The sequence below is a fragment of the Bos taurus genome, chromosome 29, assembly GCF_002263795.3.
Source record: "Bos taurus isolate L1 Dominette 01449 registration number 42190680 breed Hereford chromosome 29, ARS-UCD2.0, whole genome shotgun sequence".
Classification (NCBI taxonomy): domain Eukaryota; kingdom Metazoa; phylum Chordata; class Mammalia; order Artiodactyla; family Bovidae; genus Bos; species Bos taurus.
The window spans coordinates 18,518,806-18,807,163 of record NC_037356.1 but is presented as its reverse complement, the minus strand read 5'-3'; the positions used below and the strand labels follow the sequence as shown (position 1 = coordinate 18,807,163).

The window sequence follows — 288,358 nt, the reverse complement described above, 5'->3', positions numbered from 1 at the left end:
TACAGTATAATAAATAACATAGCCCAAGTTATTGGCAGACAATAAAACAATATAAATTCTTTAGCCTGAGAAGTAATGGAAAATTTAAAAAGCCCTATATTAACTTTTGACCAACTAGCAACACTGTTAATAGCACCATTTCTGCTGTAGCTCCATTGGGTGGATGGTGTCCATTGAAGCAATTACAATTACTTGCATTGGACTTGATTTTGCAGCAGTGGATGCTACTTGAAGTGCTTTGGTAAAATTACTAGTGCCATTAACTGTACATTTTCAACAACACTGAGAGAGAAGAAATAGGTATAACAAACGTATTTGCCTACTAAGCCCCATATACAAGACAATCATTCCTTCAGCAACTTACACCATGTGCTCATAAAACACAAATCATGCTTTCAAGACATTCACAGTTTAGTAAAGGAGATAAGACAGACAAATAAAACACGACATAAGTTCCCATCCGAAGCTCTCACTACCTACACATTTTCTTGTCTTTTTCACAAAATAAAGTCATTACACTTAAGAAAAAAAAATGATAAAAGTTCCACGACAGCAGTCACTGAAAAGTGACCTTCTTATAGTTGGACTACAGTAACAATAAGACAAAATTTGCAGAAAACTTCAAATGCATTATTTAATTTGACCTCAAAACTTTATATTAAACATGATAAGTGACATGCCTAATGATTCACCAATGATAAGGGAAATGATAAGTGACACCCAACTGTTCATGACAAATTCCAGGCAAAAATTCAGTCCTCATGCTAAGACTCCTTTCTTGGGTGTATTATTTCCCACTATAGGTATCATGCTAGAATGAGGGTATTCATTATCAGTAAAGAATGAGATGGCAAGATTGTTCTGGAATGTATGTTAACAAACTACCTTCTTCACCAAGAAATCTTTTTATGCAAAGAAAAACCTGAACTAAATAGTGTGTTTAGTGCTACAGCTGATACAAAGTATTCGGTTGTTCTGAATAACAACAACTAAAGACAAATAGGTGGGTACAGTAAGTTATAGAAAATATAAGAGAAAGTGAACTATGTTTACTTTCAGTACAGTTCAGTCACTCACTCGTGTACAACTATTTGTGACCTCATGGACTGCAGCACACCAGGCTTCCCTGTCCTTCACCAACTCCCAGAGCTTGCTCAAACTGATGTTCATCAAGTAGGCAATGCCATCCAACCATCTCATCCTCTGTCATCCCCTTCTCCTGCTGCCTTCAATCTTTTCCAGCATTGGGGTCTTTTCAAATGAGTCAGTTCTTCGCATCATGTGCCAAAGTATTGGGAGTTTCAGCTTCAGCATCAGTCCTTCCAATGAATATTCAGGACTGATTTCCTTTAGGATGGACTGGTTGGATCTCCTTGCAGTCCAGGGGACTCTCAAGAGTCTTCTCCAACACCACAGTTCAAAAGCATCAATTCTTTGGCACTCAGCTTTCTTTCTACTCCAGCTCTCACATCCATACTGGAAAATCCATAGCTTTGACTAGATGGACTGTTGTTGGCAAAGTAATGCCTCTGCTTTTTAATATGCTGCCTAGGCTGATCATAGTTTTTCTTCCAAGGAGCAAGCGTCTTTTAATTTCATGGCTGCAGTCACCATCTGCAGTGATTTTGGAGCCCCAAAAAATAAAGTTTGTCTCTCTTTCCATTGTTTCCCCATCTATTTCCCATGAAGTGATGGGACTAGATGCCATGATCTTACTTTTCGTTGAGCTTTAAGCTAACTTTTTCACTCTCCTCTTTCATTTTCATCAAGAGGCTCTTTAGTTCTTCTTTGCTTTCTACGATAATGGTGTCATCTGCATACCTGAGGTTATTGATATTTTTCCTGGCAGTCTTGATTACAGCTTGTAATTCATCCAGCCCAGCATGTTGCATGATGTACTCTGTATATAAGTTAAACAAGGAGGGTGATGATATACAGCCTTGACATACTCCTTTCCCAATTTGGAACCAGTCTGTTGTTCCATGACCAGTTCTAACTGTTGCTTCTTGGCCTGCATACAGATTTTTCAGGAGACAGGTCAGGTGGTCTGGTATTCCCATCTCTTTCAGAATTTTCCACAGTTTGTTGTGATCCACAAGGTCAAAGGCTTTGGTGTAGTCAATAAAGCAGAAGTAGATGTTTTTCTGGAACTCTCTTCCTTTTTCAATGATCCAGTGGAGGTTGGTCTGGTTCCTCTGGCTTTTTTCTAAATCTAGCTTGATCATCTGGAAATTCTTGGTTCACATACTGCTGAAGCCTCGCTTGGAGAATGTTGAGCATTACTTTGCTAGTATGTGAGATGAGTGCAACTGTGAGTTAATTTGAGCATTCTTTGGCATTGCCTTTCTTTGGAATTGGAATGAAAACTGACCTTTACCAGTCCTGTGGCCACTGCTGAGTTTTCCAAATTTGCTGACATATTGAGTGCAGCACTTTCACAGCATCATTTTTTAAGATTTGAAATGGCTCCACTAGAATTCCTTCACTTCCACTAGCTTTGTTTGCAGTGATGCTTCCTAAGGCCCACTTGACTCTGCATTCCAGGATGTCTGGCTCTAAGTGAGTGATCACACCATTGTGGTTATCTGGGTCATGAAGATCTTTTTTGTATAGTTCTTCTGTGTATTCTTGCCACCTCTTCTTAACATCTTCTGCTTCTGTTAGGTCCATACATTTCTGTCCTTTATTGTGTCCATCTTTGCATGAGATGTTCCCTTGGTATATCTAATTTTCTTGAAAAGGTCTCTAGTCTTTCCCATCCTATTGTTTTCCTCTATTACTTTGCATTGATCACTGAGGAAGACTTTCTTATCCCTCCTTGCTATTCTTTGGAACTCTGCATTCAAACGGGCATATCTTTCCTTTTCTCCTTTGCCTTTAGCGTCTCTTCTTTTCTAGCTATTTGTAAGGCCTCCTCAGGCAACCATTTTGCATCTATGCATTTCTTTTTCTTGGGAATGGTCTTGATCACTGCCTCCTGTACAATGTCACAAACCTCCATCCATAGTTCTTCAGGCACTCTATCAGATCCAATCCCTTGACTCTATTTATCACTTTCACTGTATAATCGTAAGGGATTTGATTTAGGCCATACCTGAATGATCTACTGGTTTTCCCTACTTCCTTCAACTTAAGTCTGAATTCTGCAACAAGGACCTCATGATCTGAACCACAGTCAGCTCCCAGTCTTGTTTTTGCTGACTGTATTCAGCTTTTCCATCTTTGGCTGCAAAGTTAATCAACAATCTCATTTCAGTTTGACCATCTGGTGATGGTTAATAGAGTCTTCTCTTGTGTTGTTGGAAGGTGTTTGCTATGACCAGCACATTCTATTGGCAAAACTCTGTTAGCCTTTGCCCTGCTTCATTTTGTATTCCAAGGCTAAATTTGCCTGTTAAACTCCAGGAAGCTCTTGATTTTCTACTTTTGTATTCCAGTCTCCTATAATGAAGAGGACATCTTTTTGGGGTGTTAGTTCTGGAAGGTCTTGTAGGTCGTCATGGAACTGGTCAACTTAGCTTCTTCAGCATTACTGGTCAGGGCATAGACTTGGATTACTGTGATATTGAATGGTTTACCTTGGAAACGAACAGAGAGCATTCTGTTGTTTTTGAGATTGCATCCAAATACTGCATTTTGGACTCTTTTGTTGACTATGATGGCTACTCCACTTCTTCTGAGGGATTCTTGCCCACAGCAGTAGATATAATGGGCATCTGAGTTAAATTCACCCATTCCAGGCCATTTTAGTTCACTGATTCCTAAAATGTCGATGTTCACTCTTGCCATCTCCTGTTTGACGACTTTCAATTTACCTTGATTCATGAACCTAACATTCCAGGTTCCTATGCAATATTGCTCTTTACAGCATCAGACTTTACTTCCATCTCCCATCACATCCACAGATGGGTGTTGTTTTCACTTTGGCTCTGTCTCTTCATTCTTTCTGGAATTATTTCTCCACTCTTCCCCAGTAGCATATTGGGCACCCACCAACCTGGAGAAGTCATCTTTCATGTACTAATTTTTTGCCTTTTCATGCTGTTCATGGGACTCTCAGGGCAAGAACACTGAGGTGGTTTGCCATTCACTTCTCCCGTGGACCACGTTTTGTCAGAACTCTCCACCATGACCCGTCCATCTTGGGTGACACTATAAAGCATGGCTCATAGTTTCATTGAGCTAAACAAGGCTGTGGCCATGTGATCAGATTGGTTAGTTTTCTGTTACTGTGGTTTTCATTCTGTCTCCCCTCTAAGGGATAAGGATAAGAGGCTTATGGAAGCTTCCTGATTGGAGAGAATGTGGCAGAAACTAGGTCTTGTTCTGATGGGTGGGCCATGCTCAATTCAGTTCAGATGCTCAGTCGTGTCCAACTCTTTGCGACCCCCATGGACTGCAGCACGCCAGGCCTCCTTTTCCATCACCAACTCCCAGAGCTTACTCATACTCATGTCTACTGAGTCGGTGATGCCATCCAACCACCTCATCCTCTGTCATCCCCCTCCTCTCCTGCCTTCAATCTTTCCCAGCATCAGTCTTTTCAAATGAGTCAGTTCTTTGCATCATGTGGCCAAAGTATTGGAGTTTCAGCTTCAACATCATTTCTTCCAATGAATATTCAGGACTGATTTCTTTAGGGTGGACTGGTTAGACACCCTGTAGTCCAAGGGACTCTCATGAGTCTTCTCCAACATCACAGTTCAAAAGCATCAATTCTTTGATGCCCAGCTTTCTTCACAGTCCAACTCTCACATCCATACATGACCACTGGGAAAATCATAGCCTTGACTAGACAGACCTTTGTTGGCAAAGTAATGTCTCTGTTTTTTAATAAGCTGTCTAGGCTAATAGCTAGGTTAATTAGCTTTTCTTCCAAGGAGTAAGCGTCTTTTAATTTCATGGCTACAGTCACCATGTGCAGTGATTTTTGGATCCTGAAAAATAAAGTCTGCTACTGTTTCCACTGTTTCCCCATCTATTTTCCATGAAGTGATGGGACTAGATGCCATGATCTTAGTTTTCTAAATGTTGAGCTTTAAGCCAACTTTTTCACTATCATTTACTTTCATCAAGAAGCTCTTCAGTTCTTCTTAGTTTTCTGCCATAAGTGTGGTATCATCTGCATATCTGAGGTTATTGATATTTCTCCCAGAAATCTTCATTCCAGCTTGTGTTTCATCCAGCCCAGCATTTCTCATGATGTACTCTGCATATAAGTTAAATAATGAGGGTGACAATATACAGCCTTGATGTACTCCTTTTCCTATTTGGAACCAGTCTGTTGTTCCATGTCCAGTTCTAACTGTTGCTTCCTGACCTGCATACAGATTTCTCAAGAGGCAGGTTAGGTGGTCTGGTATTCCCACCTCTTTCAGAATTTTCCACAGTTTGTGGTGATCCATGAGGTCAAAGACTTTGGCATAGTCAATAAAGCCAAAGTAGATGTTTTTCTGGAACTCTTGTTTTTTCAATGATCCAGCGTATGTTGAAACAGTATGAAAAGGGGCCATGCTAAGTAAATCTTTAATTCAATTTTCTGTTGATGGGCAAGGCTGTGTTCCCTCCCTATTATGTAATCTGAGACCAAGCTATGGTGGAAGTAATGAAGACTAAGGCGACCTCCTTCAAAAGTTCCTGTGCACACACTGCCACAGTGAGTGCCCCAGACCCTGCAGCAGGCCACCGCAGACCCACAACACCTCTCGTGACTTCTGGACACTCACAGGCAAGTCTGGGTCTGTCTCTTGTAGGATCACTGCTCCTTTCTCTTGGGTCCTGTTGTGCACAAGGTTTTGTTTGTGTCCTCCAAGAGTCTGTTTCCCCAGTCCTGTGTAAGTTCTGGTGGCTCTATGGTGGGGTTAATGGCAACCTCCTCCAACAGGCCTTATGCCACACCCAGGTCTGCTGCACCCAGAGCCCCTGACCCTGCAGCAGGCCACTTCAGACCCATACCTCCACAGGAGACACTCAAACATTCAAAGGCAGTTCTGTCTCAGTCTCTGTGGGGTCTCCTGGTGTGCACAAGGTTATATTTGAGCCCTCTGAGTGTCTCTGGCAGGTATGGGGTTTGATTCTAAATGCAATTTTGCCCCTCCTACAGTCTTTGCTTTAGTTTATGATACGTAAAAATATGAACAAAGCTAGTGGAGGTGATGGAATTCCAGTTGAGCTATTTCAAATCCTGAAAGATGACACTTTGAAAGTGCTGCACTCAGTATGCCAGCAAATTGGGAAAACTCAGCAGCGGCCACAGGACTGGAAAAGGTCAGTTTTCATTCCAATCCCAAAGAAAGGCAATGCCAAAGAATGCTCAAACTACCGCACAATTGCACTCATCTCACACGCTAGTAATGCTCAAACTTCTCCAAGCCAGGCTTCAGCAGTACGTGAACTGTGAACTTCCAGATGTACACGTTGGTTTTAGAAAAGGCAGAGGAACCAGAGATCAAATTGCCAACATCTGCTGGATCATCAAAAAAGCAAGAGAGTTCCAGAAAAACATCTATTTCTGCTTTATTGACTATGCCAAAGCTTTGACTGTGTGGATCACGATAAACTGTGGAAAATTCTGAAAGAGATAGGAATACCAGACCACCTGACCTGCCTCTTGAGAAACCTATATGCAGGTCAGGAAGCAACAGTTATAACTGGACATGGAACAACAGACTGGTTCCAAATAGTAAAAGGAGTATGTCAAGACTATATATTGTCACCCTGCTTATTTTTTGTTGTTGTTGGATAATATTACTATTTATTTATTTATTCATTTAGCAATTCAACTTGCTTTTTTTTTTGACAGAATAGAATTTTTATTTTTTTTTACTTTACAATATTGTATTGGTTTTGCCATACATCAACATGAATCCACCATGGGTGTACACACTTATATGCAGAGTACATCATGAAAAATGCTGAGCTGGAAGAAGCACAAGCTGGAATCAAGATTGCCAGGAGAAATATCAATAACTTCAGATATGCAGATGACTACCCTTATGGCAGAAAGTGAAGAGGAACTAAAAAGCCTCTTGATGAAAGTGAAAAAGGAAAGTGTAAAGGTTGGCTTAAAGCTCAACATTCAGAAAACAAAGATCATGGCATCCGGTCTCATCACTTTATGGGAAATAGATGAGGAAACAGTGGAGACAGTGTCAGACTTTATTTTGGGGGGCTCCAAAGTCACTGCAGATGGTGACTGCAGCCATGAAATTAAAAGACGCTTAAATCCTTGGAAGGTAAGTTATGACCAACCTAGATAGCATATTGAAAAGCAGAGATATTACTTTGCCAACAAAGACCCGTCTAGTCAAGGCTATGGTTTTTCCAGTGGTCACGTACAGATGTGAGAGTTGGGCTGTGAAGAAAGCTAAGCATTGAAGAATTGATGCTTTTGAACTGTGGTGTTGGAGAAGACTCTTGAGAGTCCCTTGGACTGCAAGGAGGTCCAACCAGTCCATCCCAAAGGAGATCAGTCCTGGGTGTTCATTGGAAGGACTGGTGCTGAAGCTGAAACTCCAATACTTTGGCCACCTCATGCAAAGAGTTGATTCATTGTAAAAGACCCTGATGCTGGGAGCGATTGGGGGCAGGAGGAGAAGAGGACAACAGAGGATGAGATGGCTGGATGGTATCACCGACTCAATGGACATGAGTTTGTGTGAACTCCGGAAGTTGGTGATGCACAGGGAGGCCTGGCGTGCTGCAATTTGTGGGGTCGCAAAGAGTCGGACATGAATGAGTGACAGAACTGAACTGAACTGAGGTGAAAATAATGAATGTGGTATCACTTAAATGCATTAAAGTTTTGCCAAAGTTGGTTCAGAAATAAACTCATTTAAGATGTTTTAAAGTCCTCTGAATCCTTTACCAACAAATATTACTGCAAGATTGTAATTCAATTTTCTCTTTGTTAAAATGACAAACTGATCATTCAGTATTCACTCTTCTCCTTAAAATATGGACTAAATCTTTATTTACATGTGGGTCATCTCTCCAAATTGTAGAGGTCCTATATTTTTCCCAAAATAACTATGTGCTTTGGGTTAACTTTAGCATGCCTGGTATTGTTCTTAAATACAAACAAAAACTCCTCATTTCTGAAGTAATTCAAGTCCTTAAAATTATGTTACTTTCTGCTATTTTTGTCTTAGAACATTGTATTTGGCTTAATAGAGAGTAAAACTACAAACATTTGTTGTTCTCAAATACTTAATATTCTTACATGACAAACACACTGCAATTAATATTTTTTTATATCAACTTCCGAAACAGGACTCTAATTTCAGAAATATATAACTCCTTGAACACAGGAGTTAGAGGTGCTGATCCCCACACAGTTAAAAATCTGACTATAACTTTATAGTCAGTCCTTTTCATCCAGTTCTGCATCTGCAGATTCAATGAACCACAGATGCTGTAGTACTTAGCATGCATTTTTTTTAATCTGCATAAAAGTAGACATATGCAGTTCAAGCCCATGTTGTTCAAATGTCAACTGTAAAACTACTAAATACTTATGCAACCCAAATTATGTGTCATCTCTTGGATTCCAAAGTATCAAAGGTTGACTTCTTCATGCTATACAAATTATAGTACTTACAAGCAAGAAGGATGCCAGAAACAATTAGATATGTTTGCTGTGCTCCATATTACTTTTAATCTTGGCACTATTCCTTGTTTTGAAGTCTTTGTTAAGTGTATGTTTATCATTACAAACAACAGTCAAATGGTTTTCCAGAGTTGGCTGTCTGATTTTGCATTCCCACTAGCAATGCATGGGAGTCCAATTGATCCATATTCTCTAAGGTTTTTTAAAGTCATTCTATAGGTTTTACAGTAATATCTCATTGTGGCTTAAACTTACATTTCCTTAATGATTAATTGAGCATCTTTTCATGTGCTTATTTGTCATCCATGTGCCATCCATTCATCTTTGGTGAAGTAGTTAATCAAATATTTGGCCATTTTTAGGCTTAATTTCTTATTTTCGAATTTGAGTTTTTAATATATTCTAGATAGAAGTCCTTTGTCAGATATGTGATTTGAAAATACTTTCTGACATTTTGTGGCTGTGAGAAAACAATGTATTTCAGAGGGCAAAAGTTTTTCATTTTGATGAGGATCAACTTATCATTTATTTTTTTCTTTTAAGGATCATGCTTTTGTTGTTCTAAGAACTCTACCTAATCCAGAGTCACTGCAATTGTCATCTACATTTTCTACCAGAAGTTTATGCTGAACAAGAAAAATAAAATATTTTACTTTTTAGTGTCATTTATTCATTCTCTGATGCCCTTTTTTTCATGTAGATCCAAGTTTCCGACCTACATCATTTTCCTTCTCTCTTTATAACTTCTTTTGATGTTTCTTGCAAGGTAATTCTCTTGGTGATAAATTATGTTTTTGTTTGAGAAAGTCTTCAGTTCTTTAATTTTGAAGAATAATTTTTCTCGATATATAATTTTAGGTTAGTGGGTTTCTTTCGTTTAACTTTATAAATAGTATATTTTTTTCTTATTTGCATGGTTTCTGATGAGAAGTCTGGTATAATTCTTATCTTTGATCCTCTGTAGGTAGGGATTTTTATCCCTCTCTCTGGATCCTTTTGTCTTTGGTTTTCTGCAATTTAAATATAACATGGTTAGATACAGATCTTTTTGGTATTTATCTTGCTTGATGTTGTCCGAAGCTCCTGGATGTGTGGTTTTCAATTCACTTACTTTTTTTTGTTTGTTTGTTTTTTTAAGGAGAAGAGTGACAGCTTCCAAGCTCTTTGCATATCAAAGTTGAAACTGGAAGTCCCCTCTGTTAGATTAAGGAGGTTGGGGGGGGGTGTTTCTTTAAATAATGACTTTGTATTCTGTGTTCACCCTAAACTCGCCTATTAATTCTTGGGTATTTTTGTAGATTCCTCAGTATTTTATACATAAACAATTAGGTTCTCTGCAAATAGAAATAGTTCTATTTCTTCCTTTGCAATCAGTATGCTTTTTTCCTCACTTATTGCACAGACTAGGACTAACAACATGATGTTGAGTAGAGTGATGAGGCACGCTTCCTTTTTCCAGGTCTTATGGAAATGAGTTCAGTCTTTCACCATTTAGTATAATGGTAGCTGTTAAGAAAGTTTCTATATTCAGTTTTCTGAGAGAATTTATCAAGACTAGATGTTTAACTTTATCAAATGATTTTTCTGCATATATGAAGATGATTATATTATTTCCTTCTTTGTATATGTTAATATTGTAAAATTTACTGATGTTCAATTGTGAACCAGATTTGCATTCTCAGGATAAAACCCTTTTGGTCATGACATATTATTCTTTTTATATATTACTATATTCAGTTTGTTAATATTTTGTTGAGTACTTTTACATTTTATCCACAAGGGATATCATTCTCAAAATTTCTTCAAATGACTGGAACTTCCCTGGTGGTACAGTGGCTAGGACTTCATGCTCCCAATGCAGGGAACACAGGTTCAAGCCCTAGTCAGGGAACTAAGATCCAACATGTCCCATGGCACAGCCTAAAAAATATTTCTTCAAATGCCTTTTTAGAGATCTGTTATCACAGAAATGCTGATATCATAAAAATGTATTAGAGATTATTCTTTCCTCTTCTATTTTGTGGAAAATATCTGTAGAATAAGAAACAGTCTAATTTCTTGTGTATTTTGTAGAATTCGCCAGTGAATACATCACCAAATGGAATTTTCTATTGGAAGTATTTCCACTACAAATTCAGTTTATTTAATAGATTTAATACTATTTAGGTTATGTACTTCTTCTTGAGTGACTTTAGGTAGTTTGCATCTTTAAAGAATTGTTCCATTTCATTTAAATTGTCACCTTTATTTGCACAGAGTTGTTCATAGAAAATTCTATGTTGTGCTTGGTCACTCACCTGTGTCCAACTCTTTGCAATCCCATGGACTGTAGCCCACCAGGCTCCTCTGTCCATAAGGATTCTCCAGGTAAGAATATTGGAGTGGGTTGCATGCCCTCCTCCAGGGGATCCTTCCAATCCAGGGATCGAACCCATGTCTCTGGTATTTCAGGCAAATTCTTTACCAGCTGAGCCACTATGGAGGCCAAAATCCCAGTTGACAATAGAGATTTATCAATCCTGTTGATCTCTTAAAAGAACACATTTTTGTTTCACTGATGCGTTGTGCTTCTCTGTTTCTATTTCATTGATTTCTGTTGTTTATTATGTCTTTTCTTCTGTTTATTTTTCGCTTGATTTGCTTTTCTTTTTCTAATTTCTTAAAGAGAAAGCTTAAATTATTTACTGGAGACTCTTAAAATAAGCAGATAATCCAAGACTTTTTCCTCTAAGCATTGTTTAGTTGTAGGCCACCAATTTTAATATGCTGTATTTTTATTTTCTTTCAGTGCAAAGTATTTTCTAACTTCCCTTGACAATTATCTTTTACCTATGGGTTATTTAGAGGGTTTCTTCTTTTTTAACATTTGAGAAGTTTCCAATTTTAAAAAAGAACCAAACACAAATTCTAGAGTCAAAGAACTCAACAAATGCAGTAGAATTCACTGAAAATAGAGTAGGTCAGATGGAAGAGAGAGTAAGTGAGCTAAGACAGGAATCAAAAAATAATTTCAGCAGAAGATGAGAAAGAACCAAGGATTTTGAAAGTAAAAAAAAAAAAATCCCTGCAAGAGCTATCAGACTCCATTATGAGAGCCAACATAAGAATAATAGATACACCAGAAAGAGAAAAAGAAAGGGGGCAAAAGAAATAATAGCTGAGGAATTCCAATCCTGGGCAAAGACCAAGACTTACAAATCCATGAATTTAATTGAACATCTTATTATCTCAGTGCAAAACGACATTCTCCAAGACTCATTATAAGGAAGCTATCAAAAGTCAATGATACAGAAAAAAATCTTAAGGACTGCTATGAGGAAGTGGAGGGAGAGTAACCTAAGAACAACAACAACAAAAACCACTAGACAATCATCTAATTTCTCAACAGAAACTCTACAGGCAAGGAGGGAGTAGAATGACACACAGAAAATATTGAAAGCTAAAAATGACAGAATACTCTATCAAGCAAAGTTATCCTTCAGATATGTAGAAGAAATCAAGGCTTTCCTAGATAAACAAAAGCTGAGGAAGTTCACCTCCATTAAACTTGCCCTACAAGAACTGTTGAAAGGAACTCTTCTATCTGAAAAGACAACAGTTCACAAAACTCTGAGTAAAGTGATAAACAGGATTAGGAAAATGTAACTCTATTTTAGAAAAGGTTTAAACATTTAATTATAGCATAAAAGTTACAGGAAAAAAATCACTAATACAAACTAAAGCTACTGTATTTCAGTAATGAACTCACAGCATAAAAAGATAATTTCTGGCAGCAAAATTATAAAAGGGGAAGAACAAAAGGATAGGACCCGTATGAGTAAATGAAGATAAATTGCTATCAGTAAAAAAGGACTTTAATTTATTAGATATTTTATGCAACTTCACAATAACCACGGGGCCTCCCCAGTGGCTCAGTAGTAAAAAATCCTCCTGCAATGCAGGAGAAGCAGGAGACACAGATTCAGTCCCTGAGTGAGGAAGATCCCCTAGCGGAGGAAATAGCAACCCATTCCAATATTCTTGCCACAAAAATCCCATAGACAGAGGAGACTGGAAGTTTACACTCCACAGGGTTGCAAAGAGTCAGACATGACTGAGCAACTGAGCACTCCCAAATGCATAGTAACCACAAAATAAAAACATTTAAAAAGGGGGAAATTGAGTACACTATCATGGAAAACCACCAATTTAAAAAGCTATAAAAAAAGAAAACTATACACAATGGTACTGAGGAACTTATTTGTAGGACAGGAATACAGACACAGATGTAGAGTATGGGCTTGGGTGGGAAGGAGTGAGTGGGACAAATTTTAGAGAGTAACACTGAAGTATATATACACTGCTTTTGAACTGTGGTGTTGGAGAAGACTCTTGAGAGTCCCTTGGACTGCAAGGAGATCCAACCAGTCCATTCTGAAGGAGATCAGCCCTGGGATTTCTTTGGAAGGAATGATGCTAAAGCTGAAACTCCAGTACTTTAGCCACCTCATGCGAAGAGTTGACTCATTGGAAAAGACTCTGATGCTGGGAGGGATTCGGGGCAAGAGGAGAAGAGGACGACAGAGGATGAGATGGCTGGATGGCATCATTGACTCGATGGATGTGAGTCTGGGTGAACTCCGGGAGTTGGTGATGGACAGGGAGGCCTGGTGTGCTGCGATTCATGGGGTCACAGAGTCGGACACGACTGAGCAACTGATCTGATCTGATCTGATGTATAAAGTAGATCGCTAGTGGGAAGCTGCTACATAACACAGGGAGCCCAACTCAGTGCTCTGTGAAGACCTATAGGGGTGGGATGGTTGGGGGGTAGCTCAAGTGGGAAGGGATATAAATAAATACTTATGGCTGATCTGTGTGTGGTACAGCACAAACCAACACAATGTTGTAAAGCAATTATCCTCCAACTTAAAATAAAATTTAAAAGTTGTTTTTTAATTTTTAGAAAAAGCTTTACAGACAGATTGGCCAAGATAACAGAGTAGGAAGACCTTCAGTTCACTTCCTCTCCTGGGTTCACCAAAATTACAACTATTTACAGAGCAACTATTGATGAGAAAGAGCAGAATTGAGCAGGAAAAAAAAAAATCTACAAGTAATATATAAAGAAGAAATCATGAGACATATAGGAGGGGTGAGGTCCAAGTTCCCTGCTGGGCAATCCACAAATGAGAGGTTAACTGCAATTGTAGAAGTTTTTCCCAAGAAGCAATGGTTCTGAGTCCTACACTGGGCTCCCCAGCCAAGGGGTCCTGTACCAGTAAGATTAACGCCCCAGAACATTTGTTGATGAAGGCCAGTAGGCTTACTTTTGGGAGATCCAGAGGGTGGTGGAAAATAGAGACTCCATTCTTAAAGGGCAAACACAAAATCTCCCATGATCCAAGGCAGAAGCAGAAATTTGAAAGAAGCCTGGTTCAGACCCATTGGCTGATGTTAAACAGTCTCCCAGAGAGGCAAGAGGTAACTAGAGCTTATACTGGAGACAAAGACACTGTAGCAGCCATCTTCAGGAGCTCATTCTACCACACGGACATTGGTGCTGTCAAGCACCATTTTTCAACCCTCCCTCCAGTTTATTAGCACTGGGACCCAGCCCAACCTACCAGTCTGTCAGCACCAGTATTGAAACACCTCATTTCAGTTCAGTTCAGTCGCTCAGTCATGTCTGACTCTTTGCGACCCCATGAATAGCAGCATGCCAGGCATTCCTGTCCATCACCAACTCCCAGATTTATCCAAACCCATGTCCATCAAGTCGGTGATACCATCCAGCCATCTCATCCTCTGTTGTCCCCTTCTCCTCCTGCCCCGAATCCCTCCCAGCATCAGAGTCTTTTCCAATGAGTCAACTCTTCGCAAGAGGTGGCCAAAATACTGGAGTTTCAGCTTTAGCATCATTCCTTCCAAAGAAATCCCAGGGCTGATCTCCTTCAGAATGGACTGGCTGGATCTCCTTGCAGTCCAAGGGACTCTCAAGAGTCTTCTCCAACACCACAGTTCAAAACCATCAATTCTTTGGCGCTCAGCTTTCTTCACAGTCCAACTTTCACATCCATACATGACCACTGGAAAAACCATAGCCTTGGCTAGATGGACCTTTGTTGGCAAAGTATTGTCTAGGCTTTTGAATATGCTATCTAGGTTGGTCATAACTTTCCTTCCAAGGAGTAAGCGTCTTTTAATTTCATGGCTGCAGTCACCATCTGTAGTGACTTTGGAGCCCAAAAAAATAAAGTCTGACACTGTTTCCACTGTTTCCCCATCTATTTCCCATGAAGTGATGGGACCGGATGCCATGATCTTTGTTTTCTGAATGTGGAGCTTTAAGCCAACTTTTTCACTCTCCTCTTTCACTTTCATCAAGAGGCTTTTGAGTTCCTCTTCACTTTCTGCCATAAGGGTGGTGTCATCTGCATATCTGAGGTTATTGATATTTCTCCCAGCAATCTTGATTCCAGCTTGTGCTTCTTCCAGCCCAGCGTTTCTCATGATGTACTCTGCATAGAAGTTAAATAAGCAGGGTGACAATATACAGCCTTGACATACTCCTTTTCCTATTTGGAACCAGTCTGTTGTTCCATGCCCAGTAATATCATGGTAACACACTGTTTAACAAGCACACGTAAGGGTCATCTGACTCTTAAGGAAATGTACCTTTCTTTGAATTACCGTGTTCTACTGATTAGGGTGCAACTATGTAAAGTTAGATGGTGACTTGTAGACAACTAATAAAAGTGGAAATGATTTTTGTCCAATAGAGATGTACATGATTTTTTTATAAAAAAGATAACTCCAAAAGGATATCTTCATTGCCGTATAGTATATTAACAAGGTAACATACTAGGTTTGTATCCAACTTAACAATGTGATTTCAGCATTTCTTTGTTGGTCTGACTATAAGCATGTTGAGTTCTTACTTCTTTTAAGTGTCGTTCTGCTTATTTCATTAATGTGCTAAATAAGATTATAATCTGCTCACTATATGCATAAGAATTGCATTTTCATACTTTTGAGATTTTTTAAGATTGAAGCTTTTGAACTGTGGTGCTGGAGAAGACTCCTGAAAGTCCCTTGGACTGCAAGGAGATCAAATCAGTCAATCTTAAAGGAAATCAACCCTTAATGTTCATTGGAAGGACTGATACTGAAGCTGAAGCTCCAATACTTTGGACACCTGATGCAAAGAGATGACTCATTGGAAAAGACCCTGGTGGTGGGAAAGACTGAGGGCAGGAGAAGGGGGCAACAGAGGATGAGATGGTTGGATGGCATCACCGACTCAATGGACATGAGTTTGAGCAACCTCTAGGAGGTGTTGAAGGACAGGAAAGCTTGGTGTGCTGCAGTCCATGGGGTCAAAAAAAGTTGGATGTGACTTAGTGACTGAACAACTTTTGAGATTTATACTTTCACAAAAGGATATAAAAATGCTCCACAGAAATTTTGGCTTTACTAGTAAAATAAGAACTCAGCTGATCTTCCAGGGACAATTTGCAGAACTTCGTATCTCTTTTTATTTCATTATTCAGTTTAGTTTAGTCACTCAGTCATGTCCGATTCTTTGTGACCCCATGGACGGCAGCACACCAGGCTTCCCTGTCCATCACCAACTTCCACAGCTTGCTCAAACTCATGTCCATTGAGTCGGTGATGCCATCCAATCATTTCATCCTCTGTCACCCCTTTCTCCTCCTGCCTTCAATCTTTCCCAGCATCTGGGTCTTTTCCAATGAGTCAGTTCTTTGTACCAGATGGCCAAAGTATTGGAGTTTCAACTTCATCATCAGTCTTTGCAATGAATATTCATGACTACTGGAAAAACCACACATGACTACTAGAAAAACCATTATAGATCACACTAATTTTCACAAGCAATCTCAAGAATAATAACTATACCAACAAATTTAAGTTGTGCCCAACTCCTTGTGACCCCATGGACTGTAGCCTGCCAGGCTCCTCTGTCCATGGGATTTTCCAGGAGAAAATACTGGAGTGGGTTGCCATTTCCTTCTTGAGGGGATCTTCCTGACCCAGGGATTGAACTTGAGTCTCCTGCACTGCAGGCAGACTCTTTACCAGTGAATCACCAAGCAAGCCCCCAAATAGATCAGCTGATCTTCCAGGGACAATTCCCAGAACTTCTGTATCTATTTTTATTTCACTATAGATCAAACTATTTAATTTTCATAAGTAATCTCAAGAATAATAACTTTACTGTCAAATAATAATCAACTCACCACCACCATCAATTCATAACTATACCCAACCAATAAAGAGCACCCAGAAAAACCTTTGCAAATTAAAGAATTTCTTTGCTCTGAAAAATTATCCAATTTACAAACGTTTTAAATAATGTGCCAACACCACTTTGACTACTTCTGACTGCATAGCATGCAAGCAAAGAAAGCTCTACAAACAAACCAAAAAATAAAGCCCCCTAGATAATCATATTTGAAGTCAAGGTTTCAGAATTCTCTTCAGTAACCAGACTAAAGGTAAAACTAAACACTGCAAACAGATAAAACAAAACTATTAATCCTAAAACATACAGATAACATTACTAAAATAATATATCCAATCCCATCACTTATGGTAAGTAAGACTTTTACAAACCATACATTACACAACAAATATTGTAATAGCCTTCTCATTTGGAATACATATTTGTCAAAACATTACCTATGGCTATCAGGGCTTCTATGAGCGGCACTAGTGGTAAAGAATCCATCTGCTGAAACAGGAGATTTAAGAGATGTGGGTTTGAACCCTGGGTCGGGAAGATCCCCTGAGGAGGAAATGGCAACCCACTCCAGTATTCTTGCCTGTGGGACTTTCATGGAGGTCCAGGTGTTGAATCTGCCTTCCAATGCATAATATTCTTGACTGGAAAATCCCATTGTCAGAGGAGCCTGGAGGGCTACAGTCCAGAGGGTCACAAAGAGTCAGATACAAATGAAGCGACTTAGCATGTGGCTAATTAAACCAATATACATTGTACATACTAATGGAGCCTCTCTAGTCTGTATATTTCTATTTATTCATATATGATGAGACATATACAGAGCCTACATACACACAGAAACCTAGAATATTAGATGTATCCCTTTATTTCTCACATGGAAACAACATTTATAGGCTATGTACTCATATGAGAATAAGTATTCTGAGGTGATACAATCATTACAAATCAATGTTCAGCTATCCCTTACAGTAACACTTCTTAAAAGAAAGAATTTCAAGTGGATAAGTATCTCTTTATGTAAGTCTTTACTTTTCACTTTTAACATGAAAAAGGATCAAATCAGTCTTCAGGATTAACATCAAATGTAAATAAATCCATTCCACCTAGTACATAATCAAAAGTCCCTGAAGATTTATTTTCCTAATTATACAACTACCTGATAGGACAGCCATTACCACAGCTGACATCTAACTACTGTAGCTCTGCTGCCATAGGTGCTAGCGATATGAGTGTCTGCTGTCTGTCCTGCTCAGATGTTTGTTGTCAAAATCAGACTGAAAATGAGTGTATCTGATTGGTGAAACCTAGGTCACATGGATTCCCTGTAGATATGATAACCTGGAAAATGTAAGTTGCTTTTTCTTTAACTATTTTCAGAAGGCAGGCTTGACTTTTATCACATGTAAATCTGACTTTCTATTCAGGATAATTCTAAATTCTCTAACTTGTTATTGAAACACTGCCAGGAATCAAACTCCAGTCTCCCACATTGCAGGCAGATTCTTTACCATCTGAGCCACCAGGGAAGCCCCAAGTTCAAGAAATTCTTGGATTAAAAGGAAGTAAATGACCAAGAATAAGTTTAAAGCTTGTTTTCAGAATTTCCAGCAGCAATTAGACTGACTACATTACTGGAATAACATTCCTGTGAATTCTAACTATAATCATGCTACCAAACTGGGATGAAATTGTGTGCACACTTGCCTATCCTCCTCTAAAGGCTTTATCTCCAGGAGCAGCACATGACCTCATACAGAAGAGGGAGTTCAAGGCAGGTTTCTTGAAGTGGAGAACGTGTCTTACCGGAGCATGTGAAAACCATTTGCCTGCATTCAGAGTCGACAGGAAATCCCAATCAAATAAGGAAGGGTGTGTCAAAGAGGCATTTGGCAGGACCTCCTTGATATTGGTTGTTCTTCTCAGGTCAGAGTCATGCATGAGAAAAGGCACATGATCATAACTGCAGGCAGAGAGGGAGAAGAGCAGAAAAGGTAGATAGGCTGAATTCAGCCACCCTGGCAGACTGGATTCTCAAAAAGCCTATCAAGTTCACAAGTCTTACTAGGTTCCTTACTCCCTCCCTTATCTTAGCAGAGGATTAAGTACAGGAATTTATACTTTTATATTAATATTTTTCTGCCCAAGGAAGCAATCTTTTGTAATGTACAATAAGCCTACTGTGCTGTGCTTAGTTGCTCAGTCATGTCTGACTCTTTGTGAACCCATGGACTGGATCCTGCCAGGCTCCTCTGTCTAGGGTGATTCTCCAAGCAAGAATATTGGAGTGACTTGCCATGCCCTCCTCCAGGGGATTTTCCTGACCCAGGGATTGAACCCGGGTTTCCTGCACTGCAGGCTGACTACCGTCTGAGCTACCAGGAAAGCTCCGTTAAGTCTATTAGCTATGGTGAAACAGTAGCCTTCCTATCAAGGGAATTTATGGATCTAGAAAACAATAGGTAGAGTAGTCATCTGAGAGTAAAGTAAGTGAGAAGTGAATGTGGCAAGGTCCTGAAGTCCCTAGAACCATACTAAACAGGCACCTACACAAACTTCCTATGTTTTTCTGACTCATTTCCCAACTGGCAACTGCCCTGAGTATTTCTGGTCCTAGATTCTCGTATCAGGTGGCATCATTAGAAAAGTTTATTATCTGAAAACTTCTGTTATCAGCTATTTGCCTTGAGGAATCTGTCTTTATGAAAATCTCTCTTTCTTTATGATTAAAATATACATGATGAGAACTCTGTAATGATCACTAAGGAGTAACAGGATTGAGACCTAGTCCCTTGCCCATGAACAATTAGAAAACTGGACAAGAGAATTAACTTTTGTAGGAAGTGGACAATGGGGAGCACAGTATAATTATTTCTGAAAAAAGGCAAACAAATGAAATAGGCTTTACCATTACCCAAGCTTCCTTCTTGCAGGTGAATACTGGAATTTGGCATGGGACAAGATGGGCATGCATGATAAGTCGACTCAAGTTGGGTCTCACTCTCTGCAACCCTATGAACTATAGCCCAGCAGGCTCCTCTGTCCAGGGGATTCTCCAGACAAGAATACTAAAATGGGTCGCCATGCCCTCCTCCAGGGATCTTCCTGATTCAGGGATCAAACCTGAGCTCGTACATCTCCTGCATTGGCAGGCGGGTTCTTTACCACTAGTACCACCAGGGAAGCCCATGGAGCAAGGAGTGGAGCATCTAGAAAGTACCCAGCCACTTACTGAAATGAGAAGAAGAAGATGAGATTAAGGAGAGGTCAAGAAAGCTAGAATTTATTGGCTAGAGTCCCGTAGGTATGCATATGGAGGTATGCAAAAAGAAAGCATTCTGGAGAAATATGTACAAGGATCCCTTGAAGTATGCCTAAATATCAATTTGTAAATGTACAGAGTAAAACTCTTATGAAGTTTGTCAAGAATAACTTCCAAGAAAAGGAAAATAACCAGAAAGTTCCAAGACAATTTACAGAGCTCACAAAGGGATGTAACTCATTCAAGTTCTATTAGTGGCATGACCTCAATAATAACAAGGATAGGTCTTTGAGATGGGAATAATTTAGAACTAGAATTACTTTAGAATCTCCATAAAAGAACTTAAAAACAATCCTCCAAAGGATCAAACTAATATTCAAGTAACTTAATTGCCTGCTAGAATAAGCACAAAATTCTTTAATGGAATACAAAAAAAATATACCACCCAGAATGGTAAAGTCACAATGTCTGGCTTATAACCAAAATTTACCAGATGTGTAACGAAGTATAAAAATGTAACCATAACCTAGAGAAATTACTCAGTAAAGACAAACTTGGAAATGACAGAGGTGACAGAATTCGTAAACAAGAATATTAAATCATGATAAAAAATATAGATGATGTATGTAATAGATTCAAAGGAACACATGAACATATGAAGACAAAACTCTAAGAGCCAAAAAAAATAAATGGAAATTCTAGAGATAAAAAAATTTAACTGAAATGAAAAGTTCATTAAATGAATTTAACAGCATATTTGATATTACAGATGATGTAAAGATCAGTGAATTTGAAGGTGCAGCAGTAGAATCTATCCAAATGAACTGTAAGACAATATCAAGCAGTAATTATATACATGCAGTTGCAGACCTAAAAAGAGGGGAGGAACAGAAAAAATATCTGAGGAAGTAAAAGTAAAAATTTCAAAAATTTATAAAAGTTAGGCATCAATAGATCCAACAACACTGATGAATACCAAGAAAAGTAAATACAGGAGTGCACATACACAGGCACATATCCCACACTATGTGCATGTGTATGGTGAAAAATTGATGAGGAAAAGACAATTGTGAAAGTAGCCACAGGGAAAGAAAATACATATTTAGATAGAAATAAAGATAAGTTTATAGCACACTTTTCAACAAAAAATATGATACAGAAAATAATGAAACAACGTATTTTAAATGGTGAAGGAAGAAAACAACTATCAACTTAAAATTCATCAAAAATGAAAGGAAGAAGAGATGGTGCTGGGAAGATGACAGAGTACAAAGCACCAGGAATCTGTCTCCCCACCTAGACAACAACTGCATCCGAAGACTGTCTGATGTAATTCTCCTGGAAGTTTGGAGTACATGAAAGGCGTTCAACTTCCATGGGAAAACTCAGATGTAAACTGGGGTTAATTTCAGTCAATTTCAACTCTTAGAACAATAGCAGCTACTCATTACCCACCACTATTCACATGGCAAACAACTGTGGACAGGTTCCTGGAGTAACTTGCACAGCAGCTGGTGAGTGCCAGAGTGGCAAAAAAACATCCTCTATTCCAAATATAGGGTTTCTCTGCTCTGGTCACTGGTTACTTCTTGTCACAAAACAGCAGAGAGATAAGACTGTTGTTGCACCTTCTTCAGCTGTTGCAAATCCCTAGCCCTCTAACAGAAGTGACTTTCACAAGATTTAAAGGGCAGCACCCTTTTCAACGCTCATTTATGTTTCTCCTTTTCTCCTATTGTAAATCTGCCATTAAACAGTAGCTTTATATTAAAGTGATCTATATTAAAAACTTAAAATATTAAAAATATCTGTACATACAAATGGAGAAGGCAATCGCACCCCACTCCAGTACTCTTGCCTGGAAAATCCCATGGACGGAGGAGCCTGGTAGGCTGTAGTCCATGGGGTCATGAAGAGTTGGACACGACTGAGTGACTTCACTTTCACTTTTCACTTTCATGCATTGGAGAAGGAAATGGCAACCCACTCCAGTGTTCTTGCCTGGAGAATCCCAGGGATGGCGGAGCCTGGTGGGCTGCCATCTGTGGGGTCGCACAGAGTTGGACATGACTGAAGCGACTTATAGCAGGAGCAGCAGCAGTACATACAAAGAGAAATTAGAAAGTGACCATACATAGCCAAGGGAAGATCAGAAAAACCCGAAAAAACCTCAAGTTTACACCTAAGGCTGATCCATGGCACAGAGACATCTAATAAAAATTAAAACAACAACAACAAAACCCAGCAAACCCAAAAGGAAGAGGGAGAATCTAATTTCCAGTATTACCATACTACTCATCTCAAATGCTCAGTTTTTAACCAAAAAAAAAAAAAAAATCACAAGACTGACAAAAACAAAGTATGGCCCATTCAAAGGAAACAAATCAACAAGAACTGTCCCTGAAAAAAGCTAATGGTGGATATACTAGATAAAAACTTTAAAACAATCATATTAAAGACACTGAGAACTAAAGAAAGATGTGGATAAACTCAACAAAATAATGTATGAACAAAATGGAAATATTAATAGATTTATTAAACCCAAAAAATAAACCAAAAAATTATAGAGCTAAAAAGTACAACAACTGAAATGAAAAACTGACTACAGGGATTCAAAGGCAGATTTAAACAGGCAAAAGGAAAACTCACTAAACTAAAAGATAAGACAATACAACTTATTGAATATGAGAATAAAAAAGATGGTGTAAGAGCTAACAGACTCTAAAGGATACCCCAACATCAAAGCCAGACAAACATACTACAAGAAAATAAAATTATAGAACAATATCCCTTATGAACACTGATGTAAAAAAAAACTCAATAAAATAGCAAATAGAACTCAGCACTGTATTAAAAAAGATCATATGTGAGATTTAGTCCCAAAATTCAAGAATGTTATTGAAATCCATCAATGTAATAAACCCACATTAAAAGAATGAAAGAGAAAAAAACACAATTATTTCAAGTGATACAGAAAAGGAATTTGACAACATTCAACACCCTTTAATGATAAACATTCTCATCAAGCTAAAAATAGAAACTACACCAAAGTAATAAAAGACACATATGGGAGGTGGGAGAGGGGTTCAGGATGGGGAACATGTGTACGCCCGTGATGGATTCATGTTGACGTGTGGCAGAACCAATACAATACTATAAAGTAATTAGCCTCCAATTAAAATAAATAAATTTAAATTAAAAAAAAAAAAGACATATGAAAAAGCCATGGCAAACACCACATTCAATGGTGAATGACAAAAAGCTTTTCCTCTAAAATTAGGATCTTAGAAGGTAAGGAAATGTGCTTTTGGCACTTGTACTCAAAGTGACGCTAGAAGTTCTAGCCAGAGCAATTGAGAAACACAGAGAAATAAAATGGATCCAGGCTGGAATGGAAGAAGCTAAAATTACTTCTGTTTTCATATGGTATTATCTTATATGCCACCTTCATGGATCATGGTCTTGTCATTGGTGAAGGGGCCTGCATAACTTCAATGAAGCTATGAGCCATGCCATGCCATGCCACCCAAGACAAATGAATCACTGTAGACAGTTCTGACAAAATGCAGTCCACTGAGAAGGGAATGGCAAACCACATCAGTATTCTTGCCTCAAGAACCCCATGAACATTAAGAGTATGAAAAGGCAAAATGATACGACACTGCAGATGAGCCCCCCAGGTCAGAAGGTGTTCAATATACTACAGAAGAGCAGAGGGCAGTTAATAGCTCCAGAAAGAATGAAGCTGCTGGGTTAAAGCAAAAAGGACGCTCAGTTGTGGATATGTCTGGAGGTGAAAATAAAGTCTGATGCTGCAAAGAATAATACAGCATAGGAACCTGGAATATTAGGTCCACGAATCAAGGTAAATTGGACGTGGTCAAACAGGAGATGGCAAGAGTGAACACTGACAATTTTAGGAATCAGTGAACTAAAATGGACAGGAATGGTCAATTTAATTCAGACAACCATTATATTTACTACGCTGGGCAAGAATACCTTAGAAGAAATGGAGTAGCCCTCACAGTCAACAAAAGAGTCCAAAATGCAGTACTTGGGGGTAATCTCAAAAATGACAGAATGAACTCAGTTCATTTCCAAGGCAAACCATTCAATATCACAGTAATCCAAGTCTACGACCCAACCACTAATGCCAAAAGAGCTGAAGTTGACCAGTTCTATGAAGACCTACAAGACCTTCTAAAACTAACATCAAAAAAGATGTTCTTTTCATCACAGGGGATTGGAATGCAAAAATAGGAAGTCAAGAGATACCTGGAGTAACAGGCAAGTTTTGCCTTGGAATACAAATTGAAGCAGGACAACGGTTAACAGAGTTTTGCCAAGAGAACACGCTGGTCATAGTAAAACCCTCTTCCAACAACACAAAAGATGACTACACATAGACATCACCTACAGGTCAATACTAAAATCAGACTGCTTATATTCTTTGCACACAAAGATGGAGAAGCTCTATACACTCAGCACAAACAAGACCTGGAGCTGACTGTGGATCAGATTATCAGCTCCTTATTGAAAACTTCAGACTTAAATTGAAGAAAGAAGGGCAAACCTCTAGGCCATTCAGATATGAACTAAATCAAATCCCTTATTATTGACTATACAGTGGAGGTGACAAACAGATTCAAGGGATTAGATCTGGTAGACAGAGTGCCTGAAGAACTATGGACAGAGGTTTGTAACACTGTACAGGAGGCAGAGACTAAAACCATACCAAAGAAAAAGAAGTGCAAGAAGGCAAAGTGGTTGTCTGAGGAGGCTTTACAAACAGCTGAGAAAATAAGAGAAGTGAAAAGCAAGGTAGGAAGGGAAAGATAAACCCATCTGAATGTAGAGTTCAAGAAAATAGCAAAGAGATAAGAAGGTCTTCTTTATGAACAAGGAGAAGAACTGTAGAGAAATACAACAGAATGGGAAAGATTAGAGATCTCATCAAGAAAAGTGGAGATACCAAGGGAACATTTCATGCAAGGATGGGCACAATAAAGGACAGAAATGTAACCTAACGGAAGCAGAAGAGAGTAAGAAGAGGTGGCGACAATACACAGAAGAACTATACAAAAAAAGATCTTTATGACCGGGATAACTATGATGGTTTGCCTAGAGCCAGACATTCTGTAGTGTGAAGTCAAGTGGGCCTTAGGAAGCATCACTACGAACAAAGCTAGTGGAGATGATGAAATTCCAGTTGAGCTATTTCAAATCCTAAAAGATGATGCTGTGAAAGTGCTGCACTCAATATGCCAGCAAATTTGGAAAACTCAACAGTGGCCACAGGACTGGAAAAGGTCAGTTTTCATTCCAATCTCGAAGAAGAGCAGTGTCAAAGAATGTTCAAACTACCCGAAATATTGCACTCATTTCGCATGCTAGTAAGGTCATGCTCAAAATCCTTCAAACTAAGCTTCAGTAGTACATGAACCAAGAACTTCCAGATGTATAAGGTGGGTTTATAAAAGGCAGAGGAACCAGAAATCAAATTGCCAACATTTATTGGATCATAAAGAAAGCAAGGCAATTCCAGAAAAACATCTGCTTCATTGACTACGCTAAAGCCTTTGACTGTGTGGATCACAACAAACTGTGGAAAATTCTTAAGAGATGGGAATACCAGACCATCTTACCTGTGGCCTGAGAAACTTGTATGTGGGTCAAGAAGCAACAGTTTGAAACTTACATAGAACAACTGACTGGTTCAAAATTGGGAAAAGAATAAGACAAGGCTATATACTGGCACCCTGTTTCACTTATATGCAGAGCATATCATGCAAAATGCAGAGCTGGATGAATCACAAGCTGGAATCAAGACTGCTGCGAAAAATATCAACAACCTCAGATGTGAAGATGATATCATCCTTATGGCAGAAAGCAAAGAGGAACTAAAGAGCCTCTTGATGAAGATGAAAGAGGAGAGTGAAAAAGCTGGTTTAAAACTCAACACTCAAAAACTAAGATCATGGCATCTGGGTCCATCACTTCATGGCAAATAGAAGGGGAAAAAGTGCAAACAGTAGCAGATTTTATTTTCTTGGCCTCCAAAATCACTGTGGACAGTGACTTCAGCCAAGAAATTAAAAAATGCTTGCCCCTGGAAGGAAATGTATAATAGACCTAGACAGTGTATTAAAAAGCAGAGACATTACTTTGCTGACAAAGGTCTGTATAGTCAAAGCTATGGTTTTCCCAGTAGTCACATACAGATGTGAGAGCTGAACCATAAAGAAGTTTGAGTGCCAAAGAATTGATGCTTTCAAACTACAGGGCTAGAGAAGACTCTTGAAAGTCCCTTTGATTGTAAGAAAATCAAACCAGTCAATCCTAAAAGAAATCAACCCTGAATATTGATTGGAAGGACTAATGCTGAAGCTGAAACTCCAATACTTTGGCCACTTGATACGAAGAGCCGACTCACTGGAAAAGACCCTGATGACGGGAAAGACTGAAGGCAAAAAGAGAAAAGGGCAGCAGAGATGAGACGATTAGATACCATCACCGACTCAATGCACATGAATTTGAGCAAACTTTGGGAGATAGTGAAGGATAGGGAAGCCTGGCGAGCTGCTGTCCACAGGGTCACAAAGAATCAGACATGACAATCACTGAACAACAAAAACTCTTACATGCAGAAAAGCCTAAAATTTCTATAACAAAAAACAGAATAAATAAATTTCACAAAACAGCAATACCAAGGAAATATCCAAAAATCAGCTGCATTTCTATACACAAGAATGAAGAATCTGTGTACAGGTTCATGAAGTAACTTGCAAAGCATGGTAAGACTCAGGGTGTCAGAAAGAGATCCTATACTCCAAATATAAGAAATCTCCACTCTGGTCACTAATTACAGAAATTACAAAAACAATTTCAATTAAAATGGCATCAAAAAGAATAAAGTACTTAAAAGAATGAACTTAAACAAAGGAGGTGAAAGATTTAGGCAATAAAAACAAGAAAATATTTCTGAAAGAAGTGGAGGAAGACACAGATAAATGTAAACACATCCCATGTTTATGGATTGAAAAAATTAACATTGTTAATATATTACTATTAACCAGAGCAAAGAGAAGATTCATGCAATTCCTATCAAAATCTCAGTGATTCCCCCCTAGTTTTATTGAAATATACTTTACATACAGCACTGTACAAGATTAAGGCATACAACATAATTATTTGACTTACATCCATCACAGTATGATTATACTACGTTTAGTGAACATCCATCATCTCATTCAGGTACAATATTGATGATGTTGTTGTTTAGTCACTAAATCATGTTCAACTCTTTTGCAACCTCATGTACTATAGCCCGCCAGGCTCCTCTCAGTCCATAGAATTTCCAAGGCAAGAATACTGGAGTGGGTGGTCATTTCCTTCTCCAGGGGATCTTCCCAACCCAAGGATCAAACCCATGTCTCCTGCATTGGCAGGTGGCTTCTTTATCACTGAGCCATCGAAGAAGAACTAGATACAACATTAAGAAAATTAAAAAATATTTTTCCTTAATTATCTTTAGTGTGTTACATATTACATCCCTTTATTTATTTGTCTTGTAACTGAAAGACTGCTTCATCTCATTTCACCAATTTCACCCACTCCTGTCTCTGAGTCACAAATCTAGTCACTGTCTCTAGTAACAAATCTGACCTCTTTTTCTATGAGTTTGTTTAGTTTTTGTTTGCTTGCTTGTTTTTGTTTGCTTGCTTGTTTTTGAAATATAATTGAAGAATAACTGAACTACAACTATATTAATTCTCGGTAGACTACACAGTAATTTGATATTTCTGTACATTTAACAATGATCACCATTAAGCCTAGTTGTCATCTGTCACCAAAGATATTACATGACTATATTCGCCACACTTTGCATTTCATATCTGTGATTTATTTATTTTTTAACTTAAAGCTTGTACCTCTTAAGGTCCTTCACCTATTTCTCTCCTCTCCACAAATCTCGTCCCTTCTGGCAACTATCTGTTTGTTCTCTGCATCTATAACTAACTCTGTTTCTATTTGGTTATGTTTGTTCCATTTCACTTGGCATAATTATCTCTAGGTACAAACGTATGTCACCAATGGCTAGTTTCATTCTGTTTATGGCTGAGAAATACTGCATATTTATACACATCATTTCTTCTTTATCCAATCACCTATTGATGGGTACTTAGGTTGCTTCCTTATCTTGAATGTTGTACATAAAGCTACTACAGTGAACACAGTGGGGCATATATCTTTTCAAACTGGTGTTTTCATTTTCTTCATATATACAACTAGAAGTGGAATTGCTAGAATATATGGTATTTATGTTTAATTTCTTTAGGAACTTCCATATTGTTCTCCACAGTGCCTGCACTAATTTACATTCTCATCAACAGTACACAAGAGCTCCTTTCTCTCCACATCCTTGCCAATATTTATAATTTGTTATCTTTTTGTTAATAGCCATTCTGACATGTGTGAGGGGATATCTCATTGTGGTTTTGATTTGCATTTCCCTGTTGATTAGTGATATAGAGCATCTTTTCATATGTCTGTTGGCCACATGAATGTCTCCTTTAAAAAAATGTCTATTCAGGTCCTTTGTCCATTTTTTAGTTGGTTGTTTCTTTCATGCTGACTTGTATGAGTTCTTTATATACTTTAAGATATTAACCACTTGTCAGATATGCCATTTGCAAATATCTTCTCCCATTCAGTACACAGCTTTTTCAATTGAGTTTCCTTCACTGAGAAAAAGCTTGTTTCATTTGATGTTGTCTCATTTATTTTTGCTTCTGTTTCCTTAGCCTAACGAAACAGACCTCCCTTCAAAATTCTAAGACTTAAGTCAAAGAGTACATTACCAATGTTTTCTTCTACAAGTTTATGTTTTATGATCTTACACGTAAGACTTTAATTCATTTTGAGTTTATTTTGTATATGGTGTGAGAAAGTGGTACAGTTTTCCCAACACCATTTTTTGAAGAGTCTTTCCTTTCCCCATTGCATATTTTAGTCTCCATGGATATATATTAACTATGGACTCATTTCTGGGATCTCTATTCTGTTCCACTGATTTATGTGTGTTTTTGTGCCTACATCATCCTGTTTTGATTACTGTAGCTCTACAGTATACTTTGGAGGGAGTCTTCTATCTTTAGACTGTTTTGGGTACTCAGAGGTTTTCTGTGTTCCCATAAAAATTTTGGAATTATTTGTTCTAGATCTGTGAAAAATTCCATTGACATTTTAATAGAGATTGCATTGAATCTGTAGATTTCATCGGGTTGGTATGGTCATTTTAACAATATTAATTCTTCCAGTCCATGAGCATGGTGTATCTTTCTATACTTCTCTGTCATCTGCAATTTCATTTATTATGTCTTGCAATTTTCAAAGTGCACATGTTTTAGCTCCTTAGTAAGATTTGTTTGCAGGTATTCTATTCTCTTTGATGTCATTGTGAATGGGATTATTTTAATTTCTCTGATAGTTCTTTTAGTATATAGAAATGCAATATATTTCTGTGCATTAATTCCATAGCCTGAGACTTTACTAAATTCATTAATGAGTCATTGATAGGTCCATAGCAATCTCTTATGCTCCTTTCTATTTTTGTGCTGTTTGTTATTAAGTTTCCCTTATTCATTTTTGACTTTATTGATTTAGGTCTCATTTTTTTTTTCTTGAAGAGTTAGGCTAAAGATTTAACAATCTAGCATCTCTTTTCAAAGAACCAGTTCATACTTTCAATGATCATTTCTGTTGCTTTACTTTTTTCTGTCTCTTTTACTTATTTCTGCTCTCAGCTTTATGATTTTTCTTAACTTTTGAGTTGTGTTTGATCTTCTTTTTCTAATCATTTTAGGTGTAAGGTTATGTTATTTTTGTTTCCTAAGGTTGGCTTGTAGTACTACAAACTTCTGTCTTAAAACTGCTTTTGCTGTATTCCATAAATTTTGGATCACTGTTTTTTCATTTTGCTCCCAGATATTATTTTTTTCTTCTTTAATTTCTTCAGTGAATCATTGGTTGTTTAGTATCATTCTTTAGCCTCCACATGTTTGTATGTTTTCCAGGTTTTTTCCTTCTATTTGATTTATAAGCTTATAGCACTGTGGTTGAGAGAGAGGTCTGATATAATTCCAGCGTTCTTAAACTTACTGAGGCTTGTTTTATGGCCTAGCATGTAATCTGTCCTGGAGAATGTTTGATTTGCATTTGAAAAGAATAGGTATGCTGCTGTTTTTAATGAAATTTGATGGAATGTGATGCTGCTTATATATTTCAGTTCAGTTCAGTTCAGTTCAGTCGCCGAGTCGTGTCCGACTCTTTGCGATTCCATGAATCACAGCACGCCAGGCCTCCCTGTCCATCACCAACTCCCGGAGTTCACTCAGACTCACATCCATCGAGTTGGTGATGCCATCCAGCCATCTCATCCTCTGGCGTCCCCTTCTCCTCCTGCCCCCAATCCCTCCCAGCATCAGAGTCTTTTCCAATGAGTCAACTCTTCGCATGAGGTGGCCAAAGTACTGGAGTTTCAGCTTTAGCATTATTCCTTCCAAAGAAATCCCAGGGCTGATCTCCTTCAGAATGGACTGGTTGGATCTCCTTGCAGTCCAAGGGACTCTCAAGAGTCTTCTCCAACACCACAGTTCAAAAGCATCAATTCTTCGGTGCTCAGCCTTCTTCACAGTCCAACTCTCACATCCATACATGACCACAGGAAAAACCATAGCCTTGACTAGAGGAACCTTTGTTGGCAAAGTAATGTCTCTGCTTTTGAATATGCTATCTAGGTTGGTCATAACTTTCCTTCCAAGGAGTAAGCGTCTTTTAATTTCATGGCTGCAGTCACCATCTGCGGTGATTTTGGAGCCCAAAAAAATAAAGTCTGACACTGTTTCCACTGTTTCTCCATCTATTTCCCATGAAGTGATGGGACCAGATGCCATGAACTTAGTTTTCTGAATGTTGAGCTTTAACCAACTTTTTCACTCTCCTCTTTCACTTTCATCAAGAGACTTTTTAGTTCCTCTTCACTTTCTGCCATAAGGGTAGTGTCATCTGTATATCTGAGGTTATTGATATTTCTCCCGGCCATCTTGATTCCAGCTTGTGCTTCTTCCAGCCCAGGGTTTCTCATGATGTACTCTGCACAGAAGTTAAATAAGCAGGGTGACACTATACAGCCTTGACATACTCCTTTTCCTATTTGGAACCAGTCTGTTGTTCCATGTCCAGTTCTAACTGTTGTTTCCTGATCTGCATACAGATTTCTCAAGAGGCAGGTCAGGTGGTCTGGTATTCCCATCTCTTTCAGAATTTTCCACAGTTTGTGGTGATCCATACAGTCAAAGGCTTTGGAATAGTCAATAAAGCAGAAATAGATGTTTTTCTGGAACTCTCTTGCTTTTTCCATGATCCAGTGGATGTTGGCAATTTGATCTCTGGTTCCTCTGCCTTTTCTAAAACCAGCTTGAACATTATATATATAGCTAAAGTGGGAGACTACTGTGATCTTAGGAGACAAATGCTACCATTACTTTTAATATTTGGATGATAAGTTCCTGTTGTAAATGCAATGGTAAGTGGTTTGAAGGGGAAGTCTGTAGGAAAATCAATTGTTAAAAAGAATATGCCACCTTCATACGGGCTGTCATTAGGTGCCATAATTGCGGCTTGCCAATGAAATGTATCTGCACCAAATGGACCTGAAAAAACACTGCTGAAGGCTTATGGGCTAAATCATTAAGTTCCTTATTAATATGTTTCAACACCACAGTCTGAGCTTTTCATCTGGCTTTTCAATATCTTGGTGTTTACTCAAAGGTGTGGCCAATCAGCTGATTATCCTAGCGACTGGGAAGGACTGCCTCACTGTTCCAAATCAGCTCTGCCAGACGTAAGTGCAGAAGGGCTAGGACCTTCCTCAAGCCACTGTTGGCCTTCTCCCCATGCAGTAATCAGTCCTCCCTGCCCCTACAGGGCTCACAAGCACAACACAGCCACAAGATGTCTGGTCTGACATCATATTTTACATCTTCTTATTTTGTGCATCCCTTAACTACTTATTGTGGATATTGATGACTTTCTTACTTTTACCTTGCGACCTTCCTACTAGCTTTATAGGTGAATGATCTTCTACCTTTACTGTGTATTTGCCTTTACCAATGAACTTTTTCCTTTCAAATTTTTCATATTTCTAGTTGTGGCCTTTTCCATTTAGAGCAGTCCCTTTAACATTTCTGGTAAAGCTAGTTTCATGGAGCTGAATTCTTTTAGCCTTCAGTTCAATTCAGTCACTCAGTTGTGTCCGACTCTTTGTGACCCCATGGACTGCAGCACGCCAGGCTTCCCTGTCCAACACCACCTCCAGGAGCTTACTCATACTCATCTCCACTGAGTTGGTGATGCCATCCAACCATCTCATCCTCTGTTGTCCCCTTCTCCTCCCGTCTTCAATCTTTCCCAGCATCAGGGTCTTTTCCAATGAGTCAATTCTTCACATCAGGTGGCCAAAGAATTGGAGTTTCAGCTTTCAGTGAATATTCAGGACTGATTTCCTTTAGGACTGACTGGTTGGATAAAACTTTATTTCACCTTCAAATGTGAGTGAGAAGTTTGTAGAGCATTCCTGGTTATGTATTTTTCCTGCTTGTTATTTTAATTAATTGACCTTCATGGCCCGCATAGTTTCTGCCGAAAACTCAGCTCAGAATCTTATAGAAATTCCTTTGTACATAACTTTGCTTTTCCCTTGCTGCTTTTAAGATTTTCTCTTTAACTTTTGCCATTTCAATTACAATTTATCTTGGTGTGAACTTCTTTGGGTTTGATCTGTTCAGTATTCTCTGTCCTTCTTTGACTTGGATGTCTGTTTCCTTTGCTATTATGTCTTCAAATATATTCTCTGCACACCTTCTCTCTCCTCTTTCTGCTGCTGCTACTTGCTGTTTAGTCACTAAACCATGTCTGACTCTTTGCTACCCTAGGAACTATAGCTTGTCAGTCTCCTCTATCCATGGGATTTTCCAGGCAAGAATACTGGAGTAGGTTGCCATTTCCTTCTTAAGGGCTTCTCATTATGAGACCCCCACCCCCACTCCCAAATGTGAATGTTAGTATGCTTAAGGTTGTATCAGAAGTGTCTGATTGTTGTTGTTCAGTCACCAAGTCATGGCCAACTCGTCATGACTCCATGGACTGCAACATGCCAGGCTTCCCTGTACCTCATCATCTCCTGGAGTTTGCCCAAGTTCATGTAAATTGCATCAGTGATGCCATCCAACCCTCTCATTCTCTGTCACTCTCTTCTCCTCCTGCTTTCAATCTTCCCCAGCATCAGGGTCTTTTCCAGTGAGTCAGCTCTTTGCATCAGGTGGCCAAAGTACTGGAGCTTCAGCTTCAGCATCAATCCTTCCAATGAATATTCAGGGTTGATTTTCTTTAGGATTACTGGTTTGATCTCCTGGCCAGTCTAAGGAACTCTCAAGAGTCTCCTCTAGCACCACTGCTGCCAGTGTCTATGTTTCCATGATGAGTTTCAACTAACTCCTGTCTCTCCAAAAGGTTCTCAAAGATCATCAAGTGAGTCTGACAAAAGATTCTTTCAAATCACTGTTTCTGCCCTGAATCTCATGAGTGTGCGGGGGTTTGTGTTTTCTATTTAAGTATGGAGTCTCTATTTCCCACAGTCCTCTGGCTCTCCCAAAAGTAAACCCTACTCACCCAAAGTGAAATGCTCTTGGGGGCTCATCTTCTCAGTGCAAGACCTCTGAGGTGGGAATCCCAAAATAAGGCTCAAACTCCTCACTCCTTGGGAAGAACTTCTGTGATAATACTTATATTTGCATTTGTGGCTCACCTACCCTGGGGTATAAAGTCTTAACTATACCAAATCACTGCCCCTCCTACCTGTCTCACTGTGGTTCCTTCCTTATATCTTTATTTGCAGAAGCTCTTTCCTGCTAGTCTTCAGGTCATTCTCATGGATAGTTTCTCTGTAAGTAGTTGCAGTTCTGGTGTGCCCATGGAAGCAGACAAGGTCATGGTTATCCTACTCTCTTATTATCTTGTCCTCCAATGACATTTTTTGAAGAAAGAAAAAGTCATCCTAAAATTCATATGGAATCACGAGGGATCCCAAACAACCAAAACAATCTTAAAAAATAAAAACAAAACTAGAGTATTAACACTTCTTGATTAAAAACTTACTACAAACCTACAGTAATCAAAACAGTAGGGTACTGGAATAAAGACAGACAAGGAACAGAACACAGTCCAGATATAAACCCTTGCATATATGGTCAAATGACTTTCGGCAAGGGTGGCAAGACCATTCAACAGAAAGAAAAATAACAATCTTTTCAACAAATGGTGCTGGATATTCACATGAAAAGAATAAAACTGGATCACTGCCTAACATCATATACAAAAACTCAAAACAGATCAAAGAACTAAATGTAAAAACTAAAACAATGTATCTCTTAGTAGAAAATATAGGGGAAAATATATTTGGCAATGATTTCTTAGATATGAAAATATACAGGCAACAACAATGTAAATAAACTAACTGGCCTTCATGAATATTTAACATTTTGTGCATCAAAAGACAATATCAATAGAGTAAAACAGCAACCTACAGAATGGGAAAATATTTGCAAGTTAAATATCTGATAAGTGATTAATATCCAATAGATAGAGAGAACCTCTAAAACTCAACAGCAAAAAAATACAACCCTAGAAAAGAATCTGAAAAAGGACAGAGAGAGAGAGAGATCTGAATCACTTTGCTGTACACCTGAAACTAACACAACAATATAAATCAACAGTATTTCAATTTTTAAAAAATGAAGTTCAGTAAACTAAAAAACAAACAAACAAAATTCAAAAATGGGCAAAAGACTTGAATAGACATTTCTCCAAAGAAGATTATAAATAGATAGTGAGTACAGAAAAATATGGTCAACATCACTTATCACTAGGGAAATGCAAATCAAAATTATAATGAGATATCATACTTCACACCCATTAGATGGCTCTGACCAAAAGAACAGAAAACAACGTTGGCAAAGATGTGGAGAAATTAGAAGACTTCTACACTGTAAGTGGGAACATAAGATGATGCAACTACTGTGGAAAACTCTAGGACAGTTCTTCAAAAAATTAAAAAGAGAATTATCATTGTAACCCAGCAATTCCCTTTCTGGACATATACCCTGAAGAACTGAAAGCAGTCTCAAATAGATATTTATACACCCATGTTCAAAGCAGCATCATTAACTATAACTAAAATGTAAAACCAACCCAAGTGTCAAAACTGATGAAAGCAAAATGCAAGTGTATATATATACGGTGGAATATTATTCATCCTTCTAGGATGGCAATTTTGAAATAACATATGAATGAACTTGAAGACTACAAGACTAACTGACAGACATGCCAGTCACAAAAAAATCACATACTATATGAATTATACATTTATATGAGGTACCTAAAATATAGACAAAATCATGGAGACAGAAAAGTACAAAGGAGTTTCTAGGGGCTGGGGGGTGGGCGAGGAGAGAATGGAGCATCATTGTTTAATGGGTCTAAAGCTTTTACAAGATGAAAAGAAGTCACAGAGATAGTTGGCTCAAGTTTCCGCAACATTAAAAATATGTAAAATACCACTGATACATACGTCTTAGAATAGTAAGCATAGTAAATTTAATGTTTTGTATTTTACTTCAAAAAATTTTAATTGAAAAAATGAGGCCAACACAAAATATTTACTTGGCAAAGCAACCTCAATGACCTAATTGTCTTCTTGGTGAGTAAGTACATTTCAAAGTAGAGAAATGAAAAATTAAATATATGCATGTTCAAAAAAACCATACATATGTTATTAATATTTGTATTTGAATCTTTGGGTGTTTGGCATTTTAAGTAAATTTTAAGTAAAATTATCTTTAAGGTAATTTGGAAAGGTTACCTTTGTAAATCCAATTTAACAAATTAAATTGAGTAACTGATCTAGATTTGTGATTATAAGTTCACATCTCATTTATAAAAGGATTTGAAATATATCAAACAATGTATATGGTTATACATTTAATGTGCTAGATTTGTAAGAATTACTCAAGTATTCTGAAAAGACTGAAACTGAAGTACCTAAAAAAGAAAACACATTAAATGCATAACTGCAGTTTAAAACATCTAAAGCATTTAACTAAAATGCCTAAGTATTATTCAAAGGCCCTGGAAAATGTTATTTAAAATGTTAATATCCATAAAAGGAATAAGGTTCTTTGTAAACACGCCATGTCTCCTTCACTGGCTGGGAACAGCTCTTGGGCAGAACTCTATCTCACTCATCTTCCTCTCCCTAGCACTCAGAAGAAGGATATAGTAGGTGCCCAGGGAATGTTAACTAATTAATTAAATAGATTGCTAAGGTAGGGCATGGGGACAAGTTGTAAGCATGTTGGCAGGGGACACAAATTTGAACTATTTGTGGAGACTACATAGTGTGTGTGATTTATGAGTCTGTGATTGAGCATGTAGGGGTGCAGATTTGTGGTTTGTAAAGGAGAAGTGATTCATGTATGTGCGTTATCTACAGATGTGCCAGGTGAGTAAGGGAGAAACTTCCCAGGGCTTGCCCTCTCTACAGCTTGGGCCAGGCTAGAGTCATCCACTGGTCTTTTCTCCTCCCACCCTGGTCCCTTCTTTCCTACCTTATATGTACATCACTCTCCAGTCCATAGGCCCCATGTTCAACAGCTTTCTCAAAGGACATTATGGTATTCTCAGGCCCCAGCTGTGTAAGAAAAGGACATCAGGCCTTTAATCTCACAGTCTTTTCTGCTGACATCCCTTTTAGGGTAGTGACGGGGCCCAGTAAGAAAGGACTTTAGAAAGCAAAACTTGATTCCCTTGGCTCTTTGTTCAAAGAACCTGCCTACATTCTTGTCTACCAAATCTGATTCAGGGACTCTGCTCATCTGAGGCAATGTCACTGGACACAATAAAGAGAAATGGACTGAGAATTAGGTGAGTTCAAATCCAACCTCTACAATTAATTACTTATTCTTGTCATCTCAAGTCAACCCCTTTACTTCTCCAGGGGGTTCCGAGGATCTGATGTGCCCTCTACACCCATGCACACCCGTACTCGCCCACATTCTTCATGCTCAGACCTACCATGGGTGCACCTCTATGTCCAAAGAAGTACGGCTTGGGTGCCAATTTATTCTTCTCCTGAACACAGGCAGAAAAATTCCCCAATGGAAGCAAATAGAGACACAAAAGGATAAGAAAAAAGGGCAATCCAATAGCCACTTGTAGAGCTGAAAAAGTTGAAGGAGAAGGAAGGGGGGAAAAAAGGCAAATAGGAATGGAGAAACATCCCAAGCAACTAACTATCCCCAAGCAACAACAAATAAATACTTAGTCCATGGGTTCACTAACTCTGCAGACTCACTGATTTACTCTATATTTCTTCACATCCTTATGTTCTCTCAGTGATTTGAAAACACAGGAATATCCAAATATAAGCATTATTATTAAGTCACTACTGTTAACAAATGTAAATTTACAAAGGAATGAATTATACTAGAGGTGGGAAGCAAAGGAAAAAGAGGGACTGTTAAGGAATATCTTCTCAGAAAAAGGAGTTTAGTTGGTTCTGAGAAAGCCCAGAAGCCCTTTAAAAATAGGCTTTGTTAGTCACTGAGTCATGTCTGACTCTTTGTGACCCATGGACTGTAGCACACTGGGCTCCTCCATCCATGGGTTTCCCAGACGAGAAGACTGGAGTGGACTGCCATTTCCTTCTCCAGGGTCTCTTCCCAACCCAGGGATCAAACTCACATCTTCTGCATTGGCGGGTGGATTCTTTACCACTGAGCCACCAGTGAAGGCCAAAGATAAGCTTTAAATGCCTCTATTTCAGGCAGTAAGGTAGAGTAGAAGGGATAGTGCTGATGTGTGTTTGGTTGCTCAGTTGTGTCCAACTCTTTGTGACCCTTTGGACTAGCCTGCCAGGCTTCTCTGTCCATGGGATTTTTTAGGAAAAATACTGGAGTGGGTTGCCATTTTCCTACTCCAAGGGAGCTTGCTGACCCAGGGATTGAACCTGAATCTCCTGCATGGCAGGCAGATTCTTTACCTACTAAGCCACTGCGGAAGCCCAGAAGGGACAGTAGTTGACAGAAATGTGAATTCAAAGCCAGATGCTACTACTTTCAAATTGTGTGACTCAGACACATTGCTTAACCCCTCTGGGTCTTCATTATCTTCATCTGAAAAATGGAGCTATCTTGATACTAACATCTACTTCATAGAATTGATATGATAGTTGACACCACAGGTACTCAGTATTTTGCGCTCCCTCTCTCTCTCTCTCTCTCTCTCTCACACACACACACACACACACACACACAGAGCCTGACCATAATACCTATTTATCATTGGCTATTTCCCACTTACTATTTTAGACCTCTAAAAATTTTACCCATTTTTAAGTTTTAAAATTACCACCTATGTCACTTTTGAACATAGATCTTCAGCTCTAACCTCTCAACTTTGTAAGCACATTACACCTCTTGTTTCTTTTTCTCTCATTACATGTCATCTGGTATCTTCTGATTCTAGCTAAAATTTAGGAAAAGAAAAGAGTTAATTATTGTTTCTTCTAATATCTTGCCCCCAGAAACATTTCCTAAAACTCACCCTTCACCTACATATATACCCATATACAAACACACAAGGGCAACACTGCAATCCTAGTCTTTCTCTTGCCTGCATCTTTATACAAGTAGGATGCAAGCACTCCTTGTTTACCAGTAATCAAAAAGACACAGACAGAAGGTCCTCCTGGTTTCTCAGTAAGGGTGTTGAGAGATAACTCCATTCTCAAAACTGTTTCATGTACACCTCTGATTCTTATTTGTTTCCATGATATTAGGGCGAAGAATGGAGAGGAAACCAGTAGCAGAGGCACACACTTCTGCTTCTGGGGAAGTTCCCAGATGTGACAGGGACTCACGTGCTTCTACTCTGAGTTACTAAGATGTACCCATGGATATCTGCACCTGGTTCATGAGTTGAAACTAGTAATATTTAAATACAAACTTAAAGAACTGGGATTTATACCATCGTTCTGGTCAAATAAAATTGCCTCTATTCTCTCCCTAACCCCAATCCATTTCAAGACAGTCAGTATGTAACAAAAGAGAGAAAATTCTTATTTTTCTAGAAAGAGAATCCCTCTTAAAAGAAGACTGGTTTGATCAGGGAAATGCTATGATAGGTCATGTGGGGTTGTCTGACTATAAGGAGCATGACTGAGTAATAAGCTGAATGAATTTCAAAGAGGTACACTGGTGGCTATCTATCCAGCTTGTTTCACTGAGTAAGGTACAGAAGTTAAAGGCAGAACCGAAAGGATCAGGCAAGGTTCCACCCACAGAACATACCTTCTCCTTCCAAATGGATCAAGTAGAAAGCCAAAGGCCATGAAAGAATAACCATCATAGCTATGCTGCTCAGGTGTATGTAGGGAGCAAAGACCTGGGAGAAAGCCAAAAGTCAGGCTGAACACATCTGAACAGACAGGGCTACCACTAAGAATGGTGCTTACCTGCAGTGACAGCCCAACGGTGAGCCATCTGTCTTTCCAGTAAGTGAATAAAATCCAGAAAAAAAATGAGCATATCACAATCACTAGCAGAATCAGGATCTGGGGAAACAAAAAGAATTTCCTGACTTCCAAGCACTAATCTTGGATGAGAACCATCCTTAGGAAATGTATGTGTCCCTGTAGTGTCTGGGTCCTCATTTCCTCATGCTTTTAACCTAACCAACCTGCAGATGCTCAACATTAGATGAATTCAATAATTTACCTTCTTTGCTTTCTGGAGAAAAAACTTACACAGCTATGTATATGGCCCGACACCTTTACTAATTTATCATCTCCACCTCAGCTGGGTCACCATGAGTACTGCCTGGCATGTCTCACTCAGCTTCAATACTGGCTATTATAAATATTCACTACTCTTTTACATGACTCAATATGGTAACAAATAAAAAATATTTTGTAAGTAAGTACCTTTTCAGTGCATGTTTTCCCCAGCAGACTGTAAGTTTCAAGAGGTCAAGGACAATATTTGTTTATAATTATATCTTCACTGCCTTGCAGAATATGTCTGATTCATATAAAATACCCAATAAATATTTGTTGAACTGATGAAAAGTATCTGCCGGCCAGAACACTATTTCATTGAGAAAGAACACTGAGACCAAGAAGATACAACTTTAAATTTTTCTCCTTCAAATATAGTTTTTCTGCTTCTATGTTGCCTGTAAAGAATACTTGGTTCCCACTCTTTCATAATCTCTATAAAAAAGCAATTGAATTAAACCTTCTCACAAAATAATTCCAGATCATACTGCCTTCAATGGTTAATTTTCCAAACATTTAAGAAAAAATATTTCCACTTTTACAAGCTCTCCTAGAGAATAAAAATGAGGGAATGCTCTCTAACTTGTCTTATGAAGCCAACAAAACATTGATACTCAAATTCAATAAGGACATTACAAGAGAGAAAAATTATAGTCCAATTTCTCCTATTAACAGATGCAGAAATCTTAACCTATTAGCAAATCAAATGCATTACAACACAAGGGTTTAATTGTCAAATAAGATTCACATGAATCTTCTGTGATTCTGTGAGCATACCCAACACCAAACTTCACTAATGATTGAAATGATATAGTCAATTAAAGATAAAATTTTTTCTTGTGGGAAAATCTGATTCTATCAAATGCAGCTATTCATAAAAATGTCTTTCCTCTCCTGTATTAGGATACATGCTGATCCTGGACTTAAAATATAAGGTGTGTTTTTGTAGCAATATTTTTTGGAATCCATTTTCTTGAATAATGGAAATAAAAGCAAAAATAAACAAATGAGACCTAGTTAAACTTAAAAGTTTTTGCACAGCAAAAGAAACCAAGAACAAAATGAAAAGACAATCCACAGAGGAAGACAAAATATTTGCAAGTGCTGCAACTATCAAAAAACCAAACAACCCAATCAAAAAAGGGCAGAAGACCTAAATAGACCTTTTGCCAAAGAAAACATATAGATAGCCAACAGGGAAATGAAAAGATGCTCAACATCACCAATTATTAGAGAAATGCAAATCAAAACTACAATGAGGTATCAACTCACACCAGTCAGAATGGCTGTCAAAAAAAGTCTACAAATAATCATTGCTGGAGAGGCATAGATAAAAGGGAACCCTGCTAAACTGTTGGCAGGAATGTAAACTGGTGCAGCCAAGGGAAAATGGTTGGAGGTTCCTTAAAAAACTAAAAGCAGAGCTATCATATAACCCCGCAACACCACTCCTGGACATGTATCTAAAGAAAAACATGGTCTGAAACAATACATGCACCCCAATGTTCATTGTAGTACTATTTACAATAGCCAAGACATGAAAGCAACATGAATGTCCATCAACGGATGAATGCACAAAGAAAATGTGGTACACAGATACAACGGAATAAAAAGAACGAAATATTGCCAATTGCAGTAATGTGGATGAATCTAGACCTTGTCAAACTAAGTATGTCAGACTGAAAGGCAAATATATGATTTCATTTATATGCAGGATCCAAAAAAAGATACAAATGAATTTATTTACAAAACAGAAATAGATTCACAGACATAGAAAACAAACTATGGTTGCCAAAGGGGAAAGGAGAATGGGGAGGGAAAAATGAGGAGTATGGGATTAACAGATACACACTACTATATATGAAATGGATTAAAAAACAAGGATCTACTGCATAGCACAGGGAACTATACTCAACATCTTATAGGGATTTATAATGGAAAAGAATCTTAAAAAGAATGTATATGTATATGTGTTTATAAATGATCACCTGGCTGTACCCCTGAAACAACACTGTAAATCAACTACGCTGTTGTTTAGTTCCTAAGTTGTGTCCAATTCTGGTGACACCATGCACTGCAGCACGCCAGGCTTCCCTGTCCTTCATTATCTCCCAGAGTTTGCTTGAACTCATGTTCACTGAGTCGGTGATGCTATCTAACCATCTCATCCTCTGCCATTCCCTTCTCCTTTTGCCTTCAATCTTTCCCAGAATCAGGGTCTTCTCCAATGAGTCAGCTCTTCACACCAGGTGGTCGAAAGTATTAGAGCTTCAGCTTCAGCATCAGGCCTTCCAATGGATATTCAGGGGTGATCTCCTTTAGGATTGACTGGTTTGATCTTCTTGCAGTCCAAGGGACTCTCAAGTCTTCTCCAGCACTACAGTTTGAAGCACCAATTTTTCAGCGCTCAGCCTTTTTTATGGTCCAACAGTCACAACTCTCACATGACTACTGGAAAAATCATAGCTTTCTTTAAAAGGACCTGTGTCAGCAAAGTGGTATCTCTGCTTTTTAATACACTGCCTAGGTTTCTCGTAACTTTTCCTTACAAGGAGCAAGCATCTTTTAATTTCATGGCTGCAGTCACCATCTGCAGTGATTTTGGAGCCCAAGAAAATAAAATCTTTCACTCTTTCCACGTTTCCCCCTTCTACATGCATGAAGTAAATCAACTATACTTCAATAAAAAGAAATTTGTTAATCTGAGGTGTGTGTTTTGAGCAAAATGTATGGAAACTTTGATTCCCAGAAGGAGCCTTTTGAGTTACAGAGCATCCTTATCTTATATCCCATTAATTATGCAACTCGGGTCAGCCATGTCTCCCACAATACAAATTTATAAATTTCAAGATTATTTACAATAAGCAACCCAAATATACCAGGTTATATTCTGCTAAAAATTTTCATAGATAAAAATTCTTCACTATCTTTTGACTAATAACTATTTTTAGTATGTTTAAATACCTTTGATATATTTATAAAGAGTTTTGATTCATTCCTCTCTGAACATGCCTAAGTGGAAGGAAAAAGGTTATAGGCCTGGTACTAACCCTTTCCTTTGGGATTTATTCTTTGCACACTAAAACTGAAACTCCAAGCCCCACAGAATCCCTGTTGCCAACAGAAGCAATCTCTCCTCAAAAGTCCAATAAACCTAATCCTTCAATGGATGAAGCCCTGACTAAGGTGGTCACCTTTCAAGGGGATGCCCACTCTTTCTCATACCTCACCTGCATCACTTTCCATTGTCTCAGTTCAGTTCAGTTCAGTCGCTCAGTCATGTCCAACTCTTTGCAACCCCATGAACCACAGCATACCAGGCCTCCCTGTCCATCACAAACTCCTGGAGTTCACCCAAACCCATGTGCATTGGGGCGGTGATTCCATCCAACCATCTCATCCTCTGTCGTCCCCTTCTTCTCCTACCTCCAATCCCTCCCAGCATTAGGGTATTTTCAAATGAGTCAGCTCTCCGCATCCAGTGGCCAAAGTATTGGAGTTTCAGCTTCAGCCAGTCCCTTCAATGAACACCCAAAACTGATCTCCTTTAGAATGGACTGGTTGGATCTCCTTGCAGTCCAAGGGACTCTCAAGAGTCTTCTCCAACACCACAGTTCAAAAGCATCAATTCTTCGGCACTCAGCCCTCTTCACAGTCCAACTCTCACATCCATACATGACCACAGGAAAAACCATAGCCTTGACTAGACGGACCTTTGTTGGCAAAGTAATGCCTCTGCTTTTAAATATGCTATCTAGGTTGGTCATAACTTTCCTTCTAAGGAGCAAGCGTCTTTTAATTTCATGGCTGCAATCACCATCTGCAGTGATTTTGGAACCCAGAAAAATAAAGTCAGCCACTGTTTCCACTGTTTCCCCATCTATTCGCCATGAAGTGATGGGGCCAGATGCCATAATCTTAGTTTTCTGAATGTTGAGCTTTAACCAACTTTTTCACTCTCCACTTTCACTTTCATCAACAGGCTTTTTAGTTCTTCTTCACTTTCTGTCATAAGGGTGGTGTCATCTGCATATCTGAGGTTATTGATATTCATCCCAGCAATCTTGATTCCAGCTTGTGCTTCCTCCAGCCCAGCATTTCTCATGATATACTCTGCATAGAAGTTAAATAAGCAGGGTGACAATATACAGCCTTGATGTACTCCTTTTCCTATTTGCCTACAGACTTATAATCAGAATTAGATCTAAGAATACTTCAAGACATGGCTTTATTAAATTTACTGACCAAACTCTACAGTATATGTAGGAAAAAATCCTAAGATTGTTAAACAAGGAGAAAAGAATTCAGGACTGGGCTAAACTTATATATGTACGGGCTTCTCTTGTGACTCAGCTGGTAAAGAATCCTGCAATGCGGGAGACTGGGTTCAATCCCTGGGTTGGGAAGATTCCCTGGAGAAGGGAAAGGCTACCCACTCCAGTATTCTGGCCCGGAGAATTCCATGGACTATATAGTCCATGGGGTCGCAAAGAGTCGGACATGACTGAGCTACTTTCACTATATGTATGTGTGTGTGTGTGTGTGTAATTAATTTATTTATCCATCCTAAAGGAAGATATAAGCATCTGAATGCAGAGTTCCAAAGAATAGCAAGAAGAGATAAGAAAGCCTTCTTCAGCAATCAATGCAAAGTAATAGAGGAAAACAACAGAATGGCAAAGACTAGAGATCTCTTCAAGAAAATTAGAGATACCAAGGGAACATTTCATGCAAAGATGAGCTCGATAAAGGACAGAAATGGTATGGACCTAACAGAAGCAGAACATATTAAGAAGAGATGGCAAGAATACACAGAAGAACTGTACAAAAAAGATCTTCACGACCCAGATAATCATGATGGTGTGATCACTCACCTAGAGCCAGACATCCTGGAATGTGAAGTCAAGTGGGCCTTAGAAAGCATCACTACGAACAAAGCTAGTGGAGGTGATGGAATTCCAGTTGAGCTCTTTCAAATCCTGAAAGATGATGCTGTGAAAGTGCTGCACTCAAAATGCCAGCAAATTGGGAAAACTCAGCAGTGGCCACAGGACTGGAAAAGGTCAGTGTTCATTCCAATCCCAAAGAAAGGCAATGCCAAAGAATGCTCAAACTACTGCACAATTGCACTCATCTCACATGCTAGTAAAGTAATGCTCAAAATTCTCCAAGCCAGGCTTCAGCAATATGTGAACCATGAACTTTCTGATGTTCAAGTTGGTTTTAGAAAAGGCAGAGGAACCAGAGATCAAATTGCCAACATTCGCTAGATCATGCAAAAAGCAAGAGAGTTCCAGAAAAACATCTATTTCTGCTTTATTGACTATGCCAAAGCCTTTGACTGTGTGGATCACAATAAACTGTGGAAAATTCTTCAAGAGATGGGAATACCAGACCACCTGATCTGCCTCTTGAGAAATTTGTATGCAGGTCAGGAAGCAACAGTTAGAACTGGACATGGAACAACAGACTGGTTCCAAATAGGAAAAGGAGTAGGTCAAGGCTATATACTGTCACCCTGCTTATTTAACTTATATGCAGAGTACATCGTGAGAAATGCTGGGCTGGAGGAAGCACAAGCTGGAATCAAGATGGCCGGGAGAAATATCAATAACCTCAGATATGCAGATGACACCACCCTTATGGCAGAAAGTGAAGAGGAACTAAAAAGCCTCTTGATGAAAGTGAAAGAGGAGAGTGACAAAGTTGGCTTAAAGCTCAACATTCAGAAAACTAAGATTATGGCATCTGGTCCCATCACTTCATGGGAAATAGATGGGAAACAGTGGAAACAGTGAGAGTCCGTATTTTTCTGGGCTCCAAAATCACCACAGATGGTGATTGCAGCCATGAAATTAAAAGATCTTACTCCTTGGAAGGAAAGTTATGACCAACCTAGACAGCATATTCAAAAGCAGAGACATTACTTTGCCAACAAAGGTCCGTCTAGTCAAGGCTATGATTTTTCCAGTAGTCATGTATGGATGTGAGAGTTGGACTGTGAAGAAAGCTGAGTGCCGAAGAATTGATGCTTTTGAACTGTGGTGTTGGAGAAGACTCTTGAGAGTCCCTTGGACTGCAAGGAGATCCAACCAGTCCATCCTAAAGGAGATCAGTCCTGGGTATTCACTGGAAGGTCTGATGTTGAAGCTGAAACTCCAATACTTTGGCCACCTGTTGCAAAGAGCTAATTCATTTGAAAAGACCCTGATCCTGGGAAAGATTGAGGGCAGGAGGAGAAGGGAACAACAGAGGATGAGATTGTTGGATGGTATAACCAACTCCATGGACATGAGTTTGGGTGGCCTCGGGGAGTTGGTATTGGACTGGGAAGCCTGGTGTGCTGCAGTTCATTTGGTTGCCAAGAGTCAGACATGACTGAGCAACTGAACTGAACTGATACAGCAAAGGAAACAATTAATAAAATGAAAAGACTATCTTTTGAATGAGAGCAGGTATGTGGAAATCATAGGCTTGATAAGGGGTTAACATCCAAAATATATAAAGAGTTCATACAGCTCAACATTAAAAAAAGAAACAACCCAATTTAAAATTGGGCACAAGACCTGAATAGACATGTTTCCAAAGAAGACATAGAGATTGTGAAAAAGGCACATGAAAAGATGCTCAACATCACTAATCATCAGAAAAATGCAAAGCAAAACCACAATGAGCTATCACCTCACACCTGTCAGAATGGCTATTGTCAAAAACTCAACAAATAATAAATGTTGGCAAGGATGTGGAAAAAAGGGAATCCTAGTACACATTGGTACAAATGTAAATTAATACAACCGCTATGAAACACCGTATGGAGGGTCCTCAAAAAAACTGAAAACAGAACTACCATATGTTCCACCAATTCCATTCCTGGAGTTATGCTAAAGAAAATGAAAACATCAATTCAAAAAGAAATATGCACCCTAATGCTCACAGCAGCTTTATTTACAATAGCCAAGATCTGGAAGCAATCTAGCTGTTCATCAACAACAGATGAATGGATAAAATGATGTGATGAGTGTGTGTGTGTGTGTGTATGTACTTACACACAATGGAATACAACTAGGACATAAAAAAGAATGGAACTTTGCCATTTTCAAAAAATGGATGGGCCTGGAGGATACTATACTTAGTAAAGTACCTCAGACCGAGAATGAGAAATACTGTATGTTTTCATGCATATGCAGAATATACAAAATAAATGAATGAATATAATAGAACAGAAACAGACTCACAGATACAGAAAACAAACTAGTGGTTACTAGCAGAGAAAGGAGTAGGGGAGGAGCTAGATAGGGAAAGGGGATTAAGAGACACTAACTACTAGATATAAAACTTAGCAAGATACAAGGATGTTATGTACAGCACAGGGAATATAGCCAGCAGCTTATAATAATTTTAAGTGGAATATAATATAAATATATTGATTACTATGTTACATACCTAACACTAATATAATACTGTAAACCAACTATACTTCAATTTAAAAAAAAAAAAAGGTAGCCGATGCATTATAAAATTGGGATGCCAGCAATTCCTTGGTGTAATATAGAAGAAAGAATTCAATGGTTTATTGAGAAAAGGTTTCTGGAATGCTATCACCTATAATAAGCTAACCCATACCATACTGGGCTCTACGGGCAGTCTCAGAGTCCACTGAAAAACACATAGTGAGAAAGTGTCAGCATCCTTGAAAAGCACCATAGTGGCCATGCTTTATGCCTAGATAAAGGTGAGGGGTGTTGCCACTCAAACTGGCTTCCTGAGTTCAAAGGCAATGATGAGATTCTACTGTGGCAGAGGCCAAATAGCAGCACTCACTTCCAGGGGCAAGGTAAGCATGGTTTCTGTAAAAGGCACAAGGCTAGAATGACAACCAGAATGGTACAACCGTAGGGTTATAACTTGGTAGTAACTAACTGATCATGCTGTCCCAATTCCAAAATAGATGGTGATCTCAACAGGCCTGTTTATATACTTTTCAGTCTACACTCTTTCCCTGTAAGAACTTACAACTTCAATTTCCATCTGTTCTAATCCTTAAATCTACATTTTCAGTTCATACTTTCCTTTTGAAAAAGAGGAAATTTAAGGAGACCACTCAGAGAATTTGACATGCTCCTGGATTTGAGGAAATACAAGGAAAACCATGCCTAAAAAAAGTCTATAAATACCAAGAAGCTATGCTGGAGATGCTCAAGCCCATGGCAGTATAAGACAAGGGAGGCAATGTTGGAAATGAGCTGCATGTCTTCAGATGCTGGATCAGTAATGACTGCGTCCTCATAACAGGTATGGATCCTTTGTAATTGCTAATATAACCTTAAAGGGCTTCAAACTAAGGGAGAGTCAAAAGGACCTTAGCAGAGAAGCATCAGGGAATACAGGAAGACAGGCATTCACTTTACCAAGAGAGTTGCAATCAAGGTTCTCAGCAGAAAGTGAAAGTGAAACTAAAGTTGCTCAGTCGGGTCCGGCTCTTTGCAACCCCATGTACTGTAGCCTACCAGGCTCCTCCGTCCATGGGATTTTCCAGGCAAGAATACTGGAGTGGATTGCCATTTCCTTCTCCAGGAGATCTTCCCAACCCAGGGATTGAACCCAGGTCTCCCGCATTGTAGGCACACACTTTACTGTCTAAGCCACCAGGAAAGTCAGCAGAAGGGTCTCTGAAGATACACATGGAAAAATCCATGCAGTTAAGAGCCAAAAACTGCATTTACTTGGTCCTGTTAGAATCAACCCCTCCCTGTGGGACTGTGTTCTTTCATCCTACCTCTCCTTTCCCTTAGCCATACTCTGGAAGAAAGGTAAAAGGACAATCATGCTCTTTCCACCACTGCAGGTCCCCAGCCCTGGGTCATGTGAAATAGGGGAAGGGAAATACTTCATGAAGTTGGAGTGAAGCAAAATTTTTAACGAATGAAACAATATTGTTCTTGTGACTATAAAGGACTGGGGAAATAATGGAGGTTGCCTAAGATTTTATGGGAATGAAAAGAACAGAGTCACAGCGTCCATAGTAGGGAGAAAAAATAAAGTTTAGGTTCAGTTCCTTCAGTACATCAGTTACCTTTCTTACCAATTTAACGATTTCAACTAAAACGGTGTAAGTCGACTTTTTTTTATAAGGGGAACAACAAAACAAAGGGAAGCTCTGTATTTGACACAATGCTAAAGAGGCACATTCAGTCCTGGTCTCAGGACTCCTATGAAGATTCAGATGTCCTACCTTATGACACCAGTGCAGGTACAATTCAATCCCCTCCCAAAGCAACAAAAACCCAAGTACCTGAAAAAAGAAAAAAAAAAAAAAAAGATTATTTTGAAATCCCCAAGATGCTGCCAAAAACACTTTCCTGAATTCAAAATTCTTTCACAGTCTGGTATTACATTCACTTCTTGCTACATCAGCAGTTTTCATATGCTGGGAATTTGCCATTCTGTTCCTCTGCTAAAAAGCTCTCCCCTTTCCCATGCCACTGAAGCTTCAAAGAAAGTTCACATGTCACCTCCTACTTGTACCTTTCACCAGCAACCCCTGGAAGAATTTATTATTATCTTCTCCAGGATTTTGCAAAGTTAGTATACTGATATCTTTCTTGAGTTCCTACGAATTTCTTGGTAGGTATTACCAAGAACACTTAGAGAACAGAGAGAACAGAGGTCACTTCTTAGAGAACAGAGGTCAGGGGCCAGCCTTTCCAAGGGTCACCTAAAAAACCTTTCTTGAGGAGCCAGTGCCACTGTTATAACTACTAGCCACTATCATTAACATCAGTATTTAGGCAATAAATCTTAGATAGAATTTGAAGCTAAATCTAGCCAGTCACCAAGTCAGTGTGGAGACAGGAACGGAAAAACAGAGTCCTCAGATGCTCAGGATATGAATGAGAAAATGTATGAGACAGATTTTTATCAAAACAATTTCACGAATATAGTTCACTTGTTCTTTATTCAGCCTTATAAAATACCATTTTATTAAATATTATCTTGCCCATTTGGAAGAAAAGAAACTGAAGCCCAGAAGGCTGAGGCTCCACACCACAACTTCCAGGATGATTTTCCTAAATAGAAATCTGATTTATGCTTAATGCACTAGCTCACTTTTCAGGCCTTCCAAGGTCTGTTACAAGCCTATCCTTTTTCTTCAACATCCCCTGAATTCAGTTCAGTCGCTCAGTCGTATACGACTCTTTGTGACCCCACGGACTGCAGCACATCAGGCCTCCCTGTCCATCATCAAATTGCAGAGTTTACTCAAACTCATGTCCATTGAGTCGGTGATGCCATCCAACCATCTCATCCTCTGTCATCCCTTTCTGTCCCCTTCTGTTCCAGCATCAGGGTCTTTTCCAATCAGTCAACTCTTCACATGAGGTGGCCAAAGTATTGGAGTTTAAGCTTCAGCATCAGTCCTTCCAAAAATCAGGACTGATTTTCTTTAGGATTGACTGGTTGCATCTCTTTGCAGTCCAAGAGACTCTCAAGAGTCTTCTCTAACACCACAGTTCCAAAGCATCAATTCTTCAGCATTCAGCTTTCTTTATAGTCCAACTCTCACATCCATACACAACTACTGGAAAAACCATAGTTCTGACTAGACAGATCTTTGTCAGCCAAGTAATTTCTCTGTTTTTTAATATGCTGTCTAGGTTGGTCATAGCTTTTCTTCCAAGGAGCAAGTGTCTTTTAATTCCATGGCTGTAGTCACCATCTGCAGTGATTTTGGAGCCCAAGAAAAGAGTCTGTCACTGTTTCTGCTGTTTCCCCATCCATTTGCCATGGAGTGATGGGACCAGATGCCATGATCTTAGTTTTCTGAATGTTGTTTTAAACCAGCTTTTTCACTCTCCTCTTTCGCTTTCATCAAGAGACTCTTTAGTTCTTCTTCACTTTCTGCCGTAAGGGTGGTATCATCTGCATATCTGAGGTTATTGATATTTCTCCCAGCAATCTTGATTCCAGTTTGTGCTTCATTCAGCCTGGCATTTCACATGATGTACTCTGCATATAAGTTAAATAAGCAATAACAATATTCAGCCATGGGAATGGACATACTCCATTCCCAATTTGGAACCAGTCTGTTGTTCCAGGTCCAGTTATAACTGTTGCTTCCTGACCTGCATACAGATTTCTCAGGAGGCAGGTAAGGTGGTCTGGCATTCCCATCTGTAAAAGAATTTTCCAGTCTGTTGTGACCCACACAGTCAAGGGCTTTGGTGCAGTCAATAAAGCAGAAGTAGATATTTTTCTGGAACTATCTTGCTTTTTTGATGATCCAACGGATGTTGGCAATTTGATCTCTGGTTCCTCTGCCTTTACTAAATCTGGAAGTTCCCAGGTCACATATTGAACCTGGCTTGGAGAATTTTGAGCATTACTTTGCTATCATATGAGATGAGTGCAATTGTGCAGTAGTTTGAACATTCTTTGGCATTGCCTTTCTTTGGGATTGGAATAAAAACTGACCTTTTCCAGTTCCATGGCCACTGTTGAGTTTTCCAAATTTGCTGGCATATTGAGTGCAGCACTTTAACAGCTTCATCTTTTAAGATTTAAGGACTATTATAACTTTATGTCTCATACCTGTCACTCTGAAGTGCCCCACATGAAAACAGAAACTGCATGTGTCTTGTTGATTTCTGTATCCTCAGTATTTATCACTCACATAATAATCAACACATTTTGTTGAATGAAAAATTAAGGCAAATATTAACTGATTTGGGGGTTGAGTTCTTCTGTATCAGACAGGAAATCAGTGGAGACAAGGAATCATGAAATCAGAGAAAGATATATATGCCCCATGTATAAAAGGGCACTGAAAAACTCCAATTAACTAAGAATCAGTCTCACAAGCTTTCCACTTCTTCAAATTTCCTGGCCTGAATTTCTCATACTACATGACCCCACTGTGTCAAGAAACATAGGCAGGGTCTCTACCGCCTAAAGACGTTTGCTAAAAGGTATTCTGCACCTGGACTAAGTGAAGTCGCTCAGTTAAGTCCAACTCTTTGCGACCCCATGGACTGCAGCCTACCAGGTTCCTCAGTCTATGGAATTCTCCAGGCAAGAGGACCATAGTGGGTTGTCATTTCCTTCTCCAGGGGATCCTGACCCAGGGATTGAACCCAAGTCTCCCATATTACAGACAGACACTTTACTGTCTGAGCCACCAGGTTAGTGCACCTGGACTAAGGGGCTAGCAATTGTGCATTAGAACAGGTTTGACATGCTAGCTAATTTATAAGACCCAGAAAGACTTACTCGTTAGGGGATAGGCTACAGAATGAGTAGTTCAATAGGTAAAGGTACTGCCATGTGAAGGTGTGAGCATCTAAAATGATAATACTAAGTGAACCAAGAAGTAGGCTATGAAATAGAAGAGAAAAAGGATGTTCTACCACTCTTTCTAAGGGTCAAAGTGGTAAGACACATCTTCTAACAGCACAAGCCTTTTTTCCTACATCTATCCCTCCTGCCTAATATTCAAGTGGTTAATGTAAATGCCAACTCTGCTAAGTGTGATCTGAGGTTCTGAGGGCTCCCAGCACCAACTGAGAACCATGCCACAGACAGAATACCTAGTGAGGCTACTCATGAAAGGAGTGGGAGAAACAGAAAACATTACTCACCAACAGCAATGATGTGTAGGCAGCCAGGATCCCAAGGAAACTCAGTAAGACAATGGACCAGAAGAACCAGAGCCCTGTACCTATAAAAATGACCCTGCAAAAATAAGTTTCAATTCTTAAAATACAGTAAAAAAAAAATAGTAGCATCTACATCAAGGATAGGGGCGACAAGACCAACTAGATGAGGTATAAGAAAACAGAGGGAGATACGAGAAGCAATTTGGGAACAGATGTGTGAAGAGCTTTGGGGATATTTAGTGGAGAACTTTTAACTTTGTCCTAATGGCAACTGGGTGCTTTAAATGGGGCTCTGTATAAGTGGTATCATTTTTTAAAAGTTATTCAGAATATATATTCAAAACACATATTCTCTTTTAAAAACAATATAATATAGAAGTTCTGGAATTCTAAAAGAGAAAAAGTCTACTGCCTTAATAAAACTTAACACTTTCCATTTTGGAAAGTTTCTGGCTTATGTGAATGTACGTTTTCTTATATAACTGCAAGCCACCATGTCAATTTCTCTATCCTGTGTAAGATATTTGACCTCTTTAAAAACTGCCTTGACATGTTCTATTCCTAAAGGAGATTGTGAGAGAAAACTGTTAATGATAAGCTAAGAGAAAGAGGATTAAATTTGTTCCATGTATTGTATGTCAAAACTGTTTTAGACTGTTCATTTCAAGATAACATAGATTACCTTCTCACCATATAAAACCTGGAGAAATTATATTTTAACAATACAGACCTATAACTTGTCTTACTGCACTTTGAAGACATTGCATTTTTTACAAACTGAAGGTTTGTGGCAACCATACATCAAGCAAGACTATTGCCATCATTTTTCCAATAGCATTTGCTTACTTCCTATCTCTGTATCACATTTTGGCAATTCTTGCAATGTTTCAAGATTTTTCATTTCTATTATATTTGTTGTAGTGATTTGTGATCAAAGATCTTTAGTGTTACTACCACTACTTGCTGAAGGCAAGTTATTCATAAATAGCTATGATTAGCTATCTAGCAATAAAATAATTTTTAACTAAGGCACGAAAATTTTTTATAAATAATGCTATGATACTCTTACAGACTACAGTATAGTAATGGTACAGTATAAAAAGAACTTTTATGTGCACTGAGAAACCAAAAGACTGTGTGATTTGCTTTATTCCTATATTCACTGTATTGCTGTGGTCTGGAAATGAACCCTCAATATCTCCAAGGTATGTCTGTATAAAATATAGATGTGTGAACAAAAACCACATTACAAATAAGTAAGGAAATTCTCCTTGGTGAGGAGTTATACATCAAGAAGAATGTAATAAGCAAGCAGCTATCCAAGCAAGACCTATCCCAGATCAAGACGCTAAGAGTTCTCTGTAAAAGATAAGCTCACAGACAGCAATCAAAACATGTAAGGAGTGTCAACAAATTCATGCAGTATGTCAATTAAAAGAATAATCTGAATAGTAAAAACGTAATTAATAGAATGATCAAAAAAGAACGATGAAGTAATCAAGATCTTCAGAAAAAGAAAGGTCTCACATTCATATAACTAAAATAGATGTTTTAAAACAAGCACATTAATTATCAAAACAATAAAATGGAAATCTCAGAAAACTTGCAAGATAACCTATAATGGAAAAGGTCTGAAAAAAATATATATATGTATGCAAGTGTGTGTGTGTGTGTGTGTGTGTGTATAGCTGAATCACTTTGCTTACACTTGTAAATTAGTTATTTTGTTGCTGTTTTAGTTGCTAAGTTGTGTCCAACTCTCTGTGAGCCCCTGGACTGTAGCCCACCAGGTTCCTCTGTCTATGAGTTTCCCACACAAGAATACTGGAGTGGGTTGCCATTTCCTTCTCCAGAGGATCTCCCTGACCCAAGGATCAAATCCACACACCTTGCATTACCAGGTAGATTCTTTACCACTGAGCTACCAAGGAGGCAAATTAGCCATATTTCAATTTTTTTTTAATGAAAGATGGACTTAATAGCTGTTGAGATACAGTCAAAGAATTCAGCAAACTGCTTAGCCAAGTAATGATACTGACTTCTTTTTCCAAGTGAGGAAGTTAAAGTTTACTATTTAATGGTGCCTCTATCTTCCCTAATCATTTCTCTGGCCACATCTATTTTCCTTCACTCCCTTTGAACCTAAAAGGTCTTCTTTTGTACATTCAATCACATGTTAAATATTGATATTGTTATAGTTTAGCTCAGCTCAAAATCCTCTCACCAAATTCAGGTAAAGTTACCACCCACTCACCATGAACTGCAGGAAGAATTTTACATGTTTTTGTTTTTTTTTTTTCTTTTTCTCTTTCCATTTTCTAGTTCTTGACCTATGGATTTGTACTCACTATAGGTAGTAGTAGTCAGGTAGCATGGAAATGAGAAGAATGAAAAGGTGTTTGTTTAGCTGAGCGGAATTGAAAAAAGTGGAGGGGGCGGTCCTAAGATGGTGGAGGAATAGGACGGGGAGACAACTTTCTCCCCCACAAATTCATCGAAAGAATATTTGAACACTGAGCAAATTCCACAAAACAACTTCTGAATGCTGGCAGAGGACATCAGGCACCCAGAAAGGTAGCCCATTGTCTTTGAAAAGAGGTAAGAACAAATATAAAAGATAAAAAGAGAGACAAAAGAGGCAGGGACAGAGATCCATCCTGGGAAAGGAGTCTTAAAAAAGAGAGACGTTTCAGTGCACCAGCCCCAAGCATCCAGTATCCTGCATCGAACCTTGTAAAGTAATTAACCTCCAATTAAAATAAATAAATTTATATTTTAAAAAAATAAAATAAAATCTCCTTTCAAATGTAAAAAAAAAAAAAGTTTATTGCAAAAAAAAAAGAGAGAGAGAAGTTTCCAAACACCAGGAAACACCCTCACCAGCGAGTCTGTGGCAAGCCTTGGAACCTCAGAGGGCAACATAACCAGGAAGAAAAATAAATAAATAAATAAAACCCACAGATTACGTGCCTAACGGCAACTCCCAGCAGAGAAGCAGAGCAGACGCTCGCATCTGCCACTAGCAAGCAGGGACTGGACAGGGAGGCGTGGGCTGCTTTGCTTAGGGTAAGGACCAGGCATGAATGCCCCAAGGGCAATCTGAGGGAACTAACTAGAACTAACTTGAGATAGCAACCCAGACTGTGGGATAGCTATCCCATGAAAAGCCCTAACCTAAGACACCGCCAGGCCTGCTCACAGAACAAAGGACCATCCACCGCCGGAGACAGGCAGGCGAGGGCAGCCAGAGTCTGCGCCTTTGTGGAATACCTGAGAACCTGAACCTGAGCGACTTAGGCCTGGGAAGTACATACAACCCAGGGCCCACCCCAGACAATTCCTGGCAGAGCAATCTACAGCCTGAGCAGCGTAGACAGGGAAAGCACATACATCATGAGCAGGGGCAAACCCAGTGTGGCCAAGACACTGCGAGCACTCCCCACACACGCCAGTGATATTTGTTTGCAGTGTTCCTCCCTCCCCACAGCACATCTGAACATGTGAACCTAAAAAAGTGACCACCACTGCCCCTCTAGTGTCAGGGTGGAAATCAGACACTGAAGAGATCAGCAAACAGAAGAAGCTAAAATAAACAGAGGGAACCACTTTGGAAGTGACAGGTGCAATAGATTAAAACCCTGCAGTTAGCACCGACTACATAGGAAGGGGCCTATAGATCTTGAGAAGTATAAGCTGGATCAAGGAACTATCTAAAGATGAACTGACCCCACACTGTCCAGAACAACACCAGAGAAAGTCCTAGATATGTTTTTACTATTATCATTTTTTAAATTAAAAAAAATTTTTTTATTTTTAAGTCCTCTATTACTCCCTTAATTTTCATTTTTATAACCTACTATTACTTTGCAAAAATAAAAGACCCAATTTTTAAAGCAAACTTCATATATATATATTTCATAATTTTTGTGACTTGCTTTTTTATTTAATATTGTATTTTTGAGAATCTAACCTCTACTCTAGATTTTTAATCTTTGCTTTTTGGTATTTGTTATCAATTTTGTACCTTTAAGAACCCTATCTTCAATACCCATTTTTACTTGGGAGCGAGATTACTGGCAGGATTGCTCTCTCCCACTTTGGACTTTCCTTTTCCTCCACTAGGTCGCCTCTATCTCCTCCCTCCCCTTTCTCTTCTCTACCCAATTCTGTGAATCTCTTTGTGTGTTCCAGGCTGTGGAGAACACTTAGGGAACTGATTACTGGCTAGATCTGTTGCTCTCCTTTTGATTCCCCCCTTTTATCCTCATGGCCACCTCTGTCTCCTTCCTCCTTCTTCTCTTCTCTGTGTAACTCCGTGAACATCTCTGATGGATCCAGATTGTGGAGAGCACACAGGGAAGTGAATACTGGCTAGCTTGCTCTCGCCCCTTTTGATTCCCCCTCTTCTCCTCCTGTTCACCTCTATCTCCCTCCTCCCTCTTCTCTTCTCCATGTAACTCTGTGTACCTCACCAGGTGTCCCCCACTGTGGAGAAATTTTTCATCATTAACCTAGATGTTGTATCATCGGTGCTATATAGATATAGAAGTCTTGAGGCTACTGTAAGAATAAGACTGAAAACCAGAGGCAACAGAGATAAATCCACGCACCTATGGACACCTTATCTTTGACAAAGGAGGCAAGAATATACAATGGAGAAAAGACAATCTTTTTAACAAGTGGTGCTGGGAAAACTGGTCAATCACTTGTAAAAGAATGAAACTAGAACACTTTCTAACACCATACACAAAAATAAACTCAAAATGGATTAAAGATCTAAACGTAAGACCAGAAACTATAAAACTCCTAGAGGAGAACATAGGCAAAACACTCTCTGACATACATCACAGCAGGATCCTCTATGACCCACCTCCCAGAATATTGGAAATAAAAGCAAAAATAAACAAATGGGACCTAATTAACCTTAAAAGCTTCTGCACATCAAAGGAAACTATCAGCAAGGTGAAAAGACAGCCTTCAGAATGGGAGAAAATAATAGCAAATGAAGCAACTGACAAACAACTAATCTCAAAAATATACAAGCAACTCCTCCAGCTTAACTCCAGAAAAATAAATGACCCAATCAAAAAATGGGCCAAAGAACTAAATAGACATTTCTCCAAAGAAGACATACAGATGGCTAACAAACACATGAAAAGATGCTCAACATCACTCATTATCAGAGAAATGCAAATCAAGACCACTATGAGGTACCATTTCACACCAGTCAGAATGGCTGCAATCCAAAAGTCTACAAATGATAAATGTTGGAGAGGGTGTGGAGGAAAGGGAACCCTCTTACACTGTTGGTGGGAATGCAAACTAGTACAGCCACTATGGAGAACAGTGTGGAGATTCCTTAAAAAACTGGAAATAGAACTGTCTTATGATCCAGCAATCCTACTGCTGGGCATACACACTGAGGAAACCAGAAGGGAAAGAGACACGTGTACCCCTATGTTCATTGCAGCACTGTTTATAATAGCCAGGACATGGAAACAACCTAGATGTCCATCAGCAGATGAATGGATAAGAAAGCTGTGGTACATATACACAATGGAGTATTACTCAGCCATTAAAAAGAATACATTTGAATCAGTTCTAATGAGGTAGATGAAACTGGAGCCTATTATACAGAGTGAAGTAAGCCAGAAGGAAAAACACCAATACAGTATATTAACGCATATATATGAAATTTAGAAAGATGATAACAATAACCCTGTGTAGGAGATAGCAAAAGTGACGCTGATGTATGGAACAGTCTTATGAACTCTGTGGGAGAGGGAGAGGGTGGGAAGATTTGGGAGAATGGCATTGAAACATGTAAAATATCATGTATGAAACGAGATGCCAGTCCAGGTTCAATGCACGATACTGGATGCTTGGGGCTAGTGCACTGGGACGACCCAGAGGGATGGTATGGGGAGGGAGGAGGGTTCAGGATGGGGAGCACATGTATACCTGTGATGGATTCATTTTGATATTTGGCAAAACTAATACAATTATGTAAAGTTTAAAAATAAAATAAAATTTAAAAATTAAAAATCTAGCCTTGGTAAATTCAAAAAAATTGAAATCATTCCAAGCATTTTTTCTGACCACAATGCAGTAAGATTAGATCTCAATTACAGGAGAAAAACTATTAAAAATCCCAACATATGGAGGCTGAACAACACACTGCAGAATAACCAACAAATCACAGAAGAAATCAAAATATGCATAGAAACGAATGAAAATGAAAACACAACAACCCAAAACCTATGGGACACTGTAAAAGCAGTGCTAAGGAGAAGGTTCACAGCAATACAGGCTTACCTCAAAACAAGAAAAAATTCAAATGACCTAACTCTACACCTAAAGCAACTAGAAAAGGAAGAAATGAAGAACCCCAGGATTAGTAGAAGGAAAGAAATCTTAAAAATTAGGGCAGAAATAAATGCAAAACAAACAAAAGAGACAATAACAAAAATCAACAAACCCAAAAGCTGGTTATTTGAGAAGATAAATAAAACTGACAAACCATTACTCAGACTCATCAAGAAACAAAGGGAGAAAAATCAAATCAATAAAGTTAGAAATGAAAATAGAGAGATCACAACAGATAACACAGAAATACAAATGATCACAAGAGACTACTATCAGCAACTATATGCCAATAAAATGGACAACTTGGAAGAAATGCACAAATTCTTAGCAAAGTACAACTTTCCAAAGCTGAACCAGGAAGAAATAGAAAATCATAACAGACCCATCACAAGCACAGAAATTGAAACTGTAATCAGAAATCTTCCAACAAACAAAAGTCCAGGACCAGACAGCTTCACAGCTGAATTCTACCAAAAATTTAGAGATGAGCTAACACCTATCCCACTCAAACTCTTCCAGAAAACTGCAGAGGAAGGTAAACTTCCAAACTCATTCTATGAGGCCACCACCACCCTAATACCAAAGCCTGACAAAGATGCCACAAAAAAAGAAAACTATAGGCCACTATCACTGATGAACACAGGTAAAAAATTCCTTAACAAAATTCTAGTAAACAGAATCCAACAACATATTAAAAAGATCATAAATCATGACCAAGTGGGCTTTATCCCAGGGATGCAAGGATTCTTCAATATCCACAAATCAATCAACATAAAATACCACATTAACAAATTGAAAAATAAAAACCATATGATTATCTAAATAGATGCAGAGAAAGCCTTTGACAAAATTCAACATCCATTTATGATAAAAAAAAAAAAAAGTCCAGAAAGCAGAAATAGAAGGAACATACCTCAACATCAGTTCAGTTCAGTGGCTCAGTCGTGTCCAACTCTTTGCGACCCCATGAATCGCAGCACGCCAGGCCTCCCTGTCCATCACCAACTCCCAGAGTCCACTCAAACTCACGTCCATCGAGTCGGTGATGCCATCCAGCCATCTCATCCTCTGTCGTCCCCTTTTCCTCCTGCCCTCAGTCCCTCCCAGCATCAGGGTCTTTTCCAATGAGTCAACTCTTCATATCAGGTGGCCAAAGTATTGGAGTTTCAGCTTCAGCGCTAGTTCTTCCAAAGAACACCCAGGACTGATCTCCTTTAGAATGGACTGGTTGGATCTCCTTGCAGTCCAAGGGACTCTAAGAGTCTTCTCCAACACCACAGTTCAAAAGCATCAATTCTTCGGCACTCAGCCTTCTTCACAGTCCAATTCTCACATCCATACATGACCACTGGAAAAACCATAGCCCTGACTAGACGGACCTTTGTTGGCAAAGTAATGTCTCTGCTTTTGAATATGCTGTCTAGGTTGGTCATAACTTTCCTTCCAAGGAGTAAGCATCTTTTAATTTCATGGCTGCAGTCACCATCTGTAGTGATTTTGGAGCTCAGAAAAATAAAGTCTGACACTGTTTCCACTGTTTCCCCATTTATTTCCCATGAAGTGGTGGGACCGGATGCCATGATCTTCGTTTTCTGAATGCTGAGTTTTAAGCCAGCTTTTTCACTCTCCTCTTTCACCTTCATCAAGAGGCCTTTTAGTTCATCTTCATTTTCCACCATTAGGGTGGCATCATCTGCTATCATCTGAGGTTAATCATATTTTTCCCGGTAATCTTGATTCCAGCTTGTGAGCCATCCAGCTCAGCATTTCACGTGATGTATTCTGCATATGTTAAATAAGCATGGTGAAAACATACAGCCTTGATGTACTCCTTTCCCAATTTTGAACCAGTCCATTGTTCAATGTCCGGATCTAATTGTTGCTTCTTGACCTGCATACAGGTTTCTCAGGAAGCCAATAAGGTGGTCTGGTATTTCCATCTCTTCAAGAATTTTCCACAGTTTGCTGTGATCCACACAGTCAAAGGTTTTAGTGTAGTCAATGAAGCAGAAGTAGACGTTTTTCTGGAATTCTCTTGCTTTTTCTGTGATCCAAAAGATGTTGGCAATTTGATCTCTGGTCCCTCTACCTTTTCTAAATCCAGCTTAAACATCTGGAAGTTCTCGGTTTATGTACTACTGAAGCCTAGCTTGAAGATTTTGAGCATAATCTTGCTAGCAGGTGAAATGAGTGCAATTGTATGGCAGTCTGAACATTATTTGGTATTGTCTTTCTTTGGGATTGGAATGCAAACTGACTTTTTCCAGTCCTGGGGCCACTAGTGAGTTTTCCAACTTTGTTGGCATATTGAGTGAAGCACTATAACAGCATCATCTTTTAGGATTTGAAAAAGCTCAGCTAGAATTCCATCACCTCCACTAGCTTTGTTCGTGGTAATGCTTCCTACAGCCCACTTGACTTCACACTCCGGGATGTCTGGCTCTAGGTTGAGTGACCACACCAATGTGGTTATCTGGGTCATTAAGAAATACACAGTTCTGTGTATTCTTGCTACCTCTTCTTAATATTTTAATACTCTTAATATCTATTCTTGTCATTTCAGTCATTTATTGTGCGCATCTTTGCATGAGATGTCTCCTTGGTATCTCACCTTGATGTCTCACTTTTCTTGAAGAGAGCTCTGGTCTTTCCCACTCTACTGTTTTCCCCTATTTCTTTTCATTGCTCACATAAGGCGGCTTTCTTATCTCTCCTTGCTATTCTTTGGAACTCTGCATTCAGTTGGGTATATCCTTCCCTTTTTCCTTTGCCTTTGGCATCTCTTCTTTTCTCAGCTCTTGTAAGGCCTCCTCATACAACCACTTTGCCTTCTTGCATTTTTTTTTCCCGTGGGATGATTTTGGTCACCACCTCCTGTACAATGTTATGAACCTCTGTTCATAGTTTTTCAGGCACTCTGTCTACCAGATCTAATCCCTTGAATCTATTTGTAACCTCCACTGTATGGAGGGATTTGATTTAGACCTCAATGGCCTAGTGATTTTCCCTACTTTCTCCAATTTTAGACTGAATTTTGCAGTAAGGAGCCGATGATTTGACCCATAGTCAGCTCCAGGTCTTGTTTTTGCTGACTGTATAGAGCTTCTCCATCTTTAGCTGCAAAGAATATAATCAATCTGATTTAGGTATTGATCATCTGATGATGTCCATGTGTAGAGCTGTCTTTTTTGTTGTTGGAAGCTAACTCTCATTAGCTAATGCTAACACCTTAGCTGATGGTATTTCTCCATATTAGCTTAGCATCAATGATACTGCCTGGCATCCAATTTGTTTGTCCAATGGGCCAGAGAGACCTCAAATTGACACTAGCACTCTCGGGTGCTAGTGATCTAGACAGGATCTAGACAGCAGCCCTTAGTCATAAGCAAATAAAAGTTCTTGATATGACTTTCACAACAGCCCTTGTGGTCAACAGTCTCCCATGTTTCCCAGCACCTGTGTGCTTTATGTGCCCCTTAGACAAGACTCTCATAGGGCTTACAATAACTTTCCTCTTATAGTATGACTTAACCAATCTGGCCCTAGCCCAGAAATCACAAAGCACTCTGGCCATAGACCCTAATAAAGGCATGTGCCTAGGTCGTGCCTCACTCTCTGTCTACATTCTCCCTTGACCTCCCTGTGTGGCCCCAAAGTACCATGTACTTCCTCCAGTACCTACAAATAATACACTTCTTTATTTTAATTTCTCTTGCAGTCTGTTGCTGAACCATCTTGTTGCTTCAGCTCACTATCTAGCACCCTGTGCTTCACATAACAAATGTTGGTATGATCACTCACCTAGAGCCAGACATCCTGGAATGCAAAGTCAAGTGGGCCTTAAGAAGCAGCACTACAAACAAAGCTAGTGGAGGTGATGGAATTCCAGTTGAGCTATTTCCAATCCTAAAAGATAATGCTGTGAAAGTGCTGCACTCAATATGCCAGCAAATTGGGAAAACTCAGTAGTGACAACAGGACTGGAAAAGGTCAGTTTTCATTCCAATCCCAAAGAAAGGCAATGACAAAGAATGCTCAAAGTAACACACAATTGCACTCATCTCACACGCTAGTAAAGTAATGCTCAAAATTCTCCAAGCAAAGCTTCAACAGTACATGAACCGTGAACTTCCAGATGTTCAAGATGGTTTTAGAAAAGGCAGAGGAACCAGAGATCACATTGTCAACATTCGTGGGATCACTGAAAAAGCAAGAGAGTTTCAGAAAAACATCTACTTCTGCTTTATTGACTATGCCAAAGCCTTTGACTGTGTGGGTCACAACAAACTGTAGAAAATTGTGAAGGAGATGGGAATCCAGACCACCTGATCTGCCTCTTGAGAAATCTGTATGCAGGTCAGGAAGCAACAGTTAGAACCAGACATGGAACAACAGACTGGTTCCAAATCAAGAAAGGAGTATGTCAAGACTGTATATTGTCACCCTGCCTATTTAACTTACATGCAGAGTACATCATGAGAAATGCTGGACTGGATGAAGCACAAGCTGGAATCAAGATTGCCAGGAGAAATATCACTAACCTCAGATATGCAGATGACACAACCCTTATGGCAGAAAGTGAAGAAGAACTAAACGGCCTCTTGAGGAAAGTGAAAGAGGAGAGTGAAAAAGTTGGCTTAAAGCTCAACATTCAGAAAACTAAGATTATGACATCCGGTCCCATCACTTCATGGCAAATAGATAGGGAAACAGTGACAGACTTTATTTTGGGGGGCTCCAAAATCACTGCAGATGGTGACTGCAGCCATGAAATTAAAAGACGCTTGCTCCTTGGAAGAAAAGTTATGAGCAACCTGTTGCTGCTGCTGCTAAGTTGCTTCAGTCATGTCCGACTCTGTGCGATCCCATAAATGGCAGCCCACCAGGCTCCGCCATCCCTGGGATTCTCCAGGCAAGAATACTGGAGTGGGTTGCCATTTCCTTCTCCAATGCATGAAAGTGAAAAGTGAAAGTGAAATCGCTCAGTCGTGTCTGACTCTTCAGGACCCCATGGACTGCAGCCTACCAGGCTCCTCCGTCCATGGAATTTTCCAGGCAAGAGTACTGGAGTGGGGTGCCATTGCCTTCTCCTATGAGCAACCTAGACAGCATATTAAAAAGCAGAGACATTACTTTGTCAACAGAGGTCCATCTAGTCAAAGCTATGGTTTTTCCAGTAGCCACGTATGGGTATGAGAGTTGGACCATAAAGAAAGCTGAGTACCGAAGAATTGATGCTTTTGAACTATGGTGTTGGAGAAGACTCTTGAGAGTCCCTTGGACTACAAGGAGATCCAACCAGTCCATCCTAAAAGAAATCAGTCCTGAATATTCATTGGAAGGACTGATGCTGAAACTGAAACTTCAATACTTTGTTCATATGATGTGAAGAACTGACTCATTGGAAAAGACCCTGATGCTGGGAAAGATTGAAAGTGGGAGAAGAAGGGGATGACAGAGGATGAGATGGTTGGATGGCATCACTGACTCAATGGACATGAGTCTGAGTAAACTCTGGGAGTTGGTGATGGGCAGGGAGGCCTGGCGTGCTGCAGTCCATGGGGTCACAGAGAGTAGGACACGACTGAGCAATGGAACTGAATTCAGTAAAGTCATAACACACTTCCTCCAACCTTAGATAAAAAAGGTGACCCACAGAAACAGTTCATGCCTTTCATCATTTGGCTACATTTAACTAATCCATCCTAGGATATGAAGAAGCTGAAGCAGACCTGGCAGGAGCAGTAAGAATGTGGGCCCAATTGCTTCCCCATGCCAACTAAGTGAATTACTAGATACACTGCATGGAGGCCATCATAATGCCTGGGTGTATCACTGATCTTCAGAGTATAAAGAAACATCTATGATTCACTTCCTGCTTCCAAACTAAATGAATTTCTCCTGTAACTAATCCTAACCCAATCTTATACTGGGAATGGAATTGTGAGAAATATATTACACTACCACCGTCTACTCATGGTCAACTTGGTATTCATGTACACCTCTATTAACCATCCTTGCTTTCTATCTTACATGATGTGATTATCTCTCAAACAACCAAAACTATATCAATCCTCTCTCCAAAAGAGGATACAAAGTTCCTTTATCACCTCTATGGGATGTTTACACCTCTAATTTAAGTACTGATATAAATGGTTAACTACTATGAATGCATCTTATTTTCAATGGTAGAATGAAAGAAGAGAAAAATATATAGACACACACACACAGAATTCCGCTCCCATGATCATTATCATTTAGTATAATATGAGTGATGATGTTTGTAAAAGGAACTTTGCAGATGTAATTAAGGTTAAAATCAGCTGACTTTAAAATAGTCAGTCAAAGTGGCTATCATCCAAAATCCACAAACAATAAATGCTGGAGAGGATGTGAAGAGAAGGGAACCCTCCTACACTGTTGGTGGCAATGTAAACTGGTACAGCCACCACGGATAACAGTATGGAGGTTGCTATAAAAATTAAAAATAGAGCTACCATATGATCCTACAGTCCACTTCCGGACATATATTCAAAGAAAAACAGTCTGAAAGAATATATGCACCCCAGTGTTCACTGCAGCACTGTCCACAACAGACATGGAAGTTGTGTCTATCAATAGAAGAAACATCTATCGACAGAGAAACAGATAAAGAAGTTGGGGCACATATTAATATATACAATGGAATATTAATGAGCCATTAAGAAGAATAAAATAACGCCACTTGAGCAACATGGATGCACCTACAGATTGTCATATTGAGTGAAGTAAGTCAGAGAAAGAGAAATATTGTATGATATCCCTTATATGCAGAATCTAAAAAAAAAAAAAAGATACAAATGACCTTACTTACAAAACAAAAACAGACTCACAGACTTAGATAATGAACTTATGATTATGGGAGGAGGGGCCGTTAGCAAGTTTTGGATCAACATGTATACACTGTTATATTTTAAATGGATAACCAACAAGGATCTACTGTATAGCACAGGGATCTCTGCTCAATGTTATGGAACAATAGGAAAAGAATTTGAAAAAGAATCAGATCAGATCAGATCAGATCAGTCGCTCAGTCATGTCCGACTCTTTCCTACCCCATGAATCGCAGCACGCCAGGCCTCCCTGTCCATCACCAACTCCCGGAGTTCACTCAGACTCACGTCCATCGAGTCAGTGATGCCATCCAGCCATCTCATCCTCTGTCGTCCCCTTCTCCTCCTGCCCCCAATCCCTCCCAGCATCAGGGTCTTTTCCAATGAATCAACTCTTCATATGAGGTGGCCAAAGTACTGGAGTTTCAGCTTTAGCATCATTCCTTCCAAAGAAATCCCAGGGCTGATCTCCTTCAGCATGGACCTACTGGATCTCCTTGCAGTCCAAGGGACTCTCAAGAGTCTTCTCCAACACCACAGTTCAAAAGCATCAATTCTTCGGCGCTCAGCCTTCTTCACAGTCCAACTCTCACATCCATACATGACCACAGGAAAAACCATAGCCTTGACTAGATGAACCTTTGTTGGCAAAGTAATGTCTCTGCTTTTGAATATGCTATCTAGGTTGGTCATAACTTTCCTTCCAAGGAGTAAGCGTCTTTTAATTTCATGGCTGTAGTCACCATCTGTAGTGATTTTGGAGCCCAGAAAAATAAAGTCTGACATGTATAATTGAGTCACTTTGCTATACACCAGAAACTTAATACCACATTGTGAATCAACTATACTCCAACATAAAAAGTTAAAAAAAAAAAAAGAATAAATGAGAAAATTAGGGAGATTACTCTGGATTATCAGACTGAATCCAATGTAATCATATAAGCTCTTAAATCAGAAGTGGAAGTCACAGAGATGATAAAGGAGAAGTCAGAGAAATTTGAGAGTGAAAAGGACTAGAAACACCACTGCTAACTTGGAAGATAGAGAATGTCACAAGCTAGAAGTTGAGAACTACTCCCATCTGACAATCATTCATGAAAGAGTACTTCATTCCTACAACCAGAAGGAACAGGATTCTGCCAACAACTTGAATGAACCTAGAAGTGAATTCTCAGAGACCCAGGTAAAAGTTTAGCTTAGTGGACACCTTGATTTCATTATGAGATCCTAAGCAGAGTACCTAACCAACCATGCCTGACATCTGACCCAAAGAACTATGAGGAAATAAATGGGTATTGCTTTAGGCCACTGAATTTGTGGTAATTTGCTATGGGAGCAATGGAATATTGCCCAATAACTTTATCTGTAGCTTTAGAAACAATGGGACCTCACTCTTGTGTTTTAATAACTTTTATCTGAAAATGGAGTATTGCTGTGAGCATTCTGCCTGCTTCAGAGTATTTTATTCCAACTATGCATTCCAAACCTACAGAAATAACCGCAGGGTGGGTTTGGGTATTCCAATGATTACTTACTTCCATTGATTACTCTGAGTGGTGAATTATAGTGCTGCTTTATATCTCTAGAAATCTGTATCAATTCAGAGTCAGTACCCAGTAACTGTCCCAAAAGTACTCTTGGCCTGGTGCACAACCACCCAGGTAAACAGCCAGATCTTCCTTCGGGGGGCGAACTATACAGTTCTGTATGGGCCGATCACTTTATGCAACAAGGTTCTTCCTCAAGGATTTCTCTTCATTCAAGAGCTAAATTTACTTGGTAAATGAAATACAGAGTAGGGACAAAGAATAGGAAAACAACAGAAAAAAACTAACAAAACTAAGACTTCATTCTTTGAAAAAATACACATAATTGACAAAGCTTCAATAAGACTAACCAAGGAAAAAAGAGGATCCAAATAAATAAAAATTTAAATTCAAAAGGAGTCTCTACAACTGAAATCACAGAAAGGAACATAATAGATGACTATTAACAACTTTGATGCTTTCAAACTGTGGTGCTGGAGAAGACTCTTCAGAGCCCCTTGGATAGAAAGGAGATCAAACCAGTCAATCCTAAATGAAATCAACTCTGAATATTCATTGGAAGGACTAATGCTGAAGCTGAAGTTCCAATACTTTGGCCACCTGATGTGAAAAGCTAACTCATTAAAAAAGACCCTGATGCTAGGGAAGATTGAAGGCAGGAGGAGAAGGAGGCAACAGAGGATGATATGTTTGGATGGCATCACCAATTCAATGGACATGAGTCTGAGCAAATGCCAGGAGATACTGAAGGACAGGAGAGCCTGGCATGCTGCAGTCCATGGGTCAAAAAGAATTGGATACAACTGAACAACTGAACAACAAAATGAATGACTATATGCCAACAAACTGCACAATCTAGAAAAAAGGATAAATTTCTAAAAACATACAATCTACCAAGACTGAATCATGAAGAACTAGAAAATCTAATCAGAGTAAGATTTGAAGTAATGAGAAAGGACAGTGAATCAGTAATCAAAAACCTCCCCCAAAAAGAAAAGCACATGACCAATTATTTCACTGGTAGAATTTAAACATTTAAAGATGAATTAACATCAATTTTTCTCAAACTCTTAACAAAAGCTGAAGAGGAGAGAACACTCTCAAATTTATTTTAAAAACTTCTTTTTAAATGTTTAAAAAAGAAAAAACAAACATTTTTTACCAGCATTTCCATGATATAAAAGCCAGATAAGGAAAGAAAAGAAAACAAGGAAAGACAAGAAAAGAAACTACAAGGCCAAAATCTCTGATGAATATAGATGCAAGAATTGACAACAAATACTACAAGTCAAATATAACAGCACATTAAAAGAATCACACACTATGATCAAGTGGGATTTGTCCCTGTAATACAAGAATAGTTCTCTACACACAAATCAATATATGTCATTATCACATTAACATATAGAATGAAAGATTAAAATCATATTATCATTTCCACAGATGAAAAAATAGCATCTGACAAATTCAATCCCCATTCACGATTAAAAAAAAAAAAAAAACTCTCAGCAAACTGGGTATAGAAATCAATAAAATAAATGAAATAAAGTCACATATCACAAGCCCACACCTTACTCAATGATGAAAGTTAAGAGCTTTTCCTGTAAGATCAGGAGTAAGACAAGACCGTACACTTTCACCACTCCTATTCAACATAGTACTAGAAGTCCTAGTTAGAGCAATCAGGCAAAATAAGAGAAAGAAATAAAAGGCATCAGGATTGGAAAGAAGTAAAACCTTCTCTATGTGAAGATGAAATTTTATATAGAGCAAATATTAGAGACTCCATCAAAATACTGGAAAGATCTAATTAATTAAAGCTGAAGTTGCAGGATACACATATACAAAAATCTGTTGCATTTCTACACACTGATAACAAATACATAAAAAATTAAGATCAACAACCTTATTTACATAATCATTAACAAAAATAAAATACTTAAGAATAAATTTAATCAAGGACCTTAAAGAGGTATCCACTGAAAATTATAAGACATGAAATGAAAAGATACCTCATGTTCAACAACTGAAAGAATTAATATTGCTAAAATTTCCATACAACTGAAAGCAATCTATAGACTGGATGCAATCCCTATCAAAATTCCAATAGCACTTTTTATAGAAATAGAATAAACAATCCTAAAATTTGTATGGAACCACAAAAGATTCCAAATAGCCAAAGTAATACTGAGAAAAAAGAACTAAGCTGGAGACATTACATTTTCTAATTTCAAACAATATTACAAAACTATAATAATTAAAAAAGTAGAGTACTGGCACAAAAACAAACACCAGATCAATGGGATGCCACAAAAAGCTGAGAAATAAACCCATGATTATACATGGTCTATTATTTTATGACAAAGGAGACAAGAACCAGGATATTCAATGAGGAAAGGACAGTCTCCCCAATAAACAGTGTTGAACAAACATGCAAAACAGTGAAACCAATATCTTACACCACATATGGAAATCAACTCAATATGCATTGAATTCTTGAACGTAAAACATCAAACCAAAGAACTCCTACAAGAAAATATAACCAGTAAGTTCCTCAATATCACCCTAGGTGATTTTTTTTTTTAATTTGACATCAAAAGCAAAAGGAATGAAAGCAAAAACAAACAAGGGTAAATACATCAAACTACTTCTCTGCAAACTACTCTGCATAGCAAAGCAAATGGGAGAAAATATTTACAAATCATATATCCGTTTAACAGATTAATATCCAAAAACATATAAAGAGTTCATATAACTGAATATCAATTAAAATAATCCAATTTAAAAATAGAGAGGATTGGAATAGACATTTTTCCCAAGAAGACATGCAGGCCACAGGTATATAAAAAGGTATTCAACAACAACTAATCATCAGGAAAATGCAAATCAAAACAACAATTAGATATAACCTCATCTTTCTTAAAACAGTTACTACAAAAAAGACAAAACATAACAAGTGTTTGGAAGGATACGGACAAAAGGCAACCCCTGTGCACCACTGGCTGGAATGTAAATTGGCGCAGGCGCTATGGAAACCAGTATGTAGATTCCCCAAAAAAAATTAAAACAGAGCTATTATATAATTCAGGAATTCAGCTTCTCGGTATTTATGAAAAAACATTAACTTTAAAAGATGTATGCACCTCTATATTCACTGCAGCATCATTTACAATAGATTAAAAGAATTAGATCTGAAAGACAGAGTGTCTGAAGAACTATGGACTGAGGTTCATACCACTCTACAGGAGGCGGTGACCAAAATCATCCCCAAGAAAAAGAAATGCAAGAAGGCAAAACGGTTGCCTGAGGAGGCCTTACAAATAGAAGAGAAAAGGACAGAAGTGAAAAACAAGGAGAAATGGAAAGATATACTGATCTGAAGGCAGAGTTCCAAAAAATAGCAGGAGAGACAAGAAAGTCTTCTTGTGTGAACAATGAAAAGAAATAGAGGAAAGAAATAGAATGGGAAAGACTAGAGACCTCTTCAAGAAAAGTGGAGATACCAAGGGAACATTTCATGGGCACAAAAGATGGGCACAATAAAGGACAGAAATACAAGGACCAAACAGAAGCAGAAGATATTAAGGATAGGTGGCAAGAATACACAGAGGAACTGTACAGACAAAGTCTTAAAGATCCAGATAACCATGATGGTGTGATCACTCACTTAGAGCCAGAAATCCTGGAGTGTGAGTTAAAGTGGGCCTTAGGAAGCATTACCACGAACAAAGCTAGGGGAGGTGACGGAATTCTAGGTGAGCTATTTCAAATCCTAAAAGATGATGCTGTTAAAGTGCTGCAGTCAGTATATCAGCAAAGTTGGAAAACTCAGAAGTAGCTGCAGGATTAGAAAAGGTCATTTTTCATTTCAATCCTGAAGAAAGGCAATGCTAAAGAATGTTCAAATGACTGTACAATTGCATTCATTTCACATGCTAGCAAGGTAATGCTCAAAATCCTTCAAGCAAGGCTTCAACAGTATGTGAACTGAGAACAACACCTGGAACACCTGGAACAACTTCCAGATGTTCAAGCTGGATTTAGAAAAAGCAGAGGAACCAGAGATCAAATTGCTAACATGCGATGGATCAGAGACAAAGCAAGAGAACTCCAGAAAAACATCTACTTCTGCTTTATTGACTACACTAAAACCTTTGACGATGTGGATCACAACAAACTATGGAAAATGCTTAAAGAGATGGGAATACCAGACCACCTTACCTGCCTCCTTAGAAACCTGCATGCAGGTTAAGAAGCAACAGTTAGAACTGGACATGGAACAATGGACTGGTTCAAAACTGGGAAAGGAGTACATCAAGGATATATGTTTTCACCTGCTTATTTAACTTATATGCAGAGTATATTCTGAAAAATGCTGGCCTGGATAAAGCACAAGCTGGTATCACAATTGCCGGGAGAAACACCAACAACCTCAGATATGCAGACGACACCACCCTAATGGCAGAAACAGAAGATGAACTAAAAGGCCTCCTAATGAAAGTGAAAGAGGAAAGTGAAAAAGCTGGCTTAAAACTCAACATTCAAATAACTAGTATCATAGCATCTGGTCCCATCATTTCAGAGCAAACAGATGGGGGAAAAAGTGGAAACAGCGGCAGATTTTATTTTCTTGGGCTCCAAAATCACTGTGGACAATGACTGAAGCCATGAAATTAAAAGACGCTTGCTCCTTAGAAGGAAAGTTATGACAAACCTAGACAGCATATTAAAAAGCAAAGACATCACCTTTGACGACAAAGGTCTGTCTAGTCAAAGCCATAGTTTTTCCAGTAGTCATCTATGGATGTGAGAGTTGGACCATAAACAAGGCTGAGTGCAAAAGAATTGATGCTTTTGGACTGTAGTGCTGGAGAAGACTGTTGAGAGTCCTCTGGACAGCCAGGAGATCAAACCACTCAATCCTAAAGAAATCAACCTTGAATATTCATTGGAAAGACTGATGCTGAAACTGAAGCTCCCATACTTTGGCCACTTGATACAAGAGTCAACTCACTGGAAAATACCGATGCTGGGAAAGACTGAGAGCAGAAGGAGAAGGGGATGACAGAAGATGACATGGCTGGATGGCATCACTGACTTGATGGACATGAGTGTGAGCCAGCTCTGGGAGTTGATGATGGACAGGGAAGCTGGGCATGCTGCAGTCCATGGGGTCACAGAGAGTCAGACACGACTGAGTGACTGAACAATAATGATATAGATACAACCTAAGTATCCACTGAAAGATAAATGGACAAAGAATATGTTTCGTGTATATATAATAGAATATTCAGCCCTAAAAGAAAAGGAAATCTTGTTATTTGTGACAATCTGATGAACCCTTGAGTTTACTGTGATTAGTGAAATACGTCAAATGGAAAGATAAATACATTATGATCTCCTTTATATGTCAAATATAAAAAACAAAAAAATAAGCTCATAGATAGAGCAGACTGGTGGCTTCCAGAGGTAAGGGTGGATGAAATGAGTGAAGGGAGTCAAACGGGACAAACTTCCAGTTATTAAATAAGTAAGTCATTACAATGAAACATACAGCATGGTAACTAGACTTGATAATATTGCATTGTATATTTGAAAATTGCTAAGAGAGTAGACATTAAAACTTCTCATCACAAAAAAAGAATTGTAATTATGTGTGGTGATGGATGTTAAAAAGATTTATTGTTGTGATCATTTTACAACATATACAAATATCAAATTATTATGTTGTATCCACATAAAACTAGCAAAATATTACATCTCAATAAAACATTTTTTTAATTATGGGAAGTTTTACTTTAAAAGAAAAAATTTTGTATCTCAAGTCCTGTGGAATAATTTAGAATGGATCCATAAGTGAAGACTGTCCACAATCCCTCGCAGCATCAGGGTCTTTTCTAGTGAGTCAACTTTTCACACGAGGTAGCCAAAGTATTAGAGTTTCAGCTTCAGCATCAGTCCTTCCAATGAACACCCAGGATTGCTCTCCTTAAGAATGGACTGGTTGGATGTCCTTGCAGTCCAAGGGACTCTCAAAAGTCTTCTCCAACACCACAGTTCAAAAGCATCAATTCTTCACTGCTCAGCTTTCTTCACAGTCCAACTCTCACATCCATACATGACTACTGGAAAAACCATAGCCTTGACTAGACAAACCTTTGTTGGCAAAGTAATGTCTCTGCTTTTGAATATGCTATCTAGGTTGGTCATAACTTTCCTTCCCAGGAGTAAGCGTCTTTTAATTTCATGGCTGCAGTCAGCATCTACAGTGATTTGGAGCCCAAAAAATAAAGTCTGACACTGTTTCCACTGTTTCTCCATCTATTTGCCATGAAGTGATGGGACCAGATGCCATGATCTTCGTTTTCTGAATGTTGAGCTTTAAGCCAACTTTTTCACTCTCCTCTTTCACTTTCATCAAGAAGCTTTTTAGTTCCTCTTCACTTTCTGCCATAAGGGTGGTATCATCAGCATATCTGAGGTTATTGATATTTCTCCCGGCCATCTTGATTCCAGCCTGTGCTTCCTCCAGCCCAGAGTTTCTCATGATATACTCTGCATATAAGTTAAGTAAGTAGGGTGACAATATACAGCCTTGACGTACTCCTTTTCCTATTTGGAACCAGTCTGTTGTTCCATGCCCAATTCGAACTGTTGCTTCCTGACCTGCATATAGGTTTCGCAAGAGGCAGATTAGGTGATCTGGTATTCCCACCTCTTCCAGAATTTTCCACAGTTTATTGTGATCCACACAGTCAAAGGCTTTGGCATAGTTGATAAAGCAGAAACAGATGTTTTTCATGCATAGACTGGCTCAATAAAAAGAAAGAGTGTGGACCTAACAGAAGCAAAAGATATTAAGAAGGGGTGGCAAGAATACACAGAAGAACTGTACAAAAAAGATTTTCATGACCCAGTTAAACAAGATGGTGTGATCACTCACCTAGAGTCAGACATCCTGGAATGTGAAGTCAAGTGGGCCTTAGGAAACATCACTATGAACAAAGCTAGTGGAGGTGATGGAATTCCAGTGGAGCTATTTCAAATCCTAAAAGATGATGCTGTGAAAGTGCTGCACTCAATATGCCAGCAAATTTGGAAAGTCAGCAGTGGCAACAGGACTAGAAAAGGTCAGTTTTCATTCCAATCCCAAAGAAAGTAAATGCCAAAGAATGTTCAAACTACTGCACAACTGCAGTCATCTCACACGCTACTAAAGTAATGCTCAAAATTCTCCAAGCCAGGCTTCAACAATACGTGAACTGTGAACTTCCAGATGTTCAAGCTGGTTGTAGAAAAGGCAGAGGAACCAGAGATCAAATTGCTAACAACCACTGGATCATCGAAAAAGCAAGAGAATTCCAGAAAAACATCTATTTCTGCTTTATTGACTATGCCAAACCCTTTGACTGTGTGGGTCACAACAAACTGGAAAATTCTGAAAGAGATGGGAATACCAGACCACCTGAGCTGCCTCTTGATAAATGTGTATGCAGGTCAGGAAGCAACAGTTCGAACTGGGCATGGAACAACAGACTGGTTCCAAATAGGAAAAGGAGTATGTCAAGGCTATATATTGTCACCCTGCTTATTTAACTTATATGCAGAGTATATCATGAGAAACGCTGGACTGGGAGACGCATAAGTGGAATCAAGACTGCGGGAGAAACATCAATAACCTCAGATATGCAGATGACACCACCCTTATGGCAGAAAGTGAAGAAGAACTAAAAAGATTCTTGATGAAAGTGAAAGAGGAGAGTGAAAAAATTGGCTTAAAGCTCAACATTCAGAAAACTAAAATTATGGCATCCAGTTCCATCACTTCACGGAAAATAGATGGGGAAACAGTGGAAACAGTGACAGACTTTATTTTGGGGGGCTCCAAAATCACTGCAGATGGTACTGGAGCCAAGAAATTGAAAGACATTTGCTCCTTGGAAGAAAAGTTATGACCAACCTAGACAGCATATTCAAAAGCAGAGACATTACTTTGCCAACAAAGGTCCATCTAGTCAAGGCTATGGTTTTTCCAGTAGTCATGGATGGATGTGAGAGTTGGTCTATAAAAAAACCTGAGGCCACCATCACCCTAATACCAAAACCTGATAAAGATCCCACAAAAAAAGAAAACTACAGGCCAATAGCACTGATGAACATAGATGCAAAAATCCTTAACAAAATTCTAGCAATCAGAATCCAACAACACATTAAAAAGATTATACACCATGACCAAGTGGGCTTTATCCCAGGGATGCAAGGATTCTTCAATATCCGCAAATCAATCAATGTAATACACATTAACAAATTGAAAAATAAAAACCATATGATTATCTCAATAGATGCAGAGAAAGCCTTTGACAAAATTCAACACCCATTTATGATAAAAACTCTCCAGAAAGGAGGAATAGAAGGAACATACCTCAACATAATAAAAGCTATATATGACAAACCCACAGCAAACATTATCCTCAATGGTGAAAAATTGAAAGCATTTCCTCTAAAGTCAGGAACGAGACAAGGGTGCCCACTTTCACCATTGCTATTCAACATAGTTTTGGAAGTTTTGGCCACAGCAATCAGAGCAGAAAAAGAAATAAAAGGAATCCACATTGGAAAAGAAGAAGTAAAACTCTCACTGTTTGCAGATGACATGATCCTCTACATAGAAAACCCTAAAGACTCCACCATAAAATTACTAGAACTAATCAATGACTATAGTAAAGTTTCAGGATATAAAATCAACACACAGAAATCCCTTGCATTCCTATACACTAATAATGAGAAAACAGAAAGAGAAATTAAGGAAACAATTCCAGTCACCATTGCAACGGAAAGAATAAAATACTTAGGAATATATCTACCTAAAGAAACTAAAGACCTATATATAGACAACTATAGAACACTGGTGAAAGAAATCAAAGAGGACACTAATAGATGGAGAAATATACCATGTTCATGGATTGGAAGAATCAATATAGTGAAAATGAGTATACTACCCAAAGCAATTTATAGATTCAATACAATCCCTATCAAGCTACCAACAGTATTCTTCACAGAGCTAGAACAAATAATTTCACAATTTGTATGGAAATACAAAAAACCTCGAATAGCCAAAGCAATCTTGAGAAAGAAGAACGGAACTGGAGGAATCATACTACCTGACTTCAGGCTCTACTACAAAGCCACAGTTATCAAGACAGTATGGTACTGGCACAAGGACAGAAATATAGATCAATGGAACAAAATAGAAAGCCCAGAGATAAATCCACGCACATATGGACACCTTATCTTTGACAAAGGAGGCAAGAATATACAATGGATTAAAGACAATCTCTTTAACAAGTGGTGCTGGGAAAACTGGTCAACCACTTGTAAAAGAATGAAACTAGAACACTTTCTAACACCATACACAAAAATAAACTCAAAATGGATTAAAGATCTAAACGTAAGACCAGAAACTATAAAACTCCTAGAGGAGAACATAGGCAAAACACTCTCCGACATACATCACAGCAGGATCCTCTATGACCCACCTCCCAGAATATTGGAAATAAAAGCAAAAATAAACAAATGGGACCTAATTAACCTTAAAAGCTTCTGCACATCAAAGGAAACTATTAGCAAGGTGAAAAGACAGCCTTCAGAATGGGAGAAAATAATAGCAAATGAAGCAACTGACAAACAACTAATCTCAAAAATATACAAGCAACTCCTCCAGCTCAACTCCAGAAAAATAAATGACCCAATCAAAAAATGGGCCAAAGAACTAAATAGACATTTCTCCAAAGAAGACATACAGATGGCTAACAAACACATGAAAAGATGCTCAACATCACTCATTATCAGAGAAATGCAAATCAAAACCACTATGAGGTACCATTTCATACCAGTCAGAATGGCTGCAATCCAAAAGTCTACAAATAATAAATGCTGGAGAGGTTGTGGAGAAAAGGGAACCCTCTTACACTGTTGGTGGGAATGCAAACTAGTACAGACACTATGGAGAACAGTGTGGAGATTCCTTAAAAAACTGGAAATAGAACTGCCTTATGATCCAGCAATCCTACTGCTGGGCATACACACTGAGGAAACCAGAAGGGAAAGAGACACGTGTGCCCCTATGTTCATCACAGCACTGTTTATAATAGCCAGGACATGGAAGCAACCTAGATGTCCATCAGCAGATGAATGGATAAGAAAGCTGTGGTACATATACACAATGGAGTATTACTCAGCCATTAAAAAGAATACATTTGAACTAGTTCTAATGAGGTGGATGAAACTGGTGCCTATTATACAGAGTGAAGCAAGCCAGAAAGAAAAACACCAGTACAGTATATTAACGCATATATATGGAATTTAGAAAGATGGTAACAATAACCCTGTGTACGAGACAGCAAAAGAGACACTGATGTATAGAACAGTCTTATGGACTCTGTGGGAGAGGGAGAGGGTGGGAAGATTTGGGAGAATGGCATTGAAACATGTAAAATATCATGTATGAAACGAGTTGCCAGTCCAGGTTCGATGCCCGATACTGGATGCTTGGGGCTAGTGCCCTGGGACGACCCAGAGGGATGGTATGGGGAGGGAGGTGGGAGGAGGGTTCAGGATGGGGAACACATGTATACCTGTGGCGGATTCATTTTGATATTTGGCAAAACTAATACAATTATGTAAAGTTTAAAAATAAAATAAAATTTAAAAATAAATAAAAATAAAATTAAAAAAAAAAAAAAAACCTGAGCACTAAAGAATTGATGCTTTTAAACTGTGGTGTTGGAGAAGACTTTTGAGGGTCTCTTGGACTGCAAGGAGATCCAACCAGTCCATCCTAAAGGATACCAGTCCTGAGTGTTCATTGGAAGGACTGATGCTGAAGCTGAGACTCCAATACTTTGGCCACCTGATGCGAAGAACTGACTCATTTGAAAAGACCCTGATGCTGGGAAATATTGAAGGCAGGAGCTGAAGGGGACGACAGAGGATGAGATGGTTGGATGGCATCACCGACTCAATGAACATGAGTTTGAGTAAACTCTGGGTGTTGGTGATGGACAGGGAGGCCTGCGTGCTGCAGTCCATGGGATCACAAAGATATGACTGAGCAATTGAACTGCACTGAACAATAAAAAGTGGTTTAAGTAAGTGTATTAGAGTACTTTCATGTCAGGACATATTTTTAGACCATTTTGAATGATAGTCATTAAGAGTTTTAACAATCTGTCAAAATGTGTGTAACTATTTTAAGCAAAAAGGAAAAGCAAAATTGTATATCTGGCATGAGTATAATAATGTAAAAGTAAGCATAGAAAAAAAAAACTGGAAGTATATCAAGTGACTGTTACTGCAAAGTAAAACTAAGTTGAATTTTATATTTTCTACTTTGTATTTTTACATTTAAAATAAAAACCATGTACTACTTCTATAAAAAGGTATTCCATTTTTAAAAAGTCGCATGCTCAAACACATCCCTTTTTCCCCCAAATATCAAATAATGGGTAAGATTTTCAACAATCAGTTCAGAAAAACTGAAAGAGCTAGGAGTAGTTCAGAGTAGGAATTGGGCTACAAAAGGTGCTGTCTCTGTCTCCAGAGTCTTTGGAAGCACAGTAGGGACAGAAGGAAGAAGCAGAGGCTGGAGGTGAGGCAGACACATCAGGGTTCATGGACAAAGATCATGAAGATGGACTGGTGTAGGCATCAGTAACCCAGACAAAAGGCTGAGAAGCAAGGTATCAGGGAGTCATCTGAATAGGACTGGGGGCACTGGAAGCACAGAGAAAGCTTCCACTGAGCCAGATTTGGTCAAAGAGTGAGAATGAGCAGGGAAGGGAGGTACAGTAGCTGAGGGTGCTGAGCATCCTTACTCCTCCCCAGAGTTAGGCCTCCAATCCACCAGCTGCAAAAAATCCCTCCCTCTTATGTCACCAGATCTTTTCAGCCTGAAGTAAGATCCATGTGGCTATTAGACCAAAGAGCCCTTACACAAAAAGAAAAAAAAAAAAAAAAGTGAAACTTACCAGTCAAAGCCATTGTATTCATTTGATGATTCTACCCACACGAACACCAAAAGCACAGACATGCAAAATGAAATGACCAGACATGGGTAAAATAATCGTTCTCTCTAGAAACAGAAAGAAGAGAGTATAATTAAGTTCCATTTACTCATGGTATCTCAGAAACATCTGCATACACTCATCAGAGGTCTGCATAGCTGTAGTGCATTACTCTCCCCAGGCTAGAGAGACCTCTGTATTCTCTTATCCCTATGGAAGCTTGTATAAGCCTATTTATGACATTTATTACACTGAAATGCAATCATTTTTTTTCTGATGCAAATTTCTTCTTTGAGGAAAAGGAACTTTTGTTACAAATCTCTGTATTGCCAGTGTCTAGCACAGTTCCTTAAATGCAGCTGGCTCTTTGTAACCATCTGTTGAATTCATCCACCTCCTGTCTACCAAATGTTTGTTCAGTGATTCATTCACTGAGTAATTCATTCATTCATTATTCATCAGGTCATTTAGCCATTTATCTCCCCAGATTTGAGGAAGGGGAGACATAGGTGAGGGAATAAACTTTTTTTTTAGTAGTTTATCTTGCACAAATACAATGCCAGGGATTTCAAAAGCTACTTTCATTTTCTTCATTTCTCAATACAGTTATATAAGGTATTGGTAACCTCATGTTGCAGAAGAGAGAACTAAGTCTCAGAGAAGTAAAAGTAACTCACTCAAGCCAATTCACACAGCCAAGAAGTATCAGATCCATTGCCCAGATCTGTGAGCCCAAAGCCAAGATGGAGGATATCTTTATGGAGAAGGTAACTCCCTGCACTGAAAATTACATCACAAGTCAACCAAATCAGAGGTTGTCAAACCCTTCCTGGGAACATTAGGTTTAATTTGCTACCTGAGTTATAATCCTGACATTTCCATATCACATGGATGAAAAATTCTGTTTCTTTGTGTCTTTCACACTGCCTGTATTCTGCAAAACATGGATTTAATAATCCCTGCCTTGTGCAAAATATGGGGTTACCGTGAAGTAAGAATTAAGAAATAAAATAGAAAACGTAGAGTATTGACAGACCCATTCTGATGAGAGACATTATAGGTATCAAGGCACTAAAACAACTTCTGCAGTGTAGGAAGCTGAAGAGAACAGCTTTTGACTCAGGTTATACTCACTCTCTACATAAAACATGTGTGGACTTTGATAAACATGTATCAGATAAAGTTACTCCCCTGCTTACAAGACTCCCAGATCTTCCCACTATGCGAAAATATAATCCCAACTCCTTGCCATGACCCAAAGGTGCACACAATCAAGTCTTGTCCATCCCTGACCTCATCCCATTCTACACATCGACTCCATTTCTGAACTCCAGCCACGCTGGCTTTCTGTTTCTAGAATATGACCAGATCTGTTCCCACCTCAAGAGTTTCACAGTTCCTGGTCCCTCTTCCTGGAGTATTTTTGCCCCCAGATGTATATATGGCTGGCTCCACCTTTATATTTAAGAGATTGCTCAAGTGACATTGCTTCAAAGCAGTCTTCTCTAATCAGGTTCCCATCCACCTGACCCATTTTCCTATGTATTATCTTCAAAGCTCTTATCACTGTCTGAAACCATCTTTCTTCATTACTGTTTATTACCTAACTCATCCCACTAGAATGTCAGGTATAGGAAGGCCAGAGGCCTTAGTGGTCTTACTCACTTACACACATTCAATAAACTTGTTCTTGTTGAATAAACACATCTCCTTATTTTGATTCTCACTGTTGTCACTCTTGCTCAAAAATTAATAGGCTCCCCTCTGTTTACAGGACAAAGTTCAAATATTTTAGGCTGACATAAAGATGCTACATAATTAGATTAAAATATTCCTTTCCAATCTGATCACTTACCATTTATCATCTTACCTGCTCATAAATTCAATACTGTAAATTTGTTTTTCCCTAAACACATCGCTGTGCTTCTCTATCTCTGGACTTCTGACTACTGCATTTCCTCTACCCAGAATCCCCTATACCATCATTCCTGTAAGTGGAAGATGACTTCACAAGTCAGTGACTCCAAGAACAGTAAAATAACAGCTAACATTTATTTAGTGCTAACCATATGCCAAGCCCTGTTCTAAGTATTTACATATTTTATCTCTTCTTTCCTCCCAACAAACTCCATTGGTGGGCACTGCTGCTACCATCTCCATCATTCAAATGAGGAATCAATCACTAGAATGTTAGGTAACTGGCCAAGGTCCCACAGTGGTTAAGCACTAGTTTGGAGAAAATCAATGATGAAGTCATAAATTGAATCCAGCCAGCCTTTCCCCAGAACACAAGGAATTTGTTCTTTTGCTATATGCTAGACTTCTTCCCCTGAGCATAAACAGGGCCTTGAGAATTGCCCAAGGACTTCGAAAATTGTATAGTTTAACTCCCTCTATAGAGAGGCTCAGAGATAGCATATAACCAGCCCTAAAGCAGAGCTGGAACAAGCACCAAAATGTACTCCCAGGCACTGGTCCAGGGACTTTTTCATTATACCACACTGCCTCCAATGCCACCTTTCCTAGGAAGCCTACCTTTTTCTTTCATTCAATGTCCTTTATAGTTCTCTTGTAACTTACTTCATCATTCCTAATAAATATTTGTTGCATCAATTCGCTGTTCTCCATTTTTACCATCACTTCACTAATCGAGGACACCAACATCTCTAACCTTGATTACTACCGTTGCTTTTCTCTTTGAGGCAAAGACACCTTTCTGCATTACTCTCGTACTGTCTAATGCATCTTCCACATGATCCAATAATCGTTCCAAAACGTAGCTCAGAAAACAGTAATAGCTTAAAATCTTTAGGGACTCTCAATTCCATACATGGAAGAAGTCAAATTCTTAAAACCACACTACATCTACCAACTCCCTCTCTACGTTCACTTCCCATCACTTATCCATTCATATCTTCTGCTCCACCTAAAATAAACCTCAGACCAAGCCTTTTGACTCCTCTCCAATACCATTTCTTTTGCCACCCTCTATTCTTTATCTCGGAGAAGGCAATGGCACCCCACTCCAGTACTTTTGCCTAGAAAATCCCATGGACAGAGGAGCCTGGTAGGCTGCAGTCCATGGGGTCGCTAGAGTTGGACATGACTGAGCGATTTCACCTTCACTTTTCACTTTCATGCATTGGAGAAGGAAATGGCAACCCACTCCAGTGTTCTTGCCTGGAGAATCCCAGGGACAGGGGAGCCTGGTGGACTGCCATCTATGGGGTCGCACAGAGTCAGACACGACTGAAGCAACTTAGCAGCAGCAGCAGCATTCTTTATCTATCCAATTCTTAATCACATGTCACATTCTAAACAAAGTTATTTTTGGCTCCCTCCCTTGTAACATGGACACAGACGTGCATGCTTGGCTCCCTCCCTTGTAACATGGACACAGATGTGCATGCATATGAATACACACACACACACACACAATTATACCATTTTTCTCAGTATATTGAAATTAAATGTTTACTTGTCTTTTCCTCCAGTAGACTGTGAATTCCTTGAGGAATTCACAATGCCAGAGGACTCGTGCTGTCCTCAGTCACTGGTACAGAAACTAAATAACTGGGGGGGAAAGATATATGGACTGAAGGACACTCATGCCTAATGGGAAGCCTCCCATTCCCACCACTTTCCTTAAGCTCCGCATGTCAGACAACAGAAATCAGTAATCCAACTGGACAGAATCCTGGACCCAGCTAGACCAAGTATATAATTAAGTGAACATACATAATACGGCTGTCCTTTTCTCACTTCAGTGTGCTCATCATTTCACCTTTTACATCACAGTGCCCACCACAGAGCCCCAAAATACGGTTTAAAGAAAGAAAGAGGTGCTCAATGAGGATATACCACATGCTACCACTCAGCCTTACCAGCGATCCTTCATTAGAGAAAATCAAATACTTGCCTGACCAGTAATAAAGGAGCACCTTATTTCCTGCTGGTTTTTGTTTTTCATAAGCACAGTTCCTTTGGGAAACTCACACTGAAGAGAGATTTTAAAATTCAACTATTCCTATACTCCACAGCCAAGAACATCTGACTGACCTAGATCTTACTTCTTCTTCCAGGTTCACTTAATAAAAGAAAAGATGAATAAGTGAATAACAGAATGACAAGAAATTAATAATAAAAGTGAAAGAAAACAAGCACATGTTTCAGGAAAATTAACTGTGGCCCCAGAATTGTGGCAGACCTTTAACAGAAGAGCTAGAGCCCCTGCCTAGTCCTGAAGACTTTAGTGAACCTGTATGAGGGTAGGAACCAGCCCATGTTCCCCAAATTAAAAAAATGTAGTTCAGCTTCTTCCCATCTCTCTGTACCAAAGAGCAGCACTGTCCATGTTTAAATTTCTTCTCCTGTTTGATTTTCCAGTGGCAGCTGTAGCAACCAATAATGGTAGTAACGAAGCATATGTGGTTGAAGATGTGTAAAATCCATGGAGTATCCTTTTTTTGTTTTCTTGTCTGGCTCTGAGGTTCAGTCTTGTTGGCCTTCATAGGCATGGTTCACCTTTTTGCTGTAATAACAAATAAAACAATCAGGATCTAGTAGTTTCTTTAAATGTTTCCTACCCTACCATTCTATAGAAAGTTCCATCAAAATAGATGGATTTTAAAAATTTTTTTATAATCTAGGATAATGCACTGGATTTGGTATAGAAGATGAAAGCTTCATCCTATTTCTCCCACTATCTAGTTGAGTGTTTGCTGCAGTCATTGCACCATTCAAAGTTTAGTTTTCCCAGCTCTAAAAACAGGACCATGTTCTCTGCCCTAGCCAACTAACAGACACTGAAGGCATCAAATTCAATAATATGGAAAGTAAAAAAAAAATTTTAACTTTATTATGCTCTTGAAATAACCTGAAAACTTAGGCAACACGAAGGAGTTACACCAAAAACACAGTCTTTGACTAATAAGTGACTCAGACACACAGCTGCCTGCCCTTCATAATCCAGATGCTTTAAAAGACTGATAAAGAGAAAAACCTCAAAACTAGCTAGCAAAGAAGACATATTACATGTAGAGGAAAAAAGGTAAGAATGTCTTCTTAACATTCTTACAACAACAATGATTTCTCATTGAAAACAACACAAGCCAGAAGACATAGGAGCAACATCTGTAAAGAACTTAAAAAATGAAACAAGTTAACCTGGAATTCAGAACTCAGCAAAAACATAAAAAATGAATGTAAAATAAAAACCTTTTCAGATATTTGAAACAATAAGAATTAATCAATAAGTGATTTATACTATGAGAAATTTTAAAGAAAGGCATTGAGTATGAAGGGGAAAAGTACCTGGTGGGAATCCACATCTACATAAAGGAATAAAGTACACTGAAAATATTAAATATATCAATGGATATAAAATACTGTTTTTCTTATTTTAAAAATTACTTCAGAATTTAATAAACTATTTGAAGCAGAAGCAAAAAAAAAAAACAATGACTATTGTAGCTTATAACAACTATAAAAGTAAAATGTATGACAATGGTTCCAAGGCCAGGAGCAGAAAATGAAACTACATTGCTGTATAGTTCTCATACTATATATAAAGTGGTGCAGTATTACTTGAAAATAGATTCTAATATGTGAAAAAAAAGTATGCTATAAACTTCAAAGTGATCTCTGGAAAAAGGTGTACATACATAATAAGTCAAATAGGAGATGAGATGAAATCATAAATCATCAATCCAAGAGAAAAAAAAAAAGATAAATAGAACAAGAGAACAAATAGGGAGCAAATAGTAAATGCCAGATTTAAGCCTAAATACATCAGTGTGTGTTAGTCACGCAGTCGTATCTGACTCTTTGCAACCCCATGAACTGTATACTCTTCTGTCCATGGAACCCCACCAGGCTCTTCTGTCCATGGAATTCTCCAGGCAAGAATACTAGAGTGGCTTGCCATTTCCTTCTCCAAAATACAGCAGTAATTCCTTTCAATGCAAATGAACTAAATGCTCCATTTTAAAAAACAACAAAATTGACTAACTGGATTAAGAGAACAAACAACAACAAGCTCCTTACAAGAGTTTGGTTTGTTAAGATAGATTTAGAAAAAAAATGGAGAAAGACAGTCCAGTACTTAGGACTCTATGCTCTCACTGCCAAGGGCCTGGGTTCAAACTCTGGTCAGGGAACTAAGATCCCACAAGCTGCACTGTGCAGCACAAAAACAGGAAAAAAGAAAAAGGTACACCTTGTACATATATCAGTGTTCAACTACCAGGATAATGCCATCGACTAAGCATGGACAAAACTTCAATCACATATAACAAAAAGCTTCTACTACTCACACATCTGAGCTGATCTGCTATCCATTCTGCTGATCTAGACTGGCCTCAGCCATTATGACCAGACAACTCTGCTCCATGTGTCACTCAACCAGGCTGACCTGAGTATGTTTTCATGGTGATGGAAGTCATCCAAGAGAGCAAGTCTCAATATGCAAGCCCATTTCAAGCTTCTGTGTCAAGGGATGTCTTGAAGTCAAACTCAGCTCATGGTAGAGGGCACAGTAAAGTTGCATGGCAAAGGGTGTGAACACAAGGGTATAACTAAAGGAAGGATGAAAACTGAAGTCAAAGGATATAATCTACCTCACTATATTATCATTAAATCAAAAAACTTTGAGGCAAAAGCATTAGCAGAGACAAAGAGGGACATGTATAACGATGAAGAAATATTTTTAAACGTTTGTGGGCACCTAATTACATAGCCTCTGAAGGAGAAATAGACAAATCCACAACCACGGTAGGAAATTTAGCACACTTCTCTCAATAAATGATATAATAAGCAGATAAAAAAAATTGTAAGGATACAGAAGATGTTAACAACTTAATAAACTAGTTTTAACTAACATTTATAAAACACTGTACTCAATGACTGCAGAGTTTTATGTTCAAGCAAAAATGGAACATTTATCAAAAAACACAATTAAGCCAGAAATCAGTAAGAAAGAGACCTAGAAAATCCCACACTTGGGAATTAAACACCATATTTGTAAAAACCCATGGGCCAAAGGAAAATGACCGCAACTGAACTGAGAAAACAGTCTGAACTGGTTGATGAACTTACATGAACTTGGTGTGACTACCGTGTCCTAGAAAGATGTCAACAAAAGTTCTGTGTCTGGGAGGAAGGTAAGCTGCTTGAATACTAAATAAAAGGCAACATTTAAAGCAGAATAATTACCATAACCATTTTCCATATGTACAGATCTCTAACTTTGTGTATATCAGCCAGAGTAGCCAAGTTCATATGAAAATCAATAATATTTAAGGAAAGATCAATAAATATTGTTTCCCTTGCAGCTCCTTCTAAGATTTCCAAACCCATGTATTCAACAGCCTACTGAAATCTCCACTTAAATTTCTTACAAGCATTTCAAAACTAACATGTCCAACACTGAATCCTTGACTTTCCCTCCAAAACCTATTCCTCCTGAAGTCTGTCCCCTTTCAGTAAATGACGCCACTCTTCACCTCCTTGCCTGAGCCAAAAAGGATTGAGATACCAGAAAAACTCACCCTCACCCCATAAAAACTAGAAAACTGGAAACATATATATATAACTACTATAAGAGGTCGAAAAGGCAGCGATGAGCAATGATCCTCGAGAAGAGAAACCAACGAACATGGCCCTTCACACCTGCAGTGACTTCTCACAAGCTGGGGCACCTGGCATGTAGCGGAGCTTGGTGGGTCCCCCCACCCATCCCCTCTAGTCACCCTCCCTCACTCCCCCACTCCTCACCTCCCCAACCCCCGTCTCAGATGGGGATTGGGGACTGTCTCAGGTCCTCAGCATCCTCTGTAGAGCAGAGGGGATAATGGCAGCTCCAGCTTTGTTGGAGGACGTGGTGAGGAGGATGAGCTGACAGGATGGAGTGCCTCAGGTGTGCCTGCCAACTTGAGAGTATTAATGTAGCTTTCTCTTTCTGGAGATGCTTAAGGGGGAAGTATTTATGGTGACTTCACCATGGAAAACCTAAATCTGGAATTCAAGCTGGAGGGGCGGACATCTCTCAAGCTGAAGGGGCCGACATCTCTCAAGCTGAAGGGGCCGACATCTCTCAAGATGGAGGCCAGGCAAAATGAAACGCCCAAAGCTGGAGCGTGGTGGGCGTGGCCAGGGGCGTGGCCTCGGGTGCCTAGTGAGACGCTAAGACTGAATTTAAAGCCAACCGCAAACCTTAGCTCAGACCAACACGCTTTAAATGTTTTTTAAGGTATGCCGTGTTTGTTTTATTTTTGGTTCTTCTAAAAATATTATTTTCGTTCTTCTAAAAATAACATAAACTTAGTTCTGGTTAATCACTTAGTTCAGGCACTTATATTCTAGCCCAGTTATTCATAGTTTCATTTTTTAGCTATTTTTTTCTTGCCCTTTTTCCCCCAAGCTGCTTCAAAAATAGACCTGTGTAGTTTTGTTTCTTTGTTTAATCTTTGATCCACGCAGCTATTTCTCTAGCTCTGATTTTATTTCTGAGCTCTAAATTCTTGTACCCATCTTATGTCCTGGGGTAGACACGTCAAATTCAGTAAACTCTCACCTGAATTATCTTTCCCTTCTAATCTGCTCCATCACCTGCAAGTGCTTCCAGATTGCCAAATAACAAGATCTGAAACCTATGCCTCATTCTTAACTCCTCTTCTCCTCTGCAACACCCCCTCCCTCCTAATAAGGACCAAGTTCTGCTTGTTATATTTCCTATTCATTTTTATCCATGTCTCCTAGTCATTCCGTGTTGATTTCAATGCCTACTAGGCCTGTAATCACCTCCCTGGGTACCAACTGCTTAGTATTGCTATAGTAAGCCTTTAAGGAAGTTATAGTTACTACAGTTGACGCCCAAAGAATCTCACTACTTCCAGTTTACCTTCCCAAAAATTTACCTTTCAAAGATCAGGCAGTAAGTGATCTACAGGAATTAGACACTGCCTTAATGTGATTTAGTGTATGGTGTTCTAATTGGCATGCTGTGTGAAGCATTACCCAGATTGTACAAAGAGGAGGCCTTATGCAGACTACATTTAGCAACTGTGTCCGTTGGCTGGTCAGTTAATTTGACATCTGGCAACCTCCAGTGAGAACCAAAAGCTGTTAGCCAACATAAATTTCCTTGCCAATCGCTGACACTATAGAAACTACAGAAAAAGAAAAGAACCTCAGCAAGAATAGAATATTTTTTCTTTTTTTCAGATCACAGCATAAATTCAAGCTTGAGAGGATGAAAATATTAAATATATATCTTTAGAAAAATAATCTCAAATTTTTTAGAAGTTTCTTGCAGTCAATTACTACTCTAAAGAAAATTAAAATGTATACAAATAAAAGGAAAAGTGTGAAAAGCTTAATGACAACATAAGTATCAAAGAAAAAAAGAAAAGAAAATGACTTTTCTATATACTACAAATAAAACTGGACAGTTATCTGACATTTGTTTTCAACAATTATTTTTGCAAAATATAGGCTCAAAGTTTAGAATGATACAATTTTACTATATTTTTCAGTTCAATTCAGTCGCTCAGTCGTGTCCGACTCTTTGTGATCCCATGAATTGCAGCACGCCAGGCCTCCCTGTCCATCACCAACTCCCCGAGTTCACTCAAAATCACGTCCATTGAGTCAGTGATTCCATCCAGCCATCTCATCCTCTGTTGTCCCCTTTTCCTCCTGCCCCCAATCCCTCCCAGCATCACGGTCTTTTCCAATAAGGCAACTCTTCACATGAGGTGGCCAGAGTATTGGAGTTTCAGTTTTAGCATCGCTCCTTCCAAAGAACACCCAGGACTGATCTCCTTTAGGATGGACTGGTTGGATCTCCTTGCCATCCAAGGGACTCTCAAGAGTCTTCTCCAACACCACAGTTTAAAAGCATCAATTCTTCGGCACTGAGCTTTCTTCACAGTTCAACTCTTACATCCATACATGACTACTGGAAAAACCATAGCCTTGACTAGACAGACCTTTGTTCGCAAAGTAATGTCTCTGTTTTTGAATATGGTATCTAGGTTGGTCATAACTTTCCTTCCAAGGAGTAAGTGTCTTTTAATTTCATGGCTACAATCACCATCTGCAGTGATTTTGGAGCCCCAAAAAATAAAGTCTGACACTGTTTCCACTGTTTCCCCATCTATTTTCCATGAAGTGATGGGACCAGATGCCATGATCTTCGTTTTCTGAATGTTGAGCTTTAAGCCAACTTTTTCACTCTCCTCTTTCACTTTCTTCAAGAGGCTTTTTAGTTCCTCTTCACTTTCTGCCATAAGGGTGGTGTCATGTGCATATCTGAGGTTATTGATATTTCTCCCGGCAACCTTGATTCCAGCTTGTGCTTCTTCCAGCCCAGTGTTTCTCATGATGTATTCTGCATATAAGTTAAATAAGCAGGGTGACAATATATAGCCTTGACATATTCCTTTTCCTATTGGAACCAGTCTGTTGTTCCATGTCCAGTTCTAACTGTTGCTTCCTGACCTGCATATAGGTTTCTCAAGAGGCAGGTCAGGTGGTCTGGTATTCCCATCTCTTTCAGAATTGTCCACAGTTTATCATGATCCACACAGTCAAAGGCTTTGGCACAGTCAATAAAGCAAGAATAGATGTTTTTCTGGAACTCTCTTGCTTTTTTGATGATCAAGCAGATGTTGGCAATTTGATTTCTGGTTCTTCTGCCTTTTCTAAAACCAGCTTGAACATCTGGAAGTTCACAGTTCATGTATTGCTGAAGCCTGGCTTGGAGCATTTTGAGCATTACTTTACTAGCATGTGAGATAAGTCCAATTGTGCGGTAGTTTGAGCTTTCTTTGGCATTGCCTTTCTTTGGGATTGGAACGAAAACTAACCTTTTCCAGTCCTGTGGCCACTGCTGAGTTTTCCCAATTTGCTGGCATTTTGAGTGCAGCACTTTCACAGCATCATCTTTCAGGATTTGAAATAGCTCAACTGGAATTCCATCACCTCCACTAGCTTTGTTCATAGTGATGCTTTCTAAGGCCTACTTGACTTCACATTCCAGATGTCTGGCTTTAGGTCAGTGATCACACCATCATGATTATCTGGGTCGTGAAGATCTTTTTTGTACAGTTCTTCTGTGTATTCTTGCCACCTCTTCTTAATATCTTCTGCTTCTGTTAGGTCCATACCATTTCTGTTCTTTATCAAGCCCATCTTTGCATGAAATATTCCCTTGGTATCTCTAATTTTCTTGAAGAGATCTCTAGTCTTTCCCATTCTGTTGTTTTCCTCTATTTCTTTGCACTGATTGCTGAGGAAGGCTTTCTTATCTCTCCTTGCTATTCTTTGGAACTCTGCATTCAGATGCTTATATCTTTCCTTTTCTCCTTTGCTTTTCGCTTCTCTTCTTTTCACAGCTATTTGTAAGGCCTCCCCAGACAGCCATTTTGCTTTTTTGCATTTCTTTTCCATGGGGATGGTCTTGATCCCTGAGTCCTGTACAATGTCACAAACCTCCGTCCATATTTTTAATTAACCCTATAAAGCATAGTATTAGTCCCTGAAATTAAGATATTAAATAATTAAGTATATTTCAATGCCAAATGTAAATGTATAAATAAATACATAATGAATGAGAATATCATGGCCTTAACTCTCAAAGCATGTAGCACAGAACTTGATATTCTGATCAATTTAGTTGTAACATCTATAACTTTTATAATGAGACCTAGTTGATTAAGATCAATATATATTAACAGGATAACATAGGCATAGAAGGATGAATGACATGGTCACACTCTGAATGAGTGGATGTCTCATCTAGTAGAGTGGATGTCAGAAATAATGATCAAATGTGATAAATAACCTTGTATGATGAACAAATGAAAGCTTATAGATGTTCCATTAAAAGTGATCACTTTGCTTTTGCACAGAAAAGGAAACTATAAATAAGGTGAAAAGACAACCTTCAGAATGGGAGAAAATAATAGCAAATAAAACAATTGACAAAGGATTAATTTCCAAAACATACAAGCAGCTCACACAACTCAATACCATAAAAACGACCAATCCCATCTAAAAGCAGGCAAAAGAACTAAATAGGCATTTCTCCAAAGAAGACATACAGATGGCTAACAAACACATGAAGAAATGCTCAACATCACTTATTATTAGAAAAATGCAAATCAAAACTACAATGAGATATAACCTCCCACCAGTCAGAATGACCAGCATCTAAAAATCCACAGATAACAAGTGCTGGAGAGGATGTGAAGAAAAGGCAGCCCTCTTGCACTGCTGGTGGGGATGTAAATTGATACAGTCACTATAGAAGACAGTATGGAGATTCCTTACAAAATTAGGAATAAACCACCATAAGACCCAGCAATACCACTTCTAGGCATTTAGCCCAAGGAAACCAAAACTGAAAAAGACACATGTACCCCGATGTTCATTGCAGCACTGTTTACAGTATCTTGGATGTGGAAGCAACCTAGATATCCATCGACAGATGAATGGATAAAGAAGCTGTGGTACATATATGCAATAGAATACTACTCAACCATAAAAAGGAACACATTTGAGTCAGTCCTAATAAGGTGGATGACCTAAAGCCTAATATAAAAAGTGAAGTAAGTCAAAAAGAGAAAAACAAATATCATGTACTAATGCATATATATGGGATCTAGAAAGATGATACTGATGAACCTATTCACAGGGTAGCAATGAAGATGCAGACATAGAGAACAGACTTATGGACAAGGGCAGGGGATAGGAAGGAGAGGATGAGAAGAACGGAGAGAGTGGCATGGAAGCATATACACAAACATATGTAAAATAGATAGCCAATGGAAATTTTCTGTATGATTCAGTGCACTCAAACTGGGGCTCTGTAATAACCTAGAGGAATGAGAAAGGGTGGGAGGTGAAAGGGAGTTTCAAGAGGGAGCAGACAAATGTACACCTATGATTAATTCTTGTTGATATATGATTAATTCTTGTTGATGTATAATAGAAATCAAACCGATAATGTAAATCAATCAATTAAAGATAAATAAATATAATTATTAAAGAAAAAAATAAATAAAATGCAAACCTGAACATGGTTAAAATTCATTCCTAAGCTCCTTAAATTGGATCCTACCTTTCTCTCCAGCTTCATCTTCCCCCTTACTCTCCTTCATTCCCACTCATATTGAAACCCGAGCAAAAGCAAATCCCTTGTACTGCTCCCCTAGATCACTATGTACGTTTATTCATGATGTCCCTACTTCCAGGCTGACCCACTTCCCATCCTCAACTTTCACCTGGCTAACACCTCTTGTTAGCGTAAGACTCAGTTTAAGAAGCCTTCTTTGATCATCACCACCTATTCCTCACCAGCAAACTTGGTTAAATATTTGCTCCTCTTGTCCTGTATGTCCCTTGAAATGCTTGCACCCACTGAGATTAGGTAGCAAGCAAGGGATTAAGCAATCTTTTGTGATATGAAGATTGTCTGGAACTTCATTCTGATTTTTTCTTTAGACATCTTTTCCTCTTTTCTTATCAACAGAGAATGAGGCATAGGTCCCGTTAGGGCAAATACAGACCTGATCCTGTCATTCTTGGTTTTAAAGCAGAGGCAAGTAAAACAAAACTAATGCAAGCAAAACAGAATGTAGAAAAGGACACCAAAGAGCTTATCAAATAAGTCTAATTATCACATTCTTATTTCAAAGAACCTTAGTATTCAGTTAATCTCTGTGGGAGGCTTTAACTTTTAAACTTCCCTGTTAAAAATCAGTAATGAAAGTTGACTTCGGGACATGATGTGTTTTACATAAGAAACCACAGATTCCCACTGATACCTGGGAAAGGTTTTTTCCTAGCTTTATTGTCCCAACAGAACTAACTCAATTTTGTAAATTCTTTATAATCTAATTAAATTGTTCTTTTGTAATGAATATTATTTTAAGTTTGATGGACCCTTTCCGATCCAGATAAAAGTATGATGAACTCAAAAAGATTGTTTTGGAAGAATTAGTACATTTTAAGACTCCTTCATAACTACAAACTGAAAGTTTGCTAGTCATTTCTTCAAAACTCTCCTTTCCTTCTGCAGAATATAAGCTTTTAGTCCAAAAGTTTCCATAAGGAGCAAGCTGACCTGTGATTTTTTTTTTCCCCTAGTGATCATTGTTACACTACCATCTGAGGGGAAAATCTACTAAAAACAACATAAGAGAATTTGTAGTTTGCTATAGACTGTAAACCCTATTTCAAATACTTTTAAAATATATATTTTCTTCCCCTCTCTCTCTCTCTCTCACACACACACACACACACACACATACACATATGCACAAAGTCATTTGCTATTTAAACACCTAGACTGATGCATGGTCACCTAGGCTGTGTGTACAGAAATTTCACAGTAAAATATAAGAGGCTTATATGTTAAATAACATATCCTTTTATATATATATATATATATATATATATATATATATATATATACTTATATAATAAGAAGTATTATAAAAGTGTAGCAAATTCCTAACTTTGCTTGCTTTTGGAAGTCTAGGCAATAGCTATCTCAACTTTTTTTTTTTTTTTTCTAATTACTATAAGAGCAATTTTATTGCTCACTGCTTGGACTGAAGGATGAGTCAGGAGTTACAAGTCAGGAGTTTCTTTAAGTAAAGGTTATCTAAATCTTAAAAGTGATAAAATTGACACAAAGAAAGGGATAAACTTGAGACCTATGGATACATGTCACCTCACTAGCTGAATGATTTCCCTTTCTTGGCAGCATCCTGGGGCTTGATATATATTCTAGCCATATGTGAAGCAGTATATCAAGCCCAAAGTTTGGGCAATATCACTACTAAATATATACGATATTCCTGTTTTAAGAAATATCCTTATTTTAAAAAATGAATCTCCTTTTAAATGAAAGATCACTGAAATTAATGCTTTGATTTTAATATACCATGATAAAGAAATATTGAACTGCAAGTCTGAAGGAGATACTAAATACTAATATTAGGGCTTACTCTCTTAGCAAGAAAGAAAAAGAGGTCCAGCCAGGATTTTGTACAGAGTAGCCTCAAGCAGCCTCAAGTAGATACAGGTTTTTATAAGTGTTGATTGAGCTTTGATTCTGTGGCCAGAAACCAGTTATTGGCAAAGATGCACCTGGTTGTTGGTTCTTCTATAAAACCTTCAGTTTAGTACCAATAAGAGAGTATGAGGTATAAAGCCTCCTGACAAACCAGGTTGCTGTTATTCCGTTGCTTATTCATGTCTGACTCTTTCTGACCCCACAGACTACAGTGCACCAGGCTTCCCTGTCCTTCACCATCTCCCCGTGTTTGTTCAAATTCACGTCCATTGAGTTGGTGATGCCATTCAACCATCTCATCCTCTGTCACCTGCTTCTCCTCCTGCCCTCAATATTTCCCAGCATTGGGGTCTTTTCCAATGAGTTGGCTCTTTGCATCAGGTAGCCAAAGTATTGAAGGTTCAGCTTCAGCATCAGTCCTTCAATGAATATTCAGGTCTGATTTTCTTTGGGATTGACTCTTGCTTTTCTTTTTTAATTAATTTATTTATTTTCATTGGAGGCTAACTACATTACAATATTGTGGTGGTTTTTGCCATAGATTGACACAAATCAGCCACGGGTATATGTGTGTCCCCCCATCCCAAAACCCCTCCCACCTCACTCCCCATGCCATCACTCTGGGTTGTCCCAGTGCACTGGCTTTAAGTGCCCTGTTTCATGCATCAAACTTGGACTGTTCATCTATTTCACATATGGTAATATACATGTTTTAATGCTATTCTCTCATATCATCCGACCCTCTTCTTCTCCCAGAGTCTGTTCTTTGTGTATTTTTTGCTGTCTTGCATATAGTGTCATTGTTACCATCTTTCTATATGCTATACATATGCATTAATATACTGTATTGGTGTTTTTCTTTCTACTTACTTCACTCATAATAGGCTCCAGTTTCATCCACCTCATTAGAACTGACTCAAATGTGTTATTTTTGCTGCTACTGCTGCTAAGTGGCTTCAGTCGTGTCTGACTGTGCAACCCCATAGATGGCAGCCCATCAGGCTCCACCGTCCCTGGGATTCTCCAGGCAAGAATACTGGAGTGGGTTGCCATTTCCTTCTCCAATGCATGAAAGTGAAAAGTGAAAGTGAAGTCGTTCAGTCGTGACCGACTCTTAGCGACCTCATGGACTGCAGCCTACCAGGCTCCTCCGTCCACGGGATTTTCCAGGCAAGAATACTGGAGTGGGGTGCCATGTTCTTTTTAATAGCTGGATAATATTCCATTGTGTATATGTACCACACCTTTCTTATCCATTCATCTGCCCATGGACAATTAGCTTTCTTCCATGTCCTGGCTATTATAAACAGTGCTGCAATGAACATTGGGGTACACGCGTCTCTTTCAATTCTGGTTTCCTCGGTATTCATGCCCAGAAGTGGGATTGATGGGTTGTATGGTAGTTCTATTTCCAGTTTTTGAAGGAATCTCCACACTGTTCTCCATAGTGGCTGTACTAGTTTGCATTCCCACAAACAGTGTAAGACGGTTCCCTTTTCTCCACACCCTCTCCAGCATTTATTGCTTGTAGACTTTTGGATAGCAGCCATTCTGACTGGCGTGAAATGGTCCCTCATTGTGGTTTTGATTTGCATTTCTCTGATAATGAGTGATGTTGAGCATCTTTTCATGTGTTTGTTCGCCATCTGTATGTCTTCTTTGGAGAAATGTCTGTTTAGTTCTTTGGCCCATTTTTTGATTGGGTCATTTATTTTTCTGGTACTGAGCTGCATGAGCTGCTTACATATTTTTAGATTCTTTGAAAGTTGCTTCATTTGCTAAAATTTTCTCCCATTCTAAAGGCTGTCTTTTCACCTTGCTTATAGTTTCCTTCGTTGTGCAAAAGTTTTTAATTAGGTCCCATTTGTTTATTTTTGCTTTTATTTCCATTACACTGGGAGGTAGGTAATAGAGGTTCTTGCTGTGGTTTATGTCAGAAAGTGTTCTGCCTATGTTTTCCTTTAGGAGTTTTATTGTTTCTGGTCCTACATTTAGGTCTTTAATACATTTGAGTTTATTTTTGTGTATGGTATTAGAAAGCATTCTAGTTTCATTTTTTTACAGGTGGTTGACCAGTTTTCTCAGCACCACTTGTTAAAGAGATTGTCTTTTCTCCATTGTATATTCTTGCCTCCTTTGTCAAAGATAACGTGTCCATAGGTGCATGGGTTTATCTCTGGGCTTTCTATTTTGCTCCATTGATCTATATTTCTGTCCTTGTGCCAGTACCATACTGTCTTGATGACTGTTGCTTTGTAGTATAGCCTGAAGTCAGGAAGTTGATTCCATCAGTTCCATTCTTCTCTCTCAAGATTACTTTGGCTATTCGAGGTTTTTTTCTGTTTCCATACAAATTATGAAATTATTTGTTCTAGTTCTGTGAAAAATGCCATTGGTAGCTTGATAGAGATTGCATTGAATCTATAGATTGCTTTGGGTAGTATACTCATTTTCACTATATTGATTCTTCCAATCCATGAACATGGTATATTTCTCCATCTATTTGTGTCATATTTGATTTCTTTCATCAGTGCTTTATAGTTTTCTATATATAGGTCTTTTGTTTCTTTATGTAAATTTATTCCTAAGTATTTTATTCTTTTCATTGCAATCATGAATGGGATTGTTTCCTTAATTTTTCTTTGTTTTCTCATTCTTAGTGTATATGAATGCAAGGGATTTTTGTATATTAATCTTATATCCTGCAACTTTACTATATTCATTGATTAGCTCTAGTAATTTTCCAGTGGTATTGTTAGTGTTTTCTATGTAAAGGATCACGTCATCTGCAAACAGTTAGCTTTACTTCTTCTTTTCCAATCTGGATTCCTTTTATTTATTTTTCTTCTCTTTGCTTTGGCTAAAACTTCCAATATTATGTTGAATGGTAGTAGTGAGAGTGGGCACCCTTGTCTTGTTCCTGACTTTAGAGGAAATGCTTTCAGTTTTTCACCATTGAGGATAATGTTTGCTATGGGTTTATCATTTATGGCTTTTATTATGTTGGGGCATGTTCCTTCTATGCCTGCTTTTAGGAGAGTTTTTATAATAAATGTTGAATTTTGTCAAAGGCTTTCTCTGAATTTACTGAGATAATCATATGGTTTTTATCTTTCAATTTGTTAATGTGGTGTATCACATTGGGAGAAGGAAATGGAAACCCACTCCAGTACTCTTGACTGGAGAATCCCAGGGCTGGAGGAGCCTGTCAGGCTGCAATCTATGGGATCACACAGAGTCGGACACAACTGAAGTGACTTAGCAGCAGCAGTAGCACATTGACTGATTTGCAAATATTGAAGAATCCTTAAATCCCTGGGATAAAACTCACTTGGTCATAATGTATGATCTTTTTAATATGTTGTTGGATTCTGTTTGCTAGAATTTTGTTGAGAATTTTTGCATCTATGTTCATCAGTGATATTGGCCTATTGTTTTCTTTTTTTGTGACATCTTTGTCTGGTTTTGGTATTAGGGTGATTTTGGCCTCATAGAATGAGTTTGGCAGTTTACCTTCTTCTGCAATTTTCTGGAAGAGTTTGAATACTATAGGTGTTAGCCTTTCTCTAAATCTTTGACAGAATTCACCTGTGAAGCCATCTGGTCCTGGGCTTTTGTTTGTTGGAAGATTTCTGATTACATTTTCAATTTCTGTGCTTGTGATGGATCTGTTAAGATTTTCTATTTCTTCCTGGTCCTGTTTTGAAAAGTTATACTTTTCTAAGAATTCATCCGTTTCTTCCAAGTTGTCCATTTTACTGGCATATAGTTGCTGATAGTAGTCTCTCATGATCCTTTATAGTCCTGTGTTGTCTGTTGTGATTTCTCCATTTTCATTTCTAATTTTGTTGATTTGATTCTTCTCCCTTTTTTTCCTGATGAGTCTGACTGATGGTTTGTCTATTTTATTTACCTTCTCAAAGAACCAGCTTTTCGTTTGTTGATTTTTCTACAGTCTTCTTTTTTCTTTTTCACTTATTTCTTTTCTAATTTTTATGATTTCTTTCCTTTTACTAACCCTGGGGTTCTTCATCTCTTCTTTTTCTAGTTGCTTTAGGTGTAAACTTAGGTTATTTATTTGATTTTTCTCTTGTTTCCTGAGGTAAGCTTGTATTGCTATGAACCTTCCTCTGAGCACTACTTTTACTGAATCCCATAGGTTTTGGGTTGTCCTGTTTTCATTTTCATTTGTTTCTATGCATATTTTGATTGTCTTTTTTATTTTTTTGGTGATCTGTTGTTTATTCAGAAGCATGTTGTTCGGCCTCCATATGTTTGTATTCTTAATAACTTTTTTCTTGTAGTTGACTCTAATCTTACTGCATGGTGATCAGAAAAGATGCTCGAAATGATTTCAATTTTTTTGAATTTACCCCCTAGATGTATATGGCCCAGGATGTGATCTATCATGAAGAATGTTCTGTGCACACTTGAGAAAAAGGTGAAATTCATTGTTTTGGGTGAAATGTCCTATAGATATATCAATTAGGTCTAACTGGTCAATTGTATTATTTAAAGTTTGTGTTTCCTTCCTAATTTTCTGTTTGTTGATCTATCCATAAGTGTGAGTGGGGTATTAAAGTCTCCCACTATTATTGTGTTACTGTTAATTTCCCCTTTCATACTTGTTAGCATTTGCCTTATGTATTGAGGTGCGCCTATGTTGGGTACATATACATTATACATATACATATACATTATAACTGTTATATCTTCTTCATAGATTGATCCTTTGATCATTATGTAGTGCCCCTCCTTGTCTCTTTTCATGGTCTTTATTTCCTATTTCATCTGATATGAGTATTGCTACTCCTGCTTTCTTTTGGTTTCCATTTGCATGAAATATCTTTTTCCAGCCCTTCACTTCAGTCTGTATGTGTCCCTTGGTTTGATGTGGGTCTCTTGTAGACAGCATATATACGGGTCTTGTTTTTGTATCCATCCAGCCAGTCTTCGTCTTTTGGTTGGAACATTCAACCCATTTACATTTAAGGTAATTATTGTTAAGTATGATCCTGTTGATATTTACTTTGTTATTTGGGGTTCGAATTTATAAACTTTTTCTGTGTTTCCTGTCTAGAGGAGATCCTTCAGCATCTATTGAAGAACTGGTTTGGTGGTGCTTAATTCTCTCAGCTTTTGCTTGTCTATAAAGCTTTGATTTCTCCTTCATATCTGAATGAAATCCTTACTGGGTATAGCAATCTTGGTTGGTTTTTCTCTTCCATCACTTTAGGCATGTCCTGCCATCCCCTTCTGGCCTGAAGAGTTTCTACTGAAAGATCAGCTATTATCCTTATGGGGATTCCCTTGTCTGTTATATGTTGCCTTTCCCTTGCTGCTTTTAATATTTGCTCTTTGTGTTTGATCTTCATTAGTTTTATTAACCTGTGTCTTGGGGTGTTTCTTTGTATTGACCACTGAGGAAGGCTTTCTTATCTCTCCTTGCTATTCTTTGGAACCCTGCATTCAAATGGGTGTATCTTTCCTCTTCTCCTTTGCCTTTCACTTCTTTTCTTTTCACAGCTATTTGCAAGGCCTCCTCAGACAATCATTTTGCCTTTTTGCATTACTTTTTCCTGGGGATGGTCTTGATCACTGCCTCCTGTACAATATCACGAACCTCCTTCCATAGTTCTTCAGGCACTCTGTCTATCAGATTTAATCCTTTAAATCTATTTGAAACTTCCACTGAATAATCATAAGGGATTTGATTTAGGTCATACCTGAATGACCTAATGGCTTTCCCTATTTTCTTCAATTTAAGTCTGAATTTGGCAATAAGGAGTTCATGATTTAGCTACAGTCAGCTCCTGGTCTTGTTTTTGCTGACTGTATACAGCTTCTCCATCTTCGGCTGCAAAGAATATAGTCAATCTGATTTCAGTACTGGCCATCTGGTGATGTCCATGTGTAGAGTCATCCCTTGTGTTGTTGGAAGAGGGTGTTTGCTATGATCAGTGCGTTCTCTTGGCAAAACTCTATTAGCCTTTGCCCTGCTTCATTCCATATTCCAAGGCCAAATTTGCCTGTTACTTGAGGTATCTCTTGACTTCCTACTTTGCATTCCAATCCCCTATGATAAAAAAAAGACTTCTTTTTGGGTGTTAGTTCTAGAAGGTCTTGTAGGGCTTCACAGAACCATTTAACTTCAGCTTTTCAGCATTACTGGTCAGGGTATAGACTTGGATTACTGTGATACTGATACTGTTATAGTCACCCATTCCTGTCCATTTTAATTCGCTGATTGCTAAAATGCTGATTTTCACTCTTGCCATCTCCTGTTTGACCACTTCCAACTTGTCTTCATCTGTGGACCTAACATTCCAGGTTCCTATGTAATATCGCTCTTTACAGCATCAGACTTTACTTCCATCACCAGTCACATCCACAACTGGGTGTTGTTTTGCTTTCACTCCACCTCTTCATTCTTTCTGGAGTTATTTCTCCTGTCTTCTCAGTAGCATATTGTGCACCTACTGACCTGGGGACTTCATCTTTCCATGTCATTTGTTTTTGCCTTTTCAGACTGTTCTTGGGGTTCTCAAGGCAAGAATACTGAAGTGGTTTGCTATTCCTTTCTACAGTGGACCACGTTTTGTCAGAACTCTCCACCATGTCCAGTCCATCTTGGGTGGCCCTAGATGGCATGGCTCATAGTTTCACTGAGTTACACAAGACGTGGTCCATGTGATCAGATTGGTTAGTATTCTGTGATTATGGTTTTCAGTCTGTCTGCCCTGTGATGGAGAAAGATAAGAGACCTATGGAAGCTTCCTCCTGGGAGAGACTGACAGGGGGAAACTGGGTCTTGTTCTGATGGGCGGGGCCATGCTCAGTAAATCTTTAATCCGATTTTCTGTTGATGGGCAAGGCTGTGTTCTGTTCAGTTCAGTTCAGTCGCTCAGTCGTGTCTGACTCTTTGCAACCCCATGAATTGCAGCACTCCAGGCCTCCCTGTCCATCACCAACTCCCAGAATTCATTCAAACTCACGTCCATTGAGTCGGTGATGCCATCCAGCCATCTCATCCTCTGTCGTCCCCTTCTGTTAGCTCCCTATTATTTGACCTGAGGCCAAATTACGGTGGAAGTAATGAAGATAATGGCCACCTCCTTCAAAAGGTCCCATGCACACTGCTACACTCAGTGCCCCCAACCCTGCAGCAGGCCACCGCTGACCCATGCCTCTGCCAGAGACTCCTGGACACTCACATACAATTCTCAGTAATCAATGCAAAGAAACAGAGGAAAACAATAGATGGGAAAGACGAGAGATCTCTTCAAGAAAATTAGAGATATCAAGGGAACATTTCATGAAAAGACGGGCACAATTAAGGACACAAATGGTATGGACCTAACAGAAGCAGAAGATATTAAGAAGAGATGGCAACAATATACAGAAGAACTATACAAAAAAGATCTTTACGACCCAGGCAGTCATGATGGTGGGATCACTTACCTAGAGCCAGACATCCTGGAATGTGAAGTCAAGTGGGCCTTAGGAAGCATCACTATGAACAAAGCTAGTGGAGGTGATGGAATTCCACTTGAGCTATTTCAAATCCTAAAAGATTGGGCCTTAGGAAGCATCACTATAAACAACGCTACTGGAGGTGATGGAATTCCAGTTGAGCCATTTCAAATCCTAAAGATGATGCTGTGAAAGTGCTGAAGTCAATATTGCAAATTGGGAAAACTCAGCAGTGGCGACAGGACTGGAAAAGGTCAGTTTTCATTCAATCCCAAAGAAAGGCAATGCCAAAGAATGCTCAAACTACCACACAACTGCACTCATCTCACACACTAGCAAAGTAATGCTCAAAATTCTCCAAGCCAGTTGTCAACAGTACGTGAACAGTGAATTTCCAGATGTTCAAGCTGGATTTAGAAAAGGCAGAGGAACCATACAAATTGCCAACATCCACTGGATCATTGAAAAAGCAAGGGAGTTCCAGAAAAACATCTACTTCTGCTTTATTGACTGCCAAAGTTGTGTATCACAACAAACTGTGGAACGTTCTTCAAGAGATGGGAATACCAGACCACCTTACCTGCCTCCTGGGAAATATGTATGCAGGTCAGGAAGCAACAGTTAGAACTGAACATAGAACAATAGACTGGTTCCAAATCGGGGAAGGAGCACGTCAAGGATATATATTGTCATCCTGCTTATGTAACTTATATGCAGAGTTCATCATGAGAAATGCTGGACTGGAGGAATCACAAGCTGAAATCAAGATTGCCAAGAGAAATATCAATAACGTCAGATATGCAGATGACACCACTCTTATGGCAGAAAGCGAAGAACTAAAGAGCCTCTTGATTAAAGTAAAAGACGAGAGTGAAAAAGTTGACTTAAAACTCAGCATTCAGAAAGCTAAGATCATAGCATCTTGTCCCATCACTTCATGGCAAATAGACTGGGAAACAGTGGAAACCGTGACAGACTTTACTTCGGGGGGCTCCAAAATCACTGCAGATGGTAACTGCAGCTTTGCAATTAAAAGATGCTTGCTCCTGGGAAGAAAAGCTATGACCAACATAGACAGCATATAAAAAGCAAAGATATTACTTTGCCAACAAAGGTCCATCTAGTCAGGGCTATGGTTTTTCCAGTAGTCATGTATGGATGTGAGAGCTGGACTATAAAGAAAGCTGAGCACTGAAGAATTGACGCTTTTGAACTTTGGTGTTAGAGAAGACTCTTGAGAGTCCCTTGGACAGAAAGGAGATCCAACCAGTCTGTCCTAACGGAAGTCAGTCCTGAATATTCATTGGAAGAACTGATGCTGAAGCTGAAACTCTAATATTTTGGCCACCTGATGCAAAGAACTGACTCATTGGAAAAGACCCTGATGCAGGGAAAGACTGAAGGCGGGAGGAGAAGGGGACAACAGAGGATGAGATGGTTTGATGGCATCACTGACTCGATGGACATGAGTTTAAGTAAGTTCCAAGAGTTGGTGATGGGCAGGGCAGCCTGGTGTGCTCCAGTGCATGAGGTCACAGAGAGTCGGACATGACTTAGCAACTAAACTGAACTGAACTGTGGTGTTTTGCCTTGGGTTTATCCTGTTTAGGACTCTCTGGGTTTCTTGGGCTTGGGTGGCTATTTCCTTCCCCATTTTATGGAAGTTTTCAACTATTAATCTCCTCAAGTATTTTCTCATGCCCTTTCTTTTTGTCTTTTTCTTCTGGGACACCTATGATTTGAATGTTGGGGTGTTTAACATTGTCCTAGAGGTCTCTGAGGTTGTCATTTCTTGTTTTTCTTTTTTCCTCTCTGGCTCATTTATTTCCACCATTCTATTTTCCACCTCACTTGTCCTCTCTTCTGCCTCAGTTCTTCTACTGTTGGTTCCCTCCAGAGTGCTTCTGATCTCAGTTATTGCATTTCTCATTATTGATTGACTCTTCTTTATTTCTTCTAGGTCCTTGTTAAACATTTCTTGCATCTTCTCAATCCTTGTCTCTAGGCTATTTATCTGTAACTCCATTTTGTTTTCAAGATTTTGGATCATCTTTACTATCACTATTCTGAATTCTTGTTCAGGTAGACTCCCTACTCCTCCTCTTTTGTTCAGTTTGGTGGGTATTTATCATGTTCCTTTACCTGCTGAATGTTTCTCTGCCTTTTCATTTTCTTTAGATTCCTGTGTTTGGAGTACCCTTTCTGTAGGCTGGAAGCTCGTGGTTCCTCTTTATTGTGGAGTTTGCTCCCTGTGGGTGGGGTTGGACTAGTGGCTTATCAAGGTTTCCTGGTTGGGGCAGCTTGCATCTGTGTTCTGGTGATGGAGCTGGATCTTTTCTCTCTGGATTGCAATGAAGTGTCCAGTAGTGAGTTTTGGGGTGTCTATGGGTCTGGCATGGCTTTGGGCAGCCTGTCTTTTAATGCTCAGGGTTGTGTTCCTGCTTCACTGGAGAACTAGCATGGTTTGTTTTGCACTAGAATTTGTTGGCTCTTGGGTGGAGATTGGTTTCAGTGTAGGTATAGAGACTTTTGGGTGACCTCTTGTCTATTAATGTTTCCTGGAATCAGGAGTTCTCTGATGTTCTCAAGTTTTGGAGTTAAGCCTCCTGCCTCTGGCTTTCAGTCCTTCTCTTACAGTAGCCTCAAAACTTCTCCATCCATATATCACTGACAATAAAACATCTAGGTTAATGGTGAAACAATTCTCCACAGCGAGGGACACCCAGAGAGATTCACAGAGTTACACAGAGAAGAGAAGAGGGAGGAGGGAGATAGAGGTGACCAGGAGGAGAAGAGGGTGAGTCAAAAGGGGAGAGAGCAATCTAGCCAGTAATCAGCTCCCTAAGTGTTCTCCACAGCCTGGAACACCCAGAGAGATTCAGAGTTAAGTAGAGAAGAGAAGGGGGAGGAAAGAAATAGAGGTGACCTGGAGAAGAAAAGGGACAGTCAAAAGTGGAGAGAGCAATCAAGCCAGTAATCACATCCCTAAGTGAAAATGGATACTGAAGATTAGATTCTTAAAGGTACAAAATTGATAACAAATACCAAAAAGCAAAGATTAAAAATCTAGAATAGAGGTTAGGCTCTCAAAAATACAATATAAAAAATAAAAAACAAAATCAATCACAAAAATTAAATATATATATATGAAATTTGCTTTAAAAATAGGGTCTTTTTTTCCAAAGTAATAGTAGGTTATAAAATTGAAAATTAAAGTAGTAAAGAATTTAATTTTTTAAAAAACATTTAAAAGTGATAATAGTAAAAATATATCTAGGAATTTCTCTGGAGCTGTTGTGGGCAGTGTGGGGCCAATTCCGTTTCAGATAGCTCCTTGTTCCAGCTTGTACTTGTTCTCAAGGTCCATAGGTCCCCTCCAATGCATAGTGTTAACTACAGGGTTTTAATCTGTTGCACCTGTCACTTCCAGAGCAGTTCCCTCTTCTTTCTTTCTTTCTTTTGGCTTCCTCTGTTTGCAAGTCTCTTCAGTGTCTCACTTCTGCCCTGACACAAGGGGGCGAAGGTGGTCACTTATTTAGGCTCACTTGTTCAGTTGTGTTGTGGGGAGGGAGGGACACTGCAAACAAGTATCACTGACATGTGTGGGGAGTGCTCACAGTGTATGGACCACACCGGGTTTGCCACAGCGCAAGGCGGCATGTGCTCCCCAGGTCTACACTGCTCAAGCTCCAGGGTACCCTGCAAGAGCACTGACCCAAGTGGGCCCTGTGTTTCATGCACTTCCCAGGTCTAAGCCTCTCAGGTTCTCGGGTATTCCGCAAGGACACAGACCCGGTTGGGTGTGCGTTTTGTGCCCTTCCCAGGTCCAAGCAGCTCAGGCAACCAGGTGTCTGGCAAGTGCACTGTCCCAGGTGGGCCGTGCATCTTAATCACCTCCCCATTTCCAGCCACTCGTTCGGTTTCCCAGGTGCACTGCAAGAGCACCATCTCAGGTGTGCCGTGTGTCTCCTCCAGGAAGCTGATCTCAGGCTGCGACCCTCCTGGAAGATGTCAACCATCCAGGATCCCAGGAAGACGTAGTCAGCAACTGGGAGCGTCCTCACAGTTTGGTGGAAGATGCTGTCTCAGGGCCCAAGATTGTGGCAGCCCCTTGCCTTCTGGCTCTGGCTGTGGCATGCCTGCCTCTCTGCCTCTGGTGGAGGAGGGGCCTGTAAGTAGCCAGCTAGCTCTCCTTCTATATTTGCTCAATTCTTTGTTCAGCTGCAGGCCAGGCTGCATGTTAGACCCTTTTGCAGAAGAGTTCTTTTTTCTCTCTGGCAATCCCACAGTTTGGGTTTCTAGCTCACATTAGCTCCCTCAGATTGTCCTCAGGGCATTCAGGCCCGTGTCCTTACTCTAAGGACCGATGATGCAGCCCATGCCTCCCTGCCCAGCCCCCACTTGCTAGTGGCCATCGCAAACATCTGGGTTCCTTCTCCACTGGCAGTTGCAGTTAGGCGCTTATTCTGTGGTTTTTTTTTTTTTTTTCTTCTTCTCCCGGTTATGTTGCCCTCTGAGATTCCAAAACTCCCCACAGACCTGCCTGTGAGAGGGTTTCCTACTGTGTGGAAACTTCTCCTGCTTCACAACTCCCTTCCCAGGATGGGTCTCCATCCCTAGATCTTTTGCCTCTCTTTTTGTCTTTTATATTTTGTCCTACCTCCTTTCGAAGAGAATGGGCTGCCTTTCTAGATGGCTGGTGTGTCCTCTGCCAGTGTTCAGAAGTTGTTTTGTGGTATTTGCTCAACATTCAAATGATCTTTTGATGAATTTGTGGGGGAGAAAGTGGTCTCCCCACTCCTATTCCTCCACCATCTTGGGTCGGCCCTCTAGGATTGATTGGTTTGATCTCCTTGCAGTCCAAGGGACTCTCAAGAGTCTTCTCCAGCAACACAGTTTGAAAGTATCAATTCTTCGGCACTCAGCCTTCTTTATAGTCCAACTGACATATCTGTACGTGACTACTGGAAAAACCATAGCTTTGACTATACAGACCTTTGTTGGCAAAGTGATGTCTCCCCTTTTTAATATTTTGTCTAGGTTTGTCATAGCTTTTCTTCCAAGCCTCCTGACAAACCACATAATTCCAAGCATTATAAAATAGGACTGCATTTGCTATGTGTCAGGGATTGTGTTAAAAGCTTTGCATACATCATCTTATTTCCTTGGAGACTTAAATACTACCATTGTACTCATTTCACAGATCTAGAAACTGAGGCTCAGAAAGGTTAAGTAGCTTCTCCACAGACACACATACCTCCGACAGAGCCAAAAATTAACCCAGCATATTTGACTCTGATTACACTATGCTACATTGTTTCCTTAGACATATGCTGTTCAGTTAAGTAGGTACTAGCCATACCTACTTATGTACTACCTACTTAGGTACTATGGATATTTAAGCTTTAATTAATATGTTAAATAAAATGTAAAATTCAGTTCCTTAGTTACTAACCACATTTCAAGTGTTTATGTAACATTTGTGTGTAGCTGTGTCTACCATACTAGACAATGCAGTTACAGAATTCACTGTTGAAGAAAGTTTACTGGACAGTTCTGATCTAGAGTCACAGGTAACTGATGTCCTCTCTCTTTTCTGATAATGAGAATTACATAAATTACCTTGTTATTTGACTTCCAGGAACTTTGATTCCAAAGTTGAAGCTCAAGTATAGCAATACATTAGCCCTTGTGATCAGCATATTTATGTTCATCTTTTCCTTGGTCCTGATTTTCTGCCTATATTTATTTATTATTGTTTGACTGAACATGTTCTTTCTGCAGGTTTTGTTAAAGTATTGTGGAAAAGGCAGGATATAAATATAAATAAATAAAACTCAGGAAACATGACCTGATTTTTGTATGATGTCCCTTGTATAAGGTGAAGAATAGGATTTATGAGCCAACTATATGCTGTCTTCAAGATACTCACTTCATATATAACAATACAGGCTGGATTAAAGTAAATGAATGGAAAAAGTTTTATCATGTAACTTTTATCATGTATCAAAGGAAATCAGAAGAGGCTACATTCATGTCAGATAAATTATATTTCAGAACAAAGATTATTACTAGAAATAGAAGGATATTATATGTTGATAAAAGGGTCAATAATCCACAAAGAAGATATAGCAATTCTAAATGTGTATTTGCAGCAGACAACAGAATTGAAAAACATATTAATGAAAAATTGATAGAACTGAAAGGAGAAATGGACAGACCCACAATAACAGTTCAAGTCTTTAACACCCAAATCACAATGGATAGGGCAATTAGACTGAGAATCAGCAAATATTTAGAATTCAACAACAATATAAACAAATAAGATCTAATTGATATTTATAAAATATTCCACTCAACAGTATCAGCATATGCATTCTTTTCAAGTGTGTATGCTATGCTATGCTATGCTAAGTCGCTTCAGTTGTTTCCGACTCTGTGTGACCCCACAGAAAGCAGCCCACCAGGCTCCGCTGTCCCTGGGATTCTCCAGGCAAGAATACTGGAGTGGGTTGCCACTTCCTTCTCCAATGTATGAAAGAGAAAAGTGAAAGTGAAGTCACTCGGTCATGTCCGACTCTTAGTGACCCCATGGACTGCAGCCCACCAGGCTCCTCTGTCCATGGATTTTCCAGGCAAGAGTACTGGAGTGGGGTGCCATTGCCTTCTCCGTTCAAGTATGTATAGCACATATAAAACATAGGCCATATTCTGTGCTTTAAAACAAACCTCAAGATATTTAAAAGGTCTTAAGTCATACACAGCATATTGTCTCATACACTGGACTCAAACTGGAAATCATAACAGAAAGATAACATAAAAATCTACAAATATTTGGAAACTAAACCACACACTTCTAAATAATCAATGGGTCATAGAGTAAGCCTCAAGATAAATTTTTAAAACACACTGAACTGAATGAAAGTGAAAATACAACACAAAAAAATTGTGGAACATACCTAAGGCTGTGCTGAGAGGGATATTTATTGCACTAAATGCATAAATTAGAAAACAGGAAGTTGCGAATCAATACCCTAAGCTCTCATCACAAGAAATCAGAAAAAGAAGAGCAAAATAAATCCAAAGCTAGCAGAAAGAAGGAAATTATAATAAAGAAGTATGAGGCAGGAGTGAAGTAGATGTGGCTATAAATAATATGTGGTAGTAGAAATGTTTGCATTTTTATTATATCAATGTCAATATTCTGATAGTTATACTGTTCAATAGTTTTGCAAGGTATTACCAGGGAGGACATTGGGTAAAGAGTATGTGGAATACCTCTGTATTGTTTCTTACATTTCATGTGACTCTATAATTATCTCAAAATAAAGTTAAATTTTAAAGACAAGAAACAAAGTATTTTATAACACAAATATAAAAACAATAATTACCCAGAATATGCAAAGAATTTCAACAAATAAAATATTTTTAAATGACAAAGTAGAGAAAAATGAGGAAAAGATTTGAAAAGGCACTTCACAAAAGAGTAAAAGCATTATGAAATACTACAACAGACACACCAGATTGGTTACAATGAAATAGTCTGACAGTATCAAATGTGAGTACAAGGTTGAGCAATTTGTATGGAGTCCCACACTGGTGGGAGACTAAATTGGTACAACTTCCTTGGAAAACTCTTAGGCATTATCTTAAAATGTTGAAGAGGTATGTGCCCTGTGATCTAATAATTCCACACCTAGAGTATCTTCTAGATAAATGTGTGCTTATGGGCAGGATAAACATTCAAGGATGTTCACAGCAACATTCACAGTAATGTTCACAGCAACATTACGTGTCATAGCCCCAATTAGCAAATAACTCAAATGCTCAACAGAAGAATGAATAAATAATGTCCACAAATTCATACAACTGAATAACATAGAGCAAACAAACCCAGATGATCACATACTATATACACCAGGCCTCTAGAATAGGATTTATCTAGAATAGGATTTACAGGAAGAAACCAACAACAGGTTTAGAAGCCCCTGTTGCTCACTGCATTTGGAGTCAGCACACAGGGATAAAAGTGATCCTGGTACTGGCATGAATATGGCTGTACAGTGTCTCTTAATCAACTCCCTCATTACTCACTGCCAATAAGGAAGGTTGTTTCTTCACAAAGAAAGAGATTTAAAAACCACAGAGTGGCTACCTGACAAGGCTGTGATTCAATAGATGGCAACACCATGGCTCCCGTTCACCACTTTATCATATATTAGGCAGGAGTACACAGGTTCTTTCCTGACAAAGTAAGGAGTAAAGGCTATGTCTTGAAATGGTAGACAAGCATTCTAGTACAACTGATTTCCTTAAGCATTCAAATGTAGCTAGTTTCCATGGAGCTCAAAGCTAACTCCTTTTCTGGGAGGCCAGTCTGCAAAGTGAAAGTCACTCAGTCGTGTCCGACTCTTTGCAACCGCATAGACTATACAGTCCATGGAATTCTCCAGGCCAGAATACTGGAGTGGTTAGCCTTTCCCTTCTCCAGGGGATCTTCCCAACCCAGTGATCAAACCCAGGTCTCCCACGATGCAGGTAGATTCTTTACCAGCTGAGCCACCAGGGAAGGCTGCAAAGAATCTTAGGCAGGTTAGCCCTTATTTCTCAACCCCTGTAGTTCTCCACCTCCAATCTTGGTGTGGCCTGTATGCATCATACCCCATTCCATTAGTAATATATACCATTTCAAGCTATAGGCAACACTGGAGAATGGTTAGTATAGTTTCTAGGGCAGTGTTACCAAAGTTGAACTGTTGGAGCCACCTTGAGGGCTCATCTGCAGACTGCAGATCCACAGAGGTCAATGAGAATTTGCATTTCAGAAGAGTTCTCTGGCGATGTTAATATTGCTGGTGCAGGAACCACACTTTGAAAACCTTTGGAATAAGGAAAGCCATGAATAGTCCTTTCCTGAACCAGGGCCTTAGGGAGCTTAGACTCAGACAAGAAATGAGGTACTAGAGTTCTGAATGGGGTACAACAGATAACTATACTGCCTTCCCCCACATGCAGAATATGGATTATTCTACTTGCCACTAATCATGATTCATAAAAATAGGGTGTATTGATTAGGACACAGACAGTCCTTTGGCTATAAGATTGTGAAGATCAGTTCTGTGACTTAAATGCACTCTGGTTAAAATAACAATAACAACAATAATAAATAAAAATAAAATCATCCTGGCTAAGGAATTCAAGCTAATCCACTCTGTAGCTAGAGCAGTCTCATAAGCTATTGGTGTGTTCAGTCTCTCAGTCATGTCCAACTCTTTGTGACCCCATGGACTTTAGCCTGTCAGGCTCCTCTGTCCATGGAATTTTCCAGGCAAGAATACTGGAATTGGTTGTCATTTCCTTCTCAAGGGTATCTTCCCAAGCCAGGGACCGAACCCATGTCTCTTATGCCTCCTGCATTGGCAGGCGGGTTCTTTACCAATAGCATTACCTGGGAAGCTAGTCATAAGCTATTTAGCCAAGAATAACTGGCAGATTTCCTATTGTCTTCAGCCTCAATTACCCCCACCCAGAGGTAAGCCTATGTAGTGTCCTCCCCCACCCCAAAGCCAACTGGGAAGTTTTCCCTTTACATCTGAGTCAGGTGGTAGCTATGGGCCAAAAATCACAGAAAACATGAAACAGTTCTGTTATCACCTCAAGTTCCAGGTTATGGTCCATGAAGGGAAACAGGCGACAGCCATTTGATCACACCAGAAAACAGTCTGGGGTGGGGTGTGGCCGGGTGTGGGGTGTGGGTGTGTGATTCATACTTACAGGGCTTGAACAAAGACTAACCAAGACTTGTAGAATTACTCCCAAGTCTCCAATCACCAGCAATCCTGTTATCCCAGGAGGTGGTTCACTTCAGTTCAGTTTAGTCACTGAGTCATGTCCGACTCTCTGCCACCCCATGGACTGCAGCACACCAGGCTTCCCTGTCCATCACCAACTCCTGGAGCTTGCTCAAACTCATGTCTATCGATTGGTGATGCCATCCAACCATTTCATCCTCTGTCATCTCTCATCTCTGTCCTCCTGCCTTCAGTCTTTCCCAGCATCAGGGTCTTTTCAAATGAGTCAGCTCTTCCCATCAGGTGGACAAAGTACTGGAGCTTCAGCTTCAGTGTCAGTCCTTTCAATGAATACTCAGGACTGATTTCCTTTATGATGAACTGGTTGGATCTCCTTGCAGTCCAAGAGACTCTCAATAGTCTTCTCCAACACCACAGTTTGAAAGCATCGTTTCTTTGGTGCTCAGCCTTCTTTATGCTTCAACTCTCATATCTATACATGACTACTAGAAAAACCATAGCTCTGATTAGATGGACCATTATCAGCAATATAATGTCTCTGCTTTTTAATATGCTGTCTAAGTTGGTCATAGCTTTTCTTCCAAGAAGCAAGCATCTTTTAATTTCATGGCTGCAGTCACCATCTGCAGTGCTTTTGGAGCCCAAAGAAAGAAAGTCTGTCACTTTTTCCATTGTTCCCCCCTCTATTTGCCATACAGTGATGGGACCAAATGCCACGATCTTAGTTTTTTGAATGTTGAGTTTTAAGCCAGCTTTTTCACTCTCCTCTTTCACTTTCATCAAGAGGCTCTTTAGTTCTTCTTTGCTTTCTGCCATAAGGCTAGAGTCTGTCATCTGCATATCTGAGGTTATTGATATTTCTCCTGGCAATACTAATTCCAGCTTGTTCTTCATCCAGTCCTGCACTTCGCATCATGTAATCTGCATATCAGTTAAATAAGCAGGGTGACAATACACAGCCTTGACGTACTCCTTTTTCAATTTGGAATCAGTCCATTGTTCCATGTCCAGTTCTAACTGTTGCTTCTTGACCCACATACAGATTTCTCAGGAGGAAGGTAAGATGGTCTGATAGTCCCATCTCTTTATGAATTTTCTGCAGTTTGTTGTGATCCACACAAAGACCTTGGCATAGTCAATAAAGCAGAAGTAAATCTGGAACTCTTTTGCTTTTTTGATGATCCAATGGATGTTGGCAATTTGATCTCTGGTTCCTCTGCCTTTTCTAAATCTGGCTGGAACATCTGGAAGTTCTCAGTTCATGTACTGTTGAAGCCTCGCTTGGAGAATGTTGAGCATTACTTTGCTAGCATGTGAGATGTGTGCAATTGTGCAGTAGTTTGAGCATTTTTGGCATTGCCTTTCTTTGGGATTGGAATGAAAACTGACTTTTTCCAGTCCTGTGGCCACTGCTGAGTTTTCCAAATTTGCTGGCATATTGAGTGCAGCACTTTCACAGCATCATCTTTTAGGATTGGAAATAGCTCAACTGGAATTCCATCACCTCCACTAGCTTTATTTATAGTGATGCTTCCTAAGGCCCACTTGACTTCACACTCCAGGATGTCTGGCTCTAGGTGAGTGATAACACCACCGTGGTTATCTGGGTCATGAAGATCTTTTTTGTATAGTTCTTCTGTATATTCTTGCCACCTCTTCTTAATATATTCTGCTTCTGTTAGGTCTATACCATTTCTGTCCTTTATTGTGCCCATATTTGCATGAAATATTCCCTTAGTATCTCCAATTTTCTTGAAGAGATCTCTAGTCTTCCCCCTTGTATTATTTTTTTCCATTCCATTGTTCTAGTCTTTCCTACTCTAGTGTTCAAGAATCCTGTCATCCCAGGAGGTGGGGAAACAAGTAAGCATGGGACATAACAGTCCATTGTTCACAGTGAATTTCCTAGGCAGGTAGTGGGTAGTAATCCAATGGAGCAGGATAGGAAACTGGGAGTCCATAAGTGTTAGTAAACACTGGAATGCTTCAAGCTCTCCTTACTGCATCTAGTAACTGATCCAGCATTGTGGCAGATTAGCAAAGAGGCCACTATAAATAAGAGATGCATGGAAGGAAACAATGGAAAGATTGTGCAAGCATCTTTTAATTTCATGGCTTCAGTCACTGTCCAGTGATTTTGGAACCCAAGAAAATAAAGGACCTGATCATACTGACACCATGATCTTCAAGGTCCCAGCCTCCAGGACAGTGAGAAATAAATTTCTGTTGTTTATAAGCTACCCAATCCATGGTATTTTGTTAAGCAGCCTGAACAAACTGACCTCCCAAGATTCCCTGCCTTTGGCATACATGTACTTTTTCTCAGTTGTTCAGTCATCCAGAAATCTAGGTACTGTGTTGCTGTTCCGTTGCTAAGCTGAATCCAACACTTTGCAACCCCATGGACTGCAGCAGGACAGGCTTCCCTGTCCTTCTTTTACATCCTGGAGTTCAATGAAATTCATGTCCAATGAGTCAGTGATACTATCTAACCATCTCATCCTCTACCACCTTCTCTTTTTGCCTGCAACCTTTCCCAGAATCAGTGTCTTTTTCAATGAGTTGACTCTTCGCATCAGGTGGCCAATATTTGGAGCTTCAGCTTCAGAATCAGTCCTTCCAGTGAATATTCAGGATTGATTTCCTTTAGGATTGAATGGTTTGATCTCCTTTCTGTCCAAGGGACTCTGAATAATCTTCTCCAATACCACAAGTCAAAAGCATCAATTTTTTGGCACTCAACCTTCTTTATGGTCCAGATCTCACATCCACACATGACTACTGGAAAAACTTTGACTATACTATAGCTTTGACTATACACACCTATTTCAGCAAAGTGATGTCTCTGCTTTTTAATATGTTGTCTAGATTTGTCATAGCATCTCTTCCAAGGAGCAAGCAGTTTTTAATTTCATTGCTGCAGTCACCATCCACAGTGATTTTGGAGCCCAAGAAAGTAAACTGTGTCACTGCTTCCCCTTTTTCCCCTTCTATTTGCCATGAAATGATGAGACCAGATGCCATGATCTTACTTTTTTGAATGCTAAGTTTTAAACCAGTTTTTCACTCTCCTCTTTCACCTTCATCAAGAGGCTCTTTAATTCCTCTTTACTTTCTGCCATTAGGGTGGTATCATCTGCATATCTGAGGTGGTATCATCTGCATATCTAAGGATATTTCTCCCAGCAATCTTGATAACAGCTTGTGATTCATCCAGCCCAACATTTCGCTTGATGTTGATAGCTTATGGTGAATGATGTTGGATTGGTGATCTCCAAAGAAGATTTAGCTTTGGGATCAGAAACCAGGCTTGATCACTAAGAGCTTTTGTGTGGCAGAAGTTTTATTATGGTGAAAAAGGACAGAAAAAGCTTCTGACATAGACATCAGAAGGGGAAAGGAGAGTGGCCCCCTTGCTAGTCTGATCAAGGCCTTACATACTTTTACCAGACCCAGTCATATGTCTTAAGATAACAAGATTAGTCAGAGGTTCAAGATTAGTCACAGGTTAAGAAGAAACATGTCCTTGAGCAAGATACATTGTTGTCATATAATCATTAGTACAGAACTTAAGGAAAAACATACCCTTGAGCAAGATGAGTTGTTTTGTTGTGTAATCATTAGCTCTGGATTTGAAAAAAGTTAGTGTTAAAGATTGTTGTTGTAACAACTCAGACCTTAAGACAAATCTTATGTGACTAAGACAAAGCAATATAGAAAAAAAGTTTGTCCCTTTCTCCTCAAGAGCCCCATACCCCTTTCTCCTCCTCAGGGACCCCAGACTTCTTATCAACCTATCTAAGAATTAGAAACAATGACAGACTTAATTTTCTTGGGGTCCAAAATCACTGTAGATACCATGAAATTAAAAGATGCTTGCTCCTTGGAAGAAAAGCTATGACAAACCTAGACAGCATATTAAAAAGCAGAGACATTACTTCGCCAACAAAGGTCTAGTCAAAGCTATTGCTTTTCCAGTAGTCATGTATAGATGTGAGAGTTGGACTATAAAGAAAGTTGAGTGCCTAAGAATTTATGTTTTTGAACTGTGGTACTGGAGGAGACTCTTGAGAGTCCTTTGGATGGCAAGGAGATCCAACCAATCAATCCTAAAAAAAATTGGTCCTGAATATTCATTGGAAGGACTGATGCTGAAGCTGAAACTCCAATACTTTGGCCACCTCATGTAAAGAACTGCTGCTGCTGCTGCTGCTGCTAAGTCACTTCAGTCATGTCCGACTCTGACTCATCTGAAAAGACCCTGATGCTGGGAAAGATTGAAGGCAGGAGAAGGGGACGACAGAGGGTAAGATGGTTGGATGGCATCACTGACTCGGTGGACATGAGTTTGAGCTCCAGGAGTTGGTGATGGACAGAGAAGCCTGGTGTGCTGCAGTCCATTGGGTCACAAAGAGTCAGATATGACTGAGCAACTGAACTGAAGAATTACCTCTCTCAATGTACTCTGCAAAGGAGTTAAATAAACAGGGCAATGATATACAGCCTTGTCATATTCCTTTCCCAATTTTGAACCAGTCATTGTTTCATGTTCAGTTTTAACTATTGCTTCTTGACTCATGTCAGGTTTCTCAGGAAATAGGTAAGGTGGTCTGGTATTCCCAACTCTTTAAGAATTTTCCACAATTTGTTGTGATCCACACAGTCAAAGGCTTTGGCATAGTCAATAAAGCATAAGTAGATTTTTTTGGAATTCTCTTGCTTTCTCTGTGATCCAACAAATGTTGACAATTTGATCTCTGATTTCTATGCCTTTTCTAAATCCAGCTTGTACATCTGGAGTTTCTCGGTTCACGTACTGCTGTAGCATAGCTTGAAGGAATTTGAGCATAACCTTACTAGCATGCGAAATGAGCACAACTGACTGGTAGTTTGAACACCTTCCTTTGGCACTGCTCTTCTTTGGGACTGGAATGAAAATTGACCTTTCTTGTGGCCACTGCTGAGTTTTCCAAACTTCCTGACATATTGAGTGCAGCACTTTAAGAGCATCATCTTTTAGGATTTTAAATAGCTCAGCTGGTATCCCATCACCTCCACTAGCTTTGTTCATAGTGATGCTTCCTAAGGCCCACTTGACTTCACACTCCAGGATGTCTGGCTCTACGTGAGTGGTTATTCCAGTCATTAAGACCTTTTTCGTATAAGTCTTTGATGTATTCTTGCCACCTCTTCTTAATCTCTTCTGCCTCTGTTAGGTCCTTACCATTTCTGCCCTTTATCATGTCCATCCTAGGATGAAATATTATATTGGTATCTCCAGTTTTCTTGATAAGATACCTGGTCTTTTCCATTCTATTGTTTTCCTCTACTTCTTTGTACTGTTCTTTGAAGAAGACCTTCTTATCTCTCCTTGCTTTTACCTGGGACTCTGTATTCGGTTGGATATATCTAAGGTCCTGGAGTGAAGGGGTCTTACAGATCTAATTAAGTTCCCGAATCACTTGACTTTAAGACAGTGTGACTATCTAAGTGAGATTGGCCTATTCATATAAGCCCTTTAAAAGCCGTTTTCTCTGGCATTGCAAGAGAAAAATGGAAATCAAAGAGCTATGTTCTGGCTGGTCTAGAAGAAACCAAACATTTCTTTTGTGAATTGCCTGTGGGAGCCATGTAGCAAGAAGCTTCAGGCAGCCTCTAGGAGCTAGATCCTCTGCTGACAGCTAGTAAGAGAAAAAAGACCCCAGTCCTACAAGTAAATGAATTCAACCAACAACCAGAGACTAGAAGATGACTCCAATCCCCACATGAACTACAACCTTGACTAACACCTGGATTTTCAGCCTGATGGGAGCTTGAGCAAAAATCCAGCCGGAACCAAGCAGAACCCTGTGCCACCTGCCCCACCCCAGTACAAAGGCCCCCTCCATATCTCCTGCCTCTTCTTTATAGAAAAGCTGAAGGCTTCCAGGCCTTCCTGAGTCACAAACGAGAAGGCTCAAGCAGCTAATGATTAGGACAACAGAATCACAGATTCATGTCTGATACACATTCCTGAGTTGTTCTATAGATACTATAATTGACATCAGAGGGGGAAAACAACTGCAGGATGACTGGATTGCAACCATGCTATGAACTGCTCCATATTGAGTAATACTGAATTTATGGCTAGCACAATTCCAAGAACTGGCCTTAAGAGAATGGGATTAACACTATAGTTCATAATAATCTATATATTTGTGGACATCAAAATAATTGTAGCTTGTTCTGCCTTTATATGTAAATGGGCAACTATAATAGTCAGCAAAGAGATGGTACAGACCCATGTCAATATTTTCCACTCAAGAACATGGTGCCCTATGTTAGTGTGATAGAGTTATAGAAGACCAACCTTTGCCCATAATCCCATAGAAATGGGAAGATGTTCTAACAAGTGGGGATTTGTAAGCAGCTTTTGGCAGGAAGGAACTCACTGCAGGGTGCACTCTTTTGTCACCAACCTTAACCAGGCACCCCCATGCTCTATTTATCTCTGGCCCTGGCATACCTTTCAAATCTTTTGATCACACAATATCTTGCCTAATCTGTTGGCTCTTTCTGTAGATCAAAGAAGCAGAAATAAATTAACCAATGATCAGATCTCTTCCTCTTCAGTAATTTTGTGAATAAACTGTGTGAACAAAATAGCATCTAAAAAAAAAATCACAAGAAGTTGACAAGCCTGCACATGAGCCTGTATAGTGGGGGATGGTGACAACTCTAACTCCCATCATTTCAATGATTAACTGAGATTACTTCCCTTTTTCCCTTTAAAGACTTTCAGGGAGGACCAGAATCATTGGAGATGGTTTTCAGGAGACAACGAATCCACCATCTTCCCAGATTGTTGACATTCTGTTTAAAAGCAACTTCTTTCTAATATTTGTCTCTCTCTCTCTCTCGATTATTGATTTTTGAGCAAAGAGCAGTTGGACTTGATTTGGTAACACAACCACATCATGCTCCACCATCATGACCTATAGAAAATGTGCGGAGAAGGCAATGGCACCCCACTCCAGTACTCTTGCCTGGAAAATCCCATGGATGGAGGAGCCTGGAAGGCTGTAGTCCATGGGGTCGCTGAGGGTCGGACACGACTGAGCGACTTCACTTTTCACTTTTTTTTTTCACTTTTCACTTTCATGCATTGGAGAAGGAAATGGCAACCCACTCCAGTGTTCTTGCCTGGAGAATCCCAGGGACGGGGAAGCCTGGTGGGCTGCCGTCTATGGGGTCGCACAGAGTCGGACATGACTGAAGTGACTTAGCATAGCATAGCATAGCATAGCATAGAAAATGTGAGACAGTTTTTTGTTGTTTTAAGCCATGATGTTTGTGATAATTTGTCATGCAGCAATAGAAAACTAACATATAGGGGACAGATGTGTTCAGTACTCATAAAGAATTAGACAAGTAGTGATTATCTGAGTAGACAGTTTCAGAGTTCTGGTTCCACACTCTGGAAGCAATGAAATGTAAGGAAACTTGCTGTTAAGTTGCACGGACATGAAGAATATTCATTATGTGAGTGGATGTCTAGATATCCCCATAGTAAATGATACCGAACAAAAGTTTGCGTGGCTCAGTGGTAAAGAATCCACCTGCCAATGCAGGAGATATAATTGGACCCCTGGGTCAGGGGATCTCCTGGAGGGGGAAATAGCAACCCACTCCAGTACTCTTGCCAGGAAAATCCCATGGACAGATGAGCCGACCAGGCTACAGTCCACAGGATCTCAAAGAGTCAGGCATGACTGAGCAACTGACCACGCAGGCACAGATGCACAGTAAGGCCAAACAAACGCAAACATCAGAATTTGGAGTAGAGAAAAGTTTACTGCAGGGCAAAGCAAGGAGAACAGGTGGCTCATGTTCAAAAACCCCAACTCTTCAATGCTTCTTAGGGAAAAGTTTTTACAGGCCAAAATCTGGGATGAGGGTTGCAGGGTGTATGACTCCTCCTGACTGATGGGTCAGTGGTGAAGTAACAGGTCAGTATTCCAGGAATCTTGTGCTCAGCCTAAAGTTGCCATCCTCCACCTGTGTGGGGGCTTTAATTCCTACAGAAGTATTCAGACACTTAATGTATATCCCTTGAGAAGGAACCAGGATCCTGTTTTTAACGGCTGCACTACAGCTTCTTGATTGTTCTTCCTTTGTTTCTGCATTTCCTTACGTTGCTGACTAGAAACTGTTTGAATCTGCTCTTTGGAACTCAGGAATTTCTAGAAGGCCAAAGCCTTGATCCTGCAAATAAGAAACCAGGAATACAGAATCACTCTTGTGCCTGGCAGGGCCCAATGGGGTCGTGCTTGATTACATAGTCATCACTCTAATGCTTAAATTGCTGGAAAGTTCACAGCAGAGCTAATGCTTGTGAAACACTGCACCTGAGATGGTGGTTGAACCCACATGCTGGGACTCAAACCCAGCCAAAAGCCAGATTGGGACTTAAACCCATGGTCTTTTAACTGAGATCACACAACTCATCACAGGATTCAATGAAGCTCAGGCTCTTTATGACTCATCACAGAAAGAAATGAGAGAGAGACAAAGCCATAGATAAGAAATGGATTTACTTAGAGAGATACACATTCCACAGACAAAATGTGGTTCATCTCAAAAAGCAAGAACAGCCTTGGAGGAAATACACTCCACAGACAAGAGTGTGGGCCATCTCAGAATATGAGAGGCCCTGAAATATGCTGTAGTTAGTTATGGATTGGGTAATTTCATAGGCTAATGAGTGGGAAGAAGCACAAGCTACAATCAAGATTGCAATAACCTCAGATATGCAGATAACACCACTCTTATGGCAGAAAGTGAAGAGGAACCAAAGAGCCTCTTGATCAAAGTGAAAGAGGAGAATGAAAAAGTTGACCTAAAGCTCAACATTTAAAAAACTAAGATCATGGCATTTGGTCCCATCACTTCATGGCAAATAGATGGGGAAACAGTGGAAACAGTGGCAGATTTTATTTTGGGGGCTCCAAAATCACTGCAGATGGTGATTGTAGCCATGAAATTAAAAGACGCTTACTCCTTGGAAGGAAAGTTATGACCAACCTAGACAGCATATTGAAAAGCAGAGACATTACTTGGCCAACAAAGGTTCATCTAGTCAAGGCTATGGTTTTTCCAGTGGTCATGTATGGATGTGAGAGTTGGATTGTGAAGAAAGCTGAGCATTGAAGAATTGATGTTTTTGAACTGTGGTGTTGGAGAAGACTCTCGAGAGTCCCTTGGACTGCAAAGAGATCCAACCAGTCCATTCTAAAGGAGATCAGTCCTGGGTGTTCATTGGAGGGACTGATGCTAAAGCTGAAACTCCAATACTTCGGCCACCTCATGAGAAGAGTTGATTCATTGGAAAATGAATGCTGATGCTGGGAGGGATTGGGGGCAGGAGGAGAAGGGGACAACAGAGGATGAGATGGCTGGATGGCATCACCGACTCGATGGACATGAGTTTAAGTAAACTCCGGGAGTTGGTGATGGACAGGGAGACCTGGCGTGCTGCAATTCATGGGGTCACAAAGAGTCGGACACGACTGAGCACCTGAACTGAACTGAACTTAATGAGTGGGAAGATTATTCCAACTATTTCAGGGAAAGGGTAGAGAGTTGCAGGACTGGGCCATCACCCACTTTTGGCCTTTTATAGTTGGTCTCAAAACCATCGTGGCGCTGGTAGATGTGTGATTTAGAATATGCTAATGCATTATAATGAACATATAATAAGGCTGAAGGTCTACTGGAAGTCAAATCTTCTGCCATCTTGATTCTAACCAGTTTTTGTCATATTCTATGGTTATGTCAAATTCCCTGAGGTTCTAAATTCCTTTGCCAGATCCCCAGTTGGGAAATCTACTGTGGGCCCTAGAACTTTTGCAACAGTACAGGAACTTCTTTGGTCTAAGTGTTCTCCAGTTTGGGGTTGTCTGCTCAGAGGCTCTATGGTGGGGCTAATGGCAACCTCCTCCAAGAGGACTTCTGCCACACACTGTAGAAAATTCTTAAATAGATGCCAATACCAGACCACCTTACCTGCCTCCTGATTATGCAGGTTAAGAAGCAAGAGTTAGAACCAGACAGGGGACAATGGACTGATTCCAAATTGGAAAAGGAGTACATCAAGGCTATATATTGTTACCCTGCTTATTTAACTTAAATACAGAGTATATCATGAAAAATAGCAGGCTGGATGAAGCATAAGCTGGAATCAAGATTGTTGGAAGAAATATCGATAACCACAGATATGCAGATGATACCACCCTTATGGCAAAAAGCAAAGAGAAATTAAAGAGCCTCTTGATGAAGGTGAAAGAGAAGAATGAAAAGCTGGCCTAAAGCTCAGCATTCAGAAAACTAAGATCATGGCATCTGGTCCCATCACTTCAAGGCAAACAGAGGAGGAAACTATGGAAACAGTGACAGACTTGATTTTCTTGGGCTCCAAAAACACTGCAGATGGAGACTTCAGTCACGAAATTAAAAGACGCCCTTTGGAAGAAAAGCTATGACAAACCTAGACAGCATATTAAAAAGCAGAGACGTTACTTTGCTAACAAAGGTCTGTCTAGTCAAAGCTATGGTTTTTCCAGTAGTCATGTATATATGTGAGAGCTGGACCATAAGGAAGGCTGAGCGCCAAAGAATTGATGTTTTTGAACTGTGGTGTTGGAGAAGACTCTTGAGAGTCCCTTGGACTGCAAGGAGATCAAACCAGTCAATCCTAAAGGAAATCAATCCTGAATATTCACTGGAAGGACTGATGCTGAAGCTGAAGGTCCAATACTTTGGCTACCTGACACAAAGAGCTGACTCATTTGAAAAGACCCTGTTGCTGGGAAAGACTGAGGGCAGGAGAAGAGGACAACAGAGGGTGAGATGATTGGATGGCATCACTGACTCAATGGACATGAGTTTGAGCAAGCTCCAGGAGATGGTGAAGGACTGGGAAGCCTGGCGTGCTGCAGTCGATGGAGTTGCAAAGAGTCAGACATGACCCAACCAATCAACTCTAAAATTCCAGAGAGGCAATTAACGAACAATTTTCAGCCCTCATTAGACTAACCAGTTTACCACTGCAGTCTAAGAATGAGGAAGTACAATCTTTCGATCTTCATCATTTCTTCTAGAACATTATCTAATGTTCCTTCTGTCTAACACAGAAGCAATCCAATCACACTTGTCCTTTCAGTAACTACAGGAGGATCTCCTGTTGCTCTGCATTTTTCTTCATAAGACAGTATCAGGTCTCACTAATCATCACTTTTGACCCCCTGGTCTAAAAGCCATAATCACATAGCATTATAAGAGTTGTCAGCTGACCAGTCTTCCCTGGAGTTATCACCTTCATTTGGAGGTGGGAACGCAGCGTGATGGTTAATTCTGTCAACCTGACTGGGTCATCAGGAGCCCAATATCTCGTTAAATGTTATTTCTGGGTGTGCCTTTGAGGGTGTATCCAGAAGAGTTTAGCATTTGAATTGATGGACTGAACAAAGCGGATGGGCCTCCTCAAGGTGGGTGGACACCATTCAATTAGCTGACAGTCTGAACAGAAGAAAAATGTGGAGAAAGGCTATTCTCTGACTGTACCAGTAGGACATTGATCTTCTCCTGTCCTCAGTGCTCCTGATTCTGAGGAATCAGACTTCTACCACTAGACGCGCTTTTTTTTCCCCCTTACTTTTTATTTTATATTGGAGTATAGCTGATTAACAAAGTTGTTATAGTTTCAGGTGGACAGCAAAGGGACTCAGTCAAAAATATAAACATATATCCATTCTCCTCCAAACTCCCCTCCCATTCAAATTGCCACATAACATTGAGCAGAGTTCCCTGTGCTATACCGTAGGGTCTTATTGCTTATCCATTTTAAATATAGCAGTTCAGACCTTTTTTTTTTTTTTTGGCCATGTCACCCACTCTGAATCCCAGGGACGGGGGAGCCTGGTGGGCTGCCATCTATGGGAGTCGCACAGAGTAGGACACGACTGAAGCAACTTAGCAGCAGCAGCAGCAGCAGCACAGCATGCAGGATCTTAGTTCCCTGACCAGGGATCAAACCCATACCCCCTGCAGTGGAAGGGCATAATCATAACCACTGAATCACCAGGGAATCCCCTAGACTTCCACTAGAACCTACACCACTGCTATCTGGCTGTCTGGTCTTCAAACTACACCACTGGCTTTCATGGGTCTTCACCTTTGCAAAAGTGTTAAGAATAAAGAATACACAATAAAGTAAGTATATAGTGGTAAAGCAGCATCTTATCTGCAACTTAATCTCAAATGATTTTGGAAGAAAGAATATTTTTATAATATATGTATATTTTCTTAACTTGGAAAAAATCAAAATAAAAAATTAGAAAAAAAGGGAAGGGAAAAAGGAAAGAAAGGCATACACCAAATAGAACATTTTCATCTCCTTTTATTGAAGGAAATAAAACTGCAGAGGCAGTGGTACCTCAGAGCATGACAAGGTAGCCATTGGGGCTAACATGACAAGCCACAATGCTGGCCAGGGGTCCTACCATAATGGGAGGACCAAAACCACAAAGACAGCAGGAGGTAGCAAACATCCCCAACACCCAATGCAAGCATTTCCATTTGCAGAGAGCTTGGCCATGCAGTGTAAAAACAGGGTCCCCTCACAGCTGGCAGACTATCATCTCAGGCCAACAAATCCATCCAAAACAAACATGTAGTTTCAGATTTGGAGTTCTTTCTTTGACCCAGAGATTAGGGCAATCAGAAGATGAGTTAATCTTTTAGCTCCTTGTTGCAGATGGAAAAACATGCTGAGTTCTTCAAACATCACATAGGTATAGCTGGACAGGTTCTGATGCCCAGCTTTGTTCTAAAAGCAGTTGTTGTTTTTTTTTTTTTTCCTTGACTTCTCACACTGCTCTCACCCAGCATGTGCCCTAGGAAACTTCTCAATGTTCTAAACAAGGACAGAATGGGGGCAGCAGCCTAGGGGAATTTTAAGGAGTCAAAAGCGGCTACATAGCCAAGATCATTTCACAAGAAGTAGCATGGGGAACACGATTGGATATAGATCCTCCCAAAAAGATGCTTGAAGCATACACAAAGAAAAACATGGTAGCTCTCCCACCCATATCAGGATCAGCTATGCCAAAGTCATGGTCCAGAAAGAAGAGCCATTTCATGTCCTGGCTGAGTATCACCCGCATGGCATTCCTTGAGCTATTCCTATTTTCAAGTACAATAATGTGTTTGGGCAGTCTGATAACAGAAAAGCAAGCACTGAAAAATATCTCAACTAATCACAAGTTGATAATGTTATAAAGTCAAAAATTTATATAGTCAAGAACTGATTGGTTGGGGGGGTGGGCAGAAATAGGAATCCAAGGATTTATTCATGTAAGTCCTTGGTCATAAATCACCCTCACATCCACAGGTTGGGAGCAAATTCCTTATTTTAAAATGGCCATCATCCAATTAGTTAATTGTAGTTCTCTTCAATGCTGGACACATGGTTTTCAAGGATCAGTCTTGAGAGCACTAGACCAGGAAATGGGAGGAGAAGGCAAGGAAGAGCATCAGGGGTTGGAATTTCCGAAATGAGCATTTATTTCACAGAAGGCTTGGCACAATGAGGCTGGGGTGATGTGGTTTTAGTGATTGTTCTTGGTTGCTTCCTTTGCAGCAGCAATCAGTGGAGTGAGGCTGGAGAGAGGCTTGGCAATCTTCAGAAATTGATGCTAGAAAGGAGAAAAAGAACAAAAGACACATGACAATTTACCATTATTTTTTAGCAACCATTACAAGGTTTTCAGGGCATCCATGTTTGTATACTGTACAGATCATCAACTTCAAATTGAAGGACATCTTTTAAAGATAACATATCTACCTACAGCTAAATACATGTCTATCCTATATCCTACCAATTCCACTTCTAGATGTATTTCAAGAGAAGTAAGTTTTTGAATTCACCAGAAGACACACACATAAATGCTCACTGCAGTTTTACTTATGATAGTCAGAAATGAAAGAACCTAAATGTCCCAAGAGACTGAAAGAATGAGTAACATTATATTCATAGAATACTATACAAAAATTACAGAGCAATAAAAAGGAATAAGTAATTGATACATTGATAATAGGATGAATCCCACAGAAGACATGCTGTATGAAAGAACACATACATAAGAAGAGATCGTACTGTATGATTTCATTTTATATAAGTCCAAAATATGGTGATAATCAGAATAATAATGAGCTCAGAGGGAAGGTTATTAACTGATTATGACCCAATGGTACACTACAATTCTGCATTTCAGAAGCACTGATTTGGGAATCTGTTGTTCTATCCTTGTGTTTAGTAAGGTTAATTAACCCAGGAAGGACTTGGTCCTTTTCCAAGTCACTTTCACTGGGCTATACTGTGGGCCATACCCACAACCATTAAAGACAACCATTGTGGTAAAAACACCATTTGAAAATTACTTTTATGTTTTCAGTAAAAAAACATTATAGAAAACAGTCATCATAGAACTCTGAACTCGCAACTAAAAATGACTTTTCTTCATTTTACTAGTGAAAAGGCTTTGTGTCTTGAGGTGTAGAATGTTTCTCCCATTGGATAAGAAACATAGGAACTAACTAACATATTTTCTTTTCTGTCTTCACTACCAGGACACTAAGAACCAAATTTGATGTTTAAACAAAACTATTTAATGCAAATGATTAGTATGTTTGATTCTTCTGGCCATCCTCATAAGTCTCTTTTATTAATCATATTGTATATGTGTATACACACACATTAAATTTTAAAATTTCTATATTTCTATATATAGAAATATCTACAAATATTCTTTGCTAGAAGTGCTTCAAATTCTTTTTTTTTAATTAATTTTATTTTATTTTTAAACTTTACATAATTGTATTAGTTTTGCCAAATATCAAAATGAATCCACCACAGGTATACATGTGTTCCCCATCCTGAACCCTCCTCCCTCCTCCCTCCCCACACCATCCCTCTGAACAGAGATGGGACTCAAAGAGGTACTGAGAATAAGAAACTATTACTACAAAAGGAATAGAAGATCTTGGCTAAATTATAAAGATATGAATTCCAACAAAAGCCCCTATGTATTTCTATCCATATATATCGTTCTCACAGGAGAAACAGATGTGAAGCTTTCATGATCTGAGATTCTGAAAGTCATCATTTAGAATATTTACAATGTACGGTAACAAGTTAAAGAGTCAGTGTTCTCAGATTGCATGTTTATACAATTCCCCTGAGTTGAGAAAGCATCATGATCCAACACCCAATTAGGAGGCCTCAGTTTCCTTCTCTGTGTAATGAATAAATCAGACAAGATAAGCTCTAAGGTCTTTCCAGCTTTAACACTTGGAACCAGACAGTGGCCAAGAATATACACACTTGAGAGCCAAATACACATAGATTTAAATCCTGGATCCACCATTTCTCAGTTACTTTAATCACACAAAGTTATTGAACACTTGAAATCTCAGTTTCCTCACCTGTAAAAATGGGAATACAAAAATCTATAAATCACAGGTTTATTAAAAAAGAATAGATTAAAAAAATATATAAAGTGCTTAGTGCCTAGAATATGATAAAGATTCAACACAATGCATTTATTATTTGTCATGTATTATTATACCAGGAAAAAAACTCTAGAGGACATTAATCTTTCAGTAACTATATTTTAATACCTAGTCAACAATATCATCTTGAGGCTTAAACTATTTGCACATTTCCCAAAGCTTGGTGTTTCCAGAAAAAACTTCATATGAAAGGAAAAGGATCCTATATTATATATACTGCCTGTTATAAGGAGGTTTTGTCCCAAAGGATGCTAGAAACTAATGGGCTTGGCAGAACCCAGATCTCATATCTAATATATCAATGCTCTGTAGTCAGTAACTCTGATTACAAAGAGATGATAAATATCTCCAGAAGGTAACATTTCAATGAAGGTTTAAGCAATTCCATTCAATTCAACAAACATTTTCTGAATACCTATTTTTTAATTGAAGTATAGTTGATATACAATGTTATATAAGTTTATTGTTGTTGTTTAATCACTAAGCCATGTCCGATTCTTTTGCAACTCCATGGACTGTAGCCTGCCAGGCTCCTTTGTCTATGGGATCTCCCAGGCAAGAATACTGGAGTGGCTTGCCATTTCCTTCTCCGGTGAATCTTCCCAACCCAGGGATCGAACCTGCATCTATTGCATTGGCAGGCAGATTCTTTACCATTGAGCTATTAGGGAAGCCCATTGCATAAGTCACAGGTATATAATATAGTGCTTCACAATTTTTATAGGTTACACTCCATTTATAACTAAGTATAAAATATTGGCTATATTTCCTGGGTTATACAATATATCCTTACAGCTTGTTTTACATATCATAATTTGTATCTCTTAATACCCTACCCATATAATGTCCCTCCCCTACTTTCCCTCTCTCCACTGGTAACCACTAATTTATTCTCTATATCTGTGAATCTGTTTCTTTTTTGTTATATTAACTAGTTTATTTTACTTTTTAGATTCCACATATAAGTGATGTCATACAATATTTGTTTTTCTGTCTGACTTATTTCACTTAGCATAATATCCTCCAAGTCCATCCATGTTGTTGCAAATGGCAAGATTTCATTCTTTTTTATGGTTGAGTAGTATTCATCCACATCTTCTTTATCCATTCATCTCCTGATGGACACTGAGGTCACTTACATATCTTGGCAATTATAAATAATGTTGCTATGAACACTGAGTTGCATGTATCTTTTCATATTAGTTTTTGTTTATTTCATATATATATCCAGGACTGGAACCACTGGGTCATATCATAGTTCTGTTTTTAGTTTCTTGAGAAACCTCCATATTGTTTTCCATATTAGCTGTACCAATTTATATCCCCATCAAGCGTGTAGGAGGGTTCCCTTTTCTCCACATCCTTGTCAACATTTGTTATTTGGATTCTTTTTGATGACAGCCATTCTGACAGGTGTGAGGTGATTTCTCACTGTGGTTTTGATTTGCATTTCCCTGATATTTAGCAATACTAAGCATCTTTTCATGTGCCTGCTGACCATCTGCATTTTCTCTTTGGAAAAATGTCTATTCAGGTCTTCTGCCCATTTTTTAACTGGGTTGTTTGTAGGGTTTTTTTTTTTTTTTTTTTCCTGAGGTGTATGAGCTGGTTATATATTTTGGATATTAATGCTTTATCAGTCATATCATTTGCAAATGTTTTCTCCCACTGAATACCTATTTTGATTCAGGTCCCAGGTAAGAGGAAACCAAGGATTAATAACATAGAAGCTATGATCTACTAACAGTAAAGAAGACAGAATTGTTCATAATTAGCTTTAATGTGATGCAGTATGGTACATCCTGCCCTGCCCTGCCCTGTGTTAGTCCTCAAAATACAAAAGTTTTATGACTTTTGTATACTGACTGACTGTGCAAATCTATACATTACTCATTGTCATTAAGTTGCATGTCACACTTAGTAAATCACCAGTTGGCAATGTAATAAAATAACACTAGTAATGAGAAATTGTAACTGAAACATAAATGCTAAATATAGATAATGTGGTCAACTAAAAGCAAATTTTGAAACCATATTAAATAATTATGGTATAACTTCAGGATTAAGCTGGTGGAATATATAAGGCTGGGTAAACCCCCAACTTCAGGTTCCCCACAGCCTGTCACGATCTCACTCCAAACAAGCAGACTATAGGGACCTTCCTGGTGATCCAATGGTTAAGACTCCAAGCTTACACTGCAGAAGGGCACAAGTTTGATCCCTGGTCAGGGCACTAAGATCCCGCATGCCATGTGACATGGCCAAAAAACTGAAATAAATGAACAAACAAGCAGACTATCATTCCCACCATCTGCAAGGGTTTCCATGAAGAAACTAGGAAGAATTGAAATGCTGCACTAACTATCCTCTTTCCTAAAAATCTATCTTTTGGGTTTATCCCAGTAAAATATAACTTGTATAAGATTTGCATGCAAAAAATTTCTTCTCATCAAGACTCAAACTCTGCTAGACTAATTCAGGCAGAACAAAACAAGCACCAAGGGAAGATAAAGGCAAAGTTCAATAAGAGCTCAGAAAATAACTCTGTAAGATATAGTCTAGGAGAAAGTACAGAGTTTTAATAGGCTGAGGAAGAGCCCAAGGGAGTAACATGAGCAAAGGTCCAGGGATGAACAAGATGAGGGGAATAGGAGTGTGGGACGAGCTAGAAGAAAAGCCTAGTTCTGTAACAGCCATACAAAAATGCAGCAAAAAAAAGCCCTGGTTATGTGATTCTCTGAATTAGGTGCCTCCCTACATAGGGACAGTTACCTGCAGCAGTTCTTTAGCCGAACCTCTCTTCTCCACATCCATCTCAAGACAGCGGTTCAGAAAGTCTCGGAAGATAGCTGACAGCTTCTCTGGGTTCTGAAGCTCTGGGGTCCCATTGGTGGCAATGAGGTACAAGGCCTGGAAATACAAACAGAATTGCCCTGGGCTCTACCTGGGGTTCTTTCCTGGTTCCCAGACAGGCCGTCAAGAAATATGGTTGGCTGCCTTCAGCCTTCAGAAGACAAAGAGGCAGCCTCAGTATACTGGAGAGAATATGACTTAAGAGCCAAATTTCCAGTGGATTTCTAACTTCCTCATCTGTAAAACAGGGATGTTAACAGTGCCTATCTCACATGTCTGTAAAATAAAATGATAACATATTGAAAGCACTTCATAAGCTTATGAAGTGTGTTACAGATCCAAGCATTTATTATTATTGATTTAAATCTAAATGGTTTACTATACATTTAGCCTAATGAGTTAAACACCAGCCATTTACTGAAGGAAATTTATTATTCCTAGTGCCATCATCTCAGTCATCTAAAAACTGATCTCTTCTAGCAGGAAAAGAATATATAAAGGAACTGTTCCATAAAGGAGCAATCTGTTTCACTGCTGCCATCCTGGTTCTCTAATATGAAGCCATCTCCTGGGAAAGATAAAGAAAATCATCATACTAAACCTTTTAAAGCAATCTGAACTTTATTTTGTAAAGTGTTTACACAAACACTATCTCATTTAATGACCACAATAACTCTGGGTAATAGGCAGGGCAAGAATTATCATCCCCATTTCATAGATAAAGTCCTAAAACATAAAGAGATATGCTTGGCATCATGCTGTTTACACAACCTCATGTCCTCTGACTTTGATCCCAGTCTTATTTCTGTTACTACTACTCATCATCATTTTCAAGGCACTCTAAGGTGGAGGAAGACGAGTGGCATGTGGATCCACAGGGCAATACTGGGAGCCAAGAGAAGAAACTATGGAAGGTAGTTTCAGTTTGGTACACTAAAACACTTTTCAATAATCAGGGCTATCCAAGAGGTAACCGGCTAAAATTACATGACTGTTGATTAGCGACAAAACTCAGGGAATTCTTACACCGAATGAGAGGTTGGAATAAATAACAAAATAAAAACAATCAGAATAACTCTCACATTTGCCCATAATCAAAATTACCACCCTACATCTGTATTCACATATGCTGCTTTCCCTCTCCTATTATAATAATAAACTGTCCAAGTTCTAATTTGATGATCTTTACTTCAGTATTTGATCCAACCCCCCTGATCTACTTAAGGATATCACTATCTCTCCTACAGATGTCACATCACTCTTGTACATGACCATTTTCCTCTCTACTAGATAATTCTCATCAGCACAAAAACATGCTATGATAATATCATCTTCAAAACAAAAAAAGAAAACCCCCCTAGTCTCTACTTCAAGATATGGCTCCACTCACTTCTCTGTTAGCATAACCGCAAAATTCCTCTGAAAGAAAACAATGAAAAGTAACTGCTTATACATGTCATTTCTTCACTCTGGTGGATTTACTCTAATCAGACTTTCATTCCCATCACTCCAGTGAAACTGACTGTCAAAGTCATCAATAACCTTCACACAGGCCAATCTTATGATCATTACCTAGGATTATCTTAAATGCAACATAGTCACATTTGACACACTGGTCCATTCTCCTTCTCAAAACACTTTGTCCTCTTGGCCTCCGGGACACGTCTCTCAGTTCTCCTTCTACCAGGAAGGCTGCCCATTAGTCAACTTTGCTGGTTCCTCTAATTTGTAAACATGAGAGTATTCCGGGTATCAGTACTACCTGACTCCCTAGGTGAGTGATCTCATTATCATCTACCTCTGATTTTTAAATAAACCAACTATATAATACCTACTAATAAATTTGTATTTCGAGTCCTGAATACTCACTCTTGAACTCTGAACTCTGATGCCCAATTCTACTCAATACCTCCACTTAAGATGTCTAATAAACATTTTAACTTAACATGGTCAGAACCTTGTCCACTCTGCTCACTCACTTCAGGGACACTAGTCTACTTGGTTTTCCCAAGGATGTATCAAGTATGTTCTCTAAACAAGTTCTTTATACACTTGATAACTCGAAAATTCTTACTTCAGATTAATCTCAAGGCTCATTCCTTTTTTCATTTTTCTTTTTATTTTTTCATTCCTTTTTTTTCTTCAGATTTCTCCTCAGATAAGTTATAAGAGAGGAATTCATTCTCCACCTAAAATAAAACAGCACACTTCTCTGTCCTTCCCCCTCTTACTCTCTATTTCTTTCACAGCTCTTATCTTCTGTTACTATATACTAATTTGTTTTATTATTATCAGAACCGTTTCTTGCCCATAAGAACTCAAAAAAATCACTGAATATATGAATGAATGACTGCTAATTTACATTTTCTTTAAGCATGTATGCTTTATCACTGCCTAGTTTGATCCAGAAAAGAGAAATTCAACAGCCCAAACATCTTGATATGGGACGAGTAACACTCACTCTCAGAGGGTTTTCGTTGAGGTATGGGGGCTCCCCTTCAATCATTTCAATGGCCATGATGCCCAAGGACCAAATGTCAACCTTAGGCCCATAGGCTTTCCGGGTTACAACCTCTGGTGCCATCCAGTACGGTGTTCCCACCATGGTGCTCCGTTTGCTCTGCTCTGGGGTGATCTGAGCACAAAATCCAAAATCAGCTGAAAAAGAAAAGACAGAAACGATTCATATGCAGAGTGTTCCTTCTATAAATAGTGCATGCCTCCCTCTAGGTATCAAGCTCTCCCGGTGTCCTAGCCACTACATCCCTTGTCTCTCCAAAGCTGGAGTCACATAACTACCACCTTCATATCCAGCTCCTAGGCTCTGCCCTGTTCAGACTTTAAGGAGAAACATGAAACATTTCTACCTTCCTACTCCTCCTCAAACCAGAAACACTAGGCATTAAAGGCTAAGCTGCCCATTTTGACACCTATTACCTGCCTCAATTCTGCTTTATTCCTGAAAACCATCCCCATACACCAGTATCTGGTTACGAGGTCCTTATTTTATTTCCCAGGCATGAAACCCTAATCATCTACAACTAGGCATGACAAAATATGGTCCACTTGAGAAGGGAATGGCAAACCACTTCAGTATTCTTGCCCTGAGAACCCCATGAACAGTATGAAAAGGCAAAAAGATAGGATACTGAATGACAAACTCTCCAGGTCGATAGGTGCCCCATATACTACTGGGGATCAATGAAGAAACAATTCCAGAAAGAATGAAGAGACGGAACCAAAGCAAAAACACCACCCACCTGCGGATGTGACTAGTGATAGAAGCAAAGTCCAATGCTGTAAAAAGCAATATTGCATAGGAACCTGGAATGTTAAGTCCATGAATCAAGGCAAGTTGGAAGTGGTCACACAGGAGATGGCAAGAGTGAACATAGGCATTTTAGGAGTCAGCAAACTAAAATGGACAGGAATGGGTGAATTTAACTCAGATGACCATCATATCTACTGCTGTGGGCAAGAATCCCATAGAAACAATGGGGTCACCATCACAGTCAACAAGAGTCCGAAATACAGTACTTAGGCACAATCTCAAAAACGACAGAATGATTTCTGTTCGTTTCCAAGGCAAACAATTCAATATCACAGTAATACAAGTCTATGTTGCAACCAGTAACACTGAAGAAGCTGAAGTTGAAGGGTTCTATGAAGACCTACAAGACCTTCTAGAACTAACACCCAAAAAAGATGTCCTTTTCATTATAGGGGACTGGAATGCAAAAGTAGGAAGTCAAGAAACACCTGGAGTAACAGGCAAATTTGGCCTTTGAGTACAGAATGAAGCAGGGCAAAGGCTAATAGAGTTTTGCCAAGAGAATTCACTGGTCGTAGCAACACCCTCTTTCAACAACACAAGAGAAGACTCTACACACGGACAACACCAGATTGGTTAACACTGAAATCAGATTGATTATATTCTTTGCAGCCAAAGATGGAGAAGCTCTATACAGTCAGCAAAAACAAGACCAGGAGCTGACTGCTCAGATCATGAACTCCTTATTGCCAAACTCAGACTTAAACTGAAGAAAGTAGGGAAAACCACTAGACCATTTAGGTATGACCTAAATCAAATCCCTTATGATTATACAGTGGAAGTAATAAATAGACTCAAGGGATTAGATCTGATAGAGTACCTGAAGAACTATGGAAGGATGCTCATGACATTGTACAGAAGACGGGAATCAAGATCATCCCCAAGAAAAAGAAATGCAAAAAAGCAAAATGGCTGTCTAAGGAGGCCTTACAAGTAGCTGTGAAAAGAAGAGAAGCAAAAATCAAAGGAGAAAAGGAAAGATATACCCATTTGAATGCAGAGTTCCAAAGAATAACAAGGAGAGATAAGAAAGCCTTCCCCAGATATCACTGCAAAGAAATAGAGGAAAACAATAGAATGGGAAAGACTAGAGATCTCTTCAAGAAAATTAGATATACTAAGGTAAGGTTTCAATACAAAGATGGGCACAATAAAGGACAGAAGCAGAAGATATTAAGAAGAGGTGGCAAGAATACATAGAAGAACTTCACGATCCAGATAATCATGATGGTATGACCACTCACCTAGAGCCAGGCATCCTGGAATGAGAAGTCAAGTGGTCCTTAGGAAGCCTCATTATGAACAAAGCTGGTGGAGGTGATGGAATTCCCGTTGAGCTATTTCCAATCCGAAAAGATGATGCTGTGAAAGTGCTGCACTCAAGATGCCAGCATATCAGGAAAACTCAACAGTGGCCACAGTACTGGAAAAGGTCAGTTTTCATTCCAATTCCAAAGAAAGGCAATGCCAAAGAATGCTCAAACTAATGCACAATTGCATTCATCTCACATGCTAGTAAAGTAATGCTCAAAATTCTCCAAGCTAGACTTCAACATACATGAACTGTGAACCTCCAGATATTCAAGCTGGTTTTAGAAAAGGCAGAGGAACCAGAGAGCAAATGGGCAACAACAGTTGGATCATCGAAAAAGCAAGAGAGTTCCAGAAAAACATCTACTTCTGCTTTATTGACTACACTAAAGACTCTGAGTGTGTGGATCACAACAAACTGTGGAAAATTCTGAAAGAGATGGGAATACTAGACCACCTGACCTACCTCTTAAGAAATCTGTATGCAGGTCAGGAAGCAACAGTTAGAACTGCACATGGAACAACAGACTGGTTCCAATAGGAAAAGGAGTACATCAAGGTTGTATATTGTCACCATGTTTATTTAATTTATATGCAGAGTACATCATGAGAAATGCCAAGCTGGATGAAGCACAAGCTGGAATCAAAATTGCCAGGAGAAATATCAATAACCTCTGATACGCAGATGACACCACCCTTATGGCAGAAAGTGAAAAACTAAAGAGACTCTTGATGAAAGTGAAAGAGGAGAGTGAAAAAGTTGGCTTAAAACTCAGCATTCAGAAAACTAAGATTATGGCATCTGGTCCCATCACTTCATGGCAAATAGATGGGGAAACAGTAAAAGACTTGATTTTTGGGGGCTTCAAAATCACTGCAGATGGTGACTTCAGCCATGAAATTAAAAGACACTTGCTCCTTGGAAGAAAAGTTATTACCAACTTAGAATATTAAAATAAAAGCAGAGACATTACCCTGCCGACAAAAGTTCCGTCTAGTCAAGCTATGGTTTTTCCACTAGTCAAGTATGGATGTGAGAGTTGGACTATAAAGAAAGCTGAGCACTGAAGAATTGATGTTTTTCAACTGTGGTGTTGGAGAAGACTCTTGAGAGTCCCTTGGACTGCAAGGAGATCCAAACCAGTCCATCCTAAAGGAAATCAGTCCTGAATATTCATTGAAAGGACTGATGCTGAAGCTGAAACTCCAATACTTTGTCCACCTGATGTGAAGAACTGACTCACTGGAAAAGACCCTGATGCTGGGAAAGATTGAAGGTGGGAGAAGGGGACGACAGAGGATGAGATAGTGGATGGCATCACCAACTCGATGGACATGAGTTTGAGCAAGTTCCGGAGTTGTTGATGGACAGGGAGGCCTGGTGTGCTACAGTCCATGGGGTCGCAATGAGTTGGACACGACTGAGTGACTGAACTGAATTGAGGCATGACCCTGATTTAATTAGTTCCTCCTCTTGTGCCCCAGGGTAGAAACTGCTAACAGTCTCCCCATAAGCTGCCCATCCACCTGTGACACAATCTGTTTGTCTGGATTCTTCATCCTTACACTTCTGAACAGAATGTTCTGCCTGCTATTCATTCCCATTATATTGCTATTATATGTTTACTTAATTATGAAACCTTCAATAAGAACTATGTGTTCTTACTCACATTTTTCATTCTCAGATGGCCGAGCACATAAACAGACATTTTATAAAAGTTTGCTAAATAAATGACTGAATGAAAGTTATTACACTAAACTCTTTTTTCTAACTATGTATTTTATGTTTCCCATAGTAGATTGAGAACTACTTAAATACAGGCAAAAGTATCCTTGTTGACCAACACAATAAATGTTTTTCATTGAATGCATGAGTGGGGAAAAAATGTCATCCTATATAGTGCTGAGTAACATAAAGTGCCTGCATATCCAAGAAATAAGATTCTTTGGTGAGTCTTGTAGCTACTCTTATATGATTACCATCCCAGAGGAGACAGGGTCCCAGAGGGAAGAGAAGTTATTATCACTCCTACTCACTTAACTTGACAGAGCCATCCATTCCCAACAGGATGTTGTCACTCTTGATGTCTCTATGAATAACTTGGTTCGAATGCAGAAACTCCAAAGCTTGCAGGCACTGTTGAAGTGATGTGGGCAGAAAGAGAGAGAAAGGACAAATAATTATGGAGACTTACAGAAAATCACTAATCCAACCTCCTCATTTTATGATAACAAAAGTGAGACCCCAGTGAGTAAAAGAACTTACTCCAAATAAATGGAAGAGGCAGATCTAATATCTAGTCTCTTGTCTCATTACTAAACATACTTTTAATACTTAGTGCTGCCTCATACTTTTCTTATAAGATACTTGACCACAGTGTATTGTAACATAGCTTATAACAGTTTTAGGTACAGGAATTCCTCCAAAGTGTTTTAGAATTGTTTACAGAACATTAGCACCTTGACAAAGAACCCAAGCCAAAAAAATTAAAAAAATACTGAGGAAGAATGGAAAGGATTTTGTAAAGAAAAAACTACAGGAAAATGACAAATAACAGTCACATTTGGGAAACTAAACAAATGGAAATGATACTAGAAGCCATGAATTTAGGAAGATAGTCTTATTTTGGTGAGGAGGTAGTTTGTACTGTTTGCTGTATTCTGCTTTTTACATTCCCATAAACATCTGCAGACAAATGTCCAGCAGGCAACTGCAGGCGTGAATCTTGGGTGCTGCAGAGAGGCTGGACTTGAAATAAACGTTTACAAGTCTTTCAAGTTATGGTAATGGTTGAAATTGGCAAATGTTATAGTAAATAAAGAAGAAAGAAAAGAACCTTGGAAAACACACAGACTCAATAGGTAGAATGAGTAATATAGAGACTGAAAAGAATAATAAAAATGCATGGTTCTGAACAATAAAATTATTCTAGACAAATCTCTTATTCCCTCTGGGCTACTGTCTTCCCATCTGTAAAAGGTGAGGATCAGAAAAGACACTCTCAAGGTTACTATTAAATCTGTTAGGAAGTTCATAACCCAAAGCTAAAATTTAGAGGCTTCCACCAATTAAAAAACATGAAAAAGATGCAAACCAATTAGAGGACACTACTGAAATATTCTCAACTTAATACTTCACTTTCTAAGAATACATCAATGGCTAAATTAAAAACAAACCAATATCCAGAAGCGGCTTTTCCCTGGAAAAGTAAGACCTGTTTTCCTAAGGAGGCTAGAGACTTTGGCCTCTGGATGTCAAAAATTATAAACAGAAAGGATGATTGCTAGAAATTGGAACCAACATGCATTGCTGGTAGGAATATAAAATGGTACAGCCACTGTGGTAAACATTTTGGCCAGTCCTCAAAATATTAAACATAAAGTCTCTACATGACCAGAAGATCCGCTCCTAGGCACATACCCAAGAGAAGTAAAAACATATATTCAACCAACAACTTATCCATGAATGTTCAGAGCATTATCCATAAGAGTCAAAAAGTGGAAATTACCCAAATGTCCATCAGCTGATGGACAGGCAAATAAACAGAATCTTACTTGCTAATAAAAGGACATATGCTGTAAAACAGATGAGCCTTCAAAATATTATACTAAGCAAAATGAGCCAATCAGAGCACATATTACCTTTATATGAAACACCTGGAATAAGCAAATCAACAGAGACACAAAACAGACTAGTGGCTGCATAGGGCTGGAAGGGATGGGAAACAGGTTGGGTGGGGGTGGCGGGGGGTGACTGCTAATAGGTATGGAGTTTCTTTCTCAGTTCAGTTCAGTCGCTTAGTTGTGTCTGACTCTGCGACCCCATGGACTGCAACACACCAGGCTTCCCTGTCCATCACCAACTCCCGGAGCTTGCTCAAACTCATGTCCATCGAGTCGGTGATGCCACCCAACCATCTCATCCTCTGTCGTCCCCTTCTCCTCCCGCCTTCAACCTTTCCGAGCATCAGGGTCTTTTCCAATGAGTCGGTTCTTCACATCAGGTAGACAAAGTATTGGAGTTTCAGCTTCAACATCAGTCCTTTCAATGAATATTCAGGACTGATTTCCTTTAGGATGGACTGGTTTGGATCTCCTTGCAGTCCAAGGGACTCTCAAGAGTCTTTTCCAATGCCACAATTCAAAAGCATCAATTCTTCAGCACTCAGCTTTCTTTATAGTCCAACTCTCACATCCATATTTGACTAGTGGAAAAACCATAGCCTTGACTAGACAGACCTTTGTTGGCAAAGTAATGTCTCTGCCTTTTAATATGCTATCTAGGTTGGTAATAACTTTTCTCCCAAGGAGCAAGTGTCTTTTAATTTCATGGCTGAAGTCACCATCTGCAGTGATTTTGAAGCCCCAAAAAATCAAGTCTGTTACTGTTTCCCCATCTATTTGCCATGAAGTGATGGGACCAGATGCCATAATCTTAGTTTTCTGAATGTTGAGTTTTAAGCCAACTTTTTCACTCTCCTCTTTCACTTTCATCAAGAGACTCTTTAGTTCTTCTTCACTTTCTGCCATAAGGGTGGTGTCATCTGCGTATCTGAGGCTACTGATATTTCTTCTGGCAATCTTATTCCAGCTTGTGCTTCATCCAGCCTGGCATTTTGCATGATGTATTCTGCATATAAGTTAAATAAGAGGGTGACAATATACAGCCTTGACGTACTCCTTTCCCAATTTGGAACCAGTCTGTTGCTCCATGTCCGGTTCTAACTGTGGCTTCTTGACCTGCATACAGATTTCTCAGGATGCAGGTCAGGTGGTCTGGTATTCCCGTCTCTTGAAGAATTTTCCAGCTGGTTGTGATCCACACAGTCAAAGGCTTTGGCATAGTTATTAAAGCAGAAGTAGATGTTTTTCTGGAACTCTCTTGCTTTTTCAATGATCCAATGAATGTTAGCAATTTGATCTCTGGTTCCTCTGCCTTTACTAAATCCAGCTTGAACATCTGGAAGTTCACGGTTCACATATTGTTGAAGCCTGGCTTGGAGAATGTTGAGCATTACTTTGCTAGTGTGTGAGATGATGCAATTGTGCAGTAGTTTGAACATTCTTTGTTTCTTTTTAGGGTGATGCAAATGTTCTAAAACTGATTATGGTGATAGCTGTATAACTAAATATACTAATATCTTTTAAATTATTACTTTAAATGGGTGAATCATATGGTATGTGAATTATATCTCAATCACTAAAGATGGTGACTGCAGCCATGAAATTAAAAGACGCTTACTCCTTGGAAGGAAAGTTATGACCAACCTAGATAGCATATTCAAAAGCAGAGACATTAGTTTGTCAACAAAGGTCCGTCTAGTCAGGGCTATGGTTTTTCCTGTGGTCATGTATGGACGTGAGAGTTGGACTGTGAAGAAGGCTGAGCGCTGAAGAATTGATGCTTTTGAACTGTGGTATTGGAGAAGACTCTTGAGAGTCCCTTGGAATGCAAGGAGAGCCAACCAGTCCATTCTGAAGGAGATCAGCCCTGGGATTTCTTTGGAAGGAATGATGCTAAAGCTGAAACTCCAGTACTTTGGCCACCTCATGCGAAGAGTTGATTCATTGGAAAAGACTCTGACGCTGGGAGGGATTGGGGGCAGGAGGAGAAGGGGACGACAGAGGATGAGATGGCTGGATGGCATCACTGACTCGATGGACGTGAGTCTCAGTGAACTCCGGGAGTTGGTGATGGACAGGGAGGCCTGGCGTGCTGCGATTCATGGGGTCGCAAAGAGTCGGATATGACTGAGCGACTGATCTGATCTGATCTGAACAGTATTTTTAGAAAGGTGAATTATCTCTATGAGAACTTATGGATAATAGTAATGCCATGTATTTGCATAACATTTAAATGTTTTTCCAAATGCTTTTTGATCCGCATGGTACCCCTAAGGTATACACAGTATGAATGTTGCAATTCCTAAGATAAATCACCTGAGACATATTGATTTCCCCAAGCACACATTTGCATGTATCTCAATCAGTAAAAGTCAGTTCTTCGGATGACTGAAATGAATAACATCTTAGTTATTACAATAACTCTGCATTTCCAAAGGTCCCCAGAATACAGATACATAGTTTATCTATGATATTAAATTTCATGGGGAAAATGTGATTAGGAAAAAACATCTAGAAAGCTTCCTGGTGGGAGAGGGAGAATAATGAAACAAATTTGAGAAACACCACCTCAGTGGTACAGTAAAGAAAATAAATCAGATCTCCTAAGATCCCAGGCCTGTGTTAATTCCATTAACCTACCTGTGCATGTGTTCTAGATCCCAGGGTTTTTAATGAAAAGATGATCATATTTTCTAGGACAGTAGTGATTTCACCTGACTTTATTTTTCCTAATATTATTACAAAACCATGTAATTTCATCTGCATGATTCTAATTCCTCTATCATCAAACCCTAGGCATACTCATCCCCATAAAACTCTGAGTCTACTCTTCTAACCACTTAATCATGCTCTCTTTCCCTAATTCCCAAACTTCTATACTATTAGGCTATAAGAAAGTTTCAGTCTCTTACCAGCAAAGCACCCAATACACCCAACTTCTCCAAATACTCCCTTCATCCTCTTGCTCTAACGAAGATGTGGCCATCCCCTAAGGACATGGCTTCTCATGTAGGTCTTGCCAAGGTTTTTATTCTCCCTCCTTATACAAGCATTTTACAGACATTAGATGTTTGACAGCAACGAGGAGAGAGAAGAATACTGATTTAAACTTTGTTTCCTATTCCTTTTGCCTGGAAGTATTTTACCCTAGATTTCTGCTTGGCTTACTTTCTCATATCATTCAGATCTTTACTCAAATATATGGCAAAACCTTCCCTGACTATCTGAAATAATATCTCCTCTGTCACTATCTCTTTACTCTGCTTTATTTCCTTCTTCATAACATATGAATAAAGCAGGAAAGCAAAATTAAAAAAAATGACTAAAATATATACCCATAGTAAAGAGATAAAGGAAAATAAGTGTTCATAGCAGCTATTTTTAAGAGGCTGAAATAATACATGATTATTATATATATGTATGTATGTATGTGTATCAGTTCAGTTCAGTTCAGTCGCTTAGTCAGGTCCGACTCTTTGCGACCCCATGAATTGCAGCACGCCAGGCCTCCCTGTCCATCACCAACTCCCAGAGTTCACCCAGACTCAGGTCCATCGAGTCAGTGATGCCATCCAGCCATATATATATATATATATATATATATATATATATATTCTGAAAGAAATATATATATATTCTGAAAGAAAGTTACCAGAATATAGTTACCTTTAAAGAAAAAAGAATGATGATAAAAGTCTCAAAACAGGTATCATTAAAGGATGATGGGAGAATACAACTAATTTTTCCCACCTCTACAGTGCCCAGGCTGAGATCCCATCAGATGCAGAACCCTGAGATACATAGATATGGAAGCCATGTCCTGCTCAAGTCTAATTGGCTGTTGGCCTTACCTCACGGCACACAGCTGCAATCTGACCTTCGTCCATGCAAGTTTCTGTTACCACGTCTGTCAAAGAACCTCCAGCCAAATATTCCATGACAACCCATAGCTCATCTCCCACAAGGTAACTGCAGGGATAAAGGTAAAAGGTGAGTACGAATAGGGTACACTGAGCCATAGCAGTGGCTTTCAAAGGACAAACATATATACAGGGTGACTCTGCATTTCCCTCAACTCTGAAAGGGTCTAGGGTCCTTTTTTCTGAAGAAAAGCAGAATCTATCGGACGTTTCACTAGCTTGACATCTCTTAAGGGTTCAACTGGAGAAAACAAAGCAGACTGTCCTGTGAAGCCCCAAAAGATAGAACTAAAATCACTAGGTTGAAGATGCAATAAAATTTCATTTCATCACAACACAAAGCAGTATTTCTTAAAATCAGGCATGGTTCCCACATCTCTAGAAGCCTGAAAGCAGAGAGTACCCAAACATCTGATGAAGATGGGATCTGGAGTCCATGTTACCAATATTAGGGAAGTCACTAAACATCTTTGAGAGTTCTACTAGATGTGAGATCCATGAGATCAGTACCAGGTCATGTTCAAGATTCCATCCCCAGAGAGAGTGGCACAGTAGATGTCATTATTTACTGAATAAATCAATGAATAAAATAAAAGATAACTGCAAATGTTAAATAAAGTACTGGTTATAAAAACCATTAAAAAGCTGTAGTTTTATACACACACCCATTCTGCTGACAATGATCTCCATTTTGAACATCTCTGATTCTAAGAAGGGAATAAATTCGGAGGATTGCAGAACCAAAGCCTCTTCTGGAAGCCAAGGGTTTCCAATTTAGTACTGTATCACTAGATAGACTGCGGGGCTGAGAAGGGCTAAAACTGAAAGTTTCACTCAGGGACTGGATCACTCAGCTCTGTTATATGATAAGTAAAAAGGTCACTTAGCCTGTCAGTTTCCTCTGCTACAAAATAAGACAAATAAACAACAAAGACAGTCTAGAGCTCTACAAACTCTTGTGCTAGCTTTAGACAAAGGAGGCAGACTGAATTGGCTTGAGCTGTGTGGTATGTCATATTATCTTCATCCCCTTATTGGGACTACTGCTGGGCAGATGGGAGGCTACTGGAAAAAATAAACAGTCTCAAGTAAAGGATAAGATTTAAATCCTATTCTCTTGCCTATTAATCAATTCAGTCCTCTTTCTATAATATTATGCATTCTCTATACATCAAAGTCTTGTAGTTTTTAATGTCCATGAAGAAAAAATATGACATTAATTTCTCCTTCAACAATGGACCAAATTTCTCCTTTGAACTTGGACCAAAAGAGAATTCAGGACTGGTAAAAAGCCCTCCACTGCCTATTTCTTCCCTGACAAAGAATGTGCATTTATAGACCACACAGCACATCTAAAAGACATCTGTCAACTTGGACTGACTGGGGGGAAAACACAAGTGTACAAAAGATTATGTGGACACTGACAAAGCAGAGTCCCTTTAGCTGGGTCTCACGTAATGCTCTCAAGACCAGATTCATGTTGTCTCAGTTACTATGCAGCTATACACTGTGCCAAGGTACCATCAAAAAAGCTTCAGAGCATCCCATATTTAGAGAAGAAAAAACATGAATGGAGTTCTCCTCTGGGAACTCACAAAAACCACAGACTCTCAAATGTAGCACCTTCACTGAATGTTCAGCTTAAGAGTACCCACTCTTCTCCTCCAGCAAGAACTCCTAGGTGTGTTTTTCTACACCAGACTACAACTGATGGCAGGGACTGAGCCTAATTTATTTCTGACTACAGAATACAATACGCCTCTGGAAACACTGGCAAAGGCATGATAAACAAACAATTTATAAACCTTCTAATCCCATTCCCAGAACACAGATTCATTCAACCACATGCATTTTGTTGTTTACTTACCTCCACTAATGAGGAACTCACTATTTTATGAGATAGGCCATACCCTTAAGACAGCTTTCATTTTTCCTTATCCTGAGCCAAAATGTGGTATCCTTATAACCTTCAGAAGCTTATCCATGCTTTATTCTCCATATAATAAGTTCTTAAAAGAGATGGGAGGATGAATAACTTCAGAGGATTCTTCAGAGCCAGTCATGACCTACATCATGGAGAGACTATCATCTCCAAAACAGAGAAGGCCAAAGTCCAACTCCTTTCCTCTTTAAAGAAATGAATGCTTACCACTTTTAGATTCAGAACAAGAAATCTGGCATAATCTGGCAGCAATGAAAACAAGTTGGCAATGCACAATAAATAGTAAGAAAAATTACTCAGAGTCCAAGACTTGCTCCAATGTCACCTTCACCTCTGATGTCTCTGAAACCCAGGCAAGAAGCACTTCCTTTTGTTCAGATATGGTATAAAAGAACATAATATGATGGAAAGGGCATGGACGTTGATGCTAGGAATATTCAAATCCAAAACCCTCATTTGCTACTTACTGGCTTATTGGTCTTGGACAAGTTATTAACTTCTATGAATCTCAGTTTCTTCATCTGTAAAATACAGACAATAAACCCTACCTCATAATGAGATACTGCTATTCACAAAAGTGCTTAGTACAAAGAAAAGCATAACACAAATATTAGCTACAACTCTTATTATTACCTTAAAGAGCAGAATTCTTACAGGCTGGAAAGATAGGTTAAAAGAATCAAAAAGGAATTTAATGAAGATAACCCAAAATCTATGTTACCAGTTTAAGGCAAGCTCTTGTTAAGGGAAAAAAAAAAAAAAGGATCAGAGATTTGAACTGACTACATACTTACTAGGGGTCAACAATGAAAACAGAACACTTAAAATTTTAAAAAAAAAAAACATTTTTTAAATGAACAACAACAACAAAAAGAATGAAATCAAGTTTCATAGAGTTTAAAACAAAGGAGTGGTTGCACTATCTCCATACAGCTCAAATCTCAAACAAGGCTCAAATCTCAAACAAAACCACTGAATGTCACATTTTAAGATAATGCAGACAAACTAGAAGTTATTCAGCAGGGTAAGCAGGATGAGGAAAAGATTTGAGATGCAGAATGATTTAAAGACCTTTGCGTCTGACTCAGGCAGATGGGCTGAAGGCATTCCCTGGGGCGGGACCAGCTGGGAGAAGCCATAGGGTGGTAGGGTTCAGCCTAACCCAGAAGACTGTGCAGCAGTTAGAGATGTCCAGCAGCATGCAGGCTCAGAGGCACAGAGCTGAGCACCTTAAAAGATTCTTGAATGGAAACAGTTCTGAGTGCTGGTGTTGCCTTCTCTACTAGCACTACATCCATCAGTCCCAAAGGCCTTATTTCTTTGACAGGACTACCACTCCATACCTGTCCAAGTAGTTCACAATATTTGGGTTCTTGTTTTCCCTCATGACCAGGATCTCATTAATAATCAGCTCTTTCTTCGGCTGCTGCTGAAGGTTCATCTGCTTAATGGCCACCTGAAATCAAAGTACATTCAATGTATAACCAGAGTCACTCCGAATTTACTGAGCACCTACTAAGTACCAGACACAAACACTTAGGAGACAGAGATGAATAAAATATGGTCTGAGCCCTTGAGGAACTCACAGTTTATCACTGGAGACCAATGGTACTCAATGCAAAGTCCAGCTACATCATCTGGGAATGTGCTGGAAATGAAAAATTTCAGGCCCCAACCAAACCTACTGAATCAGAAATTCAGTGGTGGTTTTTTTTTTTTTTTTCGGGGGCGGGGGGGGGGGCGGGTGGGTAGTGCGTGGTTTGCACAAATTTTCTATTTAATGGAAAAGTTCACTTGCTAAGTATAAAGATCATTTATTACTTGGCATTGGTATTGGTGTCACTGGAGGTGAGGATAAGACATGGTTATGAAGAATTTAAATGAGGAAGTAAAAAAATTTAAAAACTGATCTTTCCATTTATCTCTCTACCTTCTTAGATCTCTACTTAATCCAAGCTCAAGTATGGATAAATAGGGACTTCCTTTTCCTCAAAAACCCTGTATTTTAACAAGCCCTCCAAGTAATTCTAATGTGAACCAAAGTTTGAAGATCAAACTTGCTACAAAATACTTATATTAGAAAAGCACTTTTAAAACTCACAATATAAAAGAGGTGTGCTTTAACAAAGCCCACACAAAATGTTACAGAAACATAAAGCTGGCAAGAACTCTTTCACACGATTAATATAGAGGCTTCATAAAGGGGAGATGCCTTTTTAAACTGTGGAAAAGTAAATCAGAGTTGACCAGGTTAAGAGAAAATAGAGAAAGGGGATCCTTAATGTTTATGTATGAAAAAGATCTTCATAGGCTTTTTGTCTATAGAAATAAACAAATTTTCACATAATACCAATTTAAGGAATACGTTAATTTCCAAGGCACTTTTGCATCCATTTTTTTCAGTGTGTCAGGTACTACATACAATATTCTCAAATGTATTTCATTTAATCCTTTGAGATACGTTATGACTTAAATATTACTACCGACTATGTCTGACAGATGAGGAAATTGTAATTCAGAGAGGATATGTGACTTGTAAGCACAACAATTCAGTAGCAGAGTCAGGATTAGAATCTCAAAAGCAATGCCCATTTATTCTGCACACAGAGCCAGATTAATCTTCCCCACTGTACACATTTGATAACACTCTCTCAGATTCAAAATTAAAAAGGTTCCTGTTCCTAGAGATGTTCCTTGGCCCAACCTTCAAAGTCCTTCCAATCTGACCTCTATCTTACTTCTTACTGTATTCTTTCATATGCTACAATGAAAGATGTATGCTCATATCTGAGCCTCTCTCCATTTGGAACATCTTACACTGTTTTCACATGTTCAAAACCTTCTTATACTTTGTATCAGACCAAAAGACATTTCATTCTCCAAACCAGAGAGGTTTTTTGCCTTCTTTAAAGCCCTATAAGACCATATTTACACATCTCTTATGGAACTCACCACATACTGAATTGTATGATGATTAGTTAGGGTGTGTATCTCGAGACACTTGAGAGCTCGTTTGAAAGCTCAGAATCCCTGGTGCCAAGCATAGTGCCTAATACAGTGTGTGTTCAGCAAATCTTTTTGGCAATGAAGAGGAAAAGATAGAATTCAGTGGGCTGATAAATACTTTGTTTTTAAACCATAAAGAGCATCAGCAATAGGCTACTTCATCCCACAGGACTAGACTTTAAATTATTTAAGGGTTTATTTCCTAGAAATAACATCGAAGAACGTGAACATCTAACAGAACAACTACAACTAGTCGTTCCAGAATCATCCAGAAAAGCAGAGGATGAATAATTCAACTTTTATGGGAAAATTCCACACTCTATTATTTCTTCAAATCAAGTATGGATAGTCTTCTGCCAAAAGTCATTTATCAGTAAGAACAGAAACTATTTTTTTGAAACATTCTGACCACCTCCACTCCCTACCCTAAGTGAGAAAAAATTGTTTTGGAGTAGGGTCTCCTATCAGGGAAGGCTTCTGGTCTGGCTACACTTTTCTTAACACCTGATGATTAGCTTTTTCTAACATGTGAAGAGGAAAACATTGATCTAAAGGCCCATCACATTAAGACTGTAAGCCCTTATAACACATATTAAGATCTAGACCCTGTGCAGTTCCTAAGGCCATCCTGGAGGATGGGACAGAGCTTGTGAACTTCCCAGAGGTCACTGCTGGCAGCAGCAAGGGAGAAGAGAGGCAGGCCATGGATGACAGAGGAGGGGACAGTCCTTTCCAACAGCTACTGACTAAACATGGGCTAGGCTAAACACCCTTCACCTGATCAGATCCCTCTTAACTCAAGCCAGCAGACAGCACTCCCATAACAGGAAAAGAGCTAGACTTGAACTCTGAGGGCCTAAGCTCTGGGGCTGATTCTGTCACTTACCAGCCTTGACCAATCACAAGCTCCCTGAGCCTCCATCTCTTTATCAATACTAAAGATAATAATTTCCACCCTGATTTCCCTTCTCATAGGATTCTTTTGGGAACTAAAAGAAATAGTGGCCAACATGTTACTCATACATAAGAAATTTAAATAATACAGTAATACAACAGTGAAAATGCTAATCACTGTCATAACTGCATTTGATGAGTACTTGGCACAGAGCAGCAAGAATGACAATATAATCAGCAGGAATGACAGCAAAAACCAACCACTCTCCCGCCACACAGTGTTAGGTGCTCGACTGACATTGTCTCTGTAAAACAACCCTGTCAAGTGAAAATCATCCTCTGCATTTTCAGATAAGAAAATAAAGACTAAGACTTACAAGGAAGTTTCCCAGTAAAGTTTCCCAGTTTTCAAAGCGTCTTCCAGTCTATTTTCTCTATTACACACATTCCCTCTAAAAATAGGCTTGAAAATTAATTGTCGGATCTATAACTAGAAGACTTCCAGCACTAACATGCTAATCTTCCTATTTGTGACAGGAAATAGCTCTCCTTTCCCATCGGGTAACTCCCAATATGCAGGCACTCACAAAGACAAAGCATCCCGCCAGCTCCACTAAAGATTTATACTCCCTGGGGGAGAAAATGAGGCCTTCCTGGCTACACTGCATTAGCCACCCTAATGGACTTGCTTCCATTCATAGTTTTGTAACCACAAAGCAAGCACATGACATCAAGCTTGTTTCCTGTGAGCAGCTTCTCACACATGCAGCTCCAGACCTTCCAGAAACGAGCCAGCACCAGCCTGCTTCCCATCAAGGGCTGTGAGGCTCCAGAAGTCAGAAATATGACAAGGGGCCATGCTGCCAAAACTTGCTGCAGCCTAGCAGTCAGGAAAACATAAGTTAAGATTTTATAATCAAAAGATTCTAACCCAGTCCTTGCTAACTGCTGGCAGCACAACCCCGCAAAAGTTACTTTAACTCCAAGCCTCAAATTCCTGATCAGTAAAAAGGAAATAAACTGCCTACTGTGTGGGGTTCTTTTTAGTATTGGTATAACCTCCTCTTTTCTATCTCTGCCTCCAATATAGCATATTTAAAATCAGCAAAATGATACCATCCTTCCTTCCTTACTTACTATTATTTCAACACAGGTTTCTGTCAGCACTGTAAGTTTTATATGTACAGAACAGAAAGTATGATTTCTTACACTTATATATATATGTTTTTTAATGTCTGAGTCTTTCATAGTTCTTAGCATAAGTGTAGTATAAAGCAAATGATCAGTAAACACTGTGTGAAATAAATATGTGCAGATAAAAGTTAATATATACGTAATTCTTAGTTTATGATGTATTTTTCACATGCATTGCTTCACTCAACTTATTTAACAGTCTTGTGAGGTATATGTTATCATGCATATTTTATAAAGAAATAAAATTCAAGCTCCAGAGGTCAAAAGACTTTTCCAAGCTTTTATAAGTAAGTAAAGGTAAACATCTGGGCTTCCCTTGTGGCTCAGCTGGTAAAGAAGCCGCCTGCAATGCGGGAGACCTGGGTTCTTTCCCTGGATTGGGAAGATCCCCTGGAGAAGGGAAAGGCTACGCACTCCAGTATTCTGGCCTGGAGAATTCCATGGACTTTATACTCCAGGGGGGTCACAAAGTGTTGGACACAACTGAGAGACTTTCACTATCCACTAAAGGTAAACATCTAGTTATCTGGTTCTCACATCAAAGAACAATTAATAAATCTCTCAACATAATTTTTTTTGAAGCTGACTTACCCTCAGTGGAGCCTCAATATTTGCCTCAGACACTTGTAAAAGCCTGACAAGAGCACAGTGAGTTATGTGACTTCTCCAATACATCATGGGGTTTCAACCACCAAACATATATAAGCAGGTCCTAGTAGCCTCCCTCAGAGGAACCCAACTCTATTTTCATTGGAACAAGAGGTGCCTCTCAAGTTCTGAGCCCCATTAGTCTTTGAACTAAGACCTTTCCCAGGTAACTCCCATCCACAGCCCACCTGCCAACATTCCTGCTCTGCAACCAAAGCGTACAATGCAAAGAAACTTTAAGCATTAAGCATTCTAGATTCCCTTCCTGGCTTCCTTCTGCTGAAGATAAGATCTTGGGTCATCAGGCCTTAGCAATAAGATTACAGATTTCCCAGCTTATGAAACATGAGAGACAAAGAGATGCCTCCAAATGAGAACTTCAATGTCTACCAGAATCCTAGGGACAATGGGAGACCCACTAGATTCGAGACAAGAGACAAGGTTCTAAATCTCTTCTGTATCAGATGTCTCTCCTAGGCACCAAATTTGTAAAAATAACTGTCCACCAGGCAGTTTCACATGGCCTCTCAGGCAGTATCTAACTTCTTCAAATCTATACTTCCTCTGATCACTCACTTGGGCTTCCCAGGTGGTGCTAGTGGCAAAGAATCCACCTGCCAACATAGGAAACACAAGACATGCAGGTTTGGTCCTCGGTGGGGAAGACACCATGGAGAAGGAAATGCCAACCCACTCCAGTATCCTTGACTGAAAAATTCCATGGACAGAGTAACCTGGTGGGCTATATTCCATGGGGCCACAAAGAGCAGACACAACTAGAACACACACACACACATCACTCACTTGTGAGTCATCCTCACCAAATTCTGTCAAATCTACTTAAAGTGAAAGTTTAGTCGCTCAGTCGTGTCCAACTCTTTGAGACACCATGGATTGTAGACTACCAGGTTCCTCCATCCTTGGGATTTTCCAGGCAAGAGTACTGGAGCGGGCTGCCATTTCCTTCTCCACAGGATCTTCCCAACCCAGGGATCGAACCCGGGTCTCTCACATTGTAGGCAGACACTTTACCATCTGAGCCACCAGGGAAGTCCCTCAAATCTACTTAAGTACCTCTCAAATACATCACTTTTCCCCATTTATAATGTGCTACCACCTTAGTCCAGACATCATGTCTCACATGGAATTACCCAATAACCTGCTGAGTCACCTGCTCCACTCTTATCTCTTCCAATCTCTTCTCCACATTGCAGCCACAGTAACTTTCCAAAATCTGTAATTTCACCATGTTGAAAGACTTCTAGTCTACAATAGTAAGAAACTAGAAGAGTGCCTGTTGAGCTAAGAAGGGCTAAAACTTAACAAAAAAGAGTAAGAAATAGTAAAACTGAAGGAGTAATAGTTGGTGGTGGATACTTACCTCCTGTCCTGTGGCTACATCCATTGCAGTGTACACAGTGCCCGAAGCACTGAACAGGTATGGGAAAGAAAAAAAAAAAAAAGGTGTTAGATGAGGTGACATTTGTCATATGAAGCTCTCCACACACAATCTGGCAATGCAAGTGTTAATAAAAATAGTAGCAAAAAATGATCCTCCCCTCCCCGTTGTCTCTTTGACTCTCATGAAAGGCAGTATGTAGCAGCAAAGAGAATATAGGCTCGAGTGGCCATCAGGAAGTGAGGAAAGAAAGTAGGGACAGAGGAAGAAAGCAGAGAAATACTGGAATAATGCTACGAAAATGAACATGTCCATTATAAATGACTAAAAATCTCACTTTATGCCTATAACCATGAACTCTGTATATCTGTGAGTGGTATGCAACAATATTTGTAACCTTACATGACAATGTGTCAGATTTACATGATGTGATTGGAAGAAAATTAAAATCCTATGTATTCTTGGCAAGCCCTGTGATTACGCTTTCCAGAGAAGTCATGTCAATTCAGAGAGAAAAGTCACTTTTAAGTTTGCCTGGAAGCCAGAAATTATGGTCATCAGCTTCCAAACTACAACTCTTTGGTTAGGATTTTATTGTAGCTACATGTCAGGAAGTTGAGATCAAAGATATGGACAATCAAATAAGGACTGGATTCTCTACATTAGCAGTTACTTCCTCATTACTAATCATCCTACCCCTAGCCATCTTCTGTTATAAAATTGATGTCCATATTCCTGTCCCCATTCCTGTCCCCTTATCCCACCTGATGTACCATTCTTAAAGGGCAAAATGCCCAGGCCTCACAGGACTGGACATTTTCAGACTGCTTCTCCATGATTACAGAGGAAAGCTACTCAGGCCTACTGGGTAGTACTTAATTGTTTCCAATAGACATATACTTAGACACATGAATTCCAAGTCAAACAAACAAAATTCTTCACTCTTAAAGGGAAAAAAAAATTAAGCAAAAATTATAGTAGTACCAATTTATCATATATATGTGATATGTATAGTTTTTTTAATATTTTTTTTTATTGAAGGTTAATTGCTTTACAGAATTTTGTTGTTTTCTGTCAAACCTCAACATGAATCAGCCATAGGTATACATTTATCTCCTGCCTTTTGAATCTCCCTCCCAACTCCCTCCCCATCCCACCCCTCTAGCTTGATACAGAGCCCCTGTTTGAGTTTCCTGAGCCATACAGCAAATTCCTGCTGGCTATCTATTTTATATATGGTAACAAGTTTCCATGTTACTCTTTCCATACATCTCACCCTCTCCTCCCCTCTCCCCATGTCCATAAGTCTATTCTCTATGTCTGTTTCTCCACTGCTGCCCTTTAAATAAATTATTCATTACCATTCTCCTAGATTTAATATATATGTGTTAGAATACGATATTTGTCTTTCTCTTTCTGACTCACTTCACTCTGTATAATAGGTTATAGGTTCATCCACCTCATCAGAACTGACTCAAATGTGTTCCTTTTTATGGCTGAGTAGTATTCCATTGTGTATATGTACCACAACTTCTTTATCCATTCATCTATGGATGGAAATCTAGGTTGCTATCATGTTCTAGCGATTGTAAATAGTGCTGTAATAAACAATGGGATACATGTGTCTTTTTCTACTTCACTTTCCTCAGGGTACATGCCTAAGAGTGTGATTGCTGGGTCATGTGGTGGTTTTATTCCTAGTTTTTTAAGGAATCTCCATACAATCTTCCACAGTAGCTGTATCAATTTACAATCCCACCAACAGAGCAAGAGCATTACCTTTTCTCTATACTCTCTCCAGCATTTATTGTTTGTAGACTTTTTGGTGATGGCCATTCTGACCAGTATGAGGTGATATCTCATTGTGGTTTTGATTTCCATTTCTCTAATAATGAGCAATGTTGAACATCATTTTATGTGTTGTTAGCCATCTGTGTGTCTTCTTTGGAGAAATGTCTGTTTAGGTCTTTTTCCCACTTTTTGATTAGGTTGTTTGCTTTTCTGGCATTGAGTTGTATGAGCTGCTTATATATTTTGGAAATTAATCCTTTGTCACTTGTTTCATTTGCTATTATTTTCTCCCATTCTGAAGGCTGTCTTTTCACCTTGCTTATAGTTTCCTTTGCTGTGCAGAAGCTTTTAAGTTTAATCAGGTCCCACTTGTTTACTTTTGTTTTTATTTCCATTACTCTAGGAGGTGGGTCATAGAGGATCTTGCTTAGATTTATGTACTGAGTGCTCTGCCCATGTTTTCCTCTAAGAGTTTTATAGTTTCTGGTCTTACATTTAGGTCTTTAATCCATTTTGAGTTTATCTTTTTGTACAGTGTTAAGAAGTGCTCTAACTTCATTCTTTTACATGTAGCTGTCCAGTTTTCCCAACACCATTTACTGAAGAGGCTGTCTTTGCCCCATTGCATATTCTTACCTTCTTTGTCAAAAATAAGGTACCCACTGGTGCATGGGTTTATTTCTGGGCTTTCTATCTTGTTCCATTGGTCTATATTTATGTTTTTATACCAGTACCATACTGTCTTGATGACTGTAGCTTTGTAGTATAATCTGAAGTCAGGAAGGTTGATTCCTCCAGCTCCAATTTTCTTTCTCAAGACTGCTTTTAGGGTCTTTCATGTTTCCATATAAATTGTGAAAATTTTTGTTCTAGTTCTGTGAAAAATGCCATTGGTAATTTGATAGGGATCGCACTGAATTTGTAGATTGTGTTTGGTAGTACAGTCATTTTCACAATATTGATTCTTCCTACCCAGGAATGGAATATCTCTCCATCTGTTTATGTCATCTTTTATTTCTTTCATAGTGTTTTATAATTTTCTGTGTACAGTCCTATCCTAGAGAATGTTCCATGTGCACTTAAGGAGGTGTATTCTTCTGCATTTGGATAGAGTGTCCTAAAAATATCAATGAGATCCATCTCATCTAATGTATCATTTAAGATTTGTGTTTCCTTATTAATTTTCTGTTTTGATGATATGTCCATTGGTGTGAGTGGGATGTTAAAGTCTCCTACTATTATTGTGTTACTGTCAATTTTTCCTTTTATGTCTTTTAGTGTTTGTCTTATGTATTGAGGTGCTGCTATGTTGGGTGCGTAGATATTTACAATTGTTATGTTTTCCTCTTGGTTGATTCCTTGATCATTATGTAGTGTCCTTCCCTATCTCTTGTAATATTCTTTATTTTATGGTCTATTTTGTCTGATATGAGGATTGCTACTCCAGCTTTCTTTTGTTTCCCATTTGCATGGAATATATTTTTTCACCCTTTCACTCTCAGTATATATGTGTCTTTAGTTCTGAAGTGTGTTTCTTGTAGACAGCACAAATATGGGTCTTATTTTCGTATCCATTCTGCCAGTCTGCGTCTTTTGGTTGGAGCATTTAATCCATTTACATTTAAAGTAATTATTGATATATATGTTCCTATTGCCATTTTCTTAATAGAATGGGGTTAATTTTATAGCTCTTTTTTCTTTGCTTGTATTTCTTGACTATATAAGTCCCTTTAACATTTGTTGTAAAGCTGGTTTGGTGTACTGAATCCTCTTAACTTCTGCTTGTCTGAAAAGCTTTTTATTTCTCCATCAATTTTGAATGAGATCCTTGCTGGGTACAACAATCTTGGTTGTAGATTTTTCCCTTTCAGTACTTTAAATATATTCTGCCATTCCCTTCTGGAGAAGGAAATGGAAACCCACTCCAGCACTCTTGCCTGGAGAATCCCGTGGACGGAGGAGACTGATAGGCTACAGTCTATGCGGTCACTAAGAGTCCGACACAACTGAGCAAATTCACTTTCACTTTTCACTTTCATGCATTGGAGAAGGAAATGGCAACCCACTCCAGTATTCTTGCCTGGAGAATCCCAGGACAGGGGAGCCTGGTGGGCTGCCGTCTATGGGGTTGCACAGAGTTGGACACAACTGAAGCGACTTAGCAGCAGCAGCATTCCCTTCTGGTCTGCAGAGTTTCTGCTGAAAGATCAGCTGTTAAGAATATGGGGTTTCCCTTGTATGTTACTTGATGCTTCTCCTTGCTGCTTTTAATATTCTTTCTTTATGTTTAGTCTTTGTTAGTTTGATTAGTTGGAGAAGGCAATGGCACCTCACTCCAATACTCTTGCCTGGAAAATCTCATGGACGGAGGAGCCTGGTAGGCTGCAGTCCATGGAGTCGCTAAAAGTCGGACATGGCTGAGTGACTTCACTTTCACTTTTCACTTTCATGCATTGGAGAAGGAAATGGCAACCCACTCCAGTGTTCTTGCCTGGAGAAGCCCAGGGATAGGGGAGCCTGGTGGGCTGCTATCTATGGGGTCGCACAGAGTCGGACACGACTAAAGCAACTTAGCAGCAGCAGCAGTTTGATTAGTGTGTGTCTTGGTGTGTTTCTCCTTAAGTTTATCCTGTATGGGACTCTGTACTTCTTGGACTGACTGACTATGGTTGACTATGACTTCCTCTTCCACGTTGGAGAAATTTTCAACTATAATCTCTTCAAAAATTTTCTCATACCCTTTCTTTTTCTCTTCTTCATTTGGGACCCCTGTAATTTGAATGTTGGTGGATTTGATATGGTCCCAGACATCCCTGAGACTATCCTCAGTTCTTTTCATTCTTTTTACTTTATTCTGCTCTTCAGAAGTTATTTCCAGCATGTTATCTTCCAGTTTACTGATTCGTTCTGCTTCAGATATTCTGCTAGTGATTCAGTCTAGAGTATTTTTAATTTCAGTAATTGTTTTGTTTGTCTCTGTATATTTTTTCTTTAATTCTTCTAGATCTTTGGCAATTGATTCTTGCATTTTCTCCATTTTGTTTTCAAGGTTTCTGATCATCTTTACTATCATTATTCTGAATTCTTTTTCAGGTAGTTTGACTATTTCCTCTTCATTTACTTGGACTTCTGTGTTTCTAGTTTGTTCCTTCATTTGTGTAGTATTTATCTGCCTTCTCATTATTTTTTTCTTAACTTATTGTGTTTGAGGTCTCCTTTTCCCAGGCTTCAAGGCTGAATTCTTTCTTCCTTTTGGTTTCTGCCCTCCTAAGGTTGGTCCAGTGGTTTGTGTAAGCTTTGTATAGGGTGAGATTTGTGCTGAGTTTTTTGTTTGTTTGTTTTTCCTCTGATCAGCAAGGCTGAGGTGGTAATTCTGTCTACTGATGACTGGGTTTGTATTTTTGTTTTGTTTGTTGTTTAGATGAGGCATCCTGCACAGGGTGCTACTGGTGGTTGGGTGATGCCAGGTCTTGTACTCAAGTGGTTTCCTTTGTGTGAGTTCTCACTATTTGATACTCCCTAGGGTTAGTTCTCTGGTAGTCTAGGGTCTTGGAGTCAGTGCTCCTACTTCAAAGGCTCAGGGCTTGATCTCTGGTCAGGAACGAAGATTCTACAAGTAGTCTGTTATGGCATTAAGTGAGATTAAGACAAATATCCAAAAATGAGAAATCAAAGATAAACCCCAGACAAATGGCAGTTACAAAATCAGGCAAATAATAGTTAAAATAAATGGAATATACACATATACATATATACCCAGGAGCAAAGTCAAAACAGTCCAACAAAAATAAAGTCCAGTAGATTGACCCAGCAAACAAAGGAAATCAAAAATTATATTTACCAGTTAAGAACAAAATTAACTAAAGTGCAAACTGGAAAACAAAACTAAAGCAAGGTGCCAAGTGGGGAATAAAGCAATGAAAACAAAAATAACAAATATGTTGAGGGGAAAGGAAAGAAAAAAAGAAATAATAGATATGCAAAGTTAAATAGAGATAGATGAAGAAGATTTATATACATTAAAGATTAACTGCAAGGGAAAAAGAACAGTAGGAAAGGCAAACAAAGGAATAAATATAAAAAAAATATAATAGATTTTTAAAAATTAAAATTATAAAAAAGAGAAAAGAAGAAAAAAAAATCAGAAGGAAAAAAAAAAAGGAAACTTCCACAGAACTGCAAAAGTCCAATGTAGAAGCAGAGGTTTATAACAGCAATAAAAAGTGTGACTGTCAGAATGACCATCATCAAAAAGTCTACAAACAATAAATGCTGGAGAGGGTATGGAGAAAAGGGAACACTCTTGCATTGCTGGTGGGAATGTAAACTGATACAGCCACTATGGAATATGGTATGGAGACTCCTTAAAAAGCCAGGAATAAAACCACTGTATGACCCAGCAATCCCACTCCTAGGCATATACCCTGAGGAAATCAAAACTGAAAAAGATACATGTACCCCATTGTTCACTGCAGCTCTATTTACAATAGCTAGAACATGGAAGCAACTTAGATGTCCATCAACAGATGAATGGACAAAGAAGTTGTGATATATATATACAATGGAATATTACTCAGCCATAAAAAGGGACACATTTGAATCTGTTCTGAGGTGGATGAAACTACAGCCCATTATATAGTGAAGTAAGTCAGAAAGAGAATATAAATATCGTATACTGACATATATATATGGAATCCGAAGAGATGACACTGATGAATGATTTTCAGGGTGGCAATGGAGACACAGATATAGAGAACAGACCTATGGACAAGGTGGGAGGAGAGGAGGGAGAAGGGGAGATGTATGGAGAGAGTAACATAGAAATTTACAATACCATGTGTAAAACAGATAGCCAATGGGAATTTGCTGTATGACTCAGAAAACTCAAACAGGAGTTCTGCGACAGGCTGAAGGGTGGGGTGGGGAGGGACATGGGAGTAGGTCTGGGAGGGAGGGGACATGGATATACCTATGGCTGATTCTTGGTGATGTATGACAGAAAACCACAAAATTCTGCAAAGCAATTATCCTTCAATTTAAAAAAAAGAATAAAAAATAAATAAATAAAATAAAATAAAAAATAAATAAAAATTTAAAAAGTGAATATATGTATAACTGATTCACTGTGCTGTACAGCAGAACACTGTAATTACAACATTGTAAACCACCTATATTCCAATAAAAATTTAAGGATAAAAAAAAAGTGACAATATACACATATACATATACACTCATAAGCAAAATCAAAACAGTCCAACAAAAATAAAGTACAATAAATTAACCCAGCAAACAAAGGAAACCCAAAATTACATCTACCAGAACAAAACTAACTAAAGCACAAACTGGAAAACAAAACTAAAGCAAGATGCCAATTGGGGAATAAAGCAATGAAAATAAAACTAACAAATATATTGAGAGGAAAGGAAAGAAAGGAAAGAATCGATACACAAAGTTAAATAGAGGTTGATAAAGAAGATTTATATACATTAAAGATTAACTGCAAGGGGAAAAGAACAGTAGGAAAAGCAAACAAAGGAATAAATGTAGAAAAAATAATATTTTTAAAAAATTAAAATTAAATAAAGAGAAAAGAAAAAAATGGAAAACGCCACAGAACTGCAAAAGCCCAATGTAGAGACAGAGGTTTATAACAACAATAAAAAAAGTCACTGAGGGGGAAGAAAAAAAAAGAAGCTCAAAAGCTTAATTAGATTTCATAGTGCCAATAAAATTGACAACAACAGAGGGGGAAAAAAGAAAAAAAATCCAAAAGAATCTACAGAACAAGTCAAAAGATAATAATAAATGTTTTTCTTGAATCATTGCTGTCAAGAGTCCTTTCTCTCACGGGGAGTCACAGTCCACCTCACCTCTCTAGGATTCCAACACTGTACTGATCTCTGTACCTGCTGTGGATTCTCTAGGATTCCAACACTGTACTGATCTCTGTACCTGCTGTGGATTCTCTAGGATCCAACACTGTACTGATCTCTGTACCTGCTGTGGGGGCAGCTCAGATTCTAATCTGGTCCTACTCCTGTGTGTTCTTGCCTCTAATGTCCACAGCTATCAGAACCAGTGCATTTTCTTTTGCAGGAGCTCTCAATGTCCTTTTACATATTCCACAGAATATATAAAAGTCTGACTAGTTGACCATGTGGATTTAATCTGCAGCTTGAACAGCTGGTGGGAAGGTTTGGGGTCTTCTTCCTTAGCCACATTGCCCCTGGGTTTCAACTGTGGTTTTATTTCCACCTCTGCATGTGGGTCATCCACTGGGTTTGCTCCTGAGGCTGCTCTGGAGGACTTCGGTTTGCCCCTGTGAGGGCCAGGTGTGGAGGTGGTGAGCTACTTGGGTTGCAGGGGTTCTGGCAGCACCAAGTACTCAGGGGAGTTGGAGATTAGGGCAGCAGGAAATAAAGTGCTCTCGAAGGGTATGGCAACCAGTATTGGTCAATATGCTCCAATATTCTTGCCTGTAGAACCCCCCCTCCCTAACGGAGAAGCCTGGCAGGCCACAGATTACAGAGTCACAAAGAGTCAAACACTACTGAAGTGATGCTTCGAGCATAGATACAAGACATTTTTTGCCTGTGGCAGCTCTGCCCCATTGAGAGTTGAGCATGAAGGTAACGCAGTTGCTTGGCTTGAGGGGACCCTGGCGGTGCCAAGTGTGCAGGGACATGGACTGCCTCTGCAGCAGGAGTTATGGCCCTATCAGAGTCTTTTTTCGAGCCTCTTATAGCTGGCTATCAGAAGGCCTGTTTGGCCAGTCTTTCTCTGTAGCTCCTCCCATTCAGGCACTTAGAAGGTTCCCTTGCCTGGGTCCTACCCTGTTGTTCAGCACATCAGGCACATAGAGGGGCCCCCTTGGCTGGGGTCCTATTCTGTAGACCAGCACGTCAGGCACTTAAAAGGGCACCCTGGGTGGGGTCCTACTCTGTAGCTCAGTGTGTCAGGCATTTGATGGGCCAGGCTTTCTATTGTCCAGCAGCTCATGTTGGCATGTGTAGAGAGAGAAGTTATGGTGATGGCTCCACCCCTCTGTGTGTGACTCAGCACTATCATCTTGCTTCCACGGCTGCCTGGCTTTCCTCCACCAGCATTTCCCACCACTATCTCCTCCCTCACATCCCCTCCATTTGTCTCTCTGTAGTCAACAGCAGCCCTGGGATTGCTCCACAATCCCTAAACTCCAACTCCCAGCCACTACGCCTTCCAGAGGACCTGCATCCCTGTCCAGGGTATGTATAGCTGTAGCAAGGACTGTCTGATTCTCTTTCATTTAGGCTGCCACAGATCAGCTGTTTCACTCTCAGCCTCAAATGTTTCTCTTCTGGCTCAGACAATTGCCCTGATGTGGGGATTGGACTCTTGCTTCAGTTCCCCACTGGCTGAGGATCCAGTCCTACTAACACTCCTGTTTCTCCCCCTAGTTGCTTCATCCTCCAGAGTTTTGCAAGGTTCTATATATTCCTTCCACTGGTCAGACACTTCTGTCCACTCTCAGCTGGAATTCTGCATGCACTTCTGTGTCTGAAGGTGTATTCCTGACATATCCATGGAGAGAGATGTACTCTACGTTCACCTACTCTGCCATCTTGTTTCTTCTAAGATTTTTTTAGGTGGGCTATCTTTAAAGTCTTTATTGAATTTGTTACAATATTGTTTCTGTTTTGTTTTGTTTTTTTGGCCCTGAGGAATGTGAGATCTTAGCTCCCCAACTGCAACCAGGGGTGCAGTATCGAACCTGCACCCCTCCTTGGAAGGCAAAGTGTTAACAATTGGAGCACCAGGGAAATGGAATGTGGAAACATCAGCATAGGTGCTTAATAAGTCTTGCAATCCTCTCTTAGCACTAACATACCTGTCAAATAAGCAAGGACAAATCTTTTGCAGATAGTGCCTGTTTTGGGGCCATATACATCTGCATATGCATATATATAAAATATATAATCAACAGGTTGGGACGTAAAAGACCCTGAATCCACAATCCCTCTCCCTTAAATGAAGAAACTGATGTTCAGAGATAGGACCTGACTTATCCACACTTGTCTGTGTACCTTTCTTCTACATTCTTAGTATCTCAATGTAATTAGCTAAAGAAAATACCATCCCAGATTACTCAGAGGCAAGGAAAATAATGTCTTCTCAATGTGTTAACTACCTTATACTAGGTCAGACTCACAAACGCATGTCTAATAGTAGAAGCACTGGACCAGGGAAAAAGGAGATCCACTCAAGTCCAGGGCTACTTTGAGGATTAAATTGAACAATAGATGCAAATAACAGTTGTAAGCTATAGAACACTGAACAAATACAACATCAGTATACTATGCATTACTTTATCTTATTTCAGAAGTTTATAGATATATAAGAAAGAAACCTGAGGAATTCCCTCGCATTCCAGTGGTTAAGAATCCACCCTCCAATGCAGGGGATTCGGGTTAGATCCCTGGCTGGGGAATTGAGATCCCACATGTCTCAGGGTAACTAAGCCCATATGCCTCAACTAGAGAGCCCATGTACTGAAAACTACGAAGCCCATGCACCACAACTACAGAGCCCACACACTCTGGAGACTGCACAACACAACTAGAGAGAAGCCACCATTCCGCACCTAAAAATCCCACATGCTGCAAGGAAGATCCCATGAGCCACAACTATGGTGCCACAATTTTTGATGCTCTGACGCATCAAAAATTTAAAAAGAAAGAAAAAACAGAAAACTTCAATGACTTCATTAACAACAATGCTTTCATTCATGTAACACTGAGAGCTTTCTACAAGCCAGATACTTTTTTCAGTTTCTTTTTAATTTTAGCTAATTGGGTATCTCTATAGAAATTTCATTCTTTTTCTCTTTTATATAAAGTCATAACTTACCTAAATTAATCTGCACAAATCTTAAGTGTACAACTTGATGATTTTTCAATATGTACACACCTACATGTTCACCATCAACCCCTCAAAGTTCCCTCATGCTACTTCCTAATCCTCCCAGACACAACCATTATTCTGATTTACATTAGCATGTATTAGTTCTGCCTGTTCTTTAACTTCATATAAAAAAATCACACAGTATTTGCTCTTTTATATCTGGCTTCTCTTGCTCAAAAACACTTTTAAGACTTATCACAGTATATTATAATTTTTTGTTTGTCTGCCTATCTCCTTCTGTAGATATGAGGGTCTCTCTGAAAGCAGATATGGTCCGATTCATAGCTGTACTCATGGCACAGTATCTAACAGAGATTCAGCTAAGATTTGCTGAATCGTACACTGAGGTCAGAATATAAGATCCAGAAAAGAAACCAGAGAGTAAGAGATATGATTTCTGTCATCCACTAGAAAAACAGGTCCCATATACTAGCAGAAGAGTCTGTGAGTTCTGTCTTTCATTTCATATTAGTGCTAGTAAGTCTCAGCACCAGGTAAACAAGGTTAATATGGAAAAGCAGAGCTATAATTTGGGAAGGTTTTTGTGCTAAGAAAATAAATGGTTTTTGCACTCTCAGTGCAGGGATATTTTTAGCAACAATGTCAGCTAATGGCACATCTCACATATTAAAACATAATTCTGGAAGCCTGAGATCAGCCTAATAAAACACCCTCCGATGGGTGAGGGGTGAGGTGGAGAATGAAGAAAAAGGTTTATAAGAGGCAAAACAAAAGCAAAATCATATATATCAGCACATATGATTTTAAGTCATTTTTCTAGGGAAACAAAAGGCGCCTACTAACCCTTGTCCAATCTTCTCAAACCGTGTGTATTTCTTCTTAGGATCACCCACACTCACTATGCTGCCTTTGAAAGAAACAGAGAACATAAATCAGTTTTTCCCAGATCAACAATACAAAATAAGCCCCATGTTCCCCCAACTCTGAGCCAGCAAAGATTAAAGAACTATCTGCAATACCCTAAAACCACACTAAGGTGCTTAGCTTTCCCTCCTAAGTTTCAACCAAAAGTTTCACCTCCTTACCACTTTTATTAATAGTACCCTAATCCATTTCTAATCTCCTAAAAGTTATTCATTCATTTTTAAATTCATCAATTCAATGAACATTTTCTAATTTTAATATGCTCACTTATTATGCACTAAGCCCTAGGTTGAGTGCAACAAATGAAGACCCAGTTAATGGACCCAACAGATGAGACCCAGTTAAGACAGTCTCTGCTCTCAAGAAGCTGTAATCTCATACAGGAAACAGACACCATGTATAAAGTTCCATGAACATATAGTAATTGCTGTGATACAAAAAGAAGCAAAAATATAGACCAGGAAGGCCTCAGAAGGGAAATGAACCTGAACTAATTTTTACAGGGTTAGGAGGAATTTTCCAGGGAGAGAAAGTCAAGAATGGGTTACAAAAAAAGTATTTTAAGTGCAAAAACACAGAGGTATGAGAAAGTTCACAGCTTCAAAAAAAAAAAAAAGTCTTCTGAAGATGGTAAAACTGAGCCCCACCAAAGGGAAGATACTTCCCCTCAAGGTCACACAGCAAAGTGGTATCAGAGTTAAGATTAGGAGTTCAGGTTTGGTCTTCCACTCCAAAGCACTTTCCAATAATATCAATTACTAGGATTTGATACTTTTCAAACACATTATCTCATTTGATTTACAAATGAGACAGGGACTAACATTCCTATTTAAAAGATGAGAAAAAGGAGGACCAGGGAACAGTAGAAAATTGCCCAAGACCCAAGTTAATGACTGTGCTAGGGCTTCAACCCAAGGGTCCTTAACTCTCAGGCCAATCTGTTTTTGCATAATCCTATGTTCTAAGTATTACTGTTTCTAAAAAAAAATCTGATTCAGAGAAAAAGAATACATACAGGAGTAAATAGATGCCAAGGTAAGTGGCTTTTCTTATTTCATCACTTCATAGAAGGACTCTGGGTAAGGGCGAGGCTTCCCTCATGGCTCAGACAGTAAAGAAATCTACCTGCAATGCAGAAGACTCAGGTCCCATCCTGGGGGCAGGAAGATCCCATGGAGAAGGGAATGGCTACTCACTCCATACTCTTCCCTGGAGAATTTCATGGACAGAAGAGCCTGCTGGGCTACAGTCCATGGGATTGCAAAAAGTTGGACATGACTGAGCAACTAACACTGGGCAAGGGCAACTTTGGAAAGAGTGAAATTTTTTTTAAAAAGTCAAATAAGAATTATCAGGATGAAATCAAAAGCCACTAAGCTAAGGAACCAGAAACCTCAGCTTTAGAAAGCAATGCCAGTGGGCAGACTTCACCAGATCAGTCACATCAAATCCTCTTTAGAAGTACATAAGTTCAAAGAATAAATCAAAAGCCTTCTCAGATGGCTTTTTCAAGCCTACAGGCCAACCCATTCCTTTCTTCTCATATGAATTCTCCTGCAGATTACTGAAAAAGAGAAACAAGCTGCCCTAATAATTCTCATCACTAAAAAGCAAAATGGGAGTTCCCACCTGACTGCAAGAAATAGCATGCTCTGATTACAGGAGCACAAGCTGCATGCTAATCCCAGATCTGTCACTTTTTGGCTGCATGAATTTTTGCAGAGCATTTAGCATTCCTAGCCTCAAATAACTTAACTGCAAAAAATAAGGATTATAATGTCTGTCTTCACAGGGCTAAAATGAGGAATAAATGTTCATTTGGTACATATTACAGGCTCACAAAATGTTAGTTTCCCTTCCTTCTTTTTCTACAACCAAATGGCAGATCTGTCTTCTGCCAACAGAAACATCAATAACCAACATAGCACTCTTCCTCACCAGGTTTACACAAGACCTCAGTCTTTCTCAACACAACCTTTCAGATTATATTGTAAGTAAAAGCTATTTGTCATCTCCATAAGCCATGCCTGTGGTAAGTGATTCCCAGCCTTTGAAGTGGGCTATTCACATACTCTCTCATCATATTCCCATCCTAACATAGCATCTAATCAGGGCTGGTGAGACAGAGGAGGTGGGTGTAGGGACGGGTGAGAAGAGGCACAGTCTGGCAAGATATAAAGCACAGCCGCCACTGACATACACCTAGCACAGAACCTAGATCTTTATAGCAATAGAATTCTCTTGTGCTCAACCAGTCACATACCAGAGGGAAATTTAAAAACCTACAAAGTGCTTACGTAATTTCTCCAAGATCTCCTCATCAGACATCTTAGGCTTCTTCTTCTGCTTCTCAGTATTCCGAGTCAGAGCATCAGGTGGAGTGGTATTATTCTCAGTAGGTGAAATGGGAGATGTAGCCACATCCCGAGTTGGAGTAATAGGAAGTGGTTCAATCACAGACCGTGTGTATACCTGCATTGTTGGTGCAAACATTTGGTGAGGCCAGCCTCTCTTAGATTTATGTGTTAGAACATCCAAAGAAGAACAAATCTCAGTAAACTCATCTCTTCTATACCTTTGAGGTGCCATTGCCTTCTCCATTGAGTTGCTAATGAAGAATCCTATGATACTCTTCCTCTACGCCCAGGCTGTGAGAATGGAATGATCTTCCTTTCTCTCACTTTTTACAAGGGTTAGTGAGAGTCTGAGCACTTAAAATAATCAATATAAGCTACACAACTCTCACTATAAAGGGTTTAAAGGACATCCTATCATTAGATGGGAATCCCCTTCTATAAAATTCTGTTCTTTCCCAAGCTGAAATGAATATCCTGTATTCCTACAGTACTTTTCACTGCTAATACAACACTGAACATTACCTTCATTTGAGTTACTCCCTTTTTAAATCCTGAACGCTCACAGAGAAAAAACTGCAATTGTTCTTCTTTAAGAGGCCATGGGATAGAGTTATTTAGATTACAGACTCTGGAACCTGCCAGACTTAAATTCCAAATCTTATTCTTACCAATTGTATGACTTTGGGCAGACTACTTAACTTTTCTATGCTTTAGTTTCCTTGTCTGTAAAATAGTGATGTTAGTGATACTTATCTTATAGAGTTGCTGCTGCTGCTGCTACTGCTAAGTCGCTTCAGTCGTATCCAACTCTGTGCAACCACATAGACGGCAGCCCACCAGGCTCCCCTGTCCGTGGGATTCTCCAGGCAAGAACACTGGAGTGGGTTGCCATTTCCTTCTCCAATGCATGAAAGTGAAAAGTGAAAGTGAAGTTGCTCAGTTGTGTCCGACTCTTTGCGACCCCATGGACTGCAGCCCACCAGGCTCATCTGTCCATGGGATTTTCCAGGCAAGAGTACTGGAGTAGGGTGCCGTTGCCTTCTCCACAGAGTTGCTAATAAACCATAAATAAACTAATTAATGTGTGAAATAAGTAGCATCACACTCAGGAGACATTAAGCTTTCAAATTTCAGCTAATATTATTATACTGCCTATTCAATAATAATAATACTTAATAAGCATTTACTGAGAATCTGTTCTTTGCCTTGCTGTACAAAATGCCCCATCCACTATTTCTGTGAAGGAAGTCTTGGAGAAAGTCCTAACTAGGCAGAAAGGACAAATAGAAAAAAAGAACAATCTATATACTACTGAGGTTCAGAAGAAGTGATCACATGTTCTACCGCCCATCCACAGGAGATGCTTCAAGGCATTTATCACTTTTTTCATAAAAACGTCACAACAATACTTGGGTTAGTCTAAAGACTTCCCTATAGCTCAAACGGTAAAGAATCTGCCTGCCATGCAGGAGAGCAGGGTTCGATTCCTGGGTTGGGAAGTTCCTCTGGAGAAGAGAATGGCAATCCACTCCAGTATTCTTGCTTGGAGAATTCCATGGACAGAGAAGCCTGGTGGGCTACAATCCATGGGGTCGCAAAGAGTCAGACACGACTGAGTGACAAACACACACACACACAAAAGCTCTATGAAGACAGAGAATCTGAGTTGTTCATCACTGAACTTCTATATCTAACCAGTCGTCTAACAAAAAGTAAGCATTCAGGTAAAAGTTTCATGAATCACCAAACAAATAAATGGGGTTCTTCAGCCAGATCTTGAAGGATGGACATGGTTATAATAGGCAGAAATGGAAGAGAACTTTCCACTAACTTATTGCTAGTGGAAATAGCAATAAGTTGAAACATTGAGATCAGACACTATTGTTTCTTTACTGACTACTCCAGCATAGTGATTTCTTAATTTTCTACTCTTGCACATGTAGACAAACTATATCCCTGGCACCTAAACATGAAATTCATGCCTTGTCCTCCTCCTTTGGTTCTGACATGGCTCCTTGAGGGGAAGAACCCTGCCTTTTCCTTCTCTAACATTCTCTTTTTCTGGCTCCCAGCACAGGTCTGCTCATATAAAAAAGGCCACTATGCTATGCTGGAATATAACCTGGACCTGGGGTAAATTACCTGCTTTCAGTTCTGGCTATTTTGCTTAGACTCTTTGGATAGATCAATTTACCTCTCCAAATCTCAACTTCTTCTTCTTTTATAAATTAGGAATTAACAGTATCTTTTTAGAGAGGAATGCTATGAAGATCAAATTTATCAGTCATTCAATACTGCCTTTCTAAAACCCTTTAAGAACTATGTTAATCACTGCAAACACACACATATATATCCTCTACATATATATACACAGACACACATATATATTTCCTCTACTTGTAAGGAATTCATGGTTTAATGGGAAAATTTTTTTAAATGAACATGCTTGCAAATCGAAAAAACCTTTCCAATGTGACATCTCTGGACAACTCTCTGATTCTGAAGCTCATTATCCTTAAAGTGACTTTGTAACCTATAGAAGCAGTGATTCCACAGATTCTGCTTATAAATTATAATTCTAAAAGGTCATCTAATCCCCTTGAATTGCCTCCACAGCATCTCCCATACTCAGTCAACCAACATCTGCTTGAATACTTCCACGAATTCTCTAGTTCAGAGACAATCTTCTTTGAATTACCACAGAGTTTAAGCCCTAAATCATTCTCTTGTCATAATAAAAAGTCCAAACAAAGAAACACTAGTAGTATCATCTAATGATAGATCAGTGCTCAGTGATGCTAAATCATGTAAAACGCAGATTATGCAAAGTGAGGGCAAAGGGACCATGGCTATTATGAAATGCAAGAACCTCAAAGGAAGTTAAATAAAAATCACTGCCAATATCCAGCATCAAAATGCACTCCTGATGTCCAGGATATTAATGGCACTAATGTTTTTACAAATTCTCTTGAGTCTTTCAGTATCATCAATAATGTCTTAAGAGCCTGAACACTGGACATTTAACAGAGAAGAAACGATCTATAGCAGGCTAATTTGTTGCTTCCTAGGAGACTGGAACAATTTATGTTACTTCTACACTAAGTAACATTAATTCTGTATATCTTCCTGTCTGTAAAGAAAGTAGGGCTAAGTTGGTACGAAGACCAACTATTTAGGACACTTTGGGACTATCTGCAAATCAACGATAAATAATTACACCACTTTCTGTCTTTAATCATACAGAAAGTACCTTTCAATCAAGGTAATTTGGTTATTTCACCACCTCCAAAATCTCAGGATCCCTACCAGAGTATTAAACTTCTAGACCTTGGCACCCATCCCTTACTCCCCACCTCCAAACTCTAATAAATCACAAAGACTCACAGATTTTGTGTGCTCTGGGCGTGGAGCAATCACTGGGGGTGGGGTGCCATCATCATCATCATCTTCATCTTCTGAAACTGGTGGCACTGCAGGGGTCTCAGACACCGCCTTCACATTCTGCACAGTGACAAAAGCCAGATTCATTAGGTTAAGCCAACATGGAACTTAAACTACCAGGGTCACCAATCTCCCAGAAGAAACCTTCTCCTGACACTCTTTCTGAAACACACATCAGCCTCCAAGCTCTCCACTTTGTAGCTGGCCTCAGGAACTCAGCCATCTCCCCTCTCTTCTTTTAGCTACCACTCCCCCTTCAGTCCCTGGAGAGCTTCCTTCTCCCACCCAAAGCCTAATTGTGGATGGGGAAACCAACTGACAGCTTTTCTACCTGCCTACGCCAAACCAAACCCTGAAGACAAGCTCATATTTCCTTCTTCTCTATGAATTTTACTCTCTGTGCGGAAGAGAGGATAAAGTACAACATGTAGGAAAGGGATCAAAAGTTCAGAATTTTACAAAGCTTATCATTATAATTCTGTAGTCCTTTCTGATATGGTAAATAGAAGTTATGAAAGGTCTTTGCCTCTCCTTTTCCTTCTTTACCAAAATATACTGCACCCCTTATGTTATCAGGTACCCTCACCTCAACCTGCAGATACAGAACATCAGGAGACCCTTGTCACAAGAAGCAATGAGATTTTCCCCAGATCAGATGCTACCTATTTCCTTAAGCTTCTGCCCTGTCTTGGAATGACCCTTACCAGCACCACTAATTGAATCTGCTATAACCTCAGAAACTTGATTTTCCCACACAAACTATAATAAAGCTGCGCCAAGACTGGCAAGTTTCAGGGCAAGTCCAGGCAAAAAGATCATACCATTACTGTTTACAACACATGTTCAAGAGATAAAATAGCTCCAAAATATGAGATTTTTGACAGAGATTAAATGGTTATAGTATAGGATCAGAGAAGCAATACAGATCTTTTAGTAGATATTGACATAATTCAACAGTTTCAGATTATTTTCAGACCATCTACTTTGTGCTCAGTAAGACACTGTGATGAATGTTTTTGATATAAATGTACAAAGATGAAAAAGATGGTCCAAGTCCTAAAAGTAGCTCACCATCTGATGCAGGAGACAAACAGACGGACAATTCCCCTTCTGCTGCCATTTGAGGCCGCTGGAGAGAGGAATATCAGAACAACATGGGCTAAGTAAAGGAACTTATTTAGTTGAATATTATACTGGAGTTATGTGTGGGAGAGTGGCCTTTACCACATTTGACATACTAAGTAGGGAAAGTTGGCATCCTCATAGATTCTAACAGGACCTCCAGTGCAGGACATAACTTAAAAACTGCCAGCGACAGGCATTTGTAAGCAACTAGTTTTAGTGACTACAGGCAATGAATCCATCCTCTCGGCTTCAAGTTTCATCACTTGAGGAATGTGGAGGTGAGAACTGGTATAATTTGAGGGGTGCCCTTAAGTCACTTTCAGTTCTAAAATCCAATAGAGGTTCTTTCCCTGTGAAAGCACATATTTTGATACTTTTCCACTCTAATTTGTTTTCCCCTTATATTCCACTCAACAAAATTTAACTAGGAACCCAAAATGAGAATAAAATTAACTCAGCAGCCTCTCCATCCTCTTGGGGGCCTAGGGCTACCCACTGTAGACTATAAACACCAAGTTTGTTGCTTTCTAAAACTGTGCGGGAGGGGATTTCATCACCGTCCTTAGCAACACATTCTGATTTCCACACGTGATGGCTTTGGGTGGTTGTATTAACGACTACTAGAATCAAGAGATATAGGTTTCTTTCCCAGAATTTTATTGCTTATCCCTGTGTTCTTTGCCAAGGCTATCCCACTTTAAGCCAAAGTTCTCATCCATAAAATGGAAATGATGACAAGAAGCTCTCTGCCTACCTTAGAGGACCACATGGAGAAAGAAATGAAGTGATGTGGGTATAAAAACACTCAGAAAGATGTAAGGAATCAATTAAATTATCATTATGGTTAATAACTACAAAGCTCTTTTTTAAAAGTGACTCCAACTCATCCACTGATTCACTGTAGATAAAGTGCCTGGTCCTATGGCTTACATTTTAGAAGAAGATACATTTAATATTCATCACCAAATTGCCAGGTAATAGTAAGAAACATGTGAGAGTAGAGATTGATTTAAAGTAAGGAATTATTACCTTAGATATAAGTAGTCATGAAAAGATCTCTTTAATGGCCAGAATAAAATGAGAAAACAAGCCATCAGACCCTCTGGGAAAAGAATATTCCTGGCAGATGGAAGAGATACAAAGACTCTGAAAAGGGAACATGCTTGGAATGTTCCCGAAACCTCCAGGTGCCTACATATACTACTGAGAAGTGCTTATCATTTTAAAACTGCTGAACTTTGGGTAAAAACATAGGGATCTCTGATGTTCTGGCCAGGATTTCTCCCATCCATCCCACCCTAGCTTCATTAGAGCAGGGTTTCTTCCAGGGAAGGCAGGCTGCAACTATGTGGTCCAAGAGGGCTCACTTTCATTTGGAGGAGTGAGCAGTGCAAAGGCCCAGTGGGGCCATCAGTGGAAGTGACCTCCCAGAGACGGCAGCAGGAGAGGGTCAACAGCTGCTAGCCTGAGGCTGCAATCATGGATAGGGCAAGTGAATTCTGGCCAAGACTGCTCAAAGATACAACAGACATTAGAGAGAGGTCCTACACTAGTCATACATGCCTGGCTTTGTGCACATACATAAAAGCTTCAAAAGGGACAACCAGAAAGTTAAAGTTTCTGGACAGCCCTGAAAGAGATCTCAATAATGAGCAATGATATAGATTTTAACAACACTATCAGTCAATGCAACCTAACTGACATATACAAAACATTCCACCCAAGTTCTGAAGAACACACATTACTTTTAACCATTTATGGATAATTCTTCAGACTAGAATATATGCTGGGCCATAAAACATATCTCAATAAATTTTCAAGACTGAAAACACACAAAATGTCTTATTTAACCACAGTAGAATTAAATTAAGAGGTAAACAACGACAAAAAATTTCTCCAAAGAAGATAAACAAATGGCCAATAAGCACATGCCCAATACTCAACATCATTATTAGGAAATGCAAATCAAAACCACAATGAGATACCACTTCATATCCACTAAGATGGCTATAATCAAAAGACAGACAATAACAAATGTGGGAGAAGATATGTAGAAATTAGAAGCATCCTAATGTTGGTGGGAGTGTAAAAAGGTGCAGCCATTGTAGAACACGGTCTAGCAGTTCCTCAAATGGTTAAACATAGAATCACCACGTGACTTAGAAATTCTACTCCTAGGTATATACCAAAGAGAAATGAAAACACAGATCCACACCAAAGTTTGTACATGAATGTTAGTATGAGCATTATTTATAATAATCAAAAATAAGAAAAAAGCCAAATGCCCATCAACTGATGAATAATCAATACAATAAAATATTATTCAGACTTTTATAAAAAGGAATGATGTCCTGATACATGCTAGAACATGGATGAAACTCACAAGTATTATACTAAGTGAAAGAAGCTAGACACAAAAGACTACATGGTCTATGAGTCCATTTACATAAAATGTCTGGAAAATGTACGTTTATATAGACAGAAAGAATATCAGTGGTTTCCTAGGGTTGGGCATGGGAGTTGGAATGAACTGTAAAAGAATACTAGGGAACTCTTTGTGGTGATGGGAAATATTCCAAAAATAGATTGTAGAGACAGCTGCACAAGTCTATAAATTTAATACAATCACTGAATTGTACAATTCAACTAGTATGGATGAATTTTACGGTATATAAATAACAGTCAATAATGCTATCTTTTAAAAGTAAAAATTTTAAGTTATATGTAAAACCAGCAGGTTCTTATCTTACATTTTATATAATACAGATATGTAAGGAGTTAAAAGTAAAAATTCCTCAGGAATGCCTGATAAAGATGGCAGATTGAACATAGGCATCTATTTCTTAAAATCTCATTAGAACTATAATAAATAATGGCCTGTTAAAGCCATTAAACCCAGAAGGTTGGGGAAAACAGGAAAGAAGGCAGGATTAGCAAAGGAGGCAAAGACAAATAGATGAGCAGTAACTGTTAAAAAGACCAAATCTCAAGTTGATGGTAGGCAAATCTGAAAACCAGTCTACATATCTATGCTGCAAAATTAAGGCAAGGAAAATAGAGTAAATATTTTAAAAAATCAGAGAATTAGTCCAGCAAGTCTTAAAAAAAAAAAAAAATGTGATGATCTAGTTTACCACCCTTGGAAAGGCTAAACACTAAATATTAACAATATTTACCTGTTGGGTAAATCAAATCCTTTACGATTATACAGTGAAAGTGACAAATAGATTCAAGGGATTAGATCTGATAGACAGAGTGCCTGAAGAACTATGGATGGAGGTTCATGACATTGTACAGGAGGCAGTGATCAAGACCATCGTCAAGAAAAAGAAATGCAAAAAGGCAAAATGGTTGTCTGAAGAGGCTTTACAAATAGCTGAGAAAAGAAGAGACGCTAAAGGCAAAGGAGAAAGGGAAAGCTATACCCATTTGAAAGCAGAGTTCCAAAGAATAACAAGGAGAGATAAGAAAGCCTTCCTCAGTAATCATGCAAAGATGGGCACAATAAAGGACAGAAATGGTATGGACCTAACAGAAGCAGAAGATATTAAGAAGAGGTGGCAAGAATACACAGAAACTATACAAAAAAGATCTTCACAACCCAGATAATCATGATGGTGTGATCACTCACACTAACCTAGAGCCAGACATCCTGGAATGTGAAGTCAAGTGGGCCTTAGGAAGCATCACTACAAACAAAGCTAGTGGAGGTGATGGAATTCCAGTTGAGCTATTTCCAATCCTAAAAGATGATGCTGTGAAAGTGCTGCACTCAATATGCCAGCAAATTTGGAAAACTCAGCAGTGGCCACAGGACTGGAAAAGGTCAGTGTACTTTCTTTAGAAAAGTGTCTTTTAAGCTTAGGATCAACCTTCTGATACCTTTTGCTCACTTAACATGGAGGCTACCCCAGCTTTTTCAATTACAGAATTTAAAGTAATTTACTCTTGAAGATTACCCAGGACTCTTTCCTGTTTTTTATATATATTCTCTCACATACAGAGCAGCTGTGTGAGAGAATATTTTATATATATTCCACATACAGAGCAGCTGTACTTTCTGCTGTCAATCTGATCTTATCTGCTTTCTATCTTCCATAAATTTCCAACAATGGTTCATTAATAAGCATTGTTTTGAATTTATTTTTATGTATCTTTTCTGAATTTAAGAAATTAAGCATAGCAAGACAGACAGAGATATGAATTCATCCCACTACACAGATCCAAATTCCAGAGGTCTCTTTCTAAAATGGTTGTTGTTATTCAGTAGTTCAGTCGTATCCAACTCTTTCTGACCCCATGGAGTGTAGCCTGCCAGGCTCCTCTATCCAAGGATTTTCCCAGCAAGAATACTGGAGTGGGTTGACATTTCCTTCTCCAGTGGATCTTGCTGACCCAAGGACTGAACCCACATCTCCTGCACTGGCAAGCAGATTCTTTACCACTGGGCCACCAGGAAAGCCCTTTCTAAGATGGTAGTTTAGACTAAAATAAACATCTAACTACATTATTTAAAATACTTCCTTAGCTCAAGTGGAGAGTCCAAGTTCTTTCACCTGACATGATGGATCCTTAACAATGTGGCTTTTGTTCATGCTACCTCACACAAGAAAGCATTGATGGCCCTTTTTTCTGGCTGGTATCATTGCCTACATTTACCTGACACTGTGTTACTTACCTGACACTGTGTTATCAATCCTTGTTTACGTGTTCTGATTCCTCACTAAGTAGTGAGATCAAGAGCAAAGACCTTACCCATCCTTGACTCTTGGGCACCCACAGAGCCTATAACATAGTAGGTGACCATTTTATAAATCAGAGCTCAGGCATTAAAATGCTAAATAATCTGAGATGGATCTCAGACCAATGAGCCACAAATAAAAGAATTTTAGAACTAGAAGAAACATTAAAGGTTATGTTTATTAAATGAACAAACTGTGAGGGCCCAAGAACCTTGTGCCAACTATCCTGTACTACCAAGCAGAATAAATCACTCCATTAAATATGACCCTCATTTTATGTTATTCATGTACTCCTCTTGCAGCCCTCATCCTTCTATTTTTTCTCAGGGACTAAGATAATGCAAAAATTTTATCTCTGTATCACCAATACCTGGGCACAAAGAAAGTGCTAAATAAATATCTATGGTTAAATGTATAAATGAATGCTGCAGAGAACTTAATATTGTACTCATTTCTACTACTAATTCATTCAAGGATAGGAAGCATGTCATGTTATCTCTGAGTCCCAGTTCCTTGTGTCAGGAGATTACAGTATCATTCAAATATTTCCAATATCAAATGGAATGATCTGTGTGAAACCAATATGGAAAACGATGCCATGCTATCACAGGACAAACCATATCCCCACATATAACTAGTAAGGAAATAAAGAGGACTGAGCCACAGGGATAATGTTCTGAATTGGGGAGAAAATGTCCTTGACAATCTGGTGGTTTTAACTGTAGATACTAAAATCAGTACAGGTTTTTACAAAGCAGGTGTTATCCTCTCCGCCATATGGCATGAGCCCCAGGGCTCCTCCTCCTCACTAAGGAACAACAGACCAAAGGCTTTACTGCAATCTCCTTTATAAGACCTCTCTGACATCTTCTTTCTCAATTCCCTGCCACAGTGGGAAAAAAACCCAGGACAGAGACTCAGAAGACCTTAGTTCTAATCTGGTTGTATCACCATACCAATTATGAGTCTCCAGGAAAGTCTGTTTCCTACCTGTGAAATGGAGATGATAATTTCTTCACAAGGTTAATTTGTGAGGACGAATTATGTTAACATACATAAGTTACTGGGCTTCCCTCATAGCCCAGTCAATAAAGAATTTGCCTGCGATGCAGGAGACACAGGTTTGATTCCTGGGATGGGAAGATCCCCTGGAGAAGGAAATGGCAACCCATTCCAGTGTTCTTGCCTGGAGAATCCCATAGACAGATGAGCCTGGCAGGCTACAGTCCATGGGGTCATGAGAGTCGTACACGACTTAGCGACTAAACCACCACCATATAAGTTACTAACATAGTGCCTGGCACATCTTAGCTACTCAATAAGTAATAGCTGCTACTTCGCCTTTAAAAGCATAAAGACATTTGAGCCACAAAGTACAGTTCAGCTTTGGTTAACATCCCTTCTTCAACAATTTACAACTCAATAATGGGGAGAAATTTCCAAGGATCTTAACATCAGCAAGTTCTTCACCACCTTTTAACTGTATCTCTTCCATCTGATGAAAAAATGAATCAGTGGAAAGCAAAACGAACTGGGAATCAGTTACCTATTGCCAATAACCCTTCTCAATTTCAGTTTTATCATCTATTATACAAGGATAATAACCTGTCTCATTAAACTCCTGTGAAGAGTAAAAGAGATCGTGAATATGAAAGGACCCAGGATGCTACTGGCAATGGACATGTGAACCTTTTTTTTTAAATCACTAATTACAGTATAAATGACTCAGAATAAACCAATCTCCAATGCTGGAAGCATGATTCAACGTTCTTGGATTGTGACTCAGTATTGTGTTAGAATGTATGACTCTTCCACTTAAGATCCTTCAATAGCTTGTTATTACCTTTAAAAGTTAAAATTCCTACATGATCTGACCTGCCTACACTTCACGTTCCAATCATAACAAACCACTCGCAGTTCTCTGTGCAAGCCAACCTCACGAACCTCCTTGCCTTAGCACATGCTATTTATCCTCTGCCTGGAATACACTTGTCTCTTTATTATTCTTCCCCAAGACAACTAACTCATTCAGTTCAGACTTCACCATCAGGAAGCTTTCCTTAAACATCCAATCTTTTATTCAGTACGTGCCACAGTTTAATTTTATTCAGTATTATATCGTTGTGTGCCACATGCCGTGGAACCTGCAGCTGACAGGTGAGACACAGTTCCTGGCCTCATGAAGTTTTAGCATCCTGTACTGTAACTGTTTGCGCCTTCATGACACTCATACGACTGGGAGATCAGGAGTTTGATAATGTCTGATTCATCCCTATACTGTCATTTCTCCACAGAGGACCTGGCATAGAATAGCGGCTTTGCAAATGTTTAGTAAATCAACATAAAATAACCAACTGTGCACAAGAGACAGCACTAGATAAAAAGAATAGCAGTAATCTAGTATAGTAAGCCACAGCTTACTCATTATAAGACCCTTTCAAATACATCAATACCTCATCTCATAATCTGCTTTAGAAAAAGGAATTGGTAAGTTGTGAAGGTCAGAGGGACCCATGAGGTCATCAATGACTTCTATACATTCCCTCATGTGATAGGACATTCACTACAACTTCAGAGGACAGAATGAATGACCTTAAATTAATAGAATCTGCTCCCTTCAACAATTAATCCTAATCCTGGTTTTGTAAACCCAATTAACCCAAAAGAAGGAATTCTCTTTTAAATGCAGCTATTTGAGGACATTTCCAGGTAAGGCAAAGTGTATAGTCCTCATTCTACTGAGAAAAAAACTGAAGCTCAGAAAGGCAAAAAGGTTCAAAGCTAAAACTGAAAACTGAGTCTAGGAGCCAGTTCTTCTGGTTCCAGGGTTAGGATTTCTAGAGCATTAATAAATTAAAGCTGGAAGGGAAATCTACTGCTTATTAACTTCAAGTCCTTTACTCTGAGGCCCAGGGTGGGAGAGTGACCAAGATGAGTGCCCACCAGCCCAGACTCTGCATCTACCACACTGACCTGATCCCTAAAAATCATACCTGCCCATATCAGAATAGAGGAAATAAAGGCTTACCAAAGTGTTAGAAGAATTATAATCCTCAGCTGATTTATCTACAAAAGAAAAAAGACAAGTGATTCAGTCAGTAAACAATTACAGTGAATCCTTTCTTAAGACTTAAGAAGCCTATTCAGTAAAATACTTGCCAAGCTTAGAATAACAGTGTTACTGATACTACAGTCTCAATACCATGCTAAATACTTTATACACATTACCACCTCTAATCCTTGCTACAGCTGGGTACTATTATTATGTCTACTTTTATAAATTTGGAAACTGACATTCATTGAAGTGATTTGTCTACAAATTATTTAACACACAGGTTATTAGGAGTCAAGATTTGAATCCTGGTCTAATTCTAAATACTATGCTATAACTATATCCACATTATCAAGCCTCAGTGATTAAGGAAATTTCCTCCATTCTAAGAGAAAAGGAAACAGTTCCTGACTGGTATCACCCTGAGACATCTATAACAAATCAGCATGCGACTTCAGCTTTTAGAAAGGATCCTTCTATATTCATGTCTATTCGCCACAAGGAGAGAAAAACTAAGGAAACTTAGTTAAAACTTAGAAAAACTAAGAAAAACTTAGGAAAAGAGCTTCCCGGGTAGCTCAGCTGGTGAAGAATCTGTCTGCAATGCAGGAGACCCTGGTTTGATTCCTGGGTGGAGAAGTTCCCCTGGAAAAGGGATAGGCTACCCACTCCAATATTCTCACTTGGAGAATCCCCGTTGATAGAGGATCCTGGTGAGCTACGGTCCGTGGGGTAAGCGTCGGACATGACTAAGCATCTTAGCACAACACGGTCATGTCAAGTATAATTAAAGGTATGGTCTTATTTCTGACAATTTCTGACACTAGATCTAAACTCCCTCAACATCACCAAATTTTATTAATTCCAAGATATATATTTTTTCACATTAACATCTCTGAAACAAAGATGTGTCCTACAGTCAAAGGTATTTCATGATTTAATTGGCAGCTTCTTTTTTCTTCATGTATGTAAAATAACAATGCATCTTACAATCAATGATATCTTAAACTTGATAAAGTATGATACACAAACCCAATGGAGATCTAGCAAGAAAATAAGTTTAAACACCAAGTACTATGTTTGGATTTATTCTTTAATTCCTAGAAGTCCAAGAAGAAATTGATTTCATCAGTTCACCAACAATGGAATTAAGGAGAAGAAATATTATATCAAATCCTACATCTACCTCACCAGGAAACAAGCCCAGATAATGTCCAAGATCTCACATACATGAAAGTGTCAGGTATAGCTCCTGTGATCCTGTGACAAATTATGAACCCACAAACTGTGATAATATGTTCTTAAAGCAAGCCCTGAATGGCAAGCTGTACCCTAGAGAAATCAAATCAGGATATAGCTTAAACACAATTCACTTGTTTTTCTTGTCCAAAAGCAAATTCCCATACCAAGCAGAATACTATGCCTTCACTGCACCACCTCCAACCTTCCGTAGTACTACTGTTTTTGGAGGACTGGGTATTCTGGTAATAAACATATCTCAACCGTATAAAAGAAGAGTAAGTTTGCACCTTCTAAATGAGATGTACAATTTTTATATATAAAAATTAAATTTCATAGCACAGAATGACACAGCAGAAAGCACTTCCAATCCCTTCATTTTACAAATAAATAAACTAAGGTTCAGAGGAAAAGAAACTGGTTTAAGATTACATAAATCAAATGCCACAAATTCGTGGCAAAGAGGGCTAAAACCCAGAACCTGAGGTTGTCAGTTCAGTTCAGTCACTCAGTCATGTTCAAATCTTTGCGACCCCATGGACTGCAGCACACCAGACCTCCCTGTCCATCACCAACTCCCGGAGTTTACTCAGACTCCTGTCCATCGAGTCGGTGATGCCATCCAACCATCTCATCCTCTGTCGTCCCCTTCTCCTCCCACCTTCAATCTGTGCCAGCATCAAGATCTTTTCAAATGAGTCAGCTCTTCGCATGAGGTGGCCAAAGTACTGGAGATTCAGCTACAACATCAGTCTTTCCAATGAATATTCAGGACTGATTTCCTTTAGGATGGACAGGTTGGATCCCCTTCCAGTCCAAGGGACTCTCAAGAGTCTTCTCCAACACCACAGTTCAAAAGCATCAATTCTTCGGTGCTCAGCTTTCTTTTGGGCTTCCCTGGTGGCTCAGAGGTTAAAGCGTCTGCCTGGAATACGGAAGACCCGGGTTCGATCCCTGGGTCGGGAAGATCCCCTGGAGAAGGAAATGGCAGCCCACTCCAGTACTCTTGCCTGGAGAATCCCATGGAGGGAGGGGCCTGGTAGGCTACAGTCCATGGGGTCGCAAAGACTCAGACACGACTGAGCGACTTCACTTTCAGCTTTCTTTTTAGTCCAACTCTCACATCCATACATGACCACAGGAAAAACCATAGCCTTGACTAGACAGACCTTTGTTGGCAAACTAATGTCTCTGCTTTTTAATATGCTGTCTAGGTTGGTCATAACTTTTCTTCCAAAGAGTAAGTGTCTTTTAATTTCATGGCTGAAGTCACCATCTGCAGTGATTTTGGAGCCAAAAAAAATAAAAGTCTGCCACTGTTTCCACTGTTTCTCCATCTATTTGCCATGAAGTGATGAGATCAGATGCCATGATCTTTGTTTTCTGAATGTTGAGCTTTAAGCCAACATTTTCACTTTCTTCTTTCACTTTCATCAAGAGGTTCTTTAGTTCTTCTTCACTTTCTGCCATAAGGGTGGTATCATCTGCATACCTGAGGTTATTGATATTTCTCCCGGCAATCTTCATTCCAGCTTGTGCTTCATCCAGCCCAGCGTTTCTCATGGTGTACTCTGCATATAAGTTAAATAAGCACAGTAACAATATACAGATTTGATGTACTCCTTTTCCTACTTGGAACCAGTCTGTTGGTCCGTGTCCAGTTCTAACTGTTGCTTCTTGACCTGCATACAGATTTCTCAAGAGGCAGGTCAGGTAGTCTGGTATTCCCATCTCTTTCAGAATGTTCCACAGTTTATTGTGATCCACACAGTCAAAGGCTTTGGCATAGTCAATAAAGAAGAAATAGATGTTTTTCTGGAACTCTCTTGCTTTTTCCATGATCCAGCGGATGTTGGCAATTTGATCTCTGGTTCCTCTGCCTTTTCTAAAACCAGACTGAAGTTGTCAATCTAGTCTAAATTTTGCTTATCACATTACCTATTAGTTGGTACAGAAAATAAAGTGTTAAAAAAACAGGAAACAAAAAAAAAATTGGCATGAAAAATTGTGCTTTGGTTTTAGACAGCAAAGGATTTAAAGACCAAGTTGAAAACACACTTACATCACTGGTGTATCACTCAATTGATATGTTAAGGCTCTATGAATAAATCACTTACTTCCCCTGAGCCTAAATAATTTCTCTGAGTATGCAAAATGTGGGTAACAGTACTTGTGCTGCCAGTCTCTCAATGTCATCATGAGAATCAAATGAGATAATTTATGTGCAAGCATATACAAATTGAAGTAGTGTTGTCATAATTAATATGAGAATAGTATGAGAAGAAAGGAAATAGGAAAATGAGAGAGAGGACATTTAAAATAACTATGCCATAAAAAAATGAGATCTACTGTATAATACAGAGAACTATATTCAATACCCTATGATATACTGTAAAGCAATTATCCTTCAATTAAAATTTTTAATAAATAATTTTTTTAAGGGAAAAAATATCATATGATAAACCATACTGGAAAAGAATATTTTAAAATAGAGTGTATATATAACTGAATCACTTTCCTGTATAGCAGTAACTAACACAACACTGTAAATCAATTATACTTCAATAAAAAAATAACTATGACAAATACACAGTTTTGCCTGGAGCTGCTTTGGTCTTCAACTTACTGAAAACAAAAAATCCTTCAATGTTATTCATTTATGGATACATCCAGGAACATACACACAATACCCTGAATGTGTATATCATATACCCATATTCACTCATATATACTTAAAGGGGACTTTTTATATTCCAAACATACAGAAACCCACAGAGCTGCTTCCATAAACAGAAACAGTATTTGTATGTATCTACACACATACACATAAAAAGAGATTATTTCAAAGACTTTGCTACTGAGGCTTTCAAAACCAGCTCATAATCTGACATCTCCATGACAAACTCTTGAAAACACAAACCCTAATCTAGAAAACTTTCCTACCCATGATCCCTCAAACCCAATACTGCCTTGGAATAACTCACTCCCTGAATGGAAGAAGTGAGATAGATCCAGCGGGGACAGATATCAAGGAAGGAATATGCTAGGGACATGTATAATGCTCTGCTGGGCACCACTATGAGAATGAGCAAAGCTGCAGTTTGTCATCCTCACCATCTGTGCCCTTTGCTACAAGCCAGATACTTGCTGGGAAAAGTATCCTTCAAAATCAGTTAGTTCATCCTGGTTCTCACTATCCCCAACAACACTGACCTTTAAAAGAGACAACAGTAACACCAGCATTAAGCATTGAACTCAGAGTTAAGAATAGTGGTTAAGAGACTATTAATTTAGGCACAATAGAAAGGCATTTGGGGCTCTAATGTTTGCAAAACAAGAGGAAACTGGAAGTGGTATATACTAAAGATACTACTTGCCCTAAAATTCTAAGATGCTATATAAAAGGCAAGTTTCCAGAAATGTAGGCCTTCTTAGGACTTGCTTAAGAAAAGAAAAATCTCTCTGCCATGGAAGGAGGTGTTCTGAGTAAGAGTTACTAGAAGGAAGTGGTAATTCCTAGTCCAGGAATTAGGAGACCTGGATTCTAATTCCAATTCTGGTATGAAAAACATTCTGAAAAACACAGCCCTTTATGCAGACACAACGAATACATCTAAAGAACATTTATTATTATATTTGGCCTTTTTTCATTTGACTGATAAAAATTCATTTCTTGAGGAAGAAATTGGGCTTGCCTACTTAAATGTGTTATCACATAACTTACTGATATTGAAACAATGGTAACAATGGCTTACATTTCCACGGTGCTGTTTTATAACCTACAAAGAACTTTCACATCAGTGAGCTCATTTATTCTCATTACAACCTCTTGAGATAGGAAATAACATCCCCATTTTGAAGCTCAAAGAAATAAAGTAATTACTAAAATCTAGTCAGTATCAGAATCCAGATTTTCTAGCACAAAGTCTAGGTTTTTATACATAACATCACAGTATTTTTTAGAAACATGCCGTTTTAGAGTAAAGACTCAAGTTTGATGCAAAAACCCAAAATCGTAGCTCTCAAATTCCAAAATTCCATCTTAGTGAAAGTGCCATCTCTACTCTTCCTGTAATGTTCTTCCTTCACATCAACAGGCATCCAATATGAAAACATTTTTTTTTGGCCCTAGACTGTCCTGGACACAATCTCCATACCTGTAAAGCTCATATACTTCTGGCTGTTGGAGGTCTTCTTTGAGTTATAAAATTCCAACACATCCAGAACAGCCTGCGGGTTTTTCTTCTGCTCCGACTTAGTGATATTTGATGTCTGAAGCAAGCGGGCCCATTGCTCTGGCATCCCCTGTAAGAGAGATATATAAGGCTGTCAGCAAGGCACACAGTCACAGGGACCCTGAAGCAAATTCAGAACTAACTGTGGAGTGGAAGATTGGTTCAAGATGGGGAAGCAGAGGACGTGTGCTCACCTCCTCCTCCAACAGTTAGTTAGTTTAGCACAACTAACTGCTGAACAGTTAGCTAGTTTGCTGGAACCCATCAAAAAAAAATCCAAAGACAAAGGTGTAGCCGCAATGAGATCATAGGACAGGCACAATCACTGTAAAACCAAATCCAATATCCACCAGGTGGGAGACCCACAAACTGGAGAACAATTTTACCACACAGAAGTTCTGCCACTCTTGTGAAGATTCTGAGCCCTACGTCAGGCTTCCCAGACTAGGAGTCTGGCAATGGCACTAGGAAACCCCAGGGAATCTAACTTTGAAAGCCAATGAGATTTGACTACAGAACTTCCACAGGACTAGGGGAAACACACTCCACTTTTGGAGAGCACATACAAAACGTTGAGCCCAACAGGACCCAGGGAAAGGAGCAGAAACCCCACAGGAGAATGAACCAAACCTATCTGCTAGTGCTGTAGAGTCTCCTGAAGAGGCAAGGGGTGGCTGCGGCTCACGGTGACAAGGGCACTGGCAGCAGTACTACCCATTGGCATGAGCGCTCCTGCAGGCTGCCATCAGCCCTATCACAGAGCCTTTAGGTCCAGGGTTAGGTCACCTCAGGCCAAACAACAAACAGGGAGGGAACACAGTCCCACTCATCAGCAGACAAGTGGGTTAAAGTCGCTGCTCACAAAAGCAAAATCAAGAATACTATACCTCTTGAGATAGGAAATAACATTTAGATTTGACATGGAAATCAAAAGATTTAAAGACAAGCAAAAACTAAGAGAATTCAGCACCAGCAGACCCACTTTGCAACAAATGCTAAAGGAACTCCTCTGGGTGGGAAAGAGACTAGCAACTTTAAAAAAGAAAACTTCTATATATATGTATTGTTATATCAAAACCTCATGGGTGCAGCAAACCCAAAAACTACATTGTGTGTTAGTCACTCAGTCATATCCGACTCTTTGCAATGACAAGGACTGTAGCCTGCCAGGTTCCTCTGTCCATGGGATTCTCCAAGCAAGAATACTGGAGTGGATTGCCATTTCCTTCTCCAGGGGATCTACCTGACCCAGGGCTTCAACCAGGGTCTCCTGCATTGCAGGTAGATTCTATAGATACACATAAGCAAAAGAAAGATCACCCCAAACACAACACTAAAGATGGTAATCAAACCGCAAGAGAACAAAGGAGGAAGGGAAGAAAAAAGACCTATGAAAACAAACAGAATAATTAACAAAATGGCAATAGGAATATACATATTGATAATAGATTATATGTGCCAACCAAAACACAAAGACCGGCTGGGTAGATACAGAAACAAGACTCATATAGATGCTGTCTACAAGAGACTCTCTTCAGATCTAGGGATACATACAGACTGAAAGTGAGGGGTTAGAAGAAGGTATTCCATGGAAATCAAAATTAAAAGAAAACTGGAGTAGCAATACTCATACAAGACACAACAGACTTTAAAACAAAGACTGTTACAAGAGACAAAGAAGGACACTACATAATGATCAAGGGATGAATCCAAGAAGATATAAAAACTGTAAACATATATGTATTCAACATAGGAGCACCTCAATATATAAGGCAAATTTTAACAATTGTAAAAGGGGAAATCAATAGTAATGCAATAGTAGTGGAAATTCAGCATGACTAATTATTAGAGAAATGCAAATCAAAGCCACAATGAATATTACCTCACACCAGTCAGAATGGCCATCATCAAAAAATCCCCAAACAATAAATGCTGGAGATGGTGTGGAGAGAAGGGAACCCTCCTACACAGTTGGTGAGAATTTAAATTGGTACAGCCACTATAGAGAACAGTATGGAGGTTTAGTTTAAAAAACTAAAAATAGAGCTACCATATGACCCTGCAACCCCACTCCTGGGCATACATCCAAAGAAAAATATGATCTGAACGGATACATGTATTCCAATGTTCATTGCAGCACTGTTTACAATAGCCAAGAAATAGCCAAAAGAAGCAACCTAAATGTCTGACAGAGAAATGGATAAAGAAAATGTGGTATAGACAGACAATGGAATACTACTCGGCCATAAGAAAGAATGAAATAATCTCATTTGCAGCAACATGGATGGACCTACAGATTATTATACTAAGTGAAGTAACTCAGACAGAGAAATATCATATGATACCCCTTATATGCAGAACTTGAAAAGAAACAATACAATTAAACTTACTTACAAAATAGAAACAGACCCACAACCTTAGACAACAAACTTATGGTTACCGAGGGAAAGGATGGGGGGAAGGGATAGTTAGGGAGTTTGGGATCACCACCTACACACTGCTATATTTAAAATAGGTAACCAACAAGACCCTACTGTATAGCACAGGGAGGTCTGCTCAATGTTACATGGCAGTCTGGATGGAAAAGGAGTTTGGGGAAGAATGGATACATGTATATGTATGACTGAGTACCCCTGCTGTCCACCAGAAATTCACAACATTGTTAACTGGCTATCTGTCAGTTCAGTCGCTCAGTCATGTCTGACTCTTTGCAACCCCATGGACTGTATCACACCAGGCTTCCCTGTCCATCATCAATTCCCGGAGCTTGCTCAAACTCATGTCCATCCAGTCGGTGATGCTATCCAACCATCTCATCCTCTGTCATCCTATTCTCCTCCTGCCTTCAATCTTTCCCAGCATCAGCATCTTTTCTAATGAGTCAGCCCTTCGCATCAGATGGCTAAAGTATTGGAGCTTCAGCATCAGTCCTTCCAATGAATATTCAGGATTGATTTCCTTTAGGATTGACTGGTTTGATCTCCCTGCAGTCCAAGGGACTCTCAAGAATCTTCTCCGACACCACAGTTCAAGAGCATCAATTCTTCGGTGTTCAGCCTTCTGTATGGTCCAGCTCTCCCATCTATACATGACTACTGGAAAAAGTATAGCTTTGACTACACAGACCTCTGTTGGCAAAGTAATATCTCTGCTTTTTAATATGCTATCTAGGTTTGTCACAGCTTTCCTTCCAAGGAGCAAAACTCCAATATAAAATAAAAACAATTTTTTAAGTTTTTTTAAAAGAACTAACTTTGATAACTGATAGCAGCTAAAGATGAGTTTAGTCATTCCTTTCTCTGCTCTCAGAGCTTCTCACAGGCCTCTCTTACAAGACATCTTACTGTATCAGTTAACTTCTTGAGATGTTTGCTCCTCAACAGGCTATTCCTCCTTTAAAGCATGAACCTTATCTGATTTGTCTCTGGATCATCAATGCCCACCACAGAGTCCCTGCCAAAAGGCCACTTAACCGAGGTCTATTTAAGGAATGGAGATTTAAAGGCTTCTCTGGTACAATTCTGGAGGTGTAGAAACTGTCCCTCTCAAGAACATGAGAAGATAGTAATAGGGGTCTCAGGAAAAGATAGAGGCATCAGGAAGTCTGGAAAAGATTAAATTTAACAGTGCATAGCCAGAACTCTGAAAGACCAAATGTCTTTCTGTGACCCAAAACTTACTGTAAACTCGCCTGTGACAGCATCAAAACCAACATGAATCGTGTGCTCAAAATCTGAAGGAAGAGAAATCTCTGGCCGTTCCTTCTCCTTCTTTTTATTTGCTGCAAGAGAAACAGGAAAAAGGAGGTAAAAACAAGGATATGACTACATCTTTATTTATTTAGCTCTTTTGTTGAGCTCTAAGCTCTTTTAAAGGCCAAGGACTATGATACAAATTTACCTGTGTATTTACAGAGCCCAAAACCAGACCTAGATTGAAGTAGATGCTCAATTCATGATTAAAGGTTTAATTTTTCATTGAACTAAAGTAAGGCAGGAGCAGACAGAACATTTATCAAAATGTCTTAGTTTTACCACTAATGAGTCTGTTGATCCAGGGCAAGTAACTTCCTTTTTCTGAACCCTGGTTTCCCCATCTGCAAAATGAGAAGACTCAAGTAAATGGTCTCTAAAGAGCCTTCCAACCCAGACATCTTATATTCTATAAGCTTTTAAAACCTGCTTCTACCTTTTGATTCTTGATTATGCATCACTTTAAGGTTCTCCACATTATGGAATTTTAGATTTGGAAATTGTTTCTTAAAATGAGTATCTAATAATTAATCAAGTACACTGATTCAAGTTACTTTTTTCTATTATAATTGATTTACAATATTAGTTTCAGGTGAACCACACTGTAATTCAATATTTCTATAAACTATCCTCCATTTAAAGTTGTTATAAAATATTGGCTATATGCCCTGTACTGTAAAATATATCTCTGTATCTTATGTATTAATTCAAGTTCTTCATATGTAATAATATTCACTGTGGCCTCACAGCAACCTTATCAGTTAAGTACTATCATCCTTACTTTGCAGATAAAGATGCTGAAGCATAGAGACTAAGCTATTCGCCCAAGATCAAACGGTTAGTAACAGCAGCAGTCAGACTCAAATCTAGGCAGTCTGGCCCAGGCTCTAAGTTCTAAACCACTATTCTATGCTGCCTCCCTAGGCTAGGACCTCAAAGAATCATTAGCAGGTGTTCACTAAAGGTCTGCTGATCTGGCACAAAAAGCTTCAATATTTACAGAGTTATTGTGCCCTTGTCATACCCTTGTGTTCCCCCCAAATTCATATATTCTAACTCCCAGTACCTCATAGTATGATCTTATTTGGAAACAGAGCCATTGCAGATATAATTATTTAAAATATGATTAGGTCATGAAGTAGGTTCAGTCCCTAATCCTGTCAATGTCCTTATAAAAAGGGAATATTTGGAGACAAATGCACACAGGAGGAGATAAATGCAGAGATCAGAGCAGTGCTTCTTCAAGCCCAACAAATTTTTCCTCACAGCTCTCAGAAGGAACCAACCCTACGAACACCTTCATCTTGGACTTCCAGCCTCCAAAACTGAAAATTTCTTGTTTAAGCTTCGTGTTTGGGGTAATTTGTTGCAGCAGCACTAGCAAATTAATATAACCCTCTCCCAGCTAAAAAGAATTTCAGGTCTTGGTTATTAGCTAGACCTAGTCCACTGGATGGAGAAGGCACTGGCAACCCACTCCAGTACTCTTGCCTGGTAAATCCCATGGATGCAGGAGCCTGGTAGGCTGCAGTCCATGGGGTCACTAAGAGTTGCACATGACTGAGCAACTTCACTTTCCCTTTTCCCTTTCATGCATTGGAGAAGGAAATGGCAACCCACTCCAGTATTCTTGCCTGGAGGATCCCAGGGACGGAGGAGCCTGGCAGGCTGCAGTCTATGGGGTCTCACAGAGTCAGATACAACTGAAGAGACTTAGCAGCAGCAGCAGCAGCAGCAGTCCATTGGAGCCTCAATGCAATTTTGTAACAAGTAGGATAGTGATACTGGTGCCCATTTGACAGAAGAAACCAGAAGTTTCAAGAAGTTAAGTAGCCTTTCCAAGGTACAGAGCAAGTCAGCAGCAGATCTGGGGCCAGGATTGAGGTCTTCAGGCTCCCAGCCCCAAAGCCTTTGTATTCTGGCACTCCTCAGTCAGTTCAGTTCAGTCACTCAGTCGTGTCCGACACTTTGCGACCCCATGAATTGCAGCACGCCAGGCCTCCCTGTCCATCACCAACTCCCAGAGTTTACCCAAACTCACGTCCATCGAGTCGGTGATGCCATCCAACCATCTCCTCCTCTGTCGTCCCCTTTTCCTCCCGCCCCCAATCCCTCCCAGCATCAGAGTCTTTTCCAATGAGTCAGCTATTCGCATCAGGTGGCCAAAGTACTGGAGTTTCAGCTTCAACATCAGTCCTTCCAAAGAACACCCAGGGCTGATATCCTTTAGAATGGACTGGTTGGATCTCCTTGCAGTCCAAGGGACTCTCAAGAGTCTTCTCCAACCACAATTCAGAAGCATCAATTCTTCGGCGCTCAGCTTTCTTCACAGTCCAACTCTCACATCCATACATGATTACTGGAAAAACCATAGCCTTGACTAGACGGACCTTTGTTGGCCAAGTAATGTCTCTGCTTTTAAATATGTTATCTAGGTTGGTCATAACTTTCCTTCCAAGGAGTAAGCGTCTTTTAATTCATGGCTGCAGTCACCATCTGCAGTGATTTTGGAGCCCAGAAAAATAGTCTGACACTGTTTCCACTGTTTCCCCATCTATTTCCCATGAAGTGATGGGACCGGATGCCATGATCTTCATTTTCTGAATGTTGAGCTTTAAGCCAATTTTTTCACTCTCCTCCTGTCACTCCTACTATATATAAAATAGATAATGAAGACCTACAGCATAGCACAGGGAACTCTACTCAATACTCAATAATGGCCTACATGGGAAAAGAATTCAAAAAAGAGTGGGTATATGTATGTCAGATTCACTTTGCTATATACCTAAAACTCAACACAGCATTGTTAACCAACCCCAATAAAAAAAACCTTTTAATAAAATATTGAGTTGGAACAAATTTTCATTCAGGCTTTCCTCACCATCTTACAGAAAAATGCGAATGAATTTTTGGCCAACCCAATAAAAACTATAATTTCACACACACACACAATTCAATAATAAGAAAACAAACCGATGAACGACATAGGCAAAAGACATGAAGAGACACCTCACTAAAGAAGATATACAGACAGAAAAGATACTCAACATCATATTTCATTAGGGAACTGAAATTAAAACAATAAAAACCCCTACACACCTACTAGAATGCCAAAATCTGAAACTGACAACAGAAAATGTTAACAAGAATATGGAATAACAAGTATTTTCATTCATTAGAACTAGGGGTGCAAAATGGTTCAGTCACTTTGGAAGAAAGGTTGGCAGTTTCTCAAAAAATTAAACATACTCTTACCATACAATCCAGCATTCGTGCTCCTCCGTTATTTACCCAAAGGATCTGATAACTTATTCACACAAAAACTTGCACGTGGATGTCTGCAGCAGCTTTATTCATAACTGCCAAAACTTGGAAGCAACCAAGATGTCCTTCAGTAGATGAATGGATAAACTATGATACATCCAGAAAATGGAATATTTTTCAGCACTAAGAAGAAATGAGCTATCAAGCCATGAAAAGATAATGAGGAACCTTAAATCCACACTACTAGGTGAAAGAAACCAATCTGAAAAGACTACATACTACATGATTCCAACTATCTGACATCTGAAAAGTAAAACTATGGAGACAGTATAAGGATCAGTGTCGCCAGAGATGAGAGGGGAAGGAAGGATGAGTTACCAGAGCACAGAGAAATTTTGCTGCTGCTGCTGCTGCTAAGTTGCTTCAGTCGTGTCCGACTCTTAACGACCCCATGGACTTCAGCCCACCAGGCTCCTCCGTCCATGGGATTTTCCAGGCAAGAGTACTGGAGTGGGGTGCCATTGCCTTCTCCGAGAGAAATTTTAGGGTGATGAAAATATTTTGCATGATACTATAATATTGTGTGTGTGTATACATATACATATATATATTTATTCAACTCACAGATTCACAACACCAACAGTGAAGTCTCATGTAAAATATGGATGTGAAGCGAATATGATGTGCTGATGTAGGTTCATCTATTGTAACAAATGTACCACCTAAGGACAAGATGTTGATAGTGAGATTAGATGTGCATATGTGGGAGCAGAGTGTTTACAGGAAATCTGTGTACTTTCCACTCAATATTGCTGTGAATCTAAAGCTTCTATAAAAAATAAACTTTTTTATAAAGATTTTGAGAACTCTGCCCTACAGACTTATATCCTCTATCTCCCACTACAGGAAAACCTTGTTTTACTATGCTTGGAGTTATTATACTTCACAGTAACTAAGTACTTTTTACAAATTGACAATTTGTGGCAACCTTGCATTACCAGATGATGATTAACATACTTTAGTGATTAAAGTATTTTTCACTTAAGGTATGTACACTGTTTATTTAAAAATAGATGTTCATTTAATAGACCACAGTACAGTGTAAACGTAACTTTTATATTCACCTAACAGAAGCAGAAGATATTAATAAGAGGTGGCAAGAATACACAGAAGAACGTACAAAACAGATCTTCATGACTCAGATAATCACGATGGTGTGATCACTGACTTAGAGCCAGACATCCTGGAACATAAAGTCAAGTGGGCCTTAGAAAGCATCACTACAAACAAAGCTAGTGGAGGTGATGGAATTCCAGTTGAGCTATTTCAAGTCCTGAAAGATGATGCTGTGAAAGTGCTGCACTCAATATGCCAGCAAATCTGGAAAATTCAGCAGTGGCCACAGGACTGGAAAAGGTCAGTTTTCATTCCAATCCCAAAGAAAGGCAATGCCAAAGAATGCTCAAACTACCGCACAATTGCACTCATCTCACACACTAGTAAAGTAATGCTCAAAATTCTCCAAGCCAGGCTTCAGCAATATGTGAACCGTGAACTTCCAGATGTTCAAGCTCGTTTTAGAAAAGGCAGAGGAACCAGAGATCAAATTGCCAACATCCGCTGGATCATGGAAAAAGCAAGAGAGTTCCAGAAAAACATCTATTTCTGCTTTATTGAGTATGCCAAAGCCCTTGACTGTGTGGATCACAATAAACTGTGGAAAATTCTGAAAGAGATGGGAATACCAGACCACCTGACCTGCCTCTTGAGAAATCTGTATGCAGGTCAGGAAGCAACAGTTCAAACTGGACATGGAACAACAGACTGGTTCCAAATAGGAAAAGGAGTACGTAAAGGCTGTATTTTGTCACCCTGTTTAAACTTATATGCAGAGTACATCATGAGAAACGCTGGACTGGAAGAAACACAAGCTGGAATCAAGATTGCCAGGAGAAATCTCAATAACCTCAGATATGCAGATGACAGCACCCTTATGGCAGAAAGTGAAGAGGAACTCAAAAGCCTCTTGATGAAAGTGAAAGAGGAGAGTGAAAAAGTTGGCTTAAAGCTCAACATTCAGAAAACGAAGATCATGGCATCCAGTCTCATCACTTCATGGGAAATAGATGGGGAAACAATGGAAACAGTGTCAGACTTTATTTTTGGGGGCTCCAAAATCACTGCAGATGGTGACTGCAGCCATGAAATTAAAAGACGCTTACTCCTTGGAAGAAAGTTATGACCAAACTAGATAGCATATTCAAAAGCAGAGACATTACTTTGCCAACAAAGGTCCGTCTAGTCAAGGCTATGGTTTTTCCTGTGGTCATGTATGGATGTGAGAGTTGGACTGTGAAGAAGGCTGAGCGCCGAAGATTTGATGCTTTTGAACTGTGGTGTTGGAGAAGACTCTTGAGAGTCCCTTGGACTGCAAGGAGATCCAACCAGTCCATTCTGAAGGAGATCAGCTCTGGGATTTCTTTGGAAGGAATGATGCTAAAGCTGAAACTCCAGTACTTTGGCCACCTCATGCGAAGAGTTGACTCATTGGAAAAGACTCTGATGCTGGGAGGGATTGGGGGCAGGAGGAGAAGGGGACGACAGAGGATGAGATGGCTGGATGGCGTCACTGACTCGATGGACATGAGTCTGGGTGAACTCTGGGAGTTGGTGATGGACAGGGAGGCCTGGCGTGCTGCGATTCATGGGGTCGCAAAGAGTCGGACACAACTGAGTGACTGAACTGAACTGGAAATCAGAAAAATTCATGTGACTCCTTTTACTGTGATGCTCACTCTATTGAGGTAGTCAGAACTAAACCCACAGCATCTCCAAGGCATACTTGTACTTATGAAAATACAGTCTTCACCAAATACACTGAACCAGTGGTAATGGTCCACCATTAGCACATAATGTGCTCTTCCACACCTCTTGACTTTGTCTCTAGTTACTCCCTTTGCCTGTAAATCCTGTCTTTTCCTTTCCCTTCTCTTGCCATGCCACCACACAAACCCTTTCCTTTATCCTTGTCAGGTCTCAGCTTAAAGGTCATCTCTTCTGTGAAGTCTTCTCTCATCTCTGCACTGGGGTGTTCACCTTCCCCTCTGTTCCCACATCCATGATAGTTATTGCCTACTTTCAGAGTTTACTTTTCTAAGCAGACTCAGTTCTAAGTGCAGGGATCATGTCCAGCTTATCACGAACCCCAACAGCTAGCAAAATCCAGGTATAAAATAGGTGCTCAGACACTGAGTGAAGAAAGGAACAAATGATCAGACACCTAACTCAACCCGGCAAGGAATCTAAGGAATCTGCCTAAGACATGCAAATTCTCTCCAGGGCAGGATTATATGTTTCATTTTTACCAGCTCTGACCTGAAGTACACAATCCTGTTTTAAAATCCTGTTCTGTGGTAGCTCAACACACTGGCCAAAAGATATTCTGAAGTCCTAATGTCTTCAATAGACCCAACACAACCCTAAAGAAAGGCAGTTTTTGGCCTAGGTGGGAGCTAGGGAAGGAGAGGACAAAAAGGTCTAAAAAATCAAGGCCAGTTTTGCCTCTACTATACCACATAGTCCAGGTTGTCAGCTTTCTCATCTGAAAAATGTGGAAAATGAACTAGATGATCTTAAGTGCCCTTTGAGCTCCTACATTCCAAATGTCTATGAAAACAGAAAGATCAGCACTCTCAAAGCCCTGTAACTACATCTCTTCCTGACACAGCATCCCACAGTTTTAATAGGTACTTCATATATATCATCTCATATAATCACCACAATCCTGAGAATCAATTTTTACTTGGAGACTATGAAACTGAAATATGGACTTCTCTACAGTTATGGAAGTAATTTAAATTTTTAAAAATGTGGCTTCAGAGCCAAGGCCCTTTTCTACTACTTTACCCCCTCTAAACAATTTCAAGCTGCATCAAGAAAACTTCCTGTTATGAAGAGGAGAAATAACATTAAATAAGAGTTAACACATATAAGATACTAGAATATTTTCCTTAATTGTCATAATCCTATGGGATATATTATTACCACTGTCATTTTACAGATGAGGAAACTTAAAAGCAGTTAAATAATTTGCTCAAACTTATACAGCTAGTAAGAGATGAATTTGAACCCAGGTCTGATTCCAAAGGTTCTTCCCTTAGTATCTTAATGAGAACCATTTGCCTACATTCCAACTGCTAGGGTTTAAGCTATTTTTACATTTGGCAATTTTCCTTCCAGAAGCAGATGCTTTGTGAAAGGGAAGGGCTTGCTATGGCCCAAATTAAGCATTCATTTATGACATAAGTCCATCTGTCTTACTCATAGCTAGAATGCACTGGGCATGTTGCAAGGCTTTAGAATTGCTTTCTGTTCCTAAATTTCTCCTGATCTAGTCAGTCAAAAGATTGTAGGGAAGAACACTTTTACATTATTTTTATGTTTTACTTAGATTTTTGTTTTCCAGATATAATATTTTTATATGTTATTTCTATGATATGTTATTAATATGCCATATAATATACCCACCACAGGCACAGAATTTCAAAAGGAACCTTGGTAATAGAAACAAAGAGAGTGTTTCACAGGATGAACAGTCTATAGAAAAGAACCCCTGGGAAATGAAATCACTTAACACTTGAACATATAAAGAATATCTGAGATTAGTAGTTTCAAGAGGCTTATCATTTTGGCCTCAGCTTCAAATATTGAGTACTTGTTCCAGAGATCTAGGCCCATGTCCAGAGCTTAGAGTTCTGCCTCTGACATTACAGAGAACTCTTGAGAACTTCTTGGGAAACCTTTCCTTGGGTCTGCTTAGTCCTAGGGCACAAAATTTTTTAATGTGGCCCCCTCCAAGAGCCCTGTCTAAACCAACTGGAAATACAGCCTACATACAAGAAGAGAAAGGTATTTTCCCAGGACCACTCTTCATTCTTGGAGGAACTTCATAAGAGTTGTTATTTTGTACATCTCAAACAACTTTAAGGTGTTAATCACAGATTTCAAAAGAAAACCATGACAGCAAGCAATAATAGCCACAAAATTACTACCAACTGTTAATAAAGCTTCAGTTTGAATCTTTAGTATTAATAACCCAATCAGGGACTTCCCTGGTGGTCCAGTGGCTAAGACTTTCTGCTCCCAATGCAGAGGCCCCCGGGTCCCATGCCTGGTCAGGGAACTAGATCCTACATGCCACAGCTAAGAGCCAATGAAGAAAAATAAATAAATAAATATTTTAAAAATAATAATAATCCATTCAACAACTCTAATAGGTAAATATTATTATGTACCCATACTACAGGTTGATTTCCCACGTGGCTCAGATGATAAAGTGCCTACCTGCAATGCAGAAGACCCGGGTTTGATCCCTGGGTCAGGAAGATCCCCTGGAGAAGGAAAGGCAACCCACTCCAGTACTCTTGCCTGGAAAATTCCATGGACGGAGGAGCCTGGTAGGCTACAGTCCATGGGGTCGCAAAGAGTCGGACACGACTGAGCGATTTCACTTACACAGGTTAGATAATTGAGATGAAGAAAGGTAGAGCCAAAGGTCACAAAGTCAGGGATGGTCAATGGTAATAACCTCAAGGGCCTGAACTCCAACATAGCTTCTTCTACAAGCACTGTGTCTTCCCTATATTGCAGACTAAGTGAATATGAATGGATGTCATTAAACGCAAATTTGTTTTAAAATAAGTTAAAAGAACTAAACAAATCAGTTCTACCAAAGGCATTAGTCTGAACATCTATAGGATGGGAGCCTTCAAATAGTACATTGGTGTCTGAGGACTTAGAAAAATTAAAGAGCCAGTCCAGAAATTGAGACAATATTTCAAATGCCAAACTCCATGCAACTATGTATCATATGACCTTGGGCAAGTCCTTGACTCTCTGAGCACAAAAGTATCACAGCTGTAGAGTGGAAAGGTCCCTGGAATCATAGAGAAGAGCTACAATTACACATCAGCCACTCCTAAGTAGACCTTCAGTTCAGTTCAGTTCAGTTCAGTCGCTCAGTCGTGTCTGACTCTTTGCAACCCCATGAATCACAGCACACTAGGCCTCCCTGTCCATCACCAACTCCCGGAGTTCACCCAGACTCACATCCATCGAGCCACCTTGGTTAAGTTATTTAAACTGAGTTACCTCAGTTTGCTGTCTACGAAGTGAAATATTTATCTCCATGAAAAACTGGTATATTTCACAACCATCAAAGCTCCTAATATAATAAGTGAGCCAAAGAACTGATGGTCTAAAATTGCGGTGCTGGAAAAGACTCTTGAGAATCCCCTGGACAGCAAGGAGATCAAACCAATCAATCCTATAGGAAATCAACCCCAAATATTCATTGAATGGACTGATACTGAAGCTGAAGCTCCAATACTTTGGCCACCTGATGCAAAGAGCTGACTCACTGGAAAAGACCCCAATGATGGAAAAGATTGAAAAGGCAAAAGGAGAAGAGGGCAGCAGAAGATGAGATGTTAGATAGCATCACCAACTCAATGGACATGAATCTGAGCAAACTCTGGAAGACAATGGAGGAGAGTGGAGCCTGGTGTGCTGTAATCCATGGGATTGCAAAGAGTCAGACACAACTGAGCGACTGAATAACAACAAATGTGATGCTTATTACTATTGTGTTAGTACTATTTGTTATTTCTACATTTATTACTATTATTATTTTAAGGATCAACTAAGATAAAGAGAATGCATGTGCTTTATAAAAGCTAAAGAGCTTTATAAACATAAATTATTATTAATAAAGGAAAGTGTCAGAGTAGGGTTTACCCACCCACTCATTAAGACAGAGAAATTATGACTGAGGAAAAAGAACAAATCACCTGATTTCATGAAACCAGATATCACAGACTTACAGAAATAAAGTGCAAAAAGAAGTCTGCAACCCCATCCATCCTAATATTAATATTAACCCTATCTTTGGCTAATTCCATTTGACTTCCTGATAGCATGGGAAATAAGGCTGACATTGCAAAATCCGAAGTTGCAATACAGCTATCCAAGTTCCAGCACAAATCATTGACTTTTTTTTTTAAGATTTATTTTTAAGAAGCCCCTCTCATGGGTTCAGCTGAGCTAATCTGAGCTCAAGGCAGTAAAACACTCCAAACTTGGAGAGATAAACACTGATGTAGTCCAGTTTTAAAATTAACTTAGCTAAACTCTTCCCAAGCTTGGAGAATTCCACTTTGGTTGTGAAAATGCAGCCAGAAAAAAATTCCAAACTAAATGCTGAAGAACTTCTTAGAATAAACCAAAGGCTCCATCCAGATCCTAACCACAGGAACCAGACTTTCCCACATGGAATTCTGCAACTCAGCGCCACCTATCACAGGCCCTCAATTACAGCTTCTCACAATCATTTATGCATCCCTCCAGGCACACACTAAACCCATGGTGGAGGTCAGCATTAGGTAATGAGTACAGACATTCTACCCATTGCTAGCTCAAGTCTCAACCACTAATGCAGCCCACACAGAACTCTTCTTTCTCTTCTCCAAATCCCCTTAGACCCCAAGACTGTGTGCCTGCTCAGTCACTTCAGTTGTCTCCGACTTTTTGCAACCCTATGGACTATAGCCTGCCAGGCTCCTCTATGGAAATTCTGGCTCCAAAAGTATTAGTAGGACCCATGCATCTGTATTTCAAAAAAGAACCATGAATGAGTCAGACGTGCAATCTGGGTTGGGAACAATTAACAGATAGTATTCTGTGATGTGGCAGATACTTAACAAAGATTTAGTTTCACACTCATTCCTTCCACCTTCCAGCTGTTAAGACCTTGATCAATTTACTTTTCTCTAAGCTTTAGCCTCTCCAATCGAAAATGAGTTGTTATAGATACCAAATCAAACAGGAAATGAGGTTTCCCTTTAAAAAAATATTCGTATTTCGGTAGTGTTTTAGTTTAAAAAATGCTTTTACATCCACTACATGAAATGACAATAGCCTACTCATAATATGGGATGACTGGGAATTATAATTATTCCCACCTTACAGTTAAGGATACAGGGATTAAAATCAACAGGTAAAAGGACAAAAAAAAAAAAAAAAAAATCACAGATTTAATAAATGTTAGAGGTAGGACTCAATTCAGGTTCTCTAAGTTCAATTCTAGCTCATTACTCTGTGTAGCAGGTATAAAGTTTCAAATAATTTACGGAGAGCATACTACTTCAAAGACTGCCAACACTGCTATGTATCCTTCTAGGATTGTTAAGCACAAAGCTGCAGGTCAACAAATGCCTATTGGTTGAATGAAATCAAGCTGAATAAAATTTCCAAACAAAGGGGAAAAACTCATTTATTTCATTTTGATGTATGCATTAATTACAGCCGTCTAATAGGGCTTCCCAGTGGCTCAGACGGTAAAGAATCTGCCTGCAATGCAGGGGACCTGGGTTTGATCCCTGGGTTGGGAAGATCCCTTGGAGGAGGGCATGACAACCCACTCCAGTATTCTGGCCTGGAGAATCTCCATGGACAGAGGAGCCTGGTGGGCGACAGTCCAAAGGGTCACAAAGAGTTGAACATGACTGAGTGACTCAGCACAGCACAGCAAAGTATTAATGCAAAGGAGTAAAACCTATGTGTTTAGGGTATGTATAGAAAATCCAAAATTAGGGAGTGAAAAAGAGGCCACTAGATCATTTCACAAGAACTTCTCATAACGATATGCTTTCTACCTCTATGCTTTGAACTTATAGAAAACTTCTATGCTTTGATCTTGAGCTATGAGTTTTATTTTCAGACCAGATTTGGCCTAGGCTTACTCAACGAGGATTTCTAGAAGAACCTCTGCATCTACAGCTTTATTGCTGATCAAAATACTTCACAATGGCCTAGTTTTGTTTCCCATAATATACAACCTGATCCAACTTCACATTTATATCTCATTTATATAATTATAGGATTTCAAAACTGTAAGAGACTATATTTCAACTTGTTTGATGAATTTTTTATTTTTTATTACTTTTTATTGAATGAAAGATTCTTTAAATTCTATAGCACTTTATGATTTTCAAAGGTTTCACACACATGATTTCATATGTGTTGTTCCATAACAACCCTCTTCCTTCTCCCTACTGGTATCATATTGTGGTCCCTATATCTGTGTGGCTGTAATATTTTAGATGAAGGCACTAAGTTCACAGATAATACCTGACCTAAACCAGGCAGCCAATCTATGAGAGAACCAAGACTATAACAATATCTAGATATCTACCTCCCCATTCAATACATAAGGTCATCCCCTCAGTTCCCAATGATGTCTAAATGGCTCCATCAGCTGTTGTTTTTTTTTAAACAGAGTTTTACTGAGATAAAATCCACATACTATAAAATTCACTCAGAGTATAAAATTCAATGGGTCAATATGTTCACAGACCTGGAGAACCATCCCCACAATCAATTTTAGAACATTCTCTTCACCCAAAAGGAAACCCCTGAGAAACTACTGTATGGCACAGAGAACTCTACTCACTGCTCTGTGGTGGCCTATATGGGAAGGAAACCAAAAAAGAGGGGATATATGTGTATCTTTAGCTGATTCACTTTGTGTACAATAGAAACTAACACAAGACTGTAAAGCAACTATACACCAATAAAAAGTAAAAACAGAAACTCCACACCTCTTAGCCATCACTCCCTAATCCCATTCACCGACTCCTACAACCCTAGACAACACTCTTTTACTTTTTATCTATGAGTTTGCCTGAATAATTCATATAAACAGAATTATATAATATATGGTCCTTTGGGACTGGTTTCTTTCACCAGTTTTCAACGTTCACCCATCTTGTAGTATGGATCGGGGCTTCATTTCTTTGTTACCAAATATTATTTCTTTGTATAGATAGATATATAACATTTTATTTACCCATTCATCCTCAATGAATATTTGAGCTGCTCCTGCTTTTTGGCTATTATTAATAATGCTGCTATAAATATTCATGTACAAGTTATTGTGTTGACATAATTTTTCATTTCTAGGTCATATGGGTAACTCCTTATTTTTTTTTATATAAGTTCCTTATCAGATATATGATTTGGGAGTTTTTCTCCCATTCTGTGGGTTATCTTTTCACTTTCTTGATGAAGCACAAAAATGTTAAATCCCAACCTTTCCTAGACACAGGAAACTAAAAGTCAAAGGAGTTAACTGACATACTTAAGGTTAGAGAGCTATTAAGTGATGAATCCAGGATCTGAACCAGGGCTTCCTAAGTGAGAAGCTCATGATAACTATTTGCAGACAAAACGGCAATTTTTTCAGCATGCCATAAAAACAAAGCCCTACAAACGTGGCTGAGAACTTTACTTCATTTCAACAGCCACTTACATATTTGGGTGGTCAGACCAAAGTCATTTATTCATGTGGACATCCAACCCTCTATTTCACTATCTTATTCATAGGGTATCAGTGACTTCATTAGATACACTGTTAAAGTACTGATTATTCTAAAAGCTTTATTCATAAAGAGGAAATGAGCCCTGGCTGCACTACATGGTTTGTGGGAACTTAGTGCCCCTACCTGGGATTGAACCCAGGCCTCCAATGAAAGTGTCAAGCCTTGACTGCAAGTGTCAAGCCTTAACCACTGGACTGCCAGGGAATCAGAGAATTCCCTAGCATTACTTCTTCTTAGTGAAGTCATGCTAAGGCCTACTTTTTTTACCTCAGCTATTACTTGTCATTCTTACTGATGTTTAATGCTTAAATCTGGGTTTAAATCTAGGACATATGACTAAAGAAGAGGCAATCAAAAAATCTGGAAAGAAGACCTTCCAAATGAAACCAGTTTGGGGAGAAAAAATTTCCAAATGAAGACATTTCAATATTTCTTATATTTTGTGAGGTCATAAACAGTTATGAACTTAAAAAATAAGTAAATTCAGATTGACTAAGATCTAGCAACAGCATAATTATTTTCCTCAAATTTTGCTCAGATATAATTAATAGAGGATAAAAATGGGTCTATTTTCTATTTGACTTCAGTCATGTCAGGAAAAAAGACAAAGAAACTATTTAATGAGAAAAGAGGGGGTTAAAAGAACATTAAGTGAAAGAAGCAACAAATATTTTATTCAGGTTACCAAAAAAAAAAAAAATTAAGTATACAAATGATGAGAAAGAAATGAAATACTATACTTTTATCTCCAGGTAAGATGGCTCGGTAAAATCGGTCCTTTTTTTTCTTTTCCTCTGGGTTTGGTGGCAGAGGTTTGGAACCGTGGTTTAGGGTTCCAGCGTCTTTGCTGCCAGCTCCAATCATAGTGCTGGTATTTCTCATCGGAGGGGCTGGAGGTTTGTCTTGAATGTCTAGGCCGTTATTTGACATCGTCACCACCAGCAGCAGCTACTGGAATCAGAAAGAAGAACATACCTCTTTATTTTTGAGCAAAAGGAAATACATTTTGGAAATTTTAGAAAAATCCAAATTTTACAACCCTTCCTCCAGGACTCACCTCAAGCCCTTCTACTACATTCCATGACTACTGCTGTCTTATTTAGTTCACCATACTCAAAGATGGAATACCTACTCAGTCCTAAGCACTGCTGAAAATTCACAAGGTTCTTGCTTTTCTCTTCATTCTCCTATTCTAAGGCATTCGAAAGTACAAAAAACCACAATGATGTGGTTTAAAAGGCAGAAATTTGGCCTAGCTAAACTGAGTATGAATCCATGTGCTACGGACAGGCTTTAGAGAAATTCCTTAATCACTTGGTTTCCATTTATACATCACATGAAGATTAAATAAAAATGCCAACAGCATTCCACATAGTGAGTTCTCTGCCAAGTCTTAATTTCGTTGCCTTAGAAAAATCATTCCTTCTCTGGTAGGAACCGCATCACTATATCAAAGGTCAGTAATACTGCTGGCTTTGTAAATGGTTTTACTGAAACACTGTCACATCCATTCATTTACATATTTTCTATGGCTTCTTTCATGTTCCAATGGCAAAGCCGAGTAGCTGTAACAGACCTAAAATATTTAGGTTGTTCACAAATCTAAAATATGTGCTATATGGTCCTTTACAGGACAAGTTTGCTGACCCATGACCTTTATCATCATTTCTCTAGGATCTCCTTCCAGTAAAATTGGACCTTGTTCTAAATGTACGATGATCAACGCATAACCATTTTATACTGTACAGCACTGAATTTATAAGCAATTTCTAATGCTTCTGAGAAATAGAAGGAATAAAATCTACAAGAAAGTGGGAAAAATCCCCATCACATGGAATCAATAGTTTTAATGAAGATAGATATTATTACCTTAAATAGGCTTGACAATAGATATAAATATATCCAGAGTTAATAAAGTTTTTCATTATTCTTCCATACTACAATGGAAATTATATCTTTAACCATGACTATTTAGAATGTATGCTCCTTAGAGTCAAATACAACAGTGCTTTAGAAACTAGTTTCTAATTATTAAAAAAAAAAAAAAGCATAATAATCACCAAGAACTTTTCAGAAATACAAATGTATTTGTTTGACCCCCATAAATTCTGATTTAGTATGGTTGACCATAATTAAGGCCAAAATTTTATAATTTTAAAACTGAGTGATCCCAGTGACTACCAGAATTGAATACCACTGCTTTAGAAGTCAATTACTTCAATGCTATGGACAAAATTGATGAATTAGGGTACTGGAGAAGACTCCTGAGAGTCCTTTGGACTGCAAAGAGATCAAACCAGTCAATCTTGAAGAAAATCAACCCTGAATATTTATCAGAAGGACTGATGCAGAAGCTGAATCTCCAATACTCTGGCCACCTGATGAGAAGAGCCAACTCACTGGCAAAGACCCTGATGCTGGGAAACATTAAGGGCAGGAGGAGAAGGGGCAATAAAGGATGAAATGGTTAGATGACCAACTCGATGGACATGAACCTGAGCAAACCTCAGGAGACAGTGAAGGATAGGGAATCCTCGTGTGCGGCACTCCATGGAGTCGCAAAGATCAGACACAACTTAGCGACTGAACAACAACAAATGGACAAAATCTACAGTAGTCTTTTTAACATTTTCTAATAAATGCAAAGCTAAATGATCCCTCGCATCCATTTTTTCCCCAATCCTTTCTCCACATGTCATCAATGACCTTAAAACACTCACACTCTACTCAAAACCCTTCAGTAACATTCCAAAATAAAAGCTAAAGTTTCTTGGCTTGCTTTTGAAGGCCCTTCCATTATTTAACCCGTTCTACCCATCAGCTTCATTTCCCACCACTACCACTCCCTCTAATTCCCCTTACATTCTAGCCATACCCAACTTCTCTAACTTCTTTAAATATACTGCAGCTTTCACACTTTCATTCCTTTGCACATGCTGTTCCCTCTGCTTAGAATGCCAACTTTCCTATCCTCAAATTCACTCATCCTTCAACTGCTATTTCTTCTAAGAAGCCCTTTTGAAATGTTCTCATCTTCAAGAAGTGAAGGTCCCCTCCTCCGGACCCCCAAGGCAATGGGTATATTTCCAGGTTATCACATTTATTTTTACTATTATAATTATCTTCACCAGAAGCCAGACGATACCCAGAGGTCAGGCACGATTTTGTCACCTTTGCAATCCAGAAGAGTCTAGTATAATATCTGACTCACGGTGGATTCAATAAATATTTTTATTAATCAAAAGTTTGACAGAGATATATACCTTGCCTTAAGGAGTTCAGTACAGATGAAATTTTAAGGTCCTTCACAGTCTGATAATGAACTGCCTCACAAACTAAGTCAACATATCTGAACACAGCTTACAGTCAAATTACACTTCAGAAATCTCTGTTCTCTTGAATTTGTCAAGTAGTCTCTTACCCTCCTCTTGCCCCATCCCACTTCCCACCACCTAATGCTTCTTGTCGATGATTCCTCTCTCTTCTGACTGATGAAAACTTTACTCATCTTTTAAGGCCAAATCAAACTTCATCTATTTATATAATTCATCCTGACCTACCTCTGGCAAACCAACTGCTCCTTACTTCTCTTTTTGAACAAAAGAAATCAAGTAGCAAGGATAATCTTGTTAATCTAGAGCAACTCTCTGGGTGGTCCACTTTTTATCCATTTCTTCCAGTTTTATTTTGCAGATCTGCCTTCATTTTCCCTCCCAAACCCCAACACAAGTCCCTCAGTTCCCCCAAAGAGAATTTCTACCAGCTCAGTTCTCAAGTATACCTTCCCACTGCAGACTGCCAGTTCCAAAATTACACTCCCTGCAGCCACCTGATACCCTCAGCAGGCCCTTCTTTGCCTCTTAAGTCCTTCAGCCAAAAGCTTCATTGAATATCACTCCTTTTTCAGGATCACAACCCAGGAACATGTCAAGAAAGGCTACAATCTTTCTGATAACACTTTTCTTCATTTTTCAGTTCTTCCACTGTGTTTGCTAAAGCTGAAACTCCAATACTTTGGCCACCTGATGCAAAGAGCTGACTCATTTGAAAAGACCCTGATGCTGGGAAAGATTGAGGGCAGGAGGAGAAGGGGGTGAAAGAGGATGAGATGGCTGGATGGCATCACTGACTCGATGGACGTGAGTCTGAGTGAACTCCGGGAGTTGGTGATGGACAGGGAGGCCTGGTGTGCTGCAGTTCACGGGGTCGCAAAGAGTCAGACACAACTGAGCAACTGATGTGAAGTGAAGTGACTGTGTTTGGAAAACTCCTGGTGGTAGATCTCCACTTTCCAAAGTATTCTCAATTATTAAAACCTAAAATCTATTGTTGGAATACAACCTTTGAATCCTTTGTACAGCATTTCAGCCCACGTCATCTAGCCCATACTTGAAAACCTCCAGTGATAAGAAATCTACAGTCTCACAAGTCAGCTTATTCTATCTTCAGTTATCTCATTTAGAGAGTTTTCATTTATATTAAGTTTTTATCTTCTCACACTGAATTGCAATTTGTTTATACATTCACCTCTCCCTACAATTCTCATTCCTGGCAGACTTAAGATTATAAACTCAAGAACAAACTTCAGTCATTTCACAATCCCCAATACCAGTAAAGACTCGGTGAACAAATGAACAAACAAGTGACCAATAAAATAACAACAAATGAACAAATAAACACTACGTGCACCTATTATTCCTAAATCCTATCTCAGGGCCACTCAGAAAGGCCTATTGCATCTTACTCAGACAGAAATTTAGGTACCTGAAATCCTCTCTCAAGTCTCCGCCAAAATCTATTTTCTCAATGCTAAACATTGCCAGTACTTTCAACAATACTCACAGAACACAAGTATGTGCTTTTTTGAACCTTCCCTTTGAACATACTTGGACTTAGTATTTCTATACTACTTTCCAGTTTCTCTGAAGCCCTCCAACCAGTCCCTTCCTGTGGCTTCTCCACAAGTCTTTACTCTCTTTACACTTCATAGATCCACTCACAGGTCATTTTGTTCATCTATACTGCACAATAATCAGAACATTTTAATAATCAGAACATCAGAACCTAGCATAGAAATCATAACCTACACTATGGTAAACTTCGTTTATAGGAAAACAATTCCAAAATTTCAATTCTGAGAGGAAAAAGAATTACACTTGACTCTTGAATATCATGACCAAATATATCATAAATCTTCTAGCAATCTCTGCAGGTCAAAGATTTGGGAAGATGACAAGCCAATGCCTTCTGACAAGCTGCAAGATAAAGCTAAGCTCAAGGCCAACATTAAGAATGAGAGTTCAGATAGCATCACTTATCTATCATAGATGACAGACAGACAGACAGAAAGACAGAACGACCATGTTTTACCAATGCTCCAGAGCCTCAGAGAGCCTAATAATTCATAAGCAACTAACTATACTGAAGTATTAATTATTAACCAACTGAATGACTCTATAATAAATGCAGGATCACTGTGAGGTTTCAGAAGGGCCACTGGCAGGGTGATAGAGTAAAAAAATGATCAGAGTTAAAATCAGATGAAATTTAAGTCCTGGCTCTGCTCTTCACCAGCTATAGTTCTAATAGAAGCCTCTATACCTATGAGCTACAAACTGTTGTTTCCCTTGAGCAGTCTCAAGACAGATATGGGTCAAGAGGCAACCAAGGAGGGGAAGTGATTTATGTCTGTTTTTCTGTAAAAAGCATATAAAAACATATACATGCATGCTCAATTGTGTCTGACTTTATGACCCCAGGGACTGTAGCCCACCAGGCTCTGCTGTCCATGTAATTTCCCAGACAAGAATACTTAAGTGGGTTGTCATTTTCTACTCCAGGGGATCTTCCCATCCCAGGGATGGAACCTGCATCTCCTGCATTGGCAGGCAGTTTCTTTACCACTGCACCACCTGGGAAGCTCAATCAAGCATGCTATAAAAAGCATGAAGATACAGTGCTGAAGTAGAAAAAAGGGAAAGAAAACACTTTTCAAGTAGCCATTATGTGCAAGTATACTTTCAGTCAGTTCAGTCACTCTGTTGTGTCCGACTCTTTGTGACCCCATGAATCACAGCACGCCAGGCCTCCCTGTCCATCACCAACTCCCAGAGTTCACTCAGACTCACGTCCATCGAGTCGGTGATGCCATCCAGCCATCTCATCCTCTGTCATCCCCTTCTCCTCCTGCCCCCAATCCTTCCCAGCATCAGAGTCTTTTCCAATGAGTCAACTCTTCGCATGAGGTGGCCAAAGTACTGGAGTTTCAGCTTTAGCATCATTCCTTCCAAAGAAATCCCAGGACTGATTTCATTTAGAATGGACTGGTTGGATCTCCTTGCAGTCCAAGGGACTCTCAAGAGTCTTCTCCAACACCACAGTTCAAAAGCATCAATTCTTTGGCGCTCAGCTTTCTTCACAGTCCAACTCTCACATCCATACATGACCACAGGAAAAACCATAGCCTTGACTAGACGGACCTTTACATACTAAATAAAACCAGACAGGGATTCAGAGGAATGTGCTCACCAACAACCACTTCTTTCTACTTTATCACATCTGGATTCCACAACCACTAGTATAATACACAGTCAAGATAATCAAAGATTTTAAGATACCCATAACATCAAAGCCAGAAAAAATCTTAAAGGTCATCTAATCTGATCCGCTTACGTAACAGATGAGAATACAGAGGTCCAAAAAGTACAGAGAAACTGCATAAGACCACACAGAAATTTAAAGGTGAGGACTGGAACCCAAGTCTTCAGACACGCTGCCAAAGAATTTTCCAACTATACTTGAGGTAATTCTAGCCCCTCTGTACCTTCACTGACCTGAACTATGCTACTTCTGATTTACATTTAGATCAGTCAAATCTAGCCAGTGGCAAATACAGAAATATATAAACACATTCAGGCTGGACTTGAGATTGATATTTACTAAATGTCTGCCACAAGGTAAGCAACAGAAAAGATAAAATAATTTCCTGTTCCTCAAATAAGTCAAGTGAAAGTTATGTACACCTTTTACTGCAGCTGTAAGTTCTTCATTCAAGTACAATTCAAATAATTTTTAATGTGTACTTACTTATAAGGTTCTATGCCAGAAACCAGGGATATAGAGATAAATAAATGAGTAGGGGCTTAGGGAAATTCCCTGGTGGTCCAGTGGTTAGGACTCTGTGCTTCCACTGCAGGGAGCCCAGGTTAGAACCCTGGTCAGGGAACTAAGATCTTGCATGCTATGCAGTGCAACAAAAAAAAAAAAAAAAAGAGTAGGAGCTTAAAGAATAAATGGGTCAGATAGTAGTCTTTGACTCTAGACTATAAGAATTCACTTGGGGCTTTTTAAAATACTAGATGAAGTACTTAAGAGAGGATGTACGCTAATACCCTCAATTTACTTTGAAATGCATTTTTAAAAATAAGATACATTAATGGTTGACCATAGGGATGTGATATAATATACATGTCAACATATAATGGAAGTGATAAAGCAAGTTAACATGAAAATATTAATGATATAAGAATCTATATGGTGATTATACAGGCATTCACTATAAAATTCTTCCAACTTTGCTGTATGTTTCAGATTTTCCCAATAAAGGGAGGGAGGGGTGGATACCACTGCTTGAACTCTGATTTTAATTGGTCTGGGATAGGCCCAGACACTGAAATATTATCTTGACCAAGGAAAACAGACAATAAATAAATGAATGATTTTGATAGAGAACAATGATGGCAAGTATACTCCAGACCTTAGGAAAAACTTAAGTGTGAGAGTATGGCGTTGTATGCAACATGAAGGTAAAAAAAATAGGACACAGCAGTCAGAGAGGGCCTTTTATTTTCTGTAATGAACACAGCTATAGTCAGAAAAATGGCCCCTTCTAAGCAGTTCTAGATCTGTACAATGAAGCTCCGTGTTAAAAATAAAAGATGACATGGTTGATTAAGAAAAGGCTGAGAGATGACAATGAGAAAGGAGATATGGTCTGGAGGAGGGGACCAGCTGCTATTTGTCTGTACTGAGGACTCTGTGGTGCCTTGAGCTCACACAATAGGACTTGGAGTTTAGGAGAGGCCTCTGAATGCCTAAACAAAGTTGCCAAAATTCTTTAAAAGTATCCGAATAGAAGCTCCTGGACCAACCATCTTTACAAACAGGGTTTCAGACATCACTTAGGTCTGATATTTTAATAACTACTAACATTAGTGGAATTTACAAGAAAACTTGGAAATCTGTTTGGTTGGTATCTTTTCCTCATTCAGTCATGCAAACATTTATTCATCTCCTACTTTTTGTCAGGCTGTGTTAGGTGCTGGGGATAAAATAGTGAATAACTCAGAAGAAAAATCTCAGAGATGCTGCCAGTCACCCAGGGTCACACAGCTAGTGGGCAGCAGAGCCAGGGACCTGAAATGAAATCTGTGTGACTATAGAATCACCTCTCTTTCCACTGCACTATACCTTACTGTTCACTCAAGAGGCAAAGGAATGGACTACATAACCTCTAATAATACCTCAGGCCATTATTTAAATGAAGATGGGAAAGGAAAAAAGAAATAAACCTATCTCATATATTAATCACATTTTTCAGTTCCAACAACTTAGAGCTGCTGAGACTTGCATGACCAGCACTCCACCCAAGACTGGGGAGTACATGCCCTTGACACCTGGTTATGAGAATCTGATCTTTAATTAAATCGTGCCAGGAGGTTTTCTTTGGCAGGAGCCTGGAATGTTGCAGTCTTGAATTTGCTGAGGGACGTCCTTCGGACAAGTCAAAGACATTCCCGCTATGCAGCGTCCAGTCACTTGCACTGGTTTAGCAACAAGAAAGCAAGTGCTGAGATAGCAGAGAGGAAAACTGGAAGCTGTTTCTGGGCATAGAAAAACTACTTTAATTTCTGACCCTCAGTTTCCTCTTTGGTAAAATACAAGTAAGATTGTCTTTTTCACAGAGTTATTATGAGAATTTAAAAGCATATATAAAGTCCCCAGCATGCTGTCTGACACAAAACAGATATTCAATAAATACCTGTTGTCTCCAATTACCTAACCCATTTCATCCCCTTTACCACTAAACTTCTCATTCCAGCCCAATGTGATTTCATGCTCTTGCCTTTGCCCACACTGTTCTCTCTGCCTAAAACATCCCAGCTTGTCTGCCAAGAAAATTCCTACTCATTCTTCAACACTCAGCTTGACTCACTTCCTCTACAAAACCTTCACACAGCCCTCCTATTTCTACCTTGCCCCAAATTTAATAGCATTTTATACATAATTCTGTGCAGCAGGTTCCATATTTCATGATATTAATCTCACCAGTCCATGAACAAGTCATGGAACAAAACTAAGTACGATTAATGTCTGTGTCCCCAAGACAGCACAGACCTGGCACAATTAGGTAACTAGTAATGGTTAACTGACTAAGGCAGCCTGGTTTAGAGAAGAAAAAGTATCTTATAAAGTCAGCTAATTCAAAATTTTTATTTTATAGTTCCAATATGAAACCCATGGGGTATGTAACTTACCTAAGATCACTCAATGAAACAGTGCAAAGGACATGACTAGCCTGATTATTCAAATTCTCTTAAAAATACTTTTTCCACTAATTATAACTTGAGACAGAATGAACAAAGAGCTTTATCTGGAAAACTTGGAAAAAATTGTACCTGTAAAGCAAAATGGAAAAAGCAGAGAGATATGGAGTCAAAGATTTAACTTACACTGACATACCTTCACCCTCCCCTCACCCTACCAATAATACCACACATCTTCCTCACTCCTATCACCCCTGCAGATGACTTGCAGAAATCAACACCAGAGGTCTTATAATCCTCTTCTATCATCTTGGGCAATTCCTGACCTGCATCTCCAATGCAGGAGACAGAAGAGACTTGGGTTCAATCCCTGGGTCGGGAAGATTCCCTGGAGCAGAGGATGGCAACCCACTCCAGTATTCTTGCTTGGAGAATCCCATGGAGAGGGGAGCCTGGAGGCCTACAGTCCACAGGGTCACAAAGAGTCAGACACAACTGAAGCGACTTACCATGCACACAGTCCAAGTTAATCATTATTCTCATGATCACACCCTAGACTTTATTCCCAAAATGTTCACTGACTGATATCTAGAGTGAATCATCCAAACAAAACCTCCATGTAGCTCACCTGTTCAAGAACTTCCAAAAGCATTCCTAGACTTTATTTTGAGCTTCAATCCACTATCAGTTAGTCCATCACTTCCTTTTTTCCCTAAACATAAATCACTTAAACATCAAAAAACATCAACTCTCTAAAACTCAAAAACAAAAACATGAACAACCCAATTCAAATATGGGCTAAGGATTTGGACAGACATTTCTCCAAAGAAGATATATGCATATAAGCCAATAAGCACATAAAAAGGTGCTTAATATCACTAATGTTTAGGGAAATGCAAGCCAAAACCACAATGAGATACCACCTTACATCCATTAGGAATGCTACTATCAAAAAAACAAAACAAAACAGAAAATAACAAGTGTTGATGAGGATGTGGAGAAACTGGAACCTTTATGCATTGCTGGTAGAAATATAAGATGGTATAGCCACTATGGAAAATAGTAAACAGTTCCTAAAAAAATTAAAATATTATAGAATTACCATATGATTCAGCAATTCTAATTCTTGGGTCTATATCCAAAAATATTGAAAGTTGAGTTTGGAAAAGCTATCTGTACACTCATGTTCATAATAGAATTATTCACAATAGTCAAAACGTGGAAGCAACTCAAGTGTTCATTGACAGATAATGGATAAGCAAAATGTGGTATGGAATGGAATATAATTCAGAAAATGAAGGAAATTCTACAACATGCTACAACACTGATGAACCTCGAGGATTTTATGCTCAATAAAATATGTCAATCACAAAAAGACAAATAGTGTATAATTCCATTTACATGAGGTACTTACAGTACTCAAAATTATAAAGACAGAAAGTATAATGGTGTTGACTAGGGGCTAGGGGAAGGGAAGGATGAGAAGTTGTTGTTTAACAGGTATAGAGTTTCAGTCTTACAAGATAAAAAGAGTTATGGGGATGGACGGCAGTGATGCTGTGCTGTGCTGTGCTGTGCTTAGTCGCTCAGTCGTGTCTGATTCTTTTCAACCTCATGGACTGTAGCCCACCAGGATTCCTCAGTCCATGGGGATTCTCCAGGCAAGGATACTGGAGTGGGTCGCCATGCCCTCCTCCAGGAAACCTTTCCAACCCAGGGATCAAACCCAGGTCTCCCGCATTGCAGGCAGATTCTTTGCAGTCTGAGCTACCAGGGAAGCCCAAGAATACTGGAAGGGGTAGTCTATCCCTTCTCCAGGGCATCTTCCTGACCCTGGGTCTCCTGAGTTGCAGGCAGATTCTTTACTGGCTGAGCTACCAGGAAAGTTCCATGGTGGTGATGGTTGTACAATAATGTATTTTTAACACCACTGAGTGGTACACTTGAAAATTATTAAGATGGTAAACTTTATATTATGTGCATTTACCACAATAAAAAAGAAAAAAGTAAGGAGAATTAGAATTTATCATCTAATAAATACACTACAATGTGCCGAAAGTACACAGTGGTATCAAGAGTCATATTACCCCATTAATGCCAGAGTAAAGATCAGTAAAATGAGACTTAAGATATTAACTGTGGACACTGGATAATTGACTCTCAGTAAAATTTGTAGGATAATAAGATGGCTTATAATAAAATTTCTCTGCACATGTATATACTAAACCACCCTGATCAAAAAACAAGAAAAATCTACCCCCTTGCCTCCTCTTCCTTTCCAAAATTCAAGTGGCAAAATCCCAGCTTCAGGATAGTTGAGCTTAACTCTCTCCAAACTGCCTCTATACGAAAAGAGCTGAGTATCCTAGAGAACATTACCTGGTTGACTGCTTTAGCTTGAAAATTATGATGCTCTTCCTACTTAAGATTCAGTTCAATTCAGTCGCTCAGTCGTGTCCGACTCTTTGCAACCCCATTAATCGCAGCATGCCAGGCCTCCCTGTCCATCACCAACTCCAGAAGTTCACTCAGACTCACGTCCATCGAGTCAGTGATGCCATCCAGCCTTGCCTCAAATCACCAATTGGGATTCTCATCTACCCCTTCCCTCAGGCAATGATCCAACTTTCAATGAGAAAACAAAAATCTTCTCAGGAGAACTCTATCTTCTTACTCCTAAATCTGTATGTTTCCCTGCACCAGTACCACCCACTGTATCATACAATGAAGGAGGTGTCTCTTCTCTTATCAGAAGTTATCCTCCCCTTCTCTCTTCTCCCTCTACTCCTTCACTTGTACTCCCTCTCACCTGGAATGTTCTTCTCCTTCAGCAGCTACATTAACCTCCCTCTCTCTCTCTCACACACATATTCAGTCATTCAGCAAATATTAATACTCATTTAGCTCATACTCATTAATACTCATAATGTAACAATTCTAGTCTAGCTGAATAGAACAAAGCCACTGTGTCCGTGGACTTTATGGATTGATTAGTAAGAGAAGTGAAGAAATAAATAAATAAATATACAATGTCAAGTCCATAATGAAAATTAAACAGTAGTTCGTGTGAATATAAATGGACAGGGATGGGGGTGGTACACACGATAATGATCAGGACAGGCTTCTCTGAGGAAAAGACACTTAAGACATGGATGAAGTGCAACAGCAAATCACAGTAATATATGGAAGTATTTTAAGCAAAGGGAGCAGTAAGCACAAATGTCCTAGATAAGAATATTTGGGGCATACAGAATAGTAAAAAGGCCAGCAATACAGAAGTTGAGTGAACAAGGAGAAATGTGGTTAAGAGTTTAAGAGCAGAGATGTAGCCAGAGGTCAGAATAGGCTGGACCTTACAGGCCACAATAAATTTGGATTTTGTATCAAGTGTGAGAAGACACTCAAGAATTTATGTTTTGAATAAACTACTATGGCTGCAGAGTACTGACTGCAGAGGAGCAAAGGAAAAGCAGAGAAACAATTAAGTTATCACAATAATTCACATGAGAACTGATGATGGCTTAAATGGATCACAGTAGGCAGAGAGCATTTTGAAGGTAGAGCCAAAGACTTATTTAGAGACTAAATATACAATGTAAGAAAAAAAGGAAAAACCAAGAAGATCTCTAAATTTTTGACCTGAGCTAGAATAGTGGATGAATATGAACATGCTATGCATCTCCTATTCAAAGACACACACACACACACACATCCCTTGACATTCACATACTCCTCCAAACACTATTTATTTCTTTGTTCCCCTTCATAACACAGCTTCTCAAAAGAACTGTCTACTTATACTATCTCCACTTCCTCCTCTTCTGCTTGCCAACTAACACCCTACTATTTGGCCAAAAGTAGTCTTGTCAAGCCTCCTTGTCAATCATCTCCACGTTGCCAATCAAATGGTCACTACTCTGTCCTCATCTTACTCAACCTCCCAGCAGTATTCAATGTAATTGACCTCCCTTCTCTTTCAAGTGCTCTACTTTTTTTGGCTTCTGGAAAAGCACATTCACCTAACTTTCCCTCTATATTTCTGTCCATTCCTATCTCCTTTGTAGACTCTTCCTTCACTAGCTATCCTACACACGTCCCAGGCCAGGAAGCTCCTTTCCTCACAATACACTCTGTCCTAGATGTTCATCCATTCCCATAACTTAACATATTATCTATATGTTGATGAAACCCAAGTTTTTATCTTTAGTCCCAAAGCTTTTTCAGACCAATAACTATCTGTTAGATCAGCAGTCTCCAACCTTTTCGGGGCCAGGGACGGGTTTCACAGAAGACTATTTTTCCACAGACAGGGTGGGGGCACAGGAGGAGGGGACGGGGAGGTTCAGTTTAGATGCTAATGCAAGCGATGATTCAGGCAATGTAAGTGATGGGGAGAGGCAGACAAAGTCTCACTCGCTTGCCTCCTGCTGTGTGGCACAGTTACTAACTTGGGCCCAAGAGTTGGGGGCCACTCTTTTAAATATTTTGCCTGCATGTCTCAGTTCAGTTCAGTTCAGTCGCTCAGTCATGTCCAATTCTTTGCGACCCCATGAATTGCAGCACGCCAGGCCTCCCTGTCCATCACCAACTCCCGGAGTTCACTCAAACTCACGTCCATCGAGTCAGTGATGCCATCCAGCCATTTCATCCTCTGTCGTCCCCTTCTCCTCCTGCCCCCAATCCCCCCCAGCATCAGAGTCTCTTCCAGTGAGTCAACTCTTCGCATGAGGGGGCCAAAGTACTGGAGCTTCAGCTTTAGCATCATTCCTTCCAAAGAAATCCCAGGACTGATCTCCTTCAGAATGGACTGGTTGGATCTCCTTGCAGTCCAAGGGACTCTCAAGAGTCTTCTCCAACACCACAGTTCAAAAGCATCAATTCTTCGGCGCTCAGCTTTCTTCATAAGTACCCTAAAGCTAATTTCAACAAATGGAATTCTGGGTTTTTACAACATGTATCATGAATTTTAATTATATTTGCTTACTTATTATACATCTCTCTCACTAAACAGTAAGCTTTACAAAGGAGCAACTTTGTCTGTTTTATTTATCAATGTATTCTTAGAAATGGGGCTTAATAACAGTAAACACCAAGATTTACTAGACCTTCTCTGTCTAGTAATCATTCACATGCTAACAGGAGAGACAGATACAAAAACCCCAATGACAGTACAACATGGTAAGTGCCACTATGAGTGACAAGACAATGCACATGAATCCAAAAAAGGGGCCCTTAGAATGATACTCAATATTTTGTAATACTGATAAGGGAAAAGAATGTGAAATATATATATAATTACATCACTTCACTGTGCACCTGAAACTAACACAATATTGTAAATCAACTACACTTCAATGAAAAAAAATAAAAATAGAAGCCCTTAACAGCCTAGGAATCAGGGAAGACTTTCTTAAGAAGGTAACTTCAAAGGTATTTTTGCAGGATAAAAGTAAGTACAGCTATAACTGCTGCTGCTGCTGCTAAGTTGCTTCAGTCATGTCCGACTCTGTGCGACCCTATAGACAGCAGCCCACCAGGCTCCCCCGTCCCTGGGATTCTCCAGGCAAGAACACTGGAGTGGGTTGCCATTTCCTTCTCCAATGCATGAAAGTGAAAGGGAAGTCACTCAGTTGTGTCCGACTCTTAGCGACCCCATGGACTTCAGCCTACCAGGCTCCCCCATCCATGGGACTCTCCAGGCAAGAGTACTGGAGTGAGGTGCCAGTGCCCTCTCCACAGGTATAAAGTACCTACTATATATTCTTTTCTTTTTTATATATAATTATTTTAAACTTTATAACTCAAGATATTTATAAATATCTTCTATTTTATATATGAATATTAGAAAGATTAAAAACCAGTACCTAGTAGGTGAACTGAGGTCAGTTTAGTTTTAATCCCTTTCCCTCTTCCTTCTTTTATTTTGTTTTGTTTTTTGCTATAGCACAAGGTATCACTAAAAATACTTCTCATGCTTGCCACCTACCATTTATTTGACCTTAAAGAAAACACTGTGTTTCTCAGGTGGTGCTAGTGGTAACGGAGAAGGCAACAGCACCCCACTCCAGTACTCCTGCCTGGAAAATCCCATGGATGGAGGAGCCTGGTAGGCTGCAATCCATGGGGTCGCTAAGAGTCGGAGACAACTGAGTGACTTCCCTTTCACTTTTCACTTTCATGCATTGGAGAAGGAAATGGCAACCCACTCCAGTGTTCTTGCCTGGAGAATCCCAGGAACGGGGAGCCTGGTGGGCTGCCAACCTATGGGGTTGCACAGAGTCGGACACAACTGAAGTGACTTAGCAGCAGCAGCTAGTGATAAAGAACCTGCCTGCCAATGCAGGAGACATAAGAGACGTGGGTTCAATCCCTGAATCAAGAGGATCCCCTGGAGGAAGAGCTGGCAGCCCACTCCAGTACTCTTGCCTGGAGAATCCCATGGACATAGGAGCCTGGCAGGCTACCATCTACAGGGTTACGAAGAGTCAGACATGACTGAAGCAACTTAGCACACATGCACACCAAGAAAACACTAAACCTCTCAACCTCAGTGTTCAGTACAGGGCTCAATTACCAGTCTCTAAAGCAAAGCATCCTCTTTCTAGCCCCTTTCTTTCATTTTTAAGGATTGAGGCTCAGTTTTAAACTAGTCAGTGAACAACTCTTGGCATTTCCTCCAGGCTGCAACATCTGAGCATTTTTCATGGCTGAAAATACACTTAGGAACAATCACAATAACATCTATGCGGCACTTCACAGTTTACAAAGTCTTTTCACACATTTATTATTTCATTTGATCCTTACCAACCCTATGAGTTATTAAATCCCTATTTTACACAGGCCAATGGAAATAAAATGCTTCACCTAGCTCCATCTGGTCTCTCAGCTCTATAGTCTGCCAGAAATTGAATTAAGAAATTGGTGGGGTGCAGAAGGGGAGGGGAGTACAAATGACTCATACAGGGAACTCAGCATCAAGTCCCCCAAGTGGCCCAGAGCCAGGAGAAGTTAACAAGGAAAAAGAGTGTTTCCCTTCCAAAATAATGAGTGTTTAGCTATGGCACAGTGACCTATCACAGGTATCTGTTCTTTTTTCATATCAGCAGCACCTAGAGTCTAGCCTCACAGATAGGCAGAAAGGAAAACATAAGAAAACCCTCTATACACTGTATGTACACACAGAGTCAGAAGATAATGTGGTATAAAAGCACAGATATCACCTGTAGAGAAGACCTGAGTTTAGGGTCCAGGTCTGCCACTTACTGAAATCAAAAGTTCCCTCCTCTGCATTATTATAGCTCCCTGTGCTTCTCTTACATCACATATCGTTATCACATGAGGTTTCAGATACCCAGTCTTAGACTTGCACTGGAAGGCAGCAACTTAGTTCAATTTCCATTTTTGCATCCCCAACACCTGGTACCATAACTAACATAGATGGTTCAGAGAAGGTTTAAGGATGAACAGATATCATATTCAAAGTTTTTTGTACATAAGCACATTGTCTAGACAGTAAGTATATGTATAATAGCAATCTTGCCTTGTTATCTCTGCTTTCCCTCTCACTGTCCCACATTGAGGACACTCCTGAAAAAAGGTTTGCAGAGGAGAAAACAAATCAGCCCAAAAAGCTAGTTTTCAGAGAGAAAGAAAATGAATGTATATGGTCCTCTTTCCCAAACTACAGTGTTTCCCAATACAGCAACCTCTAGCCCTAAACAACCCCTATCTTACCCAGGCCTCTCTCTTCTTCAAAAGACCACTGTTCTTCTCCCTCAGGATTCTTCCTTCTCTCCCTCCAACCCACTCCTGCTATCCTCCTCTTCTTCCCTAGGTTCACAGGTCTGCCTCCCTTCCTTCTGGTCAGCAAAGCTTCTAAGCTGCTAAAGAGTCTTTGTGTACTTCCTAGTTGCTCACCGTTTCCCTGGAGGCTCAGATGATAAAGCATCTGCCTACAATGCGGGAGACCGGGGTTCGATCCCTGGATCAGGAAGATCCCCTAGAGAAGGAAATAGCAACCCACTCCAGTACTCTTGCCTGGAAAATCCCATGGACAGAGGAGCCTGGTAGGCTACAGTCCATGGGGTCACAAAGAGTGAGACATGACTGAGGGACTTCACTTTAGTTGCTCATCTCACTAAAGGAAGTTAGAGCCTCCAGAAAACTCTTGCCCTCCTCCCACACCAGTTCCTAAGTCCTCCCACCCCAGTTCCTAAGTCCTCCCCTTCCCATCTGGCTTATTCATTCTGCCTCTGGGAAATGAGGTGGGGGACAAATCCAGGAAGAAAGACTGCTTACTGTTGGGCCCAAAGCAAGGCAAAGAGGCAGTAAGGAGAGACTGGCGCTTGGGAAAGATAGATTCATGGTGAAAGGCAAAAGTAAGGGAGCTGGGTAGGGAATAGTGTTTGAATTTCACTAACAACATAGCAAAAGTCCCTGCAAACCAGTAACCTGACAAGAATGAGAAAGTTGAACCAAAAGGAAAAGAGAAGAAAGCCTAATCAAGAAGAGAAGGACTCAAGAGGAAAACTGGCTATGGAGGGGAAAGAACTAGAAAGGGAAAGTATGAGAGGAAAGGGGAGCAGGAAAAAGAAAATGGGAATGGGAGAAAAAGTGAGTAGAGCACAGGACAGGAAAAATGATCAGGAGTAGGAAGTAGAAAGGCAACTGGTGAGAAGATAAGGTGGTAGAGTCATAGAAAAACTAAGGGAAGAAGGCAGTCCAAAATAATCAAGGTAGATTAGTATCAGCCTGACATATGTTTCTTGGTCCCAGATGATCATGATTAAGACATTACACAGTCTCAAGGTCTGTCATTAGCTCGACATTCTAAGGAGGACGTTCCAGAGAAGATAGCAACGTTTAAAGCAGCTTTATGCCCAAGTATCAAAGAACTGACCAATTTGGAAAAAAACTATTAATATACCTTGACCTGCTTCTTCCCAGCTCTGTCTCCCTACGACCAATATACCTACTGCTACTGCTAAGTTGCTTCAGTCATGTCGACCCCACAGAAGGCAGCCCACCAGGCTCCTGAGTCCCTGGGATTCTCCAGGCAAGAACACTGGAGTGGGTTGCCATTTCCTTCTCCAATGCATGAAAGTGAAAACTGAAAGTGAAGTCGCTCAGTTGTGTCTGACTCTTAGCGACCCCATGGACTGCAGCCCACCACGCTCCTCGGTCCATGGGATTTTCCAGGCAGGAGTACTGGAGTAGGGTGCCATTGCCTTCTCCGAATACACCTACACTCAATAATTAAAAAACCACCATTCTTAACCTCTGCCTTGTCCATGAAGTCACAGAGTCCTGAGCAGCCCAGTAAGATGCCATTCAAAAGATTGGCTGGAAGACAAGGTACCAAGATCTGTTTCCCAAGTTTGCCTATCTCCTACAGTGTTGAGAGGCACATTTCTGCAGTCTACTCTAGGGCTTTTACCAAGTTGCCTGTCCAAAAGGCAGTTTGGCAGTCTGAAAATGCCAGTCACAAACAAAATGTCAAGCCCTTTGCTGCACAGATAAGGAAACTGAGGCCCACAAAGGCTGCCTAAATAGGACTAATTCCCCCTCACCCCAAGTCTCTCATCTCTCAGTTCACTCCACCTCTTAACAAGTCATTTATAATACAGTGCCCCTTCTCAGGACCGGAGAGAAAAGTCCCCTCGGTCTGGCAGGACAGCAGCTAATCCAAAGCAGAGGGAAGCATCACCCCAGCCGCCAAGCAGAAGGGTGCTTGCAAAGAAGCAAGGATCCTCAGGCAGAGCAAGTTCCCCAAAACCAGCTTCCCCTTCAGAGCCTTCCCTAGCCAGGGCTCTGGTTCCAGCCCTGGCCTAGCCCTGGGTGGGCTCATCTGAGCATTCCACCATAAACCCCTTCTCTTACTTAGGGTCTCTTAAGGGAAGAGACCCTAAGTCTACCGGACCCGCGTCACCAGTCCCCGGAAACCAGCAGAGCCGTCCCCCCTCCCCAGCACCGCCCAGCTGAGCATGCCCCAGGGTGGGCCAGCATTACCTGGTCGGGGGAGCCGGCCCCGGCATCTCTGCCTGCGGTTTCTGTCGCAGAGCCGCACCTCTCCCACGCCTGGTCGGCTGCACGACACCCAGGCTCCACCCGGGCAGCTATACTTGGCTGGGGCCGGGCTCGCAGCAGCTCAGCCGCCCGAGCTGTGGCTCTGGGGTGCAGCACGCTCCCGCCCTCACAGGGCGCAGCAAAGGCTCAGCTCTGGGGTTGGCGAAGCAGAAGGGGCGGGGAAACAAGGGAGGGAAGGAGGCGGGAGAAAACCCGCTTCTCCTTTCAGTAAAGAAGCTCTGAGGGAAAGCAGAGAGACCTTCCCACCCCCTCAGCTATTCTCCCCCACCTAGTCTTCAGCAGGGGGTACTTCTCAGTGAATCCAGGCTTTCCGGGGACTGTCTGAGCTTCCTGAGTGGGCCCCAGAGTCAAGAAAGAGAACCAGAGCTCTTCTGTGCCTTTGCTTCTCCAGCTGGGTCTGGACCCAGGACAAGTCAAATCAAACCTACCATTCATTCTATATTAGGCTTCAAGCAAAGAAACTGACCCACCCACACCCCAAACAAAGGTGTCAGGTTCTAATTCGAATGCCCCAGGGAAAACATTGGGCGGATGCTTATAGCTGCTTCTAAGCAAAGAAATCTCTGTAGCAGCTACCATTTATTAAGTGCTATTCTGTACCAGGTACTTCACAAAATGTTATGTCTATCTCACCAACCTTAGGAAGTAGTTGTTTGTCGTTATTTAGTCGCTAAGTCGGGTCCAACTCTTTTGCATCGCTTTGGACTATAGCCCTCCAGGCTCCTCTGTCCGTGGGATTTCCCAGGCAAGAAAACTGCAGTGGGTTGCCATTTCCTTCTCTAGAAGAATCTTCCCAACCCAGGGATCGAACCCACATCTCCTGTACTGGCAGGCAGATTCTTTCCCACTGAGCCATCAGGGAAGCCCCACCAATTCACATGTGTCAAAACTGAGTTCTGGGCTTCCCTAGTGGCTCAGTGGTGAAGTCTGCCTGCCGGTGCAAGAGACATGGGTTCACTCTCCAGTCTGGGAGGATCTCACATGCCATAGAGCAACTAAGCCAGGGTGCCACAACCACTGAGCTTGTGTTCTAGAGCCTATAACCTGCAACTACTGAGCCCACGCGCAGCAACTACTAAAGCCCATGAGCCCTTGGGCTGGGCACCACGACAAGAGAAGCCATCACTGCAACTAGAGAGTAGCCCCTGCTCACCAAAACCAAGACACCAGTCAAAACAAAAAAAAACTGAGTTCCATGAAAACATGGTTTTGTACAATAAGTATTTCTTAAACACAGACTGTGAATCAGGCATTGTAAAGGGCCCTGAGCAGAACACATTACAGAATATTTACCAACACTGGCCCAGACCCTCTAAATCCTAGTGTTGACCCCCCAAAATTGAAACAATAAATTAAAAAAAAAAAACTTTCACACATTTCCAAGTGCTTCATAAGGGTAATTTACCTTGTCAATTACCTCTATAAACTGCCCTTGAGAGATATCAGGAGTCAAGAGAATGTAGGACCTCTTGGGGGTCATAACTTGGAGTTTGGGTTTTGTTCTAGGTTTTAGCAATGGGAAAGATTTGGAAAGTTTTAAGCATAATGACAAGGTCTAATCTATATTTTTTTTAAATCACCGACTGCTGAATGGAAAACAGAGCAGACAGTTATGAAAATGAGAAGTCAGTAAATTCTTTCAGAACTTTAGCCAAGAGAAGAAGGTAATGATTTAGACTAATACATTGGAGAGAAGAAGGTAATAATTTAGACTAATATATTGGAGAAGAGATAAGGAGAAATAAACATATTCTAGAGATAGATGGCTTGGAAGCAGCAGCAAAAATTGGTAAAAGACAGGATGTGATGAGTGAGAGACGGCAGTGACTTCCCCAAGACCACACACCTGGTAAAGGACTGACTCATTCCAACTTTGGTTTGACTCCCAAGCCTATGCTTTATTTCTCTCTGCCATGTCAATTATCTTTGTAGCAACAAAGAGATGTCTGCCATATCCCTCTTCCTACAGCCTGGCAAAGAGCAGGTAGCCAGTATTACGTCTGATCAGAAATTTAAGTGTACTATAGGGAAACTTTATGGAATTTACCCATTTTCCCTGAGAGATGTCCACACGTCCATTCAATATACCAACATAATCTGCTTACAGGAGGATGCAGGGAAAGAACTCCAGGAGCACAGAAAAGAGCTCTTCTGTTAAATATCTTTCACCCTTCCCAGACCCTCAGTACCTGTGCTATTACAACTACCAAAATCTCAATTTTAGTGGAGGAGATGGAATTTCTTGAAAATCTCTTCCAGCATGGAGATAATTAATCAATAATACAGACTAGAGGGGTCTGCTGCACTATGAGAACTCAGATTCAAAGTAGTTTTAGAATATTCTTTTAACCCCCATACCCATGTCCCTCAATTTATGAATGAGAGGAGAACCGAAAAGAGTTCTCAGTCCCGAACATAGTTCATAACATCTGACCTTACCTAATTTCCCAAGCATCTGCTCTTATATATGGGCTCTGCTGACATGTGAAGGAACAGAAAGCTCAGGAGCAATGAACACTATGAGACAATGCTTCCTAATATTCAGCCAGGTGCCTCTCTGTAAACTTCTAATTCTACCTCCGAGAGCACTCAGAAAGCATCCTTCAGTGCCAAGTCATATCAAAGGCTTTCAGATATGTGTATATGATGATGTATCATGGCCATGCACTTTTTCTCTTCTCCAAAATAAACACATTCAGTTCTTTTAATTATCTGTTCATTCAACAACTATTTAAGCAAAGTGTACAAACCACCAGAGACACACATATCATCAAAGAGGACCACACCCTCAAGGAGTTTATGGTTTTGGTATGCTGGTTTTTAACTCTCCCTATGTATCAAAATTATCTGGGAAGATTTAAATATATATACTTAAGTCCTAGCAGAGAATTTTACTAAATTGGTCTGGGATATAGCCTAGGCGACATATCTTATGAATATAACTCTAGCTATATATAGGTATCTATCAGAGGACTAATACTACCTGACTTCAAGACTTATTATAAAGCTACAGAGATAAAGGCAGCATGTTATTGGTGAAAGAATAGACAAATATATCAATGGAACAGAATAGAGACCCTAAATAGACATACACAAATACAGCCAACTGACACTCGACAAATGAGCAAAGGAAATTCAATGGAGAAAGAATAGTCTTTTCAATAAATGGTGTGAGAACAACTTGACCTCCACCTGCAGAAAAATTTAGAAACAGACTTTACACTTTTCACAGAAATTAACTCAAAATGTATCACAGACCTAAATGTAAAATGCAAAACTATAAAAAAAGAAAAAGTCTAGAAGATAACAGAGAGAAAATCTAGATGACTTCAGATTGGGTGATGGCTTTTTATACAACAAAATCACAATCCATAAAAGAAAAAGCTGAAAACTTGGGCTTATTTAAAAATTAAAACTTTTGCTCTGCAAAAGACCCTTTAAGAGAATGAAAAGACAAGTCATAGACTTGGGAAAACATTGCAAAATACACATATGATAAAGGATTTATATTCCAAATATACAAAGAACTCTTAAAATTCAACAATAAGAAAACACACAACCCAATCAAAAACTGGACAAAAAATCTAAACAGACACCTCATCAAAGAAGATATAGAGATGGCAAATAAACACATGAAAAGATAATCCCCCATGTGTCATTAAGTGAAAGTGAAGTCACTCAGTCATGTCCGACTCTTTGCGACCCCATGGACTGTAGCCTACCAGGCTCCTCTGTCCTGGGATTTTCCAGGCAATAGTCCCAGAATGGATTGCCATTTCCTTCTCCAGGGGATCTTCCCAACCCAGGGATCGAACCCAGGTCTCCCGCATTGTAGACAGACGCTTTACTGTCTGAGCCACCAGGGAAGTCATTTGTCATTAGGGACTTGCAAATTAAAGCACAACAAAATACCACTAGATACCTATTAAAATGGCTAAAACCCAAAACAGTGACACCACCAAATATTGCTGAGGATGTGGAGCGACAAGAATTCTCATTCACTGCTAAGGGAATATCGGAGAAGGCAATGGCACCCCACTCCAGTACTCTTGCCTGGAAAATCCCATGGACAGAGGAGCCTGGTAGGCTGCAGTCCATGGGGTCACTAAGAGTCGGACATGACTGAGAGACTTCACTTTCACTTTTCACTTTCATGCATTGAGAAGGAAATGGCAACCCACTCCAGTATTCTTGCCTGGAGAATCCCAGGGACGGGGGAGCCTGGTAGGCTGCCGTCTATGGGGTCGCACAGAGTCGGACATGACTGAAGCGACTTAGCAGCAGCAGCAGCTAAGGGAATATAAAATAGTACAGCCACTTTGAGAGAGGGTTTGGCAGTTATAAAGCTAAATATAGGCTTACCAAACAATCTAACAATTGCACTCCTAGATATTTATCTAAATGAGTTGAAAAATCTATCCACAAATATTTATTGCAGCCTTATTCATAACTGCCAAAATTCAGAAGTAACCAAGATATGCTTCAAATAGATGAATGGATAGACAAACATCCATAGAATGTGTATTAAATTCAGCAATAAACAGAAATGAACTATTAAAACATTAAAAGATCTTTACCAGTTCAGCCACCAGGAAAGCCCATTAAAAGACTTAAAAAACCCCAAATACATACTGCTAAATGAAAAACATTAGTCTGAAAAGGCTGACTCCAATTACAGAATATTCAGGAAAAGGAAAAACTAGAGATGCAGCAAAAAGATCAGTGGTTGCCAGGCACTAAGAAAGTGGTGGCAAGATGTGTAAGTGAAACACACATTTTTTATATAGGAAAACTATCCTGTGTGATACTATAATAGTAGATACCTGATACTATGACTTTCTCAAAATCCATAAAACTGTACAACACAAAGAGTGAACCCTAATATAAACTATAGGCTTTGGTTAATAATAATGTGCCAATACTAATTCATCAATTGTACCTACTAATGCAAGATGTTAAGCACTTTCAGAGGAATGCTGGGAGCAGTGGGACAGATGTGGAGTATGGTCTTTGCACTTTTTGGTCAATTTTTCTACAAGCCGAAAACAGCTCTAAAAATAAAATCTATTAAAATAAAAAATAAAGGGAAAGTATCAAACAAAAAAAGACATATAAGATAAACTTAATTTTCTTTTTATTAGATTCATTAGGCATAAAAGTACTCTGTCAAATTGTTGTACAAGTTCCTGCTGTTTCTGCTGCTGCTGCTAAGTCGCTTCAGTCGTGTCTGACTCTGTACGACCCCACAGATGGCAGCCCACCAGGCTCCCCTGTCCCTGGGATTCTCCAGGCAAGAATACTGGAGTGGGTTGCCATTTCCTACACACTCTCAATTTCTATGCTTACCTCATTCCAGACTGTGAAGAGTTACAAACTCTACTTTGAGTAGTGATGCTTTAGGGCACTTTCCATTAAACACAGTTCTGTCTGCAATGAACCTCTTACTGCCTGGTTCCCCATGGGGAATATGACAGTCTAAGTGCAGTCCATCCTCTATAGAGTGTAGCTGGACTCACCTCCATTAACTATACTTAGTACTTCCAATAATTCAGTCTGAAGCTCCACTAGCTTTAAAGTCACAGTAGTACCTTTGGCTGACATTGGGCTTAAGCAGCCAAAACCACAATTTTCTTATTAAGCATAGCCTCATGCTAGGTCTCCTCTAGGGTCCCCATATGTCGCCATTTCTTTGAAACTTAAAATGTAGAACTTCACTGTCATCTTCCTTAAATTTCATCTTTTTGGCTTCAATCCACCTTATCAAGGTCCCTTGCTCTCTCATTCACTCTCTTCTCTCTCTCGTGCCATCTAGCACAGTAGCTTTTCTTTCCATTCTTTATCACCTGCAAATGTAATAAGTACTCTATCTCTTCAAACATTTATCAAACACATACCATGTGGTCTTGCCTGTACTTGGCCATCAGGATTAAACGTGACCTAGAAATGGCCTATGATTCCAAGAATCATAACTAAGAAGGGAGGCTAGCATACAGAAAAATGTAAAAGGTGTTGCACTAGAAAACTGAATAAACAAAATAAACAGGATATGGTGGAAGAAACTACAAAACATGAATGATACAGTATAAGGGAGGACCACTGATGTCTTCAGCAAGAAAGAGCAGATTCAGGCACCTTCTGTTTTTAGACCTCAGTTCTCAAAAACCAGATGCTGGTTTGGTGACAGAAGGCAGACCAGCCAACTCACATGCTGTCTCTTTCAGAGGTGAGCTACAGGAAGCTTGGCTAAGCTTGGTTCCTCTGATGAAATGAAAGACACGTGAAATTGAGGTATATTACTGAGGGCTAACAGACTATTGGCTAAATATATGAAAAAGCAGAATCAGATGAAGTAGAAGGGACTTTAAAAGACTAAACTATACAGTTAAAGAAAGAAAGTAAATCTAAGATACATAATAACATGCCCAAGTTTACAGAAGTTGGCAGTTGACTCCTTTTAAGTCCAATTACTCCTTGCATTTATATAGTCTTTTGTTTTTACAAAGTAAAAAAATCACAAACTATTCTTTCAACCCAAGGACCTTGACCAGTGATGTTTTGTCTATGAAGTCACCTTAGCCTAATCAGGACCTTTCAGGTCATTTAGATGCAAGCACTGTTCGGTTCAGTTCAGTTGCTCAGTCATGTCCAACTTTTTGTGACCCCATGGACTGTAGCATGCCAGGCTTCCCTGTCCATCATCAACTCCCAGAGTTTATTCAAACACAAATCCGTTGACTTGGTGATGTCATCCAACCAACTCATCCTCTGTCGTCCCCTTCTCCTCCTGCATTCAATCTTCCCCAGCATCCAGGTCTTTCCCAATGAGTTAGTTCTTCCCGTCAGGTGGCCACAGTGTTGGAGTTTCAGCTTCAGCAACAGTCCTTCCAATGAATATTCAGGACTGATTTCCTTTAGGATTGACAGGCTGGATCTCCTTGCAGTCTAAGAGACTCTCAAGAGTCTTCTCCAACACCACAGTTTAAAAGCATCAATTCTTCAGCACTGAGCTTTTTTTATAGTCCAACTCTCACATCCATATGTGACTGCTGGAAAAACCATAGCTTTGACTAGATGGACTTTTATTGGCAAACTAAGGTCTCTGCTTTTTAATATGCTGTCTAGGTTGGCCATAACTTTCCTTCCAAGGAACAAGCATCCTTTAATTTCACGGCTGCAGTCACCATCTGCCGTGATTTTGGAGCCCCAAAAAATAAAGCCTCTCACTGTTCCCATTGTTTCCCCATCTATATGCCATGAAGTGATGAGACTAAATACCATGATCTTCATTTTTTAAATGTTGAGTTTTAAGTCAACTTTTTCATTCTCCTCCTTCACTTTCCTCGAGGCTCTTTAGTTCTTCTTTGCTTTCTTCCATAAGGGTGGTGTCATCTGCATATCTGAGGCTATTGGTATTTCTCCTGGCAATCCTGATACCAGCTTGTGCTCATCCAGCCCGGCATTTCACATGATATACTCTGCATCTCAGTTAAATAAGCAGGGTGACAATATACAGCCTCAATGTACTCCTTTCCCAATTTGGAACCAGTCTGCTGTTCCATCTCCAGTTCTAACTATTGCTTCTTGACCTGTATACAAATTTCTCAGGAGGCGGGTAAGATGGTCTGGTATTCCCATCTCTTGAAAAATTTTCCACAGTCTGTTGCCATCTACACAGTCAAAGGCTTTGGCGTAGTCACTAAAGCAGAAGTAGATGTTTTTCTGGAACTCTTGCCTTTTCGATGATCCAATGGATGTTAGTAATTTGATCTCTGGTTCCTCTGGCTTTTCTAAATCCAGCTTGAACATCTGTAAGTTCACAGTTGATATACTGTTGAAGCCTGGCTTAGAGAATTTCGAGCATAACTTTGCTAGCGTGTGAAATGAGTGCAATTGTGCAGTAGTTTGAGCATTCTTTGGCATTGCCTTTCTTTGGGATTGCAATGAAAACTGACCTTTTCCAGTCCTGTGGCCACTGCTGAGTTTTCCCAATTAGCTGGTATATTGAGTGCAGCACTTTCACAGCATCGTCTTTTAGGATTGGAAATAGCTCAACTGGAATTCTATCACCTCCACTAGCTTTGTTCATAGGGATGCTTCCTAAGGCCCACTTGACTTCACATTCCAGGATGTCTGGCTCTAGGTGAGTGATCACACCATCATGGTTTATCTGGGTCATGAAGATCTTTTTTGTATAGTTCTTCTGTATATTCTTGCCACCTCTTCTTAATATCTTCTGCTTCTGGTAGATCCATACCATTTCTGTCCTTTATTGTACCCATCTTTGCATGAAATGTTCCCTTGGTATATCTAATTTTCTTGAAGAGATCTCTAGTCTTTCCCATTCTATTGTTTTCCTCTATTTCTTTGCATTAATCACTGAGGAAGGCTTTCTTATCTCTCCTTGTTATTCTTTGGAACTCTGCATTCAGATGGGTATATATTTCCTTTTCTCCGTTGCCTTTTGCTTCTATTCTTTTCTCAACTATTTGTAAGGCTTCCTTAGACAGCCATTTTCCCTTTTTGCATTTATTTTTCTTGGCGATGGTCTTGATCACTGCCTCCTGTACAATGTCATGAACCTCCATCCATAGTTCATCAGGCACTCTATCGATCAGATCTAGTCCCTTAAATCTATTTCTCACTTCCACTGTATAATCATAAGGGATTTGATTTAGGTCATACCTGAATGACCTAGTGGTTTTCCCTACTTTCTTCAATTTAAGTCTGAATTTGGCAATAAGGAGTTCATGATCTGAGCCACAGTCAGCTCCCAGTCTTGTTTTTGCTGACTGTATAGAGCTTCTCCATCTTTGGCTGCAAAGAATATAATTAACCTGATTTCGGTGTTGACCATCTGGTGATGTCCATGTGTAAAGTCTTCTCTTGTTTTGTTGGAAGCGGGTGTTTGCTATGACTAATGCATTCTTGGCAAAACTCTGTTAGCCTTTGACCTGCTTTGTTTTGTACTCCACGGCCAAATTTGCCTGTTATTTCAGGTATCTCTTGACTTCTTACCTTTGCATTCCAGTCGCCTATAATGAAAAGGACATCTTTTTGGGCTGTTAGTTCTAGAAGGTCATGTAGGTCTTCATAGAACCATTCAGCTTCTTCAGCATTACTGGTCGGGGCATAGACTTGGATTACTGTGACACTGAATGGTTTGCTTTGGAAACAAACAGAGGTCATTCTGTCATTTATTAGATTGCATCAAAGTACTGCATTTTGGACTCTTTTGTTGACTACGAGGGCTACTCCATGTATTCTAAGGGATTCTTGCCCACAGTAGTAGATATAATGGTCATCTGAGTTAAATTCACCCATTCCAGTCCATTTTAGTTCACTGATTCCTAAAATGTCAATGTTCACTCTTGCCATCTCCTGTTTGGCCGCTTCCAATTTGCCTTGATTCATGGGCCTAACATTCCAGGTTCCTATGCAATATTGCTCTTTACAGCATCACACTTTACTTCCATCACCAGTCATATCCACAACTGGGTGTTGTTTTTGCTTTAGCTCCATCTCTTCATTCTTTCTGGAGTTATTTCTCCTGTCTTCTCCAGTAGCATATTGGGCACCTACCGACCTGGAGAGGTCATCTTTCAGTGTCCTATCTTGTTGCCTTTTCATACAGTTCATGGGGTTCTCAAGGCAAGAACACTTAGTGGTTTGCCATTCCCTTCTCCCATGGAGCACATTTTGTCAGAACTCTCCACCATGACCTGTCCATCTTGGGTGGCCCTACAGGGCATGGCTCATAGTTTCATTGAGTTAGACAAGGCTATGGTCCGTGTAATCAGTTTGGTTAGTTTTCTGTGATTGTGGTTTTCATTCTGTCTGCCCTCTGAGGGACAGAGGGATAAGAGGGATAAGACAGAGGGATAAGAGGCAAATGAAAACTTCCTGATAGGAGAGACAGACTGAGGGGGAAACTGAGTCTTGTTCTGATGGGTGGGCCCATGCTCAGTAAAACTTTAATTTTCTATTGATGGGCAGGGCTGTGTTCCCTCCCAGTTATTTGACCTGAGGCCAAACTATGATGGAGGTAATGAAGATAATGGCAACCTCCTTCAAAAGGTCCCATGCATGCACTGCTGCACTCAATGCCACTAACCCTGCAACAGGCCACCGCTGACCCATGCCTTGTTGGAGACTCCTGGACACTCAGGGGCAAGTCTGGGTCAGTCTTTTGTGGGATCACTGCTCCTTTCTCCTAGGTCCTGGTGCACACAAGGTTTTGTTTGTGCCCTCCAAGAGTCTGTTTCCCCTGTCCTGTGTAAGTTCTGGCAGCTCTATGGTGCAGTTAATGGCGACCTCCTCCAAGACCTCCTCCAACCTCTGATATTACCAGTTAAACATAAGAGGATGTCAGTCAATGATAATGATTTTGGTTCTCTTAAAATAGTCATCTAATATACCATGCTTTCTTGTAATTAGATGGCAGAGCCAATTGTCTATTAAGGACTATGAAGTGAGGCAGAGTATAAAACAAATAAGCAAACAATAATAACTTACCAAAATATTTCAAGAAAAGAAATAAGCAATGGAGGGATGGAAAGAGCAGGGAAAGGCAAAAATCTATTCAGTGGCAGTCAGTTTCAAAGCAACTAACTAAATCAAAATGTACCTGAAGTTCAAACAAGGCAAAAAAGTACATAGAAGGAAGACATCAATTACATCTGTAGAGCTCGAAGTTTTGTAAAGAAGAGAGTACTGGGCTGGGTTTTAGGAGTAGAATTTTCACAGATAAAGGTACTGAGAATAGGGGTGAGGATAGAGAGTCATCTTGAGGGAACCTCAAAAGCAAAGGCCCAAAGAATGAAAAAACATGAGCTCTATTTAGGAACAGTACATAATCTAGACATTCAAGGAAACAGTAAATAATCTCATTATTCATTCACCATTTTCTGAATTTTTTCCATATGCTAGATTCAGTGCAGTCACAGAGGATGAAAACATGAGGAGACCTATTTCCTACCTTCAAAGACAGAGCATTTATAAAGACAACAGAAGACAAACGTGTCACTGACAGTTGGACTTAACAGATCCAAAAATTTGTTGTTTCTTCACTTGTCCCCCTTTCAATAAATGGTAATTCTACTCTTCCAGTTACTCAAGCCAAAAAATCTGATTCATCTTTGACTCCACTTTTCCTATCACCTTCACATCAAGGCCACCAGCAAATTCCAACAACTCTACCTTCAATATAGATCTATAATCCAATCACTTCTCATCACCTTTACTTCACTGTTACCACCTTGGTCCACACCATCAGCAACTTTTACCTAGAATAGTGTATAAGCGTGTATGTGTGCGCGCTCAGTTGCTCAGTCATGACAAACTACCAACAGGATATATACACTCTCACCTCTGGATCTTGGTACCTTTGGTTACCTGTCTAAAAATATTTCTCCCCAGATATCCATACGACTTGTTTTCTCAGCTCCTTCAGGTCTCTACTCAAATATTACTTCATCAGAGGTCTTCCCTGACTACTCTTTATAAAACAACAAAAACCTCTCTTCACTCCATCTCTGCACTCTTTATTCCCTCCTACCCTCCTTTATTTGTATGCACAGCACTTAACATCAACTGACATATTTATTTGCTTATTGGTTGACTTCCACCAATAGAATAAATACCCCACAAGCAAAAACTTTTTCTTTATCTTCAGACCTAATAACTATTCCTTGCACACAGTAGGAGGATGGTAAGTAATGGCTGAATGAATAAATGAAACTGGAAAGACCAGTCAGGAAGAAACTAGAAAGAACAATGAAAGCCAGAAAAGAAATGTGGATGTAATCTTAAGATTGGCCTAAAGAAGTGATTGCCCAAGAGTGATTATCTTGTCATTTGTCATAAAAACCACCTTGTCTTCTCTACCAAGTAGAGTCTATTTTGTATCAATATAAGAACATTATAATAATTAGAGCTCTCCAAGAATGAAATGGATAACATTTAAGGTATTAATACCTCCAATCAACCTCTCAGCAGGGAGGATGCAGTAACAAAGTACTCTCCCATAATTTCCCCTCTGGCTTATCCTTTTGAACTCTGTTCAAATGTCAACACCTCTAGAAAGGTTTTCCAGAATCCCTCAAACAGTTAGTCACTCTACTTATGGTCCTCAGAGCAATCTGCCCACTTATCCCAATTTACTAAAAGTGTTTGTTAATACATTATTATGACTGAATTGTGCTCCCTTCCCCACCTCCAAAATTGATAGGCTGAAGCCCTAACCCTGTGGTGAGCCCCCGCCAAGCCACACCTCCACAGGAGACCCTCCAACACTAGCAGGTAGTTTTGCTTCAGTCTCCTGTGGGATCACTGCTCCTTTCCTCCGGGTCTTGGCATGCACAAGATTTGTTTGTGCCCTCCAAGACTGGAGTCTCTGCTTCCCCTAGTCCTATGGAAGTCCTGTAATCAAATCCTGCTGACCTTCTAGGTAGGATACCCTAGGGATTCCCAGGCCCTTTGTCAGATACCCAGGCTGAGAAGCCTGACATGGGGTTCAGAACATTCACAACAGTGGGAGAACTTCTTTGGTATTATTGTTCTCCAGTTTGTGGGTTACCCACCCAGTGGTATGAGATTTGATTTTATCATGATTGCGCCCCTCCTACCATCTCGCTGCAGCTTCTTCTTTGACTTTGGATGTGAGGTATCTTTTTTTGGTGGGTTCTAGTGTTCACCAGCTAGTTGTGATTCTGGTGCTCTCGCAGTAAGAGATAAGCACATGTCCTTCTACTCCGCCATTTTGAACCCAAAGTCTGGGATTTATGTGTATTTACTGAATGCTTTAAGTACCAGATAGTACCCTAAGCCTTTATGCCTTCGTTCATGCCGTTATTTCTGACTGGAATGGCCTTAGCTCCCTTTGTTTCCTGGAAAACTCTTAATCTTCAGGTGTCCTCTAACTGGCCCTCTCTGATGCAGTCCTGACCAAAAGTTTCAGTAGGTCGTCCTCCCTTAGGATATTAGAGCACTTCATGGAAACTCCTCTCATCTATTTACCACAGGCATTGTGTATCTCCAGCCAGAATATAAGTCTCATTGGTAAGGAAATGCTTCATTCACCCATTTCTATTCCCTCAGTACTTAAAGCCTCATACATAAAAGCTTCTCAACAATTATATCAACTAAATCCAAACAAAACTAAAAAATAAAAATATAATGTATCTTCTGGCACAGCCATCCAATTTTTCTTTGTCTTGCTCTGACTCCTCTTATATCCCAGGATATATTCTTGTTTCCAAGGCTGCCTTAAATATCTGTCCTAAATATTTAAAATGCTGCAGGAGCACAAGTGCTTCTTTAAAAAGATGATTATAAATAAGTTCTTTATAAACCCAAAGCAGTTTGAAGGTCCACCACATCATCATAGCAAAAGATAAAAGGTATGTTCCAACTGAAGGACTCCTAGACTCCAAACACTTTAAGACATGGATTTTTCTTAAATGAGCTCCCAATCCTTCTTGCCACTGAAAATTTTCTTCTTAATTAAGCTTAGACTACAACCATAGTGTTCCACCAGGTCAGTCAAGGCTTTAGAAAAGAAGTACCCTCTGTAACAGCTGTCTTTCACATTTTTGGCACTGTGTGCTGTGCTTAGCTTCTCAGTAGTATCCGACTCTTTGCGACCCCATGGACTGTAGCCCGCCAGACTCTTCTGTCCATAGGGATTCTCCAGTCAAGAATACTGAAATGGGTGCCATGCCCTTCTTCAGGGGATCTTCCCAACACAGGGACTGAACCCAGGTCTCCCACATTGCAGGCAGATTCTTTACCATCTGAGCCACCAAGAAAGTCCTTTTGGCACTAGTGACCACTTTTGTGGAAGACAATTTTTCCACAGACAGGGGTGGGGAGAGGGGGGATATGGTTTCAGGATGATTCAAGTACAGTAGGGTCTGGGCTCCTATGAAAATCTAATGCCTGATCTGACAGAAGGGGAAGCTCAGGCAGTAATGTGAGCAGTTGGGAGCAACTATAAATACAGATGAAGCTTTGCTCATTCACATGCCACTCACATGGTTCCTAACAGCCCACAAACTGGCACCAATCTGTGGCCCAGGGGTTGGGGATTCCCTCCCTGTTCTATAAGATATGACAATTTCCAATATTTATGCAGTTCTTGACAATCAACAAAGCACAATCATACCTATCATCCAATTTAATTCTTGCACACAACCCTGAGAGATTTCTCCTCACAAGCAAAGCCCAGTCCCAAAGCCATCTCTCCTGCACTACTAACTGCACTCCTAACCGCCACCAGGGCCACCCCTCAATGCCACCAAACACACACACACACACACACACACACACACTTATTATAGCTCTTCTCATTCATACAATGAACTATCTATAGTGAAGTGTAAGGAGTCTAAGGGAAGGAACCAGGCATACCACAGTGTATAGCACGGTAAATGTTTGATAATTGTCTGCTGAATAAACAAATCAAAGTGAGTTAGGCACAACAGTCAGCATTTTTGTCTCCATAAAGCAGAAATTGAGATGACTTCCCCAAATTCTCCTCGCTAAGACTATAATCAGGATGTTCTTGACTTTCAACTCTTACACCACACTGCCCTTTTTAAGGACTGGTCAGTGCACAAAAAGATGTCCTAAACTGAGACTTGGAAATCGTGGTCCCCAGACAATCTACTTAATTTCTCTGAGTATCAGTTTCCTCATTTTTTTCAAGTGGAAACAACCACACAGTCTTTCCTCTCAGAACACACTGTAAAGATTATATAAGATAATATGAGTAGAAGTGACTTGGGAAGTGTGAAATGATACACTTAGCTAGAGACAATTCTTAGGTTTATGACTGGGATCCCACTTGTCACTGACAAAGTCAAAATCAGTCTGCCCTAGAAGAAACATATTTATTGTAACAGCTCTAAAAAATTGACTTTACCATCCTCATTTTACAGATCAAAAAAATAAGGCACAGAGAGCTTAACACCTGACAAAGACTACAAACCTAGCATATGAGTAAATATCAGTCCATCACATCCTGAAGATCTTCCCATTCTGCTTCCCCAACACTATAGAGTAAAAGCTTTTATGTTTCTTTAATCTCAGTTACCTCTAGACAGATAGAACAGCGATAATCTTGAGAACATTTCACCATCTCTCAGGCCAAATCAAACTAAGTTAGCCTTGTAAGTAAGTACAGCTTGAAAGCAATTTCTGTGGCTCCACACCTCAGTAGGATGAGCTAAATAGTGAATATGTGTAGTATTAGAAAATGTTCTGACATCAATTTTGAAATTTTAGACGGAAAATCTCAAAAGTGAACTATCTTTTTTTTGGAAGGTAAAGCACATTTCATTTACTGACAGATTAAAAACTGTAACTCCAGGTAACGCAAAATACATCACTGAACCCAATTACAAAGAACTGCTGCTGATACACAATGTTTAAGCAATGCTACACTTATTTTTGGCAAAGTGCTGCACTGTTTAGTCTGTGTATAAAATTGATCATCTATGAACCAATTAGTTTAAATATTTATTTTTACCATTCATTGCTATGATTATGAAGCATGGAAAGAGCCTAGGCTTTGAAATGAGACAAAACTTAGAGCAGAAAAGAAAAGCCAAGTCATTGAGAAAGTCTAAAACTCTCCTTTGCTGATACTTCCTCCTAAATGCCTCTCTGGAGACAGACTGAATGGCAAACAGGCTGTCAGTAGACACACACTGTCATTATACTGTCCTTCATACAGTTTGGGTAGAGATTTTTTTGGTTGTGATGTAGCTGCTATTACTTGCAGTTTTAAATACCCATATACATATAGCCAGCAAATTCTTTTATTTGGAATGACAGCATAAAAAAATCATTTTAAAAAACATATTTGGAATTTACAAAAGAGGAAAACAGTGTAAATACATCATTTTTATCAGAAAGAGCCCTGGTATAGGGCAGGTATCTAACCCAGCTGTGCCACGGTCCAAACTCCTTCCTGTAGTCAGCCTTCTGGACCTCACAATGTCTATAAACAGATTTTAAATAAGAACAACAGATTCACTGCTGCCATATGACCCAGCAATCCCATTCCTGGAGATATAACCAGACAAAACTATAATTTAAAAAGATACATGCACCCCTATATGTACAGCAGCACTATTTATAATAGCCAAACATGGAGACAATCTAAATGTCCCCTGACAGATGAGTGGATAAAGAAATCATGACGTGTGTGTGTGCACATGCGTGCACAATGGAATATTACTCAGTCATTAAAAAGAATGAAACCATGCCATTTTCAGCAACGTGGATGGACCTAGAGATTATCATGCTAAGTGAAGTCAGAAAGAGAAACACAATCACCACAGGATACCACTTATATGTGGAATCTAAAATACAAACATATGTACAAAACAAAAACAGACTCACAAGTATAGCGAACAGACTTGTGGATGCTGGGGGGATGCAGAGGGAAGCACTGGGAGTCTGGGATCAGCAGATGAAAGCTACTATATACAGCATGGCTAAACAACAAGATCCCACTGTACAGAACAGGGAGCTAGAGTCAACACCCTATGATAAACTGTATTGGAAAAGAATATGAAAAAGTATATATATATATATATATATATATGAGTCACTTGCTTTCAAGCAGAAAATAAACACAACATTGTAAATCAACTATACTTCAATAAAATTTAAAAAAAAAAAAAAAAGCTCACAACTCAGAATTCATCACCTCAACAAGTTCCATCAGGTGCTTTCAAGGACCAGGCAATGAACCAGAGATAACAGATAAAAGTTAATCATGAAAATAGAAAGAACGAGGGAAGCACTACATCAGAAGAACAAAAGGGATTAATTTTTACTATGAAGGTCAGAGAGGCTTCACCAGGTAATCCCTCCCCTTGGAAATCCCCTCCACACTGTAGTCAGACTCTGACACACCACACCAGATGTCTGAAATAGGACCCCAAGGGATTTTGTCAGATAGTGAAAAAAGGAGTTGGCTAGACCTGATAGAGGAGAAGGCAAAGGCAAAATGAAAGAGTAAATGTACTGAGGTTTGTCTAAGGAATGGCCAGGGACCATGACTGGAGTGCAAGGTACACAGAAGAATTAACAAGAAATGAGGCAGGAAAGGTGCATTTGGGTCAAATCTTAGGAAGTCTTTAATATCAGCCTAAGGAACTTTAAATTTATTCTACAAGCAAAGGGAACTATTATTAAGCAGAGCTGTGGCATTTGACATCTTTTATAAAGATCACTCTAGCAGAAGTATGTAAGGTAAGGGAAGATAGCAGCAGTAAGACTGTTAGGAATCTACTGTGTTATGACAGCCTAGTTAAGAAATGATGAGGGCAACCCAACATTGTGACCAGAGCCTCAGCAGAGTGAAAACGGCCTACAATGGGCAGTGGAGAAAGGAAAGGAAGACTAGTAAGGAGAATCGGAGCTCAAGGAGGAGAGAAGGGCATCCACATATGGCATAGGGTGGTAGACTGAGTGCAGCAAGAAGGGCATGCATACTGGGTGTGGGGATGGGTGCCTGACAGAGTATGTCAGAGCCCAGAGGAAAGAAGTGAAGGAGTCCAGTGCTGAAGCAGCCTGGATTAGCGTGTTGGAACCTACACAGAATGAGCAGGGCATCCACACAGTGTGAAGAGTCTGTCACAGGGAACTAGAATCTCATTTCCTCATTGTGTCCACAGACAGGGACTGGGAGCAGCATCAACCCAATAACAATAAGCATACCAGCAGCCAGACCCTGGCTTCTAAACACTGCTTAACAATAAAAGAAACTATGGCTCCTTGATGAAATGGATTACTACAGGGCTGGGGCACAGAAAGCATAAATGAGTCTAGAATATCTTGTTGGGTCAGAAACAAAGGGAGTGGTCAAAATAGGACATGTCAAAACTAGATAGAAGTAAACCTGAATGATGTTCCTACTGGCCAAATCAGGCAGAATTTGAGCATCAAAATAATGATACAGCAATAAATTGTTACGCATTGAATAAAGTAGGAAGTTATGAGTCCAAACAGATAAAAATAATTAAATACATTGTTTGGCAAAGAAAAATATACTCATATAGTTTCATAGTACCTTCCTATAAAATACTTATTAATTATAACTTCACAGTGGAGAAGCCTGGCAGACACCATCTTGACCAAGTTAGCAAACTGAACATCAACAGTAATGAGATAGCCATGAAATGCAGAGTTAGGTCTAGTTTCAATTCCATACTCCGCCACTTTGGGCTGATTATTTAATCCTTCTGAACTGGAATTTCCTCACCTACCAAATGAGATAAAGTTTTTGTGAAGTGTTGGAGAAATAATGTTTTTGTGAAGTGTTGGAGAGATAATGCTTAAAGTACATATCAAAAATGCCATGAATAGTAGGGGTTTAAAATGTGTCTATTATTTAGGCATATTTTGCTACATTTTTATAATGTTTTGCTATTATTTGCATTATCATTTACAACATTGAGAATCATTTGCATTATTGTTTATATTCACATTTTTTCATACATTATTTGCAACTCAACTTCTGCAAATAACTCACATTTATACACAATTCTATATGCATCTAGGATAGCATTTATAACTAGCATATGATGTCTGTGAGATTACACAATAAGTGATATTCTCTTTTCAATTTGACAGATGAGAAACTGAAACCTAAATAAAATGCATTGACATGCCCAATGTTTAACTTACACTTACAGCTGAGCCCTGAAACGTACTCCCAGTGGCCTTTCCCTCTCATAAAACTTACATGTTACCTAGGAACATAGCCTTTCACAAGGGTTATCCCTTTTCACCAGTATTTGGAATAATATGAAAGGAAATAATCTCTCTGAGATGCAAGTGTGATTAAGGCCAACTAACAAGGAGTAAAGAATCTTTTTACCATTCAGAACTAGAATAGTCACCTAACTACCTAGCCACTTGAAACTTATCAGAAAAACAAACTCTTCAGACAGACTTAAGTGAAGGAAGCCCTATAAAAAGCAAGTTATTTCACACTATGTTAAAACTAGAAGGGATCTTAAATACTACCAAGTCCAACTTACCCATATACAGGTAGGTGATAAAGCTGAGACCTGAAGAATGAAAAGGATGTATCTCAAAAAAAGTTACAATATGCCAACCCTCAGGAATTCCCTGGTGATCCAGTAGTTAGGATTCTGTGCTTCCAATGCCAGGGACCCAGTTTCAATCCTTAGTTGGGGAGCTAAGATTCCGCAAGCCACACAGTGAGGCCAAAAAGAAAAAAACCAACCTTATAATCACTGGCCTGAAAATAAGGTCATTGTGGAGTTAATTTGGTAAGTATTTATCACATATCATGGAGAAGGAAATGGCAGCTCATTCCAGTACTCTTGCCTGGAAAATCCCATGAACAGAGGAGCCTGGTAGGCTACAGTCCATGGGGACGCAAAGAGTCAGACACGATTGAGTGACTTCACTTTCACTTTCAAGCTACTTTATTTTATATTCTTTTGGGATCTTCCCTGGTGGCTCAGATGGTAAAGCATCTGCCTACAATGTGGGATCCCTGGGATGGGAAGACCCCCTGGAGAAGGAAATGGCAAACCACTCCAGAACTCTTGCCTGGAAAACCCCACAGACAGAGGAGCCTGGTAGGCTACAGTCCATGAGGTCGCAAACACTAGAACACGACTGAGCACCTTCACTTTCACTTTATCACATATCAACACAAGGTACTGTCTTTATCTCACTTTTGCATTCTCAACTTTAAGCCTGTGTGTTTTTCTGTCTCCTCAAATATAGTGGATGGCCCCAACATCTTAGTAATCCATGTACTTCTATAGGCTTAGTAAGTAGTTGGTGCCCAATAAGTCCTTGTCATAAAACACAGTATGATTCTAGGTAGCAAGGTTTGTTTAATGTCCAAACTTCAATCAATACACCATATTAATACAATAAATGACAAAACCATTAAGATCATCTTATTGATAAAGAAAAAGCATCTGACAAAACTCAACACCCTTTCATGATAAAAACACTCAAGAAACCAAAAATAGATGGAAATTTCCTTATATCTGATAAAAGGTATTCATGAAAAACCCACAGCTAATATCATATGTAATTGGTAAAAAACTGAATGCTTTCTCCCTAAGATCAGGAACAAAACAAGGACATCTGCTCTTGCCATTTTTATTCAACATTTTATTGAGTGCAGCACTTAACAGCATCATCCTTTAGGATTTGAAATAGCTCAACTGGGATTCCATCACCTCCATTTGCTTTGTTCGTAAAAATTTGCCTTTAAAATTCAGACTTAAATTGAAGAAACTAGGGAAAACCACTGGACCATTCAGGAATGACCTAAATCAAATCCCTTACGATTATATAGTGGAAGTGACAAATAGATTCAAGGGATTAGATCTGATAGACAGAGTGCCTGAAGAACTATGGGCGGAGGTTTGTGATATTGTACAGGAGTAGTGATCAAGATCAAGATCACTCCCAAGAAAAAGAAATACAAAAGGGAAAAATGATTGTCTGAGGAGGCCTTACAAATAGCTGAGAAACGAAGAGAAGCAAAAGGCAAAGGAGAAAAGGAAAGATATATCCATTTGAATGCAGAGTTCCAAAGAATAGCAAGGAGAGATAAGAAAGCCTTCCTCAATAATCACTGCAAAGAAATAGAGGAAAACAATAGGCTGAGAAAGACTAGAGACCTCTTCAAGAAAATTAAAGATACCAACGGAACACTTCATGCAAAGATGGGCGCAAAAAAGGATAGAAATGGTACAAACCTAACAACAGCAGAATTAAGAGGTGGCAAGAATACAAAGAACTATACAAAAAAGATCTTCATGACCCAGATAACCATGATAGTGTGATCACTCACCTAGAGCCAGACATTCTGGAAGGTGAAGTCAAGTGGGACTTAGGAAGCATCCCTATGAACAAAGCTAGTGGAGGTGGTGGAATCCCAGTTGAGCTATTTCCAATCCTAAAAGATGATGCTGTGAAAGTGTTGCACTCAATATGCCAACAAATTTGGAAAACTCAGTAGTGACCACAGGACTGGAAAAGGTCAGTTTTCATTCCAATCCCAAAGAAAGGCAATGCCAAAGAATATTCAAACTACCACACAATTGCAATCATCTCACACGCTAGCAAAATAATGCTCAAAATTCTCCTAGCCATAGTGGCTGTACTAGTTTACATTCCCACCAACAGTGTAAGAGAGTTCCCTTTTCTCCACACCCTCTCCAGCATTTATTGCTTATAGACTTATGGATTGCAGCCATTCTGACTGGCGTGAAATGGTACCTCATAGTGGTTTTGATTTGCATTTCTCTGATAATGAGTGATGTTGAGCATCTTTTCATGTGTTTGTTAGCCATCTGTATGTCTTCTTTGGAGAAATGTCTATTTAGTTCTTTGGCCCATTTTTTGATTGGGTCATTTATTTTTCTGGAGTTGAGCTGTAGGAGTTGCTTGCATATTTTTGAGATTAGTTGTTTGTCCATTGCTTCATTTGCTATTATTTTCTCCCATTCTGAAGGCTGCCTTTTCACCTTGCTAATAGTTTCCTTTGTTGTGCAGAAGCTTTTAAGTTTAATTAGGTCCCATTTGTTTATTTTTGCTTTTATTTCCAATATTCTGGGAGGTGGGTCATAGAGGATCCTGCTGTGATGTATGTCGGAGAGTGTTTTGCCTATGTTCTCCTCTAGGAGTTTTATAGTTTCTGGTCTTACGTTTAGATCTTTAATCCATTTTGAGTTTATTTTTGTGTATGGTGTTAGAAAGTGTTCTAGTTTCATTCTTTTACAAGTGGTTGACCAGTTTTCCCAGCACCGCTTGTTAAAGAGATTGTCTTTAATCCATTGTATATTCTTGCCTCCTTTGTCAAAGATAAGGTGTCCATATGTGCGTGGATTTATCTCTGGGCTTTCTATTTTGTTCCAGTGATCGATATTTCTGTCTTTATGCCAGTACCATACTGTCTTGATAACTGTGGCTTTGTAATAGAGCCTGAAGTCAGGTAGTATGATTCCTCCAGTTCCATTCTTCTTTCTCAAGATAGCTTTGGCTATTCGAGGTTTTTTGTATTTTCATACAAATTGTGAAATTATTTGTTCTAGCTCTGTGAAGAATACCGTTGGTAGCTTGATAGGGATTGCATTGAATCTATAAATTGCTTAGGGTAGAAGCAACCTAGATGCCCATCAGCAGATGAATGGATAAGAAAGCTGTGGTACATATACACAATAGAACCATGCACATCTAGATGTTCAAGCTGGATTTAGAAAAGGCAGAGGAACCAGAGATCAAATTGCCAACATCCTTTGGATCACAGAAAAAGCAAGAGAATTCCAGAAAAACATCTACTTCTGCTTTATTGACTATGCCAAAGCCCTTGACTATGTGGATCACAACAAACTGTGGAAAATTCTTAAAGAGATGGGAGTACTCCTTTACCAATTTGGAACCAGTCCATTGTTCCATGGCTGGTTCTAACTGTGGCTTCTTGATCTGCATACAGATTTCTCAGGAGGCAGGTCAGGTGGTCTAGTACTCCCATCTCTTTAAGAATTTTCCACAGTTTGTTGTGATCCACATAGTCAAGGGCTTTGGCATAGTCAATAAAGCAGAAGTAGATGTTTTTCTGGAATTCTCTTGCTTTTTCTGTGATCCAAAGGATGTTGGCAATTTGATCTCTGGTTCCTCTGCCTTTTCTAAATCCAGCTTGAACATCTAGATGTGCATGGTTCACGTACTGTTGAAGCCTGGCTAGGAGAATTTTTTTTTTTTTTTAACTTTACAATATTGTATTAGTTTTGCCAAATATCGAAATGAATCCACCACAGGTATATCTGTGTTCCCCATCCTGAACCCTCCTCCCTCCTCCCTCCCCATACCCTCCCTCTGGGTCGTCCCAGTGCACCAGCCCCAAGCATCCAGTATCGTGCATTGAACCTGGACTGGCGACTCGTTTCATATATGATATTATACATGTTTCAATGCTATTCTCCCAAATCTCCCCACCCTCTCCCTCTCCCACAGAGTCCATAAGACTGATCTATACATCAGTGTCTCTTTTGCTGTCTCGTACACATATATATGCATTAGTATACTATATTGGTGTTTTTCTTTCTGGCTTACTTCACTCTGTATAATAGGTTCCAGTTTCATCCATCTCATTAGAACTGATTCAAATGTATTTTTTTTAATGGCTGAGTAATACTCCATTGTGTATATGTACCACAGCTTTCTTATCCATTCATCTGCTGATGGGCATCTAGGTTGCTTCTACCCAAAGCAATTTATAGATTCAATGCAATCCCTATCAAGCTACCAACGGTATTCTTCACAGAGCTAGAACAAATAATTTCACAATTTGTATGAAAATACAAAAAACCTCGAATAGCCAAAGCTATCTTGAGAAAGAAGAATGGAACTGGAGGAATCATACTACCTGACTTCAGGCTCTATTACAAAGCCACAGTTATCAAGACAGTATGGTACTGGCATAAAGACAGAAATATCGATCACTGGAACAAAATAGAAAGCCCAGAGATAAATCCACGCACATATGGACACCTTATCTTTGACAAAGGAGGCAAGAATATACAATGGATTAAAGACAATCTCTTTAACAAGTGGTGCTGGGAAAACTGGTCAACCACTTGTAAAAGAATGAAACTAGAACACTTTCTAACACCATACACAAAAATAAACTCAAAATGGATTAAAGATCTAAACGTAAGACCAGAAACTATAAAACTCCTAGAGGAGAACATAGGCAAAACACTCTCCGACATACATCACAGCAGGATCCTCTATGACCCACCTCCCAGAATATTGGAAATAAAAGCAAAAATAAACAAATGGGACCTAATTAAACTTAAAAGCTTCTGCACAACAAAGGAAACTATTAGCAAGGTGAAAAGGCAGCCTTCAGAATGGGAGAAAATAATAGCAAATGAAGCAACGGACAAACAACTAATCTCAAAAATATACAAGCAACTCCTACAGCTCAACTCCAGAAAAATAAATGACCCAATCAAAAAATGGGCCAAAGAACTAAATAGACATTTCTCCAAAGAAGACATACAGATGGCTAACAAACACATGAAAAGATGCTCAACATCACTCATTATCAGAGAAATGCAAATCAAAACCACTATGAGGTACCATTTCACGCCAGTCAGAATGGCTGCAATCCATAAGTCTATAAGCAATAAATGCTGGAGAGGGTGTGGAGAAAAGGGAACTCTCTTACACTGTTGGTGGGAATGTAAACTAGTACAGCCAATATGGCTAGGAGAATTTTGAGCATTATTTTGCTAGCGTGTGAGATGGGTGCAATTGTGTGGTAGTTTGAATATTCTTTGGCATTGCCTTTCTTTGGGATTGGAATGAAAACTGACCTTTTCCAGTCCTGTGGTCACTACTGAGTTTTCCAAATTTGTTGGCATATTGAGTGCAACACTTTCACAGCATCATCTTTTAGGATTGGAAATAGCTCAACTGGGATTCCACCACCTCCACTAGCTTTGTTCATAGGGATGCTTGTAAAATGACTGGAAAATAAAGTAAGAAAACAGACATGAAAAGTGCCCTGCATACAGCTTATTTCCTAAGACAGTTATTTTCTCTTGATAGATATTTCTTGTCACTGGTTTTACTGACCAAAACAATTGATATAAAGAGAGAAGGACATTTTTCTCACCTAATTTAAGTAGCTTTGTGTCTTTTTCCTATAAGCTTAAGAGAAAATGAGCAGACCACAAAAAGTACAATGAAGAGTAAGAAAGCTCTAAAGTTATGAACACAGAAACTTAGTTGCGATACTGAAAAAAGAAGAGATATAAGTAGATACCTAATTGCCTTCTTCCCCCTAGAACCTAAACCTACTTTGTTTCAATCCTTATACCCTCACCACCACATCATGGCTGAACTATGAAGTCACTGTTCTGGAGATGTAACATGATTCCTATCTGGGTTGGCAAGGAGAATGGGGTGTCCCTGGTTCTCAGTAGACACTTATCCTGTGGTTGGAGGCCACACCAGGACACCACTGGCGGGCAACCAAAGATGGAAAGGAGAAATGAGCAGCTGTTTAATATTTTTGTTTATAGAAGGGAAAACCAAGGGATTTGCCTAAGGCCACAAAGTAAGTCCATATAATCTCAACCTACAGGTACATGCAAAGCAGTACAATGTTTTACAAAGAATTCTGGTTCTAAATATAGGAAAAATAAGATCTAGTCCCCAAACTGCTACCAAATCGCTGCCTGACCTTGAATAAGTCATCCTCTCTGACTCTATTCCCTTCCCACGTGCCTACTGATTCAGAAAGTTCACAAAGTAACTACTAGACACAAGGCACTGTGCTGAGATAGTGTGGTGAACAGGCTGTTTACAAGTAAGTCTGTATTTAGGAGTTTACAGGATAGAACGCTACAGAACTCAGATATTAAAAAAGAAATAAGCAAGTCAATTTTAACATAATTACAACTTGTGATACACAGCCAGTGTCAATCAGGAAGTGCCTAGACAGCAGACAAAAACCTCACCAACAAACTTTAGATTACAAATCAGGAGGAGTGGCTCTCAGCTCTCCATCATAAACAGGGGCTCAGTATTCCTTGGCTGCATGTTTTCACTTAACTGCCTGATGATTTGTGTGGCTAGAAGCATCACAGTCAACCACAAAAAATATATATATATACAAAATAAATGCCAGCTCCATTCACCAGTTTCTTCCCCTTTCTCTGAACCTGAGTGTCTACAACTATAACATGGAGATAATTCTATCTACTTCACAATACTATTCTGAAGATAATATAGAAAAAAGTACTCTGGAACCAATCTACTCCCGTGTGTCCCCAGTGCTCAGTGCAGCTTTCCCATTTGTAAAACTGCAGTAACACCTGTACTCAGCTCACAGAGTGATTGTGAGGATTAAATGAGATGACATAGATAAGGTGCTTAGTGGAGTCCCTGACACAGCATTTCATAAAAAATATTAGCAGTTATTAATTCACTTAACCTTATTCCCTCAGTTTATTCATTTGTAAAACAAGGACAATAACAGTACCCAACTCATAGGATTATTATGGAGATTAAGTGGGTTAATATATTTAAAGCCTTAGAACACTGTCTGGCACATAGTACTTGCCATGAGATTTTTTTATTATTATCATCATCATCAAATTCATCTTAAAGGCCCATATAGTCAAAGCTATGGTTTTTCCAGTAGTCACATATGGATGTAAGAGCTGGACCATAAAGAAGGCTGAGCACTGAAGAACTGATACTTTCGAATTGTGGTGCTAGAGAAGACTGGAGAGTCCCTCGGATTTCAACCGGAAATCAACCATGAATATTCATTGGAAGGACAGATGCTGAAGCTAATGCTCCAATACTCTGGCCACCTGATGCAAAGAACTGACTCACTGGAAAAGATCCTGATGCTGGGAAAGACTGAGGGCAAAAGAAGACAGCGGCAGAAAATGAGATGATTAGACTGCATCACTGACTCAACGGGCGTGAATTTCAGCAAACTCCAAGAAGTAGTGAAGGACAAGGGAGTCTGGCAAGGTGCAGTCCATGGGGTCACAAAGAGTTGGATACAACTTAGGGACAGAAGAACAACAACATCATCATCATTAAATTTAATTTTTAGCTGTCCCCACAATTTGTATGTATACAGACCACTGGTTTTCAATCAGGGGTGATCTTATTCCCTAAGGGATATCTGGCAATGTCTAGAGACATTCCTAATTGTCACAACTGGAGTGGGGGTAGATACTATGGGGTAGAGGACAGGATGCAGCTAAACATCCTATAATATATAGGCCTGAGCCCACAACATAAAACTGTATGATCTAAAATATCATTAGTCTCAACACTGAGAAATTCCAATACAGACCACACAAATCAAACAGAAGTTCTCTCTCTCCTCCAGACTCGTAGAGTATTTTATCTGAATCTTTCTTCTAGATGCTATTAAATAGATAGAAAAGTTTTAGACCTGAAACAGACTTTAGAGAGCTCCTTACAGAGCTAAAACAGGCAAGTAGTTCACAAAAGAACAGAAACTCAGTAGGAAAGGCAGCACTGGAGCACTTACTGTTGGTCCTTCCACAGCTAATTCAGATACCTAACAAGCACTTCCTTTTTCTCTTCCCCACTCTCTCTAACCCTCTCCCTTCTTCAGCTCTCCTTCCCTCATCCTCAGGTTTGAAAACAAAATCTGTTTCTTTTCTAGCACCATCAGAAGTCAGAGAAGGGCAGACCTTTCTCCCCACCTTTCTATTGCCTACCTTCGCAAGGACCTGCCTCTAGAACTTCAGGCTAGGCTTTGGACAAGAAACCAAGATTTCTTCCCATTTACCTGCCCTGGGTCCCTTCTTGCAGAGGCCAAGCTGAAACTCCTTTGGTTATTACTGTCTCCCGAGGTTAGGCAGATGTTCTGCCTAAAAGTATAACTTGGGTCAGACAACTTGGGTTAATTTCCTTTTCCCTGTCTACGGGAATGAACTGGTCTCAGGGAGGGGCCAAAGGCAAGTTGTTACAGCTTACGTTGGACTTTCTCCCCAGGAAGTGGTTTTGAAGAGAAAAAAGATTGTGGGTATCTTGGTGAGGGAAACATGGGAAAAGGATATGTAAGAGAAAAATACTGAGGCCTTTAACAGAGTAAAACATGTAAGACATACCTTTAACAGAGTCTACATGCAGGACTTTTCAAACATTTCCCATGTCTAATTCTTATCAGTACTTCAAGGACAAGTGCCTGCCTCCTCAAAAAAGTCTCCCGTGACCACTTTCATTCATGAAAACATTAAGCAAGTGTTCATTATGTGTCAGCCACTATAGCAACTTTATCTTATTTAATCCTCACAACCTGAGGTAATTATTTATCTCCATTTTAGAGATGAAGAAAATGAGGCCAGCAGAGGTTAACTTGCCTACTGCCTTGGCCAGTAAGTAGCAGAGCTGCAATTTACCCCTAGATCTTTCAGATACAAAAAAACTAAGCTCTCAACTATTTTACTAAGTTGTTTCTCAAGACAATTTCCCCTTTCTTTGATCCTATATCTCATTTACTGTCTGTATTATATATTAAGCAATTAATGTCAGACTGCCTTTTCTTAGTTTCGTGCACATCAGATGTGTTCCACACCCTGTGCTAGGCCTTATGAATAAAAGATATAAATAGCAGTCTCTTCCATAAAGCAGAGTTTATCAAACTGTTTTGACTACAACCTACAATAATACAATTCAGATGGAGACCAGTACACACACACACATGCACACGTGCATATACACCTATAAATATAAAACTGAGACAAAAGTTTCAAAAGATAATCCATGTTCTTTGTATATATAATATATCCTGACATTTTCTCTGGTATATTATACTTGACATTTTGTTTTTTCACTTTTTAAAAATGCTGGTCCAGAGTACTATGTTAAATTCGTAACTCATGGGTTATGACGTACAGCTTAAAAAAAAAAAAAAAAAAAAAAACCCTTCAGAGCCCCCAGGTTAAAGGGAGAAATAAGACATGAGTAACGATAAAAAATAATTACAATAACAGTAGCCAACATTTCAGGAACTCTTATTATGTGTCTAGCATGCTGATAAGCACTTTACATGAATTACTAGAGCCAAGATCCAACCCAGGTCTGTTGGTTTGAATCCAACATTCATATTCTTTTCACCACACCACACTGCCCACGCAGCATGAAAAGTTCTATTGTAAAAAACATTTCCATGAAGCACGGAGGTCAGGGGAGGGAGGGAAGAGTTTGGAAGCTTCACAAAATGAAGATTCTGAATTGTGACCTGACGTAGACATTTTCAAGAATGTAGCAAATGAGCTCCTGTAGGTGCTCTATAAATATTTGTAGATGGAATTCTTCTACCTTGTCTTATGATGTAGAAAAACAGCATGGTATTTTTAGATGAAAATCTATGTAATATTTAACTGATTCTATATCTCTCCTAGTAGAAATCTCAAGGGACACAGCCACATGGCACTAAAAAAAAAAAATAGTTTTAGCATTTGGTACAACTTCTCTGTAACAGTTGTCTATGAAAAGACATCCAGGACTAGGTGCTCCTGATAAGGAGACCAAGGTCCTAATCTCAGTTTTGTCATAAGAATTTCTGTATATTACTTTAAGCAGATGTGTTTACCTCTCTGGAATTCGGTTATTAATCTATAAAATGATAATCAAAACAGAACATATGATCATCAAGCTTCTTTCTAGTATTAATAAATTCAGGGACTTCCCAGGTGGCACTAGTGGTGAAGAACCTGCCTGCCAGTGCAGGAGACATAACAGACATGTTCAATCCCAGATGGGAAAGATCTTCTGGAGGAGAGCATAGCAACCCACTCCACTATTCTTGCCTGGAGAGTCCCATGGACAGAGGAGCCTGGTGGTCAACAGTCCACAGGGTCGCAAAGAGTCAGACATGACTGAAGCAATTTAGCGCGTGCACACACACACACACACACGTAAATTTGAAGAATACTACATTCTAATTATTCTAGTCCTAATAAACTCAGCAAATCCATGAAAAAGAAAAAATAGTTTTAATAAAAACCACTCACCTACAAAGGCACGAGGATGAATCGGAGGCTCCAATAACATGCTAATGGGTCTCTTTCTTGTTGATCCCCTTAGCTGGATGTGGAAGGGAAGATGCACACACAATGGCCTGACATACCATTTCATCTGCCTGAGCCTAAACTTCCTCATGTGAAAGGCCAGTGATTAGAGGCCCACAGAGCAGCAGATTTTAGCCAAAGTGTCAAACCATGAAAAGATCTGCCTCCAGCAATAGAGAGCTCTCCATCATGGAAGTATGCAAGCAGATACTGGAGAGATGCTTGACAGGAACTTTGCAGAAGAAAATTAAACGTGGAGTAAAGGCTGTGTTAGACATCCTAAAAGGGAACGTCCAGTTTTAAAATTCTACATTTCTCTCCTCACACAACAACAGAAAGATTAGCAGATTCTGGAGGGGAAAAATTACCCAAGGAATTTTCTTTTCCATTCCCCTTCCCTCCTTCTCCAGGCCCACTGTTTCATTGTAGAAATGTAGAAAGGAGGGTACTCCAGCACCCCAAGACAACTGCTTACCCAATGGTATCAGACCAAGCCCTTTCTTTACCCAGAGAAGTCTTTTAAGATCACTCAATCCACTCAGGTCCAAACTTTTTCTGAAGGCTTTCAACCTTTCTTTCAATCAAATCTTACAGAAACACCAATACTTAAACAGATAAAAAGTAGTACTGTACTGCCTGAAAAGGAGATGGGGAAGTTCTACTTCCTCAGCCTCTTTTCCACTTCCCATTCTCACCCCCGTATTCTGTGAAACTGCACTTCAAAACCCTGAGACTCTAGTGTAACACCTCCATGCTTAAGAAAACTAGGGTTCAGAGAGAACATGTCTTTAACAAGATCACACAGTCAGTGTCAACGCTGGAACTCAAAAATCAGAGGGGCTGACTTATAGGGCAGCTGATTTCCCATATCATCACACTACTCCCTTGGGATAATCACATGCAAATCAATATGAAAGCATTTTTAAAAGCACTAAGTGAACAGACCTGTACAGTTCCCTCTGCAAAATTTCTATAAGGGTAAAATAATCATAATGCTCAGACTTCCAAGGAAAATTTCACCACACAGCACCCAACGACAAAGAAATCTTCTCATGTTCTCAACTCCTCAGTAAAGTATCTATCTGTAAAAATAGGCATAATTATGTCACCAACTTTGAGAGTAGATAATTAAGACTCTGGAGGCTTCTGAAGGATTCTCTGCTCCCTGCATCTTGAGAAACCATCCCTTAAAGACATATGGGAATTCTCCTGGCATCCACCATGCATGAAACATGGAACAGAATCTGCATCTGTATATTATGGTTAACCAGGCTTCAAAGATTCTCTACAACTGTGATAACCAGCCTCCAAGACAAATACCCTGCCTTCTGGTATTTGCACCCTGTATATCGTTTCCCATTAGGTAGAAGAGTCAGTATGTATGATCAAAAAAATATAGCAGAAGTTAAGGTGTGTCATTTCTGAAATCAGACTATAAAAGACATTGTACCTTCTGTTCTGGTGGCTCTCTCCTCCCTCCAATCACTCACTGTGGGGAGGCCAACTCAAGGGCTGTAAGCTGCCCTATGGAGAGGCCATGTGGCAAGGAATTGAAGACGTCAGCCTGTTAACAGCCAGCAAGAAACTGAGGCTGGCCAACAACCAGATGAGTGAGTGTGGAAAGGGATCCTCTAGGTTCAGTTGCGCCTCCAGATAATTGCAGTCCTGGGCAACAGCTTGACTGTAACCTCATTAGAGACACTGAGCCAGAACCACTCAGCCTAGTCACTCTAAGATTCCTCACCCTTAGAGACTATGTGAGATAATAAATGTTTATTTTTTAAAGCTGTTAATTTTCAGAGGTAATTTATTTAGAGAGCAATAGATAACTAATGCAACCACAAAACTAAGGTTTCCTGGGTTTACATCAGAAAGCCCCTGTTATGAAACCAAAAGTCCAGCTGAAACAAATCCAAGGCCTCAAGGGCTAGAGCTTCCCCTTAAACAATAACTGTCTCCATGGCTTATTCATAGGGTGACCAAATCACTAAATCTCTCTCAGCTGAGATTTCTGTGAATATATAAAGACATTTTCCTTGCAGAGTACTATGAGGATTAAATGAGAATAATTTGTAAAAGTATCTTTAAAATAGTTGGAACTATACAAATTAAAGTTGTTACAAAGACTAGAAGATAACCCAACAAAGCCCACTTCCAACAGTAACCAAAAGGAGATGATGCTGCTCAGTGTAGTCAAATGGAAAGGCCTCTGCCACTTACCCAACTGCATTAAAAGTATCCTCTTCTATCACTGCTTCTCATAATAACAACAAGAAAAAATTACCAGTCAAGCATAGTGCTAAGTGTTATCACATCATTTTCTCATTTAATGCTGTATTTAACCTATAGAGAAACTGAAACCTAAAAGAGGTTTAAATGATTTGGTTAGTAAGATTGGCAGAATTGGACTTCATATCCACACAACTCCAAAGACCATGTTCTTTCCACTAAATCAATATGCTGTTCACTACAAGGAGACTGAAAATATCCAATACAGAAGGCGTACAGCCCCCACTTAACAGAAGAGCTAAATAAATTAAAGAGACAGGAAGAAAAAAATCACCTTCCAAGTTAATGAGAAAATTCAAAGGTTCAGGAAATGTAGAATCTAGTCCTGTCTAGGGCACCAAGCAATTTTAACACCTTGGGCAAGTTATCAGCCACTGAAAATTTTCTAAACCCTCACATTTACAGAGTACTTTGGATTCTACAAACCATTCTGAGTACCCACAAATGTTTGACTGTCATAGCAACCCTGGAAGGCAGTTTTAATAATCTCCATTCTAGGGCTTCTTTGGTGGCTCATTGGTAAAGAATCCACCTGCCAATGCCAGAGACAAGGGTTCGATCCCTGATCTGGGATGATCCCACATGCCTCAGAGCAACTAAGCCCTTGCACAGCAACTATTAAGGCTGTACTCTAGAGCTCTGGTGGCTCAGAGGTTAAAGCGTCTACCTGCAATGCCGGAGAGCCGGGTTCGATCCCCGGGTCGGGAAGATCCCCTGGAGAAGGAAATGGCAACCCACTCCAGTACTCTTGTCTGGAGAATCCATGGACGGAGGAGCCTGGTAGGCTACAGTCCACGGGGTCACAAAGAGTCGGACACGACTAAGCGACTTCACTTCACTTCACTTCACTTCTAGAGCCCAAGCGCCGCAACTACTGACACCCAGAAACCCTAAGCCTGTGCTCCACAACAAGAGAAGCCACCACAATAAGAAGCCTGCACACAGCAACTAGAGAGGAGTCCCTGCTACCCACAACTAGAGAAAAGCCCACGCAGCAATGAAGACCCAGCAAGATAAACAATTTTTTTAAAATCTCTATTCTATAAATGAGAAAACTGAGACTCAAAAAGAATTCCAGTAATTTGCCTGTGGCTATTAGACAGCTCGTACATGCCAGAGACCAATATCTAGATTTCTTATCCTCAGAAGTACCTGAGACGCAAAGGTTTTGGGGAATGCACAAAGGTCACAGCAAAGACAAGAATCCAATTTACTTCTTATTCCCCCAATCCAGTGAGCTACAACCAGATATGCAAACCTGGAATGCTTTTTAAAAACACTAATTCCTGAACCCCATAACTACTTCTGCACCCCCTACACCTGCAAAAAATATATATATTGGGAGAGGAAGAGGAATCTGAGCATCAACATGTTTTTAAGCCTTCTAGAAGTACCCACACTTGAGAACTACTGCCCTAACCCCGAGAGCCACAAGTTAAGAAATGTCATGATCCACCCTCAGTTTCTAATGTGAAATTCTTTGAGTGAAGTTATCTACTTTTTTGTAAATTCATTACATTTACAAAGCAAAATATTTTCTATTATTATAAATGACATCTAAGTTAAAATAATTTAATTTCTGTTACCTAGAATAAATTTTTATGGGCCATTCAATCAGCATCCTAATGGTCAAGACTGGTTATGTGTTATGCAGCAATAAAACTGCTTATAGAAAAAGAAAAGCTGCCCACAATAGTATGCTGTGAATAAAACAACTAAAAATAATTGAAGTAATCTTTTGTCTCCAAATGTCCCTGCTTGGGGATCTGAGAACTACTTGGTTCCACTAAGATGAATTTCCTGGAGCATTCTCTAATTAGGGTTGTTTGGATACTGCAAAGACTTGTCTCATAACATTTCTATTTCTCTCTGCTAATTCAAATCTTACCTGACCAAGTTCTTTCCTTAACCATAAACCCCATTGTTATGGGTTTAAATGGTATCTGCCAAAAAAAAAAAAGATTTGTTAAAGTCCTAACCTCTGGTACATCAGAATGTGACTTTGTTTGGAAATAGGGTCTTTACAGAAGCAATCAAACTAAAATGAGATCATGAAGGTCAGCTCTAACCCAATACAACTTGTGTCCTTATAAGAAGGGGAAGTTTTGACACAACAGACAGATACACATAGAGAAAAGACTGTGATGAGACACGGGGAGAAGATGTTCAGCTACAAGCCAAGGAATGCCTGAGACTTCCGGAAGCTAGGGAGAGGCCTGGAACAGACCCTGCTCTTGCACATTCAAGGGGAGCGTAGCCCTGCCATCAACTCTGATTTCAGATTTCTGGTTTCCAAAACTGTAAGGTTATAATTTTCTGTTGTTCTAAGCCAACGAGTTTGCGGTACTTTATTATAGTAGCCCTAGGAAACTAATCATCTACCTTTCACTAAATTCTCAAAGTTTGTACCCAGTTTATTAGCCGGGACTATTTAATTTTTTTAGCATATGCATCCTATATTCCTAATGAAATCAAAGCCTCTCAAGGGGAGGAACACCATTTCATATATCTTTTGTATTACCTACCACTTTCAGGGAAAGACTGACCTTGGAAAAGGTATTCAGGAAACATTTTCTCACTTGATTACTTTCTGGAAAATGCTCAACAACCACTGCTGGTTGTTTCAGAATTTGATAACTAGAAAATCACTTTTCCTACTTCTATAATTTTGTCACATTGGAATTAGCTATTTTAAAATCAAAAAAATTTTATGAGCTTTTTATGTATTTATTATACAAATAATACCACATACTCTCTAGTACTCATAAATAAAAATTTCACAAAATCACAGAGACATGTACTATTTGGGACTGGGAGAGAGCTTATAGACAGACCATCTAGTGCAATCGTGAAGTAATATCTTCTTCAAAGTACACAATATCATTTCTCTCTTTTACAGTAAATGCCACATTCTCTCTTGTCCATTGTATTTGTTACTGATTCACAGGGCTCCTTCTCACCACCCACCCACCACTAGGCTGTAAGTACACCAAAGGTTGAGAAAAAAAGCAGCAAAGTCAAAACAGAATCAATTTTTAGTCCAAAAGCAAAAATATACTGGTGAGATACATGAAGAGAATGAATCACTGAGGTACCTTAATAGATTAGGTCCTAAAGACCCCACAACTGCCTATGATGACAGGAAGTAGAGATTCCAAACAGCTCTCAGAAATTCACTTTGGTAGCTCTCAAAGGGGCAAACACAGCCTTCTGCTTAACTGACATTAATGAATTAGTAGACCCAAACCTCAAACAGACTAAGAACAACAGTCTGGCCAAGTATCCTGTTGTCCCATGTCACCACTAGTATAAAGAAAAGTCTAAGCCAGCACCAGAAAAACACTAACTCAGACTTTTCTGTTCCCAATAGGCTCTAGTGAATTCCCAAAGGAGGAGTCTTCCAGGTTGTGCTGAAATCCAAAGAAAGGGAAAAGAAATACTAAAAGACATCAATACGTTTTCAAATTGATAAAACTCTTGTTCGTTCTCACTCAAGTGTCTCCTCCTCTATGGGGTCCTTATTGTCTCTTCTTCTCCCTTCTTCCTTCTTGCTTAAATAATACTTTGTAGATCCCTCTATTATACATTCATCACTGAATGTTACAGCAAGTCTAGTGCCTCTCTCTCCTCTAAAAGCAGACACACAATAATCCATGGCTGCAAAAAGCTCACTGTAAAGCAACTGTCCTCCAATTAAAACTAAAAAATAAAATGAAGTTTTTTAAAAAGCTTTAACCTGCTCCTTCTCATGCTAAGACCTCATTACTCTGGCTTGTCCTAATACCAGAAAGAAAAGGGAAAAAGATGAAATATTTTCAACTAGCTGCCTGTTTACTGTGTGCCGTCTAAGAGCCATGGATCTGTACACTGTGATCCTTCTTTTTCAAGTATCAAGCTCTGGTCAGTATGGTAGGCAGGTACAGACAGACCCAATCCTATTTTTCCAAGACCTAGGCCTTAATCAGGCTAAAGAGGGACTGGAAGTTAGCATTAAAGGATCAGTGCTCTTTAAGAATCAGGAGAATCTCAGACTCCTTAAAACAGTAAGGGAAGAAAGAACTCAGAGGACATGCAGTCAATCTCCTCATTCTACAGTAAGAGAATCTAAGGCCCAAAAAGGGGTAAGGATTTGGTCACGGTCTCATGGTCTGCTACAAGAAAAACCATATTTTGATTCCTAGCTCAGTATAACTTCTGATAGATCTTTTCTCTTTTAAAAAAAATTATAATAATCTCCAAAATGAGACATAGTGAGGTAATTTTTCCAAGGCCATAGACCTAGTAGATGCCAAAGCCAAGATTTGAACCTAGGACAGAAGATTTATCCTCTCATTCATTTTCATGGTGAAGTTTTTGCAACTCCATTATATAAATGCAACTTTATTTTCTGTTTCTTTAACTTCTTTTGAAGTTTGCTTCCAGTTAAATTTGGCAGATTAAAAATACATTTACCTGTGTTCTTCCCCAAAATCACACTAAAATGACAGTAAAGGTATTTTTTAAAAAGGGTGGGGGGAATAAACCTAAACAAATAAAAAGAATGGGTGAGGGGGGGTGTTAGAAGATGAGATATTTCAACAAAATTTTAGACTATCCATAATGAATGGGGTATTTGTAATCAAAAAAGAAGGGAAAAAAAGCTGTAACCCAGAACCTTGCATGGTCCCTAGGCCACAGAAATACGTGGTACTTGGACAGCAGGATCACATTCCCCGAAAAGAATCACTGGATTAGAACACACAAAGGAATAGGCCTAGGAAGTAGAAATTACTTGCTCAAACTCACAGTGAGCTAACAAGAGCTTGAAACCCAGTCTTAATTTTTTTGTTACCTTTCTGTAACTCATTTGCTATTAGTCAGACTTTAATAGCCCATGTCACAAAGCAAGGAGACAGAGGTGTTTCCCAAGGTCTACCTTTTGTCTTCCTTTTCCAACTACAAAAAGTACTTTGTGTTTAGGGTCTCCCTGGTGGGAGCTTAGGGTTTTCAAACAGTTGGGGTAAGAACCCCATATTCCAATTCATGCTCCAACTGTCTGATTCTACAGTGCAGAAGATGTAGGTTACCAGCACCTGACAAAAATATGACAAAGCTTGAAAACAAAAGATTTCAAAAGCACTAACACTGTTTCAGGTCAAAGCTGAGCTCATCCCCCTTGCCTATGAAAGTGTGAGAGAGGCAGCTTTTCATCCCTTTTTAGAACAGAACATGCCCAAAGGTAGGTGTTGTTACATCTGCCAACCAGCTAAAACAGATTTATTTTTAAATGCCTAGTTATAGGATTGCCTACAGAACCAATTAAGGCATTAATGAATCTAAGGCCATTTCTTAATACACAGCAATAACGTTGAGTGCCACAGCTATTTGAACCCTACTCCCATTTGAACTCTCATCTATCAGTGCATTAAACGTCTACATATTCAATTTGTGTTTTTCTGATGTGCACAGAAAGAATGCTAAATTAGGAGTCAGAATAGTTCTAAATACAGCTCAAGCTTTGGAGTCAGCACACAGGTTTCAATCCTAGTCTTCTGAATCCAATTTCTCTGGGTCTCAATTTCTTCATATGTAAAATGGACATAATACCTACATGAGAGACCTAGTATAAGGATTGAGATTATGTATATAAGACAGCTTGCACAACAATAAGTCACTCAATAAATGTTAGTTTCTTCTTTTATTGACCACCTGGTAAATACCAGGTACTTTCAACCTTCAAAAGGCTGATTGCTTTGAAGAACTGTTTAGGGTGGAACAGGACAGGTGAACAAATAATTCCAATACAATATAATGCAAATAGGTACAATACAAAACAGTAAATGCTTTTACAGTCATTGGAACAAAGTTATCACATAAACACTAAAAAAAGGGGATATTAATTCTCTCTGGAACAGGAGGAGAGTATCAGGGAAGGTACCAGAGACAGAGATATCTGAAATGGGCCTTGAAGATTGTTGAGTGAAAAAACAGTAAGCAAAGGAAAACATCTTAAACAAAAGAAACCATGAAAAACAAGCTAGGGAGACATGACACAGAACATATGGCTTATTTAAGCAACAGTGAGAAAACTCAGAAGAGAGCAGAAATGAATGGGTTACACAGGACCAGAAGATTAGCATAAAGAAGGGCCAACCCACAGGAATATTTTGTTGAGAGAAAAGTGGTTATGAGAGGCAAAGAGAGGTAGTCATTTGAGAAACTCTTGAGGAAAGTATTCGCCAGAGAACAGAAATGAAAATGGCCTAGGAATATTAATCATATATAAGTGAGGCATTTGGAATTTAAAAGGAAATGGCCTTTCTTTAAGGGGTGAAAATAGCCCAGAGAGCTCAGGGTAGAAACTGATATCTACTGGCTAAGGAACCCAGGCTGCTTCTTCCTCTTTGAGGACAAGACTAGACTTGATGGGTGTTTGGTGCAACCAGGTTTGAGGAAGGTGCTTCTGCCACTTCCTGAAGCTTTACACAACTCAGTTCAACCTCAAAAGGGAACACTAGCCCACACAGTAACAGTCTAAAAAAAAAAAAACTAAAGCAGGCAATAGACTTTAAGGGAAACTAGGCAGAGGACTTAAAGAGGGACAGTGAGACTATAGAACAAGAGAGGCTTATCCAGTGCATCCAATGATCTGTTATCACATTAATGGAGGAAGCAGCAATAGAACAGCTGCAAGACCATTATCTAAATGTCTGAGTTGTGGGAGCCACAGAGGTCATCTAGTCCCATACCTCATTGTACAGAGTAACAGGCAAGGAGAGCTTGGCCTAAAAACAATTTAGCATACACCTTACACTTCAGGCAGGCTCTTTTACTTATCTCAAGACAGAACAGTAAAAGATGTGTTATTTTCCCAATGAGACACTAAGTTCTTTAGAGCATTATAAAGTTTGCATTAGTTACACTTATGGACTTCTAGAGTATATAATGCTTTCCTTTTTGATCCCACAGGTTACAAAAAATTCACCTTGAGAACTGGGTTATCCCCAGGCAAATAACAGACTAGAAGATAGTTTCTTAATACCTCATCCCAACTGCTCTAATGTCTGAATCTATGGCTTTCCAGATCATGGCATCTGGACCCATCACTTCATGGCAATAGATGGGGAAACAGTGGAAACAGTGGCTGACTTTATTTTGGGGGGCTCCAAAATCACTGTAAATGGTGATTGCAGTCATGAAATTAAAAGACACTTGCTTCTTGGAAGGAAAGTTATGAGCAACCTAGACAGCACATTAAAAAGCAGAGATATTACTTTGTCAACAAAGGTCTGTCTAGTCCAGGCTATGGTTTTTCCAGTAGTCAAATATGGATGTGAGAGTTGGACTATAAAGAAAGCTGAGTGCAGAAGAATTGATGCTTTTGAACTGTGGTGTTGGAGAAGATTCTTGAGAGTCCCTTGGACTGCAAGGAGATCCAACCAGTCCATCCTAAAGGAAACCAATCCTGGGTGTTCATTGGAAGGACTGATTTTGAAGCTGAAACTCCAATACTTTGGCCACCTGATGCAAAGAGCTGACTCATTTGAAAAGACCCTGATGTTGGAAAAGACTAAAGGCAGGAGGAGAAGGAGATGACAGAGCATGAGATGGTTAGATGGCATCACCGACTCAATGGACATGAGTTAGGGTAAACTCCGGGGGCTGGTGATGGACAGGGAGGCCTGGTGTGCTGTGGTTCATAGGGTCACAAAGAGTCGGACACGACTGAGTGACTGAACTGATGACTTTTCAGGGTAGAAAACGTTCAGTAAAATCTATTCTGTTTTGATTCCTGTGCTGAGAATAGGAAACACAGATTTGAATCAGATAAGACCCTTGCTTTCAAGAGGCTCCCATTTAGTAAAGACAAACATGGCAATCAGTGATTATCTGTGAGTCATAAAGACATGGGTACAAATCTTAGGTCTACCTTTTGCTAGCTAAGGGAAGTCATTTCCTTTATCTAAATTCCTTATTTCTTATCTGTGTTACTGAGGGCAATATTATCAGCTTACCTCAAAGAGTTACTCATTAGCATTTGTCAAGATGATATATTTAAAGCACCCAGAAGAATGCCTGGTCTCCAGTATATACGTTTAGTATGCATTAATGAATTAATGACTTATATGAGAATATCCTTTTTGTGAGGGGAGGGGGAGAGAACTCCTCAGCATTACGCTTTCCCATAATCCTGGAACGTCTGAGGAAATACAGTTTCCCTGACCATGAAGATCTCAAGTTCCCCAGCTCCCATGCATTATAACCACAAACCCCATCCCAGCATTAAAAACCAGAAAGAGGAACCTGGTAGGTGCCACACAAAGACTAGGGTTGAAGAAAATAGTTGTGTGGCCTAACCAAGACTGCAAAGGGAAGTCAGCAGTAGAGCAAAACTTAAAAATTCCAAGACCTGAAATCCTTCAAATCCCTAAGGTTAAAAACTAGAAACACCTGGTTAAATACAAGTATCTCTGCTGGGTAGAGCTGGTGAGAGATTAGCGGCCACCAGGGGTTTATGGACCCCTATGGGTGCAATGGCAGCCCACTCCAGTACACTTGCCTGGAAAATCCCATGGGCGGAGGAGCCTGGTAGGCTGCAGTCCATGGGGTCACTAGGAGTCGGGCACGACTGAGCAACTTCACTTTCACTTTTCACTTTCGTGCATTGAAGAAGGAAATGGCAACCCACTCCAGTGTTCTTGCCTGGAGAAGCCCAGGGACAGAGGAGCCTAGTGGGCTGCCGTCTATGGGGTTGCACAGAGTCGGACACGACTGAAGCGACTTAGCAGTAGCAGCAGCATGGGTCACAGCACTTCTCCATTTCAGATATTCATTCTTTCAATAAAATATATATTGCATATCTACTCTTAAGTCAGGTGTTTGGAGTAACAGAGGATTTAGATATTGTCCCAAGAGTTTGAGGTACTTACAGTGTCAGAAACTTAGATCATAATGAAAAAAAGTTTTCACTTTTAATTAAGGTCCTGACATACTGATATTCTGTGGACTGCAGGCAGTAGTGACCAGAAAGAGCAACATTTGTCCCATTTCCATTCTTCCTCCCAAGTTTCCCAGTCACCAAGCTTCCTCCACCTCTTCTTCAAACAATTCACCACATTCAATGTCTGCCATTTCCAGAGGCTCTTCCCTGGGTTGAAAAGTCTGACTATAGACCACTGCAGTTTAGAATGGAAACTTGACTAACAGCAAAGCCCATACCCTACCCCACCTATAGTTCCTGATTCAACTCTACAAAAAGTTTCAAAGCCACAGAATAAGTTCTGCTATATCCATGTTAAGCCTTTAGAGGAACAGTTCTGAGAAGGCAGAACTAAGTCATCTGAAAAGAGCTCACTCACTCACTGAACATCTATTATGTGCCAGGCACCATTCTGAACGTTTTACATACACTAAAGCCCTCAAAACAACTCTGCAATAGAAATACTATTGTTGCAATGTTACAAAGGAAAAACTGTGTTCACAGCAATTAAGTGACTTGCCCAAAAATCACTGTTTATAGGTGACACAGCTGAAATCCATAAGCAAATTGGCCACATCTGTCTTAAGATCCCTTTTTTCCAGTGCATCTTACGTGTTATTCTAGTAATAACCCTGTGAAGCAGATAAGAAAGTATCAGCATTATCCTGTTTTACAAAGGAGGAAACTGGTACTTACGGAAGTGGTATTACTTTTCTCAGGAACAAGCCAGTAAGTGGCAGAGTCGTGGATTTTACCTAGATCTTTTGCCCTCAAATCTGTGCTCTTCTCACTACTCCAAGTTTCCTCTAACACTCACTGCCTTGCAGAGCAGTGTAGTAGTATTTAACAGTCAGAAGGTCTGAGATGTGATCCTAACTCTGGAACTCGCTTATTGTATAATACTGAGTAATTTGTCTTCTTTTGGCCTTAGTTTTCTCATTCATAAAATAAGGGTATTAGATTGGATAATCATTAGGCTCCCCTTCAGCTGGAAATCTAGACTTTAATTACTACCAACATAACTATGAAAAGCAGTTTCTCTGGTTTCCTTGCCACCCAACAGTAACTCTTTAAAAGAAAAAAAAAAAAAATTAACTGTTATTTATAGTACAGATAAGGTAATTTCTACTCTATGCCACAGAGTAGAAATTATCCATTCAATTGCATTCCTTCCTTCCTCAGACACTCCAGATGTAAACACAGAAAAGGCCACAAGCCACCTAATTAACACAATGCTGGCACCTCCAATAAGTGGCACATCTGATAACATGTCAAATGTGTCTAGGAGGGAAGAATGTGTTTATATCAGGGCCCTTCTTCCCACTGCTGGATTCACAACACTTCTATTCACTTGGTAATCTTCCTAGGTTGGGACATCAGTTCTGCTTCATTTACAATAGACTATCAGACTGGTTCCAAATAGGAAAAGGAGTTCGTCAAGGCTGTATATTATCATCCTGTTTATTTAACTTATATGCAGAGTACATCATGAGAAATGCTGGACTGGAAGAAACACAAGCTGGAATCAAGATCGCCGGGAGAAATATCAATAACCTCAGATATGCAGATGACATCACCCTTATGGCAGAAAGTGAAGAGGAACTCAAAAGCTTCTTGATGAAAGTGAAAGTGGAGAGTGAAAAAGTTGGCTTAAAGCTCAACATTCAGAAAACGAAGATCATGACATCTGGTCCCACCACTTCATGGGAAATAGATGGGGAAACAGTGGAAACAGTGTCAGACTTTATTTTTCTGGGCTCCAAAATCACTGCAGATGGTGACTGCAGCCATGAAATTAAAAGACGCTTACTCATTGGAAGGAAAGTTATGACCAACCTAGATAGCATATTCAAAAGCAGAGACATTACTTGGCCAACAAAGTTTCGTCTAGTCAAGGCTATGGTTTTTCCTGTGGTCATGTATGGATGGGAGAGTTGGACTGTGAAGAAGGCTGAGCGCCGAAGAATTGATGCTTTTGAAGTGTGGTGTTGGAGAAGACTCTTGAGAGTCCCCTGGACTGCAAGGAGATCCAACCAGTCCATTCTGAAGGAGATCAACCCTGGGATTTCTTTGGAAGGGATGATGTTAAAGCTGAAACTCCAGTACTTTGGCCACCTCATGCGAAGAGTTGACTCATTGGAAAAGACTCTGATGCTGGGAGGGATTGGGGGCAGGAGGAGAAGGGGACGCCAGAGGATGAGATGGCTGGATGGCATCACTGACTCTATGGACGTGAGTCTGAGTGAACTCTGGGAGTTGGTGATGGACAGGGAGGCCTGGCGTGCTGCGATTCATGGGGTCGCAAAGAGTTGGACATGACTGAGCGACTGATCTGATCTGATCCGATCAGATAAAAACAATTTACAGGTGACTTTTTTTGTCTTAATAATATATTTATTTACTTTTGGCCGTGCTGGGTCTTCATTGCTCCGCCAGCTTTCCTCTAGTTGCAGTGCTCAGGCTTCTCATGGCAGTGGCTTCTCTTGTTGCAGAGCTTGGGCTCTAGGGTGCATGGGCTCAGTAGTTGCAGTTCCCGGGCTCTAGAGCACAGGCTCAATAGTTGTGGTGCATGGGCTTAGTTGCTCTGTATCATGTGGGAGCTTTCTGGACCAGGGACCAAATCCATGTCTCCTGCATTGGCAGACTGATTCTCTACCACTGAGCCACCAGGGGTGCACCTATAAGTGACTTTTGACTAATTAATATTACAGAACAAAAAATGAAATGTAACCCCAGATGCAATTCTTCCTTGCCAAGAAAACAGAAGAGGCTAAGAAGCAGGACCCAAGACTGGATAAATTACTTTCCTGTCTTAGTTTCTTTACATGTAAAGCAAGGAAGAGAGTCCAAGCCAATCCTAAACACCTTTCCCACTGTAATCTAATATAATTTATAAATATTTTATATGTAGAAAATGTGAAATGTATAAAAAACAAAAGAGCAAGAGGGCATAGTTTTACAAATTAAAAAGACCTCAGAGAAGAAAATAAAAAGAAATGCCAAGGCAGAACATAAAATATGTATGGTCACATGACCTCCAATACATGGTAGTTATAAAAGAAAAAAGAAACCTCTATAGTCCTGTGACAGCTGAAGTAAATAATTCACATAATTCCCTCAGGATAAGACTGCAGAGGCAGAAAACCACTGCTCATGCAGCTAAACTAGAGCTGACCTGAATATGAATATGAACTGAATATGATTAGATCTAAAACAATCACTGAGAATCAGGGAACTGTCTCAGGAGGAAAGGCAATCCTAAGGGAACACACCTCTCCTTGACCTCAGACTAAAAATCATACTGCTTTAGCCAAGCATCATTATTTTCAGTAAATATTTACTTATTAATATGCAAAATGATGAACTAAGCACTTCTGCATACCTTTGTTCATTTAGTTCTCCCAACACTCCAGTAGTCATATAGTCCCTATTTTACAAAAAAAGGAGTTTGAAGCTCAGAGAGGTAAAGATGACCAGGATGAGAGCCTAATCTCTGACTCCAAGTTCAATGTACTTTCTACGGCATCCCTATTACAATCTATCTCCTTCACTGGTCCCTCACACATCCCTTATCTAGTCTGAAATCTCGCAACAGCCTGTGAGGCAAGTGTTCAAGATTCATCATAAACTGATTGATCCCTACTCACCTTTACAGGTCTGAAAGGGATGCTACTGGCTGCTCAGCATCCATTCCCCTTTTCCTCTCTCTTATTAGAGCCCTGGTTTTTATCAGGTATTCATTCCTCAGTAACCAATGTAACTAAGGCAGTTCTCAAATTTTAGTATATTGCCAGAGTCAAAATCACCTGGAGAGCTTGTTAAAACACATATTCCTAGACCCAGAGTTTTTGATACATGCCCTGAGACTTTGCATTTTTAATAAGCTCCCAAGTGACTATGGGCTTCCCTGGTGGCTCAGATGGTAAAGCGTCTGCCCGCAACGTGGGAAACCTGGGTTCAATCCCTGGGTCAGGGAGATCTCCTGGAGAAGGAAATGGCAACCCACTCCAGTATTCTTGCCTGGAAAATCCATGGGGTCGCAAAGAGTCGGACACAACTGAGCGATTTTTCTTTCTTTCTTTTTTCCCTCCTTCCTTCCCTCCTCCCCTTCCCCTCCCTCCTCCCCTCCTTCCTCCCCTCCTCTTCCCTCCTTTCGCCTTCCCTTCCTTTCCTTTTCTTTCCTCTTTTCTTTTCTTTCCTTTCAAGTGACCATTTTTTGAAAACCACTGTCCAAAAAGAAAGCTGGCCCCAAAACCAGATCCAGGGGTAGGTCTTCACTCTACGTCCAAACCAAACATAATAATCCCATTCTTCTTGCCAGTGAACAGTCCAAGAATGCAGGCTTAACCAACTGGCATCTGGCACATCCCTGTAATCTCTTGGTTGTTCAAGGATTGATACGTGGCCTAAGGTGGTCCAACTGGACTAAACAGAAGAAATTTTGTCCATTTTGGGAGATGAGGTCAGTGTCTGTCTCTCTCTCTGCCTCTTTCTGCCTCTCTCCCTGTCTCCCTCCCTTTCCTCTGACCCTTCTGTCTATGTATCTCTCTCATCCACTGGTTAACAAAGAAATTTAGCTCCTCTGTTTCCATCAATTTACCACCATGATGGAAGGCAACTTGGGGATAAAAGTAACACAATCTTTTACTTTTGTGTTGTTATAATTCTAAAGTGACATAAATTTCACTATGATTTATGCCAAATTTGAGTAGAATTGCTGCTTACAGAATTCCAAAAGATACAGAATCTGGTACTCAGACAGGACTTAGTGACTAAACAATAACAACTGGAAGAGGGTACAACCCACTTGAATACTCTCTATAGCAGAATATGTAAATCAGTTTGCTCAACACCTATTCTAACCCCTTTCAAGCAGAGATTGAAAAGAAAAAAAAAAAACCCTTTATTTCCCAGATTCCCTTTTTTTTCACTCTTTACTTCCATTCTATTATATTCCATAACACTCAGAATCCCACTTCTTATCTCCAAAAGCACTTAATATTTATGAACTATCAATCCAGCTAACTTTTATCTGACAAATAATAGGTACACCCAGACTCCCCTCTACAAGTCATTTTTGGTTCTGCTACTCAGATGCTCTCACACTAGATAATGATTTGGAACAATATTAGATGAATGGAGAGAGACTGGGCATAGGACATCCCTTTTGCTGGAACAAACTGCAACCAAGACAGCATAGTTCTAGATCTAGCAGTTGCAGCAACAGCCTCCTGATTCTGCAGCTTCTAAAGCTGCAACGACAGTGGCATTCTTGAGAGCTCTGTTCTCTGGTGCAGTTTAGAAAGTTTATTCCTGGAAGTTCAGCCTGGATTCATTTCTTCCATTCTCCAAAGACTCATTAATCTCTCTGGTACCCATTAATAAATCCATTTTCCTTGAACTTGTTAGAGTAGATTCTGTTACTTGCCCCCACAATAAGAACCTGACCAATAAACTGCCCTACACTAAAGATAACATATAATATTTACCATCATATTCCCATAACTGACCCTTTCCTTCCTTGTCTTTGCATCAATTCTTCCTTCAGTGTAGAAGGTCCTCCTACACAATCATCCCATTTGCAAAAGTTGCCCACTTCCTCCATGAAGAGATTTACATAACGAGGAATTAACTACAAAAGAAAGGAAGAAAACCAACTTGACAGAGGAAACTGAGCCCTGAAGAAAGAGCAGTATGACATCTGGCAGAGAAGGGGCAAGGTGAAGGAGAGAGTGTTTCAAGCGTAAAGAGTAACATTTACAACGGCAATAAAGTATCTCTTGCCACCAAGGACTGACCCTACAAATTCACAACTTGCTAGAGCTGGGAGTGATGCTGTCCCACATACTGAGGTTTGCTTAAAAATTTATATGGATACAAGTGATTTTTACAGTCACTTGTCAATAATTACAAAGCACAATAACTATGCACAAAAAAACTATTATATTAGGGGCTATAGGAGCTAATTCCCAAAGCAGAGATCACAGTCTTCCACTCTTAAAGATTTATAGTGTAGAGGGAAACAAAGACATCTGAGAAGATCCAGGACACAACACAAAAACTAAAAAGATAAGTGCAAATTCACATCAGCTGTAAAGACAAAAGGTTCAAGTCACTGGAATATCTAAAAGTAGGTGTACAGATATATAAAAAATATATCTAAAAATATTCAGAGAAAATTTTACTAAAAGAATTCATTAACTCACCAAATATTTACTAAGCATCTACTATATGCTAAAAATCATTTTAGGTACTTGAGGATACAGAGAAGCAAGTAGACAAGGTCCTTGCTTTTATAAGGCTTAAATTCTAACTGAAGGAGAATTGGGAACAAAGGTTTCGAGAACAGGGCTGTAAATCAAAGCCCTGGTCATTAGGCTCATTTTCACTCCCCTCTTCTGCAATAATAATGACAGTCAGCATTTACAGAACAATTATTAAGTGCCAGAATCTGTTAAGTGCATTACAATTATTATGTCTTGTAATCCTGGTAACAAACCTATGAAGCAGGTACTACTGTTAGTACCATTTTAAGGATAAGGAAACTAAAACTACAGAGGTTAAGTAACTGTGCCCAGATCACAGAGTCCAGAATTGGTAGGGCCACAGGATTCATGGTTAGGTCTGTAGCAAGGGTTTTTAGCTGCTACACAATATACAGGACAAAATTATCTTTACATGAGATATAGATTTGTTAAAATGGGGGCATGGAACTGTTAATGTGGCACGAGATTGACCATCTCTGAGGTTTTCTTTTTCCTTATCCCATAAAATGAAGGAATAGATTCCCTAAGCAAGGGTCACTTTCAGCATCTGTTTCTATGGTTTCAAAAACAATGTCAAAAGGTTTCTAGGTGCCTAGTGAAAAGGTACTTTGAAAGCTGACACTATATAGTTCTTAGCCACGGGCTGGGACCCTGTGTTTCCATGCTTTCATTAAGGGGCATATTAGCATCATATTAATTGGCACAAACAGCTGTAGCATGAACCTCCTGCAGGATAGAAGCCTGGCGGCACAGAGAACAAAGAGAAAGGCAAGAAAGCAATGATTGGCTGACCTGGATCCATCTAGGTCAGGCATGGCATTTGGTCCCTCTGCATTTCTAAGTTCTCATGAATGTGGATGCCCAGGCTGCAGCCCAAAGCCTTCCTCATTTCCATCTCAATCTCCAGGAAGAATTACAATGATAACAAGAGCTACTGAGGCAGAGAACAGACTCTGAATATTAAAGTACACGCTAGGCAGGAGCTAGCAAGGAATAATAAGAGAGGTTCTCCATTAGGACATATCAAAGCACAGCAGTCAAACTCTACTCACTTACTTGCTATGTAAACTCTGTACCAAACAGTACCTTTTTCCCCATCTTCAGCCACACCATGCAGCTTGTGGGATCTTAGTTCCCCTCCCCAAACGGCATCTTTTCAAAGCACTTTTCCAAATCTCTTCTATTACTGGTCACTTCTTCCTAACACTTTGCTTTATTAGGTATCTCCTATATACCAGACTCTGAGCTAGGCCCCAAAGGAATATAATGAATAATGCACAGTCCCCAACATCAGGGAACTAAACCCAATAGGCACAAAAACATACAAAGGAATTCCTGTTATCTGAGGATAGCTAATACCTAAAAATGCCAATTAAGTTAACTGATGAAAGACAAAAATTTCCTAGTAAATAAAAACAAATAAAAAGTAGATGAGGCTTTTATCAAGATAAGTATAAAACAAAATTTGTAATCTGTAATTTAATAAAATTTAAGCTATAATCACCACCAAGGTAATTCTTAAACCAAAGATCACTCACTGGTCATTTCACATTTGGCATTCAGACACACTGATGAGAGCATCAATTTTGTAAAAGTATTCAAGAACTTCACCAATTTTTCCCAAGGGTCTCTCTGAATCCTTTGTTACTCAAATTGTTAAGGGAAGCACACTGATTGAAACCGCCCACCCTGGCCAGGTATCATAGTAACCATTTGCATGGGTTGTTATATGACAGGAGATCCTGATAAGGAATACGGAACTAATAAGCCACCACCAATCAGAAAAGTTCGGGAAAGGTCTAAAGGAGACACCGCGTGTCCGTCCACTTCCCAGAATCCCTCTCGCTAGCATTCATCTTGGCTGAGCGATGCATGCGCCACCAGGAAAGACTCTGAATTAGAATGATTAGCCAAAGACCACCCGGAAACTAATCCCATCACCATAAAACCCGAGACTGTGAGCCGTGCGGCAGAGCAGTTCTCCTTACCCTACTGCTCTCCACCCGGGTGCCCTTTCCCAATAAAATCTCTTGCTTTGTCAGCACATGTGTCTCCTCGGACAATTCATTTCCGAGTGTTAGACAAAAGCCCAGTTTCGGGCCCTGGAAGGGGTCCCTCTTCCTGCAACAAAATCATTTTCCTCTGAGTCTGCTATTATGTCTTTATTCACACTAATTTTTCCTTCAGTTTTAAACTGGTCTAACTTTACTTAATTCTCATTTGTCAGTTACATGGCTGTATGTGGTTCAAGCCATTCTCCAGCATAACTTTATTTCAAATTCATAAAATTCTTCATGTTTTGCAGAAATTTCAGCTTTTGTTTTAGAACATACTTGCATCATATTCTTAGATGTTAATTATCCTACCATTAGAAATGTAACTACTGACAAAGAGGATGAGAACAAAGCCCAGGGGTGAGCAACGAAGGGGATGTTTGAGTGGGGACTGATTTTATAAGTGATTGGTTGCCATGGATAACAAATGACCATCCATACGTCTAATCACAGTCCAAAGGACAGAATGAGTGCTATGAAAATTCAAAAAAGCTTAATAAATATTTGTTGACTGACAGTGGATAAATTATTTTATTCAAAAGTTCAGTGAGTTTATTGAGAAGTTTATTGAGAACCTCCTATATCCCAGACACTGTTCAAGATACTGAGTATACAGCAAGGAACAAAACAAAATATTACCTGTCTTAGACCTTTTGGGCTGCTGTAACAGAATACCTGATGCTGGGAAAGATGGTTGGATGGCATCACTGACTCAATGGACATGAGTTTGAGCAAACTCCAGGAGACAGTGAAGGACAGGGAAGCCTGGCATGCTGCAGTTCATGGGGTTGCAAAGAGTTGGACACAACTAAGTGACTGAACAACAACAACAGAATACCATGGGTGGCTTGGTGGCGAAGAATCCACCTGCAATGCAGAAGATCCGACTTTGATCCCTGGGTCAAAGAAGATGCCCTGGAGAAAGAAATGGCAACCCACTCCAGTATTCTTGCCTGGGAAATCCCATGGACAGATAAGCCCGGAGGACTACAGTCCATGGGGTCATAAGAGAGTTGGACATGACTTAGCAACTAAATAACAACAACAGAATACCATAGACTATGTGGATTACAAACAACAGAAATTTATTTCTTACAGTTCTGGAGACTGAGAAGTTCAAAATCAAAGGACCAGAAGATTCAGTGTTTGGTGAAAACTCTTTACATGATTCATAGATAGTCATTCTCTCTCACATAGCAGAAGGGGAGAATAAGGACACTAATCCTATTGTGTCCTCATGATCTCAACCCCTCTTAAAGGTCCCACCTCCAAATATCACATTTGGTATTTGGATTTAATATGAATTTGGGGGAGACATAAACATTCAGTCTATAGCATACCATCAAGGAATTTATAGTCATGAATGAGTATATGAGGGCTAAAAGCCTACAGGGAAAAAATGGCAGCTTAGTTGATTTAAGTTGAATATTAAAGAGTAAAGAGCTTTAATAGCATAAAGGAAAAAGGAATTCCAGGCTGAAGGAACAAAGTGATATAAGAAAGTGAATAAAAGTCAGTCTTTTAGGGATGGATTAGGGTCAAGGGAGATGAGGCTGAAGAAATAGATGGGATCATATTGTAAAGCTCCCTGAGTAACAAACTAATTAGCATATTATTCCATCAGCAATGGGGACACCCTGATGGGTTTTGAGAAGAACAGTTAACAGGATCAGGAAAATTATTCCAGACAGACTAATGGGTGAACAAGAGGACAGAAAGACTGGTGGCCAGGACACTAGTTAAGAGCTAATTAAAAACCTAGAGAAAAGATAATTATGGTCTAAACCAGAGCACGGAAGATAGAAAAACAAATTTGGAAAAAACTTCCGAGATAAAACTGACAAGGCTTGATAATCCTTGATAATGTGAGCTCATTCATTTAGCAAATATTACAACACTCACTGTATTCTGGCACCACATTAAGGTGATGAGGAACAAAGGTGAACAAAAGAGATATGATCTTTGACCCCAAGAAGCGGAAAGGCGACTTATAAAACAGTCAGTAAGGACAGAATTACAGGTCATTATAAAAGCCATTACAGGGCCTTCCCTGGTGGTCCAGTGGTTAAGAATTTCCCTGCCATAGCAGGGGACACTGGTTTGATTCCTGGTGTCGCAAGATTCTACAGGCTACAGGGCAACTAAGCCCCTGGGCCACAACTACCGAAGCCTGCACACCCTAGAACCTGTGCTCTGCAACAAGAGAAGCTACTGCAATGAGAAGCCCAAACACTGCAACCTGAGAGTAGCCCCCACTTGACACAAATAGAGAAAGCCCACATGCAGCAATGAAGACCTAGTACAGCCAAAAATAAACAAATAAATTAAAGCTATTACAGAAAAAAACAAAATACAGTAAGAGGATAATGAAGGCGATCTTCTTTAGATCAGATAGGTCCTGGTTCACAGCAGATACCCAATATTTAAAAAGAAGAAAATATTCAATTTTCTTAAAGAAGAAAAAGAGGCAGGAGAAAGCAGCTAAACTTCTGAAGGAAACCAGAAACAGCGGTTAGGGGAACCATACCAGGGGAGAACAGGTGTGAAGGCCCTGAAGCAAGAGAGACTTTCTCAAACTTTAGAGGGATGCCAATCTCTCTGAATCACAACCACTGAGGTGGAGAGTCACACAAGATGAAGTTAGAGAAACAAAAAACAAGGCCAAGTCACTCAAAACCTTAAAATCATGTTTAAGATTTGATATTTGGGAATTCCCTGGTGGTCCAGTGGTTAAGACTTAGCACTTTCACTGCTTTCACCAGGGCCCAGATTCAATCCTTGGTTGGGAAACTAAGATCCCACAAGAAACGCAATGTGGCCAAAAAGAAAAAAAATTATATTTTTTCATAAATAAAATAAAAAGCTTTTACAGGTTTCAAGCACAGAACTCAGTTAAAAGATAGTTCAAGGTAGAGAGGATAGTAGTCTGAATTAGGGAGGTGACAGCAGAAATGGAGAGAGGTAGATGAATTCAAGAAATATACAGAAGTAAAATTAACAAGGTTGGGAGTGCAGTTTTCCATATGAAGGAAAGGAGAGAAGGTGGTGTCAGAGATGAATCTTAAATTTCAGGTTTGAGCAACCAAAAAACAAAAATCCCACTTAGTAAGACAGTGATAACCGGAAGAGGACCAGGTTTATGAAAAATGACCAAAAATGTAGTTTAGAGCATAGTAAGTAGGAGATGTTATAAGACTCCAGAGTAGAAATATCAAGCAGGCAATTGAATATAAGGATCTAGAGTTAAGGAGAGAAGTTTAAGCTAGAGGTATCTGGGAAAATAGGGAAGCTGTGATCATATATACAGTATTCAAAGGGAGGACAATGAATGAAATCAAGCAGAAAGAGAGTACAATGTAAGAGAAAAGGATCTCTCCCTTGAGGAATTGCAACATTTAAAGTCAACATTGTAGAAAAAGGCAACAAAATAAATGGAGGAATGGTCAGAGGTAGGAGACAAACAAGTAAAGTGATATCACAGAAGGGAAAAGAATATTTTTAAAGTGGGAGTAATCAATAAAATAAATATATTGAGAGGTCCAGAAAGATAAGAATGAAAAGGAAATTCCATGGCTGCTAACAACACAAAAAAGGGCCATGCAGGCATTGTGAGCCTCTTGATGAAAGAACACACCAACACATATAAAGCGGTCATGCAAAAAAAAACCCTGAATTTTATCAAGCCTCTAGATTCTAACTTATAAGTAATATATAGGACCAAGGAACTTCTTAAATTGTAACAGGGTGATGCAAAATGCAGAAAGTGAGAAACTCAATAGGACAACTGGTTTCCTCAACAAATAATCTGAAAGGTGGGACGGGCGGGGGTGGAGAGACTGAGAGGGAATTTAGAAATTAAAGAAGACATAAATGAAATATCAGCCAATCTCTCTGTGTAGCCTTTGTTTCAAACTACTAAAGAAAAAAAAATGATTTCTGCACAACAAAACATTTTGATGACATTAAAGGATTATGGGAAGGGAGGTGATATGTGTGGTTATGGTTTTGGAGTGGTTTGCTTTTTTATTTTTTAAGTAAATTTGGCACCATACGGGTCATTATGGACTTTAGCACAAGCAGTTATGATAAGGTGGTGGGGACAGAAACAGAGTGGAGTAGGCTGCCAAGTAAATAGGAGGTAAGGAATTAGAAGCAGAAGTTGTAAACAGCTATTTAAAGAAGACTAGCTTTGAAAGAGAGCAAAGATAGTGCTTAGCTTGAAGGCTGACATGGGATCTCAGGAGCACTACTGTGTGGTGGAGAAGAAAACTGTTTTCCTTTAAATAAAGCATTTGAATACTGCTTATGATAATTCTAAAAAGCAAAATGTAACAAGATAGTGAAGTGAGGTTTCTAAGACAGGACCCCAGGAATCTAAAAGCATACAAAGGATCAGGCCTTTCCTTCAAAGAGAATCACTACCTTCATGAAGAAAGGAATGGGTTCAAGTTCAAGTAGATTCTCAAATCCAGAAGCAGGAATATAAAGCTTCTATTTTATCTATTCTTTTTTTATTTGTTCTGTTTTGTGATAAATGAGACAAAGTTGGCGGGGGGTGGGGGGCGGGCAGAGTAATGAAAGCACAAAGAGAAAGTGACAGGTAGAGACTGAAGGAAGAACTGAAGATAATCCTGAAGAAAAGTGGCTATTTCCAGATTTAGAAAACGCGACAGGGGGGCGGCGGGGGGCGCGGTTTTTGGAAATGGGAAATAAGTCAGCTGAACAGACCAACTCCTGAAGAAATCAATAAAAGAAAAACTGTGGTGGTATTTTCAGTTTCCAAATATTAAATCCTATCAAGAGCCTATTAGGTATACATATCACTGATTCAACAATTCCACTGATCAGAATTTATTCTAAAGAAATAAACTCTGAAAGTAGAAAGCTATATGTAATGTTATCGATAAAATTACAGTGTAATTTATAACAAGGAAAAAATTTAAATGATTTTGATGGTTAGTTTTATGTGTCAACTTAACTAGCTTACAGTATCCAGTAATTCAATTAAACACTAATCTCGGTGCTGCTGTAAAGTATTTAATAGGTATTTTATAGATATAGTACACATCTACATTCAGCTGACTTTAAATAAACGAGATTATTCTTCATAATATGGGTGGGCTTCACCCAATCAATTGAAAGGCCTTAAGAGCAGAACTGGGGTTTCCATGCTAAGGAATTCTACTAGTTCTGTTTCTCAGGTAGAACACTGACCAACACAATGGTTTTAGGCAAATTATGAAATATCATCTTAAATTTTACAATGGATACTAAGGAGTAACATGGGGGGAATGTTTACTATAAGTCAAGAAAAAAAGGCAAACAACAAATGTAGATTTATATTGTGATTATAATTATGTAAGTAAGTATGTTTACATACAAGAAAAAAGAAAACAAAAGAGTTCATTTATTTGACTGATGGAATTGTGTCTAAATTTTAAATTTATTAACAGTCTTACAAAAGTTGGTTAAACGGAGCTCTGTTATTTTTAATTGATGAAAGTAATGTATATGTTAAGCCTTATTAGAAGTACTTGGCACTATAAAGAAATTGATACAAAACCACTGCCTGGGATAACACTAAAAAAGAAAAAAAAGAATATTCTGGAAAGCAAATACACCTAAAAGGGCCTTAATCCAATACCATTTTTCAGTAACATAATTCTGTAACTCAAATAAAAGGAAGAAAGACCCAGAATGGCAAAGTAGCTGGAGATCCCCTTAAGAATTTTCCACATCCTTACCAAGCATCAGGGCATACATTCAGCTTTGACTCAAGTCAAAGGTGTTTGTACTGGGCAGCTAAATATTTACCATAGTGAGGTTTCCTCTCTCCTGGCCTCTCCCAACACCAGACAATGAAAGGATTCTTGCATATTTGCTAAACTCGAATAAAGAGGTCATATGCACCTCAGTTTGAATGCTGGCTCCACTCTTACTCATCCAGTCAAAAACACTTACAGAATAGCTACTATATATTAGGAACTGGGACTACAACAGACAGCAAAAAAAAAAAAAAGATACTTTTTATTTTAAGGAAATAGATACTATCTTAGAATTCTTTCTCTTCAGAAAAATGATTCTCTGGAGAGTAGGGTCTAGTAGACAGATATTAATCAAATAATGCCACAGAGTAACACCTAAGAGTATAAATGCTTCCCAGGTAGTTCAGTGGTAAAGAATCCTCCTGCCAATGCAGGAGACACAGGAGACGTGGCTTCGATCCCTGGGTGGGGAAGATCCCCTGGAGTAGGAAATGGCAACCCACTCAGGTATTCTCACCTGGAAAATTCCATGGACAGAGGAGCCTAGCGGACTACAGTCCATGGGGTTGCAAAGAATTGGACACGACTGAGCAACTAAGCACACACGCACAAACCTAAATATATACTAATTGTCTCTAGGCCACTTAGGAAACTTGGACTTTCAAAAGTCTATCATAATGAAATTTTACCCTTTGCTCACCCACTTTCTTGTTTTCTTTTCAGTTACTTTGCAGATTACATATAGATAACGTCTTGAACTGACCAAGCAAAATCTACCCAGATACCAAATAAAAATCTCAGAACCTGGACTGGCCAGATAACTCCAGATAGGAAAATAATTTTAAATATAAGAAATTGTTATAAAATAATAATTCTTCAAAAAGTTATAGGGGAACTAAGAGTCCTCCCCGGAGAAGGCAATGGCAACCCACTCCAGTCCTCTTGCCTGGCAAATCCCATGGACAGAGGAGCCTGGTAAGCTGCAGTCCATGGGGCCGCTAGGAGTCTGACACAACTGAGCGACTTCACTTTCACTTTTCACTTTCACGCATTGGAGAAGGAAATGGCAACCCACTCCAGTGTTCCTGCCTGGAGAATTCCAGGGATAGGGGAGCCTGGTAGGCTGCTGTCTATGGGGTCGCACAGAGTCGGACAGGACTGAAGCGACTTAGCAGCAGCAGCAGCAGCAAGAGTCCTCCCAACTGTACCAGGTCCCTTTCTACCCATGCCACAGCCTGGAAATTAAAATTTTGCTCTGCTAGCCCATGGAGAATTGTTTCCACAGTGAAACACTATTACTGATAGACTATGGGGATCAGGGACTATGTTACTAAGTAGTAAAAGTGAGGGCAGGGAAAAGGAGGAGAGAAGGTAAAAGCAAACAACAAACAAAATTTAAAAAAAAAAACACTAGTCATAAAATAATTGAACTAAGAAGCTGACATCAAATTTAATACATCTGTATAACAGCAAAGGAAAACTGAGGCTCACGGTGGTTAAGTGACTTGCCATAGTTACACAGTAGTAATTATAAACATGTCTTCAAATCCCAACTTGATCTCTCTGCTTCTAAATTTCCTCATTTGTAAAATGAGTCTAGAACAGTATCACTCTTGTAGGATTATTCTGAGGAGTAAATGAAAAATCAAATGTAAAGTACTTAGCATTATCCCCAGTAAAAGGTCAGTTATAACAAGGCTGAGGGTGAAGATTTGTTCCTGTCATTTATCCTCAATATACAATGAGATTGGGGGTAGAAGGTGGCTGAGAAACACGGAGTTCAACATCCCAAACTCACTTTTTTAAAAAGATCAGAAGGGAGTAGAGGAAATGCTACCTGCTATTGGTTATCTTTGTACAATAAAACTCTGACATTTGTTGTTGTCTTTGTTTTACCTTTTATTCTTCTGTATTCTCTATATTTTCTGCAAGAATCATGTATTACTTTCATAATAAAAGAAACAAAAATGTATTTTAAAAACAAGGGGATCTGAGTAAAGACAATCAAACTGGAAGAGTAACTATCTGATACTATTTTAGCTTGCTGGGCCCTGGTTACCAACTCCTGGTGCAAAAAAAAAAATATATATATATATATGTATTTTTTTTTAATGATAAAGGAAAATCCCAGAAAATGCCCACAAAATCTTAAGAGCTAAAAGCACTTTAATAGATCACTTAGTCCAAACTCCCAACTAATAGCCAACATGAGTCAAGCACTTTACAGCTTACAAATTGCTATGCATTTATCTACGGAGCTCACCTGATCGCCCATAAAAGTATAAGACAGCTAGTCTTATTGGAAAAAGTGTATTGGAAAAAAACATGCACTCAAGTCAGAAGGACCAGTCTTCAAACCACAGCTGTGCTGTACAGCCTCAGGTGTTTCAATTAACCTCTTTTCACTTCTATAAAATGGACATGAAATAATACCTGTCTAAGCTAACCCAGGGAGCTGTTGAAAGAATAAAGTGAGATAACATTAGTGAAAGTACTTTGTACACTATCCAAAAGGCCGCTCATCATCTGGGCCTTGCCTTCTTGTCCCTTCTTACCACTCCCCACTTTGCACCCCATCCTCTAAGTGTACTACATTACTCAGGGTTCCTCAGATTATGCTCTCAAGCCTTCTAATCTTCATACTGCTCTCTTTCAGGAAGGTTCTTCCTTCCCTTCTCTTTCTACCCCTCCCCCACTGCCTTGGTTAACCCCTGCTTATCTCTCAAAATCCAATTTAGGTTCCACTTCCATTGAGAAGGCTTGCCAAGCCATCCCTGTTTCAGGTGAAGTAGACGCCTTTCCTCTGTCTTCACATACCACCACTATACATAACCATGTGTCATTTTTTTCTCAATATAGTACAATTGTCTACAGTCATGTTTGATTCTCAACTATAAATTTAAAGGTATACACCAGGTTACAATCTGTTTCTTCAGAGCCCGTGACAATCCCTGATGCATAATATGTGTTTAGCAAATAAATGGACTTTAGATGACAGTTGGAGAAGGAAATGGCAACCCACTCCAGTATTCTTGCCTAGAGAATCCTGCAGACAGAGGAGCCTGGGGGGCTGCCGTCTATGGGGTTTCGCAGAGTCAGACACAAATGAAGCGACTTAGCAGCAGCAGCAGCAGATGACAATTAAAAGTTTTCATATAGTAAGTACAAAAAACATTTATGCAAAATATTATAAGGCAGTACTTTTCAAACTTGGCTGCATATCAGAATCATCTATAAATTTTCAAGAATAAGGATTCCAGGAGACTTTGCCTAAGTAGACCTGAGATAAAGTCCAGGCAACTGTATTTTTTTTTTCACATCTTCACAAATAGTTCAAGCACATAGCCAAAACTAAAAACCACTACTATACATAATAGACATAAATAGTAGTTACAAAATTAAAACATTGTACCTAACATCTATATAACTTAACATCTTACAAGTCATTTTCACATATTATTCATTTAATCTTCACAACAACCCTGTAAGTTAGGTATTATTTTTATTTTCCAAATGAAGAAATAGAGGCCTAAATAAGTGTCTGAGTAGGTCTTTGCCTAACTTCAAATATAGTGCTTTTCTTTCTACATCTATCTCCTTTCCTAGAAAAGTTACAAATAATATTGCCGTAATATACAAAGTACTATATGACAAGAGTTAAGATGAGGAAGCCATCAATCCCTTTGTGCAAATCAGAGAGAGAATGAGAAAAGCTAAACCATGAAGATACAGGCAGACAAAGGTAGAGGCTACACATATACTGTCATTTATCATCCCCAAAGATTCAAAAGGCAGATTCTATAAAGGAGAAGAACGCTCTCGTCAGCTTCAGTACTTACACAAAGTGAAAGGCAAAGGGACATTGCAGAGGACTGGAAGTGGAAAAGTGGAAGAAGAAAGCCCCACAAACAAGAAAGAATTTCCCAATGCTGCATGCAAATTACCACATACCATCTCCATGAATAAGAGCCAAAACATAATGGAGTTTTTTAAATTAAGACTTAGATCAATTTTAGAGAATTCATCAATACTAAATAAAATCCTATTTATGAGGGATCAATGAACCTCTGGTTCTTTTTTGACTTATTACTACACTACGCCTAGAGAGGGGATAATCTAGAGGATCCTGACACACAGATTTCTCCCATCTCAAAGACTAGAGAGAATAGAGGAAGTTATTTATAAGAGATAAAGCTTAACACTAAAGCAGAAAAATGCATTGCACTATGTTAATAAATTTACATTGGCAAAGGAAAAACAAATATTCAGGCACAAGTGACTCAGAATACAGATAAAGTCTGCTCTTTCAACTTCAATGAAAAAGTGTTATCCTGTAAGTCTGCAATATCATGACCATATGGCAGAGTTTTATCAGCAATTATTTTTTTTGTGGTTCAAACCATGGACTTCAGTCAGGATTTTCTTAGTGAGAAGAGGTTAGAGAGTTTAAAGAGCAATCTAAAAGGACATTTCTAGTGCTCCAAAGTTTAGCCTCATAGAGTTTAAAAGGCTACTGCCTTTTATGATATAGTGGCAAAAATAAAGTAACACATTTAGATTTTTAAAACATAGTTTTAAATCAATATTTAGTCATTTCCTAATGATATGCCTTTGAGTAAGACAATATCTCTATGATACTAACTTATAAAACAAATATCTGTCTCATAGATGGCTGTTGCGAAGCTGAATAAAAAGCACCAGGGAAGGATGTTATTCTTTTACCTAATCATGATAAACATAAATGCATGTAAATCTTTCTTCACCAGTCATTCTATGCACAAAGAAAGCAGGCTAAATGAAGAAAAATTTTAACTTTCACAGCAATAAACTTACAAAACATTCCTAAAATTTGCCATACAGAAAAATTAAAGCAGCTGGAATAACAAACACAACACATAATTGCTTGTATCAGATGGATATGGACTGGAACTGAGGTCTGTCACTTTCAGCAAAACCTTGAACAAGATCCCTTCACCAGTCTAAGCCTAGCCTCCTTATCGATGAAATGGAGATACTAGCAACCATCTTGCAGGTTCATTTTGAAGACTGGAAAAAATATCTCGCATGGTATCTGGTACAGCGTGGTCTGCAACCTTTTTTGGCACCAAGGACTGGTTTCATGGAAGACAATTTTTCCACAGAAGGGGGTTATTGTCCAGGATGATTCAAGTGTGTTACATTTATTGTGGACTCTATTTCTATTATTATTACCTCAGCTCCACCTCAGATCAGCAGACATTAGATCCCAGATGTGGACCCCTGCGTTGGGGACCCCTGCTAGTTGTTCAATAATGTAAACTGCTATTAATAAGTTTACCACAACCTAACAACTAGCTAACAAACTATACTTTTCAAAAGTGTTTTTATATTCAATATTTTTTTAGTTGCTTCATAAACCTGTGAGCCAGTCATAGCAACTGTTACTATCCTGATTTTAAAGTTAGAACCAAAGGCACAGAGATAAAATAATTTCCATAAAGTCATGCAGTAATATCAAGACTAAATTAAGGTCTCCTGACTTTCTCTGGGTTTCATTAACCACCCACCCAAAATAATAACATTAGTCCTTAGGAATTAAAATGAAACAGCATATTCTTTTTGATAAATTTTTCTCTTTATTATTAAAAAAAAAAAAGTTTTTTCCCCCTACTTCCTAGTCATGATTTAGAAAAACAAAAAGGGGGGAAGGAAATTTCATTAAAAACAGCAACAATAGAATTGAGAACTATCTCAAATTAACAACTGCTGATTCTACCTTGATTTTTGTTTTAGTTTCCCCCAAAAAAGCCGCCAACCTCTTAACTAAACCTCTTAACTAAAAGATGTTTAAGGTCTGCTTACCAAATTGATGCTTGATCAACTTAAATTTAGAAAGACAGCTTTCTCCCACCTTTATGAGTATACATCACTTTATCCCTCCATTTAACTCCTTCATTTCCATAATTATTATATAATGTTGTAATATCTTTAATTCCTTAAGGACTTGAACCACATCCTACGTACACCTGTCCCAGCATGGGACCCAGCACATGGTAGAGAAAGACTCAACAAGTGTTTATAAATGAAGAATCAATAAATGAAGCCAATCTCCCAGAGGGAAGTTAGAAAAAGAGAAAACTGGATATGGTATCTTAGGGCTAATAAGAAAGTGAAAGAAACAAAACACTTTAAGAGCTTCACAAGGAAGAGAAACCTTCGTGTGGAGTCAAACAGGTCCTTGTATGGCTTTAAATTATCACTAGAGAAAGACAAAAACCACAGGAGATCCGGAAGAGACAGTTTCAAGTTAAAAGGTTCAAAAGTTACGGTGCTTACTTAAACTCGCAAAACTAAGTGCAATCTTGGCCTAGGATATTTCAGCTGCAGTTTTCAGATCCTGAGAAAAAAGAACAAAAGAAGAAAAATCATGCAGATTCTGATGGAGAAAGAAGTAAAAGGGGGGAAATAAGCTCAATCTATTGATAAAATAAATCCCCCAAAATGTTGGAATCCATTTGGATTTGCATACTGGAGTGAGGTTCCTCCTCCTACTGAAAACTATTCTTGAATAAACCCCAATGTAGCAGCTGGCAGTAAATAGAGTTAAATCATTTTTATATTATTCACTCAACAAATATTTGAATGGCTGCTATATGCAGTCACTATTTTAGCCCCTGGGATTACAGAAGTAAATAAAACAAAATTCTCTGCTTTCAGGAAGCTTTCAATTAAGTGAGAAAAACAGATGATATGAAATGGAATGGAATAGAATAGGATGGAATGGAATAGAATAGGATGGAATGGAATGAAACTGAACAGAATGGAACAGATCGGGTGGAATGGAACAGAATGGAAGGAAAAGGAACGGAATGTCAGGCATTTTGTGCTATGGAAGAAAGAGGAGGTAGGGAGAAAGGAAGCAGGGAGGGAGGTGGCAAGATAATGGTCTTATTAAAGGAAGATCGTTTAACCCAGTGGTTCTCAAACTTTAGCAAGTATCAGAATCACGTGGAGGACTGTTAAATATCTGGGGTCCCCAACCCTAGAGTTTTTCATCTGTATGTCTGGAATGGGACAAGTAATTTGCAAGTCCAACAAATTCTCAGATTCTATTGATGATCCTGGTGCAGGGACTACACCTGGAGCTAAAATTATTCTAACCCAAAGAATTAGGTAATCTCAAACTCGAGGGCCTTGATTTGCTTTCTTCACTCATACAGTCATTTCAAACACTTATTCAGTGCCAGAAAATTTGCAAGGCACTAAGACTAAAGAGATCTTGCCCTCAAAAAATTCATAGGCTAATATTTGCAACAGTGTGATAAAGTCAAAAAAATTTGCAATAAAGCGCTATAGAGATCTATAAGAGTGGTCTGTACATAAGCCCTAGAACAGAAAAGCAACTCATTATACGGAGGTAATAGGAGGAAAAACTAAGGGACACTTTCATTTTTCTCCTAGAAGTACAGGTGCTTCTCCATGGGCAGGTGCAGGATGGCATTTTAGACAGAAAGAATAGCACATGAAAAAGCAGAGATGAAAAGAGGGTGGCAAGGAAGTTACAGAAAGTGAGGCTGCAAAGGCAGGCAGTACTCTAATTTCTGAGAGCTTCTTAGTCATGTCAAAAAGTTTAAAATTTTATCTTTAGGCAATGACTAGTCAGGAGTGGAACAGATGATGGGGTTTTGTTTTACAAAGATCTCTCTGGATATATAGTGCCTTCCTTTTAGAAATACTTGGACTATCTGATGTGAAGAGCCAACTCACTGGAAAAAACCTTGATGCTGAGAAAAACTGAAGGCAAAAAGAGAAGGGGACAGCAGAGGATGAGATGGGTAGATAGCATCTCTGACTCAATGGACATGAATTTGAGCCAACTCCGGGATACAGTAGAGAAGAGAGGAGCCTAGCCTAGCCTGCTGCAGTCCCTGGGAGTTGCAAAGAGTCAGACACATTAGTGACTGAACAACAACCTCCTTTTAGAAAGCAGTCCTTCCTCCAAATTTAACACAGGGCCTCATACCATGTGCTTAGTAAATGTATACTGAATCGAGTATACACTCAAAAAAGCTCTTTGTCAAGTGCTATCTCACAGAAGAGAGGCAGGTCACTACCTTCCTTGCAGGACTCACTTTGACCAGGACAAGACTTGCAAAACAGGTCCAGCAGCCTCAAATTGCACACTACTCCCTGTATAGCTGGAGTAGAGACTAGGGAAGGCCTTCATTGTTTACAAGCCTACCTCACCCACTAGACTTTGAGCTCTTTGACAGACAGGGAATGTCTTAACAGATTCTGAATCCCCATAGTCCTAGCAGGAGACCTGAAACAGTAGCTCTCCAGACTCCAGTAATGTTGGGTAAATGAATGACTGAAAAAGCAAATTTACCAGACAGACCCATAAGCTAACTGGATAAGCCTCATGGAATGTTTCATGATCTATCATTCAAAAACCCTTCTTTTTTTTTTTTTGCCACTTTTTTTATTTTAATTGAAGGATAATTGCTTTACAGAATTTTGCGGTTTTCTCTCATACATCAAGAATCAGCCATAGGTACACCCATACCCCCTCCCTTCTGGACCTCCCTCCATCTCCCTCCCCATCCCACTCTTCTAGATTGTCGCAGAGCCCCTGTTTCAATTCCCTGTTCCAGTTTCCCCTGTTCAGTTACAATACACATGGTATTGTAAATTTCCATGTTACTCTCTCCATACATCTCACCCTCTTTCTTGAGAAGTAGAGTTTCTAGTTAAGGTGAGGTGGATTTCATGTGCACCTGATTCAGGATTTTCCAAATAGGAACAACAACAACAAAATGTTAACAAGTGCTGTAGCATAAATCCTACCAAGCCTCTGAGGGACGCAATGAGAAAGTGTTGCCTGAAAGTAGTATGGGGGTGGGTGCCAGTAAAGACTTCATGGGAGGTTTGGCCGGAGTTGGGGGGCGGGGCGGGGGTGCTTCAGTAAAGTCTTGAAAACTAAGTAGCACAAAAGCAAACAAGCAAACTCCTGGACCTTTAAAACTGGAAGTGACCTGCTCAAGGTCACACAGGAAGTAGAAGTCATAAGGTAAGACTAATGAGATATTTGTGTACTGTCGACTCCTCTTTTCCCCTGACAAAGTTTAGACAGGGCACAAAGACACAGTAGGCAAAATTAAAGATTTTTCTAGGAACAACTCTTAAAGGTTAGACTAGCGACTTCAAATTTTTTTTGGTAACCATACTACTAACCCTTCTCATCACCTTTCACAGTCCTGGGAGGGAAAGCGTAAGACAGTTATCCAAAGGGCTGAACAAACAAAAAGCACTTTGCTCTCAACACCCAAAACTTCTCAAGTGTTCTTCCAAAACACTCCCAGCACTGTTTGCTGTGCAAATATTCAAGACAGTAAAGGCTATAATAATCACGTCTTTTGAAGTAGGATAAGAAACATAAAAAATAAATCTCGTCTCCCCGTGTTTTAACGCCACAGGTTAAGAGTATTCCCGGGGCGGGGGAGGGGCGGCATAAGTCAAGAACTGTCCACTCGTATTTTTCAAGGAGTTCAACTCTATAGGTGATCCCCACTGCCAGGACAAAGGTGACTTTTCTCGTGCACAATGAACCTGTCGCCGCCTTGCTAGGTCCCTCTACGCGGTCCAGAGTTAGGATCCGAGGACCACAAAGTTCAGGAGGCAGTCGCTCCCAGAGCCGGACCTGCGAGGTCTCCCCTCCGCTGACTTCCCCTGGGTCTCTGGGTCCCCAGGCGTCAGAGACCCGCGCGCGGGTAACTACACAGGGGGCCTTTGTTGGTCCGACAGAAACGGCCAGCCTCTGAAGAGGCGCCCCCGCCTTCCCTCACCTGGCGCCCGCATCCGCCCGGCCGCGGCGGGGAATGAATGGGTCCCGGAACCCCCACCCCGCGCCTCCCCCCACCCCGGCGCCGCAGCCCCGCAGCCCGCGACGCCAGGGGTACAGGGCGGGAGGCCGGCTCTCACCGTCCGCGCTAGTTCGGCTCGACTCGGCTCCTCCTCCTTCTCCACCCCGGTGTCCGCGGCCGAGCCGCAGAGTGAGCGCTCGAGTGTGCGCAAGGGGCCGCTTCACTTTCTCCCGCCCGCCGCCGCCGCCGCCGGCGCTCGCCCGGAGCCTCCCCACCCGCTCGTGCTGGGGAGTCCCCTCAGGACAGGGCGAGGAAGGCGGGGAGGGGGTCAGCGACCGTGGCTGGAGTCGGGGAGGCGGAGGGACCTAGGCGACGCGGCTCAGGGGGGCGCTTGCTCGGAGATGTGAGGAGCTCGGGTGGCCTCTGGGGGAGGAGGTGGAGAGACAGAGAGTTCTTTGAGGGGCTCTCGAGAGCGCGGGGCTCCGTGAAAGAGGAGGTAAAAAGTCTGAGGGGAAAAAGCGTCTGGGGCAGGACGGCAGAATCGGTGAGAAAGGCACCACAGACGAGCAGAGGGGGAAAGGGGTGTGGGGGCGAAACCGTGAGGGGCAGTCTACGGTGCTGCCCACACCTTGGACTCCAACTGCAGAGGCCGCTGAGCCGCCTCCCCCACCTCAGCCGAGCTATTGTACGCCGCTGGCCGGGCGGACGGCCTCGCCCACCGGCCCCCGCCCCTCCCCCGTGAGGCACAGGCGCCGGCGGAGCCCCGGCTCGCCCCACCTCCCGCAGGTGGGAGGGGGCGGGGAGGGCAGGACGGACCCACGTGAGCTAGGCCAACCCAGGCCTGGGGGCGGGAGACGGCCAGCTCCTGGAATGACGTCATCGGCGCATGACGCCAGAGACTGGGGAAGGCACCGCGTGACGTCATTGCGCTCGCGTCTCTCCTCTGACCACGCAAGGTTTACTGCTTCGGGCTCTTTCGAGGCGGAAGGCTTTGGGCCGATTTCAGAGTTGTTAGTGGTATAGCTTTGGTCGAAGAATATGGCTCACCCACTAGTCTCATGGTCCTCTCCGCATCCGCTAGCTCGGTGCCAAGCGCTGAATTTGAAAACTTCCCCATCTCCTATGACCTCAGAGCCAGACATGTATTATACTGGATTTTGGGCGGGGACGGATGGGGTGGCGCAGTGGGAAGGAGGCAAAGAAATGGTAATGGAGGTTTCAATTGTTACTGACTGAAAAAGAATGGGCTTCTTTTTCTAGTTTTTCCCTATCAAGGAGGCTACATTCAACGCAAACCTTTTGCCTGAGCTCGGATTGTTTGCCAGTGCCTCCTCTATTTTCCAGTGCAGTGTTTGCATACCCGCTTTGTACGTCAGATTCCACACGACCAAAACTGAAACATATAACATTAGCGAGGAAGAGTTTGAAATCAGATTGCTTTGTTTCAAATTTCAGCTATACAAATGTTAGCGATACGACTTTAACATTTCTAAGCCATAGTTTCTCTGTAAGTAGTACCTGTGTATCCTTTCCGTAATAATAGTTAAGTGCAGTTTAGCACGTATTAAGTCGTTTGGAATGCTGGCTATTCCTACCACCATTTCCCCACAAAATTGTGACTCACATTACTTCTTGATCTTAGAGAATGGACCGTCATTCAGCAGTTCACTGACCCAGAAACCTGAACTTAGCCCCCATTCTTCCTCGCTGAGCACTCATCAAATTGGTCACCGTCTTTGTAGCTGCTGCTGCTGCTGCTGCTGCTAAGTCGCTTCAGTCGTGTCCGACTCTGTGCGACCCCATAGATGGCAGCCCACCAGGCTCCCCCGTCCCTGGGATTCTCCAGACAAGAACACTGGAGTGGGTTGCCATTTCCTTCTCCAACACATATTTCTCAAGTTGTTGCCCTTCTCTTCTCACATCACCATCACCTAGACAATTGGAGCAGCTTTCAAAGTCTCCAGATTCAATCCATTCTTAATAACCAGATTATTCTTTTTTTTTTTTTTGTCTTGGGGTATAGAGGATTAACAATGTTGTGATAGTTACAGGTGAACAGCAAAGGGACTCACCCATACGTCTACATGTATCCATTCTCTCCCAAACCAGAGTATCCTTTTAAAACCACAAATCTGATGCCTTCCCCTGTTTAAATACTCTGAAAGGGTTTTGTTGCCTTCAGGATAAAATCTAAACTCCTTAATTTAGCACTGTACAACCTTGGTGCTTATACCAGCTTGTCTTCCTTCATCTCACTTGGTATATCCTTTGTTCCAGCCACACTGAAATGCTACTTAATGTTCTTTGAACGTACATTATAGCCCTTCTCTTTTATCTCACTGGCCAAAGCCTATTCATTCTACAAAGCCCAGCTCAAACGTCCTGTTCCTTTGTTCTTTCAATTAATATTTCTCAAGTTTCTCTGAGCCTTCACAATGTTGTCATCTTATAGTACTTCATGCCGTTTATGGCATGTAGAAGACAGTGTAGTAACTGTATTTGTGTATGTGACTCCCTGAGCTCCTTTAGAGTGAGTTATATTCCTACCCATACTATCCATATCCCCAGTATCTAGAATATGCCTGACACATAATATGTTATAAAAAAATGTAGTTAATAAATGATCATATAGTACTTACCATGTGCCAGATAACTGTTCTAAGCACCATCTCTTTTAAACCTCTAACAACCCTCTGAGATTGTCTACTGTTATCCTCCACCCCTCCATTTTATTGGTGAGGAAACTGAGGTGCAGAGGGGTTAAGTAACTTAACCCAAGATCATAACCCAGTAAATTAATTCTAAACTATTTTTGGATAGTCTCAGTGGTGGGCAGAATAATGGCTCCCTAAAAATGTTCACGTCCTAATCCCCAGAACCTATGAATATGTTGCTTCCTTTCACAAAAGGGATTTTGCAAGTGTGATTAATTAAAGGTCTTGAGATGAGGTTATTCTGGAATGTCCAGGTCGATT

At 39.5% G+C, this 288,358-nt stretch overlaps 2 protein-coding genes and 1 non-coding gene across 16 annotated transcripts in view; 1 reads left to right on the top strand and 2 right to left on the bottom strand.

Annotated features, from left to right (window-relative positions):
* The window catches only part of GDPD4 (glycerophosphodiester phosphodiesterase domain containing 4), a 148,804-nt gene extending 61,100 nt beyond the window's left edge, over nucleotides 1–87,704 (bottom strand). For 3 of the 9 annotated variants that reach the window (XM_059883236.1, XM_059883239.1, XM_059883238.1), the window contains exons 1-11: nucleotides 87,337–87,703; nucleotides 83,898–84,094; nucleotides 79,528–79,631; nucleotides 52,699–52,792; nucleotides 49,296–49,355; nucleotides 39,743–39,841; nucleotides 39,579–39,672; nucleotides 38,677–38,754; nucleotides 37,303–37,448; nucleotides 36,837–36,919; nucleotides 18,657–18,813 (exon numbers count right to left, since the gene is read on the bottom strand). In XM_059883236.1, coding sequence (XP_059739219.1) covers nucleotides 18,657–18,813; nucleotides 36,837–36,919; nucleotides 37,303–37,448; nucleotides 38,677–38,754; nucleotides 39,579–39,672; nucleotides 39,743–39,841; nucleotides 49,296–49,355; nucleotides 52,699–52,792; nucleotides 79,528–79,631; nucleotides 83,898–84,080 — 1,098 coding nt within the window. In that variant the 5' untranslated portion in view covers nucleotides 84,081–84,094; nucleotides 87,337–87,703. Of the gene's footprint in view, nucleotides 1–18,656; nucleotides 18,814–36,836; nucleotides 36,920–37,302; nucleotides 37,449–38,676; nucleotides 38,755–39,578; nucleotides 39,673–39,742; nucleotides 39,842–49,295; nucleotides 49,356–52,698; nucleotides 52,793–79,527; nucleotides 79,632–83,897; nucleotides 84,095–85,877; nucleotides 86,139–86,658; nucleotides 87,245–87,336 lie in introns of those variants that run through there. The other 6 variants (XM_059883234.1, XM_059883237.1, XM_024987544.2 and 3 more) reach the window with 6 other exon arrangements.
* A 36,647-nt stretch (nucleotides 87,705–124,351) lies between these two features.
* Nucleotides 124,352–285,590, bottom strand: PAK1 (p21 (RAC1) activated kinase 1). 6 transcript variants are annotated; one of them, XM_015461133.3, is made up of 16 exons: nucleotides 285,502–285,587; nucleotides 281,857–281,917; nucleotides 201,664–201,874; nucleotides 187,152–187,252; nucleotides 183,394–183,541; nucleotides 177,974–178,011; nucleotides 169,022–169,138; nucleotides 165,578–165,752; nucleotides 163,200–163,263; nucleotides 151,647–151,695; nucleotides 145,867–145,979; nucleotides 142,513–142,630; nucleotides 137,075–137,174; nucleotides 132,857–133,053; nucleotides 130,315–130,452; nucleotides 124,352–125,666 (listed from the first exon to the last, which is right to left on the bottom strand). In XM_015461133.3, exons 3-16 carry the CDS (start codon nucleotides 201,851–201,853, stop codon nucleotides 125,580–125,582), a joined length of 1,635 nt encoding a protein of 544 aa, XP_015316619.1. In that variant the 5' UTR covers nucleotides 201,854–201,874; nucleotides 281,857–281,917; nucleotides 285,502–285,587; the 3' UTR covers nucleotides 124,352–125,579.
* On the top strand, nucleotides 208,076–208,148 carry TRNAG-UCC (transfer RNA glycine (anticodon UCC)). The gene has a single exon. It is a non-coding gene; the product is annotated as a tRNA-Gly (tRNA).
* Nucleotides 285,591–288,358: the final 2,768 nt, after the last annotated feature.

Excerpts from the sequence above, each read along its gene's own strand:
- PAK1 (XM_010820835.3), bottom strand. The coding sequence starts at position 201,853 with ATGTCAAATAACGGCCTAGACATTCAAGACAAACCTCCAGCCCCTCCG. Across the intron at positions 151,696-163,199 it reads TTTGAGAAGATTGGACAAGG|TGCTTCGGGCACTGTGTACA; the intron begins GTTAGTAGGCGC and ends ATACCTGTTCAG. Across the intron at positions 142,631-145,866 it reads ATTGTGAACTACTTGGACAG|TTACCTTGTGGGAGATGAGC; the intron begins GTATGGAGTGGT and ends TTATCCCTGCAG.